At 42.9% G+C, this 246,504-nt stretch overlaps 2 protein-coding genes, 1 long non-coding RNA gene and 2 pseudogenes across 4 annotated transcripts; 3 read left to right on the top strand and 2 right to left on the bottom strand.

Moving 5' to 3' along the window:
- Positions 1-24,540: 24,540 nt before the first annotated feature.
- Positions 24,541-151,909, bottom strand: COX10 (cytochrome c oxidase assembly factor heme A:farnesyltransferase COX10). Its single transcript, XM_038536944.1, has 7 exons — positions 151,749-151,909; positions 146,533-146,654; positions 144,462-144,783; positions 120,996-121,120; positions 62,674-62,744; positions 39,250-39,482; positions 24,541-26,470 (listed from the first exon to the last, which is right to left on the bottom strand). The coding sequence occupies exons 1-7, from the start codon at positions 151,789-151,791 to the stop codon at positions 26,064-26,066; spliced, it is 1,323 nt and encodes a 440-aa protein (XP_038392872.1). The 5' UTR covers positions 151,792-151,909; the 3' UTR covers positions 24,541-26,063.
- LOC608370 lies at positions 131,287-131,705 on the top strand (annotated as a pseudogene).
- Positions 151,110-153,016, top strand: LOC119871857. Its single transcript, XM_038536945.1, has 2 exons — positions 151,110-152,321; positions 152,614-153,016. The coding sequence occupies exons 1-2, from the start codon at positions 151,706-151,708 to the stop codon at positions 152,616-152,618; spliced, it is 621 nt and encodes a 206-aa protein (XP_038392873.1). The 5' UTR covers positions 151,110-151,705; the 3' UTR covers positions 152,619-153,016.
- Positions 153,017-168,038: 15,022 nt separating this feature from the next.
- On the bottom strand, positions 168,039-180,207 carry LOC111095901. 2 transcript variants are annotated; one of them, XR_005359565.1, is made up of 4 exons: positions 177,983-180,207; positions 173,294-173,428; positions 168,472-168,814; positions 168,039-168,223 (listed from the first exon to the last, which is right to left on the bottom strand). It is a non-coding gene; the product is annotated as an uncharacterized LOC111095901 (long non-coding RNA). The 2 variants fall into 2 exon arrangements; XR_005359564.1 differs by having other exon boundaries at positions 168,110-168,814; positions 177,983-180,199.
- Positions 180,208-198,746: 18,539 nt separating this feature from the next.
- LOC102156230 lies at positions 198,747-199,147 on the top strand (annotated as a pseudogene).
- Positions 199,148-246,504: the final 47,357 nt, after the last annotated feature.

Genomic DNA, 246,504 nt, shown 5'->3' with positions numbered 1-246,504 from the left:
AGAGAGGCAGAGACACAGGCAGAGGGAGAAGCAGGCTCCATGCACCGGGAGCCCGACGTGGGATTCGATCCTGGGTCTCCAGGATCGCGCCCTGGGCCAAAGGCAGGCGCTAAACCGCTGAGCCACCCAGGGATCCCAAACAACACCTTCTTAACAAATAGGACAGAAGAAACAAGGGAAATTTATTTTATTTTATTTTATTTTATTTTATTTTATTTTATTTTATTTTATTTTATTTTATTTCAAAACTATATTCTTTTATTTATTTTTTATAAATTTATTTTTTATTGGTGTTCAATTTGCCAACATATAGAATAACACCAAGTGCTCATCCCATCAAGTGCCCCCCTCAGTGCCCGTCACCCAGTCACCCCCACCCCCCACCTCCTCTTCCACCACCCCTAGTTCGTTTCCCAGAGTTAGGAGTCTCTCATGTTCTGTCTCCCTTTCTGATACTTCACACTCGTTTTTTCTCCTTTCCCCTTTATTCCCTTTCACTATCCTTTATGTTCCCCAAATGAATGAGACCATATAATGTTTGTCTTTCTCTGATTGACTTATTTTACTCAACATAATCCAGTTCCATCCACGTCGAAGCAAATGGTGGGTATTTGTCATTTCTAATGGCTGAGTAATATTCCATTGTATCCATAAACCACATCTTCTTTATCCATTCATCTTTTGATGGACACCGAGGCTCCTTCCACAGTTTGGCTACTGTGGACATTGCTGCTATAAACATCAGGGTGCAGGTGTCCCGGCGTTTCATTGCATCTGTATTGTTGGAATAAATCCCCAGCAGTGCAATTGCTGGGTCATAGGGCAGATCTATTTTTAACTCTTTGAGGAACCTCCACACAGTTTTCCAGAGTGGCTGCACCAGTTCACATTCCCCCCAACAGTGCAAGAGGGTTCCCCTTTCTCCGCATCCTCTCCAACGTTTGTGGTTTCCTGTCTTGTTAATTTTCCTCATTCTCACTGGTGTGAGGTGGGATCTCATTGTGGTTTTGATTTGTATTTCCCTGATGGCAAGTGATGTGGAGCATTTTCTCATGTGCTTGTTGACCATGTCTATGTCTTCCACTGTGAGATCTTTGTTCATGTCTTTTGCCCATTTCATTATGGGATTGTTTGTTTCTTTGCTGTTGAGTTTAATAAGTTCTTTATAGATCTTGGATACTAGCCAACAAGGGAAATTTAAAATACCTTGAGACAAATGGAAATGAAAAAGAACATAGCAAAACTTATAGGATGCAGTGAAATTATTCCTTATTAATATCGATGCAAAAACCCTCAATAAAATAATCGCAAAATAAATTTAGCAGCATATTAAGAAGACTACACAACATGACAGAGTAGAATTTATTCCTGGAATGCAAGGATGATTCAACATATGAAAGTATATCAACGTAATACACCACATTAATATAATAAAGGGAAAAGACTCATGATCATCTCAATTGATGCAAAAAAAATTTCAACAAAATCAACATGCTGTCATGATTAAAAAAATACTCAATAAAGTAAGAATAGAAAGGAGATTCATCAACATAATAAAGGCCATTCATGTAAAGCCCACAGGTATTGGCATACTCACTGATGCATGACAAAAACCTTTTTTCTAAAATCAGGAACTAGGAAAAAAAAAAGTCCATTTCACCATTTCTATTTAACATAGTATTAGGGGACACCTGGGTGGCTCAGTGTTTGAGTGTCTGCCTTCGGCTCAGGGTGTGATCCTGGGATCCTGGGATTGAGTCCCACATCGGGCTCCCCGCAGGGAGCCTGCTTCTCCCTCTGCCTGTGTCTCTGCCTCTCTCTCTGTGTCTCTTATGAATAAATAAGTAAAATATTTTAAAAAAACAACAACATAATATTAGAAGGCCTAAGCCAGAGCAACTAGACCAAAACAAATAAAAGTCACCCAAATTAAAACAATTATCCCTGTTCACAGATGACAAAACCTTACATGTAAAAGAATCCTAAAGATTCCAGAAAAAGATTGTTCAAGTGGATAAACTGACCCAGCAGAGTTGCAGGATACATGATCAACACTCAAAAACTGGTTGCGTTTCTATATGCTAATGATGAACAACCCCCCCCAAAAAATTTAAAAAGCAGTTACATTTACAACATCAAACAGAATAAACTACTTCGGAACAAACTTCACCAAGGAAGTGAAAGACTTATAAACTGAAAGCTATAAAACATTGTTGAAAGTAATTTAAAAAGGACATAAACAAATAGAACAACATTTTGTGTTCATGACTTGGAAGATTTAATATTGTTAAGATGACAATTCTGCCAAAAGCGTTCTACAGATTCTATGTGATCCTTATCAAAGCTCTAATGGCATTTTTTTTTTGCATAAATAGAAAAATACACTTTCCAATTCATGTGGCATCTCAAAGGACCCCAAGCAGCTAAAACATTCTTGGAAAGGAAGAACAAAGTTGGAGGACTCACACTTTCAGATTTCAAAATTTCCGGCAAAGCAGTGATCAAAACAGTGTGAAGCTGACATAAAGACAGACATACAGACCACTGGAATATAATAGAGAGCCCAGAATAAGCCCTCCCATATATGGTTGGTTGATTTTCAACACAGGTTCCACACTACTCAATGGGAAAAGAAATTCATTTCAACAGATAGTTATGGGAAAACAGATAATCACATGCAGAGAGTGATGTTGGACCTGTACCTTTCATCATATGCAAAAATTAACTCAAAATAGTTCAGAGGCTAAACTTAAAAGTTGAAACTATCAAACTATGAGAAGGGAACACTGGAGGAAAATCTTCATGACAATGGCTTTGGCAATGAGTTCTTGGATGTGACACTGAAAGCACAGACAATAAAATAAAATAGGTAAATATTTAAATCAGCCTTTATCAAAATTAAAAACTTTTGTGCATAAAAGTATACTATCAGGAGAATGAGAAGACAAGTCACGGAATGGGATAAAATATTTGCAAGTCATATATCTGATATGAATTGATATCCAGAATATATAAAGAGCTTCTAAAACTCAAGAAAAAGTACAAACAACCTGCTTCAAAAATAGTCAAGGTCTTGAATGGACATTCCTCCAATGGAGATGTACCAATAGCCAATAAGCTTGTGAAAAGATGCTGAGCATCATTAGTCACTGAGGAACTGCCAATCAAAACCACAATGGGACACCCCTCTGCACACATTATGATGACTACTGTAAAACAAAACAAAACAAAAATAGAAAGTAACAAGAGTTGGGGAGATGGTGGAGAAATCGGGACCCTTGTGCATCGCTGGTGGGAGCATCACACCACTGCAGCTGCTTGAAATAACATTTTGGCAGTTCCTCACAACACCAAACACGGAACTGCCATATAATTCAGTAATTCCAATCCTAGAAACAGATCCCCCAAGATAGAAAACGGGGTCTTGGAAAGATATACACTCATGTTCATGGCAGCATTATTTACAATCGCCAAAAGGTCGGAGCAACCCAAGTGTCTATTAACAGATGACGATAAACAAAATGGGGTGTATTATCCGATGGAAGGTCACTCATCATAAAAGGGAATGAAGTTGTGACACCTGCCACAGCAGCATGGATGAACCTCAAAGACATTAGGTCAAGGGACGCCTGGGTGGCTCAGTGGTTGAGCGTCTGCCTTTGGTTCAGGGCGTGATCCCGGGGTCCTGGGATCGAGTCCCACATCGGGCTCCCCACATGGAGCCCGCTTCTCCCTCTGCCTGTGTCTCTGCCTCTCTCTGTGTGTCTCTCATGAATAAGTAAATAAAATCTTAAAAAAAAAAAAAATTAGGTCAAGTGTAATAAGCCGGGCACAGAAGGGCCGATAGTGCATGATTAGCTTCTCTGAGGAGGTAGAAATCAGGCAATGCATCCAGCCAGCACGTAGAATGCAGGTTACCAGGGACTGGGGGGAGGATGAAGGGAGAAGTTGTGTTTAATGGGCATTTCTATTTTGAAAACGTTCTGCTAATGTTTTGGAAACCCATAGTGGTGATGGTTACACAACATCATGAACACATTCCTAAGTGGACACTTAAAAATGGTAAACACGATCAATTTCACACCACTTGGACTCCAACGAAGTGTCTGCTATCGTGAAACAAGAAGTAGAGGGAAGATTTCTATGAGTCGATGATAACAGGGATGCAGAAAGAGGTGGAGAGGACAAGAAAGCCTCAGGTGGCAGTGCTGGTGGCACAAAGTGGCCAAGGGGTAGAAGGACGGTGGCTCCTATGGGCCATGGTGTGATGGTGCCACGATCAAAGACACCTGGCAATGCCAAGAGCACGTTTAGTGGAGGCTCCAGGGAGGTCAAGGGCCAAGTGTGTAGTGTTAATTGAGCCCCCTTAGGCTGCAAGGGGGTCAGGGCACCCTCACCGGCTCAGGGGATAGGAGTTTGGTGTAAGGACCCCAGGGGCAGGGGGAGCTCAGGACAGGAAGGGCCCCTCATGGCCTCCCTCCAGATCTAAGCGCAATGGCCCAATCAGGCCTCAGGAAAACTGTCCCCCTATCCCTGACCCCCTCCGAGAGTCCACCTGCAGCGCTGTGTCCACCCACCCACGTCCACATCCATCACCCAGCTCCGCACAGGGGTCTGGATGTTCCGGTTGTGCACTGTCCCCACCGGGCAGAGCTGCAGTCCCAGGCCCCCTGCGCACGGGTCCCCATTACAGGGCCTGGGGCCCATCAGCTGTGGTCTGTGCAAGAAGAAAGCAACTTCTCTGAACGGACGACTGGTGCCACTTCCAACCCCCAGCAGGGACTTGGGGCACAGCCAGCCAGGATCGTGGTTTGATCCTTCTGGAAAACCAAGCTGGACGCAGGGAGTGAGGTGCTAACAATGTATGTAAGAGGCTCAATCCCACAGAGGCACGGATGGGCGGTGACGCCAAGTGAGGGGACGCCCGGGGACAGGCCAGGTGTTACCTGGGGGCGTTTGCTTCTAGAAGAGACCAGGCAGCTTGGTGGGCAGGCTTGCTCACGGGCACATGAGCCTTCTCCAGAAGCGTGGGAGAGGGTCCGGGGGAGCCGAGTGGGGTTTATCCACCTGATTGCTCTTTTCTTTTCTTTTCTTTTCTTTTCTTTTCTTTTCTTTTCTTTTCTTTTCTTTTCTTTTCTTTTCTTTTCTTTTTTTCTTTTCTTTCTTTCTTTTCTTTCTTTCTTCTTTCTTTTCTTTCTTTCTTCTTTCTTTCTTTCTTTCTTTCTTTCTTTCTTTCTTTCTTTCTTTCTTTCTTTCCTTTTTCATTTCTTTCAAGACTTTATTTATTGATTCACGAGAGACACAGAGAGAGAGGCAGAGACATGGGCAGAGGGAGAAGCAGGATCCCTGTGAAGCCCGATGTGGGACTTGATCCCAGGACCCCGGGATCACAACCTGAGCCAAAGGCAGATGCTCTACCACTGAGCCACCCAGCTTCCCCTCCACCTGTTTTCCTCCTCTTATGTCTAGGGGTCAAGGCTCATCATATGGGAGCTACTGCCTCACACCTGCAGACCCCATCATCTGTCCCCCTGCAGACTCCAGGAAGCCCTCCTGTGGGGCCTGGTTTTCCAATTTGAAACTGGAGACATGCAATAGTCCGAATGGTGGTCTCACAAAAGATATGTCCACGCTGCCCTTTGATTTGGACTAGAACTTTATCTGGTAAAGGGGATCTTTAGAGATGTAAAGATGAGGTCAATTCGGGTTAGGAAGGGGCCCTAAGTCCAATGAGGAGCGTCCTCATAGAAGGAGGGGACAGGACACGGAGGGAGGGCAGTGGACACCCAGGCAGAGTTCGGAGCCAAACTGCTACAAACTGAGGATGGCCCGGATCCACCAGAAGCTGGAGGAGGCAGGGAGGCTTGTCCTCTGGAGGCTGAAGGGGACAGGAGGAGACCTGGCTCACCCCTTGATTTCAAAGCTCCGCCCTCTGGAAAGGTAAGAGAGTAAACTTGGTTGCTTGGAGGCACTGAGTTTGGGGTGATTTTCATGGTGGCAGGCTTAAGAAACTAGTACAAAAGGGACGCCTGGGTGGCTCAGTGGTTGAGCGTCTGCCTCTGGCTCAGGGCGTGATCCTGGGGTCCTGGGATGGAGTCCTGCATCAGGCTCCCTGCAGGGGGCCTCCTTCTCCCTCTGCCTGTGTCTCTGCCTCTCTCTCTGTGTGTCTCTCATGAATAAATAAATAAAATCTTAAAAAAAAAATAAACGAATACAAGAGAAAGAAGGACAGTTGAGGAAATTTGAGGTGAACAACATGCACGTCTCATAGACCTGTGTGCAGGGAAAGCTGGGCCAGGCCCATAAGGACGCGGCCCCCTCGTGGGTGGCAGATGGGAAGTGGGGCTGGAAGCCAAGCGATCAAAGGCAAACCTGGCTCATTAAAAATGGATGTTGTTGTCAATGAAGATTACTGGGAGGAGGGATGGGGGGGATAAATACAGGGTAGAGATGATCCCAGAGGTGGAGGTGAGTGCTGCTGAGAAGGGGGGGAGTGTTGGCGGTGATTATTTGGCAAGAATCAGACAGATGAATGGCTTGAATTTCAGGTGACAATAGCAGGAAGGGGCAGGTGTGCATCCGGGAGGACGATGGGACAGAGTGTGACTGTGGCACTGGACACCTCTGGGAATGTGGTGGCCAGGGGGTGGACAGCAAGGTTTAGGGTCACACAGAGTCTGCCCTCAACAGGATAGGGACCCCACTGAGGCCATGAGAAAGGGGAAGGGACTCCCTTTGGGGGCAGTGTGTCTTTGGGTTGCCAAGAACAGCAGCTCACTTTAACCACTGTAAATAGGACAGGATGCTTTTTTATTTGCTTTGTTTTTTCAGATTTTATTTATTTATTTATTTATTCATGAGAGAGGCAGAGAGAGAGGTAGAGACACAGGCAGAGGGAGAAGCAGGCTCCCTGCAGGGAGCCTGATGCGGGACTCGATCCCAGGACCCCGGGATCATGACCTGAGCTAAAGGCAGACGCTCAACCGCTGAGCCCCCTGGGTGCCCCAGGACAGGGTGTTGTGAAGGACAGGGGTGTCTGGGGTAAGAAACAGAAAGGGACAGATCACAGGGGGAACTGGAGCCAGACGCCCAGAACCAGGGAGCCTTTGGTTCCTCGAGAGCTGACGGGCTCTCTTGTGGGAGCCACTCAATGTGGCTCATAATGTCCTCATCACCCCCCTCGTCGCAGGCCAGCCCTGGGGGGCCTTTGCTGCCCGTCTCCTTTATCTCGTACCCAGGGTGACGCGGCTCACCACCCCGGGCACCACCCCTGACCGCAGGTGTACCCTGTTACTGCCTGGGTCCTCACTGCTCCTGGACAGTCTCTCCCAGGGATGTGAGCCTGGCCCCCGAGACCCCGTCCGACTAGGGTCGTCGGGGCATGGCCCCGCCACGGGCTCTGTGGGGCATGGAAGCCTGAGACATGCCCCCCGAAAGATACCAGGTGGTCATCCCCAGAAACTGGAGATTCAGCTACATCGCAACAGAGGTGATGAAGTTAAGGATCCTGCGATGCGGAGACGCTCCTGGGTGATCCAGGGGAGTCCTAAGGATACACGTCCTTATAGGAGAGGGGCGGTGAGAATTCGCTCACACACACACCCCATGATGGGACGAAGGAGGCGGAGATTGGAGGGGTATAGCCCTCAACCACCAACCAGGGGAAGCTGGTCGCCCCCGAAGCTGGGAAAAGCAAGCAAGTTGTGTCCCCTGGGCTCTCCGGAGGGGGCACTCCCCTATCACCATCCGATTTCAGCCCCGGGACACTGATGTCGGGCTTCCGACCTTCAGGACGCGGAGACCGCTTTTCTGGGAATCGGCTACGGCAGCCCCAGGGACCTAAGACCCATGGAGACGGAATGAGGGCTGAGGAGCGCCTGCACCAAGGAGGAGCCGGAATTCGGGGTGCCTGCAGGGGAAGGGGAAGGGGGGTCGCCCGGATTCCGTTCAACACGTGTGCTCTGTTCAGTGCCCGGTGAAATGCAGATGCTTCACCTAGAAAAACACGGGCAGATATGGGACACACTCAGTGTCACGATAAGGCAACAGGTGAGCAGATGTGTGTTCTTTTGAGGCAGCACCGTGAGTGGAGACAGAAGTAGTGTGCGTGTGTGTGTGTGTGTGTGTATGGGTGTGTGTAGGGGTAGATCTACATAGCACCGACGCAGAAACAGAAAAGCCCAGATGCCCCGGATGAGTGTCTAGAACAAACAAAGGAAACCTAGCCAGACCCTGACAAGCAAGCTTATGCACACGCCTACACCCTGCACTTCAGGCCTTAGGACTTTGTTTTCAGTCTTGTTCTACTGCGGAGCTGTGTCTACACGAGGCCAAAGCAAGTGGGCAATTCAGCAAAATCATTAGTCGGACTAGAAGTTTAGGGGGGCAGCACAGCACAGAGCAGAGGATGTGAATTATTTATTACACTCGTTCACCCTGACTTCTGAAATGCTTGGGAATGGTTCCGTACTAGACATGGGGAGCCAGGTGTGGGGCTTACGGGGGTGGTGACACATGTCCACGGTCACACAACTGAGTGGCAGACCAGAATTCAACTCTGGATCTGTCCAGCTCCTATAGACACAAGTATCCTAACATAGGTGGACTATACAAATACACACACTCCCCAAAACTCCTGAAGCGATCTGCCTGAGATAAAATATATGTTAGAGAAACCAAGATGGTTGAAAAGAGCCCAGCAAAAATCTATTAAGAAGCCACCTTCTTAGATGGCTCAGCAGTTGAGCATCTGCCTTCGGCTCAGGGTGTGATCCCGGGGTCCTGGGATCGAGTCCCATATCAGGCTCCCCACAGGGAGCCTCCTTCTCTCTCTCCCTCTCTCTGTATGTCTCTCCTGAATAAATAAATAAAATCTTTTTTTTTTTTTAAAGAAAGAAACCAATAAAAAACCAAGAAACCAATGTCTCTCAATATTACAGACAGCCTGATTTCTCCCACCATCTGATTTCTTTGGGGAATCCACAGACCCTCTGAAATTGTTTGCAAAATTGTTCAGGTGTATGTTCATTACTCAGGGGTCTTTTTTTTTTTTTTTTTTTTTTTACTTTTTTTTTGTACTCAGGGGTCTTATCTCTTAGGGGGAGTCTCAAAATATGTTAATCTTACTGCTCTAGACAGAGGAGATCATAGTGGGTTTTATGAGTAACTGTAAGTCTTTATAAGTATTATGCTGGCTGCCCATAATCCTCAAATAAAGACAATGTTTTGAGAGAAGAGAGTATACAATTTGCAACATAAAATATGTTTGTTTTTCAGCGTAGGCAGCTTCTGTCCAGGAAGTTCTGGTCACAGGTGAGATATAAAGATATAAAAATGCTCCCAAAAGCAAACCCAGAGGCTACCAAGTCATTCCCAATTACACAAAGATTTTTGCAAAATTCTTTGAAGCCCTGTGTCTACGTTCCCAACTCATTTCACTGGAACTTTCTAAGACTCTAAGGATCCTATCTCAGTGAAGTGGCAAAGGTTAATTAACACGGTGGCCTCATTGACCTCAGACAAGTGTAAATAAGCAAGGGAGAGAGAGAGAGCTTGAGTCAGAGTCAGGCAGAGATTTTCTCCGAGTGCATTTGTTCTGCCAAAACCTACATGCGTTAGTCTGGGCTCTCCAGAGAAACAGGTTTCTCCAGAGAAATAGGATTAATTGATTGATTGATTGATTGATTGATTGGATGATTATCAGGAATGGGCTCAAACAGTTATGGAGACTAAGAAGTCCCGAGACCTGCAGTCCCAGACGGGCAAGCTAATGACCTAAGAGAGTCAATGACATGGGTCCAGTCTGAGTCCAAAGGCCTGAGAAGTGGGAGGGCAGATGATGCAGGTTCTAGTCCAGGTCTGGGTCCAAAGGCAGGAGACCAACATTCCTGCTGGAAGGTAATCAGCCAGAGAGGACCAATTCTCACTCCACCTTTCTGTTCTACTCAAGTCTTTCACAGATTGAGTGAGCTCTACCCACACTGGAGAGGGCAATCTGCTTTACTCAGTCTACTGATTCAAATACTAATCTCATCTAGAAGGGCCCTCCTAGACCTGCCCAGAATTATGTTTAGCCAGATATCTGGACACCCTATGGCCCAGTCAAGTTGACACGTAAAATTAACCATCGCGCGATCTGTTTCTTTACCCATCACTTTACCTGTATTCTCCAGGTCCAGAGGAAGAGGGTCCCATTCCTCTAATGTGAACTACACTTCCTGTCCTCATCCTTGTCCCTCAGCCCCAAGGCATCCTTGACAGCTGCCTAAAGGAAGGGAAGGCAGGAAAGAGAAAAGTGCAACCTTCCAGGGAGTCTACAGCCCTCATGCAGACAAAGGCTGTGGATATTGGGAAGGTCAGGTAAAATCATAAATTGCAAAGTATAGTTTTGACAGATCAAAACTCATTCAATATGAAGTAAAGCTTCTCTGCAATTGAGAGGGAACAACACAAAATGGTACGAAAGAACTCGACTGGCTCATGTAGGTGGAAAAGTCCAAGGCAGACACCTAGCACCTGTCACTGCTAGGTGCAGGGGCTCATGTCATGCCAGGAACTAGCCTCTCCCCTGCTCTTTGTTCTCCTTTCATCTGCAGTAGCTACTTCCTGAGAGGCCCTCCCTCAGGTGACAAGATGGCAGCTAGCAAAACCAGGTTTATTTTCTTGTAAGTGCAAGTCCAACAGTTCAACTCAAAGTCTTAAGCTTGGGGCTCCTGGGTGGTAGGTTAAGCATGTGCCTTCAGCTCAGGTCATGATCTCAGTGTCCTGGGATCAAGCCCTGCATTGGGCTCCCTGATCAGCAGGAAGCCTCCTTCTCCCTCTCCCGTTTCCCATCCCCCTCATTCATACTCTCTGTCTCTCTCTTAAATAAATAAATAAAATCTTTAAAAACAACAACAACAACAAAGTCTTAGGCTTGACTTGCCTGGTCATGGGTTGGATGGCATGGCCAGTCCGGACCACATCTCTGTGGCCAAGAGGATGCTGTACTCCCACTGACCAAGCCTAGATAACTCACCACTTGTAGTACCTGGAAGAGGTACCATGGCCTCATCCAAACCCTGTGGGCTGAGAGCAAAAGGGGGTAGTCCCACATAGGGAAGTTAGGGAGCTGTCAACAGAATAAAGGTGTATGGATGGCTTGGTGGTGAAGATAATAAGATACTTTGCTATTTGAGAGTAATTCTAAGACACTGGTTCTCACTGGGGGGTGATTACATCCCCCAGGGGACATTTGGCAATGTATGGAAACACTTTTGGTATTTACAACTGGGTAGTGAGTGTTACTGGCACTGTTAGTGGCTGCAGGCCAAGGATGAGGCTAAAACCCTATGGTCCATATGGTACAGGACAGGTCCCCTACAACAATTATTTGGCCCCAAACACCAGTAGTGCTGAGGTTGAGAAACTCTATTCTAGGGCCTGGAATGCAGTCATGGCAGCCGAGACCCATCTCATCAGAAAAGAGAAAAAAGATTTCTGTCCATGTCTATTGAGAATGTGTGCATCATTGAGGTGTGTGAAAACTGGTTGGCACCTCCAAGATGGGAAAGGGGCCCAGATCCATGCCTGCTTCCTTAACTCTTAAGCTACACTTCCAGCCCCATCCATCTGTATATGGGGCATTGCAATCATCGAGGTGACCATGTTAGATCCAGAGTAATTAGGTGAAAAATCCTAGTGGACATCTTATAAATCAAGATTACAGGCAGTAGTTAAAACAGCAGATGGGGAGCCCCGGCCTGTGATCCTGGGGAATATCAGCCAAATGGCTCAGCATGTTCTATCAATTCTTTGAGGCAGTGTTTGGAGGAGACTGCCTACCCATCTGCATTTACTGTCTTCTCGCCCATATTGGCTGGTAAAGGGGGGCAGCAGGGTCAGAGCTCCTGGAGCTGTTTCTCGGGGCTTCCAACGGCTTCCCCATGGAAAGGCCATGTGTCACAAAGAGTTAGTGAAGGACGGTGTAATCCCCCTCACATTGGCAATTAGGATGCTTTCGGCTGCTGTTGAGTGAAATTGTTTCAAACAAAAGGCAACTCATTATCTCAAATAACAAGAAGGCGAGAGGTCCAACTTCTGCTTCACTGCAGGTTTCCTGGCTCTGCTCTTCTAGAACATTTACAGGCATCCCATCCAGGCACCACATGCTCAGAGGAGGAGGAGTGACCCCTTGCCTTATAAACTAGAGGAAACCTTTCCCAGAAGGCCACCTGGCCCACGCTCCTCCTATCTTACTGGCCAGGACCAAGTGACATGCCCATTCCTAAGCCAATTTCATTGCAAGTGAAGTGGGTTTGCAATGGTTGGGTCGAGAGCCTAATCACTTGGAGCACAATGGATGTGTCTACCTACTGACCACAGTACCCATTTAGTAGCAGGTACCTGCTGACCCTTGGCAAACCAAAGTTGCCCTCCCCAGCATGTGAGTAGCAAAGTCAGGGTTTCATCTAACAACCAGGTCTGTTGTTGAATCTTGCCTAAGATTATTTACACATTTGAGTCACAGTGAGAATGGAGCAATATTTAGTTATGAATTTATAACTAGCTTAGGGCAATTCACAAGGGTGGGGGTAAATAGGCATTTCCTTTAGTGGTGTCCTATTAGTGAGCTCCTCAAGGGTCGGCATAAGTAGAGTACATAAGAATATGAGAGTTGAAAAGAACTTTTGATTTTGTATCAGATGTACGTTTTCATCTGTCCAGCAAGTCTTTGGAAAGGAGCCCCAAACTCTTAGCTTCCATGACCCCTTGGGCTGACTTCCAAGGTATCAAAGCCAACATTTAACCAACCACTACACTATAATGTAACAAAGACTTCCAATGCCTCAACCGGAGATTGAAGGAGCCCTGTTCACTTTGACTCAGATGATTGATTCCACATTGTGGGGATTGCTATTCGTAATACTCCACTTCAGGTACCAATTACCTTCTTCAGGAGCAATGAGAATTTATTAGGGAAAAAAAGGATGGCAAGACACGCTAAGCTTTGACGTTTGTGGTACATTTTTTAAAAAATGTGGAAACGCAAATGAAAACCAGAAACCTTGAAGAAGCAGCGCTCACATTCAGGTGCCATTGGCTGTCCTTTATTCATTGATTCTGATTGCCCATTGCTAGGTAATCTCCTGCTAATTTGAGACTTTTCTCCCTGGATGTTAGACTCTTGGCAGACTGTCGAGAGTGCTGTAATGCTTATCTGCTTGACATGACATGTCCTTCAGGTAACTTTTCTTCTTTTAATTTTTTTTAAAGGATTTTATTTATTTATTCATGAGAGACACATACAGAGAGGCAGAGATACAGGCAGAGGGAGAAGGAGGATCCCTGCAGGGACCTGATGTGGGACTCGATCCCAGGACCCCAGGATCATGACCTGAGCCAAAGGTCGATGCTCAACCGCTGAGCCACCCAGGTGCCCCTTCTTTCAACTTCTTTTACTGACAAAGTCTCTGTTAGCTCCATCTCAGTGAAGAATCTTCCTATGAGCATCATGACACTTCCTCCAAACCTTTTAGCTTCTGCCCTTAGAAACAGTGGGTTACACAGGCTGGCCTCTTTGTGAGGCATTTGGAATAGGAGTCCTGTGTGACATTCGTGAGCTGGAGCATTTGACTGCCAGTGGGAGACCTTCTAGGGCTTTCTTTCCCTTTGCTACAGTAATCAGCAACATCGAAGAAGAGGGTTCCTCTCTCAGTCTGGGTGTCAGAGTTCAGGGACATGTGGCAGAGTTCCCAGCTCACCTGCAGGGCACATGGGGTTTAAACAAACAAAAAAAAAATTTAAAGCACACTTGAAAAATTTATATGCCAGTAGCTCTTAGGGTTACTCATTTCTGGGGTGTAAACTAGCCCATCCTAACTGAAACACTTTGCAGAGTCCTTTTTGTGCAATAGCAGGAGAAAAAAGGATCAGAGGAGGGCACAGAAAAGTTACATGGCCCCCATATTCACACTCTGTATAATCTTCTTCCCTTTATAAGGGCGGGTCTGGTTTGTGACCTGCTTCAGTACAAAAGATTATGGCAAAGGTGATGAGACGTGACTCCCGTGATAACATGATGTTCTGTTCTTGAGGGGATCGCCCTTGCTGGCTTTGAAGAAGTAAGCTGCCACAGCCTGAGTGGGTCTCATGGGAGTCACTGGGAAGGCCAGTGATGTGAGGAAGTGTGGGAGGCCACTAGCTGCCGAGAGCTGCCCCGCCTGTGGGACCGCAGTCCTACAACCACAGGAGGGGAATTCTACTGACATTCTGATGGAGCTTGGAAGGGGATCTTCAGTGGAGATCCCCAGTGGAGGCTCTGAGGGGATCAGACTGTGGCCTGGTGAGATCCTGAGCTGGGGGCCTGGACACCCATGACCAAACTGATGACCCACCGAAATTGGAGACGTGTTGTTTTAAGCTGAAAGTTTGTGGGGAGCCTGTCAGGCAGTGACAGAGCACTAATGTACTCAATGAAGACATTTTTCGAATCAAAATTCCCCACATACTCAGCATTACTCATTCGGTAGCAGGGTATTGGGATCGATGATGGGCCTGGTATCGTCCGAGATTGAAGGTGAACTAAACAAAGATGGTGCCTGAAGTCACGTACCATCTGGTGAGGAAAGGAATTGGTGAGGGAGACAGACAACCCAGGATGCAGTTAGAACGCCCTGAGCACTCTGGGGGACAGGAGGATTGGCGAGGGGCCAGGGGCCTGTTAACCCTGTGGCCACTGGAGAAGAAGAGCCACAACTGGAAGAACCATCTAGCGAAGACCCTCAGGCCCAAGTGAACCTGGCCCATGTGAAGATGGCAAGGGGGCCAGTGAGGCCGGAGTGCTGGCGGCAAGGGGAGCACCCCAGGATTGAGGTCAGAAGGGTCCTGGGGTGTTAATCGTATGGGGCCTGGTGGGCCATTCACTCTGGGGAACCAGTGCAGGCTGAACAGCAGAGATGAGTTAAAATGGTCTCTCCAGCAATGGTGATACAAAGAGACCACAGAAGGTCGGAAGGGAGCCATCGGAAAGCCTGCTGCAAGAGATGCTGTTGACCACGTAGATGGTGAGAGGTGGTTGGATTCTGGCTATGCTCTGAAGATACATTTGGCAGGATTTTTAGGAAAGTTGGACATGGAGGATGAGAGGAAGCCAGGAGGGTGTGAAGATTTTGGCTGGGCAAGGGGAATGCACCTCTGGGTGGGAAGATGTCGGGGTGGGAGCGAAGCTCAGGCATCTGGTGGGGGTGCGTTGGCTCTGCAGTGTCTCCTTGACATCTAAATGGGAATGTCTATGAGGTGGTTGGATAGACACATCTGGTAGGAGCCAGAGGAGTCAAAGCTGGAGAGCTCATAGCTCATAGCTGGTGTTTCCGGCTATGGGATTGACAGGGATCCCAAGGGGGTGAGTGGGGGTGGGAAGGAGAAGAGGGTCAGAGATTGACGAAGAAGAACCAGTGGCCCAGGGTGACAGCGAGCGTCCAGTGAAGCAGGGAGAAAACCTCAGGGTGGTAGGAGCCCAGAGGAACAGAAAGCAAGGACACAGCCAGGTCCAGGGCTGCCAGGAGGTCAAGTAAGGCAAGGATGGGAGAACTGCGCCCCGGGTTTAGCAACGTGGAGGTCACGGGTGACCTTGGCACGAGTGGCTGCAACAGAGCGGTGGGGGTGGGAGGATGGTTGGCTAAGAGGTCACCATGGATGGAGGGGGGGTAATTGGAAACAGCAAGGACAGACGACTCTCTCCAATGTTGCTGCAAAAGGGGAGCAGGGAAAAAGAGGGCAGCCAGCAGAGGAAGCGGAGTCAGGAGGGGGTTTGGTCGTGCTTTGTTTTCCACTTAACCGGGAGACCAGCGTGTTTGTGTGTGAGTGGAGGGGATCCCGCAGAGGATGAGGAGTCCGGGCTCAGGAAGGAGAGGGGAGGTTTCCTGGAGCAACGTCTTCGTCTCAGGAACAGACGAGAGGAAACCAGATTCACGCCCACAGGGAGGGTCTGGCTGTGGAGGGAACAGCTCCTCCGGGAAGCCCGCCCATCCGGGGAGCAGATGCTGGCAGGTGGGTGGTGAGTCGCGCGTCCACGGCAATTCTCTTGTGGTGCCTCCATTTCCCAGGGAGGCAGGGGGTGGGTGAGAGAGAGTGGGGCCCGGGAGGGGGGAGGTCAGAGCTGGGGGCCTGGACACCAGGGAGGAGAAGGTGTGGACGCAACGGCTCCAAGGCCGAGAGGGGATCCAGGCCCTGAAGCTCTCGACCGTGAGCTGCCTGGAGGCCGCCCTGGGCGGCGGGCATCGTCCCCCGGGCACTTTCAGCTGCTCGGATGCAGGGCGAGCACCGGAAAGCCCGCTCTCGCCAGGCCAGGGGGCTTGGCCAAGGGAGCCAGTGAAGCCCAAGGCGCAGGGGCGCTGGGATGCAGCCAAGGCGCGCGCTGGGGGTGAGCCGGGGGAGCAGGGACGCCCGCTCTCCATCTGAAGCCAGGAGGCCCAGCCACCCCAGCACCCACCTGCTCATGGGGTCCACGTCCCCCTCCCCGAGTCTCTCCGTGCTTGGCTAATTCGAAGCATCTCATTGAAGTGGAACAGACTGAGTGTGCCCAGGCAGCCTCGATCAGAGGCTCATGAACTGACCACCATGGGGGACACTCTAGCCAGTGGCATGAAAGCCATCGGATGGGGCTCCTGGGGCCTTTCAGGGGACACAGGTGTTTCCAAATTATCAGCATGACCGCCACGCTACAAGCTGCGCGGCAGCGAAGTGAATGCAAAGAGTAAGGGGAGGGACAGGGATGTGGGAGATGCATGGCGGGGGCGGCAGGGGGAGCAAGTGAGGCCCGTGTGTTGGCAAGACCCCCAGATCCCTGGGCTGGCTGGGACCCCCCCCCGACTCTGTATTTTCATCTTGCCGATGCTGAGGCTGAGAGGCCATCGCTGACAGTGGTGTCTGTCTGGAGGCGGCCTTCATCCCTGAGCAGGTGCAGGGACCACATGGCACCATCCTCACAAATGACAGTGTGCACAGAGGCTCCGGGGGCCGGGGGGCCCTGAGAACACGCACTGCTACCCCCCCCCCCCCCCCCCCCCCCCGACCGCTGCCCAGCCGCGGCGCCAATTCTTTCCTTCCCGATCGTCCCAGCCGCCGCGGGGTGTGATAGCGGGTCCGCTGGAATGCCGGGGGCGCTCACACGGATGTTAGGGCCTTTGACCTCGGCTACAGTGACATGGATTTATCAAAGGTGTGCCTCTTGCCACCTCCTTGAGAGGCTGATTTATAGGACGCCGCCTCTGCCTCCCTTCCCTTCTTGAAATATGAAGTGTTTGTGAACGGCCAAGGTAATATTTAATATCCTGCCACCGGGGCTTTCGCACTTGCTAACAAATGAACTACATCCCTGCCAAATGGCCCACATCTGTTTGGGCTCCTCTTTTTGACCAAACAGATTAGCATTAAAATACCTCGCGGGGGATGCCAAGTGTCCCTTTCTAGCTGAGGGAGCAGGGACAATTCTGAGCAAGGGGGCACTGCGTGAGGCAGATGTTTCCCTCGTTCCCTCCCCAGTGGCTGGGGTAGGGGTGGTGGGGAGCAGGCTGGTGACTGGGGGCCTCGCCCTCTGCTCCCTGCAAATTCCCAGGGTTGGGGCCTGGGGGTGGGGGTGGGGGTGACTGCAAAAAATGGACTGGCTGGCTCACTTCTGGCCCTTTGATCAGCAAGAGTGCCCCCTGAATTGATTCCCGAGGAAGCGGAAGTGTCTTCCGAGCAACATCTTATTTAGAGACGAGAGTGGCTAAAGGTGTAAGGTGCTGGCTCGGGTGATCTTTTCAGGCCCTGAGGAGGGGGCTGGCTTGGGACACCCCAGGGGTGTGGCTGATTTGGTGGGAAGAACAGGTAGGGAGGATACCCTGGGTTCTCACCTCGTCAATGGCCTTGTGATGAGCTGACCATAATCTGCACCTGCAAATCCATGTGGTCTTTCTTTGTGGTGACTCCCCGGCCACAGGTGTAACAGGGTCAGGACAACCACACCTCTGGCCAAACCTTCCGCCTGCCCCTGCAGTGATGGGAGGGCGGGTCTGGGGGTCCTCTTTTGGGGCTCCAGCTACAGGCCACTTTCTCAGTGCCCTGGCCCCAACGTCTCCCTGAGGACCCAACGAGAAGGTACTTCCCCTTCCTACCACATTTCCCAAACCTCCATCACCTCAATCACTGCCTCTGTACATGGGCTCGGATGGACATGAACCAGGCTGAGTGAGTGAAGAATGGTCACAAACCCTCAACCAGGCCCCAAATCAAACCCTAATGCAGGTCAAATCCTAAATCAGGCCAGCATCTCAACACCAAGACTTCTTTTCCGACAAGGTCTGGATAAGAAACTGACTCCCAGCCACCAATTTCTGCCCCCCGTCCCCCAGGAGTCACCACAGTTACTTTCTTTTTCATTTTCTTGCCTTCTCCTTCTCCTTCTCCTTCTTCTTCTTTTTCATTTGTTTCTAGAGATAACCTAGGCATGAGGGCAGGACTGCTCGCTTGTTGTGCTCACTGCTGCCTCCCTAGTGCCCGGAACAGCACTTGGCACAAGGCTAAGAAGTCCATAAATAAAAACTTATGAATAAAATAATGAATACTTGTTTAAGGGGTTCCCACATCTAAAGGGGAGAGAGCTTGCCAAGAGTTGTCCCAACTACAAGTACTGAGAGCATGGTACCTCCTGGATGGAGTCATGCCTGAAGCCGGCTTGCTTCTGGACGAATCATCATACTTCTCCTAATGGGGCCTGTTGCGGTTGGGTTTCTGGTCATGAGCAAGTGAGAGCCCAGACTGAGACCGCGCCTAGTTGGCGGTTAAACTGAGGAGGGCACACGCGGCCGAGCAATCGGCTGTGGCTTTTCCCTCGAGTCTGGTTCTGGGCAGATCTCCTCTATTTGCAAGATGAGCAAGTGCCGAAGGAGGAGCTCCAGTTCCAGAACCTTTGGGGCCGAGGCGTGGAGGGGGGCCAGGCCGCTCGGGCTGGCCAAGCAGCTTCTCCTCAAGTGCCAGGTGGCTGGGGAGAGGCACACCTATGTGTGCACGGGGGGCAGGGGGCAGCTGAGGCCGTCGGGGCCTTCCATGGGCCATCAGGCCAGCAGCCCGGGCCATCCGTCACCGGCACCACCCTGTCTCCCAAGCCGGACCCTGGGATGTCCCAGGATCTCCTTTCTGCCAACCACCCGACCCAGCCCGTGGGTCTCCCTCGTCCACCCAGATCCAGACCCTTTCTTTATCCTCGGATCTCCTAGATCTACCTTCCATGCCATGGCCTGAATTTTCCTTCTAAGGCACAAGCCTGGCCATGCTATTTCTGGATTTCCAGATTATTCGGCGGCTGCCCTCTGCCTTTAGGCTTAAGTCCCACCACCGGCTTGGCATCCATGCAGTCTGCACATCCCACGCCCTGGCCGTGCCCTGCAGCCTTACTCCAGCCGCGCAGAACTCCCTGTGCTCTTCCAGACACTCCACGAAACATCACGGGGGCCTTGTTCACCCTGGGCTGTGCTGGCAATGCCTTTGCCCCCCACGCCCCTCCCCTGCCGCTCAGCCGGAGGACTGGCGGCCCACACTGATGTCTTCCCTGAGCGCAGAAGCCCAACTGAGAGGACGCCTGGGTGCCAGTGTGGCCCACAAAGAAAAGGTGTGAGCAGGGCAGAGGGAGCTGCAGGCTCACTTTGGCTCTGATGTTCTTGCTAAAGGGTGAGGGCCACAGCCAGACAGCCAGGCAATGGGTAAGAGCCCAGGGCAGAGGATCCAAGAGTCAAAGTGTGAGACCCAAGAACCAGGATCCTGGAGCAGTGGGTGTGGAGAGGGTCCAGGAGGGGCTGAGCAAAGGCCCACAACCCCACCACCACCACCACCATCACCACCACCATAAACATCACCTCCACCTCCACCACTACCACCACCACCACCAGCACCACCAGCACTACCAGCACCAGCACCAGCATCACCACCAGCACCAACCCCCCCACCACCCCCATTGCCAGCACCACCAGCACCACTAGCAACAGCACCAGCATCACCAGCATCACCACCACCCCCATCCCACACCTACCCCCACCCCCATCACCACTACCACCAGCAAGGTGGTAGGGCCTGGAGATGGTGAAGACCATCCAAGGGCTCTGGGTTAGAATCTGGAGCTCCCTGGCAACTCCCACCTGCCACAGTGGTCCTCCCACCCTGTGAATCTCCAGGGCGAACTCTGGGGAGTCAGGGAGTGAATTCTGGGGGGTCAGGGATGCATCTGAGTTCACCTCTTTATCCTGCATCACACCTGGCACATAGAGCCCTGGGATATTTATTTGCTCAGCTGATAAGAGACCGAATGGCTGTTGAGTTAATCCACCCCGCCCACATCCCTGTTGCTTGGCAGTTTATTTTGGTTTGTGTTTGTGAATTTGTTGAAGCTGGGAAGGGGTGGGGTGGGTGGTCTTGTTTGTGTTTCTCTTGCTGATGCCCCTTGGCTTGTTTGTCCTAGTCACCTTGCTGACTTGAGCTGTGTGGTGTGGGGCGGGGTTACCTTCCCGGCACTTGCCAGTCCCCGGCTCTGCACTGGGCTTTGCTTCAGTGACAGGAGCTGCCCCCTGAGAGTAGTTTCGGGAGATGCTCCAGCCTGCAGAGCCCCCTGGCTGCTGGCCACTGAGGACAGATGGGCTTTTACCAAGACCCTGGTACCCGGTCTTCATCCACCCAAGCCGGCTGGCCTGCCTGCCTGAACTTCTCTGCACTTGGGGTCCCCACTGTCTCAGCTTGCACTTCCCAGACGGGTCCCCCAATTTATGAATTGGGTGGGGTTCCATTCATTTCGGCTGACCGGGGATGCGTGCTGGCTCTCATAGGCCAGATGTATTAGCTGAGCTCACGCTTGCTGGGAATGAGTCCAAACCACGGCTTAGTGGAAGAAGGTAGCAAGACACTAAATTCTCTGCTAATGTATTTGAAAAAGCCAAGAAAGAGAGAGAGAGAGAAAGAGAGTGAGTGGGAGAGTTTGGAGGGCGGGTCTGGGGAGAGAGAAATATTGGCCAAGAAGTCCACTCAACTAAGGATGCTCTGCTTCTAGTTCTTTTTTTTTTTTTTTTTTTTTCCTGCTTCTAGTTCTTGAGTCAAGATAGCACTGAAGATACAGGAAATGGTAAAAATTTCCCCCAATTCAGAAATCAAGAAGAAAGGACAGAAACTCATCTTGGCTCAACTCATGCTGGTTCTCTGCATCTACCTCAGATTCAGTCCACGGGGCGTGTGCCAACCTCCACTCTCAAATGCTGGTCCAGGCATCCAGCAGAGACCGGTGTTGCTCCTCCAGCCACCTCCACTTCCACCTCCAGCTGCTGCCCTGAAGCCACCTGCTCATTCCATCACCAATAGAGCGTCTCCTGTGTCACCCCTGGTGCTAGGGTCCGGTGGATACAGTGGTGACAGACAGCCTTGCCTTACTAGGGTCGTAGTGTAATCAGGTGCCGGGGAAGCAGGGAACCGTCTAAAAACAGGTAAACACAACCTGCAGGTTACACAAGGATAGGTCCTAAGGGGGACAGACAGAGCAGGAATGGTGGTGGCTGGGTGGTGGTCTGACATTAGGGCAGGTGAAGTCCGGAAACATGAAAACCCAAGCTGGTGGCAGCAGAGGAGGCGAGCAGTTGCCAGAGTCGGAGGATACCTTCCCGCTGGTGGCCTCAGTGATGCATGGCCTGTGAGTGGGGACCCAGGCTGGGCCAATCGGAATGCAAGTTTGGGGACGTCAGATGATGTTCTGTGATGCGTGTGATGGGGACCCCCAGCCACCTCAGGACAGAGCCTGAGTTAGGGAACGTGGGCTGGAGGCCCTTTGATCCAGAACGTCTCTTTACAGCTTATATTTCATTAGGAAATGGTGGCCTCAAGATTCTGGGAACCTGTCAGCTGTCCAGCATAAGGTCCCTTTTCTGAGTTTCCGAACAAGCCTGAATATGGCTCCCACGTCACTTCTCCAGGTGGATTCGCAGACAGCGACTTACCTACAGTTGGACGGGTGACAGGAAAGGACCAACAAGGCTGCCTGCCAAGTGTCCGAGCTGGTTGCTGGACCCTCTTTCTCTTCCACTTGCCTGAGAAGCCTGGTGGGTTGACAGCACAGATCTTACCAGATAGAGGGAGAAAACGTGCCACCAATGGAAGCAAGAGCTTTGTGGGCAACCACCAGCTGGCCGCTAATTCCAACTCCCACTCTGCAGTCAGGTCAAACGTGGTGCTCTCCTGGAACGTGAGCATGGCACCAGAAGGGTCAAGTGGACAATCTGCAAGGCGCCCCCTGTGGTCAGTGACAGGTGTCCCATCGGGACATCAGTAGGCCAGGGAGTCGGGGAGGGGCGGATGACAGAGACCCTGGCTCCAGCACAAGCAGGGGAGTGAGCCTCCTGTCACACTGGGGTCAAGCAAGCAGGAATAGCTTTGCTTTACAGAGAAGTGCTGGGTCCCCACTGTTTGCTGAGCACAGAGATGGGAGGGGAGGGTGATGGCAGGGTGGGGAGACATGAGCGTGAGCTAACAGAGGGAGACTGAGAGCAAAGCAGGGCCCCGGTACTTTGGCTTTTCTCTTTCAGAGAGGGCGAGTGGGGTACTCAAAGCGCACGCATCTAAAGGTGTTTCTATGGAGCCCATTTTGATGTTTGAAAAGAAAAGCTGATCCCAGGAGTGGGCAAAGCATTCCCTGTACGGCTTCAGGCTTCCAGACACGGGGCCTTTGGTGAAATGTGGTTTTATCCTTATAATGGATACAGTGGCTTTCCTACAATAAAAGGAGGCTGGTACATTTTCCCCAGAGTCAGAAGGAATACTGTGCTCACAATCATGCTTCTATAAAAGCTCATAATGAAGAGGCTGGATGCGTCTTTTTCCTTTCTTCCCTTGTTTGCTGTGTTTAGAATAACCAGCCTCCTGGTAGAACCCTGTTTCATATCTCAGGCCTCTCCTCCTGCATGTGTGCCCCTACCCCGTCAGGGCCCCGGGGCCTTGTCCTGCGCTTACAGTTGATTGGACCCGAGTGAAAACTGGTTGGTCCAGATAGCAGGTTCCAGGCTGTGCTCCCGACCACTAATTCCAGGAGCAGGTGGGAGGTGTTCCCCAAACAGAAGGGTTCTGCACTTAGTAGGTTTGTGAAGTAGTGGGGGGGAAGTGCAAGTTTTTTTATTTTAAAAATTTATTTATTCATGAGACACACAGAGAGAGGCAGAGAACACAGGCAGAGGGAGAAGCAGGCTCCCCACAGGGAGCCCAATGTGGGACTTATACTGGGTCCCTGGGATCACAACCTGAGCCCAAGGCAGATGCTCAACCATTGAGCCACCCAGGCACCCAGATTTTTTAAATTTTTACTTAAATTTGGGCCCCATGAGGCCATACTGTACGCATGTGCCTACTGATGCACCAAGGGAGCTGTAGTGTAGGCAAGACTTCCCAAAGACTCCCCGTTAGGGAACATGCTTCACTCACCTGGGTAATGCTGATGAGCACAGAGTCCTTAGGAAAGGCGGTCAAGGTTAGGGTTTGCTGCAGCAGGTGTGAAGAAACGAGGTGCCCCAGGAGTCCGGGTAGGTGAGCAGCATCCCAGGGCCTGGGGTGGGGGTGGCGGGTATTACGGGGGCCTGAAATCCACATTCCACAGTGAGAACTGCAGGATTGGGGTTTGGAGAGCTGGAGAGGTCATCTGAGAACAGGGTGTCCTCAGGGAGGTGTGAGGTGGCAGGAAGCCCTCAAGGCGGCTTCGCATTTAAGATCCCTGGAGAGAAAACCGGGTCTGAGTGTTGAGAAGCTGGGACTTCATTTGCTGTGAGGAGGCCATGCAAGCCGCTGGTATTTTCCGAGCGAAACGACAGGTCCAGGAGGCCCCGAGGATGATTTCGGCAGTGGTTTTGAAGGAAGAAGGGAGAGACTGGGTGATTCCAAACTGCACATAGGGTGAGGGTGGGTGGGTCGTGGCCCTTCTTCTTAATAATAATTATGCTTATGATTCTTTGGAGTGCACAAGTATTAAAAATCAAGTGTGAGGGCACCTGCGTGGCTCAGTCGGTTAAGTGTCCAACTCTTGATTTTGGCTCAGGTCATGATCTCAGGGTCTTGAGATCGAGCCCTGCTCGGCCGGGAGTCTGTTTGGGATTCTCTCTCTCCCCCTGCCCTTCTCCCCATGCCCTCTCTTCCACTAAAATAGATCGATCTTAAAAAAAAAAAAAAATCCAATGTGTTCACTTCTACCACTTAAAACAAAAATATTGCTTTTTTTTAAAGAAAGATTTTATTTATTTATTTAAGAGAGAGCATGCAAGAGCAGAGGGAGGGAAGCAGAGGGAGACTCCTTGCTGAGCAGGGAGCCCGATGCTGGCCTCGATCTTGGGACCCCAGGATCATGACCTGGACGAAGACAGACACTTCACTGACTGAGCCCCCAAGGCGCCCCTACTGATGGCTTCCTAACCGCCTGCTAGTCATAAAGGTGAGTAACGCATTGGCAATTCTGCTAGGACCTGTGCAAACTCCATGCACGGTGATTAAAGAAAGGACCCCCACACACGCTTCTGTTCTTACCGGTTTATTGTGGCAGGAAAAGAGAATGGAGGCATTTTACACATTCGAGGGCTGCAACAAGGTGTAGACGTCCTTTGCAGGCATTCCTGCCATGTTCCCCACAGTAAAGAACCCGGATGCAGCCAAGAGGTAATATTGCAGGTAAGTAGAAACAGGAGTTGGATGTTATCTGCGACCGCTTTACAAATATTCAATCGCAGCAACCGTCTGCATGTTGCGTCAACTCCCCGAAACGCATTCCTGCAGGGCAGTGGTGCCCCTGGACAAGGAGTACTGCAAACGTCCTGCTGAGCATCAAGACCTTCTGGTACGTGGGGTTCCACGGCAGACAAGTGACATACGTGGAGGACGGATGGAAGGTACTACAGGTTAACTAGCACAACTCCCGGGACGGGACGTATCCCCACCAGGAGTCCAAGCCAAGCTTCTGGCTCTTACATCTGGCCATTGGACGTATGGAGGCTAATTTCTGAATTCAAGGGAAGAAACGTGTTTTTCACTAAAGGGACAAGGATATGAGCTCTGTGGCTGGCGGGACCAGCTCACCTTTTCTCTGATTTCCCTTCTCGGTCGGCCTTGAGAAGCTGTGCAGCAAAGGGGCTGTCGATGGACTGGCAGCAGTGGTCAAAGTGGGGACAGTAACGGGTCAGAGCCAGATGGACTACAGGCATGAAGACTAGCGCCACCCTTCCAAAAGGAACTGCTCTAGATACCTCCTGCATTTTAAAGTGAACTATAAAGATGCCTTTGACTGCTTGGAGTTTTGGAAATGGTGATAACATAACAGGGGTGGTCCAGGGGCTGGAAGTCCCCCAGCCGACCGTCCGAGATTCCCTAGGCAACCGTTTGGCATTCTTCCTTTGAAAATTGGGCAGTAGCACATCCTTGGGAGTCTAGGATTGTTTGGGGGAATATGTGGTTGAGAATATATGTGAGAAAGCTGGAACCAGCCCCGGCTCATTCACAGGAAGGGCCGGCAGTGAGCATTTCCTCCGCCGTGGCCCTCCTGGGACCTGAGGACGCAGGACTACAGACAGAGAGCTCCAGCGCGCACATGTCTGGTCACCAGTGAGCACTCTGGCTGGCAGGTGGGGAGTGTGTGTGTGCGTGTGTGCATGTGTGTGCGTGTGTGTGTGTGTGTGGCCAGACAAGGAAGAGGTGCATTTGCACATCTACAGGAGGAAGAACAAAAACGGGAGTGTCGGCAGAAGGACAGAGGAAGAAATATAAAGACCTTTAAAGAGAAAAATATTCTCTTTGCATTAATCACCTGAGCCAACCTATTTCTTATTTGGGGAGCATTTTGGACGTTATCATTTAAAAAAAAATCATCGGGTGATCACTGAGCACCAAATCATCTCATGATCGTGTACTAAACCCAGCAATTTCCCTTTCCGAGCTCTGGAATCACCAAAATGTTCCTGTCTCACCGCAAACAGAAGAAAACAACAAACCCTGTGTGTCTCCTTGTACTTTTGTTTTTGTTTTTTTCCCCACACACCCAGGTGATTTCAGCTCTGGGGCTCTGCCCCGGCCCCGCGGGCACCTGGCGGCCGCTTGCAGGTGAGCATGAGCAGCAGGAGCAAGGGCAGGTGCCACAGGCTGCAGAAGAACAGCTTCCGGGAGCTCTTGCGGTCTGCGTCGGTGTAAAACCGAAAGCCGAGGTAGGTGATATACAAGTTGATGGGCAGGGAGATGACAGGGAAGGTCCACGTGGTGACATCCAGGACGGGGGCCGCGGTGGACAGTCCGATCAAGGCCAGGCAGTGGCGTAGGGCGACGCGCCTGCACAGCGCCGGGTGGGTGACCGACATCATGCAGTAGCCGCCTCGCGAGTAGTCTTCGCGGAGGCCCCAGCTCAGGGCGTTGAAATGCGGGAACTGCCACGAGTAGAGGATCCCTCCCAGCAGAAATGCTCCTGCACGCAGGGCGAGGACAGAAGGGGGAAGCAAACACAAGCTGTCATCAGGGACGCACGGAAGCCTCGGTTCCTGGCCCCGAGGTGCCCTCTCCGCTCGCACCGGCTCTCACATTCCCTTGCCAGCCTCCACTCGCCTGGCCTTGCAGGTCAGCCTGAAATCTGGGACAAGCCAGTGGGACAGTGAAGTGCACCCTCTCCCAAGACCCCCCTGCTTGCCCTAGGACACCGAGCATCTGTGGCTCTCATCCAGTCCACCCAGTACCCACTGCATGTCCCAGCATCGTGACCACCGAAGCCCCCCCACCAGCCGGCGGACCTCTGGGCCAGGCTTTAGCTCGATTTCCAATGGCGCCCGCAGAGGCACAGGGCCACTGCCCAAGTCTGCGTGGCCCCTGGACAAGGTCCCTGCCTGGAGGGGGGGCTGGTGGCTCCTGCTCGCAATGGCAGTCCTGAGCCTCATGGCCTTTGTCTGTGTCCTGACCAGCTCACAGGGCTTCCAGGGCAGGTGTCTGCACATTCCAGGGAGCCCACACCATGTGGCAAGCAGGACAGACTCAAACAGCATGTGGCAAATAAATGGGGTGGCATGAAGGACCGCAGTGCCCGAGCAGAACGAGCAGTGGTCTGTGGCGGCGCAGCTCTTCAACGCAATGCATCAGTACCTTGAGCACCACTTAGCCCCTTTGTCTGGAACAAAGTCTCCCCTCACCCACCAGGATGGGACCAAGGCCTGCGCTTTTGGGGCATGGATCCGTGACACAGCCGCTCACACCAGAACTTCACTGAATCCTCACTGGAGGCTGTCAGGTAGGTTGTATGCTCATTAAGTGAGCCAACGGACGGGAGGGGGTTAGATTCAACAAAAAGAGGTGAAGGAGGGGTTCAGAACAAGCCTGATGAGGAGCCCGGATCCCCCCACCCCCACACTAAGCCTGGCTCCTCCAAGTCAGGCAGCAGAGCCCAGTCCTGACTACAGGGCTGCTCATTCCCATGCAGGTGACTCATTGCTCCTTTTCTCATGCCAGAAGTGTTTACTGAGCACCTACTAAGTGGCACACACAGTGCCAGGTACTAGGGGACAGGATGGTAAGTGCAAATCCACATGTGTCCCCTGTGGCGTGCAGTTCACCCAACGGGGCATGAATCAAAAGCCACTCTAGTGAATCCACGTCACACTCAGCTGCTGTGTAGGAAGAGTCTGTGCCACGAGGACACAGAGCAAGACCTAGTTGAGGGGGGCAGGGGAGACCTCTCTGAGGAGGGCATGTCTGAGCTGAGCTCTGAAGGACGAGTGACCCGTCCCTCAGGGTTGGCAGGGGGAGAAGTCGACATGAAGGGGCATGTCGGAGGTGTGTGTGAGAAAGGGCATCGGTGTCACTTGATCAATCTGTGAAAGAACACACTCAGGGGCCCCCAGCAGGTATGGGAGGGCTGATTGGGGCTGAGATGCATGGGGATGGGAGCTGGGATCCAGGTGGTGACAATGAGGTGGGAAGAGAGGGCTTCCAGAGGCCAAGTGACAGGAAGGTCAGGACAGGAGGGGGAGGGAGGTAACCCCTGGGTTTGGGGGCCTCGTGAAGATGCCATGCCCTGAGATGAAAACTGGAGAGATGAGGATGACGGCACATGAGTGTGACCTTGAGTGTGTCCAGCCTGACATGCCTGTGGGACGTCCAGGTGGCAACCAGGCAGTCGTGAAGAGGCATCAGACCTAGGGAGCATATCTGGGAGCTACCCATACCTGCGTCCGGCACTGGGTAGACCCTGGTGTCCAATCATTATGTGTTTCTGGGTTTCCTGCTTGGATGCAAATTCCTGATGGGAATGTTCATTTTTTGCATCTCTGGAGCAGAAATATAGAAAGTGCTTGATGTTGCTACAGAAGATGGTCCCTAAAGGCATCAGTGGGAGCCCACGTGGACAAAGAAAGGCTTTACTAAAAGCCACGTGAGATTGCAGTTTTCCAGCACGGATTTGTGAACGGACAGAGCTATTTCTTAAGATTCCCTCCTTCCTCCCTCCTGGTGCCTCGCTCCTCCTGACACCTAAGTGCCTCCTGGGGGGGGTGGGGGGGTCCCCGGTCAGGGAACCAAGAGCTCACTAACCCACCAGGTCATCCACCCTGGCCAGCACCCTCCCACACAGACAGGTTGAAAATTTGTAACCACAGTCCTATTTCAGGTAATGAGGACCTTTTAAGCTTCTCCTCTGTGGGACTGTTCAGAGAAGGCAGCGGGGGGTGGGGAATCACTATTGCTAGAACAGAACCAGCAGGAGAGAAGGCAGTTTAAATAATTCAGAATCGTGCAGAAAACCAGGCTGGTGCTCTAAGGTCCTGTAGGGTCCCTGTGGTGCCCATGCTGGGCAGGATCAGAGGGAATGAGCCTCTCTTTTAAGCTCTTATCTGTATTTGTCTACAGCATGGGCTGTGGAGTGACAATGGGGGCAGGCTCGTGCATCCCCTCACAGACAGAATGGTGACTTCTGCTCATATTGTTGTGGGCAGAAACTTGCTCACTTCCGAATTCAGTGGGTCAGAGGCAGTTGTGGCATATCAAGTAGGACTTGTGTGGGCACAGACTGTAGAGGACAGGGCAGGGGGCTGCTTTGGGGTCCAGGAACAGTTTCTCAGGGGTTCTTTAAGTCAATCCATTCCTTTCCAGCCTTCCGAGATGACAAAATAACCAAGGCTGGATGGGAGAGTCCCTGTTTCGGTAGGGCTGCTGACAAATCCCTCAGGTCCATTTAACTCTATCTATAAATCACTTCGCGGGCTTCATTCACTTGGGGAATAGGTGGCAGGCGTCTGCCACATGCCAGGCACCATTCTAGAAGCAAGCCCCACTGCAGGTCTGGAGGGAGAGGTGATGGACAGAAGCACACGGTAGGACAGGGAGCTACAGCCCAGGGCTGGGGCATGCAGGCATCTGTAGGTGGATCAGGTGTTATGGGAGCCACGGGGGTGGCAGACACAGATCCCTTTACTCAGGTGGGGAACATCGGGGACACACACAGATGAGTGCATTCACGGTGGAGGCCTGAAGGGCTCTATTTGGGGTCATTTTAAGTTTGATTTGCCTGCAACACATCCCAAACGCCTTGTGGCTGTCGCACGCCAGGCACTGGGTGGAGGGGTTACACGTGCCTCTTGCTCCCAACCGCCTTCCCATAGGTGGCATTACTCTCGTCGTACAGACGAAAAGCTTCATCAGCGTGCCCACCCGGGGAGAGTCAGCCCACGTACCAGCACACTCTTTGAGAAGAATGCTGCCCCACATCGACTCAGACTGGTAACGGCGGACCATTTGGTGCCAGTTCAAATATTGATGTTGCTGGGTAGAGATGGGGCTTGCTGGAAGGAGAAACTGCACCTGCCCATTTATTAGGAGGCCCGGGACCTTGAAGAGTGTGTTTCCATTGGGCACAGAAAGTACTGGTCTCGACAGTGAGCACCTCTGGGGAACCGGAAAGGATAGAAGGGAAGGCTGGACCTCTTGTTTCGTGTGCTGATGGAAAAGGAGATCACAAAGGGACCAGTGAAGAGGAGGTGCTGCTAGATATTCGGGGCACTTTTGAGGTGTTGAGCATGAGCGACGGGGAGCAGCCCACCTGCCACGCGGGACAGGTCTCACACCCAAAGGGTCTAAACAGATTATGGGCCACAGTGATGACAGCTGTGGCATGAGGGTGGCAGAGGGACAAGGGACAAGGCTGAGACATGTCCTGGCAAGAGAGCAGACATCACTGAGGGCTCAGAACCTCGGGAGGGCATCGGATAAGCCAGGGCACGGTAGTCAGGTAGCCCGTCTGCTGTTGTGTTCAAAGAGCTGAGGCAACGCAAACTCAGCCAGGAGACCAGACTGGAAACGGTTAAAACGATCAGGCCCCAATGTGAGCTCTCGCTTGCCTCTCTCAAAAGCCCTCTTTTTCGTGTGCCAACTGGAGTATTCTGTTTTGCTCAATATGCATTTTCAGTTATGCTTCTGCTTAAAATAACATAATTAAAAAAATCATTTTCATAAGAGTAGCATGCTGCTTGCTATGCGAGAGGAAATTGGGTGTGGGTTTGGCTCATGTCACAAATGAAAGAGCTTTAGAAATCACAGCTTAGCCTTAATGGATTGTAATCAGAAAACCACCACCCCCACGCAGTTCTACTTGATGGGTCGCAACTGCCTCTGCTCCTACAAAAGATGTAAAACAAATTGCTCTCTTCATCAAGATAAGGTGAACTGAAAACAGGAAGACTTGGATTAGTCCGGGGGCTGTGGTGGAACCCACCTTCCTTGTGGGGTAAACACAGAGCACTCAGTTTACTGACTCAAAGGCCTCCGCTCAGCCTCACCCCCACCCCTCACCCCAGAGGAGTCTGCTGTGACTGGGCCTATCTTCTGCGACACCCAATCTATGCAGTGTGCCCACTATGTGATAAGCGCAGTCTGTTCTCGAGGCCCTCTGCTGGAGTCTGGCCGGGGAGGCAGACAATATTACCCCGAGTCCAGCCTCTGAAGGTCACCATAGGTGCTGTGCTCGCAGGGGACACATAGGAAGACCTAAGTCAGCCTTAGGTCAGGGAAGGCTTCCTGGAAGAAGTGACTTGTAAACCGGGATCTGAAGAGGGTGGTCTCTGAGTTCCAATTCATTCACAAGAACTGTGCCTTCTCTGCTTCTTTTAAACGTGGTTTCTCATTTCCCTACCCAACTCTGTAGAATCTGTGTATGTATGTGGTTTAATCATATCTGGAAGACATGTCTACTTCTTGGCTTTTAGGCGAATATTAGTTGGTCTATGAATATGCAAAATGCCAAAAATCTATGATATAGGTGGTGTATCTGGGGTTATAGTTCTCGGGAGGACAGCGACTTCCTGGGGTCACGAGGTCATAGTCCCAGCTCAAAGGCCACACCAGAGAATATCCAGGGGTCTGGGGCATTATTTCTTTTCCTCCAAATACAGGAAATGGAGACCAGCCCATCCACCATGCTTCATCTCATAGTACCTTGCTCTGATTAGGGGGGCACGCTAACGTTAGGTGGGGGAAATGCTAACCAATGTCTTCCTTGTGACCCATTGCAAATATGATGCATTTTAAAACCTGCTCGGAATATCTATCAATCATTTTTATACCACAGACACAGAAGAGGGGGACCTCAACCACTGCCACCTCTGCTCGGGTCAAGAAACACTTGTCCAAAGTGCACATTTTGTTGGGCAAACAAAGCCACGGCAGTTGCAGTCACATGGCTTCCCAAGAGGATGGAGACAAATATCTTCAGGTGGGAGTTCTGAGTCTCTTGTATGGGCTCTTCCAAAACAAAATTCCTTTTGGAAGGGAGTTCAATGGTTTCAGCTAGCTTCCTCTGCTGCCTGGTGGGCCCACATTCAACTCCTTCCCGGGACCCAAACCCATTCATTGTCATTCACTGCCCACCCGCGGCCTTGGAAAAGACAAAGAGACAGCTCCAGTGAACCTTGGTGCTGGGCTGGGGAGGTCTGCCCTCCCCAGGACAATAGGCTCCCCCTGAATGTGGTCCCTGGTGGCTGGTCTGTTCCTCAACTGGTTTTATTTGTGCTCTCAGGGGTACATGGTTATGTAAACTGGGGGCTGGCTCGGGGAGCCAAGCCAAACCCAAAGCTTCATGGTCACAGATTCCGAAGCTTTTCCTTTCAGGGCTCACACAAAGGAGCTTGTGAAACGGGTCGGCCTCCACTGTGTAATAGACTTCGATAGCGCGGGGCATAAAGGGAAGAGGGTGTGGGGCCAGTTGATCAACTGCACGCTGACAAAAGGAAGACTGCGGGCCCTCTGAAAACAGGGACCGGAGTGGGCAGGAACAGCTCGCCCTGGGAGAATCCTCTGGAAGTGACTCAGGGATGGCCCAGAGGCCCAGTGAGCAGGGGCACAGGCGCCCTCCCGCCCTCACCTGATTGCACACTGCCCATCGCCCCCCCTGCAGAGTCACTCCAGGCTTCCCTTTGAAGGGAGCCGCTCGGAGTAAAGGAAGCACAGAGCTCTGACTCAGTGCTCCCCTCTCCTTGTCATTTCCCTACAGGGTAGCTTTGGGCATCTGTGGGTTCTCTGAAAAAATTCAAACGTTCCCTACTCCCCTAGCTCTCATCTGAGGGTATTTCCATCTTTATTATCCGAATACCGATATGTTCCCTGAACACTACCAACTGGGTACCGGGTGCCAGGCACCGCACCTGCCAGAGGCTGCCCTCCAGAGGCTGATCACTTTCCTCAGGAAGGTGCTGGCTGGGCTCCCTCAAAGCCCTGGTCATCTGGTCAACCCAGCTCGCCCTGACAAGCCCAGACCACACTTCCTGCATCGCACCAGAGTCGGCCTCCAATTATACCGTCAGTCTTGGGTCTAGCAGTCTACTTCTAGTACGTTCTTTCTCAGGCTTTTGTGGGTTTTGTCTTCGAAGAGAACAGGGCTCTAATATTGTTTGGTTTGCTGATATTCCCATGAAAATGTTCCTTGTCCACCCTGTCTTTAAAAATACCATTTATCTTAATTAATGCAGCCCTCTGAGCCTTGTTAAGGGGAAAAAAGAAATCTCACACAAAATGAACACTCACTTTCAAGTTTCATTTCCAACTGAACCAGGGTTTTGAGGGGAATGTTTGAAAGTGCTTGGGTTCAACAGAGCCAGGTACTTAGTAAGACCTCAATAAATATTTGTTGAATGAGGATAGAGAACATTCCCTCTATTCTATTCTCTTTTCTCATCCCAGAATAAAGGAGGTAAATAGAGTGGAACAGTATTTAACATTTTGTAGTTTACCAGCTGAGGCTAAAACAACTCCTTCGCTTTTTTTGTTACTAAAACCATCTATCTGCCAAATGTCACTTCCCGATAAGGGCCCAATGCTGAGTCCTCATTTGTAACTGAATGTTGGCTCACATAATTAATGTTTACCACACAACAACATTTGAATTACAAACCCAAGGCAATTTACACATCAACTCTCCGGGACTGTCACCCTGGCCCGTGCCACAAACTCCCAGGCCCTGGGATGGAGTCAGATTTGGGAAGAAGACAAAACAGAATCAGAGCCTTTTTAAAGTAACGGGGGCGAGAGAGAGAGAGAGAGAGAGAGAGAGAGAGAGAGAGAGAGAGATGGCTTTGGCAAGGAGGAGGGGAAGGTACTTTACCCTGAAGCTTCCAAGATAAACTAGAATCGTCCCTGGAGGTAAACACTGCTGAAAAGCCTAATGCGTGCGGCTCCAGGCCCACCGGGAGCTGGGCTATCTGCTGCCAGCACTTATCAGCGGCGCCCCCGCCTGCCCCAAAGCGACCCCTGGGCTCCACCCCCCTTCCCCCCCCCTCCCCGCCCCCCCGCAGGTCACTTCTCTCCCTGCCGCCCCGCCCCGGCCACACTGGTGGCCAGAAAGCGGCTCCTCCGGTCTGGTCTTCCTGGGTTTTTTGCTGGTAAGCATTATTCATGTTTTCTGCGAATAGCGGTTAAGCTTAAAAAAAAAAAAAAAAATAGAAGGCAAAGTAATTAGGCAGGTGGAGAAAAGGCATCTCACAGGGAAATGGACACAGGTACAATTCCATTACGATGATTGCCTTTATTGATACGCCGGCCACAAAGCGGGGCTTTCAGAGCTAAAGCTCAGCGTGTGACAGTCACAGGCACCGCTGGGGGCAGAGCCCCTGACAGTCTGTGCCACAGGCGGGGGGGGGGAGGAGGAGCTGTTTCCAGCTAGAGGACTACGGCCCCAGAACGGCATGGCCACAGAACGGCATGCGTCTGGAACTCACACGGGGTTAGCTTTCCCAGTTCTCATACACTGATCTGTCATCTGTCTCATTTCCCTCCCACCCTGCTTCTGGTCTCCCTCTCAGGGTGCTGGGGTACCTATGGACGTTCGTGCTCTGCACCCACACAGCCGGGGCATCTGCAACAATGAGAATGGCTTTCTTTCACTGATAAAAAAAAAAAACCCACAACAAAGTAGTTTGGGGCAGGGGGGGATGGTGGGGGGGGTGGGATAGAACACAATCAGAACCCCATGGGATGGCCTTATGCTTATTTTAGGTTTTTGGTCTTTCCTGAAGGACGGAAGGCAACATAATCTCTCTCTTCAGTGCTCAGAGCCTCTGGAGGTCTTAATTGGCTCCGTAGCCACCGCAGAAACCACAAAAGATAGACGCTGAGAAGGGAGAAAAGTACTTTGGAACATTAACATTTCCTTACTCCACAGGCCGTCTGGGATGCTAATCGCTTTCTAGGGCTACTCATTTTATCTTTCTTCTCAACTAGACAGGTCCCGAGGCTGTAGGGTTTCCATCTCCCATCCGCCTGGAGCTCTTCCTCTCTGATCTTGTCGGCAACCTGCCGGGCCCAGGAAGGGGCCTTTATGGAGGTTCAAGGGATCAAGGTGACCAAGGTGCTGAGTACAGGAGGCCATGAGTGGGGCAATATTCAGGGGAGCCGGCCTGCCTTCACACGCACACCTTGCTCCCACTCCCGCCTGGAGTTTCACAGGTGTTCACAAGCTGCTCTTTCAGGGGAGGAGCAGATTGATGCTTTGCTAAATACTTGAAGGGTGAAAATGGGATAGGGAAGGCAGGAGGGTGGAGGCCAGGCTTAGGACAGGTAGAGGCCGACTGAAGAAGGGGTCGGAGGAGACAGAAAGCTTGGGAGGACCCAGGAGGGCTCAGCTAAGTACTCAGCTAAGTATTGCCTATGGTATGGTTCTGTAATCCTGAACTCCCAGCCTTGCTGCTATCCTGCTTAAACCTCCAGTGGGTCACTAGAGCCTTTCAATAAAGTCCCAATTCCTCAGGAAAGCAGCCCCTGTTCCATGCTGTATGTGCAGCTCTCATGCCTACAAATCCCTATGGATGTTCCTCCCTGTCCTTGGAAAGCACTCCCCTCCTCCAGTGAGCTGTCAAGGCTTAATTCAGAAGTTATTCTGCTCCAAAGTCTTCTTGGACCAATTTTTTTTTGGGTGGGGGAGGGGGTTAAGAGAGCCCATAGTCCTCTGAAGGCATCTTTCTTGCTAAAGCTCTCATAGCTCAGTTGATTATTTGATAGGCCCCAGCCTCTCTCCGAAGACGCTGAGACCTGCTTTCTGTGAGGACAAGCCTGGGTTTCAGGGATTTTCAAATCCCTAGTGCCCAGCACACAGTAGGTCCTCACTGACACCTGCACGAGGAAGCAGGCTGCTCAGCTGAGTGGGTGGCCTGCCTGCCTCTCCTACACCCTTCCCTCTTCCTGATCACTGCAATTCAGTGGAGTACTTGAAAGACTTCTCTCCATTCAGACGGTTCTCCAGAGTGATCACTCTCTGGAGGTTCAAAGAAAAATGATTTGGATACCACAGAAGGGGAACACTTGGGGCCACTTTTTTTTTTTTTCTCCAGGGCTCTTTCAAGCGAGCATGTACTCTGTGATAAGAACCCAGATAAGGGACACCACCTCTGTGGGTGATACAAATGACACCACTGAGTGCATCTTAAATAGTACCATCTGCCCACATCCTGTGCTTTAAGTATTTCCAAGATATTCTGAAGCTAGAGCTCTCTCTGGTTCTGTCTTTCCGGGCTGGTGGTTCTTAAAGGGGTCTGTGCATCACCTGGCAGTGTGTCAGAAATACAAGTTCTCAGACCTACTGAGTCGGAAACTGTGGTGCAGGGCTCAGGAACCTGGGTTTTGGGAGGCCTGCCTGGTGATTCTGAGATGCACTCAAATTTGAATCTGTTTTAGACTTTGGGGAGATCACCGGTGCAGTCTCAGGTGATGCCCTAGTATTCAAAGCACAAACTCGCAAGGAAGATGGAACATAGGTTTATAAGGACATCAGTTTGTCCTTCTAGGCAGAAATGACTCTTGAATTTTCCGCAAGCATGGAAATGCTCTTCATCTGTGCCATCAATATGGCAGCTCCTGGCCCCGTGTGGCTGTGAGCATCAGAAATATGGCCTCTGGGACCAAAGTACTCAATATTTATTTAGTTTACATTGGAACTGAAATAGTCACATGTGGCTGGTGGGTGTCCTCAAGGATGGAACAGTACATTCTAGAAGGTGACAAAACTACATATATAATCTTACTCAACCCAGCATCTAAAATCTCAGCGATATAAACGTTGAAACTACATTCTCTCAGATTCTACCTCATTTCTGTGTATCACTTCCTCTTTTATAGTCCCTGACACAGGGCTGAGGCTCAATAAATATTTGGCAACTGACCTGGGATTAACTTAGTTTTGTCAGCTGGAAGATGGAAGGTACCTATTTGCTGATCGATTTATTTATTCATTCAATTTTAATCAAAGATTTGCTGCTTATCTCAAGTTTGCTCAAGCAAATCAATGTTTTGATACTTTTTTTTTTTTTTGAAGCAGTTTAAAGCATTATGTAAAGTAACACTCTGTAAATCTGATGGGAGTTTAGCTCTAGGACTGGACCCGTGTGTGAATGAGAATTGGGGAGGCGGTAAACCATGCCCTAATTGTGCACCCTGCCATGTGTCTTTACAATCTGACGAAAAAGGATGTATTACAATTCACCTGCCAGAGAACTTCTCTCTGTGGTGACATCAATCTGTTTCAGACTGCTCTGTTTTATGCCAGGGTCAGTTCAGGTAGGTGACGGGGTCTCATTTTTCAAGATAAATATGCATTTTTACCCTGCAACCTAAAACAAAGTATAGTCTGGCCCTGGGCTACCCCTCACGAATGAATCTGTATACAAATGATTGAATTTGGATTACAGAAAGACTATACCCCAAATTATTATTATTTTTTTATTTTACATATGACTATTAGCAGTTTAGCCAAACTCTCTGAACGTGTAAGAACTCCTGCCTGAGTGTGTACTCCTAAGTGGGAAGATTTTTGCAAAGTTCTTTCTTTCTCTGGCCTCTGGGGATGCAATTCTAGCCAACACACGCCGAGGCTCAAAATCCTCTCGAAGGAACCTCCCGGGTATACAATGAAGGGCTCTAGCCCTCAGCAAGAAACTGGGTGACCAACAGAGGACAGAGGTGACCAAGTTCTGTACGGCTCTGAACTGGACTGCCCCCACCTATCTCCAGTGATACTGGTCTCTGGGGCTGTAATATTGGTCCCAACGGTGACTCTGGGAGTTCCTAGAAAGAAATGGTAGTTTGGGGGCCTTGCTCCTGGACTCTGGGTCTGAGGAACCTGCATAAGTTCTAGCACTCCCAGCAGGGTGTGGGGGGCTGTGTCCGTCAGATAGGCAGGTGACTTGGAGCACCACATCACTGCAGATAGGGGCCCTACCTCGGATGTCTGGGCAATCATTAGAAAGGTCTGGAGAGGTTCAGAATGTGATCCTTAACTATAAATTGCAAATGAGGGGGCACATTCAGACACCATCTAGTCTAGGGATGTCAATCCCGTGCTTCCCACCTTCTCTACCCTCGCCCAAGAGAGCCATCACTAAGGACCAGGCAGTCTTCCCCACCAAGCCTGAAGGGAGCTCACAGTCTGCAGACCAATAGCCAGGTAACAATTACAAATTGCTCAGAGTTTGCAAACCAGTAAGATCTCACGATCTTTCTTGATCTGCATGAACCCACCTACTGTATAAATGAGGAATACAATAATAACTCACTGAATCCTCATGACAGCTCCATGAGAAGGGACCTTGTGGGAGATGAGGAGACAGTAGCATAAAGAGGTCTAGCACATTCTAACCAGGTGGAGCTGGCCTCCAAAGCTGGGCACCCGGGCTCCAGAGCACTCGCTCTTTACCAATGTGCTGTCATTGCTCCCACATGGACAAGATTCTGGCTTGGGGTTTAATCACTGAGCCAATGAGCATGGGTCTAGATTATTTTATCTGTAGATTCATGAAACTCCAACATTTACAGGATATTAAAACCATTCTAAGAGACGATCATGCTAAAGGTGTAATCGCCTTTGTAAGCTTGCCAAGTCAGAGTGTAAGGGCTTTTATGAAAAGTTTCAGAAATGTGGCTCACGGCACTCTGGTTTATGGTCAACTGCCTTTTGATCTCTCATGTGAAAAATATGTACTTACATATATTGCAGGAAACCTCACCACTTCCTTCCTAAGTGTTGGTCAAAAACACTAATTACTTGGCTAATTAGACTGTGAAGCTTCCCTTACAGATGGTAAAAATGAGCTATTTTCACCCCACAAATTTCGCTGTACATCCCCACCAAAAAGTAGATGGGTTTCAATGGTTTTATTGTAGACACCATGAACAATTTAAGCAAATCATATAAAAATAAATTAGAAACTAATGAAAAGACTTTCCTCCTTCATAAGGGGTTGGGAGGGAAGAGCTAATGCTGGGGGCTGCCAACGAGGGAGCCTGAGCTTTGAGAGGAGAGCTGGATGCCTTGTCCTGGACGCCTTCTCCACAACACGAGACACCCCAAAGGAATCAGCAGCCCCAACTTGATTCATGGTTTTTAGGTACTTGCTTTTCATTCTACCTGTTCAGCCAGTTTTTCTTTGTTGTTCCCCTAGAATAGCCCCTGCCCCGGAAAGCACACGCTCTCCTGGAAGCCAGATGACATGGTTTACCTTCGGCTCTGCATTCACGGTATTTCAGGCTGCCGCACCAGCACATTTGCCAGAAGAATTAGTGCAGAATCAAATGGAACCTAACAGCATGTGCTATGGTTCCCGGAAGGAAATGCCTCTGACTAGCACATGCTGGTGCTTGCAGGCTGAGAGCAGCACAGCGTGCTTGGCTCTGGCACCCACCCGGCTGTGGGCCTGCGGACCGAAGCGGACACTTCACACGTGACATACTCACCAGCATCAAGGCTGCCGGTGGCCGCTGTCCAGCCCATGACAGGTGGGACGGCCCCTACAACGGCACCCACCCAAGTGTTGGCAATGCTGATCCTCTTCAACGGGGTGTAGCAACAGGTGTACAGGAAAATGTTGAAGACCCCCAGGGCTCCCGTGAGGGGGTTCACCCCCCAGGTCAGGAGGGCAACTCCTGGAACAGCACAGCAAGTGGCAAAAGACACAGCTAGCAACGGGCTGAAAAAAAAAATCAGCAAATACAGAGCAATCACTTTCAAGTCCAGGTAACCATGCTGCACACTGGGAGAGCTGGGGGAGTGAACCACCCGCCTATCATATGGTGAAGTGACCATGCTGGTTCGTCTTCTTCCCTGCAACATGGCATCTTCTTGCATCTGCCAGCTGGGAACGAAGGTACAGAGTCAAGAGGCTAGAGTGCCCTGGATTCGCACCCGGTCCAGCCCCCTACCTGGCTGTGGGATGCTGGGCATCCCTGTGCTCATCTGTACAGCAGAGATGCTTGACTGCGCTTTGCCACAGGCTGAAGGGAGGTAGATGGCAAACCTGCTTGGTACGAAGTCGATGGCAGACCTGTTTGGCACGGGGCTCTGTTCTACGGTTAGTGCGAGAGAGGTGAGAGCTAAAACAATACTGTCACATTTGGGCAGAAACTGGGGCCTTCATTCCAGGAAGCCCTTCTGCCCCTGTATTTACATTTTATTTAAAAACACCATCCAATTAGCAGTAATGGATAACGATAGTGTATCTAAGTATATCTATCTGTAATAAATTACAGGCTCAGGGTGGGGCCAGCGCGGTGCCAGCAGCGAAACACCAGGGGGCCACTCCGCAGTGACGGCACACTTCCAGCTGTGTTTCCAAGACACTGCTTGTTTCAGAGACATGGGATTTCAAGAGGAGTCACATGATGTTGTATATGCAGTGACAGCATTCAAACACAACTCTCTACTAGCAGTGATGATTCTAAGGCTGATTCTCATCAGAGCCCACTTTTTTTTTTTAAGATTTTATTTATTTATTCATGAGAGACACACAGAGAGAGGCAGAGACATAGGCAGAGGGAGAAGCAGGCTCTCTATGGGGAGCCCGATGCGGGACTTGATCCCAGGACCCCAGGATCATGACCTGAGTCAAAGGCAGATGCTCAACTACTGAGCCACCCGGGTACTCCTAGAGCCCACTTTTTAAGGTGGACTTTGTGTGGAACTCTGTGAAAGGCTTTTTGAGAGTGTAGATAAATCGGATCTATAAGTTCCTGATTATATGTATGTTTATTTATTTTAAAGTAGGTTCCATGATCAACACCGTAGAACCCGACGTGGGGCTCAATATCATGACCCCGAGATCAAGACCTGAACTGCGATCAAGTCAGATACTTAACCAACTGAGCCACCCAGGTGCCCCTATTTATTCTTTCTTAAGAAACCCAAGGAGGCACTTGAGTGGCTCAGTGGTTGAGTGTCTGGCTTCAGCTCAGGGCGTTTGAGTCCCCAGAGGAAGCCTGTGTCTCCCTCTGCCTATGTCTCTGCCTCTCTCTGTCTCATGAATAAATAAATTAAATCTTTGGAAAAAAAAAAAGCGAACAAAAGAAACCCGAGGAAGTCTCTGGAGCCTGCCTTCTCCCTATGGAGGCCCTAATTCCGCCTCTGAGGGAACTGCACGGGGCTCAGTGCTTCCATTCGATCAGATCAGATCCTGTGGCCACCACCCCTGAAGATGGAACCCAGCAGAGAGTGGGGGTTTGATGGAGAGGGTGCTTGTGACAAAGAACAGAGCTCCCCATTGATGGTTGAGTTTCCACCCCGTCTCCTGGCAATCTACCTCCTCTGGATCATAGAGTCCCCAGCTTCCATGGCAGTCACTCGGGCCCCCCTCCAACTTTCATCCTGCCTGTCCTTCTAGGGTCCCATCCTGACCATCCCCACCAGGGCCCCTGCTCCTGCCAGAGGGAGCCCATGACCACACTAACTGGCCCTGCTTTCCAGATGGAAACTCAGGAAGATGGCTCTGTGCTGTTATGTCTCATGTATGGCCAAATTAGCAGTGAAAATGTTACAACTGTTGTCCTTCTTGCAATAGGGTGGTTTATAGCCTATAAGAATGGAGTTTTGTTTTGTTTTTTTTCCTATGGGACTGTAAAAAGCGAGTTTTCTTTTGGGTGGGAGAAAAATGTGGCTCATAAACATTTTTATTTTTCCTGAATTGGACCTTGTGTAAAAAAAAGAAGAAGAAGAAGAAGAAAGAAGAAGAAGAAGAAAGAAGAAAGAAGAAAAGAAAAGAAAAGAAAAGAAAAGAAAAGAAAAGAAAAGAAGAAGAAGAAGAAGAAGAAGAAGAAGAAGAAGAAGAAGAAGAAGAAGAAGAAGAAAGAAGAAAGAAGAAGAAGGTTGTTTGCTCTTTCTCCTAGGTCTGTGGAAGCCAGTTGGATTCAAAGGTATTAGTGTTATGAAAAAAGCCCTTTTAGAAAAGCACACATGATTCTAATTTATTGAGATAGGCAATTTCACATGGAAGTTTAGTTTCTGACCCTTGTAGGCATCCCAGAAAACATGAGGCTTAATTTTGGCGTTTCAATCTGTGTGCTCAGGGGCATGGATGGAAAGTGGGGAGACTGACAAGCTACAGAAGCAAAAATGAGGCTATTTACCCAGGTAGCCCCAACCATCTCCAGCACCTACAGGCTGCAGGGACACACTTCCCTCCTGGTACAAGGAGACCCAAATCGGTGAATTTCACGGTTTTCTCACATTATGGGCAAAGGTTCTCCAACTGCAAACTCTGTGAAGTTTATTTTCCTGTGGTGCTTTCATTTTCCTAAAACATCTACTATAGAAGTAATATATGTTCTTTTCAGAAAATTTGGAACTACAGAAGATTACAAGTAAATTCTAAATTACTCAGTGAAACACACTGGTTTATATATTCTTCGCCTTTTTTCAATGATACATCTATTTAAAAAATAACAGAACATACTGAACTGTGGCTTTGTTACTTACTTTATATATATGCATATATATTTAAATATTTTATTTATTCATGAAAGACAAAAGAGAGTGGCAGAGACACAGGCAGAGGGAGAAGTAGGTTTGCTGCAGGAAGCCCGATGCGGGACTAGATCCCAAGACTCTGGGGTCATGACCTGAGGCAAAGGCAAACACTCAACCACTGAGCCACCCAGGCATCCCACTTACTTTATATTTTAATATATTCTTTTTTTTCTTAAATAAATTTATTTTTTATTGGTGTTCAATTTACCAACATACAGAATAACACCCAGTGCTCATCCCGTCAAGTGTCCCCCTCAGTGCCCGTCACCCATTCCCCCCCACCCCGCCCATATTTTAATATATTCTTAATAATTTCCCTGTGCCACTCAGAATTCTTCTGTATCATCATCAATAGCCATGTAGTGGCCTACTCTGTGGATATACCACAATTAATTCAGTCAACATACCCCTTCTGGACACTTCATATTTTTCCCTTTTTGAAATTAAAAAATAACGTGGGCACAGATATCTTATAGACAGACTATTGTTCATAGTTCTGATTAGGATAAATTCTGAGGATTAATTCCCAGACATGAGATAGCTAAGCCAGATGACAGGCACATTTTTAGGGATCTGACTGGTACTGCCAGTTTATACCCCAGAGGATTTAGGCTAGCTCATACCCCACCAGCAGTACATGAGAAAGCCTATTTCTGGAAACTGTACCAACACTGCGTATGGTGTTAAAAACAAAACAAAAGCTAACAAAGTAAAACATGTTTGTTCAGATAGGATATTCCCATTTCACAGATGAGAAACCAAGACTCAGATGACCTTGGATGACGAGGGGAAAACGGGTGCTGACCCCAGTGTACAACTGAAAATCCAGGGGCACCTGGGTGGCTCAGTCACTTAAACCTCTAACTCTTGATTTTGGCTCAGGTCTTGATCTCAGGGTTGTGAGATTGAGCCCTGAATTAGGCTCCAAGCTGAGGTGGAGATTACTTAAAATTCTCTCTCTCTCTCTGCTCCCCCTCCCCCAGAACTGCCACTCACACACTCTAAAAATAAAGAGAAAATCCACATGTAACTTTTGACTCTCTCCAAACTTTTTTTTTTTTAAGATTTTATTTATTTATTCATGAGAGACATACAGAGAGAAATACACAGAGACACAGGCAGAGGAAGAAGCAGGTTCCATGCAGGGAGCCCGACATGGGACTTGATCCCGGGCCTCCAGGATCACACCCCGGGCCGAAGGCGGCACTAAACCTCTGAGCCACCGGGCTCTGCCCAGACTCTCTCCAAACTTAACTACTGATAGTGAGAACTGCAAGAGATCCTTTTTACTGTGATATGCAATTTACTGGAGAGATGAACTGCTCATGCAGAGATGATTAGCATCACACATGGCAACTTAAGTGGATGCTCCCCAACACTTGAGCTCAGTACAAAGCAACATTAGAGGTGGTTACAAAATTATTACAGCAGTTAGTTTTATGCTGTTATGATTTGATATAGCATCTTTTACATTTGTTTACCTTTCTCTCCACTCAAATGGCACCATGTGCAGTCTGTAAATGCATGTGTAAGTTTTGATAAATTTTAAGATTTGATAATAGATTTGTGTATACATTAGCATATGACAAGGTAGACTAGTATTTACTTATGTGTATGTATTTGTATTTTTAAATTTTTTGAAACTTCTACGCTGTGCAGTTCATCTTTTTCAAATTATCACAAATCTCCAAAAAATTTTCTACTGGATGTATTGAAAAAAAATCTACATGTATGTGGACCTCCACAGTTTAAACCCATGTTGTCCATGGGTCAACTATACCAGTAGCTGGAAACCAGATTTGCACCAGGACTCATTTGTTGGTTCATTCATTTAATACCACTGGTATGTGGGGGGCACCCTGCTATAGTAAGACTTCCTCATTTCTCTGATTTCTCGGGTCCACTGAAGTCTTTAGGCTGGTGCCTTCAGCTGGGGTTTAGCCCCTTTGGTTTACCCCAGTGTAAAAATAGCCTAAACTTCCTATTGCATTTCCTGAGATGAACACTGTATTAAAAAAAAAAAAAAAAGCAAACAGACCTAGAATATAATGTGAGGAGCAAAACAGACATAGCCTGAAGAGAGACAGTTAAACAGGCGGGCACTCTGGGACTACTTATGGACAGTGTGTGGGTATTGGGGACAGGCAGGGAAGGATTCTAGCAAGAAGTGCTGGGGCGGGCGGGGGGGGGGGGGGAAGGCGCTAAAGGATGGAGGGGGGTGTTCCAGGCAGTGGGGGCAGCATGAGGGTGGGCGGGAGGTGTCAGAGAACCCCCCTCCCCCCCAAGGCCATGCTGACACATCTCTCTGACATTGCCTCTGGGCACATGCAGGGTTAAGAAAGTTTTGTTTTCTCAATAGAGGAACAAAATGATCAGAGGTGCTTTTCACAAGGACCCCTCTCTGCCTGCCCTGAGGACCAGCAAAGACAGGTAAGCGTTAGTTTGCTCAACTCCCAAAAGAAGTCACATTAGACATTTTTGAGGAAAAAAAGGTGAGCCGCACCATCCCTGCAAGCAGGCAAAGCACCAGCAAGATGATGGTTTTGGGATAAAGAAGAGTGTGTCCCAAGTGACCTCTGGGCTATTTCTTAAAGTTTGATTTACCATGGAATCTTTAACAATCATGGTGATAATGAAGCTGCTTAAATTTAGCAGGTTTAATAAAGAAATCTATTTTTTTTTTTTTAAGATTTATTTATTTGAGAGAGGGAGAAGCAGACTCTGTGCTGAGCGTGGAGCCTGATGCACCGCTTGAGTTCACAACCCTGAGATTATGACCTGGGCCGAAATCAAGAGTCAGATGCTTAACCCCTGAGCCAGGCGCCCCAGATTTAGCCATTTTAATAAAGAGATCCATTTCAGATGCAGAAAAAGATTAGTCCAGTGTGTTTATTTCTCATCTCCATTAAACACAACTATGACTTTCTGCCTTAGTACACATAAAAGTCGGGGCTACATTTCAAAGACTTGAAGGGTAATTTTGTCGAAGACTGACTTCTCCTTATTTTTTGTCAACTACTCAATATACTCTTTCTCCTATTCCTAGTGCCCAGCCCTTGATCAAAAAATGGACCTGCTCTCTCCCACTTCTGGATGGGTCTTGAAAGTATCCCAAACCTGGAGACACACATATACACATATACATACCCAGAATTACTTCCCTTTTTATCATTTATTATTTAAAATTTTCTTTAAATTTTTCTCTTGGGCAGCCCTGGTGGCTCAGTGGTTTAGCGCCACCTTCAGCCCAGGGCGTGATCCTGGAAACCTGGGATCGAGTCTCACATCAGGCTTCCTGAATGGAGCCTGCTTCCCTCTGCCTGTGTCTCTGCCTCTCCCCCCCACCCCTGTCTCTCATGAATAAATAAATAAAATCTTAAAAAAATAAATTTTTCTCTTAAACATTTTTTCCCCATTAGTCATTTTGCTCCTTTTATCATCTAAATTCCTTAGCAGATTGCCTCCATTTCAAGTGCTGCTCTGAGGTCTGATTTCTAGAAGCGGAACTAGAAGGCCAAGCAGGCTTCCTTGGGATTCCCTGGGCCAAGCTGGAACTCTCCCTGGTAAGCTATGGTCCCCAGACCCATAGCATCAACATCACCTAAGGATTTGTTAGGGATCCAGGTGATCAAGAGGCCTGCCGAGGCCTGAGACTCAGTGCTAAGCCATTACCAGTGTGGTGCTGGGCCCATCTGGCCTACATCTGGCCTAGTCAACGGAGGATAAGCCCACAGAAGACCTCCATCTCCACTCTACCTCTGATGCTGGCTGCAGCTGGCCTGGGTAGGTCACCCATTTCCCACTGTCTTTTGATATATGTCTCTTGATATATTCCAAGTGGAAAGAACAAGCGGAAGCTGTAGTCAATTCACTGAGAAACTGCATGTTTACACTTCCACCTCTCTGCTCCCACTGCCTTGATTTAATCTAGTCATGGTGCTAAGTGTTTTGGCCGTTACAAGGGTGAGATGAAACAAGTACATCCAATTCTTGATAATCTTGTGTTTTCTAGGTGACAAGTTTCCTGGGGTTTGCTGTACTATCTCTACTATTGTGGCTCCTGGAACATTTCATACCAAAAATGTGTTTTAAAAGATTTTATTTATTTGAGAGAGAAAGAGAAAGAGAAAGAAAGAGAGAAAGAGAGAGAGAGCACATGCGCACAAGCAAGGGGGAGGGGCAGAGAGAAGCAGACTCCCCAGCTAAATGGGGAGCCAGATGTGGGGCTTGATCCCAGGACTCCGGGATCATGACCTGAGCCGAAGTCAGATGCTTAATTGACTGAGCCAACAAGGCGACCCCCAAAATGTTTTAAATATGTGCTAATGCTCTTTTACCTAGTAGTATTATACTCTGATTTCCATATAGCAGCAATAACTAGTAAGCATGGTGGACAGGAATCAGGGGTTCTGAGTTCAAGTTCTGATTTGAACTAGCTATGTAAAAGTGGGCAAATTATCTAACCTCTCTGATCCTTAGTGTCCTCAACTATAAAATAGGGGGGTGTCTTAGGGCTCTTTTGACAGCAAGGTTGGAGCTCAAGACAAAGAGGCTTACACAAAAAGCCTCAGTAAGAAGACCACAAGGAAGGCAAGGCAGGCGCTCTGTCTCACTGACTGTAGGATCTTGAGCAAATCGTTTAACTTGGTCTTCGTTTCTTTATCTGTAGAATGGGAGGTACTTAAGAGTTAAGAATTAAACGCAGGAATGTAAATAAAGCGCTTAGCACAGTGCTCACTAAATGAGTGCACGGCGTTCACACGTTCATTTATTAGGATTTCTCTCGCGGCTTCTACAGTTAGCCACTACGCTAAGTGTGCGTATACAGCAATGAACAAAACAGACAGCAATGTTTAGTCTGAAAAGGAGATAGACATTAAACAAACACAAGTATGATGAATTCTCAAACTATAAAATCGGCTACAAGAACTGGCAAAATGAGCATCATCTAAATAGAAAGGAGGTAGAATTGGACGCAGGGATAATAAACTCGCAATAAGTTGTTTCCACTCGTTAGTTTTTTTCAAACGTATGAAGACATACAGTCATGCATGAGAATATGAATACAGATGTATATATACTCACGAATATCAAGTACAGGGTATAAAAGTACGATGGTGGCACAGCATTTTCTCATAATTAGCATGGCAAAACTATTTTTATTTTCAAGGATAACTTTAAGTTAGGAATTCAACGTTCTTGTATCAAATTACAATAAAATAATAAAATAAAATAAAAAATGAAATAAAGCAGCACCAGGAAAAGCTAAATGGATCACATGGAAAACGATTTTTCTTCAAATGTTGGTGCTCTTGTATATCTGCAGCACTGGCTGTAATGGTATTTATTTATTTATTTTTAAAAGACTTTATTTATTTATTCATGAGAGACAGATAGAGAAGCAGAGACACAGGCAGAGGGAGAAGCAGGCTCCATGCAGGGAGCCTGATGTAGAACTCGATCCCAGGACCATGCCCTAAGCCAAAGGTAGATGCTCAACCACACTGAGCCACCCAGGTGCCCCTGTAATGGCCTTTATTAAGGAGAGGAGATTTGTGAACTTGCACAGGTAAGATCAGAAAGGCAGATGAATTGGGTGTGATGGTATTGTACACATTTTCCAGTTTTTAGTAAAACGGAATAAAGGGATGAATAAGGAAAACATTGCTATGGGGGGGGGGGGGAAGTAGGATGGCGGTAGAAAAATGAATCTAGCCATTGAACTAAAAATGTTTTTTTTTAATATTCATTCACTCAGGCAAATAGGTTCAGGGGTCATGCTGAGGGGTGAATGATGATTTATTTCCAAACTCATATCCAAAACTGAATTACATTGAAATGGAGAGATCTTTCTATTGAGCATCAGGGGCATGGGTGGTCTTCTCGTTTTGCCTTTTCTGCCCAAGGCTACTCCAGAAAAGAAAGAATAGACTAGAGGGATGAGAATCTGTCCACACATTTCTATGAATTATTTATTCTTCCTTTAAAATACTATGTTTCTTTGTTTACTAAACACCAATTCTTAGTGGCTCAGTCGAAGTGGAATTTTCTGTAGAAATTGGGAACAAATGAGAGAAAAAAATTGTGCAAGTTTTAATTTGATGACTATTTATTGAACTTAAATGTAATTTAAATGACTGAAATAACTTACTGGAGAGATGTAGTCTCTCTGTTTAAGTAGTGTGTCGGAGAGGTCTATGAAATGTTACATTAAATCAAGAAGGCTTTATATTGTAAGCAGCTCTGTAGGTAACTGGTTTACACAAAAATTAATCTTATAATAGTTCTTGGTCATTCTTCCAGAATAAATGGTTTTTAAATTATAAAATAAAATCTCCTTCTGTAAAAAACAAAAGAAAACCCCAAGCCTTCATCAACCCAAGCCAATTTAGCTTTAATTTCCTGTATAAATCCCACATTTGAGCTCAGACCTGAGTTTTTTGGGGAAAAGTCTCTACAGATAACTGTTTTAAAAACGTCTCCCCAGAATCTTACTCAGAAGCCTTTTCTTTCTGAACAAGACTTTTAGCTTACAGATACAAGGACTGATGAGAATTCATAATTTAAGGAACAAGTGAAGAAAATGTGGACACGAAACATAGTTTAAAAGAAAATTAATTATAGCAGCTTTGGAAAAGCTATCAGTTACATATAAAACGATGGTAACCTGCCTAAAAATTAAATTTAAAAATGCATTTAAGGGAGCCTGGGTGGCTCAGTTGGCTGAGCATCTGACTCTTGATTTCAGCTCAGGTCATGACCTCAGGGTCCTGGGTCTGAGACTGTGCCAGGCTCTGTGCTCAGCGGGGAGTCTGCCTGAAGATTCTCTCTCCCTCTCCCTCTGCCTCTCTACTCTGGCATGTACTCTTTCTCTCTCAAATAAATAAATAAATCTTAAACACATTTAGGAGAAATTCAAGAATAAGCAAGTATATCTGGCATGACTGTATTTGGAATGTGGGGCTGTGGCATTCTATTAACAAAAGCTTTAGTTCCTCCAGGAAGAAAACAAAGCAGATCTGAGCTGAGTTCTGAAAATCAACAGAAAGAATCTTACTAATCTAGGAGGGAGATATGCAAGATAGGCGGGGGGGGGGGGGGGGGGGGGGGGGGGGGGCAGTGCTGATGAACCTTAGTGCTGACCTCTAAGATGCCGCCTTCTAATTCCAGGATCAAGCTAATGGGGACTCCTGAGTTACGCCACCTCAATTCAGTTTAAATTAAGGATAAACTATTTGTATAGAGACTGGAATTTTCAGAGAGAAGAGATTCCTGTAGTCTGATCCCATCCATGGAAACCCAGTTCCTAGTACAGGGGTCCCATCTCAGCCTATTTCTTGAACTCCTGAACTCCTCCACTACCCTCGGCTCCCGTAACACCTCGATATTTTTCCTTTTCCCTGGTTGAGCCAGATGGCTTAAGTTTCTTACCTTCTTCCTTTTTAATTTATCGGATTCTATATCAAAAAGCAGCTTTGTCTACCCCCATAAAGTTGGGGTCAATGAATTTGAATGAGTCTTCAGAAAGCTTTAATAAAACACAATTTATAAATAGTGAGGCTAGGGAATAACACTACCCATCCCTGCAGCTTTGTAGAGTACCTGGACAGACCTGCTACCCACTGGCCAAGGTGAGTACGCAGGTGACTCCACCTCCTGCAGGAATGGTGGCTCCTACTGGAGTCTAGGGGTCTAGCGGAGTGTCTGAGAACGCAGAGATGTCCAGAGGGACCAGGCTGGTGATTTAAAAGGAGTCAAGTGGGTCTCCCTGAAAAAACATGAGCGGTGATGCACAGTGGGAACTGGTACTCAGGTCTGGCTGGCAGGTACCATGTGTGAATGTACAAAAAAAACTCAGAAACCTGTTAAAATGTTGTTAAAACACTGTTAAAACGTTCTCTTTTTAAATGCTGGCATCAGTAGAAGAGCACAGCAGGCCAAAACAAAACAAAAAATGCCTCTTCAGGATTTGGCCTGTTGGCTGCTGTTTTGCCATCAGAGTGGTCCAGGTGAAAGATCTCCACTATGAAGCAGAGGTAGCTCTGGTGCCCTAGGGTCGACCCCTCCTGTACTTGCTTCAGTCTTGTGTGGCCATTTCTTTCCCAGCCTCTGAGATTCAGCCTGACATCAAAACAAGTCCTCCGAGAACATTTTCCCAGGGTGGCCTGCTCTCCTTCCTGCCCCTCACCCGCAGCCCCCGGGTGGTCTGCACACCCTTGGCTGTCACAGAGTCCTCAGCCCTTCCGCTGACGGGTCTGCTGCTGCCTCTCCCGCCCATCCCACCACATCCTACCTGGATTAGTGCCTCCACTCTGTACCATTCAGCTTTCTGTTCCTGTGTCCAAGGCTGGCGTGCCCCAAACGCTGGCTGAGACAAACCTTTACAAACCATGCACGAGGGGCTCCTGGGTGGTTCAGGGACTGAGCGTCTGCCTTTGGCTCAGGTCGTGATCCTGGGGTCCTGGGATCGAGTCCCGCATCGGGCTCCCCATAGGGAACCTGCTTCTCCCTCTGTCTGTGTCTCTGCCTCTCTCTCTCTCTCATGAATAAATAAAACTTTAAAAAAAAAATGCATGAGAACAAACGTCCCCTTCAGACCACCACCTGCAGACCACCAGTCAACAGGAATAGCATTTCATTGTGCCCCATCTTTTCACCTCATCCTACTTGAGAGAGAGAGAGAGAAAGTGATAGCACGTGAGACTCACTGACTCCAGGTGATTAATAAAACATGTCTGCCCCTATGACTTGCTGCTCAAGTGGCTACAAGTGATTGACTGGTTTACTAGGCTAGGATAGTTAACTCTTCATATTTATCTTTCTTAAAATATCTGAATATTTCTTTGGTTGTAAGATGGGATGTGGGAACGGAGGAATCCCCCATCCTCAGGACTGCTGATGACAAATGTTCACAACTCTTGCTGCTACAGATTAATTAATTGTAAATGCTTTCTTCTTCCTTATGACGTGAGAGTTTGCTTCTAGAAAACACCGGTGCTCCCCTCTTTTACCCACTGCCGTGGCTAAGCATGATGCTACATACAAAACCTGTTGGCTGACTCTTCATCCTGCGTGATTCATCAGGTTGAATGATTTTTCAGAACACAATTCTCTACCTTAGCACTGCTATTATTAAGTTGAGACCAAATTTGTTCTTCCTGCCACTTCAAATGACTAGTTAACACTAAAAAAAGAAATTTCTATACTTATAAAATGTTTATGTTCTTATTACATTTGCAGTATATACACACCCAGAGACTAATCATAACAACCCTTAGGAACTCTGTGGAGCATTAGCCTGGTCTGGGTACTTGTCTGCTGGACCAGCGGGACTGGGTGATGAATAATATTCACAGCTCCCCTGCAGCCTGCAAAATGTTTACATTTGCTTAAGTGCTTACTGGTAAAACCTTCAGTAAATTTGAAAAATGTCTCCTGTGAATCCCTATAATGCTTAAGCTAAACCCTATTCTTTAAGTTAATAAATGCCAACTAAACAATCCATTCATTTCACTTCGAAAACTCCATCTTCGTCATTTATTTAAACACCAGGTACTGGCTGACCCCGACCCCAAGTGTTTTAATTTGTCCTGTCTCAATAACCTTTCATCCACTCTTATGCTTCTCTCTCTCCTGCCTGTGGCCCACACCTATAGCTTACCAGTTGTGGATCACTCTTGTCTGATCCATTACGTTGGAAAAACGACTGTTGACATGCATTATTTCCCTGTCAGCATCACCAAGCTGGAAAATGGATAATCCAAGGAGAGGTAATCCAAACACACATGCGTTTCAAAATAACAGGGAAGGAGGCCTGGACCAGGCCCGTGTTCACAAAGCTTTCGCTATCCAGGCTGTCCTTACCCGAACCCCCTTTCCCTGACCTCCCAGAGCACTTCTTGTTTATCCAACTCTCTCATTTCACTCAGTGCATATTGATGGCAGCCTCGGCTGTCTGCAAAGAGTTTTATGCATCTGGCTAATTTTTTCACCCTGATTATAAACCTTGTGAGCTTTATAAAAACAGAATTGCCAGCGCTGGTAACATTATCGGTAATCAATAAATTCTTAACGAATTGAATTAGGAATTATTTAATTCTAAAATATACAGAAGAAACATCAGACCTTGACATTCTTCAAAATGATTCATTTTAGTTAGGACAGACTGGAAAAAATGTTATTACTTAAAAATATATATATGTTTAGGATACATTAGAAATTTAAGTCTGAAGGATCTCAAAATAGGTAAAGATGGTGGATTAAAAGTGTTTGGAACCCTCTGTTTTCTCTGAAAGCAAAAAGAACCTGAAACAGGGAACCCTGGCTTTGACAGAATGAGAACTAGGGCACGTTCCTACAGAAAAGCTGTCAAACACAGGACAGCAAGGTAGGATACGTACCTCTCTGTATGTGAGGCAAAATACAAGACTTAGTAAATGTTAAATCTAATATCTTCATGGAAAGAATTTGACATGAAGTGTGTCCACTGGGGGTGGGAGTGGGTCATAGCTAGAAAGTGACAAAGCAGAAGGAAGCCTTGAGATACACATCTGGCAAGCTCAAGTTCAGCAGAAGGAGCCCTGGGAAGAGGAGCCTTAGGTCCTTTGTGTGACCCTCTTCATCTCTATCCTTTCCCCTTCCCCTTGCCCCAGGGGACTGGACCAGGGATGAATTATCTGGCCCAAGCTTGGACAATCCCATTTCCATTCACAAGGCTTTGGAACCTGGCTACATGCGTCAGCTGGGACACCTGAGGGCTTAAGGCCAAGGCTGCCATTTTGATGATGAGTCCATGCAAGCGAAAGTAGGATCAGAAGAGTCAAGGCACAGAGAGAGGAAAATGAGGAGGTGGACAGTGAGGGGAAAAAGCTAGCCTGTAACCGCAGCCCCAGGAGGACACCCTTTCCAGAAGTCGGAGAATAAGAGAAAAATTAGATGCAGCAGCTGACTTACACAGGGACCAGTTGTCGGAATATGAAGTTGGAAGGAAGGGTCCCACTGGGGTGGTGGGGTTGGAACAGGTACGAGAGAGACCCTAGGGAGAGTGTGAGCCTAACACCTGCCCTCAGGCAAGCTGGGCTCTAGGTCTTCGAGCTTGAGGATCCCAGGCAGAAATGGGGTCCCAACAACTGCCAAAAACAGGTGTCAGCTTCCAGCAGCTATTTTCTGCAGTGGAAAAATATCTGGTCTGCCTAAGCAGAACGGAGGAGTATCTAGGAAGAACTACCATGAACATCCTCTTTTAAGCATCCCTCACACTGGCCATTTTATACAATTGGGACTGATGTTGCCAATAGCCAGGGAGCTCCAGTGGGGAGAAGGAGTTCCAAGGCACTGCATGCCCATGATATGGGAGGGAGTTATTAGTGAGGACATCAACAGGGCAAGGCAACAGGAGCCTCGGAGGTGTCAACGCTTCTTGATTTTTTTTTTTTTTAAGATTTTATTTATTTATTCATGAGAGATACAGAGAGTGAGAGAAGCAGAGACACAGGCAGAGGCACAGGCTCCATGCATGGAGCCTGATGTGGGACTCGATCCCAGGACTCCAGGATCACGCCCTGGGCCAAAGGCAGGCGTAAACCACTGAGCCACCCAGGGATCCCAAATGCTTCTTGATTCTGCCTGTGATGAGTTCCTTACCAGCCCGCATGCCCAGACTACCAGGATGGTGGATGGTACAGGCTGTGACACGGCTGTGCTGACATTCAGCCCCAGGGGATCAGAGGCAATGGACTCCAAGTTCATAAGGGATCAACTCTGTGGTGAGGCACCAATACCAGAGGGTAAAATCGTGCCACTCGGACCCTCTGGAGCCATTCTCTGCAGACGTCCCTGGGAGACATCTTCTGTATGTCAGGCAAACGGAGATGCCAGAGCTCTTTAGCCAAATGCACCAGGACTCTGAATTTAGCCACATGCATCTGGGATGCTTCCTAAGTGATGTGAGGTACAATGTGCTCCAATTCATCAAGTGGCCCCCAAGCCATTACAGACCGTGATGAATAATTCTGCCACGAAGGCCCCAGGGCTGAAGTAAAAAGCACAGAAAGCCACGGGGTCAAATGTTTCCACAGGAATTACATTTGGTAAACAGAAGCTGCAAAAGGATGTTTCTATTAACCACCTGCAATTATTGTAAGGCCACAGCAGTTCTCTAGAACAGACAATCAGAGTAAGTAGTTGGTCCTCATGGGTCTGCAAGAGTTAGGACAGATTTAAACAAGTCATCTTCATATTAAAAAAAAAAAAAAGTCATCTTTCTATCCACTAGGAAAAGCAGTATTTTCCCAACCCTTGATAAGGAAGACAGTCTTTCTTTTATTAACGGTGAGTGATACCTTAGATATACAGAACTGGAATTTTATGTAGGCAATAAAAGATAATTAAAAGGACTGTCCTCTGTATTCTCCTTGGGAAAATGAAACAAAGGATAATGTAATTTCACAGATTTTATTCTCATTAGATGGTATTTTAGTTGTAAGGACTTTTACCATTGATTCACAACAAAATTGTAGGAAGTTTCTGTTGCCTAAAATATAAGGGGCATGCGTATATTGTAACTAAGCTATCTCCAAAACTGTAATTTTTTTCCTACTCCTTGCTTATTAAATGCATCCAATGCCACTTTCTCCATCACTGCAAATAATGCAGATGAGGCCACAGTGGCTGCTCAGAAACAGAAAGGCAGGCAGCAATAAGGTTGGAAATCAGACATGTCACAGGACGGAGTGCATTTTCATGGTCTGGAAACCCAATGGAGCTGCAGTTTGTTTCCTTTATTTAGGTCAGCCCTACGGTGAAAATACATTATACTCAATATTATCCTATGAAATCCCCTGCAGTGATCCAGAAAGTGCAGGCAAGTTTACATACATCTGATTCCAGGAAATAATGTCCACTAAAGTTCAAGAATCACTGAATTCAATGAAAGGCAGTGACAAAAGGAAGGTCTGTATTTAGATGGCTGGGCAGTCAGACCAGACCATTCTGCCTTTATGGCTCCCAGTAGAGGAGAGAGATGGGGATTCCTGAAGAGGTCTGTTTCTCTGCAGGGTCGACTCCTTTCTGTCTACACATTGGGAACTGGCAACTGGAACAGTCACGTATTTTTGCTGTGGTGGCTGTGAGCACTTGACTGGACAGCAGGGCTGCTACTTCTCTGGGGGTTCGGTTCTCATATCTGCTTTGCTACTCTACCTCCTGATGAATTTTGTGGTACAGAGGCTGCAGGACTGAAGAAACATGGTGTTACATGCAGATAGGAAGACATTCCTTAAGGGACATACAGAAGTTGTGCAAGAGAAAAAACTCAAGAAGGCAGGTGGACAGGCAAGGGAGGAGTAGAAGCAGGGAGGCCGGGACTGGCAGGGTTTATCTGTGCGAGACTCATGATCCACAGGAGAGGAAAGGCTTTGAAAAGCAGGCACATTTCAAGTGAACTTGCAGGCAGTAGTGGCCAGCCAGCGTTCTGAATGAGAAACGGCAAACTTGACTTCTACTGTGACCATCCCGGTCCAGGCCATCATTCACTCCCCTGAACCTGTACTAGGCCTCTGCTCACTCTTGTGATGCTGTGGTACATTCTGAAGAGTTCTTTCAAAATCATAAATGCCATCACACCGATCCTGTACTTTGGACTCATTTCTGGCTTCCCATGGCACACAGGATTCAAGCTAGACTTCTCACTGTGTTGTCCCTCTGACCTCACCCCACACCACTCTGCTCATTCTGGCCACTGTGGACTCTACGCTGTTACTGTGTCAGGCACACCCTGACCACCTGGGCTGTGCACCTGCTGCTCCCTCTGCCGATGACGCTCCCCCACCCTGCATCCTTACCCTTTGGGCCTCAACGCATATGCCACTTCCTCAAGAGCAGCGTCCTTATACTTCTCTTTTTCTAGGGGTCTCCACCAATTGCTCTATATTATCTGTTTGTGCAACTGACAGCCACCTAGAGTGACCTTTTACAATTTATTTGTTCACTGGTTTATTTTCCGCCTCCCCCACAGGACAGTAATGAGGGCAGGACTCTGGTCATGTCAGGCATATTCCAGCATTCAGCCGGAGCCCAACACCCAGAGATGCTGAGCACACGGTTGCTGAGAAAGCACTAACCACCACAGGGATGACCTCACAGTCATTCACTGTCTGCTTTAGAAGAAGGGCTGCATTCTCATCTAACCCCATGGGGTAAGGGCATTATCCCCATTTTACAGAAGAGAACAGAACATTTTCCTATGACGCTCCTGCCTGGTAAAGCAGGTAGAGAAGCTGGATTCTGAACCCAGGTGGTGTGACTCCAAAATCTTATGATCTGCGATTTACATCAATATGGTCCCCAGGGAAAACCAAGTACCCTGAAAGTCCAGTCGTTTTGCACACAGTAAAATTCACACATTTCAGGCAAATGGTTAGTTCTGAGTTCTGAAAAAGATACATAGCTGTGTATCCATTGCCATGTTCAAGATATAGAGTATTTTTTTTTTAATTTTATTTATTTACTCATGAGAGACACAGAGAAAGAAGCAGAGACATAGGCAGAGGGAGAAGCAGGTTCCCTGCAGGGAGCCCGATGTGGGACTTGATCCCAGGACCCCGGGATCACGCCCTGAGCTGAAGGCAGACACTCAACCACTGAGCCACCCAGGTGTCCCGAGATATAGAATAGTTCTGTCCCTCATAAAGTTCTTTCATGCTCCTCTGTCCTCAATCCCCTTCTTTTCACCCCCCAATTCCTGGTCACCATTGATCTGATTTCTGTCCCTGAAGTTCTGGCTTTCCAAAATGCCATACACATGGAATCATACAGTGTGTAACCTTTGGCATCTTTCACTTGTAATGCTTCTGAGCTGTATCCATGTCATGGCACCTACACACACACCACCTGAGGGGCAGTTAGGATGCTTTCAGCAATCATGAATTAAACTGTTGCAAATATTCATGCACAGGTCTTTGTATGGACTTACGTTTCCAGACACACACAGTAGTGGGGTCATATGGCAAATCTCATTTAACTTCATAGGAATCTGCCAAACCATTCCACAAAAAGTAACTGTACCACTCTGTATTCACGCCAGCCACATAGAAGAATTCCAGTCACTCCACATCTTTGCCAGCACTTGGTATTATTGTCTTAAAAATGTTAACTGTTTTAATAGGTGCACAGTGGTGTCTCACTGTGGTTTTCATTTGCATTTCCCCTAATGACTAGTGATATTGAAAACCTTTCTATGTGTTTATTTGATATGTGTAGTTCTACTTTAGTGGAGTGTTTGTTTATATATTTTGCCCATTTTTTAATTGGGTTGTTTTCTTATTATTGAGTTTCAGGGATTCTGTATGTATTCTGGACACAAGTTCCTCATGAGCTTCTTGCTTTGCAAGTATTTTCTCCCACTCTGTGGCTGGTCTGGCCATTTTCAGAAGTGTTTCTGGGAGAGCAGAAATTTTTATTTTGGTGAAGTCCAATTTACCTATTATTCCATCTATGGTTTGTGCTTTTTGTGTTTTATGTAAGAATTCTTTGCCTAGCTTCCTGCAGCTGGATTCTGTGTCCTGGTCTTGTGTCTCATGACCCCACTATATTCATTTACTGGTTCTAGTAGCTTTTTTGTAGATTCATTTGAATTTTTCATGTAAACCTGTCACATTGTCTGTGAATGAAGGGTTCATTTCTTCCTTTCCAATATGCAGGCCTGTTATTTCTTTTTCGTGTCTTGTGCTGCTGAAGAGCCCGCCCCAACACAACACAGACTACGGTCCAATCCCTACAGAACAGCCCTCACAATTTGGTGTGGCAGGCACGTTTTCTCAGCCTCCTTCCCGCTTTGCTTCCTTACCACACTCCTTCAAATCCTTCCCTCTGAGTCTGGCCAAGTCATTTATTTTTATCCTTCAACACATATTTTGCACTCCCTTCCTTACACCTTTGCTCCTCATGTGCATCTTACCTGGCATGGCCTTTGCTTTATTTTCCGCCTATTCTATCCAGAGTCAGTGCATCAGTCAAGGTCTATAGAACACCCCCCACCTTCATGCTCACGCTTTCTCCTCACAAATTCCTCCTGCCTGTCTCAATGGCTTTCTCACCCACTTGATGCCATGTGCTAAGTATTCCTGTCTCAGAGTCCTTGCTTCTGTATTTCTCATGCTGGGGAAGTCATTTCTACTTCTCTAACATCTGTCCATCTGTCCACCCATCCATCTATACAGCCATCCGTCATTAAGCATCAGCTATCTGCCAGATGTGGTGGCCGGAATGTATGCCCCGTGATGTTCCAGACTTTTGTCTGCTCTGTTCCCTACTGTATCATGGCATTAGAAATAGTGCTGGGCACAAAGCAGGCACTCAGGAAATTGCTTCATGTAAATGAGCTTGGGTACTGGGGATACACAGATGGAAGACTCAACCTTTGCCCTGGAAGAACACACAACATAATAAAGCCAGAGGCACGAAGAAACAGTACATGGTACGCTACGTGGTGCCAGGACAGAGGCATGCCCAGAGGCGAGAGTTCCAAGACAAAACGTCTAACTCCCCTCACTGGAGTGTGGGAGGAGCTATCCCTTCTGGGGGAGGGAACGCTTGGCATAAAACACACTGGGGCCATGGAAGGGGAAGGTTAGCATACCTAGCGAGACAAGCACAGCACTCTGGTGAAAACACCAGCAGTTCCACTGAGTCATAAGAGACACAAAGGGGTGAATGAGAAAAGGTGAACATTATGAGGAGGTGAGGCTGGAAGGGCTGGGAGGGACCAGACCCTGAAAGGCCTTAAAGATGCAGCAAAGCACAGAAAACAAATGTTTTCTCTTAAATATATTTAGAAGACCCCAAAGGTTGTAAGCCAGAAGGAAAAAGTGGCTGGATATCAGCTGGGGTGTGGTTATAAGGACCAGGGCAAGCTGGGATGCTCTGACAGGAGTGCACTGGGAGGAGAGAGCAGACTCCAGGGCTCCCCTTGGGGGCTGGAAAGACAGTCTAGTCCATAGTTGGATGAAGGAGGAGGGACAGAGAGTCCAGGGTGACTGAGAGGTGCCTGACTTTGGAATGTCAATTAACCAAAAGACAGTGTGGGAGGGGAAGTGATGTACTGGGATACACACTTGCAGAGCTGAGATACCTAGAGAGGCACCCAGAAAAGACTTTCAAAGGGTCTCTGCACAGAAGAGTGGTCTGGCCTGGAGGTATAGACAGTGTAGAGTGCAGTGTCTGTAGAGAGAACGAGATCAGAAGGAGGCTACAGACCACCAGCAAAGGTGTGGCCAGAGGGAGAAGCAGAAAGAACATGGGAAAGATCAGGCTGGGTCAGCTCTTCCTCATCCTCTCATTCTCAGCTTCAAGACCTCACCCCTCAACTAAGTCACCCTGGACTCCCGAAGTTTTGGTCAGGTTCTCTCTGTGATCCTGCATCTCCTGGCAGGTGCCTCCTGCAGCATTTACCAAGGCACTTCTGGTGTCCAGCATAGTGCCCAGCTGGCAGATGCATTCAAAAATACATTTGTAGAGTGAACTGTATCTCTGTGGCAGCACTTCCTACCCTTAGGCACGTGGGCCACCACCTCCTCACTGTGACCCTAAGAGAATGGAGAGCCTGCCACCCACCTCTCGGTAACTAGCACACTCCTCTACGGGGACAACATTCTCCTACACATGCGTCCCGCAGGTGGCCATAGGAAGGAAGGATTTGGTAATGCCACCACTGAGCGGTCCTACCAATGCAGGCCTGGTAACGGAAACACATCCAACTTCCACGTTCTGACGTCTTTCCCTTTCCAAGTGTTTTGCTTCTTTCTCCCTAACCCTAGAAGCTAATCTAAATTTCGTTTTTATGTTACTGCCTGGTAAGTACTGAAATATTTATATTTTATTTTTATTTGAGAGTGAGAGAGAGAAAGATGAGCATGAACAGGGGAGGGGCGGAGGGAGAAGCAGATTCCTTGCTGAGTGGGGAGCCCACATTGGGCTGGATCCTGGGACTCTGGGATCATGACCTGAGCTGAAAGAAGACATATAACCAACTGAGCCACCCAGGTGCCCAGAAATATTTACATTTTTTTAAAGCAAACTTTGAAAACAGGTAAGATCGCTCCAAATAACTGTTTCTTTTTTTCTTTTTAAGAGATTTTATTTATTCATGAGAGACACACAGAGAGGCAGAGACACAGGCAGAGTGACAAGCAGGCTCTATGCAGGGAGCCCGATGCAGGACTTGATCCCAGGACCCTGGGATCATGCCCTGAGCCCAAGGCAGAAGCTCAACCACTGAGCATCCCTAATTTTACTTATGTCAGTAAAAATCTTCAAAATAAACTGCAATGACTAAAAATATTAATGCCACACACACGTGTCTATTTTACTGTAAATGCTCACAGTATTTCTTTAGAACAGAGAGGCCAAGCTAGGTACAAATGTGCAAACAGCTGTCATTAGCAAAGATGTCTGAGGGTTTCCTTCCCAGACTTACTATACTGCTGCCTGTCAATAATGTCGGGAACTTACTTCATGCGCCAAACTGCAAAATCTATGAAGTGGGATAGATTCAACTAGGCAGAGCAGCCCAAATCATATGGGGCAGTAAACACCAAATCGAGAATTTCAAAATAAACTGGTTGGGCTTTGCTCTTAAGTGCCCAATAGCTACTGTGAATGTCAGAACCACCAGGGCTGAGAAATTAATGCTAATGGGTGGTCTGTAAGACGTTCTACTATAGCCCCACAGCTACCCACTTATAAAATATCTGTGTAGTAGATGATCATTCAGTAGGTTATAATAAACACTAACTGGCAAGATACAAAGTCTTCAGTTTTAAAACCATGATTCTCAGTGCAATATTTCTTCTGCCCCAGACTTGTAACCGCTCTTTGTACCTGTTTAAATAAAATACATCCTAGCTCTTAACATAAGCTGGAATCTTTTTTCCAGCCCTATAATTTGCCCTTTTAGAGGCTACTTTAGGTAGCAATTAAGGTGTATTATCATAAATGAGATCCTGCCCGGGTCATCTTGCCAACAAAAGAGGAAGGTACCGGTTTAGCAAGACTAATAATTGTCCTGCAACCTCTCTCCCGTAAAGGACGGGCCAATGCCAACTACCAAGGCCCCTCTCTGGATGCCCTGGTAGATTTGGCTTCTCTGGGTGCAGAAAACAGCCACAATGGGCAAAGTGAGATGAGATACCAGGAGAATGGCAGGCCTTTATCTGATCATCCTTATTTGCCCAATGGCTACTTGCTGGGCTTGTCCCACATTTCCCTTGGTTCCAGAGAAGCCTAATTTCCCTGAAGAAAGGCATAAGGACTTCCCTGCGATCCGAGCAGTGGCATGAGCAGCTTCTAGCATTTGAGATAGGCTACAGAGCTTGCATTTGCTCTTCTAGAACAACTTTACTCAGATAAAAGTACTTTTGACATTTTTAAATAAAAACGCAGATGGCTTTATTTATATTTCAAAAAAGAAATCGAGTATCAGTAGATATGAGATTTCTGTTCTTGTATGTTTTCATTGCTTTCTGCAATATAATGGTATTTTAAATTCATTTAAGAACTGAATGGCTCCAAACAGCTAATATTAAAAATCATTTTTATATAGACTTCTGACAGTACCTGCATGTTTCCTTTATGGTTTCACTTAATAATCACAAATGTGTGATTATTTGATCCACAAGTGTTACCCCAATACATTTTAGGCTCCATGAGGGCATTGCCTGGATTCACTGATTTAGAATAGTCAGTAAAACCATTTGGTTTGTTTTATTCTTCTTGGCTTATGAATATCCACTGGATTTTAAAAAATACTTTAAAATGCCAGTTTCAAGGTCTCCAGGAAGTAAAATGCTTAATTATTAACCATTAGTGATATTAAAATATTTATACGCCTTTTAGTTCTACTTAATTGAATTTGGTAGAAAGTAGAGTAATGGGGGTAGTGCTTTACTCGGCAGATAACAGCATTATCAGTTTGTCTGAAAAAGTAAGGCTTCAGACAGATCTTTCTTTGGAGACCCTATATGGATTTGTCTGAAATCATCTGTGTTAATGGAATGTTGTTACCCACAGGCGCTACAAGTGAAACAAGTTCGTGTTTCAAAATGGAATTTCATAAAGAAATCCACTGCATGAGTTACTCCCACCACAGAACTGTAAATCTTAGATCCATTTTAAGTGCTCTGTCATACACTTTGGGTAGAGTTAAGAAGCCCTGAGCACCCACACCAACGTGTCCCTTTGTGGGGGTGGGGGTGGGGGTGGGGGTATTTTCACCTCACAACTCAAGGCAAAAGACTGGGGCATGATTCAGGATAAACGAGCACAGGAATGTTCTAGAAGGTGAAAGAGACTTATATTCATGATTTTACCTGATCTGTCCACGAACCAGAGGTCTGTTCTTTGTTCTATTCATGTTTGAATCAAATGGCACCTCAAAAAACTGCAAAAAGAAAAAAAAAAAGAGAAGACATTAAATATAACATGAAACAATTCTTCTGTTCTGCTTCAGTTCTATACTTTTTGTCCACAGTAAATGTCATTTTAATTTTGATAATATGAACTCACACTCTTGGCACTCAATGGAGGAAAATTCTCTGGGAGAGACATATTTAAAAATTATATGCAGAGGCACCTGGGCGGCTCAGTGGTTGAGCACCTGCCTTTGGCTCAGGGTATGATCCTGGGGTCCTGAGATGGAGTCCTGCAACAGGCTCCCTGCATGGAGCCTGCTTCTCTCTCTGCCTGTGTTTCTGCCTCTCTCTGTGTGTCTCTCATGGGTAAATAAAATCTTAAAAAAAAAAAAAAAGTTTCAAAAAAAGGTAAAAATTATATGCATTAGTTGTTTAGAATATGCACAGTTCCACTTTGATCCATCTGGAAAACCACTTGTTAAATATACAGTTTTTTCCTTCAGTCACTGTTATGGGTATAAAGCTTCACTGCTCCAGAGGATTTCAGAACCTTCCATTCATCCCCAAGCCTGTGAATTAACTAAGAATAAATGTACCCTGGGAAATGGGGGACTAAAGTGAAGAGCCAAAGCTGAAGTAATTAAGACCCCAAGGGAAACTGTGCACAACCAACATGGCACTACCGTGACTAGATTAACTACCCCTCTCTCTGCCTGGGGCAGTTCCCTTTTACACCTGTGGTCCCAGCATCATTAACAGCAACCCTTTTTATTCTCAAAGCATCCCCATTTGGATGACACACTGGTATGGTCACCCCGACGATGAGGTACTGGATCTGCTCTCAAGAAATTCACACTATCATGTAGGGCTCAGCAAGCTATGACTCAGGGGCCACAGCCAGCCTGCACCTGCTTCTCTATGGCTCACAAAATGATAATGTTTTTTTTAATGCCTGGAAAAATAAATCCAAAGAGGAAGAATATTCTGTGACATGCGAAAATTATAGGAGAGTCAGATTTCAGTGTCTGTAAATAGAGTTGTGTTGGAATTCACCCACACCCACTTGTCTATGCCTTGCTATGGCTGCTTCCACACCACAACGGCCAGGTCGAGGAGTTGCAATGGAAATGGCACGGGCCAGAAAACCTAGAATATTTACTCTCTGGCCCTTTACTAAAAAAGGTTTACCATCCTTTAATGTAACAGAAAGACTGGGATACAGATGATTATAGTAACAGGCCTAGTAGAGTGAAAGGGAGATGTGCTAAAATGGGCTCTGAGCCAGCCAGGGCAGGGCAAACATCCTTCAAGCACTCTTACACAGACTTAAAGACTCAGCAGGAGTCGGATGCTTTAAGGGGAGTGGAGGGAAGAAAAGAGCAGTCCAGACGCAAGGGGAAGCATACAGAAAGAAAGGCACAGGAGGCAGAAACTTCATGATATGCTCGAGTAGCTAGAAAGAGTTGAGAGTAGCACAGAGGTTAAAGGTCCAGGCTTTGTAGTGAGAGATGACGGTTATGTTTCAGCTTTACCAACTACTACTGGCTTCGTAACACTGTCTGAAAGCCTGTTTCCTCATCCGTTAAGTGAGGGTGATAATATGTAACTAGCAAGGTCAATGTGTGGATTAATAAGACATTGACCTACAGCATAATGACCGGCAGAGACAAAGTGCTTAATAATGACTAATTTAACCACTGTTGTCATCAGTGTCGCTGGATGGCTGGAGATGAAGCTCCAGAGGTAGGTGGAGGGCCAGATCATGGAGAGCTTCACACGCCTTGCTAACATGTAGGAGATGGATTTGGGGCAATTGCTATGACTGCCACTTGGATGGTGGTTTTGGCTATCACGGACTGGGTGCAGATGGTGTGGGCCTAGCAAGGGCTGCGGCAGTGGAGATGAAGAGGATCCAATACCCTGCTATACCCTCTAACCTACAAGCCTTACCCAAGGATCTACCCCATGGATTTACTCTCCTGGTTTTTTTTTTTTTCTTTTTTTAGGATTTATTTATATGAGAGACAGAGAGAGCAGAGGAGAGGGGTAGAGGCAGAGGAAGAAGCAGACTCCCTGCTGAGCAGGGAGCCCAACGCTGAGCTCCATCCCAGGACCCTGAGATCATGACCTGGGCCGAAGGCAGACGCTTTGCTCACTGAGCCACCCAGGTGCCCCTCACTCTCCCATCTTTATGCAGGACCACAAAGTGTGCAACCCTGACCGGATGGGTCCCAAGCTCTAATTTTGTAGTATCACTTGATTGCTAGTGTTTTTCTTTTGGATGTTTTAACGTAATCGCAAGTTCAATGTGTTCCAAACTGAACTCAATGCATTTCCATGAAAATCAAGTACTTCTCCAGAGGTTTTGTTTTGTTTTGTTTTGTTTTGTTTTTTGGTCAAATGTATCACTTTTTCTCTTTTAACTCATATCAAAATCTTTACAATCAGCTCGGATTTCTTCTATTCATTTCTTCTATATTCAGTTCATCACTAAGTTCTGATAATCTGGGCTTCATAATATCTCTCAAATCTACCCTTCCCATTTCACTGAACTATTATTACTTGTACAGAATCATAATAGAACTACTTGCTCAAAAATATTTAATGTTCTCCTCACTGTTCATTCCCCAGTGGACTTGGAAAGTCCAAATTTTTTATAAGTTACACTGGTTAAAGGCCAACGCTTATCTCACCCCATCACTACTTCCAACCTTATCACTTACTTTACCTCTATCCCTTCATCACCTGTCACTATCCTGCAAACACAGCCAAGTGCCCCTGGGAGTCAGAGACTCAAGCAGCTTTTAAGTCTAAGGCTGGAGGAAATAGTTGATACCTGGAGCCTTAGCTTCTTAGGTAGTAGATGAGAATAATCCCTTTACCCAATGAGGTTGCTAGGAGGATTTAGGAAGATGGTGTACAATGCCACACTGTAGCACATCACGTAAAGAGCTTCTGCTCATTTCTCACCTACATCTGTACCCATTCATCAGCCTGACATCCTCTGATTCTTTACCTAACAAACTCAACCTTCCATCAAGACCAAGTTCAAGTTCAACCACCCAAACCGAAGCCCTAACCTCTGACTTGATGTGATCTCTTCTTCCTTTCTACCCGCATGGCACTTGTCTCAACCACTGGGAAGTGTGGTTGAACCCTGTGTAAAACTGAAATAATGCACATGAAATACATACTTGTCAAGAATTACACAATTTCAAAAGCAGCAGATCAGGTAAATAAATCTGTGTATGATTTCATACCACATTGATATCAATGTAGCTGGTCAAGAACATACAGATTATCCATTTTTAGGTCCAATCTTTTTTATTTTTAACTTTACCACAGTATAACTGACATACAATACCTGCATATAAAGTATATATTGTGGTTAAGTTTTGACTTATAACTATACCCATGAAGATATCACTACAGCCTTGATACTATGCCTATCCATCATTCCCAAATTTTGTCATGCCTTGTTGTAATGCCTTCCACACCTAGAGTTCTTTCTCAGACAGCCACTGAACCACTTTGAGCCCCTATAGATTACTTGCATTTTCTAGATTTTTATGTAAACAGAATTTTATAATAGGCACTCTTTCTGTCCAGACTTTTTTTCACTAGGCATAATTATTTTGGGATCATCAAATTGCTTGGTGTATCAATAGTTCATTCCTTTTTATTACTGAGCAATATTCTATACACAGTAATACCCACAAGTATAGATCTATTCACTTGATGGATATTTGGGTTGTTTCCAGTTTGGGGCTACTACAAAAAAGTAGCTATAAACATTTGTGTTTAAGTCTTTGTGTGGGCATATTTTTTTCCTTATAAATAGAGGGCATCATATAGCAGGTATATGTTGAAATTGCATAAAAAGCTATTAAGCTGTTTCACAAAGGGGACTGCCACTTTATATTCCTACTAGCAGTGTCTAAGAGTTCTACTTCCAGGCCCTTCAAGAACTCAGTTTTGGGTCATCTTCTGTGGCAAGGAACTACAACCGTCCGAGGTGCTTGCCGAGGACAGAGGGAATATGGAATGGCTGGCAGAAAAAGGTAGTTATAAACACCAGCTGTGGTCCTGTGACTAGGGGCAGAAACAAGGAATGTAATAATTCTGAGTACTTTTCTCTTATTTTAATATAATCATATTCATATGTATAAACCAAAGTTTTTATTCCTCTCTCCCATTCTGCTACCATTCAATAGATGCTAATAGTATTTAATCTCGTGTCTCAGAATTTAGGTTATACAGCATCAAGAAGGATTGTGACCCAGCTTGAAGAGAAAGGAACATCACCAAAGACGCAGAAAGGGACTAGAGAATTCTGGATTGTAAGATGGATCATTTCATCATGTTTGGCATAAACACAATTTTGCTATCACCTTATTTGGAAGCTAAGTTTGGCAGAAGTGTGTCTAAGTGCTAAGCTGACTAGGAGTGAACTGTGAAGGCCACTGTGTTTGTGTTGTGTCAGTTTAGTTATGCAGGAACTACACTGCCCACATTCCCGTTCCTGCACAGCTGGAGGGCTCAGGATAGCCACAGAGCTTGCACGTTATCTGGAAGCTGGAAATGAAGTGGTAGCCATGCTCACACTTGGAAAACTGGTATACGCCCAGGCACTACTGCAGCTCACACCCCACTGTTGAAGATCTGTTGGCTGCCCTCGTGGCCTGGAGGCACAATGGGTCTGTAGCTTCTCCAGCTCCTGCCAGCTCTCTGGGCTGCAGCCAAGCCCTGAGCTGCTCCACTTCTCATTAATACTGAACCGAGTCTGTGCTCTTCTGCAGGTTACCTGCATCATCAAAGCTGCCGGCTTGGAAGCAGCAACAAACACGGGTTCTATTTTGTTCTGATGAGTCTCATCTCAACTTTGTAGATTTCAGGTGGCTCTTCCTCTCCTCTCTTCTCTGTTCTGCTTACTTCGGCCTGGCGCCAGGTACAGGCACAGCAGCTTTCCAGACTGCTTCACTCCCAGTACCGCATCGCTGTGAGTCCCTAGAACACATCCCTTAAATAACTCACAGTGCTTCTGATGTTCTGATCAAACCCCAATAGAGGCTGCTTCTCTGTCACTGTCAACGGTGCCACTATTTAAAAGTATTCGACTTCACACTATGCTCATCTTATCTGGAGTTCTGAATGACAGGCTTCCTGGGATATGTGAATTAATAATTTTTCATGTGAAAGAGAGCTATGCAAATAGGCACAGATAATTGATTAAATGAGCCATCAGTGAAATGAATGTATACATTTGTAGATTGTATTTCATTCGTTTTACAATGATTTACAAAGTGTTAAAAGAATTCTTTGCCCCTGAAAGTCTATATTCTTTATGGAACTAGTTCAAGTTACATGTAATTAAAATGTTCTGTTTAAATTCCCTCCCTACCCCGACATTCAAACACATCCTATAGGTACTTGAAATAATCTTTTCTTTGCAATCTATTAATTTAATTTCCCGGGATGAATGAGGATTCCAATTACAAATCATGTTATTCAAATGCTGGTAAGGTGTTACCTAATATAACACAGAAATTCCTATCAATAACTATTCTAGTAGATCTGAAGTCTTAGCTCAGGAACTGAATGAATTATTTCATCTGGATGAAGAAAGGATATTAGCTTGTCTGTGTTTCTGACATGCCAGCCACCCAAAGATGGGAACTGAGGTCTAGAACCAACTAGAACGTACAATCCAGCTTCAGGGTACCAGAACTTGGCAGGAGCATCTGACTTCCATGAACGCTTACATTTCCCAGACAAGCAACATCTGGGTAGAAAGAGCACGCTAACCGTGCTCACCAAGACTGATGGTTCATTTCAGTGAGTGCTTGACAAGCCTTCCTAGCCCCAGCGGACCAGAGTTCATCCTGCTACTTTATTCCGTTTTTCATGCATTTTCTACAATGCTTTTCAGTTGGGTTTACTGCTTTTAATCAGAGATCTCAAGCACATTTCCAAAACACATTGTAGAGTTAGATGAGAAATTTAAAGAGTTTAGAACCCATAGCTGACTTAATCTACTTGCATTTTTTTCCTGTGCTTGATAATAATTTTTTCATAATGTTCTTATCATTTCCGCTGCCTGCAACTACTTCTGGAGCATTTAAGTGAAACTTCTGCAATTGGTGTTAAAAATAAAATACAAATGCAGTATTACCAACTCTTAGGATATACTGCTCTGCCCCTTTTTTCACATACTCTGACTACTTACTTTGAATAACGGCACAAGTAATTTAGACTGCAGTGAACACCATCTGGACGGCTGCTCAGGCCACACTGGTTCTCTCGGGGCCCAGGCTTGTGCATGACCTGCCTGTGGAAGGCTCTGCTTACTGGCTCTCCAATGGCCATATAACCCAGTATCCATACCTGACACAGTGATTGGCTTACTGAATGGGTATCTGATTCAAACTGGGCCCTTGAGCATCTTTCCTGGGATTTTACAAATAAAAGACCAGGAAAAGAAATCCTCCCTTCTTTTCGGTTGTTGGTGTCCATGGACTGGGGTAGAGGGAAGTGGAGAAAAGACCCAACATGGGTTCCTGGGGTCCAGTTACCTCTGAGGCTCCATCCTCTGGCCCTTTGCAGTTTTGGTCAGCCCTGTATGGGGCTGTACCTCTGGCCTCCAGTGGCCTCATACATGAAGACTGTAAACTATTTTGAAGGCAGAGCAATGTGTTGAACATGAGGGAATATTTGCTCTTTCCTTCAGCAAACAATTTACTTTCTTCCAACTATGTTCATTTACAAAAAAAAGTTTCTTAGTCTCTTTCCTTATAAAAATCCAACCGAATTCTTTTCATTTTGAACTTTTTCCTTTTTACTCAGGTTCCCTACCTCACTGTCTTCCTTCCAGTCATATAATCCCTCCCCCACTGACAGCCCCATTTCTTACCCACCAGTGATCTGATCATCTGTTCTAGCAGTTGGCCCCTGTGGCTGCTAATGGTAGAAGGACAACTCAAAGTAGCTCAAAGAGAAGTGGAGCTTTCTCTCTCACAACAGGGTGGTACTTGCTTTTAGGAGTTACTAGATTCGGTGTCAAATGGGCCACCATGATTCCAGATCTTATGACACCTTGAATGTGCTTGGCATATTCCTGCTTGTAGGCCCTTCCCATGGAGCAGCCAAAATGGCACTGGCAGCCTCAGACTCCCAAGCTCCTGGCAATCCAGGAGTAAAGTTGCTTTCTTGACAGCTCTAAAAGTCCAGAACCATCCTCATGGCTAGGGGGTGAGGTGACTATCCAATGAGCAAGGGAGGGGTGCTGGTGGAGAGACACCACGCTGCGGTATCTCCCGCAAGCTACAAATGTTATCTTCTCTACAGGGAAGAAAAATGCTATTACCAGAAGAAAGTAGGAAGATGTTAGGCAGACAGAAGCAGTGAAATTATTTATGACTCACCATAAAACTGACAACACCCCAAATCACTTCATTTCACAAGTCATACTTATAAAGTAACTTGCCTACAGTAGAAAAGGTACTCCCAGTATAAGTATTTGAAAGGCATTAATCAATATGAACATAAAAATTTCTATTAATTTGTGTCTCCTAATCACTTCAGGAGTCAATTTAATAGTTCTATTTAATGTTGGAGGAAATGGATCATTGTTTTCTCCTCATTCCCACATGCTGAAGATACAGGACACTATCACACTAATGGATAAATATTTATTAGGAGATATTACACCATGCTTTAATATTAGTAATTATTATTACTCCAAAGAGCTGATGTTCAGATATAAAATGTACCTATCAATTAATCCTAACAGATAATGTGTCCTTATGATACTATGGCATTTCACGAGTGAAAATGACACAGATACCAAGGGTGGATAGATAACCTGCCCCACGTGATGAACTTTCCTATTCTTACTCTGATTAATTAAACGCTACACAAAAAGTAGATGTATTCTAGAGATGTCTGTAAGTCAGGCTCAGAAAATATTGACTTTGATAACAAGGTGCAACTTTTTCTTTCTCTACGTCGAATCATGAGAGCAACATTCTTCTCGAGACTCAATGGAGAAACAAACATGTGAACCTTGCCGGAGTTTGTTTTTCCATCCATCTTGTCAAAGCTGTCAACAAGTGTTTGTCATTCCAATAGGGCTCACAGCTTCCAAGGTCCAAGATAATGTCTCAATCAATCTCAGACCAAGTTAAAAGGGATGCTTAAAAAAAATAAATAAAGGGGAGAGGCCCCTTATCCACCAGGATTCCACATGTCATTACTTTCAGCTTACAAGTCGGCTAAGATACCTAGCCAGCCATTACTCTTTGGCTGTTACCAATGTTCTACTGCCATAACCGCAAATAAACAAGTGAAGCAAGACTCCTTGTACCCTCCCATTGATTTTTCCCCACGAGGCATCTGAAGCAACCAGTGCATATGTGCTCTGGCATTCTTCAGAAGTGGCTTTTCATCTCAGGTGGTGACTGGGGCAATGTGCCCCTCTAAACATGTGACTCGAGCCATCTATCTCTTATTAAGCTGTATTTGAAGGCTTCACTCTTCATGGAAAATAACAGAAAGGCCTAAAAGGTCACCCAGCACTTTTAAGAGACCCAGAGGACCACAACCTATAACAACCTATAAGGAACAAAACTCAGAAAGTCTCATCAATTTTGACCAGCTTCAAAAACAATACGATAGGTCACCCGTTCTCCTGTCCAAGAGATCTCGATTAGTAACACTGCTTTCTGAAAAAGTGGAAGGAAAATATTCCAAAATATTTACAAGATTTGTCTCTGGGTAGAAAGATACGGGGTGATTTATTATCTTTCGCCCTTCTGTATTTTACAATTGCCTATAAAAACCATGTGCTTTCTACCTCAGAAAAAAAGATAATAAAATATTTTACATAAATGACACAACTACAGTATCTGGACAGACCCTCTTTTAGCTAAATAATAAAGAATTTCTGAACTATATCATTTCAGAAATTAGCATAAAACCCATATTTATGGAGCCTTAGCCAATCAGAACTCCCCTCCCCCCTGCAGAAAGAATCACAGGAGAACAAAACATTGATCCTGAGTATTTCCCAAGTACCCCCATTTTCTTTTCTTTTTTTTAAAGCCTTAAAGGTTTTATTTCACTTTTCTTTTTCTTTTTTCCCTGGAAATCTTTGACACTTATTTTTATTTATTTATTCTTTGTATATGTATTTTTTATTGGAGTTCAATTTGCCAACATATAGCATAACACCCAATGCTCATCCCGTCAAGTGCCCCCCTCAGTGCCTGTCACCTAGTCACCCCAACCCCCCACCCACTTCCCCTTCTGCTACCCCTAGTTCGTTTCCCAGAGTTAGGAGTCTCTCATGTTTTGTCACCCTCACTGATATTTCCCACTGATTTTCTCTCCTTTCCTCTTTATTCCCTTTCACTATTTTTTATATTCCCCAAATGAATGAGACCATAGAATGTTTGTCCTTCTCCGATTGACTTATTTCACTCAGCATAATACCCGCCAGTTCCATCCACGTCGAAGCAAATGGCGGGTATTTGTCATTTCTGATGGCTGAGTAATATTCCATTGTATACATAGTCCACATCTTCTTTATCTATTCATCTTTCAATGGACACTGTGGCTCCTTCCACAGTTTGGCTATTGTGACATTGCTGCTACAAACATGGGGTACAGGTGTCCCGGCATTTCACTGCATCTGTATCTTTGCCCATTTTCCACAGTGGGCTCAGTGTCTTTCCTTGAATGCCACCCCCACTTCTCCCCTAGGTTTTATAGCAGCCTCTTTATTACTTCCTGGTACTGGTCCAGATCCCCCGTACCAATTTCTCACACAGCAGCCAAAGTGATCTTTCTGGACACAAGCTGGCCCACAGGGCTTCCCTGGGTGGCCCTCGGAGCCACCCGCCCACCTGCTGGGAACCACCTGCCAGGAGCGCAGTGGCCAGCTCCTCATCCATCCCTGTCTGGCCACCTCGGTCACTGCCCCAGGACTCGCTGCATCGCCCTGCAGTCAGCTTCTCTTGGCACGGGTGCTAGGGAGACGTGGGGTGTGCTGGAAAGCCCACCCTCCCCGCCACAAGTTCATTACCCCCAGTTTCACATGGCTCTTCCGCCTGGGCTGGCCTGTACAACCTCTCCTGCTAACTTGGCTGCGCCTCTTCATGAGGAGGTTTCAGGTCTGGCCACTCTCAGGCACCTCCCAGTTCCTCCCTTCCATGAGCTACATCTAACAGGACACTATCCTATCCTGCTCTCACCCCTGTGGACTCGGACATGGACACGTGGTCCCTCCACCCGGGCTGGTTGGTTCCCTCCCACCTCCCAGGAAAGCTATCTCATCAACTATCCCTTTTCTCTGCAGCATATTCAGCTTGTGGCTTTTGGCTAGATTACCCTTATCTATACCTAAACATGTTTAATTTCCCCCAGCCCAAGCCCTCCCCCCAAGCCCCACATATACCCCGATGTCACTATCTGACTTTAGCACAAGATTAGCATCTGGAAAAGAGAGACCATGGTCTCTCTTCCTAGTATTTGTGAAGTCTGGGGCCCACATCTGAGCCAGCATGATCAGTAGCAGGGGGTGTCCAGGGTGAGGCTAAGTGCCCTCCAAAACCTCCAAATAAGCTCAAAGGAATTTCTGCTCTAACAGCTGCCAAGGAGTATAATCCCATCTTTGCAAAAAACCATTTTTAAAATAGTTTATTCGGAAGTCCAGTTTTGAAGCACAAATAAATGTACTAAAGCCCACTAACGGCTGTTATATGAACAGACTTAGATTGCAAAATTAAAAAAAAAAAAAAAACCCACACTTTTTAAACTAGGGCTGGAGAGATGAGAAAACCTTTCCTCAACTAGTGCTATGCTTCATCATAATCTAATATGGACACAAGGCTATCATATTTATTAAATCCTTGTGGATCCCTCCACAACTGTAAAACAAAATAGGCATGCTTACGGACAACATTAACAGTGATAAAATAATATGGCAAGAGTCTGACCTCGGAAACAGCTTCTTAAAATGCCACAAAGAGTTTAAATATCCACTTTTAAAAAAAAAAAAAAAAAAAAAGACATGAACATTTTTAAAAGGCAAGAAATAAGTAAAATCTCCTTTTCTAGTACTCCGTGGCAGAAGAATGGTAGGAGACTCAGAAAAGGAAAGGTTATACCACGTGTTGAGCAATAAAACTGGCAAATCCACAGCAGTTCAAATGCGGCTCTCACGTACATCTGGTCACCACAACGGGCCAGGGCCAGGGGCTAGAGAAATCATTAAGCAATCTGAGAACTCCCAAACAAAGAAACTGTAAAATGCTGAACTATAAAGCAAAGGAAACACACTTAATCCCTCAGGAGTTGCAGTATGTATTTCAACTGGGTTATCCTTTTCCTCGTAAGGACACAGCAATACACCAGAACCTGGAGTGACACAATATCTCCACTGTACGCATGTAGGCACAAAGCCAGCCTGCTCCAGCACTCCTGGCACCTGTTGGTTTAATCATCACATTGCTCTGCACAGCAGAGAAAAAGGGAAGGAGGGAGCCAAAAGGAGGTGGCCAAGGATGGGGGGTAGGGTGGGAATGGGGGGAAAAACCCATGTCCCGTTCATTTTGCCCATTAGATAATATATACCTTTGAAAAAAATAGTTAACACATTCTTTCTGTAAATTTTCAGTAACATGTTGAGAGCTTAGCACGTTTCTTCTAAGATTACAGTTTATTTTTGAACTTTGGAGACTATACGACTGGGAAGGGAAATAATCTGGTTTGCTAGGAGACACCAACTTTCTGAGCAAATGTTATCTTAGCAAAGTGACTTGAAACCTCTGCTTAAATGACCCTCCTTGTTCCTTCTGTCTCTGAGATTCTGTGCTGGGGGGAATATTTAACACATATTTTGACGTTAGTAAAACTTCTCTGCTGCCCGTTTCCCCCACAATCCTAAAATAGTCTCTAACCAATTCACTAAAATGAGGTTCAAAACGACTTACTAAAAATCTTCATGTTTAAAGCAAGTATCATACAAAATGTGCTTCTTTATGAATTTTAGTTTATTTTTATTTATTTTTATTTATTTTTTGAATTTTAGTTTAAAAAACCAGTATGGTGAATTAAAACAATGACTATCAAAAGAATAATAAATAAATGATAAGAGAAATAATGACACTTGCATCAAAGGGTAAAAACAGCACATAAAATACATTGGGACATTTTCAAAGAGGGCTTAAGAAAGTGTTATATGGTAGTCACTAAGCAACATACTTCTGACAGATTTTACAATTGTTCCTGTTCCTATAGGTATTGCTTTCCCTTCAACCTGGTTTCCTAGAAATGCCTTAATTGTGAGTCTGATTACGTTCAGAACATATGTCTAAGTGTGGACCCGGACCATCCGTCCCTCTGCTGAAAGCCATGAAACGGCTGAAAATTCCTTTGATCGGGCAAGACATTTGTCACACACAGTGCACCGGACATTGGGTAATATCCCAGAACCCTCAAAAGTTGAAATATGTGGCTTCTTTCCTGAAAAGCCGAACAAAGACTTGTAATGCACTCTAAGTGTGGTCACTGTGTTCTAAGAGGGTAGTATATGCAGGCACCACCTTCCAGAATGATCTGAAAATAACAAAGAGGTCAATCCACACACAAAATATTTCTGGTCCTCCTCCAGTCTGGACTGAACTGTGGAAAATGTTTACTCTTCTAAGACATATGGCTACAAATTCCTACTTACTAGGAGTTACTAGAAAAGAAAAGGTACAGTAGGGTTCAGAGGCTTGTTCTGAGTTTTTCAAGGGCAACTTTCTTTACAAGTTTTAATTTAATGACTTAAAAATGGCATACAGAGAACTTAAATATTTCTAACTTTTCTGCCAAGTATCAGCTGATCCCCAGAAAGCATGCGACATTTCAAAACACCTGTGAATTACAGCAACTGATGTGTGACTATGAACTTATTATTAGTAAGATTATACAGCTAGATAAGTGGCATTTGGTAATCAAATCCCAATATTTAAAGAATAATAACAGATAGAATAATGGTGTATGGTGACAGTTATCCTGGTGAACACAGCTTAAGGTACAAAATTGCTGAATTGCTATGTTGTACACTTGAAACTAACATAACACTAATATATAAAATATAAACTTTTATAACAACTATACAAAAAATAAAAAATCTTAAAAATAAAGAATTACAACAGATTACACCCCTGTATGGTTCCTGTCTGCATCACAGCTTTCTGTGTCAGGCAATTCTTACAATATTAGGAATACACACACACACAATTTTCTGTTTGTACAACAACTTGCGTAAAAGTAGCAATCTAATTTTCTGACAAACGTGAATTAAAGGAAGAGTGTTAATGTCTTAAGGAAATACTTCCAAGGGGCACCTGGGTGGCTCAGCTGTTGAGTATCTATCTGCCTCACGCCTCAGGGCGTGATCTTGGGGTCCTGGGATCGAGTCCCATATTAGGCTCCCCACAGGGAGCCTGCTTCTCCCTCTACCTGTGTTTCTGCCTCTCTCTGTGTCTCTCATGAATAAATAAATAAAATCTTAAAAAAAAAAAAAAAGAAATACTTCCAAACAAAAAAGGTTTTAGTTTTACTGACTACCTATCTTTTGAGTTTCTTCTTAAAGACACTAGTGGGAGGGCAGGTTTCCTGAGAGATGCTCTTCCTAGAGACAGTGGAATCTGTGGATGGTCCCCATCCTAGCATTGAAGACGATAAAATAACACATGATGGAAAGCTGGCTCTGGACTAAATTTTAAACACTATCCCAAGTCATATTTTACAGGTAGAACATTTTAAAACTTAACTGAGTGCATTTCTAATGAGAGATGTCACTTTAGAAATGTCAAACGGCCCACAATTCTCAATTTAATGCAATCTTTATATCTTAAAAAATCTTCCAGATCACGTACTGCTTCTCTTAAGGGAGACAGAGAAATTCTAAATTATACGTGCCAGGATAAAACATTAAGTAACAACTGCCGCGATCATTCCCACAAAATCTATAGCAAATAAAAAGGTAAACAGACCCTTTATCATTAAATCTGTAATGATATGAAATACTGTTAGATAATAAATGCTTTATAAGAAAATAGTCTGCAATGCCAAATTACCTGACCATTATTTCATTTAGTTTAGCCTACCCAGATGCCTGCGACTTTTATTCTATAATAAGGATAGACTAAAATACCCCCACTTTCTTATAAAAGATAGGCTTTATAGGAATAACGCAAATTACTAAGATAAGTTACATGGGGGAGGGTGTGTTGGGATTCTGTCAACGATCTTTAATAGATAGATAAATTAGCACTATAACTTCTGATCAGGTTTGCATATCCTAGATAATAGCCGTGTGAGTTTTTGAAAGAATATATAAGGAACAGCAATAAAGCAGAAACCAGTTTAAATCAATTATGTTTTCAAAATGCTAAGTTAAGTATATTTGAGACATAATTTCCTTCACCATTTATCACAGTGTGATGACTTAAAAAATTCTATTAAAAGTTTTTTTTAAAGAAAATACCACTGCAAGTACCACTTGCAAGTACCACTGCAAGGTTTTGAAAGCTATAGAACCAAGAAACCAGTTCTAACACTGCATTTAAATGAAGAATAGGCTCACTGAGGATTATTGGCCACATATATTACATATTTAATAATCTAAATTCTGTATGGTCTCATAAGAGGTCAATGAGATTACTCAATATAAAATGCTTAACATTGAAAATAAAAACATAAGCAGGAATATGAAAACAAGAATATATTATTTCAATATCACTTATAAATGAAAAAGGAAAATGTTCTTTACAAAGGCAATAAGAACTCTACATTTAATGATTAATGATCCACTCTAAATTTAATTATAAATTAATGGCTTAATTTATGGTTTACTATTAATTCAGTGGTGGGTCTATGATTTTTTTTGTTCTGTTTTCAAAGTTTTTATTGTAATAAAGGAGAGAAATAATAAACACGAAGAATAAATTACACAGATATATGTGGCTATATTCTTTTAAAAAGATTTGCACATGGTTTGGAAATATTTTAAAGCATTAAATGTTACATTTCCCAAATCATAATAAATCTTTTTAGGTTTTCCAAAACACATTAGAAATGTAAAATGTTCACCACAAATGCTTTGGAAGGTGAGTTTGAAGGTGGAAGGTCCTTAAAGATCACAGGTCAAACAGACTTCTAGAATAAGCATCTTTTATAAAAGGTTTCTTCACTTTTAAGAACACTTTTTCAAAATTATTATTTCCCAGAGCTTGATTTGTGTGCCGCTGCAGCTTGCTAAGTCCACATTTCTCAGAATTTTAGTTTTATGTTTATTATTACTATAGCATGCTCTAGTTTGCTCAAGAATTTACAGACATTTAGAGTGGCAATGTTGGCCACGATCCAATAAGTACTACAAGCTGAAACCATTTTTGATACTAAATACTGGAGGCAACAAAGGGATCCTCCTTGGTTTAAATAAGGCTTCAAACATACACATCTGTAGCTTTTCCATTTTGAGTTGTGATGGCAATGAACAAAACATTTAAGTCTACAATCACTACACAACTTTATTATATTGCCAAGAAATCCCATTGGCTCATTTTGGCATAAAAAATGTAACTAGGCTACTTCATTTGAAACTTTCTTAAGTAACTTCCATTATAAAATTATAAAATCTTTTTTTATTAGCTTTCCACTTGAAAAAAACAGTACATGTTTATAGCTATGAATGTAGTAATACAGGAAACAGATTTTGTTATGGGGTAACCAGCAAGTTTATGATGAATAAATAATTGAGAGTTCCCAGCTAATATTGTGAGCATTTGTTAAAATCCTTGTCTCTCATGGTAACTGTACAAAGCTTTATCAAAGCAGGTGAAAATCTATGATTAGTTTCATAATTGAATGAAGATAATAGAGCAGCAAAATATAGAGCACCAATGGGACAGTGCTTCTTTTATGCTGATAAGGCTACAGCAATGCACTGATTTATTTTTTGAATTAGGAACCATGTACTACTATTAGTTATTATTTGTTGAGGGCTGACTGTTTCCAAGCCTGTGCCAGGTGTTCTGTGCATTAACCACTGTCTCAGGTAATCTTCATTGCAATTCTGATAGGTAGGTAGGAAGTACCACTATCAGCATTTGAAGGATGAGGGAAGCCAACCCCCCACTGCCCCCTAGTAATTAACCTAGGTTGTGAGGCTTGGATTCGAAACTAGTCTACTCCAGAGTCCCTGTGTTTAATCACTACCCTACAAACTACATAGCATTTTATGCTTGAGCAAGAGGCAAGAGCCAGCATGAGACTGTAAGGCAGTGCGAGATAAAGACCATGGCTCCAGCTCAAGAGCCTAGCTCTGAGATAGGGTACTTATGTATGAAATAATAAGAGGCAGTATGTTAAGATTCATGGAAATGCAGATAATATCTGCCAGTGATGAGTTCAGAAGAATGTCAGATTAAGATTCTGAACACTGGTATATCCAAACTTTGGCCCACCAGGCACCAGGGTAAAAAGGCACCTGAGAAATTTGGGGCAAAAATCTGTTTCTTATGTGGCTAGCACCCAAGAACTTGGGCTGACCTTCACATGTAACCCCTGCCACCAATACAGCAGTTAGCTTCAGGAGGGTAAGAGAACATGCTTCAAATTGACTTCATTCTTCTCAAAAAGAGCCACTGGTATGTTTACCGGCAGTGGAATCACTTATAAATCATTAGGCATAATCCCAATACCCAATAACACAGGCTTGGTGAATGTAAATTTTGCTTTATCCATATGATGGCACAGTCTACAAAAGTTTAAAAAATTTTTCAAAGCAAATAATATTTAGTGATCTGGGAAGTTCATGACTTGGTATAAAAAGAAAAAAAGTCAGATTTCATGGCATGTCCTATATAGTATGCCTATTAGTGAGTGTATACTGAAAAAAATTAGACAAGAACTATAAACCAACAATAGTATGAGTAATACCATTTCTATTCATATGTATCCTTTAAAGATCATATTTTTAAGAAATAGTTGATAGAATTGGAATCAGAGTATTGAGATTTAGTTTATTTTAATGTAGAAAGACTGCTAGGCTGTAGAAGTATGTTGAAATGTACTGACATGCGTCCACTATTCAAGAACATTTTGGAATTAAAAGAGCTCTGATAAAATTACAAAAAACAAGCCAATAAATAAAATGGAAAATAGGCAATTTGTTGAAGGACATGCCAATTAGTTTAAATTCATAAAATGCATTTAAAACTGAAAATTACGATGATTTCCCAATTTGGAAGAGATTTTTTTCCTCCTAGAATGTTTGGACTCAACTCCTCCATTACTTTTGACACTCAGTATAGTAGACTTTCCACTCCACTTTAATGCTATTTATTTTTCCTCCCTTCATTATCATTTTGCAGTGATGTATTTTAGAAAGTTCTTACGGTCTCACATAAACATCCTAACCATGCTGTTTTAATACTATCCTTCCAATTTTCTGTATTAAACATTTAATATGTCATAACTCACACAGGGAAAATTATTTTTAATCTCCTCATCTCCGTTCAGTGTTTTAAGAAGAGTTGTAATTAGGGATCCCTGGGTGGCGCAGCGGTTTGGCGCCTGCCTTTGGCCCAGGGCGCGATCCTGGAGACCCGGGATCGAGTCCCACGTCGGGCTCCTGGTGCATGGAGCCTGCTTCTCCCTCTGCCTGTGTCTCTGCCTCTCTCTCATTCTCTGTGTGACTATCATAAGTAAATAAAAAAAAAAAAAAAAAGAAGAGTTGCAATTATTAATTTACTTTAATTTAATTTAGGATACATTGATTTCCAAAAGGAGAACCGTGAGGTTAAAAGGTACAAGTATGGGCAGCCCCGGTGGCTCAGAGGTTTAGCGCTGCCTTCGGCCCAGGGTGTGATCCTGGAGACCCAGGATCAAGTCCCATGCCCACATCGGGCTCCCTGCATGGAGCCTGCTTCTCCCCCTGCCTGTGTGTTTGCACTCCCCCGCCCCCCCGTCTCTCATGCATAAATAAATAAAATCTTAAAAAAAAAAGAAAGGTACAAGTATTTTTGGATCTACCACACATGTGCATATTACATATATACTGTTAAAATCTAATATTTTTTCATCTAACACTCATAAACTTCTTGTGTCATTAAACAGTATCTGGAAATGTGATTTTTAAAGACATTGTATAGTATTCCACTATCTGGAAAAAACATACTTTAACTGATCCCATTTTGGTATGTTGAAATTATCTCTAGTATATTTATAATATAAAGTATTTGCATACATTTTGATAGCTTATTGTGAAAAAAATTCTAGAAATGTAAATGTTGGGTTGAAGGGAATTTACATTTTTAAGAAGTTTAAACTATGCTTCTCAAATTTCCCTCCAGAAAGATCACCCCAATTTACGGTCTGACCAGCAGTGAGGAGGCCTGCCTTCCAACATCCTCCCAAGCTGCAGGTAGAACATTTTAAGATAAAAGAACCACGGAAAAGTGTCTAAGCATGTAATGGCTCATTCGCTCCCTCACCCTCAGATAGCCTTCTTCATCAGCACATGCAAATATATGTATGAATAACTGTAGACCTCTCTCTCTGTCCACTTGAACTATACTTACTTCCTAACACTGTCAAACTGGAGCTCTTGTTCTGCTAACCTCATTAGGAAGATGATTAAAAAAAATAGAAATATGTAAGAGTCACTGTAAGCTCTGATGTGTACGTATCAAGAAGACAGGTAGGTATGATATCTAAACAACCAAGGTCTCAACTGTGCTGTATGGCAGGAAATTTCCTAAAACATCAGTATGCTACAGCCAAGCCAGTATCCAGGCTCTGTACTGTGCTAGAGTTCCACAGATGTTCCTAGGGGGGGGGAAAGTGTGGATGGGAGCACATGGGCTCTCTCTCATTTCTTACAATTGCATGCCAAGCTGTGACGATCTCAAGATGAAGAGTCCAATTTAAAAACCACCCAGTATGTTTAATTTACTCACATCTTAGTCAAAGAACTACTACTTCGGGAGGTATACTTTGTGATATTAAGTTGAACGGCACTGCTGCTTTCTTCCCTTATGAGTAAGCTAGTTGATTTCAAAATCCTCTCCCAGGGTGAACTACACAACACATATTCTTTGGGAACAGGTCTAATCTCCTTTTTATGTGCTCGCTACCCCTTTTCGGAGGTGAAAACATCTGTGTCCCACATATAAAACAAAATTAGGCATCTTACAGAGTTATTCCATGCTGAAATGCTATCTGATGAAGGCAGATGCTTTTCAATTTCCAGTACGAACAACCATTAAGGTAGTTCTAAGACCCGGTTAATTTTTTTCCAGAAAACAAACATTTTCTAACATAGGAGTTATTTACTCAAGCAAGTAGAGAAGGGAACTTTTATTTTTATCTCCTTCATATTCTTTAAGAGGACATTAACAAGCATGTAAGTATTCCCATCAATAATATTCCTAAAGGTCACCAGTGTCAGGGACAACTCAGTGAAACATAAAAAACTATACTCTTTAAAGATCTATATGTAATGGATTTTGGAGAATCATTGCTTTTTTCCTTCGGGCACTGGCATTTGTTGAATCTGAAGACATTATGGAGTCTACATCATGAAGCCTTTAATCACAAGTAACTGAGGGGTTATTATTAATAGTTATGGTGTCAAAAGGAATCCTTTAGCACCAAAGCAAAGAAGATATAAAAAGTCATCAGAAACATGGACCCAAAGGAACATTATGGACATCAGAGTTCCCCTCTGTAAAAATGCAAGCTGTTCAGCATTTCTACTACTGAACATATTTGACAAAAAGAAGAGATTTCTATATGATAACAGAGAGTCTCACGTATGCCCTATAAAGCACATCAATTCAGGCTAATACTTAACTAATTAAGATTACATTGGAACTAATGAAAAGTCTGAGTTAGAGACTTTTTTTTTAAAGGATGTTTCCTTAATTTCAATTACAAAAAAAATGTCATGAATTTAAACCTTACTATTTAGTCATTTTTTTCATCATTCCTACTAAAATCAGGATGAAACTGCTCTCCATTTAGGAGACTCTTTCTCTATAGTATCATCTAATAGTTTTAACATTATATTTTGTGTTGATAGTGATGGCCAGCACTTGAAATGGTTGATAATCAAATGTTTAAGTATCCTCAGGTATATTTTATCAAGTACATTATGTCACACATCATGTATAATTATAAATCATGGGGCATACAAAAATAGACACAATACCCATACTCAAAGACTACTCTTAACAGTAAGAAATTCTTCAAGAACTTTATCATCTTAATTTAATTTGAAAAAAAACAATATTGGATTTCTTTAGAAATATTCCATAATTTGAACCTCTCACAAATCTAGTTAGCACAAATCAATGTAATCTAAGTATAGCTATAATAATACAGATTAGCAGATAACGAGAGGCTCCCTCAAAGCTTCCTTTAGTGCATGAGCCACAACAATTCCCTTGTTTAGATGCAAATACATATTTTAAAATACTGTGATTATTTAAAAAAATACATTCAACTGTTACATTTTTTATTTTTTGTTTCCATAAGAAGTATAGAAAGTCCCAGCAGCCCAATCTAACTAAATGAATACAAAGCTTAATTACAACACAAAGTAGTTTCAAAATAGTGTTTCTAGTAAAAAAACTTATTGACTAAATGGTTCATTTTTAATAAATTTGATGGACGTCCCAGGAAATTTTATAAAATCTACAATAACCCAGGCATTTTCCTGTTCCTTTGTAAAGAACTTGACAAACACTACACATCATCTCTATAAATAAGCTACCAAAGTTACATCACAAATTTTTAACTTAAAACTTTCAACAAAACCCTCAAAATTGATTGAGTTATACTGTTTCATTCAGGAATTAAATAAACCCAAAATGAACTACCCTTAAAAAATATAATGGTTAAAGTTCTAATTAGACAATTTGTTCACCATGATTGGATTATTAAATTTCTCGGGTAACATTGCACACTTTTTCTCAAATACTAACTAAAATTTTTTTATGTTACGATTTGACATCGGCATAAACAAAGGAAAAACACAAAATAACCCGGACTGTTCTTTGGTAGAGAGATTTCCTAATGCAACAGACACATTCTTTTTCTCCTTCTCAAATAATTTAATGGTTTAGGAGGTTAAATTCCATATACATCCTACCGAAAATTTAATACTTTATATAAACAAATAGCCTGCAATAGGTCCATTTATTGTAAGACTTAAAAAAAATACATCAAATGGTATTTTTTAAGATTAGGGGAAAACTATGGATAGAAAATGTTGAAACACAAACCGCTATGCCCACATGCTGCTCTCTCCATTCACTAAAATGCTTACAAATTCAAAGCAATAGAAAGCAGAGAATCAAGGAAAGGAATATTTAGTAATACAAGGATCATACCTCCGTGTCGTATAAACTGATCCATCAGTCATTTCACTTCAGATGAAGCTTTCTTAGGTAACAGATTTGACCATCTACACTTATTCTCCTTCGAAATTTAAAATAACAAAATTACAGAACCTGTTTCACATACACATCTCGGGCACAAGCAATCACACAGCTGTGGAGATCTACGTCTCAAATATCAAAAATTCCTGATATAATAAAATGGTGTAAACTTAAACCACCCATTCCTAATCCAATTACTTTATCTCCTCACCTCATCTGCAATGATTTCATGATGTTTGGGTAAAGAATGATGTGGCATTTTGTTCGTGATTAAATTCTAATGTAGAACTTAGGAATATAACGGGAAATGAAACCCAAACAAAAGCAAATTTAAGTGCTTTGACATAGATATAAATAATAAAAATGCACATGCTAAAAAGGAAAAGTCTAGTTACTAGGAAATCATAAACAATCTGCTTATTCATTGTTTTATAATTTAATTTCCCTACTTCTTTTAGGCAGAAGAGCCTCTAAATGAAATGGACTCTGTCAAAGAGCTACTGGCTGTGGTTTCAGGCTCCTTTTTAATTACTTTCTGGCTGATGAATGTCAGTATTGCAACACACATATCAACATTCTTCAGGACACTGGGTTTGTCGGTTTCATAATACTCCTGTGCCTGTGCTATTCTCACCACAGTAACAATATGGGCTGTGGTATTATCATTTAAGAGAAAACTTTGCTTTATAGTATTTCCTAATATAGATTTCTAAATTATGACCAGTAGGATATTTGAAATGGGCTGCTTTGTCTGTCTTATTTGCTCCATCCAGTATGTTTCATGGTATAACATGAACATCTGGTCACACATTCACTTATTTAAAACTGTTTCATCGTGCAAAGCCGGGGCCAGAACAAATCCCCTCACGGGACTTACCTTCCTCAGAGAAAATAAATTGAGAATTGGAACCTCACCCTTCCTACTCCCTTGGCTTTTGCTAAGGGGTTCAGCCAGACACAGAGGTAGTTTTAATGCCTTTCTAGTGCCCAGGAGAGGAGAAAAGGCAAAGAGGCAGAAGATCCTAGCTGTGTACTACTGGAAGTCAGGGAACACGGGGGAAACACAAGCCAAGGTAGGGGCATCTTATGTTTCTGCTGTTTCATCGGCTCTAGAACAGGATAACCATACGGGCCTCTCAGAGCTGTTGCAGGAAATGTGTAGGTAAAGTATCGGTGTCTGGCAAATACTAAGTGCTCAATAAAGGACTGCTGTTCTTACTACTAGCCTGCAATCCCATTTCACAGTGTTTTAGTTTCGATCAACCTATTCTCGTGGAACGTTTTAAATCTTTCAGCCTCACAGGCTTATGAATAAATTACTCTTAAATAGTGTTCACAGCTTACATAATGTTTTCACGTATATTATTTCAATCAAAAGTGTTTTTTCATAGACACATTTTTATATAACCTTAGGTAAAATGAGATGGGTAGGTTTGTGCTTTTTTGTTTTTCTGTATCATATCCGTTTGGTTGCTTCTAGGTTTTCCCTTGGGCTGAGATTTAATTGCATAAAACGGAGGTCCTTTTTGCTAAAAAGACTGTTGGTGCAATCTTTTTAACCACAACATGTAAGTGATACAGAGCAGGAGCAATTAAAAATATTTAGCAACTAGTATAGCATGGGCATGGGGCCAATATCCCTTTCGATTGGGGATATTGGCCACTCCAAAGGGATATTGACCCTCTTGCCATCGTCACTGCTATGGAAGTCTGGAAGTCCTAGAAAGGGGGAAAGGGAGGCAGCCTAGGGGCAGGAGCTACTTATCAACCATATTTGAACAACTGTAACTGCTGAATATCAGGCTTGCATGTGGGATTTTGTCCCTATGTATAAACTGGACTATTCCACAGTATCAGAGGGATGGTAGCATGGGTTCTGAGAATTCATTCTTCTAATCTCATATTCAGTCTTCAACATCTGTACATTCCTTCTTGTACATTATACATTTTAAATACATCTAAAATGGTCTTCTGTGATACAAGTTCTAACTTCCATACATTGGCTGACAAATAATAAATCTAAGGTATTATAAAGCGGGGTTTTCTACCTCGCCGCATTTGAGTTTAGTTGTATTGCCTTTTTTGGTTTCAACAATAGTACTGGTAAAATTATTTAAATATTTTATTGAATTTTCTCTCGTATCTGCGAAATGAGTAGAAGATGAAAAACTGAAAAGCATAGGTACCAGTAATCAGAGAAACTGCAAAGAAGAACCTGTGCCTAGAACTTGTGATCTTCAGTTTTTAGTTATTGGATTAAGCTGGGGGATGGTGTATTCAATTGTAAAGGAAATATCCAAAACTGTGAAGCACCAGGAAGATTCCAGAAATACAGCACTGACTATTGTGTTTAATCAAAGAACTGTAATTAAGACTTTAATGATAACCTTGAGTTTGATGGGAGTATTCAAAACCCCATCTTATGGGATCCCTGGGTGGCGCAGCGGTTTGGCGCCTGCCTTTGGCCCAGGGCGCGATCCTGGAGACCCGGGATCGAATCCCACATCAGGCTCCCGGTGCATGGAGCCTGCTTCTCCCTCTGCCTGTGTCTCTGCCTCTCTCTCTCTCTCTGTGACTATCATAAATAAATTAAAAAAAAAAAAAAAACCCATCTTAAAGCAATCTGTTGGGGATCCCTGTGTGGCTCAGCGGTTTAGCACCTGCCTTTGGCCCAGGGCCTGATCCTGGAGTCCCGGGATCGAGTCCCATGTTGGGCTCCCTGCATGAAGCCTGCTTCTCCCTCTTCCTGTGTCTCTGCCTCTCTCTCTCTTTCATGAATAAATAAATAAAAATCTTGAAAAAAAAAGCAATCTGTTTATTCATCATCTAATATATAAAACAGTTTTCTTAGGCTTTAAACAAGTTTCATGCTCATCTTCTAATTACAAAATCAGAGACAATGGAAAGATAGAGAAAAAAATAAGAGAAAAACCAAAGTACTGCTACTCATATATAAAGAGCTAATGCAGGTTTATCTATATCTCCATATAGATTGTTTTGTAATATGCCCTTAGCGATATATAGTGAACATCTCTGGTGTTAAAATATATATACACAGACCTAACTCATCATCTCTAATGGCTATAAAGTCATTCCTTCAATGGACACACCTTTTAGTTTTCTGTAAGCTGTTTTGTGGTTATTCTTCAAAATTAAGCAACTATCAGACTTTCACTTCAATAAACTGCCATTATTTTTAAGATGCTTACCAATCAATGACCAGTTGGCCATTCATTTCAATAACTCGAATATATCTGAACACATCGCAAGGGAAATTCAATCATTTATTTATGTTATGAAGGACCTATTGTGTGCCCTGGGGATAAAGTGGGGAACTGAGTTCCTGGTCTTAGGAAGTTACCTTTTAAGGAGGCATAGCCGGGGACACCTGGGTGGCTCAGTGGTTGAGCATCTGCCTTCAGCTCAGGTTGTGATCCTGGGGTCCTGGGATCAAGTCCCATATCAGGCTCCCTGCAGGGAGCCTGCTTCTTCCTCTGCCTACTTCTCTGCCTCTGTCTGTGTCTCTCATGAATAAATAAATAAAAATAGCTTTAAAAATAAAATAAAAGGAGGTACAGCCCAACTCAGGGGTTTGTAGTATTGGAAGAGTCCCCCAGGCTCTGGGAAAGGTCCTAGAGGGCCTTATGTTCTAGGAGAAGATGAAGGAGAAGAGTGAAGGAGGAGGGAAAAAACACAGCAACGGAGAGAGAGAGAAAACAAAAAGATGAAGATGATGAGAAAGAGGGCCATGAAGATGGGACTTGGCAAAGACATTGGTGACCACAAAGACAATGGCTGAGAAGACAAAGATAGTGATGAAGAAGACGGCAAGACAAAAGTTTTAAAACTTACAGACGTCATTTAATTCTTAGGAACAAATTCTCCAGAGGAGATATTAGAGGCCTCAGTTTCTATACGAAAAAGCTGGAAGTCAGTAAGATTAAGTAATTGTGTAAGCAACTCACCTAGGAAGTAGGTGGGGCTAGAATGTGAGTCTGGGGCTGTTTCACTCCCAAATGTGTGATCTGAACCCGTGAATTATCATATAGATGCCTATCTATCACAAATAACTTAGAAGTTCCTGAGAATTTTTAATTGCCTATGAAGCTCCATCATGGAGCCAGTGACTGGGCTTCAAATCCCCCAATCATTGACAGACAGTTCTCAGATTTATCCTAAAGAGGTAAAATCACACAATAACAATAATAAATCTAGCACCTTGACTCGTAAACATATTTTACAAGTATGGGAGCTATGTTTTCCTAGAAGGAGTGGAATTCTTCTGAAGGAAGCAGAATACATTTATCCCTGGGGTACTTATTTTCCCAGTATAATCTAATTGGGAACTAAAAACTTTCCATTTACATCCAAAAGATTTTCCTTCCTTGACTTGTGTTGAAACCCCAGGCAGGCGGTGGCTCCCTTCAGCATATGCACCATACTCTCCTGGGAGGCAGGAGCTGTGAGAAGGTGCTAGGGCTCACAGGCATACACACCTGGGATTAAGGAGTATCACTAGCTAATTTATCTGGGATTCTACGTATGTGACTGTAGAACTTCCTAGACAAGCTGCAAAAGGAGAAAAGTCGGCTTGCAATCTTGATTTTTCAATGAACAGAAACAAAACTGTATGTGGTTTTTCCTGTCCTCTTGCTATCAGAGCTTAGCAAAAGGTGGCTTTTCTACAGGCGTGCTTTTCAAGGTAAAAATGTCTGTCTTCCTTGAGCAGCCAGCCTGCATCTTTGCACCATTTGGTAACGGGTCATGTGGTCAACAGTGCGTGATTATGGTGCAACAAAGAAAATCATTGCGAGGTGATTATGAGTTTTCTCAAGAGGCCTTAAGGAAACAGAGGAAAAGCAAACAAAAATACGGAAGATTGAATGAGCTCATTTACCCATATAAGACAAAATAAAAATAGCTCTACTAACATCAGCACTAAGAACAAGATCCCAGTCAATGCTACAAAGGATGTAAATGCCACAGGAAGTTTTAAGCTGATTCAGACAGTATGTGTGTAACCAGAAATCAAACAATGGAATTCAGGTAGTTTTGAGAAACTGAGAGCCTGAGTAAATAGTTCTTCATGGCAAGGGGCTCATCAGCTGAGGAAAGGTTCCATTATTTATACACGGACGTAAAAATACAAAGTACTACTTCATCAAAGGGAAGAAATTTCATTTCTGCAAACTAAAATTGAAGCATAATGTACCAAGCAATATCTTAAATCTGAAGAAAAAGATTTATTTTTACTAATGCAAAACAGGTGTTTAAAAAAAATAAATGTAGAAATACAGATTTTAGAAATGTACCTTGAGATAGGCTCTTCTGAAAGTTAAATGCTTTTGTTTAGATTCTGTGTGCCTGCTGTAACTCGGTCCAGCTGTACAATCAAATCCCCCCATAATGTACTTAACTTCCCTCTCAAAGCACCCTGTTCCCCTTCGCCAATACTTTTTATTTAAATTATCTAAATATTTCAGGTGAAAGCATTTTTACAAGAATCTATGCATGAAAAACAATTAGGGAATCCCTACAGTATGGACACCCTATTTGAAGAACTCTGGATAATGTGCTTCCTAAGTCACCCAATTTTGATGGTTTATTGCCACCAAAAGAATATTTGAGTGAGGGTATATTTCTAAAATATAAGATAGAAGAATGAGAAACAGGTATTATAATCAAGTCATAACTGAAAAAAAAATTACATGTCTGATAACTCAGCATTTTCTATTAATGACTACAGGGACAGCTTTTGTCAAAATAGGTGCGGTTTCCTTCCAATGTTCAAAGCTAACATTTTTATCTCATAAGTATATAACAAACTAAAAACATAAATTACAGCTGAAAATGCAAATGCTCAAAATTGTGGCATTAAAGTAGATAAAATGACATAATTCCATAATCCTTTTGTGTTTTAAATTCTTTTTAGAAGCATAGATAGCTTGTTTTCCTATCTTTGCTTTTTATTAAGAATTCCATTGAGTGAAATTTGCTTATTAAACCATTAGAGGTAAAAAAACAACACAAATAAAAACACACACACACACACACAAAACCCCCCCAAAACATTAGAGGTACCAAAAAGAGTAAAATTAAACACAAAATGTCTACACTGGGAAAAAAAAAGATAAATGAGATTTATATACAGCATCTGCAACAAATTTGAGGTACTGGCTAGGCCTTCAAGGTTCCATGCTATAATTTAAAAACCACACACATGCACACACACACATATACAGACAGAGTTAAAGATTCAAATTACTATTAAAAATGCAACTTTTGAAAAAATTAAAAACACTTCTGAAGGTGGTACTAACTTTGATGTGGCCATGTTACCAGAATGTTTTGGTACTTGAGGGCAAAATAATAACTTCTTAGTAGCGTGTAATTAGTAGAAGAACATCTAAGTGTGCAAGAAAAAAAATTATTTTTAAATACAGAACGAAAGAGTAACAATATTAACCTTTTAATTTAAACATAGGGCAAAATGCACAAATTCTCACGGCGGCACTTCACACACGTACATAAAATTTTTACTTAATAGAACTTGCTAGCTCAATATTCTTAGTTTTTGACCTACATGAATGGAACGAGTAGAATGCATTTCACTGCATTTAAAGTTTTGTAAGTGATCTTAAAACCTCCCATAGGTAGAGAAAATTTAAACTGACTTCATCTTATTTTCACTTATAAACTTTAAGACTTTACATCAGAGTATATCTTGCCGGTTCTTCTTTGCCAGCACTACATAAATATTTGAGAAAACTGAGGTATGAATAATAAATAGTAAGATATGCTTATTATGGTTGAGCTGTCGCCAACCCCATCAGAATGTCTCAATGCCCCAACTTTACTTGGTGGGAGCACCAGGAAAGTGGATACAGGAAAAATACTCTTCAAAAAATAATCTATTCAAAACATTAAATTAAAAAAAAAAACCAACATACCTCTACAATAGAGAAGTTGGTTTAATGAAGAAAGCAAATAGCTTAAATTGACACATTGCTTCATAATCTGAGTTAAAACTAACTCTCTTTAAGAGAGCCAAAGCTAATTCAAAAGTTTTACCACAGTTTTGGTCAAAATAAACTATTTTCTTTCAAGATTATATTTCAAAGATTTAAATATGAAGCCTGGGACTTTTGGTCCTTTGCACCAAATGTATGATTCCATTATTTAAGGAAATATAAATTACAGTTATTAACAACCTATTTTTCTCTAAAGTTAAAAACAAATCAGAGACCAAATCAATGTGATTTAGCATATTTCAATAATGCTCTCATTGATTAATACTTAAATATTTCCTCATAATTTTTAAACACTAATAAGACATTATACAGAACCAAAAATATATACATATAGGTTTTAATACTGCAGGAGCTTGAGAGAATTAAATAAAACACCAAATTACCAAAGGCATATGAACAAGTTCTACCCAACACATGCTCCCACCCGGCTGGCATCCCTCTCTGCCTTCTTCCCCAACATTCTCATATCAATGAGCTTCATGAGCATGATTTTCATCAAAATAGTAAGAAAAACAGAATTGTGACCACTGTCACCATTAAACACACAGTTCAAGTAGGTGGCTTTAAAAATGTACATATGTAAAAGTACAGGATACCACTATTAAAATTTCAAAACATCTATATAAAGTCTGAAGGCTGCAGAGAAAAGTTAGTTTTCAGTTGTTAATTAGCAGTAGCCAGGTTTCTTAAAGCTGAATTTCTTTTTAAAATGTGCATTCTACATCTTTAAGACGGAGAAGAGGATTACAGATATCAGAAACTTTTAAAAGTGTGTTTGAATGCAGTAAAATTCAAGAGTTTATACCGAACCTTTTATTTAATAGTTTGACTAAAGGAATTTAAATTAGTGAGACCCGAATGGCTTAAGTTTAAATGGATATTGATGGAGAAGTAAACATTTGGGTACATTTTAAAATAAAGATGAAATGGTAAAGTGCCTTCAAGCTAAACATATTTAAAATAATAAATAGCAGGTAATGAAAGACGGATCCTTATAAGGAAGGAGGGAAAAAAATCCCCAGCAATGAATCAACACAAGGACCCTTATTAATCGCGGTGTTTTGTTGGAAGCATTTTTCTAATTGACACTGAATTAGCATTTACTGTCCCAGGGAGAGTTCTCTGTGGCAAACACTTTAATGGAGGTTGTCTGATGGCTTTGGCGTGTATTAGAGGTGTAACAAAATAGATTTTGTGAGCATGGCTGGCCACGGCCGTGCAAGTGGCACCACGGAAGAGCCTTCTGCGCCCACAGAACAGGCTCTGCATGAAGCTCTTGCCCTTGACTAATATATTAGGTCCTCTAAAACAATACGTTAATTATGCATTCACCGTGAGTTCAGACACTGTGCTTAATATGATTAGTGCTGCTGTCTACCCCACTTAAGTTCTGACATGTATTTTAAAGACTGAAAGTGAGCTGGTGCCTTCTCCTGCCCGGAACATTAGCTGTGAAGCCTTCTCAGGGAACCTACAATAAAGATACGTACACACAGGCCACCACCGCTCATACTTGTAGGGGTCCTGGTTTCATTCTTTAAATCCACGGGCATCTCCCTTTTTTGTAATTTGTTCCCAAATGTATTTGCCTCTCCAAAGAGCTGCATTTCATCCTCTGGCTCTGCAGTCTGGCCTCTGAGTATGTTTTAAATTTTACCATGTGCTTTTCAGTATTCAAGTAAAATTTTATTTTTCAATGGCCCCAATTTTTTCCTCTCAGTAGCGGTGAAGCCCCTTGGTAGTGCACAGGGCAACTCCAGCAAGGAGCAAATTTAACACTGCAAACAGTACAAATGGCACCTAAACTTGCTTTCTGGACCTTTGCAGGACTCTGCAACATTTTTATTAATAAGATGACAATGGTGTGCAAGAAGGGCATGCTGTCACTTCCTATCAGCTGAAGGACCACAGCCTCCTATCTTCACTGCCTCCATGAAATGTTCCAACTGCAGGTGACAGGATAAAAACATTCCTGTCGTTATTTTACCGATGTGCGTTCATCGGTGACAACCTGTGTAAACACATTTAAAGACGAAGTTCACATTTCATTGTTCGCATTTCAGAGGGGGAAAAAAAACCACTCAACCAGCATCTCATAAATCAATTTGTCACCTGCTCTTACTGGCCATTCTCTATCTCAAACCAGAGTGAAAACAGATAATGCAAGAGGAAAAAGAGGGAGATTTAAATTAATTGCATACAAAAAGGAGGGTTTCTAAAATTGCAGGATATCTGTTTCAAGCTTAACTTAGAAAATGATGGTGACTCGCCATGGAAGAAATAATACCCAACACTTGACATGCACTCACGTAGCATGGGAATACCCAACCCTCACAATCCGTCCTTAGGGTGGGGACCAAAACTCCAAATTTGGACAGAACAAGAAACCAAAGCTCAGGGGGTAGGGGGAAGCAAGGAAGCCAAGGAGGGTTCTTTGCTCTGGACCACCGAGGCCAAGAACATGACGGGTCATTTTTTCCCTCTTTATGTAATTCCCATAAGTAATCACCTAACAACCCGGTGTTATGAAATGAATACACCATCTTAATTATCAAGAGGCCCATTAACAAATTACATGTGCGCCTGAACTGTGAGAACAAATACACACCAACAAAGAACAGCAGGCAACGGCACACCCGAAGTCTAATATTCTGCAAGGAACAAGAAAAATAACTAACTCTGAATTGCCCTCTGGAAATTTTACTTGGACCTCTTATTCTGTGTTAATGGAAATCAGGAAAAATCCAGAAACGGAGCTTCTTGTGGACTATTCCTAGGATATGGCTCTGCTTCACTGCAACTAGCTCCTTTTTCTCTATCCTGGGAGAAATGGCAGCGAAGTGTGACCAACGCTCAATACCAATCTCTCTTTAGTGGTTGTTCACAATTCACAAAGTCTGTGCCAAGTTACAGACGAAGCGATTCTTTCTCTAGCCAGGAAAGAGCTGTGTGCGCCTCACAGAGTGGTCACCACGCAATATTTGATGCAACAGCTAACCTATTTATAGCTGGACTGAGCAGAAAACAAGAGTCAGGTACCTGATTTATTCTTTAGAGACCCACTGTCACACGGACAGGCTGGAGAAATGTGAAACTAACCACCATGCAATCAACTGTAACTGTTGTAAACATTTTATCTGCTTTTAAGTAACAAAAGGCAAGCTTAGTTTCACAGCTGGGTATTACTAATAGGGAGCACTGAGAAAAGGGAAAAAAGTACTTGATACTGAATGCAAACATGTCTCTGTCTGAACATCATATGGTTTGACTTAAAATGGACTGATTAAAGATACTTAAACTACTTTTGAACATAAATTGCGCGCACCTGTTGTTCTCATATTGGCAGGCCTTCCACACCCCTGTGAGCATGAGAACACTCCTCCGTGGACAGAGCCCTGGCTCACTGTGGCCTCACACGGGAGGAGAGGGGATTTATTAATCAATTTCACAGTTTCTTTGGGAAACATTATTTACATTAAAATGTAATACCAAATAGACCACAGAAATAACATTTACATTCTCTATTTAATGCCTTCCATTATAAACTGCCTCCCTAATTTTATGATTTGTGTAATTTTTTTTTCTTTTTAATCAGACAAATTAGTTTCATGTGTTTCCATCATGCCGCAGGCTACTTTATCCACACTAGGGGGGGAAAATCTGGAATTCTGAAAAAAGTTTTAATTTTCACAGCTCACGCATCAACCGTATTGCCGACATGGAGTCCATTCTAGTCAAATGATCTCAAGAAAATTATTGAGTTCATGCTGCTGAGAAGAGATTTACGATCTAGAGATCCAGATTCATTACAGCAGACTGTGAACCTGCAGCTTAAAGGGAAATTCTGGGCTTCACTCCCCCAGATCGGACGTTTACGGGTGAGAGGACAGAAGATCCAGTAGGTTTAGTGATAGAAGAAACTGATTCTGAGACTGAGCTTTGGTATAAGACAAGGTATTTGAACTCTGAGCTGTGGTTTCCTACTGTGCTCACTTGGTGATTCCTGGGCCTCAAAGATCTGTCATGTGAAACAGCTCTGTAAACTGTAAAGTGCTCTAGAAATGGAAGGCATTATAGTACTAGTCCCACTCCTCGTCTTCTCTCCACATCCTCTAAGGTGTCTTTTGGTTCTACTGCTGAATGTCTGTGTCTTCAGCTCGCAAGCCCTTTATCAACCAGGCCTACTCCAAGTAGAGGCAACTCCCCAAAGGCCAGCACTAGAAACATCACCTTGGTTTCTCTGGGTATAGGCAAAATAAAACTGGTTTCTGACAGACACATAATCATGAAAGATATTAATTTAACTGAAACAACAGTATTTTCACCAATGGATTGGTCCAGTACCAACGGCCAGTACCGTGGCTTTTGTTATGACTAAGGAACACTGTGGTGTATCCTGCAGCAAGGAGCAGGCCAAGTCTCCAAGATCACAGCACCATTCGCCAATAAGCAGGACCTATATCAGTAGGTCAAGGGCATTCTGTTCCTCAAACTCAACAGACTCACTGCCACCAACCAAGACTTCAGTCAGCTGTGCATCTAGAAAAATCTCGACTACTGCGAGGAGCTAGAACGGAGGTGGAAGCACGGCAAACCTTAAAGCATCAAGCAGAAAAATCATAGGGAACAGGTGAGGTCCAAAAATCTGCTGATGGCCAAAGTGTCAGGTTTAATCCGATCGGTAGTGAAATGGAATAGAGAGGCCAGGCAAAAGTTGGTCGAAACAGACTTTTAATGGGACGCGCTCTTGGGCGAGGTCCCGCGGCCTGCAGGGGAAGGAGAGAGTGAGAGAGCCGGGGGGGGGGGGGGGGGGGGGGGGGGGGGGAGTCGCGGGGGAAGTCGAGGCCAGAAGTCTCGCCCAAGCAAACTGCAGGGGGGGTCTATAAAGAGTTTTCAGCAGAAAGATGGGGGCAGGGCGGCATTCCGATTAGGGCAAGGGTTACAGGTCTTTGTGTGCTAAGGTAGGGCGGCAAAGTGGTGTTGGGAAGATGGGGGTAGGGCGGCATTCCAGTTAGGGCAAGGGTTACAGGTCTTTGTGTGCTAAGCTAGGGTAGAGCCGCAAGGCAGCCTTATTGGGAGGTTGCTGGCCTGGGGTCCGCAGTTTTGAGGTCCCCAGTCTCGCCAGCCCAACAGAAAGGAAGGTAAGAATCGGAATACATGCATTGTGGGTGATCGGTTGGTCGAATGAGGTTAGATATCAGGTGGGTACGTCAGAGTCAAGCTGTAAAGAGCTCAAGAGTCAGATAAAATTGGAATGACTTCTAGCTCTGCCATTTGGACAAATAAGGCAAAGCACTTCACTTCTCTGGGCATCCATCTTCTCTGCTATCAGATGGTAAAAACAACGCCTATGAAGATAAAATCAGATGATGTATGTAAAGTGCCTTGTGACCTAAAGTGATGCTCACTATTATCATCATCATAGGATTATGGTTATTTGCAGAGTAGCCAAGCTAGAGGCAGAGGAAGCAGTGAGTCACCCAGGGCACTAACCTGGAGGGCTTACCTGCTGTGAGCAGAGTCAAGTGGGAAATTCAAAGCATAACCCCCTTGACTAGGAACTAGAAGATACAAGAAACAGAGTAGAGGGGATTCCTGGCCAGTGTGCAGATGCAGAATCATGGGGACTCCTTGCCTAAGGCATAAAGCATTGATACTGTTCCATCCATTCTTTAAATGGATGAAGGCAGGAATCAACCCAACAGAATCAATCTAATAACAGATGAGATAGAAGGTGGAGGCAGATTACTGGGCCCATGCCTGACTGGAGAGAATCATGTGTGGGCTGGGAAAGGGAGCAGCCCTCTATTTACAACTCTGATGATGGTGAGATCTCTACTCAGGTGAGGTCAGGTTTCACAAAGTTCAAGGATATCCACGAAGAGACAGACTGCTGACCGTCTCATCCCATCCTTCCTTCTTCAAGTTGGGCAAGTGTCAATTAAAAAAAAAAAAATGTCTATAGAGAGAAGAATCACCCAAAAGGAAGGCCAGCAACAGGTTAGATTTCTTCTCCACTGATATGGTCACTGTCATCCGATCAACAACCAGAAAAAGTTCCTGGTCCCATAACTACCTTATCAGAGTTTCAAATAAGAGTAAGGATTTATAAGAAATTATCATTAGCCAGTCAAATTTGTTTCATTTGTAATGCAACCCAATTTTAACATTTTGGAAATTTCTATGTAGCAAAAGTTAGGGGATTCACTCATGGAATGAGCAAGCACTAAAAATTTAAGGAGAAAGTTTGGCATTTCTATACAATTTTTTTTTTCAATTTCATGAAAAAGCACTGCTAATCACTATTCACAAAAATAACAGAAAAAATAATTTCTCTCACCAGTCTTATTTATAATTGTATGAATTTTTTCTTGATTTTCACTAAAAAAAAATTTAACCTAAGAAAGTATGATAAACTACAAAAAGTAGGCCTGCATGGATTTGGAAAGATCACAGATGGCAAAGGTGTACTTTGGTTTAACTGGGTGCTAGTTACTGCCAGAGCAGTACAGGAGTTTAGAGCCTGGCGTGTTCTGGAGGAAGAGGAAACATCACAGAACGATTTCTACCATCCAGGCCAACATGTGCATTTGCATAGTAATAAAGTCACAGCTCAAAGTAAATTAACTTCTCAGAAGTAAAGCTCCCCCCATTTTCCCCCCTCAAATTCATTTCCTCTTCCTTATTATCGCCATCATTTCTGAGTTCATGTTGCCTGCACTTGCTGGGGCTGTGGTAATCATACCCTAACTGGTCAACATGCCTCTGGGCTTTTCCTGTGTCAATGGCTCTTTATTTCCTACTGAATTAAATCTGAACTCCTAGCAGGCAATTCTGACACTCAACAATATGGCTCCAGTCTTATGGCCAATTACTTCCTTTCTGCAATGTTACATTCTAGGTCCCTCCACACCACACACATGCATGTTTGCATGTGTGCTTTCCAGCTCCCCTGTTACGGCTCGGGTTATTTCTTTTGACTGAAACCATTCTATCATCTTCAAACTAAATGCACCCTCTCCTCTGGAAGCATTCCCTAGCTCTTTACACCATCCTCTTATGATATCCTAGATCACTTTATTTCCCTTATTTTCTATGCTCAACTGCAGTTACCTGTGTATATAGCTCACATACCACTAGGCTTATAACAGTAGAAATAATGTTCTATTTACCTGTGACTGTCTCCATTTTACAGTTGAGAAACCAAAATACAGGTTAACTCATTTGCCCCATGTCACACGCCTATTAACAGTCATGGCTCATATCTGTGTTCTTTTAAACCATCATGCTATCAGGGCACTGCAAGTGTTGGAACTCATGATTATTTTCACTTTCATTTTGATTACTGGGTTGCTTAAAGCTTACGTGGTTAAGCTGGAGCCACTATAGCAATGGTGCAGAGTTTTAGATATGAATCCCCAACCATTAACCTTGCTTCTGGCTTAAGCTTTGCAATTTATTATTTTTTCCTCATCATGGTTCTTAGAAAGCACCTGGGAATAAATACATATTTTTTTTAAATGGATGTTTACTTCCTGTTCATAACAGAATTCAGGTCATAAAGCAGGAAATGAAAGGTGAGATGAACTATACAGCTGGCTGAGGCAGGCACCGTATGAAGAGAGTTGGAAAAGATGAACAAATCATTTTAAAACTATCATTACAGAATTCAAATTGGCACTAGAAATATTAAAGAACAAAATCTACCATGAAGGAAAACCAGTCATAAGCACAGTGAGTGTGACATCATATGCGGGTTCCAGAAAGACAAGAGGGACGAAACTGTCCAGAAAGGAAATTAATGGTACAGAAGACAGACAGTGGAAAAGGAAACACAATCAATGCCTGAACAGGAAGCTGGAGTGTTAGAGAGATCTCAATTCTCTGCATCCTAACTTCTGTACCGCGGAGGACCTCAGCTTTAAAGATACAAAGCCCTCAGCTGGAGAGACCCAGTCTGGATAAGTCTGGGGCTATGATTCCAGAGGGTGTGGTTTTCACTCATCATTTCCCTGTGAAGTGTCCCACACTCACTGCCCCTGTGTCATCTTCTATTATTTTTTTTCTGACGGTCACATATCTGCCTTTATTGTGAGCAGTAGTGGGACACTTCTAGCAGTAGTCAAAAAATTTCCAAAGGCAGGGATTCAGGGAAGCTGCCTGGTTGGAAGCCTCGGGAGCTCACACACAGATGTCAATGCAGAGCAGCAGGAAGAGGACTACAGAGCCCACAAAGAGCAACGCCACTGAGGGACTTCATGTGTACCTGGTGGAGGTAACCTAATCTATGAAGAACCAGGTGGTAAAGAACATGCCAGTGACCAACAGCACCACGGTGGATGGGGGAAGAGCCAGGTTCACTGGGCTGCTGTATCTGCTCGTGGCCTCGAGCTCCATTCAGTGAGGATGGGGTCATCCACCCGAAGATGGGTCATCCACTGCTCTGCCAAGGAGATAACATGCCTGCCACTTTATCATCCTCTACTTCTCTTTCCAGCCTGGCTTCCTGTGGCTACTGTCCTGCACAGCTCCTTGAACTACCATTCTCCTTTACACCATGTGAACGATGTCTTCTGGAATTCTCCCTCACTGTGGGGCTGTGGCTTCTACATGCAACTACCAAAACAGCTCTTCCTGAGGATCACCAATGATCTCCTCATCACCATCTCCAAGAGACTTTCTTAGTCTCCAGCCCATTAACCTCGGGACAGCATTCTACACCACTGGCCACTGCCCCCTTCTGACTTAGGCCCTTCTGCTTCTATGGTACCCTGGTTTCCTTTTCTCTTTCTTCCTCTTGTCCTCTGTGAAGTCATCCTCCTCCACGTGCCATTAAATAGCGTGGCTCCTCAGGGCTGGTCCTGGGCCAATTAACCTCGCTCGTGTCCACAGCCACAATTACCACCTCTCTGCAGATGACTCTCACATTCCTACCTGCAACACATTTTTCAGTCCTAACTTGCAGACCCCGTGTATCCAGCTATCTATTTGACGTTGCCTCCTGGCTACACTGAAGGCACCTCCAACTCAACATTTCCAAACTGAACTCACAGTCCTTTCAGCAAATCTTGGTCCTCTTTGAGTAGTGAATGGTATCACCATCCACTTGATTTTACAAGCTACACCCCAGGAGTCATCCTTGACAACTTTTCTCCCTTTTTTTCTCCACTGCTCATCGGTCCATAAGTACTGTTCATTATATCTCTTAAATATCTCTCAAATTTGGTCCCTCCAGCATCACCTTGGTGTAAGCCTTAATGCCTCTTGCCTAGAGTATGGCGAAGCCTCTTGGCTGTTCTCTCTGTGTCCGTTCTGGCTCAAATAACAAATCAGATCAGGTTATCTCTCTCTGCTAACACATGACAATGACTTCCCAATGCTCTTTTTTTTTTTTTTTAAGATTTTATTTATTTATTCATGAGAGACACAGAGAGAGAGGCAGAGACACAGGCAGAGGGAGAGGCAGGCTCCATGCAGGGAGCCCGATGCAGAACTCGATCCCGGGACTCCAGGATCACGCCCCGAGCCAAAGGCAGATGCTCAACTCCTGAGCCACCCAAGGATTTCCACCCCCTGTGCTCTTTAAAAAAAAAAAAAAGTCTTACCACAGCCCATAACACCATATACTCCACGGTCTGACCTCTATTCTCTTAGGAAGCCTCATTTCCCTCCATGTTCCCGTCCCCATTTCTATGCATTCACAGTGCTCTCCGTATTCTAAACCCCACTCCCTCCTGCCATGGGGCTTGTGTGCATGTTATTCACGCTGCCTAGAACGTTCTTCCTCCCTTGTTTGCCTAGTAAACTCAACTCATCTGAAGGATCTCAACTCCAGCATCATTTCTGTCACTTTTCCAAACTCTAATAGTACCAGCAGTACCTCTCACTGGCAGCACTCCCTAAAGTATTTTCCAATTTTCAAACAAAACTTATTATTTCATTTTTGTCTGCCCCACGGGGCACTATGTCTACTGAGGGGAAGGATCATGTCTGTTTCTCACTTACTGCTGTGAACCCCGTTGCCTAGTGACTGGTATATATAATAGACACTCAGCTGAAGACAAAATAGTTGAACATGAGTTGAATACATGAGCCAATTGCCTCCCTAAAGCAAAAATTACAGACTTCTAAAAAACACAGGAAGAGGGCACTGGGAGATAAAACACTTCAGAGCAGATGAACAGTCTACATGGTCAAGGTAGGTGGGAGAAATGGATGCACTATGTGGCAAACTGCAGGAGAGGAGAGGAGGATTGGAGCATCGAGCCCTGGAGCCTCAAGTAAATACTACACTGTCTGCAGGAGTGCAAATGCCACGCCCAAATAGGCTTCTCTGAGGTCAAGGCTGAATAGACGGGAAAATAACAAGAGTGGGACTGCCAAACGTCTCAAAAGAAAAACTGGGAGATGGTCCTGCGTGGGAAGCAGCAGAATGGAAGTTTGGAAAAAATCCTACTAGGAACAAACAAAAAGTAAATTCTGGAAAGCATTTGTTTTTTGGTCCTTTTTTTTAAAAAAAAAACAAACAAGATTTTATTTATTTATTCATGAGAGATAGAGAGAAAAAGAGAGAGAGAGGGAGAGAGAGAGAGAGAGGCAGAGACACAGGCAGAAAGAGAAGCAGGCACCATGCAGGAAGCCTGACGTGGTACTCAATCCCGGGTCCCCAGGATCAGGCCCTGGGCTGAAGGCGGTGCTAAACTGCTGAGCCACCCAGGCTGCCCTGCTTTTTGCTCTTGATACCATAAAAGAAGAACCAAAGGAAGGTATGCTGGCAAACTTGTATGGGAGAAAAAAAAGCTGCCCAAGCACAGACAGATATGAGAAGAAAATAGTTGACAAATGAAACTATTTTAAGTAAATGAAAAATTTTAGAGCTAAGAAAACTTAGGAATGCACATTCAAAGAAAGGTACAAGCTCTACATTTTAGCAATTGCATCATACTAAAATATGTAGCGTGAGCAAACAGGACAAAATTAGCGTATTTCTTTGATTCTTGTGTTTTTCTCCCTTACATTTTAACGTTTCTGAAACTGGAATTTATCTTCAGATTGATTAGTAGATCTAATGCTGTCTAGTGTTCTATTAGGACCTTCCTTTCCTCAAGTGGGAGTAAATCTTAAAATCTAAGAAGTGCATTTGGTTAAGAATACCAAATAGTGCAAAGAGGTCTACTTTCCTCAAATAAATTTATAGATACAATGTAGTTCTAATTAAAATCCCAATTTTTTTTAAGGACCTCAAGACAGTGATTCATCTGAAACAATAAAGTGATGAGCCTTACAAAAGTCTGGAAAAAGAAGTACACTGTGGGAAGCCTTGCTCTCAGATATTAAAGCGTAGAGCAGATATATTACTTAACAGGGTGTGGTTCTGAAACAGAAGAGATTTGTGCAACAGATATCAATTCAGAGTAAATAGGAAGGTAGCTCTTACTAGAGTGGCATTTCGAAATAACCTGAGGATAATAAGCTGACAATTTGAAACCAAAGCAGGTTAAGTCACCAACCCACAGCCTATTTTTAAAAAGAATCCACATATTAAGATATAAGGGCTTTCTAATCATTCTTCCCCAGGAAGAAGTTTATAAAGTGACAGATTTGAATACTTAAAAACGTAAGGCTTGAACAACACAGGGAGTAGGGGTGCTGACCACCAGCACAGCCAAAAATCCACCTTTAATTCACCTTTGGCTCCCCAGAAACTTAACTACTGACAGCCTGCTGCTGGCCAGAAGCCTTCCCTGTAACATCAACAGTTGATGAGCACATATTCTGTATGTGATATGTATTATACACTGTATTCTTACAACAAAGAAAGCCAGAGGAAAGAAACGTAACTAAGAAAATCAGAAGGCAGAAAAAATACATTTCCAATACCCCTGCAAGTTGACCTATGTAGCAGTTCAAACCCATGTTGTTCAAGGGTCAACTGTGTTCCAAAATAACATAAACATAATTAAAGTGCAATGTCAAGTACAGGCTCAGAAAAATATTTCCAACAAACGAGTAAATACCTACAAAGCTTTTACATATCACTTAAAAAGAAAGTATCTTCATGCTTAAACGGACAAAAGACAACAGAGCCATTGTGGCAATTAAATAACAAAATACAAATGACTAATAAATGCTTGTAATTCATGTATTATGAACATAAGACCTTTTTCTTCTTCTCAAGACTTAAAACATGTTGCTTGTGTGAAAAGACAGAACTAGGGGTTGGGTGGCTCAGTGTTCACAGGGGCCTGGAGGGTTTAGGCAGTGGAGGCATGTGATCCCATTTAGGTTTCAGAACGTCACCCTGGATGCTGTGCTGAGAGCAGAATAGAGAAGGCCAACGTGGATGGAGTAACACCAGGTAGGTGGTTATTACAATAATCCAGGTGAGGGACAAGAGTCTGATAACGGGAAGGTTGTGAGAATTGGCTGGAGAGTCCAAACATCCTCAGCCACTCCCCACAATCCCTGGAGCTACCTGTGTGTGCACACACACACACAATCTCCATCATTTCCTGGAGGAGTGAAGGTGGGGTTTGAGAGAACACTGGGATCCTGAAAGACTCCAAAGTCTCTGACCTGGGCAACCATCACATGGGATTGGTTAACAGCAGCTGAGATGGGCACTCAGAGGAGGTTCAAGGTAAAAGATAGAGAGTTTGGTTTCAGAAGCTGTACTTCAGTTATCTTGCAGAAATCTAAGTGGAGCTGTTGAGCAGGTAAGAGGATATATATGGAGAGTCTGGGTTTCTCTATCTCCCACCGAAGTTCTTTGTCTGGTAATAAAGTTTCTGACGGGGAAATATTATCACTGGGATATATTCTCACTACCTGTTGTAATAACAGAGGACACATAACTCATAGCAGCACCTCCAAATCACTCTGGAATACCAATTAATGAAGAATAGGTTTTTAAAAACTTCAAATGACAAAGGAGATGAAATTAATACACAATTTCACTTAGTATTGTGTAAAACAAACTGCTGTCGTAGGTAACTTTTACACTGTCATTCACTTTAGCTTGATTTTATCTGCTTGCTTAGCATTACCCAATTTTAATTTAACTTGATTTATTACAATCTCAATGCTAATCCTTTCAAAAATGACTAATAAATTTCCAGGAAATTTTGTACAAATAATAGGATTATCTTCCTCCTTATCTTATAAAATGTAATTTCATTTTTAAATGATAGCTTCTGTGAAGTTAGAATAATAAAGGAACAATGTTTATTTAGGCTCTTTTAACCAGGGAATGTAGGTTCTCATTTGCCATTCACCGAGTGCCAGGGAGTAAGATAAATGAAACATGCCGTTTTAGCCAAAGAGGAGCTCAGAGGCCAGTGGACCCTTCAGATCCATAAAAGCACAATGAGTTATTTAACAAATGTTGCAACAGAGAAATAGATGAGGAGCTCTGAGATCAGAGTAGAATGTGTCAAAATCCAGAAAAGGTTAAGCTCCGTGTAAGACACAAGTTTATGGAAAACAAGTGCTAAACAAATAATGGTTTAAATGACAGTGCAGAAGGTTAAATAGGACTCATATGAGGATGTTTTTGTGCTATGCCACTTACTGATCTAATAACCAAACTTAAGGGTATTCATCTTAGGTGTTTTCTAACAATTACACAGAACTACAGTTCTTTCACCAAATGACTAAACACAGTATTTCTCAAACACCTAAGAGTGGACCTCCGTTAAGCTAACTGAACAAGGAGGTCACGCCACTGAGGTGGTCCTGATACCTTAGCAAGCTAGGACAGGAGCAAACCAAAATCTGAGCTTATAACACCTCAAGGTTAAGAAAGTAAAACCCAAGGACAACCAGTCACAAGCAGCTAATTTCCCCAAATAAGGTAACCACTTAAGCTATAGCCAGTCAAATAATTTCCCAAATAATTTGCCTATTTTGCTTCCTGTCTTTTTCCTGCCTCCTGTCCCTGGGATGCTCCTTAAATTACATCCGGTTTGGCACTGTCCAATTCAAATCTACCGTTGCTCAAATATACTCTTACAGATTTTTAAGATGCCTCAGTTTATCTTTTCACACCTCATTTAGAGAAGAGCAGACTGTCAATGTCACTGGCTGGCAGCTTGAGATACTTTGTAGTAAAACATCAATGGCACATCCAGGAGTATTTCTTTGATCAGCGAATTATTAAAAATGAATGCTGAATTCGTTACTATTACACCACCCTATGCCGACATTTAGAAAGCAAATTAAAAATTCTACGGTCAATTATTATTTAGATTTCAACTTGATGGAAATGATAAAAGTAAGGAGGAAAAGAAACATAAGAATAAAAATAATAAGGGTGACATGTTTATATTGATTGGATTTTCTCTTCTTGCAAAAAAGAACTGTGAACTTAACTGGCTGTCTAATTCAAGTTGATTCTTCTGTTGTTGTTGAAGTTCATGTGAATTTTTTAAAACGATGCTTAGAAGATAATAAAAATAACTTAGGATAATATACTTAATGTGTGTAGGCATTTGCAGGGAAAGAAATAGGCTAATGATAGGATGATTAAGAAATGTGGACAACTATTCAAATACTTAAGTGGAGAAATGTGCTGATATGGAATGGCACGAAATGTAAATGAACTTTAGGATCTGGTCTCTTAATTTGACAGCTGTTTGACAACTGCAGAATGGAAAGCTGACCTCAGACAACTGCAAATAAATGAGAGACGATTAAGCCAAGGAATTTCACATGGAATGATACAATATACATTGTAGTAACTCCTCACAGGGGAATAGATAAATGCAGGCTGGGATTTTTATTGTCTTTGAAGGTACTGATACTCAATGGACTTAAATTTCACAAAGAGCTGTGTGTTACTCTATTACAATTAATGGCACTTTCTGAAATATAACTCGCCATTGGTGGAGAAATAATTGTAAACACATTTGAAATTTCCAGGTGTTTCTTGAAGCAATTTTTACTTGACCTTCTTCGACTTTACCTTGTAGATGCTTTAAAGCTAAAGCTAAAGCATCCCCCTTCCTCCCTTTACTTAATTTAAAAATAATGAGCTCCTCCATAGTACAACTCAAGAAGCCACACATGGACAAGAAACCTAGCAGCTTAATCCACAAAGTATAATTCAGCATCCACAGCTTGATTCTAAGTAAGCTACCAAGATATTCCATGCCTCACTTTTTTTGGCATGGTGAAAATAAGGAGAGAGAACCACATTTCTCTGTTTAGTCATTAAGAATTCTATTTTCAGGGGTGCCTGGGTGGCTCAGTTGGTTGGGCATCTGCCTTTTGCTCTGGATGTGGTCCTAGGGTCCTGGGATTTAGCCCCAAGTCGGGCTCTCTGCTCAGTGGGGAGTCTGCTTCTCCCTCTGCCCCTTATCTGGGTGGTGCTCTCTCTCTTCCCCTCTGCCTCTTTCTACTTCCCTGGTGCTCTGTCTCAAAATAAATTAATCTCTAAAAACAAGAATTCTATTTTCAGAAGAAAGGTCTTTTTTTTTTTATTTTGGTAAATAATGATATATAAATTATATATCCTATTTCAAGCCCAGAACTGGTGGTGGGGAGGGGCAGAAGGGGGGGTGTCCTCCAGGTAAATTCAGCCCACTGACAAGTTTTGTTTGGTATGCACAGGGTTTCAAAAAATTGAGCCAAAAAAAAAAAAAAATTGAGCCAACAACAACAAATTGAGCCAACATTTAATATTTAAAACTCAGGAAATTTCACATGAAAATCCAAGTGGATTGTAATGAAAGACGGGAGGTTCTAGCAACACGGAGCCTGCATTTATCTAGGCCAATCACAGCAGCAGCTCCCTTTGGTGAGGTCACTCTCCTAATTCATCAAGCCCACCACACAGCCCTACAACAGCAAGTAAAACATGTTAAGGAAGAGATCCAAGGGCATTTGTCTCTAAAAATGGAGAAAGTCACTGTAGGTAACTAGGATGAGTTCCTTGTGACCAGGGAATAGTTTTAAACAAACAAACAAACAAACAAAATCTCATTTCTAAGGCTTGCCTATAATCACTTTCCAGCAGGACTGCTTCCTATAAACAATTATAGTCCTAGAAACTAAGTGGCCTGAGGGGGGTGTGGGAGGGGAGAAACCTCCTGAGATCTGCTCCCCCTCATTCCCTCCCCACCCCAGGAAGCAACACAGAGGAAGAACAATGTGAGCGAGGTCAGGCACAGGTCTCCAGGTTTGTCTCTCACCCAGCATCAATCCACCATCGATCCACTAGACTCTTCCTCCCAGAGAGGTCAGGCGTGCCCTGTGCACCACACCACTTACCACAGTCGTGACTTTACCCATAGCTGTGTCATTCTTTGGTGCCTATTTTTCCCACCAAACAATGGGCAACAGTCAGGACTCAGGACTCATTTATTCACACGCTGAGCTCCTACTATGCGTTGGAAAATTCTCAAGGTCAGGGGAAGAACAATGGATAAAACCAAGTCTCTGTTCCCATGGTGCTGACATTCCTGGAAACAGACGCCAAACAGAAAGAATATGCCAGAGGAAGAGGCAATTCCTGGGCAGAGATGTGAATGAACAGGTAGAGCACTCCGGGGACTGCCAAGACTGTGGGGCAGGGAGTACTCAAAGGGCTGCGGCTGGCAAGGAAGCCAGAACAGCTGGTGTGGAGAGAGCAAGGTGCCGCAGGGTGAAGAGCAGTGGCGGAGGCCAGACTGCCCAGCAGTAAGGATGCAACATTCATTCCATTTGTCCAGTAGCTTTATTTTCCCATCACAGAAAACACCCAGAATTTTCACACCACTGCAGCTTCACAGGGCTGGTCCTCTCTGCTGGTCAAGTCTGCACCACTCCCGGCTCCTGCTCTCTCGCTCACTGTCATCTGGCTGCCAACCAGCACCTTTAGCTTGCTGTCTCTATCCCCTGCCAAAATCTGCTGGGCCCCACCAATGGCTCTGTTCAGTATATACTGGATATACTGAGAGAGCATGGCAAACCCAGAACCCACCCCCAAATCCAGCTGAATTATCATTTCCTCGTCAAGACTCACTCCTGCCTCCAGACTCCCCACCTCACTGGATGGCACTTTACCATGTCCAAGACTGACAAGGTACTTTACACTCCTGTCTTTTCCTCACTAGGACGTCTGATTAATTAACTGGGGATGGAGAGAGCAAGAGTGCAGAGGACCCGTCCCTTTCAACTCTGCATTGCTACTGATGGTGCCCCTCAGGCTCTCCTGATCGTACTCACTTTGTTATCTGATTCGGTCTGTCCTTAAGCTTTGGTTCCTAGAATGTCTAAACCAACTTTTAGAGAAACAGCATCTCTCCACCTCCCTTCCTCATTCAATAAATGTTTACTAATAAATAGTAATAATGGTTAACATTGATTGCATGCTTACCAAGTACCAGGCCCTTCTCTAATAACTAAATATCTCATTTCGTTTTCTCACCAACCTCATCTGTCAGGCCAGATTAAGTCAACCATCCAAAGTCACCGGGGTAATAAGGAACGGATACAGATCCTATCCCGGAGGCTGTCCTTGAACACTGGTCCTTACTGGCCTTCAGAGCAGCTCCCTTGCATCAGGCCCTGATTTGTGGATAAACAAACAGGGTCTCCCCCACCCCGTCAAGCTTACAATGAATCACCCAAATGTCCACTTAAAATCATGCAAAGCAGGGACACCTGGGTGGCTCAGTGGTTGAGCCTCTGCCTTAGGCTCAAAGTCTGATCCCAGGGTCCCGGGATTGAGTCCCACATCGGGCTTCCTGCATGAAGCTTACTTCTCCCTGTCTGTGTCTCTCATGAATAAATAAATAAAATCTTAAAAAAAAAAAAACATGCAAAGCACTACAAAGAAAAACTGCATGGTGTGGCACAGAAGAGCTGACAGGTAGTGGTGTGGGGTGGTGGTTTAGGAAGTCTGTGAGGACCCATATATGGGTGCATTGTCTGCTTTTCCTTTCCACGTAGTCTTGTCCCTGCCTGATACTTTCTTATTAATATATTTATCGCTCAACTCTTGCTGTTCTATGTAAAACCCAACGGGAGGAGCAACCTATCTGCAAGCCCAGCATAGCACCTGGCATGTACCAGGTACTCAGGACACACTTGTTGACTGGATGACATTTTGCTGGAGATCCAGGCAGACCTTGTGATGTAAGGTGTGGGCAGCAGAAGGAGGAGAGGCTGGGGAAGAAACAGGCCATGTAGAGTCTAAGTTAGGATTGCCTTCTCTATCCTTAATAGAAAGCCAGTAGTTGTGCCATGAGCTTATTAATAACTACCATTGGTTGCCCAATGCCTACAGGGTAAGTCCAGATGCTTAGCAGGACACACTCTGGCCCTGCTAACTTCTTTAGCCAAATCTCCAGTAGTATACATGCCACCGTGGGCCTTATGTTTCTGCTACACTGTAATGTGTGTAGGTGCCCAAATGGTCTCCTAGGCATAACATTTTACATCCTCTGTGTCTACTCTGCCCGGGATGTTCCCGGGCAGAGTAGACACATATCTCACACATATCTGCCTGATAAACACCCCATAATGTTCCTTCTGAGACTCCAGTCCCTTCTCTGTGAAGCCTTCCAGACCACCACAGGTAGAAATGACCACTCCCTACACCTTCTTTTGCACACCGAAGGTGCTGCCTATTTTTTTAATTGCTTTATCGTACTTACCTGTATGGCTGTCTTCCTCTACTAGCTGGCAGCTGCTTCAGGGCAGGGACAAATCTTTTTCTCACTAGCAAAAATTATCCACAAATGCGTGAAAATAACTTTCAAGAAAAGAGCACCATATAGCAGGAGCTCTTTTCTGCTATTTGAGTCACATCTCGCTTTCTGGTCCTAGGTGAATCAAAATTTCTTTCCAGCAGGCCGGTAAACGTCAAGGGGATTTCAACAGCTTCCCCTGCCCTGATAATTTTAACCTGAGCCACATAGAATAAACAAAATTCTGTGCAAGTGAGAACCCGTTGAGTCACATTTTCCTGTCTTTCAAAGGCATTAAGTCAAACTCTTAAAGCCTGAACGTTCACCAAGTACTTCTAAAAAGCGTCATTTTTGGTATAAGCTCACTTTCCTTATGCCAGAGATAGATGGCATGACTGAATGTCTACGTACTGCAAGACTTACCAATTGTTGCCCTTCTTGTGAGCAGACACGTTGGACTTTGAATCAGGGGACTGCCTAATAGTCCAAGGTCAACCGCACGCTTATTATTTAGAGCTATTTTGCCATTCACTTGGTCATTCACTTAAGAGTCAGTGAAAATCGTGAAGGGAATCCAGGCTCGGGACATACTATCCTTCACTAAAATCCCCATTTTCAAATACCTGAGTCTTTTCACAAGAACTAAGAATCTGGCCTTAAGGTATTTTTATGGCTAATCCTAGTCGTTTTAAATTAAGAAGGGCCGGATCTTTACCCACAGAGCTTCGGCAAGCTACTCGTGGAACGGACACGCAGCACTTGGTTCACCTCGCGACAGGCAGTGTGAATGGCTGCATGTTCGAGACCATCGACTGGACTTTGGCCAAAAGCAATACCAGGATAATATTACTCAGATACGTTACCAAATTTCTATTTCAGAATTAGTTTTCTTTCTTATAAGCTAGCAGTAAAGCTAGTCCTAAAACTAGCTTGGAGTAAAAGCTAAATCTGTACTTTATCTTAGTATTTTGAGCCTGCACCGTATGTTTTAAGGCATAAGGACACTCCAGATTACAAGTATACATAAATCTTATTAACTACCAAATTTTCTCCTTTGTTTCATCCTATCTCTACATTCCATCATTCAAATCCTTTAGAATTTCTTTGTTCCCTCCGTGATCATTGCTTCCGGGGGAAATCTGGCAGAGGATCTGAAGGAAATGCCAGAGTGAAATTTTCCTGAAGATTAATCACACAGGTAAGTAATTTCCCCTTCTTGCCAAACAATATTTTCTAAAACTTCTTAGAAAATCAATAGGACAGAACTGGGTGGTCATGAAAATGTGAATTTTTAGGACTTAATCACTTACACACAACTTGTGAAGGCCTAATCACTCTTCTGAAGCACTTTGGGGCTCCATTACTAGTTGGAAAGACCAACACAAAGAATTATCCAGAGCTGATCTGGGTTAGAGAACATGGGTAGGAAAATCTGTCCCACTGTCCATCCCAGACACCCCAATTCCTGTTCCTGCTCCTTTCAAGTACCTAGGAGCTCAGCAAGTAATTTAGAATCATCAACTGACTCAAATTTTACAGTGTAAATATCAAGGCATCAAATTTTTTTCATGTATTAAACCTTAAAAGCAGTTTGTCACGAAGGCAAAGGGAATAAATATGAGATAAGGTAATGTGCATTCTCCAGGGATGGGCCACACAGCATCCAATCTATGTCATCAGTCCTCAGTCAGCTGGGAGACCCCCCAACATGGAGAATGGGGAAGGGTATCTGCAGTTCACAGCAGAAAACAAATAGGGTACACATGGATTCAGAAGAACAGCTTATTAGGAAAAGCAAAATGTAACTGAAGACTTAGAAAGGAAAGAAGGAAGAAAAAAAGAAAAGAAAGAAAGAACAAAAAGAAAAGAGGGACACCTGGGTGGCTCAGTGGTTGAGCATCTGCCTTTGGGTCAGGTTGTGATTCCAGGGTCCTGGGATCAAGTCCTATATCGGGGCTCCCTGTGAGGAGTCTGCTTCTCCCTCTGCCTGTGTCTCTGCCTCTCTCTCTCTGTGTCTCTCATGAATAAATAAAATCATGAATAAATAAATAAAATAAAATAAAAAGATGAGAAAAAAGAAAGGAAAAGAAAAAAGATCATTTGGGAAGAGACTCAGCTTGATTTCACGGTGGAATGACATGGAGACACTGGGAAAGGGCGAAGTCTCTGGGTCCCCCAAACCGGATTTAATCACAACAGGCTACCCAGAGACACGAGCCAAGAATCATTAACTCCCAAAAATCCAAACTGGTATTATTTTCATTATATCTCAGTTAAACATCTGCTTGTTCAATTCAGGAACCATTTTAACCAGCATTTCTTAGATTTACCAGAACTGCCTACGCCATTCCGCATCACCTACAAAACGATAGAGACCAAATAATGTCTACTGAACCCAAGTAACTACACATTCAAATGTGGAGAGTTCAAAGAGAAGTAAATACAGACTCGAATAAATGTGTACATACATTCATAGACATGCACACATATTACAGTTTGCAAGTATCACCCAAGTCTCTTAGTACACTGAGGAGATTAAACATACCTTCCCTTCCCATTCTCTATTTTGAGAACCTAACTGGAGACAGTTGATGGATAATCAGATTCTGAAAGCACAGAGGATATGAGCTAAAAAACAGACCACACTTTCATATTAATAACAACAAAAACAGGGATGCCTGGTTGGCTCAGTGGTTGAGCATCTGCCTTTAGCTCAGATCATGATCCTGGAGTCCTGGGATTGAGTTCCACATTGGGCTCCCTGCAAGGAGCCTGCTTTTTCCTCTGCCTGTGTCTCTGCCTCTCATTCTGTGTCTCTCATGAATAAATAAATAAATAAAATCTTTAAAACAAAAACAAAAACAGCTAACAAACTGAGCACTTAGCTTTCCAAAGGCAAAGTGCTTTACATCTTCCACCCTCATTAGAGACAGCTATATTACCATGTCCACTATGGCAACTTCACCTTTGGTACTTAGTAGCATAGATGTTGGCAGTTAGCTTGTAGAAGACTCATATTAATGGAAATAAACCCTATTCTGACATGGTGACTGGACCAGGGCATTTCAGTTGGGAGGAGAAAGCAGTGCACCCGCAGTCCATGGTCCACAGGGTCTGCTCCCAACTTGACCATTTTCAGATGTGTGATCAATGGCAACACTAAGCTTCATTTTATTCCTCTACAATGCTGGAATAATGCCACCTCACAGACATGTCATAAGAAGCAACATAAATAAATGGATTAAGTAATGGTCAGTTAATGTGGCATGTAAATTACAAGATACTATCTACCAATATATGTTCAAATTGTCATCATCTCTGCATTTGCTGGCAAAACTTCACCGAGAGTTATTTTGGTTATGAATACCAATGCCAAACTCACTCTACTGAGATGGATCATTCCGTAGAGGGGAATCAAATGCAATTTAGGAACTATGTAGGGTTATATAAATTCAGGAAAAGAGACTTTGCATTTAAAATGCATTTTCTTCTGGACATTGTTCAGTAATGCTCCTCATTTGCCTTATATAAAAAACATATTTAGTTGGAGACTCTTTCCCACATGCTATTCAAAGACTCTGGGCAAATCTGATCTGGTGCAGTAGCTAATGTGAATCATCTGAATAAGCCACAAGTTATGGGCTTCAGAGGCCAGTGAATGAATGCAAGTTGCCCACTGGTTAAAACATCAAAGGCAAACAAATCACAACATTTGGAAGAAAAGTATATTTCTCATATTGATTTTTCTTACACATAGGATGGCCTATGAATCACATCACTGGTGTTTGCTAACATCAGTCTTATTCTCCTAGAATATGCCACCAAGTTTAATAACCACTTTTGTTCAACACGGAAGATGAAAGTCAGTTCCTATTGCTCAAGGCAGACTGCATAGTCAAAACAAAAGAGACATCACAGAAAGGGAGAATGGGGAAAGATGCATTAGATATTAATCTCATATTCAATGGGAAAACAGAAAAATCTTTATCTGTTTCTCCTTTCAGAATTTAAAAGGCTGTGAATTTTCTATGGCCCTACCCACCCTATAATTCAGGGCTTTTTATCCAAAGCTCTTCCTTTTTACCTTATTTCAGCCATGAAAAGTCTCTCAAGTACTGTCAGTATCAAACAAAAAAACACGTCTCTTCTTGACCTTGTTTCATTCACACCTCTTGATCTCTTTCATTTCCTTTCATAAAAACTCTTCAACATTTGCAGAGACACTAGATCCTAGAGATAACATACCCTTATCAGCTTTACTTTCTAATTATAACCTACCTCGCAGATCTGAAAGTCTACTTATGTTTTGTGCCTTTCTTCTAATTTTCTCCAAAATAAAGTCCCCAAGAACATCAGCGGTTCTTAGAGCTAAGTCTAGGTTATGAATTCATTCATCATTTATTTGATCTTTCAAAAGAGACATGGGGGCAGGGGCAGGAATCCTATGAACCAGGACTTAAGCAGATGAGATAATGTAAAATGGTGAGATTACTTGGTATAGAGCAAGTGTGAAGTTAATTGTTAGCTGCAATTATTGTTATGATTAACACTTCTTTCTACTTTGCCCTGCTTCCACCATAAATGTTCCTTTATTCCGAACATGACTTCCTTAGGAACCTCACCCTCCTGGCCTGCTGTATGCTTGTGAGGAAGAGGTGCTAGATGTACAGGATAAGTAAGTCGTAATCGTTGGTGTGGAAGGTGAGAGTTCTCCAGGAAAGAGGTACAGATGAAGAACTACATGGTGGTAGCACAAGTGCCCATTAACCATGGTTAGAGAGTGATACCTTGAAAGTACTGTCACATGGAGGAAAAAACACTGAGCTTTCCCAGAGAGAACAATGAGCAACAGGATGCAGACTGACTCCATATGAGGAAGACATCTCTAATCATGGGGCGGCCCACCTAGTGAAGCAGCTGGCTTGGAAATTAGTGACAACTGTGGTAAGTAATATCTGCCAGGGGCACCGTAAGAATGAGAGAGATCCATCACAGAAGAAATCGTCAACGTCCTTGAACGACTTACTAACAGAGTAACGGTGGAGGAGAAGATTCTTAAAGCTCCACAGTTTGGCCTGGCAGTGGATCCTACCTGAGACCATGGAAATGGTGAAGGAGAGACAAGCCCGGGGCCTGACCTGCACTGAGGAAACACCTCACTTGTTCAGTCCGCACATGCGTGAGCAGAAAATCCAGAACCTGAGGCCAGATCTTTTGGTACGAAGGTACTTCTACCACACCTCATTTCAACCGAAGGACTGAGGACCCAGGTGGGTTATGAATAGAGCTCATATAATTTCCTGTCCAAACTAGAATAGTTGAGAGGGGGGATAGGGGGCATTATTAATAATTACACCAGGGACACAAGCATAAACCAGGCCATATGGCCACTCCAGTGATCAGTGGGTAGTTACAGGCAGAAAAATGTGAGCCAGAGAAGACCTGAGGTAGAGATTGGAGCCAGGACCTTGGGTAAAGACCTAAGAGTGAAATCAAAAGTAGAAATCATTAAAGCAGTGGTTCTCAATCAGGGGTGATCTGGGTCCCCAGGGAATGTCTGACAATGTCTGAAGATGTTTTCAGTTGTCACAACTAAGGGGTGTGTTGCTAACACCAGGTGGAGGGTAAAGACCAGGGATGCCAGGAGACACCCCACAAAACACAGGATAGCCCCTCACAACAAAGTCATCCAACCCATGAGGTCCAGAGGGCGAAGGCTGAGAATCCCTATATTAAAAATTAAAAGACATGCAGGCACAAACATATGAAACATGAAAATGTTCAGACCCTACATGACAGAGTTAATAATCTGATCTGCACGCATCTGAATGTAGTGGCAAACACAAATGGCCAATAAACATTAGACCCCCATCCCAAAACAAAAAACAACACTGCCTTCTAAGTAATCAAAACAACCTGAATTAAAAGGACACACCTAATGTTACCTACAACCTAGCACAGATTTCCTAACATGAAATGTCGGTGAGGAGCACTTCACATAGAAGCATAAAGTGATTTAAAACAAGCAAACACATGAACAAAACACATTCCAGGAAGGAATTTCTCTGCACTTACAACACATATCTTTTTTTATTTTAACTTTTTATTTTATATTTTATTTTTTTAAAGATTTATTTATGGAGAGAGAGAAGGTAGATAGAAGGAGGGGTAGAGAGGATCTTAAGCAGACTCTGCACCAAGTGCAGAGCCCAACACAGTGATCGATCTCACAACCCTGAGATCATGACTTAAGCCAAAATCAAGAATCAGACGCTTAACTGACTCAGCCACCCAAGCACCACTTAACATTTTAAAAACTACATATCTTTTAAAGCACAATTTTAGTAATTTATCTAAAGAAATAGCTAAGTACATGTTCAAGTATTTAGCTACAAGAATTTCAGCTCAGCATTATTTACCTAGGCAAAAGAGTAGTAATCCCTAAAATGACAAATAAGGAGAGACTGATTAAACAAATCACAATATACCTCTATACAATCATGTTACTTCAAATATTGACATGGAAAAACATTCATGATTATTTCATTTAAAGGAGAAAAAGTATACAAGCCATATGTATCATACATAAATCATTTCTGTGAGAAATTTATATGTGGAGTTGGTGTGTAAAAAAAAAAGCCTATAATAATATAAATCAAATTTTAACAAGTGAGTCTGTTTGGGTGGTGGGATAGATATAAGCACTACAAAGCCAGAGCTTTCCAGCTGTCCTCTGGTGTAACTCTAACACATAGAGCAGCACCTGGCACAAGAGAAACACAAAATAAAGAATATTATTGCTATTTTTGCTTAGTTATATTTTCTCACTGATTTGCAATGGAAACATTATTTGCATGACACATCTTTTTTAAATGTTACTTTTATTTTTTATTTTATTTTTTTAAGATTTTATTTATTTATTCAGGAGACAGAGAGAGAGAGAGAGAGAGAAAGAGAGACAGAGACAGAGACGCAGAGACACAGGCAGAGGGAGAAGCAGGCTCCATGCAGGGAGCCCGATGTGGGACTCCATCCTGGGACTGCAGGATCACGTCCTGTGAAGGCAGATGCTCAACTGTTGAGCCACCCAGGTGTCCCTTAAATGTTATTTTTAAAAAGAATAATTCAAAGGTGAAACAGGATGTTTTATAAAGAAATGGCAGTAATGTCACCTACCTCATGGGGCAGTAGGGCTTAAATAACCATTTCTGTAAATATGCTTCGTAAACTCTAAAACACTGTACGAATGTCATCAGTTAGTTCTTTTCTTAAGACCCTATATTCCAAAGTTAAATCAGCCTCATATATGCTTTGGCTGGTGGCTCTCACCTCATTCATGTCACATCCACTCACCTGCCCTCTAAAAACAGTTAGAGATGTGTGCAATATGGCTTCAAAAGCACAAAGCTGCAATGACAGAGCTCGGGCTGAGAAAGTGGGTACACCCCTCAGAATGAACGGCAGGTCACCCACAAAATGGGTCTTGTAGAAATGTATTTATTGACACGTACTCCTAACCTCTATTAAGAAAAATCATCTCTATGTAACATAAAATAATCCCCAATACAGTTTATTATAACAGTATGTACTATGTCAAATACTCAATTATGCTAACAATTTTCTGACAGTTCTTATCTTTTTCAATTTTGTAATTCATTCTTCTTGAATTGACTCAGCTTTTCACTTTGAGTTGCTTGTTTTTCAAGATTTGATCTGTCAAAGCCATCTATTACATTTTATCTTTCAGTTGCTAAATTTTATGGATGGCTTTTCATCCTTTGGAGGTATACCTGCTTTCAGGTCTCACTATGGTTTCCAATGAAGCATGCATCTATTTTATAAAACATGGATGTAATTCCCTCTTACATTTTAATGTTAGTGGTTTCTTATATACACATACATCTCTTTATGTGCCAGTCATTACTTCATAAATCAGAAGCTGAAGCTCATTTTCTCTCCCTAAAACAAATGTAGGAGCTATTTCCCAAAGCTTTATTTTTCCTACATTCACAGAGAGATCACAGAAGTAGGGTACAAAGAGGCAGCACTCAGAACTAAATTAATAACAGCTAAAAGAAGTATTTAAAAAATATGAAATGTTATTCAAATCCTTTAGTATATGTGGGCAGAAAGAAATTTTTTTCTCCCACAGAACTCTGTTAGAAGCTGAAAACTTTTATACATACCAACCACATATATGCATTCTTTAAGCTGGATGCCAGCTCCCTAAAAAAAACGGGAAGCTCTTGCTTTTCACCAACTATTTCTTTATCTACCCGCTATTCAAAACTCAGGTAAAGGTTTGTTGCCCAGTGCTCTTCATTCTGCTTACGTTAATTAAAGGTGGTAATGAAAATGTGCTCACACTCCTTTATTTTAATTTTATGAGGCTGCTTAGTAATACTAATTGAACTACAATCCTTCCAACAAAATTTAGAAAATATTGTAATTTGGGAAGCTTATTGATATACCATGATAACAGTGGAATTCAACGACGGTGGGCATTACAATGTTTAAGTAGTGTGATGTTTCCAAAGGAGACTGGAGCCCAGGTTGAGGGGAAGGAGGTGATATGATGAATACAAGAAAATGAAGAAATTAAGGGGTCACGTTATACAACACTGAAGAAGCCTGGCAGGGGGTAGGAGTGACCATGGAGGAGGATGTGAAGTGTTCCACAGGAAGAACGGGACAAGTGAGTGCAGAACGGGGCTAGGAAGCCAACCTAAGAAGGAAACGCTGACAGAAGGGGCAAACAACACAATTTGTCAGTTCCAGAAATAATCCCATCATACAGTTGGCTCCTTCTCAGACCCTAACTCACCCCCATAGCAAACATACTTTCTACAGAGAGATGCAACAAAGTAGCCAAATACATTTAAACTTTTGAAATTTAGGGACCCCTGGGTGGCTCAGTGGTTGAGTGTCTGCTTTCAGCTCAGGGAGTGATCCCGGGGTCCTGGGATTGAGTCCCGCATTGGGGTCCCCGCAGGGAGCCTGCTTCTCCCTCTGCCTGTGTCTCTGCCTCTCTCCCTGTGTCTCTCATTAATAAATAAATAACATCTTTAAAAAAATAAAGTAAAATAAACTTTTACAATTTCTAACACCTTGGTTTATGTTCTAGTTTCTAGAAGTTTTGGCCCAAATGTAGATCATTCCACGCTTTTTCTTTCCCTCAAGATATTTTCTTGCTATGTGTGACAGGCTTTTTTTCCACGACAAAATCCTAAATCACCTTTTAGGGAGGAGGATGGGAGGGGTATGGCAGCTCAGACTCAAGGCAACTCTGTATTATTTTTTATAACATATTGGGATTTCTGAACCATTTGATGCTTATTAGTTGTCCTTTTTCTAAATATCTACACTTTCATTTTAAATTGTATTCAAATCTATAGAATTTAAGCAGGAGACAGCAGTTAGTTAATAAATATCTCGAGGATAAATGCAGCTCTTCAACTGAAAAAAGGAGCCTCAAAACCAGAATGAGTTCCTGGCTTAATCTCATGACCTAGATTTGTAACTAAATAAAAGTAATAATTTTAAAAATATTTTGAGAAATAGACCCAAAATAGCAACAAAAATCCATTTTGCTTATATTGCGCTCTATTCAAAATTTCATTAAAAACATGTTCATTATAAAACCAGGATTCTTCTCTTAGCCAAGCCAATGAGGGAGGGGAGCAGAAGGAAAGAACAATCTGGAAGAGCTGTACTGTGGTTTACAAGATGGGACAATACCAGGATTAGCTGGGCCTCCGTATGAGACTGCTTGGACATTAAAAAGAGTAACAAAAATAAATTGTATTTGAAATAGATTGATCCCTCCTCCAAACAGCTGATAACACATTGTAAAAGCATAATGGTTTGAGGCATCACTGAATTAAAATTCCCATATTTCACTGCAAAAACTTATATACCCGCTCAGCCATGCTGTTTTCCTACCAGTAACCTGAATTCCTATTTTAAAACCATGCCAACTCCCTCGGGTGTTCTGGTGATAAAAACGACTTTCCTTAAGTTTTAGCCAAGACTTTTTCACTCTGGTATCTGATGTGGTGGCACATACCACAATCACGAGGCGGAGGGAAAGAACTACTTTTTTGAGACCTATTTTGATGTTTAAAATAATGGGGGGGTTGGGGAACAATGCATTAAAAATAATATGCTAATTAATTTTTAAATATATTCTGTGATTCCATACACCAAGTTTCCTGAATACTGAATTACTGTTTTTTTTAAAGCTGGATAAAATAATAATAATAATAATAATAATAATAATAATAATAAAATTATAAAAGACTTAAAAATAAAAAAGCTGGATATACTTCTTTAAAATACATTGTTGGGGTGCCTGGGTGGCATAGTCAGTTGAGCCTCTGACTCTTGGGTTTTGGCTCAGGTCATGATCTCAGGGTCCTGGGATCAAGCCCTGCATTGGGCTCCACGCTCAGCACAGAGTCTGCCTGGGGTTCTCTCTCTCCCTCTGTCCCTCCTCCCCCTCTAAAATAAAGAAATAAATTTAAAAAAAAAACAAAAGAAAGAAGATCATAAAATGATAAGCTCAGGGGAATATGTCTGAAATGGATGACAGCAGAAAGTCTGATGGCTCTGAAACACATCTGACCCAAGGACTCCTGGTCAGCTGAAGTAGAGAGTTGACTGCTCTCTCATGTGAAAACCATTCACTTCAAAACATGAGAGACATCAGCTCTGTTACCCAAGAGACCTCTATAGGATATGTAGTGTCACAAATTACTGGAGCCTCTCCATCTGTATGTGTGGTATAGGAAGTCATCATCTTCTTCTTCTTCTTTTTTTTTTTTTTAAGATTTTATTTATTTATCCATGAGAGACACGGAGAGAGGCAGAGACATAGGCAGAGGGAGAAGCAGGCTCCATGCAGGGAGCCTGATGTGGGACTCGAGCCCAGGTCTCTAGGATCACACCCTGGGCTGAAGGCGGCGCTAAACTGCTGAGCCGCCCTGGTGCCCTGGGAAGTCTTTTTGAAAAATGTGACAATACCACCACATAAGAAAAAGTAATAATACCATGATCAAGCTGAAAAGTGACTCACTGACCTGATTGATGGAGTTGGCAGCACAGGATGCAAGGCCTGTTCCCAGGGAAGTAAGCAGGAAACAGGGCCAGTCAAAAGGTCCTGGGGCCAATGCAAATCCAGCTGAAGTGGTGCTGACAACCAGAGCTGCAACACAGAAACAGAGCAGACGTCTCATCACCAACGCGCACTCCGGATGATAAAAGCCAAAAAGCAAACCAATCCATTTCATCAGTGTCACAAACTACAGGCTAATCCTTCCATTAAAAAGTTTAAAATTTTTTTTCTGATTATAAAAATTATATGTGTTCATTATTGTAAAATGCTAATTTTCCTTTAACTCCATTATACTCAAGAGTAAAAAAATCAATGTTCTAGATCCAATCATTCACTTAATCATTCAACAAACATTTACTGAATACCTAACCTGTGATCAGTACTATGTTGGACACCACGTGGTGTACAGGATAAAGGTATGTAAGAGCTCATTCCTGCTCTCAGAGATTTTATTGGACAGGGAGATGATAGGCATACGTTAATAACTATAACACAGGGGAGCATATTGCAAGTATCCCAATTCTGTGACAAGCTCCAGACAACCTGAGCAGAGGCTCACCTGTAAAAGAAGATGATGGTCCTGGGGTCCAGACTATGGTAGAGGATGACCAGAAGGAGATGATAATCCTATTGACACCAATAGGAACAAAGGGATGTGGCAAGGTGCAGAAGCAAAGCCATGTAATTCAAGCATCCACTGATCTAAGGCTGCTCCTTCCCTTAGGCCCTGGTCCTTCTTTCCTAGGGGTTTACAGCAGCTGAAAGGCCCAGAAATTGTACTGACACAGGACTGCAGAAATTCACTGGAAAAAGGATCACCAATGGTGGGCTGACTGAAGATGTCAAGAAGATGGCATTTAAGCTGGATCTTCAGGATGAGGGGAGAAGAATGGTAGGGGGGCAACATCACAAGTGGCTGGACAGTCCCAAGAATAGGCACAGGGCAAGAAAGACCAATGTCAAGAGTCTAAAGTAGTCTGATGCCAGAGGCTTCCTTGTCCCTCTTCCAAATGACATTTTATAAACAGTTCGTATCACTCTACTTAGATGGTCCCTTGACACTACAACCTGTAACTCGATCCTCGTACCTCTCTCTACCCACTCATTGTTCTCCATCAGGAAGGCCTCCTGCTCTTTAAGTAGGCCAAGCTTCCTTGCCTTTGGGTTCCTGTACTTTTGTGTCCCTTTCCCTTGCCTCCTTCCATATCCTTCAGATCTTGTCTCAAATATGACTTTTTTTTTTTTTTTTTGAGACAGAGCAGGTAAGCAGGGGATGGGGAGGAGTAAGAGGAAGGACAGTGGGAAAGGGAGAATCCCAAGCAGGCTCCACACTCAGCACCAAACCCAACAGGGCTTGATCTAATAACCCTGAGATCATGACCCAGCCAAAATCAAGAGTCGGATGCTCAACCAACTGAGCTACACAGGTACCCCTCAAATAGGAGAGACCCCCCATATTCATGGAATATGAAACCAGAGCTTGGGAAAGACAGTGGGGAGGCAGGAGAGGCACAAAGCTCTGGAGTCACTTGCCCAGAGACCACGGCTGAGCCCAAGGGAAGGGATGAGATAATCAATGAAGAGCAGTGGAAAGAAGCGTATAAAAAATGTCAGAACTTCAGGATGCCTGGGTGGCTCAATTGGGTTAAGTGACCAACTCTTGATTTCAGCTCAGGTCCTGATCTCAGGATCATGAGATCAAGCCCCGTGTCGGGCTCTATGCTCAGCATGGAGTCCACTTGAGTTTCTTTCCTTCTGACCCTTTCCTTGTTTCTGCTCATACTCTCTCTCTGTAATAAATAAAATCTTTTAAAAAAAAATGTCAGAACTTCACAGATGGGAGAAAAGGAAACAGTGTCAGACACAAAGAACCTTAGGAGACAAGAGCCAGGAGGACAGGTGTGGTGGAAAGGCCATAGGAAGCAGGACCAGAGGTACCACCATGGACATGAACAAGAAATGGTAGGGAAATTGACAGCTCCCCCTAATGATCACCAATTGGTTGACATGTCCTTCAATCTAGTTTTATCAGTAACATATAGAAACTCTTGTTATTTTACCACATGGACAAGCCCCTAATGTCTAGACTGGATACAGGCTTCCTGACATTTCCATATTTCTTTGTTTGGGCTCAATGTTAATGTATAAAGGTGACATGAGCACGTATACCGAGATGGTCACCCAAAACTAGAACATGTGCTTTGGCAATGAGGTCTCGCCTTTAACAACATTGTCCCCAAATGTGGTATGCATCCAAATATCCTGGGAGAAGATGTGCCTCCAGAACAGAGGGCAGAGGCACAGTGTTAAGTACACAGCAGAGCAAGTCCAGGAATGAGCACCCGGGTGTGGATAAAAGGTTACAAAAAGATAACCAAAGATTAGGAGCTGGGGGCAAACGGGAGAAAAGAGGCTGGCCCAGGCCAGGCCATAAAGCATGCACTGCTCCCTGCCTCCCTTCCTCTGTTCTGGGGGCCTGGCCTGCCCTGGCCCACGTCTGGTACAAGTGGGAGTGTAGCAATCTCACATAAGTCCAGAACAGCGAATAGCCACGTGGAGACTTACGCCCAGAAAAAAGTGCCACCATGACTCCAGGCTTGCATACAGTCACTGCAGGTACCAAGAGGACGTTTTACCCACATACAAAAGGGAAAGAACAGCTCCTCACTTAATGACCCATTGAGCCATGTATACCTGCGTACACAAATTAAGCACCTGTTTCAGACCAAACAAAACTCCTTTTAGAATATTTAGAGAATAGCTCCCTTCTGCGAGGAGGCTTTCTCATTCTTTATAGATACACACCATTAATCACAAAGCCCTGTGGATGGGCTGGTGTCCTACAATGAGTCATCTTGCTTTGAACAACTCGGGATCTCTCCAGAGGTCAGGTGCCTCCTTCCATATCACCACCATGAGTGGTGACAAGCCAGGAATGGAAGCAAAGTCTGTTAACATCTGGGCTACTTCTCAACTGAACCACCCAGGAAGATGCACAGGTTGATGGTGTCACTGGGAGAACTGGAAGGAAAAGAGGGGGCAGCCCCGGTGGCTCAGCAGTTTAGCACCGCTTTCAGCCCAGGGCGTGATCCTGGAGTCCCAGGATCGAGTCCCTCATCGGGCTCCCTGCATGGAGCCTGCTTCTCCTTCTGCCTGTGTCTCTGCCTGTCTCTCTCTCTGTGTCTTTCATGAATAAATAAATAAAATCTTAAAAAGAAAAAAAGGAAAAGAGACAGTGGGTTTTCCCTTTTCTCTCACAAAACAAACTAAGGAAACTGCTTCCCCCATGGAGTCAATCAGTTAAAAGAATTCCTTTTTTTTTTTTTTTTTTTTTAACAATTTACTTATTTATTTGAGGGAGAGAGCAGCAGGGCAGGGGCGGAGGGAGAGACTCCCAAGCAGACTCCCGGCTGAGTGTGGAGCCCAACATCAGGCTTGATCTCACGACCTTGAGATCATGACCTGAGCCAAAATCAAGAGTCAGATGCTTAACCAACTAAGGCCCCAGGTGCCCCTGAAATAATTCTTGTCTCTATGTTAAAGCCTTGAATCTTAAACCCAAAGCAGACTACTTGTAAACAACTATGGTAGTAAAAAGAACCTAGAAAGCCCACAGTAACTTTCTCAATATACAATCACTAAAGTCTAGAGTCCTCAAAATAACTGTAGCTACCTCTAAATATCGACATCAACAGTTTGTAGCATGTTTTATAGACAAATAAGAAAGAACAATTTCCACCTTCACAAGACAGAACCATAATCACTGAACTGTCAAAATAAAAGTACAGTAAGAAGTTCACTTTGTGGGATCCCTGGGTGGCGCAGCGGTTTGGCGCCTGCCTTTGGCCCAGGGCGCGATCCTGGAGACCCGGGATCGAATCCCACGTCGGGCTCCCGGTGCATGGAGCTTGCTTCTCCCTCTGCCTGTGTCTCTGCCTCTCTCTCTCTCTCTGTGACTATCATAAATAAATAAAAATTAAAAAAAAATATTAAAAAAAAAAAAAAAGAAGTTCACTTTGTTTAAAACCAGAAAGGGTGTGTGGCTACATGAAAGTTAAAGCAAAATTGTTAATCCAGAGGAGAAAGCATCCTGTTTTTCTTTTTACTTGCCTGAGTTTGAGTGAGTGATGAACGATACAGGATGTACATCAAACTTTGACTAAAGGGTCAACTCATAAGTTGAGAAGAGACAGAAAGTGGTTTGCAAAAAATTGACAATGGGAAAGAAAGAAAGGACTATGTTTTAGTAAAACCTAAGGATGACTCAATTTACAAAATGGAAAGACTGCCTAATTTAAAACTGTACAAATTGTAAATGGTCACGTACACTAAAAATTGATAGGGACTATTAGCAGCATTATTTATTATATAGGAGGAAATCTGCATTTTATAAGAAGTTTCTTAAAAAACATCAAAATCCAACAAAGAATGTATTTACACTTACTTCATCAAGGCAATTAATTTAAAGAAAGAGAAAGGCAGAAAGGATTGATAAACTATACAAGAAAAATTGACCAAAGCAATATTCTCATTATAGCACGGCCACAACTGTAATTAAACTTTTCATTGATTTCCTGGGATTCATTATGTGGAATCATTTTGCAACACCAGGATCTCATTAAAAGTGAGTGTAATATATTCTTTCATTAATAACACTTGAAATTATATTTTATTTGGTAATCTCATGTTCTGTCCCTTCACATGTAAACATAAAATCAATGCTGCCAACGAAGCATGACCCATCTGATAGAGGCCCAGGGGCACGGGACGGCAAGCCCGGGGATGACGTTGGAAGGAAGTCAAGAAGGAGTAATATGCCCACCCCGATGGGGCCTGACCCACCACCATTCCCACCCCCGGGTCCATGTCCAGCCAAGCATCTCCACACAAAGAGAGTTGGCAACAGTGAGGGAAGGTGCTTATGATATAGGCAGTCCTGACTATTAGGCCCAAGCTCAGCTCATTAGCAGCTTCACCAATCTCTTTGGAACCATAAGGTCTGTCCTTAAGACCAGCCAAGGTTGCCTTCTTCCACAGCTCATCATTGACAGGAGCCAACAAATTATGTTTTCTTGTCTGCCAGCCTTCTCCAGAAAGAAGTTCTCACTAATGCTCTGTGTAACATATATTTATTCTGGAATAGTCGCAAGTACACCTGCCCCCCTGGGCCTGAAGAAAGCAAAAGTCCCTGATGTCAACCGCCGAGGAGGGTCACATGGCAAGGAACTGGGGAGAGCCCGGAAGAGGAGCGCGATACAAGCCAGCAGCTGGAGAGAAAGGGGGACCTGGCAAAGAAATCTGCCAACAACCAGCAGGTCTGGAGGAAGACTCCCAGTGAGAATCAGAGCCTCAACGAATATGCGGATTTCAAGCTTGGTGAGACCCTAAGCAGAGGGTCCAGCCAGTGACCTACAGAAGCTGGGAGATGGTAACAGTGTGCTGTTTTAAACTGCTAAGTTGTGGGGACCTGTTTTGGAGGAAAAAGAACCACTAGCGCCTGCCATGATGAGGGTGATACGCAGGAATGGGCGGTCTGTCAACCACACAGAGAACTGATGGCACTGGAGAAAGATCTCCTCCGAGGACCAAGGAAAGGCCAGGGCAGTGTGCTGGGTAGGAGGTGGTGAGGGCCTGGGGAGGGCGCTGACAGTATACAAGCAGAGGTGTGGAGACGCAGTTTGAACGCTTTGGCACAGGCCTTCTGTACTGAACACACGTGTGGTTACGGCAAGGAGCTACCTTGAAGAATAATACAACCTTCGATTAAGGTCAAAGGGAACTTAGGGCCAACTCCTTCTGCCTCTATGTTGTGACTCCCAGTTACTTCCTTGTGGCTCTAGGGGAGTGATGAGAGAGTAGTCCTTTCACAAATGTGGACTAAAAATGATAATGATAAAAAACAAAACTTATATTACATTTGTGAAGCAAGGCAAGCAATGGTAGGTAATAATGTCTGGTTTTATATATGGAGACAGTCCTGCACAACTAATTTCTGTACTGATCCAAGAATGCTGGGACAACCTTTCAGAAGGATGCGATCCCCAAATCTGGGGACAGGAAGTTATTACCCCCATCTGTACAGAAAAGCTCCAGCTGTTGGGACCATTCTCTCTCAAGAGAGTCAATCTAGCTTCCTTGAAATAGCTCCACATAACCTCTCTCTTCTCGAGCAACACCAAAGCACCCCTCTCTCAGCACGATCCTTTAATCACGCAAACGCAACTATCCCACCATCTTGGTTTCCCCCAGCTAAGTGACCCTGGGGACCAACAACTCTTGACTTCCACACACCTGTCCATGCCACGTGACACTTTACAGAGACACACAAGTGTCTCGCTGTAACAGAAGCACTTAGCACAATGCCCGGCAGATAAGGGCTTACTGGCGGCACTCTTGGTGATTCTTGAAATGTGGTTTCTAGAATTCTGGGTGAACTATGTCTCTGGCCACTAAACTTAGACTTAACATTTTAAAGAGGTGCCTTAAAGGAACTTCAAGGGACAACAAAACCCTGCCTACAAACTCCTTCTGCCTCTATGTTGTGACTCCCAGTTACTTCCTTGTGGCTCTAGGGGAGTGATGAGAGAGTAGTCCTTTCACAAATGTGGACTAAAAATGATAATGATAAAAAACAAAACTTACATTACATTTGTGAAGCAAGGCAAGCAATGGTAGATAATAATGTCTGGTTTTATATATGGAGACAGTCCTGCACAAATCAATGGTAGTGAACTCAAGCCAGGGTCTAATCAAGAGAATCATACAGTTTATGCACAATATTTGGCTCTCTGCTTTACGGGATATTCTTTGACAAATGCAAAAAAAAAAAACAAAGACAGAAAGAAAAACTTTTTTTTTAAAGGCTCAATACTTTGAGAACTACTGGTCTCTGAGCATAAGCATAATGAAGGCACTTTATTTCTCCAGATCATCAGTTAAAAATAACTACAAGGATTATATTAGAAAACTTGTCAACTACACCCTGATTTTAACTCTATCTTTTAAAATCCTTTATTTTTTTTTTAAGCATGAGCTCCTAAAGAATTAGGTGAAAAACAAAATTCCAATAAATCAATTTGGGTAATTATCAACTCTGGTAAAAATATCTAGTCAAAAGATTAAAACCCCTGGCTAAATGAGAGTTTGAGATTCTCTATAGATTTCAAATTATCCTTGTGATCTATTATATCTCATTATCCCTGAGAGCAGATACTGTGCAACGCTGGAATCCAAATCCTACAAATGTGAGATGTATTCTCTTTAAAGCTCTTGCACATACAAAGCTGACAGGGAACAGGCAGTTAATGAACCTGTATGTGGTTTTGCTTATGTGTGTGTCCAAGTGATGTTATCAGTTTTGTTAGCTGATCTCAAGGTTTAAAACAATAGAACTTAATTAAGAGGCAGGAATTAAGTCCTTTCTGATTTTAAAATGAGCATATAGTTTTTACTTAATAGCTGTATTTAAGATTTCCTCCTCTCTCTTCATTTCTTTTAACAGCTTAAGCTTCAAATGGTTCAATTTCCAATTTAAGTGAATTTTTTTAGGCTTCCTGGCTTGGCAGCGGCCTGGGAACCTCTTGACACAGTCCTCTTACCAACACACATATCAAAGAAGGTGGTAATTCTTCTGCTTACTGCTAAATTGAGATGAAAAGTCAGCTGATGAGAGACAAGGTATTTTTTTCCTCAGCCACATTAAAGGGTATCAATCAGGGGCAACTGATTATAAACCATACCACTTCTGGTTAAAAGATAAGACTTTTTATAGAGATTTTTAATAACACAGCTGCCAAATTAAGAACTTATGGGCCGGGCCTTCCTGTTTCCCTGTCTTTTTTTTTTCATATACTTAATGACCAAAGCCAGTCCAAAAAAATTCTAGGACCAAATTAAAACTCATACTTCAAATTGATTGAGCAATACTGTTACCAAAATGAAACATTTAAGTATGATCCCCAAGGCAATTCACCAGGAAGCATTTGGTTTGCATTTATAGTTAGCATTCAGAAAAGGGAAATGAAATATCTATCACGTCTGCTCAAGTAAATACATAAATAAAACCTGTTTATATCTAAGTTAATAATGCAACACTGAATGAGATCCTAAGATTGTTCTTTCGATTAGTTTTTCCTTGAACCATCTAAGCTTTTCTACTTTGTCATCCTATTTTTAGGGTTTTTTTCCCTTTTCAATAAATAAATATTTCTTCTTAATATACTTAATAAACAACACTTAACAACCTATGTAATTAACTAGAAAACTTTTCAATAAAACTGATGCACATTAAGCTTTTAAGAAGTGGAAATTTGTCTTTTGAAAAACGAATCTGGGGATGCCTGGGTGGCTCAGCAACTGAGTGTCTACCTTTGGCTTAGGTCGTAATCCTGGGGTCTTGGGATCGAGTCCCACATCGGGCTCCCCACAGGGAGCCCGCTTCTCCCTCTGCCTCTGTCTCTGCCTCTCTTTCTCTGTGTCTCTCATGAACAAGTAAATAAAATCTTTAAAAATAAAATAAAATAAAGAACTAAGATTAAGTGTTCATTTAAAGTATCATTTTGATTTTGAGAGTATTTCATGTTTATCTACATTTGAGTATTTTTTGCTATACATATAACAGGTCAATAAAATGTGACTGCTCACTTTTTCTTTGTATCTGGACCTAAAATGCATATATGTCTATAAATGCATCGTGTTCTTTTGCATGGAAAATTTTTGTTTGCTCCTAGTGATTATGCGATAATGTCAGCTATGTCATTATTCTGGGCGTTCAAGACAACTTTCCAGCATGAAGAATCGTTTAGAAATACTTTTAAGATAATCAACATATGGAAGAATTCTCTTAATGAGGCTGCTGTCCATTTACGTGAAACTGACAATCAATAATCATTTGCCAACTCTAATAGATGACTCATTGATAATCTTTACAGTCACTACTTATCTGAAAAGAAAAAAAAAAAAAAGGTCTTTTAGCTGAGGACTAGATAAAAGTGTGAAATCAAAAGTCCTCGAGAGCTCCTCTCAGCTTCCAAAGGGGTACAGCTTTCACAAGTTCCTTGGACTTTCTGGGTAACACAGTAGAGTGATCTTCCATCCCCATAGTTATGCTGAGTACCAAATAAGGTAACAGGTTAAATACTTCAGTATAGCATGACAACAGGTGAAAGCGACATTGTCAAAAGCAGGCACAGGACACTGCACAGCAGCCTGACGTCACGTGGTTCAGGTACAACAGTTACCAATCCCCAAGAAGTATTCAACTACAACAGAATAAAATAACCAACTGTCACTAAAAGGCTAAACTGTTCAAAATTCTGCAGATGATGGTGCAGAGTTCATCATACTTCTCCCCCTCCCCTTCCCCTGTTTCTTGAGCATCTGTTATGTGCAAGGCAGGAGCTATGCTGGGAGGGGGGATTATAACAGTGAACAATGCAGATGCACATGTGCCCCTGCCCTCTGGTGCTCACACACCGCAGAACATTCAGACAGGCCAACAGGCTTTACCACATGCTGTGTTGTTAGTGTTTCAAGGGTGAAGTCAAGGACTCTGTGAAGAATACAGACAGGCTCCTCTGTATTCTAGAAGGCTTCCCGATGGATGGCAGAGTTGAAAGCAGAAGGGTTAAGTAGGAGTTTGCCTGGTGAGGTTATAAGTGTTGGACGAGAAGGAAGAACAAGCAAAAAAGCCACAGGGTGAGAAAATGCTCTCGATAAACATTCATTCCCTACCTCCGGACAAAAAAATAAAAATTACATATTCACTCCCTATCTACGGAGATTAAAAAAAAAATCACGAAGTGTAAATATCGATAAAAATGTGCCCTTGTGGGGCGCCTAAGTGGCTCAGTGGGTTAGGCATCTGCCTTCGGCTCAGGTCATGATCTCAGGGTCCTGGAAATGTGCCCTTGTGGGGCGCCTACGTGGCTCAGTGGGTTAGGCATCTGCCTTCGGCTCAGGTCATGATCTCAGGGTCCTGGGATCGAGTCTCACATCAGGCTCCCTGCTCAGTGGGAGTCTGCTTCTCCCTCTCCCTCTGCCCTAAAAAGAAAGATCACTCTCTCTTTCTTTCTAAAATAAATAAATAAAAACTAAAAAAAAAAAAAAATTTAAAAATAAAATAAAATACAGATTACCAGGCCCCACCCCAGACCCAGACTGAAGTTTATGGAGAGGAGGCCCAGAAATCTGTTATAACAAGTACCCCAGCTGCAGGGAAGAGCTTTGCATTGTTGGAACTCTTTCCTTTCTCCCTCCTGGCCATTTTGGCGGTTGCTGTTGGTTGAGGCCGTCCCGCATCTAAGGCAGGAAGATGGTGGCCACAAAGAAGACGAAAAAGTCGCTGGAGTCGATCAACTCTAGGCTCCAACTGGTTATGAAAAGTGGAAAGTACGTGCTGGGGTACAAGCAGACCCTGAAAATGATCAGACACGGCAAAGCGAAACTGGTCATCCTGGCCAACAACTGCCCGGCTTTGAGGAAATCTGAAATAGAATACTACGCCATGTTGGCCCAAACTGGTGTCCATCACTACAGTGGCAATAATATTGAATTGGGCACAGCATGTGGGAAATACCACAGAGTATGCACACTGGCTATCATCGATCCAGGTGACTCTGATATCATTAGAAGCATGCCAGAACAGACTGGTGAAAAGTAAATCACGCAAAATTTTTCTTTAATAAAACTGGCCAGAGCTTGTTTTAAAGACAAAAAAAAAAAAACCCAAGTACTCCAAGTATCTCGATGGCAAATGAAGTTTTAGAAGCACTATAGATAGGGAGGTTCTCTAGGCTAAAGGTGGACTTGGGGGTGAAGAAAACAGAGCCAGGTGTCAAAGCCCTCAGTGACTGTGGGAGCACAACCAAAAGTTAAGAGAAGCAAACCACATGGCACCACGTGACTCATTTCCTCGTGAAGGCTCCAGTTTCACCATCAACCTCCACTCTTCCAAGGTAGATGTATATGTGCACTCACTGGCTCTCCCCTGTTGCACCTATCCTGACAACTTCCCAGAGCAAACAAGTCTCCAAACGTGCATGCGATTATCAAGATGATACGGAAAAACTGCTGACACATTGGTGAACATCCACAACCACTACTGGGAAAGTAAACGTCATGTTGGCCAACCAGCCTTCATTTAAATACTCTACAAAGGAAGTGTACATGTGTAGTGGGGTCCCAGGATGGCCTACAAGGCGGTGTTTTGTTTTCTTCGGGAAACTGGGCAGTGGAGAGGCAGGCAGCCCCACGTCCTCTTCCTGGAAGGGGATGCACTGTGTAATGAGACAGCCCAGTGGGTGCTAGGGGGACTCAGGCCACTCGGCTACTGACAGTTGACTGGGCTGGATTTTAGATGCTTCACTTCCAAAATGACAGAAGTAAGAATTGTGCCAGATTTTACAACCTCCCTTGTAGCTGCAGGTGGCCAATCTGAACAGTACTAGGCTAGGGAGACCTAAGGGGAAGTCCCAATCAAGAGCTTTTCTTCCCAAATAAAAAGGCAAAGTCTTGTAAGTCTTGTCTGCCTTTCCACACTGTCCCCCTTCTTCATTGTTTTGGCCTGGGGGACAGCTTGATGACAGAGGGGTGGCACTCATGCTTGGTCTTGAGAACAAAAGCCACAAGCAAATAACGGCAGCAAAAAGGGAGGAGCCAGGTATTCTGACAACCTCCTTTAGCACTATCTCTATCTAGACTCCTAATTTTTGCCTTTAAACAAGAGAAAAATAAACCCTTTATTTAAGTCACTGTTCTTCAAGTTTTCAGCTGAGCCCATTCTCTACCTTGTTTATTTTTTTCCTCTCTCTTCTTTAAATTTTTCAATATTTTTAAACAGATTTTATTTATTTGAGAGAGAAAGCACAAGAGATGGGCGAGAGGGAGAAGATAACTCTCCACTGAGCAGGGAGCCCACCTCTGGGCTCAATCCCTGAACCCTGAGATCATGACCTGAGCATTAATCAAGAACTAGATGCTCAACCCACTGATGCACCCAGTTGCTCCAAATTTGTCATTTTTTTTTTAGAATGATTATTATCCTCATGAAATTTATCTTTATGTTCCTCTGGCACCTTATACTTACAATCAATTTAGTTAACACTGACCTGACTTAAACAATTAAATCATCAGAAAACAAAATAGCCTAAATACATATAGTTTTCATCTAGCTTAGAACATTGGCTAAGGCCCACCCATACCAGAAATCAACTGAAATTAAGGAATAAAACTAAAAACCAGAGAAAAGGCTTCATCAGCAATAAATCAGGCAGAGAGGATATATTAAAACCCTTAAGAAATATTTGCTAAATATAGGACAAAGGAAACTCAATTGAAGACGGTTGCTGAAGTTGCTGAGAGAGATGACTTATTACTTTCAGTATTTGGCAAAAAATTAGAGCACCTAAATACCAACTAATAAGGAAATAGAAAAATATGGGAAGTGAAGGCTATGTGACAGTAACCATTATTTCTTCCTAACATGCAGAAGTAGGAAGCAAGGGGCAGAGGCCAGTGTGGACCATGGGCAGGCTGCGCCCACTCTGTAAAGTCCTTTCCCCATCCCAGCAGGAGTATTTACAGAGGCAGCCACATCACAGCTGGAGGCAAAGTGGTCACACCAAAAAGAAAGCAGGGCCTTGCTTTGACATATGTCTCACTGAAACAGAAACAGTGCAGAAACAGGCTAGCACGTCTAATCCAGCGTAGCACGATACCCACTAACACTATGCCCTGGTGTGGGGGGTATTCTTCAGCTCAGCAGGCAACAGTGCCCAGAGAAAAGGCTGGGCACAGCTGAGAGAAGAGGCAGATGACACTAAAACACAGACTTGATGTGATTTCAAAAACCTTTGGAAATATCTTTCGGAGAAAAACTTCCCTTGTGGGTAGCCAGCTCCCTCTGCATCTCCTTAGGCCACAGGACCTTTACACCAATATTGTAAATCAATAACCTCCATCCTCCCACTTAAAATGCAAGAAAAGTCCAACAATGCCAGGTGAAAGTGTTAGGTGATGAAGAAAAAACCCAACCATAATTTCATTCAATCAATCCAGCAGGAACACCTACTATAGGCCAGACATTGCTCTAGGGAAGGAGGGTGGAACAGTGCAAAAGGACAAAAATGCCTATTGTCCTGGCCTTGACATTCTTTGGGGTGTGTGACTACTGTCTGGAATAGCCGTCTTCACTCAGGAACAGATTAAGATGAAGAGGTAAAATGGGCCAAATGGAAGCTTTGAAAAAAGGATTCTTCAATAAAAGAAAATAGTATGGAAGAAAAAGAAGTTCAATATATGTCTAAAGAAGATGTACCGCAAACAAGCAGACTATGAGCTCCCCATAGAATTCTGACCCAGGAGTGGGGCCTGTGCCAGGAGCCCTTACCCCACTCCACCCCAGATACTTGGAAGGGCAATCTGTTGTGGCCTAACAGCAACCCCATGAATAGCAGGGGGATGAGTAGACGAAGCAGAAAAAACCCAACCCCACGAAACAGAGTAAGTGGGCTAAGGAAAGGACACAGAAACAGAAATTGCCATGGCAAAATGTTAGAGAAGTCGGGAGCGGTGATAAAAAGCAGACAGCATCAAATCAAATCAGTGTTGTACATAACACACCTCATGGGATCCTTCTGAATACAGCAGAAACTCCAGTGAGGAAAGCGAGTAGGGGTAAGAGAATAAAGCAGAAATTACACCAGAGGATGAAATAACTGCTATAAATATGAAAACGAAGACAAGCTGATCATCACTTGATTGCCTTCCTGAAAAACTTAAGAATCAACTGAAAATACTTTTTCCACTATTTCAAAATCAGTAAGAATATATAGTCCATTTGAGGAACACCATAAAACTTGAGAGACGTAAAAGATTTGGATCAACGAAGATGATGTAATACCGTAAAGATCCCAATCATCCCCAAATTAATCTGTAAACATGTGGAAATTCCAAAATACTAACAGAATTTTTGAGGGGCTAAGGGGGAAATGAGGTTTGTTCAGGGATGGAATTTCACAAATTCTTAAATGTGTGAGTATGACATTCAACCTCAGTTAATGACTTATTAAATACTGGGTATCTCCACCTTATACCATTGGCTGAAATATACTTCCTGTAAGGAAAACATTTAAATGAAAAACATAAAATCATAAAACGAAAAACACAGATTGTAAACACTCCGGTGCCATCTTTTCACACATCAAATAGGTAGAGTTATTTTTAAAAGGGTATTATTATCTAGCATTCCCTGGAGAAGGTACAGAATGTTGGTTAATCTGCTAACAGCACAAACTGGTGGAACTTTTCTCAAGAGAAATTTGTCAGAAAACTAAAAACTTCCAGAGTCTGCATAGTCTTTGACCCAGCAAGGCCCCTGCGGGTACTCACCTGAGGGAAATTATCACAGATGTGGCACTGAAGACGTTCAGTACAGCACACCATTTATAATAATAAAAAAATGAAAACAATCTGAAGGGAAAAGATGGTAAATAAATTATGACACAGCTATGCAACAGCATGCTACCTACCCATTAAAAGCAAAAGCATCTGGGACATCTTGGTGGCTCAGTAGCTGAGCATCCGCCTTCAGCTCAGGTCATGATCCCAGGGTCCTGGGATCGAGTCCTACATGGAGTTCCCCGCAGGGAGCCTGCTTCTCCCTCTGCCTGTGTCTCTGCCTCTCTGTGTATCTTTGTTTTTATTTATTAATGAATTAATAAAAATAAAGATACTATTTTAACATTTAATAAGCTAATCATTATTAAGGCACTTATTTCAAAATATAAATGAAAAGTCAGGAAATTTTTATTCTACTCAATCAATATAAAGATTCCTTATACTGTATCTGAGGGCCGAAGACTGCTGTAAGTTGACTTTTAAAAACTATATATGCAATCTCTATTCTCTATTCTTGTGGGTTTTTCTTTTAATACAAAGTATTCTAGGCTATAGAGGGGAAAAAATCTATACACTGATAGACTGTTATCAGTCCTGTCAACAGCATAATCTACTGGTTCTAACAATCTATTTTCATGTTCTGGTCTCAGAAAGTATGTTGTAGCTTTTCAGCACAAATGTTACTCAGGAAAAAAAAAAAAAAAAAAGCCACCCTGCTTTTTATTGACCTATATTAAGTATAAACTCAGTTGAGTCACCAAAGCCTCTTAGGATCCTTACCCAAATAAAATTTCTCCAACCCAGTGTGGTCCTTGCAACAAACTCCAAAAACATATTGTAAATAGCTCAGTTGGCAAGAAAAACTCAAGGGAGACATATTATTACTTCTTTAAAAATTTAGCCCTACTTCCTTTCACAGGAAAAAAAAAAAAAAAAAACCTTAAATGGTATAGCACCAGCAAACATTTGGCTCAGCTCCTGGCATGCATGTCAAGACATCCGTCCACTGCTACCCTGCTAGTCTACAAATGAAATAGGAGTATGATCACTGTATGTCCCTTCACTTATTCTATAGTTAATTATCCTTGGTATATTACAGCCATAAACAAAGGAGCAAAGAAAGACTAGTTCTATAAAAGTGATCGCTGACTCTCAGATATTTCTGCCTTGGCTATCATTAGCTATAAATGAATTGCCCAAGATGTTAAGAGCCCGAAAGAAATCAATTGATAGATACCAGAGATTTTCTTAAAGAAAAAAAATCCCGCTGACTCTAAGACATGTGTGAATTCAAGTAATAAACTAAATAGGAAGGTAAAAGGTCAAATAAGGGGGTAGGGGGGTCACCCAAAGGGTGCTGCCTCTTTAAATGGAATAAGCAGAAGGAAATGGCTTTAATTCAATTAGCTCATCCAGAAACCTGGGGGCATGGAATATATGAAATGATACTAGAGGAAATTTACTGCCCTGGGACTCCTCCATCTGCGGTTGCAGGGGAGGCTGCTGCTCCCCTTTACACCTCTGCGCATCTTGCTTTTGCATACATCTCTTGTGTGGTCCAGACCCTGCCCAGCTGGCTTTTCCTGCTGCCAGCGGTAGTGAGGGCTGCTCTGGCTCTCACTAGGTGAGTGCTCCCCACATCCAGCCAGACCACTGGGTCTGGGACCGGCACTCTTCCTGCACAACACCTACTTCACTTGCTTGAGGGGTGGTCCAGGACCACCTGCATCAGATCATCTGGCATGCTTGTCAAAAATGCAGATCTCAGGGTCCTATCCCAGGCCGCCAGGATCTGAATCCCTGAGGACGGCAGCCAGGAAGTGTCATTGTAACATGTGTGCCGTGCATGCTCATTAGCACATTGACATGTGGGAGCCGATGAGTCAATGCACACTCTATACAACACATTACAAACTATTACATGAGCGGTTCAATCATTGCTTTGGATTTCAGTCACCATGTTTTAATTGTCAAGCCCCGCAGCTGGAATGCTTGTTCAGATATACAACACCGTGAGGTACATAAAAGGAAAAGCATGACAACAATGGCCAATATGAAGGAAGGAAGGAAGACGTGGCCTCCCACCAAAAAAAAATGGACCCTAAACCAATGATCATACTTTCCTGTCTGTTCCCAAAGAAGTAAGCACTCTGAAAATAAACTTTAAGGAATTATTTTAAATTAATCATTTCAAGTACTTCATTTAAGAATTTTAAGAGAAAACACTGACACTTCTTTCCTGATTTAGCAATACTGACTTCCTTTTAGCCAAATAAAAGAACTCCTTCTGGCCAGCCATCTCGTAGACCTCTGACGTTTAAGTGTTGATCACCTCCTTGGGGCGCTGGGCTGACTCAGCTGAGAGAACATAGGACTTGTGATCAAACCCTCTGTTGGGAGTGGAGACTACTTAAAAAAAAAAAAAGTGTTGATACTTCCTTCATGAAGGGTGTCTTCTCCTTTGGCTTCTGTAACTCAGCCCTTTCCTGCTGCCCTTCCTCTGATCATTTAGTTCCTTGCAAGCTCTGTTACACGCTCTACCCAATCCTGAAAAGGGGATGCACCCCAAATGTCTTGGGCCTTCTGCTCTGGGTACTCTACACGCCGACCACTGACAACTTTGTTCACTACCATGGCTTCATGGCCAGCTCCACACTGAAAACCCTCAACCTTACAGCCCAACGTTCTAAGTTCCTGTCCATGGCCAACTGCCCACTGAACCTCTCCACCCAGCAACTCCAAATTCACAAGTCCAAAACTGAACTCATCATCTTCCCCCCATGCTTGTTTCTTCCTTCAGATGTTCACTCCGACCTCACACTACCATTTACCCATACAGAATGCTGGAAGTTCTTCCAGAGTAGGGACGGCACTCTCAAACTCAAATGCTTGTGGCAGCACCTAGGTAACAATTGTATTGTTTAAGAGATAAGCGTATATTCTTAACATATCACTTCTATGTAGTTTGCAAATTTTATCCCATTTAATAGAACAACCCTCTGAAGTAGGTATCATTAGCTCTAGTTTACAGGTGGGCAAACTAAGGCACACAGCATTTTTTGTGGTTGTTTTTCTTTTTTTATGGAACTTGCTCAAGGCCACTCAACTATTAAAAGCCAGGATTTGAATGCAGGGAGGTCACTACACTATGCAGTCTCTGAAAGAACTGGTCAGGTGTAGGATACCAAGGAGCACAGAGAACTGGAGAATGCCTGCTTTGTGGCAGCCAAACTCTTTGTGGGTCTGTGTTCTAATTTTTGTTTAGGCCTCCCCAGCACTCCCTGTCCTCTGCATAAGGTTCTGTTCATCTGTTCATTCTATTTCCTCAGTTTCTCTCTCCCCTCTCCTCCTGCCCCACCGCAGCCCTAGGCATGTCTCAATTGACTGCCACTGATCTGTTGGTCATCATGCTTGCCTCTCACTGGCCCATGCTCTAAAGCAGGGGACACCAAGTTTTTCTCTTTAAATGGCCAGACAGGAAATGTTTCAGGTTCTCTAGGCTGTAAGTTTTCTAGCACAATTAATCAGCTCTATCGATGCAACATGACCTTAGCATAGAACAAATGGGTATGGCTGTGTTCCAATAAAACTTTATTTACAGGGATCCCTGGGTGGCGCAGCGGTTTGGCGCCTGCCTTTGGCCCAGGGCGCGATCCTGGAGACCCGGGATCGAATCCCACATCGGGCTCCCGGTGCATGGAGCCTGCTTCTCCCTCTGCCTGTGTCTCTGCCTCTCTCTCTCTCTCTGTGTGTGACTATCATAAATAAATAAAAATTAAAAAAAAAAAACTTTATTTATAAAACAGACAACCCTTGTTCAAGGATATCACTACTACCATCTCTTAATCAATCCTACTTCTTCCACAGAACTCAATTCGACATGGTCCCCAAACTTTAGAGAATATGATAAAAATAGAAAAGTATCAGTGGGAAAAAAAATGAGTGCATGCTTTTACAACCACAGGGCAGAAAAAAAATCTTTCTAAGCATAAAAAAAAACCCCACAAAACTAATAATTATTTTTAAGCTTTTTTTTTTTTATTCATCCATTTGAGAGAGATATATATAGAGAGAGAGCACAAGCAAGGGGAGAGACAGAGTAGAGGGAGCAGCAGACTCCCCACTGAGCAGGGGACCGACAGGGGCTCGATCCTAGGACCCGGAGACCATGACCTGAGCGGAAGGCAGATGCTTAACCAGCTGAGTCACCCAGACGTGCCCAATACTAATAAATTTGAATACAGAAAAGTTAAATATCTCAGTGGGGCAAAACTAAAACAAAATCATAGGACATGGGATGCCTGGGTGGCTCAGCAGTTACACATCTGCCTTCGGCTCAGGGCATGGTCCCAGAGTCCTGGAATCAAGTTCTACATCCAGCTCCCTGCAGGGAGCTTGCTTCTCCCTCTGCCTATATCTCTGCATCTCTCATGAATGAATAAAATCTTAAAAAAAAAAAAATCACAGAACATCACAAAAAGATATCAGTAAGAAATGACTGAGGATATAAGAAACAAAGAGTAAAATAAAATACAAATGATCAAAATAGTGAAAAAGATGCTAAATCCCACTATGACTTAAAATATGAAACACAACAAACTTAAGGATCTTTTTCAATTACCACAGAGGCAAAACCAGTAAAGACTGCTTATGCCCAAGCACAGAATACAGAAGGAATGGGATGCCCACATGGTACTTCAGGGAGCGTCATTTATACTATCTTTTCCAAGGAACTGGCTGATCCATCAAAATTAAAATGTTAAAAGCTAGCACCTATATTTCTTTCTTTCTTTTTCTTTTTTTTTAGATTTTATTTATTTATTCATGAGAGACACAGGGAGGCAGGGACACAGGCAGAGGGAGAAGTAGGCTCCCTGCAGGGAGTCCAATATGGGACTGAGCCGAAGGTAGATGCTCAACCACTGAGTCACCCAGGGGCCCCAGCACTTATATTTCTAAACACTTCTACAGACAGATTCACACAACTATACAAAGACACATGAACTGAAACTTAACTACAGATCTGCTTTCAATAGCAAAAAACTGGAAACACCCTACATGTTTACTGGTAGAGGGTTGGTTAAGCAAACAATGGCAGTTCTACACAATGAAAGCTTATGCAGTGGCAAATACTTTCAGTGAAAGCTATACCATTAAGAGAAAGTGGCAAGTTGCAGAACAGTGTGTGTAGGTAATGATCTTAGTTCCATTAAAATGTAGAAGCATATCCATAGCTTTAGATCTGCCTATTTATATACATATAGCAGGCTACATGTCAAACAGCGGTTTTCTCTAGAAGGGCCAGAAAGGGTACTTTTTCAGTTTTAGATACATGCTTCTGTATTATTTGAATTTTTGTTGCAATAAGTTTATAATAACCGGGTAGTGATTAAGCCTCTTAAGAAAATAAATGAGACAGAACACAAAGTGTGTGTTCCTCCAAAGAACGTTCCAGAACTTCCACCTGTGTGAGCATAAAAGCCACACTCCCTAGCCTGAAATGCATGCTAACACAATGGCCCTGCCTAACTTTTTGAACTCTCAGTGGGTGTCTCTTCTGTGTCACACCCAGGTCCTGCTGAATTACTCATAATTTCTGCAGTTTTCAGACTATGTCAGGATGCACCAGCTTCTTTGCCCTTGCAAAGCCTTCTCCCTCTGCTTACAATCCTTGCCTTCTGTACCTAGTAAACGCCCATTCACCTCACCCCCTTCACAGGCAGAAACAACACTCCCTTCTCTGGGTCCCCACTCAGCCTTGCCACACAGCTGCTACAACACCCATAGCATCGATTGCCCTAAGCATGGACAGAGTAGGAATGATAGTATTAATAATAGCTAATTAAGTGCCTATAAGGTACATGGCTGTTTCACACACATTATCTCATGTAATCTTCACGATGAGGTTATAAAGTACCACTATCTCTATCTTAGCAATAAAGGAACAATGGCACACTGAGGTTAATTACCCAAGATCACAAAGATTACTAAAAGTTCTGGTTTGAAACACAGAGGTGTCTGATCACAGTTGTTTTATTTGTATACATGTGTATGCCTACAAAATGTCCCCCACCAGACTATCCGCTTCTTCTTGAGGACAGAAATCCTGTAACGCTGTATCTTCAGCATTTAGCAAAAAGGTACATAGTAGACACCCAACAAATAATGAAGGGAGGCCAGCTCTTAGTATCCTCTAGTTCCACCCACTACACAATGCAGGAATCCCTTCAGCTTCTCTCAAAAAGGATCCGCTTCCAGTTGGATGGTTCCAATGACAAGGACCACTGCCTTACAAGGCAGCCCATTTCCCATCCGATGGTTCTCCTGAGAGCTCTCCTTCATACTGCTGGCACATGCAATCTTCTTGTTCTGCCCTCTTAACTATAAATCAGCAACACTGCTCCTTTAAATCACAGAAGCTGCAGATACTTGAACATGGCCACTCTCCTTCCCTCGCCTTCTTTCTCCCTCTTCCCTTCTCTTCCCCAAGTGACAGGGTTTCCATATCCCCTCTTCTTTACATTTGTCCTACTCTGGATGACTCCAATTTGTCAATTCCCCTCTTAAAAGCAAATCCTTCCAGGCACCTGGGTGGATCTACCTTTGGCTCAGGTAGTGATCCCAGGGTCTTGGGATTGAGTCTCACATCAGGCTTCCCGCAGGGAGCCTGCTTCTCCCTCTGCCTATGTCTCTGCCTTTCTCTGTGTGTCTCTCATGAATAAATAAATAAAATCTTAAAAAAAAAAATTTAAAAAAGCAAATCCTTCCAAGTGAGAAGCACTGGACTCAACTACAAGTCCTCAACAGTGGATGCCATCCATGATTTTTGCCCTCAAACATCTTAGGGGAATATACATTAAATAGACAAGCAAAGGTTTACCTGTAATTATTAGGAAACTAACACCTTCAAGGTGTTCCCTGCCTCAGGCAAGCTGTTGGGTACACTGAATGCATTATGTGCTTTAACTCTTCAAGGTTTATTATTGTTCCTATTCCACACTTGAGGAAGTTGTTTCAACAAGGCTAAGAAACCGCCCCGAGGCTCACTTGACTAGTAAATGTCCTAGCCAGGATGAGAATTCAAGGCTGCTTGACCTCAGTGCCATATTCCAAGTTTTGAGAAGGGAGACTTGGGCCAAGAGCAGGCAAGACAAGACTTAGTGGAGAAGTCCTGAAAGGCTCTAACTGGATAGAAAAGAGGCAGATGGGTCTCCCATGGAGGCAGGAAAAATGGGTATGGTAGGGGTAAAGATCTGTTTATGAGGAAGAGTTTAATCATTCCAGATCACAATTTTCCTCTAAAGTCAGGCAAAGCTAAGACAGGAGGCAATATGGAAGGATTGCAGACTCTTGAGTAGGTAAAGAATATGTGAAAGCAGTGTTTTAGGAAAGTTGGCTTGGCAGGAAAAGAGAGAGACAACAGCTGAGAGCTACTGCCGTGACCATAGTAGGCCTCCTATGTTTTGGACCTCAGCTAGGATGGCACCTTCAGAAATGGGTATAAGAAATCTTAAGGGCATTACAAAAGACACCAATGCTAACAGCTGGGTGTTAGACTAGAGATGAAGGGAGCCAGGAGAGTGAAGAATGAAGAATGACTCTAAGGTTTCCCATTTGGGGAAAGTAAAAAATGCTGGTATTACTGCCAGAAATGGGATGGAGAGAGAAGCAGCAACCTGAAGAGCGAGAAAGAGGGGATGCTGACGTGGACACTTGTTCAATGATGGTGCACACAATGCAAGGCTGCTGACAGAGGCCACTTCTGCCTTCAGACTGAGAGACTCATGTTTGGGATGATATCCTTATGATCATATCCAGTCATTCTTACCATATCAGCAACATGATATACCACTTGTATAAATGACAAAAGATAACTTTTCATTGAAATGTGGGAACTCCTTGCTCAGCTACCATAAAGCACAGAGGCCTGTTTTTTCAAGGATGCCCCCTGGAATCAGCCTCACTGCTCTGGAATCTCACTCATAGGAAAGTCTAACTATGATTCTTCAAGTCTTCTGTCAAATTCCTTATGCCTGTCTTCCATTCTGCCCCCCAAAAGATTTTCTTTAAGTGACTTTGGTCACCGAGGAAAGACGTTACCTGGTTGACCTCCCTGTACCTTGGATTTCAGGCTCAACTGTCTTGGAAAACACACACCAGTCTTTCCCTGGTCTCCTCTGCTCTCCCAAGCCTCTCTGTCTCATCTGCTCATTTCTCCATTTTGACTCAGTAACATTGCTTTCCACTTCTTTCCTCAAAGAGTATCTGGTTTAACTTTATTATTCCCCTGCTGTATTTCTTCTCCTTATTCTCATCTAAGAAGAAAAGGAGAGATGGGGTCTTCAAGCTGCAGGATGTTGCAGAACATACCTTCTACACACAGCCCAGAATAAGCTACTTCTAAGTTTAGCTAGGGGATGGGATGATGACCATAAAGCTTTGCCTGATCATAGGTGGCTGTGACAACCAAATGACATAATACGGGTTGATACCCAATGCACACAATAAAATTTGGTACAGTTGGCTAGACTGAGGCCATGAAATCTGGTTCCAGACCTTTTCTCCAGAGATGTACTCTAAATCCCCGCATGCCTGGGACAATCTCAGAGGCCCTACACAGCAGTGCGCTCAGAGACCCAGAGGCCACTGTGGGTTCACCGCGTATCAAGCACAAGCATGCAGGGCTTTTTGTTTTCAGAATTCAAACAGAGCTCACTAACCCACTGCATTTTAAAGGATAGTAGGCGTATGAACACAAAAGACAAGAAAATAAGCAGGATAGGCATTCTACTTTAATTGCAAATAGAAAAGACTAGTTTTAGTACAATATGTTTAGTGCAAAACTATTAACAGTTCTGTATAAACAGAATTTGGAAAACTTGATTTTGAGTCCTACTTAAATCGAAGAGAGAAAAATATACTAATAAAGGATCGGTGGTTTCCAGATATTCCTTTTGGTGCAGTAATAAAAGTAGCATTTCGTTTAACTGAAAGTTTCAAGTAAGAATCTAACTGTATCAGAAAAACAAAGTACCTGTGAGTTTGATTTTGGACAGCCGTGCCAAAATTCCTGGCAAATCATCCAGATGCAACTTCATCTCTTTCCAGTGCTTTTCATCCTTTGTCTCTTTCCCCGCATCTAGTGAGCCTTCAATAATGGAAGCTGATTCCAGTTCTAGCAATTCTTTCTCATTTGGCTTTCTGGATAAAGGTAGGCTGGGAGGTGGAAGAGGTCTCATTTCACAGATTTCTGCTTTGGCCTGACCCAAAGACGTTTTCTCAAGGAAAGGCAATGCCACAGGTTCTGGCTTCCGTTTCACTTGCTGGTTGAGGCTTCTGTTCAGTTGTGTGACATACTAAGTAAGGAAAGTATATGTCATTATAAACCCAAGACCCAAAATGCTCTTACACTGTTGTTAAGTAACACCTCCTATCAGCCTGTTACCAATTCTTGAAAGATTATTCCTATACCTTGGTCAATACATGCTGAATTAACTAGTATCTGAGTGTTCGTTAAATAGAGAGGTATAGGGAATATAACTGATGCTTCGATAATAGTTATTAGTTCTATGGTTTAGAAAATCCTAGAAATTTAAGTTCCTTGAAAGAAAAATAAATTCATTTCTTATTCATTCCCTCCAGCATGTTTCCCAACATGGTAGCAAATACATTCCAAATACAGTGAAGGAGTTTTTGATCAGCAAGGGCCCAGGTCAACCTATTGACTTTCCATGTTTCTAGACAAATGGTGCAGAGAGGGGCTCGATGGTAGTGTATAATTCAGGGCTCGGTGATGTTAAAGCACTGTGTATGTGGAAAGCTTGTGAGCTTTACAGTCTCACAGCCTCTATTGCTTACTAGCAAAAGTAGTAAGTACTACTAACAAAGTGAGGCACTATGTAGTTTTACATAATATAGATCTTTATATTTATAACGTATATATCTTATTTAAGCTTCTTAAAGTATATATCTATTTAAGAAGGTGGATCATTATTGGTATCTCTTTCTTTAACTTATACAAGAGAAAACCAAGGCTCAGAAATATAGCCAACAGTCAACAACCAGTTAGTTTTAATTGACAAGAGTTAACAATCCAGTTGGTTTTAAGTGGCCCTGGTACTCACAGCCACCTACTCTGATAACCAGTTAAGTGACTTTTCTATTATATCAGACTTGAACTTATATACACTAGTCCTGAAAAGAATTACGAACTCATGAATGAACCCAGAATTCTGTGTACATAAAAAAGGCATTATGTGCCTTTCTCTTCTAAATACCTATTATCCTTGATCCCCAACTTAAGAAATCTGAACATTTCTGGAAATGTATAGCCCTTATCAAAATAATGAACTTTGTTAAGATTTTAAGTTAATTTTAAGTTAAAGTGGGCATTCTCAGTTAAAAAAGAAAAGTGTCAAATCAGATGAGATTATGAATTTGTTAATCATTCACACTTACATTGTAATTATGAGTTTTTAGCTATCGTTACTCCATTCTATACTTTTCTACTTGAGAAAATGACAATTGCCCTCACTGGTAACTAAGAGTAAGCTACCATGTTACCCGTAGTATCACAGAGCCAAGCTAGAGGACCAGGACATATGAGCAGTGCCCACTATAAAATGCCTAGCAGATTGTAAAATCTCAATTTGCTTGAGTCTACTCAGAACTGCGTGCGGTTAAAAGACTTTTAGATGCACTGCCAATGTAGGAAAACAGGAAGGTCACGCTGTTAAGGAAATTATTTCTATATTACTTATATATTCACAGAACTTTAAAGAATTTAGAGATGTATGATAACAGTTCAGCTTTTCCTAATTTTCTCCTAGGTGAAATATGCCAGAAGTTTTCAATCTTTCTCCAAACTTAATCAGTAAGTTCAAGATCATACTTTTAACCTCAAACACCGGGATTACTCTGGTTTCAGTTAAGAATAATCAAAACAAGGAATTAAAGTTTTTGGATAAACTCAAGAGGACACTAAATAAGTGTCTTTTTTCAAGCAGTACTTCTAACTCTTCTTACAATAGGAATTTCTCAAATTCCCTCATACAAAGAAAGTAAAGGCAGTTAGCAGCAGAGTGAAGATGGTCTTCTGAACCTACCATGCGCTTGAGGAAGGTAAAGTGCTGAAATGTAATCCACCGCCTGTTGATGCTCCTGAAAAGATGCATGAACGTGTGAGGGGCCTCCTGCACAGCTCTTCTCTCTAGATACCAGGCACATCCTGTAATAGAGAAAAGGGGAAGACAAAGCTCACATAAGTTGTGCTTCTCACCAAATACTAAGCACACCTACCCAGAAGCAAAGCTGGCTACCACCGTAAGCAACGCACACCTAATGGGTCAAAACTCTGATCGGATCCATGAATCACTGCAAAGTATCAGCTCTATTCACGAAGTGTAATTCTTCAGCAGGGATAAGGAAATTTTTCATTTCGGGACCATTATGCTTTTATTACATTAAAGCTGAAATGACCACACTGCAGATCTTTTTGAGAAAATATAAAAGTCAGGTCACTTTTAGAATAGTAGAAAATGAGAAACACGGGTTTTCTCAGTAAGTAACAGTAAACTGGAAAATACATTTCAGATGAATACTTTGGCCAAGTCAGGTAAGACAACTAACCAAAAGGGAGGGGAAATAGTCCTCAATAGCCTGGCTCTATTAATCTAGGCAGGAAGAAGCAAAATCGCTTTGTTTGAATCTGGCTTTTAATCAAACCAAACCTTCTCTCAAATAACAAATCCAATACTTCTGTGTAAGGCCACGTGAGCGGTGGTCCCACAGATTCCATGACACGAAATATTTCTCATTCTCCACCACTCATCACTTTTCAGTTTCTTATGGCATCTCCTCATGCTTTAGGACAATCATGTCCCACTGCATACTGTCCCTGAACAAATGCAAACATAGGGCCATTTCTAAGCTTCAACTCATTTCCAGGGTCATCGTGCCTACTTCCAATTGCTCTTTCGGTATCTCCACACAGATGGTGGGTAGTAACAGGTGGGTTTCCTTTTTTTTTTTTTTAATTTTATTTTTTTTTTTTATTTATTTATGATAGTCACAGTGAGAGAGAGAGGCAGAGACATAGGCAGAAGGAGAAGCAGGCTCCATGCACCGGGAGCCCGACGTGGGATTCGATCCCGGGTCTCCAGGATCGCGCCCTGGGCCAAAGGCAGGCGCCAAACTGCTGCGCCACCCAGGGATCCCACAGGTGGGTTTTCTTTTGGAAGCCCAGGATAGTCATTACTCATCCAGATATGTATGTATAATTCATCATTCTCCACTAAGCACACTGTACATTTCACAATTTGTTCATCTTTGTTGACATTTCCCTGATTGCAGTGTCTTGCCTCTACTCCCTGCCTGTCAAATTTTCAAAGTCTCTTTTCAACTACTTGGTCACTTTATACTCTTTTTTTTATGACATTTCTTACTGCAAATTGTTTATTTACACCATCACATTTTGTGGTTCCTTAATGGCAGGGATTCTCCTTTGGTCACCTCTGCTATCACAGCTGGCACAGTGCTTTCTACACAATAATGAGATAATGTTTGATGACTGGATTTTCTACATAACTTACTTGCAAGTATCAATGCCTCTCAGAATACATGGCAATTATCTTAGACTGGGGATGTCACTGCCTCACTGAAGTCATCCTCCAACTGCGGTTCATTATGAAACACTTATTTTCTTCAAGTGAATATGTGCTGCCTGCATATTTGTACACAGGGAATAGCAGTGCTGAAAACAATCTTCTGAAATTTCCTTTCAAATGACTCCTCTGATACTCAAGGGTTTGTTTTTGTTTTGTTTGATGGTAAGTCTCCTTTTTTTGACTTGACATTGTTCTCTGGGAATATAGGATTTTAATATTAAAAGATGATGTCAAGAAAACAGCAAAGTTTTATTGTTCAGGCCTTACTTTCAAACCCAGTTTTGAGTTCATTTGGTCCACTGAGAAATACAAGCTGCTGGGAGGCAAAGAACCACCTTGGAAAACATCTCTAAAGGTTAAGTGGGTCAAAGTGAGATTTTACAGAATAGCAGTAAGGAAGAAAAAAAAAAAACAGCTGGCAACTGCACTTTTAAATGATGAAAACACTTAAGTTAGTCAAAACATGTTACATTTCTATGAATTAGTGCCTAGAAATGAAAGACATTTCAGTACTATGTAAACAAACCCAGGTTTGAAGATACACAGAGCTTACAACAGTTACACTAAAAATCTGGAAACATGACTATATCCACCATTCAACATCATACTGAGTCACACTTTTACACTTGACCTTAGCCAAAAGGCCAAGAAGAGATGGTAGAACTTTAAAATGTGGTGAACGGGGGCACCTGGGTGGCTCAGATGGTTAAGTATCTGCCTTGGTCTCATGTCATGATCTCCAGGTCCTGAGATTGAGCCCCACATCGGGCTCCCTGCTCAGTGGAGAGTATGTTTGTCCTTCTGCCTCTCCCCTCCACTTGTGCTCTCTAACGAATAAGTAAAAACTTAAAAAAAAAAAAAAAAAGAATTAAATGTGGTCCACAGACATCTAACTGTAGGTCCTGAATTCCTCTTAACGGCAATAAAATACTTTGAATTTTTAGAAGTAAAAGCAGACACAACCACTAGATACCTAATATAGTCACACTTTACCTTTCTGCCCACCCTTCCCAACATGCTGCTTCCATATCAGGATCTTGTAATGATCTTTTCAGTGGATCATAGCAGGTTGTACAGACCACTTCTTAGCAGATTTTTTGGCAATTGTGTTCATCGTTTCAGGAAGCATGGTTTCATGCCAGCATTGAAAAGACTGATCCGGAGGGCAGCCCAGGTGGCTCAGCAGTTTAGCGCCGCCTTCAGCCCAGGGCCTGATCCCAGAGACCCAGGATCAAGTCCCACGTCAGGCTCCCTGCATGGAGCCTGCTTCTCCCTCTGCCTATGTTTCTGCCTCTCTCTCTCTCTCTCTCTCTCTCGCTCTCATGAATAAATAAAAACAAAATCTTTAAAAAAAAAAAGAAAGAAAGAAAGAAAGAAAGAAAGAAAAGAAAAGAAAAGAAAAGAAAAGAAAAGAAAAGAAAAGAAAAGAAAAAAAGAAAAGTAAAGACTGATCCGGGGACGCCTGGGTGGCTCAGGGGCTGAGCGTCTGCCTTTGGCTCAGGGCATGATCCTGGGGTCCTGGGATCGAGTCATGCATCAGGCTCCCCACAGGGAGCCTGCTTCTCCCTCTGACTATGTCTTTGCCTCTCTCTGTGTTTCTCATGAATAAATAAATAAAATCTTAAAAAAAAAAAAAAAGACTGCTCTGGCAACAAACCATATGAACCATATGCAGCCCACTTACTAGAACTGGGAACGCTGAACAGTGAAGTAAGATTGTTCCCATAGGAAGCTGCAAGTAAGTACAGGATTGAAAGGCAGAAAAGCAGCCAATTTAAGGAACGCACAAGGGAAAAACCTTACACAGAAGTAACAATTCAAGTACCAAGAAAGGATGGTAAGGATGATGTATTCTCACTCTGAGAATAAGTGCTTAGGGCCAGGATCAAAGAATACTCCAGGTCAGGGATGACAGAAAAAAGAATCACAGACCTTTTAAAAAACTTTTCAGGGGCGTCTGGGTGGCTCAGGGTGTTAAGTGTCTGCCTTCAGGTCAGGTCATGATCCCAGAGTACTGGGATGGAGCCCAGTGTTGGGCTGCCTGCTCAGGGAGGGAGTCTGTGTCTCCCTCTCCCTCTTATTCTCCCTTCTGCCCCTTCCCTTGTTCCTTCACACACACACACACTCTCTCTCTCTCTTGCTTACTCTTTCTCTTAAATAAATAAAATCCTAAAAAAAAAGTCATTATGAAAAATTTCAGTCATAGACGATAACACACAAATACAATGAGCTCCCATTACTTATTCCCCAGCTTCAACAATTATTAAAACCATGGCCAATCTCATTTCATTTATACTCCCTCCCATCCCCCACCCCCCTTCGTTCTGAACCAGAAGGGACCTTTGAGATCATCTGGTTCAACTGCCTCATTTTATAGATGAGAAAACTCAATTCCGGAAAGCACAAGTGATGTGCCCTGAGATTACACAGCCAAGAGAGACCCATAAAATAATAATACGATAAAAGAAAAGGAAGAAGGGAGTTTAAGGGAGTCGCTGTGATCAACCTTGCTCCGTGCTGCAGAGAGCGTGACAGGTGAGGCCTAAAAAACGGGATTCGACCCAAAAACGAGTCCCTGGCTTCTCCTACCCAACTCCAATACAGACCAGGAGCAACACATTTCCCCACACAGCCGTTTGTTATCATCCAAATTACTGGAGGCGAAACAATTCCCAACCTCCTTTTTAAAACATTTAATATCTCCCTGGTGAATGGACAAATACCATTCATGGGCAAACAATTATGGAGAGCCAACGATACAGACCAGGTACCGTTTAGGGGGTGGGGGAGGGGGGGTGCAGAGAAGAGCCAGAGAGGAACCCGTCTGTAACCTTCACAGGGTTTACAATCTAGTTGGGAGAAACACATAACAAGCCTGTCTATAAACAAACAATTACAGACTGTGCTAACCATGGTCAAAGAAATAAGAGTGATGCGAGAACAGAGGGGCAGGTGTGGTCGGGGTGGGCGTGTCTCAACAGGTGCCACTAGAGCGGAGACCCAGCCTGGGCCACGCACGCACGTCTCTATCACCTTAAACACGTCGTTGTTACAAGTGGGAAGGAGGGTCCTACAAGTGGGAGGATGGGATCGAGACCCACGCTGATGGTAGAAAGCCAAAGGTCTGCGAGGGACCGAGGCCCGCCGCCTCTAGCTGTCACCATCTGCATCCTTTTATCGTCATCACGACAGTGTTATCGCCGCGGTCTGCACAGCGCTTTGTGTGGGGTCCAGGGTCCTGAATGAGGGCAGAGCGCTCGCCGGTCCCCACACGGGGAGCTTACGAGTAACTTACACCTGTAAGTAGGAACTGAGGCTCTGGGAGGGCCAGAGACTCGTGGGGTCCCAAGGCTCTGCTCCATCCTCTCCTCCAGCCTCCCCTCGGGAAACCGAAAGTAAGTAGCAGCCGCAACCGCCCCCGCCGGAGGGGGTGGGAGGTGGAGGCTGTGCGGACCCCCGGGCCACAGTGCAGGACCAGACCCCGGCTCCACGGCCGCTTCACACTTCAGGCTGCTCCAGAGGTCACTTCCTCGCCTCCGGTGCCCAGCCGACCTCGCCAAGGGCTCCCAAGGTTGCGGCCAGCCGGAACCACGGCGTTGCACGTGGCAACAAGATGAGAATTTTCTCAAAGCCGTGCCCAAGGACGGGTGCCGTACCTGTCAGGAGGCGTGAGGAAAGAGTGTGCGGGGACGCGGCCATAACGCGCGAGTCCGGCCGCTCCCAGGGATCCCCGTGTCCTCTCTCCTCACCGGCTGCTGGGCGCCGCCATCTCCGTCCCCCGCCCCCGTGGGAGCCGGGCCGTTTCCGGTGCGTCACTTCCGGCGGGCGAGACGCGGAAGGAAAGGAGAGTGGCGGCGAGTGTTGGGCTCCGGGCGGGAGGCGCGGTGCAGAGCTGGAGGTCGGAGGCCTGAGGTTCCTTCGAGAAGACGCGAGGAGTACAGTGTGGCCGAGTCTTCCCGGAAACGAGGCCGCGGGCTCCGGCGACCGGCGCCTCTGCGTCCCGAGGCTTCCCGGCGTCCTGTGGCGGGATCGCGGTGACCTCGTGCGAGGGGTCACGGCTGGAGCGCGGCCTCCGCGCGCTTCAGTTTCAGTCAAGTTTGGGATGCTGGTCCATGGGACAGTGCCTCCAGCCTCCAGTCCGATCCGCGGCGGCTCTCCTGTCTTGGCTCCTCAGCGGGAGAACTCGGGGTCCCTGGGCCGCAGCAAGGGAGCATCTCGAGAGGTAGCAGGTGCGTGTGGTGGTTGATGTGGGGCTCTGGTGCAGGGGCCGCCTTCGAGAGCTCTCTTCACCTCTGACCTTCCGACCTGCTTGAGCCCTCCGAACCTCGTTATCTAGCTGTACAACGGGAGCAGTAACATCTATTTTACAAAAGGGTCCGCAGAATTAAATAAGGACTCTCAGGGGTAGCCAGGTACCCACTGTGCATAGGCTCTCATAAATGTTCCTTAGTGTTGCAATGACTAGAGCGGATCTCAGAAACCCTTCCTTCCTCTTTTTTTTTTTTTTTGGTCTTGTTTTAGGGTAGGAGTTTGTAAAAGGACAGTGAAGAAAAAAGATTCAGCTTTTGGAAAGGAGGTAACTGGGTTCTACAAGGACGATTTGGGTCTTCATCGTAGAAGGTGATGGCCGTTTGGGTTCACTTCAGCTAACATTTGGTAGACACAGAATACGGAGAAGAGTAAGGTTCTCCAGATCTGTGGGAGCTTTAGGCCATGCCAGTCGGGGGTGGGAGACGTTCAGTTAATGGAGTCAGCCTGATGGGGTAATGTAAAAGGTACTGCAGAAATCAGATGAGGAGGTACCTGGGGGGCTCAGGGGTTGAGCGTCTGCCTTCCGCTCAGGTCATGACCGGGGGTCCTGGGATCGAGTCCCACATCAGGCTCCTGGCAGGGAGCCTGCTTCTCTCTCTGCCTGTGTCTCTGCCTCTCTCTGTCTCTCGTGAATAAATAAATAAAATCTTAAAAAAAAAAAAAAAAAAAAAAAAAAGCACTGCAGGTGATTTTGGTCTACAGAATTGAGAATTATTGGATTTCAGCTTTTTTTTTTTTTTTACTTGACAGAACACAGCTATGTCTAAAAGATTGATTCACATGAATGTTGTATTTCATAGACTCAGAAAATATGAATTCCCAAAGGGTCTTGGTTTATGAGACAGGGTGTTAAATAAATGTGTTCCTCTTTGGCTAACAGATTTTTCCTTCATTTTTAAATCCTTTCCAAAAATGGGGGCAGGGTATGATCAAGTAGACAAATTAATGCATAGGTTTTTGTTTATTGAGAGAAACCAGAGTGAACGTTTTATGTGAAACCTGCCAAAAAGACGAATACGTCCTGGTGTGTGATTGGTCAGGAAGTGCATTTGTTTATCTAAATGTCTGTCATTAAGTTACCCCAGGTCAATAGTTTCAAAGCATACTCTCCTGAAAAGGAAGCCCTGGAGGTACTTCAGGAAATAACAGGGTTCCATGGAATACACAATGATTTGGCTGTCAAATAGGGAAGCTGTGATTAGCTTGAGCTAGTCCCAGCCCATCACTGTGGACCTTGACATATTTGCTGTCCCAAATCACATCAAATGTTAAACCTGGGGAAAAAGTAGGGAGTGGATTTTTGGTAAGCAGCTGAAAGTCTGCCACAGGGGTGCCTGGGTGGCTCAGTTGGTTTGGTTTCTGACTCTGATTTCAGCCTAGGTCATGATCTTAGGATCATGAGATCAACCCCCCACATCAGACTCTGCACTGAGTGTGGAGCCTGCTTCAGATTCTCTCCTCCCCCTGCCCCTCACCAGTCTGATGTTCTCTCTCTCTCTCTCTCTCTCTCTCTCTTTTTTCTAAGAGAGTCTGCCACAGTTTTGTAGAACCTACAGTTTTCCAAACATTTTGAACACAACCCAGTTTGTGAGATGCCGTGATAACCTGGAAAATGCTAGCCATACACACAAACACACAGTTTGGAGGATTGGAACATGTTTGTATTGACAATTTTTACTTAGTCTAAGGTGAGTCAGACTTCCTGATTTAAAACTACCATGTTTCATTAGACTGACTTTTACTGAACAAAAAGGCCATAGACAAGCCCTGCCCTATACAGTGTAGATGAATGGGACTCACAGAGGTAGGCCCCAGACATTCATATAGCTGGACATTTTCGTCTCATAGATTTGGCAAATGAGGTCCAGAGATGTTAATTTACTCTAAGTGCTAGAACTTCATCTCCAAACATCCAGGCCAGCATTCTGTCTCATTATTATTATCTCTCTTGTCCCTTACTTTACCTGTAGTAACTTCATTAATGAAATAATGTAAGCTGTGGATGTTACCAGGCGTGCTGCTAAGAGTCCAGCTTTTGGAAGGATAGCCAAAGAGATTAAAATATGGGGTTTCGACTTCACATCTCTTTGAATTCAGTCTTTTGAGATTTCTGGTCTTTGGATTTTCTTCTTTCGATATCTGCCGGCACTACTCATCACTGTTGCTGGTTCTGGTCCCATGATTTTTGGGACTGGGTGGTGACAAGAGAGGCCTCTGTATGTTCCTTGCCTGAGGCTTTGAAAGGGGCCCAGAAAAAGGGTGGATGGTCAGACTCCTTCGAATCAGATGGGCTCTCACCAGGTCTAGCTCTGCTCAGCCGAAAATTAGGGCTTCCACATGAGTGTGTGTGTGTCCAACCCCTTATTGTAATAACAAACAATGGCTTTTAGCTGTCCTTATTCTCCTTTGGAGGCTTACCAAAGGTCAGCTACTGCTATAGTAGGTAACTTGGTGTGAGGAAGTATGGAGGATTTCAGGTCCCTTTGCGAATTTCAGATATTAGTGCCAACATCAACCTTTGGCCATCTGTGTCTTCACGACAGTGCCACTGAGTCAGGTCTGGTCAGGGGAGAGAAGTCACAGCAATTATTTGAACAGGGAATTTAACATGAAGATTAACACATACAGGGCACCTGGGTGGCTCAGCGGTTGAGCATCTACCTTTGGCCCAGGTCATGGTCCCGGGGTCCCAGGTTCGAGTCTCACATGGGCTCCCTTACAGGGAGCCTGCTTCTCCCTCTGCCTGTGTCTCTGCCTCCCTCTGTGTGTCTCTCATGAATAAATAAATAAATAAAATCTTTTAAAAAAATAAAATGAAAATAAAGATTAACACATAGAAAATTGTTAACTGGGTAATTAAAAGGGTAAAGAGAGATTTCCAAGGCATCATACAGGTAGCACCTGCAGGAAGCATCTACCACTGATCTGGTGGGGGGAATGAAAGGAAGAAGTCAGGATTATTACAATTTAGAAACCTAGAGGAGCAGGGGCGCTGCACTACCTGCCTCTGGTCTCTGAGGGGGATCTGACCATGCTGGTTCTTAAGTGTTGGGAAAGTCTCATACCAGGCTCAGCAGCTGCTGCCACCAGAATGGAGAGGCCTCGGAATGAGGCTCCCAGGAGCCCCCAGGCAGCCCCGCAGCAGATAGGAGGAGGAGGCCCCTTCTCCCCATCCCAGCCTCGCAACACTGCAGTCTCTTACTGGCAGAGCCAAACCGTGAGCCTGCAGGAGTGTGGGTTTGCCAGCTTCCAGCTCCAACACCACTAAGCACAGTATACAGGGTAGGTTCGGAGCCAGCACAGATAAACTGCCCGCTGCAAATTCTTCTTTGAAAGGATGTTCCACTCTAGGTGTACAGATTAGAGTTTACCAATCAGCCTTCTATGAGGTTGAGCAACTTAAATCAGTTCTTAGGGTCTGCTAATAGTTCCTCCAGGGTAACTGATAACATCAGGATAGGATCCGAGTCCAAGGTCACTCCAATCAGATCCGACACCTCAGCTGTACGTAACCTGCCGGCTGCACTTTTCCCTCTCAACATTCCCAGGGCTTGCTTCCATCCGTGAGTTTTGGGGACACCAGAAGGGAAAAGTACACTTCCAGAATGCAGAAGGGAGAAAAGACTCTATTCACTGCCATGGTCTTCTGCCTTCTTTCATAACACTCTAATTTTAAAATTACTCTTTCACTCTAATTTTGTGAAGGGAAGCAGGATGCCCAACCCCAGCAGGTAGATCATGATGATCTTAGTGTAATCTCATTCACATTTCCCAGAGTTTAGCTCCGGAGGCGGCCACATTACCCAGTCGGGCTAGAGAGATAGGAGAGACCTTCTGGCAACGTTTCTGGGAATAATTTTGTTTGCTGCAAAAAGCCAGACATGCCGGAGAAGCATGGCTGAGAATATAATTCCTGGCGCCAAGGCAGCCACATTGCAACTCTGAAGTGACAAGCCTGAGGACAAGAAAACCCACAGTGGGAGGCAGAGGGAAGAAACAGCCATTTCTGGGTGATTTTGTTGAGCCCCTGCCCCAAGCCTAGAATATCCATTGCAGACTTATTGCTACAAGCATATTGTTATGCTCAAGTTACTGTGTAGTTGCCTGCTCTTTGCATCCTGGATGATCAATTCGACGAGTAGGACAGAGGAGCTGAGCAACCTGGAATCACACGCAGCTTGCTGAGGACAGAGGACGTAGAGAAACAACTGGAATCATGTCAGATACCCAAAAAGCATGTCACGGTCAACAAAAATAAAACAAATTTGGAATGCCTGGGTCACTCAGTGGTTGATATCTGCCTTTGGCTTGGAGCGTGATCCTTCAGGGAGCCTGCTTCTCCCTCTGCCTGTGTCTCTGCCTCTCCCTCTGTGTTTCTCATGAATAAATAAATAAAATCTGTAAAAAAATAAAACAAATTTGAATATGGTGGCTGTTTCTAATTCGACATAAATCCCCACCAGTTTAAGTAACAAAAATAAAAGAAGCAATTCTGTGCAGTTCGTTTCCTGCCCTTTTGCTTGCTATTTTCTCTTTGCTCAACTCCTTTGATGATGTCAAAATATCCTGCTTCCCCACATCAGGAAAGCATTCCTTTCCTGGTTCCCTCCTCGGCATCCTGGGGCCTAGTGGAAGAATATAATGAAATGTTCCAAGAGTAGCAGGAAACCAATCCTTTGGGGCATTATTTGTTGAGAAAAGCATAACCCAGAAAGAGCATCCTTAAACACATTTTCTGTTAGCTACCAGCAACTCTTAAAAATGGTTCTTAATGTATTTTGGTAAGTGACCTGTCAATGTAAGGAAAATTGAAAACTCTCAAGATACAATGAGACTTGCTTAAGGCAAATTTGTTTTTGATTTTTTTCTTTTATTTTTTTAATAAAGTAATTTTTTATTGGTGTTCAATTTACCAACATACAGAATAACACCCAGTGCTCATCCCGTCAAGTGTCCCCCTCAGTGCCCGTCACCCACTCACCCCCACCCCCCCCCTTCCACCACCCCTAGTTCGTTTCCCAGAATTAGGAGTCTTTATGTTCTGTCTCCCTTTCTGATATTTCTTCTCCCTTCCCTTATATTCCCTTTCACTATTATTTATATTCCCCAAATGAATGAGAACATACACTGTCCTTCTCCGATTGACTTACTTCACTCAGTGTAATACCCTCCAGTTCCATCCACATTGAAGCAAATGGTGGGTATTTGTCATTTCTAATGGCTGAGGAATATTCCATTAGGGCAAATTAATAAGAAGAAGAATCCTAGGGCAGCCCTGGTGGCACAGTGGTTTAGCGCTGCCTTCCGTCCAGGGCGTGATCCTGGAGACCCCGGATTGAGTCCCACATCAGGCTCCCCCACATGGAGCCTGCTTCTCCCTCTGCCTGTGTCTCTGCCTCTCTCTCTCTGTGTCTCTTATGAATAAATAAATAAAATCTTAAAAAAAAATCCTAGAGAAGTTATTCTTACAAAAATTCATTTATATGCTACCAGGAAAGCATGAACATCACAGCTTTTATAAAATTAGAGTTATTAATTCTCACCTATGGGCTTCTCTTCTCTCTGCATTTGTCCATTTAAGGCAGTCAAGAGCAGAAAATGAAGACATTGTCACTTTTTTGAAATAAAGATGATTGCATGTTTGCAAAAACGTCCTTTATTTAGCACTTCCCGTGTATCAAATGCATCTCATTCACTTCAGCAAGAACCCTGATAGGTGTTATTCCCATCTTCAGAGGATAAGAGCTTGATACCATCCAAGGTTAGCTTTCTCAAGTACGCACAGCTAGAAAGTAAGTGCCACAACTTGACTTTAAACCTTTTCTGGAAAAAAAAAAAAAAAAAAAAAAAAAAAACCTTTTCTGATTCCATGTGTTCTTAATCCTAATACTGGACCGTCTCCCATATTTTATATATTACGGAGCTCTCATTATCTGGTGTTTTTTCATACCAGTCTAGAGTTTCACATTTCATCAAACTAGTGAAGTTCGGCCTCTAAAAACTACTTGATTTTACATTTTCTGACTTGAGTTCAATTTCCTTTGACCTTGGATTCCATATTTATAGAACAGGAATACTAATACCAGGTCTACCACTTAAATTACATTGCACTTTCAGTACTTAATGAGAGTTCACGTCTGGACACCTTCAAATAATATTCATTCTGGAGGTCTACCTAAGACCGACTGAATCAAAAATCTTTGGGGGTGGGCCTGGGAATCCATACTCAATGACTTCATTATTTTATAAAAATCATATAAGCTTTTATGAAAAGTGTCAAGAGGACAGAAAAAGAATTTCCCTGAGAGAACTACCCAAGGAAGGGGGTGGGGAGTGAGGAGGGAGAGGATGATATGACCTATTAGATTTTCCCTGTGTGCCAGAACTTCTATGTCTTGTCTCATTGTATCACATTTCACCTTCTCAGTGGTCTTATAACAAATTATCATCTACATTTTATAAAGTAATTGAAGTTCATAGTCTTTGAGAAATCTGTATTCATTTCATGGAGCTTCCAGAACAAAGTACCACAAACTGGATGGCTTCAAACAACAGTTGCAAATTGCTTTCCGGGCGTGGAGGCTAGAAGTTTGAAATCAAGATGTCAGCAAACCCATGTTCCTTGGATTTCATTCCTTGGATAGCAGCAGCACAACTCTAATCTCTCCCCTGTCCTCATGTGGCCCTCTTCCTTCTGTGTCTATGTTGTCTTCACTCAGTGTTTGGTGTGTGCATGTATGTCTGTGTATCCCAATTTCCCTTTTCTTATAAGGACAGGAGTCATTGGATTACAGCCCAGTCTAGTGACCTCATGTTCATTTGATTACATCGGCAAAGCTTCCTACTTCCAACTAAGGTCACGTTCACGGATGCTAGGGGATAGACAGGACTTTATATCTTTTGGGGGGACACAATTTGACCCAAAACACTACCCAAGATACAGTGACCGGTGATGTGTGGAGCTAAATTCAAACTTAGGTGGTGCTAGAATCTCGCCTTGGCCATCAGCCAGCACACATGCCATCTCAGCGAATGCACTGGGTAAATTATACTGCAATGCCTTGAGAAGGTTGGCGGGGGGATCTTGCAACTATTCAGTAAAAATTTATTTACAAGAAGACAAAACTTTGGGTTGGTCTCAGACATTTCCTCTGCAACAGTTAGGTGCCAAATGACTCCACGGGGTTTTGAGGTGGAGAAAGTTATGAGCTAAGAACTTGATACTCAGCGATTTGTCTTTCAGTGGGACAGGCAAGTGTTCTCAGAAATTCAAGGGCTCAGAAAATATTCCACTTGCTGAAAAACTATTTGAAGATACATTCCAGTGGTTCACAGGGTTTGGGATTATATAGACCACAAAACATTTCAAAAATAATTTAGAAACCAACACAGCATTGCCAACTTTTAACCTTGTGAAGGCATTTAAAACAAATCAAACTACCATCTAGTGTACATAGACTTGCTCCATAAAAGATAGATCATTTTAATGCCAAAAATATTAAAAGGGTATAATCTGATAGCTATTTAAGTTGAATAGTTTTGCTTTATGAAAAAAAAAATACTCCTATGTTATATATTTGACCCCAGAGTTAGTGAAGAACTTTTTTTCCACAGATAAGATCTCATTCATGAATGGGTGTTTGAAAAGCAAAACTCACAGGAACCCAAAGAAGGACATAGACTGAGTTCTGGCTAGCATTCATGATTTATGCAACTGCGGGAAAAATATTATTTGAAACTGACCATAATCATTTCCATTTTCTAAGGAAAGTTTCAGTGGGAGAATAAATCTTGGTAGTGCTACTCCCTTCCACATGCAGAGGATGGTGGAGGCTAGAGAAGGAGATAACTCGCTCCCTCACCCAACATCTGGGTTTCCACTTAGTTTTTCCAAGTTCTCGTGAAAATATTCATGAAAGGACCACTAGTCTAAAATGATGACTTGCAATCACGCATTTAATTAATTCTCCCCCCATCCCCAGATTTTCTATGAAAAGAACATGTGTGCATGTGAAATCAGAGGCAGTGCTCGCTTGGCTAGAATTTCTAAGAACTCTTGCAAATTAGATCTATAGGTGAGTCCAGGTTGAGAAAAGAGCCCATCAGTCCATGATTCATGACACATAAGGGAATCACGTTCAGAGAACGAGGAGGGGTGGCAAAGCAAAATTCAACCAATACCTCCCTTCCCGAACAGAGCTAGAGGGGCCGGAAGCCAGGACAAACAACCTGGGAGTGAGTGTATCAAGTACAGACACAGAGGCTGCTTGAAGCATTCAATCGCATTTCTACTTGGAATGAGTTCCTCGCCTCAGTCAAGCAGGGCAGCAGCAAAGCTGGCTTAAAACAGAGGAAGTGGGTCTGTGTTGGGAAGTCCTGCCCTGGAGCATTGCCCTGCAGCCCTTGCTGAGTGTAAGCTAAAACTACAATCAGGGATAGAAGCTTTGCACAGGGCAGAGAAGTTCCTACTTTGTATCTATCCCCTTCCTCTCCTACCAGCCCAATGGATCCCCTATCCAGTAGAGATTAACAATACTTACTGAGGAACAAATTTGCAACTTTTACTAAGAACTATACTGTGATAACAAATAAATCCACAAACCTGTATGGCTTGACACAGACCAAAGTTTTCGGTCTTGCTCATTAAAGCTTGACACAGGCTGGGTGACTTCCAGATTGCCATCCTCCAAGCAGTAACTCAAAGATCCAGGCTACTTCCACCTTGTGACTCCACCACTCTCAAGATGTGGCCTCTACAGTCACCACTTTAGAGGAAGAGTGTGAAAGACTCACATGTACTCTTAATTTCCTCTCATAGTAAGTGGTAAATGTCTCTTATATTCCCAAGCTCATGGCCCAGAACTAATCAGTTGGTACCACCCAATATAACTGCAATGCATGAAAAGACATACCATCTTTTTGTAATAGGAGAAAGAATATGGTCACGCTGTTAATGCTCTCTGATATAATCTATGGCTATAACATAATTCCAGACACAGTGCTTAATACAATGATTCCAGAGTGTTTCAGGAAGAGTGAATGAGCAAGAATAGCTAATGAAAGTCAGGAAAAAACAAACAAACAAACAAACAAACAAACAAAACGGAATAACCTAGGGCTCTCCATTAAGGTATTAAAACATACTGGAAAATGCCAATAGCTAAAATAATTTGGTGGTACTTGCCCAAAAATAGACACTGAGATCATTGGTAAGTCCAAGAACAGATATATCAGTATTTAGCATATTTAAATAAGGGCGATACATTAAATCAGTATGGAAAAGACTGCATATATATATGTGTAGTGACATATATATAACGGTGTAGTGACCACTGAATTATCCCTTGGGATAAAAAATGTAATGTCTATTTCTTACACTATTCTCCAAAATTTATTTTGGGTGGATTAAAATTTTTAAATGAGTTCATAGAAGAAAATATTAGCTTGGAAAAGGTAGTCAAAGTATAACTTAAATCATAGAATCCATAAAGATAAAGATACATGCATGTTTTAACTTAAAAATTTTAAACTTTTCTGTGTTCCTAAGAACAAATCATGTTAAAAGGCAATAAAAAATGAGGAAAGAAATTGCATTGCATAGGACAGATAAGGAAATATCACTATTAAAATGTGAACAGCCTTAGAGATAAATACTAAATGCACACAAATACATGAACAGAGAGGGAAATAATATATTTTTTCTATAGACATGATAAAACTTCAATGTCATTAATGTAAGAGAAGTATGAGTCCCCCCCCCAAAAAAAAAGAAAAAAGTGATATAGTGCTCTACCTATTGAATTGGCAAATATTTAAAAAAAAGAATAATCATCACTCAGTGCTATTAGAGTATAGGATGATGAGGAACGTAAACTTGTATACTCTCTCTGGAAGGCAATTTGTATTAGAAGCCTCAAAAAGTTCTAATCTGTGCATTCTGCTTCTAAGGATTTATCCCAATGAAATAATGATGGACTTGTAGAAATAATTGTCTATTAAAATATTTATCCAAGCTCATTTCAGGGGCAGAAATGTGAGAGCAGCCTGAGTGTTCAATTCTTGGTAAATATCCAGTAATATGTCTTGACTGAATAAATTGTTTTATGTCCATATGTGCAGACATTGTAAATATTGCTGTAAAGGTTGTTTATGGGCTTTAAAAAGTTCATAGGCTCTTTTTGAATGAACAATGCAAGTTACCTACAGTATGTTCCTATTTTAATTCTGAAGAGTTTATATATGCATTAAAAATTCTAGAAGCATATGTTCAAAATTAGCAGTGGTTACTCCTGGTTGGCAGAATTAAGGCAATCTTAAATATTCCTTTTGATTGTCTGCATTTTAAAACACAATATACAATAAGCATGTCTTAATTTTAAAAATGGACAAGGTAGAGGGGAAAATAATTGTGGGACCCCTGGAGTACCCCCTGCCAAGATCTGGAATGAGGATCAACAGAAGAGAATGACAGTTTTGCCCTTACAGCTCCCTAAAAACACATATTTCAGAGTTGGCTGCATACTTTGTGGTAGCTTTGTATTCCCAAGGCTGAGATTTGCAAACAAGCTTAGCAAAGTACAGCGTGTGCCCCTCCAGGTGGTTTTTGGAGCTCATCAGGTATGGGTAACACTAGCTCATTTATCTTTGGATGAGTTTGTGTGGAGTGCTGAGGTGTTGACAGAACCTGAGCTGAGAACAATGTTTATTTATATCTGCACACAATAATTCATGTCTCTCTAAATGTAGGACTCTCTCCTAATTTGCTCACAGTTTGCAAACATTTACAGTTCTCTCCACTGGTGATCCTTCGTTTGGTTTGGCTGGGCTTGAGCAAGTGGTGAGGAACATGACAGTGAATGTTGCTGAATGCTGTGATTCATTCACGGAAAGGGAACATTTGCTTATTCTGATATATGCTGGAAACGCTGAGATCTCTAGACTTGTGTTTTGCACCTTGACAACTGATTAATATCTGCATTGTTTGTTCTAGAAGATGTTTTTAACTGTGTGTGTGTGTGTGTGGCACCAGTTGGGGTCCTACATAATGTCCCAGTTAGATGCTGAGCCATTTGTGGCTATTGAATGCCTTCACGGAATGAAAATTCCTATAAGCCTCGGTTAATTATGGAAAATTTCAAATATATAAAAAGCAAAGAAATTCATATGGGTAGGGGTAATTGCTTCAGTAACCATCAACTCATGGCCAATCTTATTTTCTTTATAATCCCAACCACCCTCCCATACCAACTGTTAGACGCTGCTGATGCCGGCAGAGGTGGAGTTCAAATCAGAAGTCTTAGATCTAATAAGTAATTGTGAATTGTAGGGTGAGAAAGTACACAATAGAAGATCCGGGAGCCAGATAGACCTGATCTGAATTGGGCTTGACCACTACAACTTGCTGGTTGATTGATCTTAGGCCACTGAACGTTTCTGTCCCTTATGTGTAAAATGGAATTATAGTGTATAATTTATAGAACAACTAAATTAAACCCACGGTACCCATAAAGTACCAAGCACCATTCTTTGTATCCAGCAGGTACTTAATTGTTATTTTATTACTCTTTCTATTGCTCCATCTAGAGTAGAACATCTGAGGTATAGAAAGTCCTCCACAATATTAAAATTCTCAAATAGGTTGATGAACGGTCATTATCCACTTGCTGAGGTCATTAGTCAGGAATGGGTACCTCTTGAGAGTAAAATCTGCAACTCGCCATTATATTTAGCATGGGCTGCTGCCTTCTCAATGTAAATGGTGAATACAGACATACCAACATAGTCCAAAATTTCACCAACATTGGCCTGAACAAATGAAAGGAAATCCCCCCATTAGCTAGCCATTTATTTGGGTTATTTCTATAGACTCAAAGAAGGCAATCATTGTGTTCCCATCAGCTGAGTCAACAAGCTTTTCAGCCTCAGTTGTCAACCTTCCAGCAAAGAAATGCCAAACAGAGCAGGTACATTGTGGTGGGAAGCTAGCATGTTAGGGAAGGTAGGAAGCCTGAGAAGCTACTTCTCCAAATGAATTGAGGTGGGGTGAGGTTGGGGTGCAGGGATGGTAGGGCTTTGATTAGATAGGGGAGATATAAGAGCATGATTCCCCTGGATGATGTGTACTTGGCCACAAGGAATACCGTGAATAAATGTTAACACATGTTCCAATCCAGTTCAGAGTCTGTGTGGACACACTGAAAACTTCTAGCTCAAAATCAAGAGTAAGATATTTTGGAAAAGGCCCATTAACTTCTTAATCATTCTTCCCAATTAATTTCTGATCTGAGGCAAGCCACTCTGCCCTAATAAGTATTCATCTTATCATCTTGGCCTTGAGAAATGCAGTTTGTCACTCATGTTGAAGGGTTATATGTATTAGTAACTGTGTTTGTGGCAGCCACAGAAGTGTGCTACTTGCGTCTCCTTCAGGGAAGAACCTTGTGTTCACTTGTAAGGCGTGCAGTTAGCTGACAGCCTCCAATGTCAGCACCTCCAGGATCCAGCCCAACTTTTGAGCTGACACCATATTCTTTCTAGACATGTCCCAACCAGTGACTGAGCATGATGTGAATACCAGCCATTTCTGCTGGACGTGGGGCTCTTCCAGGATTAACCTAAACCTGTATCACAACTGTATCAAATCTGTATCACAACCTGAGGCTTTCCCTGGGCATCCTGTTTCCCTCCCCTTTCTTCATGAGAGTCAGATCTCCATGAGGATCTCTAAGCTTTCTCTATCCAATTCTGCTTCCTGCCTCTTTTATTGTTCACAGGCATCCCACCTGTTCCACTAGCCTATTTGCAATCCTAATTCATGTCCAGAGGATCCACCTGACACACATAGTATTGTCCTTGCCTTCCAAAGGTACAAGGAACTATCTCGTTTATAACAAGACAGTAACAAACTCCAAAGATAAATGCTTAAATTGCAAAAGTTAATGCCATGTGAAAAAATGGCCATATTTTAAGAAACACTTCACATTATGATACTATTCTTTCATCCGGGATCTAATATTTCAGAATTTTCCTTAAAAGCCCCATATTTTCCTTGGTCCTATCTTTTGTGAACAATTAGAGAATGACATATCTCTTCCTGGCCTTCTCTCTGAATGAAGAATATGATTCTTTCATTCTACCTTTCTCGATCAGTGCCTTGACCTTTTAACTTTACCTTCTCCAAGTATGCATTTCTTGAAGGTTTTTGGAAGTTTTCTTTAAAGTGATGTCTTACATAAAATTGAGACAAGAAGTCTCTGTGATGAAGTTATCTGAGTCCACATGTCATATTCATTATCTAGTTCAGCTATGAGTCAACATTTATTTTATTTATTTATTTTTTAACATTTATTTATAGTGGCCCAACATCCATTAGGAATTACATTTTGGGGATGCTTGGGTGGCTCAGTGGTTGAGCGTCTGCCTTGGACTCAGGGCATGATCTAGGCAGGATTAAGTCCCACATTAAGCTCCCCACAGGGAGCCTGCTTCTCCCTCTGCCTGTGTCTCTCATGAATAAATAAATAAAATCTTTAAAAAAAAAGGAATTACATTTTGTTGCTAATAGTGCCCCAAATAAAGTAGTCTTAAAAATAGAAAATTTTCAGAAACCCAGATGTGATGGCTTTGTAAAGTCACCTTCAAATTATCCAAAACTACATATCCCAGAATTCCCTTTCCTATATGTCCCTGGTTAAAGTGGGTCACAGAGAGGCTCTTTGGGAGATTTGGGGAAGACAAGCCCCATGGCAGCCATTTTGTAGCTCAGTAAGTGTTATCAGATAAGATAAGTGTTATCACTTATCTGCTGGCTCACCTCATTGGCAGGGGGCAGCACCTGGGCCCACAGTTGTTTCACCTTTTCTTGAAAAGTGAGCCATCCTTTTTAGGAGGAGCCATCCTTCTTGGATACCTGGGTCAGGTATATGTATTTAGCTCCATGATAAGAGTCCCCGGTTTCTAAGGGATGTTTACACCTCTCAGGTCAGAATCAGTAAGACCTATTGTGGTTTCAATAGGTCCCAAGGACTCCAGATTGTCCTTCTCTTTCACCTCATATCATCTTTCCTTCTCAACTGCATGCAGCCTCCAGGATCAGGTGCAAAGACAACACCCTTACTTATAAAATACTGGTTAACCAGCTCCTACAATTAGTCAAGGTCCAGTCTCTGTCACAGAACACACACACACACACGTACACACAAACCTACCCTAGTGATTCTGCTTCTCTGATAGAACCTTACCTGATACACAGAAGTAGACAACCCAACTTCAGGATGGAAGTCCCATCCAGTCATGAGGGATTCAGCCCCTTTGTCTTCTAGCTCAACCACCCTTACAACAAGAGCTTCAATTCTCAAGATCCCAAGGTATAGACCTCATACTGCAGTCATCATTTCCTGTCCCCAGCAAAAAGAAGGGGAAGAAGAGAAAGCCAAAAAAAAAAAAAGAAAAACAGGAGGGGTTTCCCACATGTTTCTGTCAACAACTACCACTTACATCCTTCCTTTTTTCCCCCAATTTCAAGAGAGATTGAGAAGTGGAGTTGTTTAATTTGGCCACTACTGAAGATTTCATTACTAAGAAAATGAGAAATGAATGTTGGAAAGGTGAGTGTCCATCCGCCAGAGATGGGATAGATATGTAGCCCCAAATTTGGGAACATGGAGTCCTAAAGTCTAAACTACATCTGTAGGCACCTTCAAGGAGCAGCTAACTAAATAGAGTAGAATGGGAAGCATAACATGGTCTCCATATAAGTGTGCAACTGAAATTAAATGTCCAGTGGTTGAGTGTCTACCTTCTGCTCAGGTCATGATCCCTGGGTCCTGGGATTGAGTCCCACATTGAGCTCCCCGCAGGGAGCCTGCTTCTCCCTCTGCCTGTGTCTCTGCTTCTCTCTCTCTCTGTATCTCTCATGAATAAATACATAAAATCTTCAAAAAAAAATAGAACATTTATAATTTGAAGTAGGTTACAAATGGGTGCTGGTGACTTGTTTAAATTGTGTACTTTTGATTTTGGGATATATGTCTGAATGTGGGGGCACATGAGAAGTGCATTTCTGTAAAAGTGAAAAGTAATATGCATTTTCCCTTGTTTTGGACTTGTAAACCAGAAATGTTTTGTTGTCATTGTTGTATACTGAAGAGTTTTAAATACAGAAAACATTTTTAAAAAATCTAAATTAGAAAAAAAATACATATCTTAATGGGGAAATAAACTTAATAACAGTTCGTAAGACTTTTCCATTACTGTCCCCTTCAAATAATAACTAGGGCAAATTTGGTATAAATGCTGGAGAGCTGAAGAAAGTTTAGAAGAGGAGCCAAATAGGAAAGTTACTGTATTAATTTTTTTCATTCATCTCTTCCAACTATTGCTTCATAGAGAAGAATGCCAGAGACCTTTATTTACCATGCCTGTATTTATTTACCAGGCTGCTGCTTTTAAAATGGGTCAAAATGTCCTATTTTGTTTTAAACATCTTTTTTTTTACACAATTCTACCTTTTCATTTGGGCTCAAAACTAGTTTGTTTCTTAAAAATGAGAAGACAAACACGGCGAGCGTGGGCAACTTAAGATGTTTTATACCTGGACAAAAGAATCAGTATGTAATACAAGTTATTAACTTATCCGCAAATTATGAGATATTTGTGCTATTAGAAAACTTTGTCTAGAAAGTAAGAATTCAGGGTACCTCCACAATTGAGTAACCAGATTTTAAGATTTTATTTATTCATCTGAAAAATTTTTATTTGCTTGATTAAGAATTCCTTCAATGTTGTTTTGGAGAATCACACTGTTTGAAAAAAACACTCTCTGCCAAAAAGAAAAAAAAAATGTTTTTCTAAAGAACTACATCATTTGCCAAGTTACAAAATATGTACTTAGTGCTGATTAAAAGCATGATGTTATGTACCATTAGAAATCTCTGTCTCAAAATAAACAGGGGTGCCTGACTGAGCAGAAGAAAGTGTAGCAGGTGTGACTCTCAGCCCACAAATACATGGAGCAAGAAGTGTATCCTCTTTTATTCACTTTATTTCCTTTTCCCTGGAACCACTTACCTTCTAGCCTGAGCTTCCAATCTACCATGATGGAGGAAATTTAAACTCTGCCAAATGTGGGTCCGTTGCCTTTTGCACTGTCCCCCCATCCCCTGAAATACTGATAAGTTTATATAATAAGAGGATGGGCATTTGTCAGGAGGGGGAGTGACAGGTCAGAGAAAAAACAGGTATTGATCATCTGAGTTCTGGTTACGATTTTTGCTTTTTCCAGCTAGCCTCTTCTGTTCATGGTCTCTCCTTCCTCCATTTCCCTGTCTGCAAAGTTCACAGTGGAGTGTTTCTCCATTCTTCTGGAAGGCCTTTCTGGATTCAGTGGTTTCTCTGCTGCTCCTGTTCCCCGCTGTGATACAGGAAACAGCAAAAAGTAAGGTCACCTCTGCCTAGATGCGTCTCATAACCATTTATTTTATTTTTTTTTAATTTTGTGTTTTTATTCATGAGAGACACATACAGAGAGGCAGAGACATAGGCAGAGGGAGAAGCAGGCTCACGACCTGAGCCAAAGGCAGATGCTCAACCACTGAGCCACTCAGGTGTCCCCTCTACCCATTTCTTCTCTGGAATTTTCCTCTTTGCCCAGGAATCTGTGTGGGGAATGCCAATCTAGCTCCTCTCTTTATCTTCTGACCCTCTGGGTCTCATTTAAGTGTGGGAAACAGAGCATCTTGCTCAGGATCTACCATCCTCCCTAGGTGTCTGTCAGCATATGTTACCTTCATGCAAATCAGGAAAAGGCACCCATCTGGATGGTCCAAATAAGAAACCATGTACTCTGTGGGTGGATGTTGCCATGCAGACTTGCTGCTTGGTGAAGCAGAGATATCTTTGTGCAAAGAAAAAGACCTCCTTTGGGACACCTGGGTGGCTCAGTGGTTGAGCATCTGCCTTTGGCTCAGGGCGTGATCCTGGGGCTTGGGATCGAGTCCCACTTTGGGCCCCCTGCTTCTCCCTCTGCCTGTGTCTCTGCCTCTCTCTGTGTCTCTCATAAATAAAAAAATAAAAATCTTAAAAAAAAAAATAAAGAAAAAGGTCTCTTTCTTCTGGTGGAGGGGTGTGTGTGTGGGGGGGAGTGGAAGTAGAATGAACATGGTCTCACGCATGATCTCATTGGTTCTCGGATCACAGGGAATAAAAATTTCCAAAATCAATGCTTTTGGAATACGGGTATTTGAAGCTCAGTAGCTAGAAAGAGATTCCTGTTTCTTTCCTTTTGTTCTAATACATCACTTCTCTGAGGCAAACAGCCCGGTGTCACCTGACTGTTGCTTTACTAGGTAAGGCAAGGCAGTATCTGCTGATCTTGGTCCTTCCAGGCAGTTGGAAATTTAACCTGGCAAAGAGAAAGGATTCATTTCCCTTCTCCCTTCATCCAGGACAGAAACCCTTGGAAGGGAATGAAAACAATTCTCAAAGAACCCATCTCAACTTTCAGCGCAAGGCAAACACAGATTGTCCCCACGTCAGGTGGAGAGAGCAGAAAAGTCAGCTCACATATGGCCAACAGTTCAAAATTAAGGAATCAGTTTAATTAGCCACATGGAAGTTTCCTCGTGGACATGAGTACCTGTAAGGAATGAGATGTATGTGGAATCCTAAGCCTTTCTAACAGCTCTAAATAGTTCATAAAATTGTAATGCATTTTGTTTACTTTTCATATGTTTTACTGTCAACATAATTAATAATCGTGCTCTTGTCCAGGACTACAATGCATGAGTCCAGCAACAGAGGAGTAAGTACCTATGATCATATTCAGATTTTGAGGGAAAATAGGCAGCTTCTGCCAGAAGTTTATCCCTATGACAGATCTGGAAGTGTGTATAATTCTCATAATTCCGTTTTGGTATGGGATTAGGCTCAAAGAAGTATGTGCACATCCTGAGATAATTTTTTTAAAGATTAAAAAAATAAAACTTCCCAAACACATGTTACTTGTAAACCATCACCACCTGCTTGTTATGTTTCCTGTCTATGACAACACTCGCAAACATTCTCGAATTTTCGCGAACAGACAGGTTTTCACGTGATCAATGGATACACACTTGTTCTTCAGCTATAGGATCCTGTAAAGATGATGCTCAGCTCAAAATTCTAGAAAGATATTCAGATGTTTATATCAGTGTTTCTCATTCTTCAAATGCACACGAGCCTTCTGAGGAATGTATTGCATCGATTGGGATTTAGTAGGTCTGGGGGAGGGTCTTAGTGTCTGCATTTCTGACTGTCTAGGTGATGCCAAGGCTCCTGGACCATGGACCACACTTTCAGTAGCAGAGTTTTATTTTTTATTTATTATGTTTATTTATTTCTTAAAAAGAATTTATTTATTCATGAGAGACATACAGAAAGAGGCAGAGACATAGGCAGAGAAACAGGCGGGGAGCCCGATGCAGGACTTGATCCCAGGACCCTGGGATCACGCCCTGAGCCAGACAGAGACTCAACCACTGAGCCACCCTGGCATCCCTGTAGTATGGTTTTATATGGCTAGAAGATTGAAGGTATTGCTCCACTTGGAATCCCAAGGGATCTCAGGTTGGCCTCCTTCTCCATCTTACCCATCCTAGTTCCAGTGGATGGGGTATCTCATGGTGCCAGGAGATGGCTGTGTGTCTTACTTAGTAGGTCTGGGATGCTAACATGTCGGTGCTGCTCGGAGGATGTGAATTGGCCCATGTATCAGGCCTGTTATATGTCTGGAGGACTTAGTGTATTCAGGATATTTACTTTTTGGAATAGTCAGTTTGGATCATTGTTGAGTTTAAAATATATCTGGCCTGGGCCACATCTCCAGTGAGGTGAATGTATCAGGGGTGGTCATTGTGTTCAGACTCTCAGTCTATTGACCGTTTAATACATCTGGACCATTGTTGTCAATCTACCTGGACTGGTGTTTGTACTCTCCCTGCACCATGTCATAAGCCTGACAAGGCCATGCAGGTAGCTCTCAAAGTCAGGAGTGCAGCCCAAGGGTGCATTTTGCAGGCAGGCTGGATTGCTGTAGACCCAGAATGACCTTCCTGGCTTGGCCATTCTGCAAAAGGAGTCATCCTCAGCCTCTTAAAAGGAGAAGCCTGACTCTGCTCCTGCTCATTATTTGTGTGTGTTCCCACCCTAGATATTTCACACACACGGAGAGATGCTTCCAGGGAGCCTCAAGAAAGTGCCACCTTTACTAGATACCAGCCTGGGCCAAAGGGCTTCCCCACTTTCTCTCCCTAAGACAACCAACAAATATAGCAACAACCTTCTCCTACTTCCTCTCTGTAGGCTTTTTCATAGTCAGGACAGTTAAGCAAAGCACAGAGCTCTCCTCTGCCACCAGCCCTCCCCCCCCCATGTCTGGGCATCAATTTCCCCATCAGTAAGATAGGGACGATAGTTCTGACTTATGGGATTTGGGGGGAAGGGTTAAATAATGTCATACGTAGGATGACTTGTGTGCACAGGGTAAAATCATAAAGGGCAACAATTAATGTCTTTTAGCCATAAAAACTCTGAAGAAGCACATAGTGAAAACTGATCCTTAAGGAAACATAGCTAAGTTTTGCATGGAGAGTGACCATATAACTTATTGTCCAAACTGGAACACTTTTGAACACTCTTCCATGTTTATTTATTTAGATTTTATTTATTTATTCATGAGAGACAGAGAGAGAGGCAGAGACACAGGCAGAGGGAGAAGCAGGCTCCCCGCGGGGAGCCCAATGTGGGACTTGATCCCAGGATCCTGGGATCATGCCCTGAGCCAAAGGCAGATGCATAACCTGAGCCACCCAAGTGCCCCATCTTCCATATTTAGCTACTAGTGACTATGGCAGTAGAATAGGTGTAAACAGACCCTCAACAGAATTCATGCGCCCCCAATTTACATATAAATATTTAAGTTAAAAAAATATCCATAGTTTATATTCTCAAAGAAACCTGGAGAGGTCATTGGTCACTTACCAAAAGCAATCTGAGATCAGAAAAGACTCATAAAAAATGAATTAGAAATCATCACTAAAAGTCAGTAGAAACAGAATGGGAGACTGGAGAGTACAAAAAATTAAGTCAGCAATGTGGAGAAAAAGTTCAATTTCTCTTAATACTCAGAAAAAAATGAAGAGTATAAAAAAAAGAAATGATGCTGTCACAACTAGACGTCCATCTGCAAATGAAATAAATCTAGACACCGACTTCACACTTTTTGCAAAAATTAACTCAAAATGGATCATAGATCTACATAGAAAATACACAACTGTAAAAACTCCTAGAAGACACGCGGGAGAAAATCTAGGCCACCTGGGGTTTAGTGATGACTTCTCTAGATATAACACCTTTTAAGAGGTGCTGCTTTACAGCAAAGACACTGTGAAGAGCACATGAAGACAAGCCCCAGACTGGGAGGAAATCTTTGCAAACACATATCAGCTAAAGGATTGGTGTTCAAGATTCAAAAAGCTCTCTTAAAACTGAAAAATAAGAAGACAATCCACGAAGGGGCAGCTGGGTGGCTTAGTTGACCAACTCTTGATTTTGGCTCAGGTCATGATCTCAGGGTCATGAGATCAAGCCCCATAGTCGGCTCATGCTCAGTGCAGAGTTGGCTTGAGATTCTCTCTTCCTCTACCTCTGCCCCTCCCCCTGCTTGTGCTCTCTCTAAAATAAATAAGCCCCCCCTTTTTTTTTAAAGAAAACAACCCATTAAAAATGAGCCAGAGAAGTGAACAGATACCTCAGTGAAGAAGATATACAGGTAGCAAATAAACATATAAGAAGATGTTCCACATCATATGCGACTGGGGGCATGTAAGTAAAATAATGAGATACAACTACCCACCTTTCAGAAGGGCCAAAAGTCAATATACTGACAGCATCAAGTTCTGGAGACAACGTGGAGCAATGGGAGCTCTTATTCATTGCTGGTGGGAATGCAAAATGATGCAGCCATTTTGGAAGACAGCTTGGCACTTTCCTATGGAAGTAAATACATTCTTACCAGATGATCCAGCAATCATGCTGGATGGAGCATGGTGGAGCTATTTATACAAATGAGCTGAAAACTTATGTTCACATAAAAACCTGCATGCGGGTGTTATGAGAAGCTTTATTCATAACTGCCAAGTCTTGGAAGCAACCAAGATGTCCTTCAGTAGGTGAACGGAAAAACAAACTATGGTCCATCGGGCAAAGAATATTATTAAGCAATAAAAAAAAAAGGAGCTATCAAGCCATTAAAAGACATAGAGGAAGCTTAAATGCATATTGTTAAGGGAAAGAAACCAATCTGAAGAGCCAACATACTTTATGATTGCATTTAAATGACATTGTGGGAAAAATAAAACTATGGAGACAGTTAAAAAATCAGGAGTTGCCAGGGGTTAGGAGGGTAAGAGGGAGGGAGAATAAGTAGGGTGTGGGAGATTTTTAGAGAACTGAAACCATTATTCTGCAAGTCACTGTATTGGTAAATGCATGCTATTAAGTGTTTATCAAAAGCCTATGGAACGTAGGGGCACCTGGGTGGCCCAGTCAGTTGAGCATTGGCCTTCGGCTCAGGTCATGATCTCAGGGTCCTGGGGTTGAGCCCCACATCAGGCTCCTGGCTCAGTGGGGAGTCTGCTTTTCCCTCGCCTTCTGCCCTTCCCCCACTCATGTTCTCTCTCTCTCTCTCTCTCTCTCTCTCAAATAAATAAATAAAATATTTTTTAAAAGCCCATAGAATATGGTACAATAGGAGTGAACCCTCATGGAAACTACAGACTTTAGTTAGTAATAATGTATTGATTTGGGCTCACAGATTGCAAGAAATGACCATCCTAACTCGAGATCACTTTTCTCTCAGGTTTTTTTCTGAAAACCTAAAACTGCTTTTAAAAATGTCTATTAATTTAAACAATATATAAAGAGTTATAGAAGAGAGGCACTCTGAAGAGAAAATCAAGAAATTTCATATATACAAAAAGTACATCCAGTAAGAAAGAACAAAGCAGGCAAAGAGAAGCAATAATGAAGGAAATTATACATGTATTTTTTAAATGAAAGAAAGATTTAGATATTTTAATGAAAGGGCAAATTTAATGTCAGGCAAATTTAGTGAAGAAAGACCTAGATTATCTGAATTAAAATTTTTTAATTTCAAGGAATTTAAATCTAATGGGAAAAAATTAGGGATCATTTTTTCCCCTGCAAAAATAAATACCAGAAGAAAATGAAGATTAAAATGTAATTCTGCAGGGACAAAAAAGTGACCCAAGCATTTTAAATTAATCTAGCATGGTTTTTAAAAAAGATTTCTTATATTTATTTATTTATTTGTTTGTTTATTTATTTATTTATTTGAGAGAGAGAGCACGAGCAGGGGGATGAGCAGAGGGAGAGAGAGAATCTCAAGCAGACTCTGCACTGAGCAGAGACCCTGATGTGGGACTTGGTCCCACGACCCTGAGATCAAGACCTGAGCTGAAACCAAGAGTTAGACATGTAACTGACTGAGCACCCAGGCACTCCAAGGCAGTATGATTTTATATGCTAATGCAACAGAGACATGCTCAGATATATTTGGGGACTCAGAAAATACACCTCAATGTTATGCCTGTCCTGAAAAAAAATGACCTGAAAATGTCCTGCTCACTGGAAATAGATTACAGCAAAGAATTCAAGAGTAAGAGAATATTGCATAAAAAATGGTGATGTATAATGAAAGCATAAAAAGTTGACATTTAAGTAATCATAGTTACTGTGATCAAGAAGTAGTATAAACAAAAAGAACAAATCTTGAAAGAGACTACACACTATCTCATGAAATATTTACAAATACTGATCTTATTAGAAGCTACAAACTTTTCAATGGGTTCCAAATCATAGGAATTATACAGGCCCCCAATGCAAGAAAACTTAAAGACTTTAGCAGAAGCATAAACACACAAAAATAAAACTTCTTGCCAATTTCAATTTTTCTTGGGGCACCTGGGTGGCTCAGTGGTTGAGCATCTGTCTGCCTTTGGCTCAGGTCATGATTCCAGGGTCCTGGGATCGAGTCCCACATGGGGCTCCCTGTAGGGAGCCTGCTTCTCTGCCTGTGTCTCTGCCTGTGTCTCTGCCTCTCTTTGTGTGTCTCTCATGAATAAATAAATAAAATCTTTAAAAAAAAGACATGCTCTTAGGAAGATTTCTGGGTAGTGAGGGATACAAGCAGTGCTGTTAAGACTGAATCCAGGGCTATGAGAACACAGAGGAAGAACCACCAACACCCTGGGGGGATTACAGCCGAGGGTACAAGAGGAACATCACAGCAGATATCCAAACACAAGAGTTTAAGCAGGTGAGGGGGACAGGATATGAGGACAGTGGGAAGAGGGACGAGAGCCTGGAGGCATATCTAGAGATTCAGAAGGAGCCCTCAATGACTGGGGTATAGTGGGAGGGGTGATAGAGGAGGTAGGGGAGAAGTGAGTCTTGAAAAGAAGGAAGGATCCAATTCTTGAAGGGCTTTCCATGTCTGTTTGGATTTTATCTGTACAGCAGTGAAGAGCCGTTGAAGGGTTCTAAATAGCAGAGCAATGTAATCAGATTTGTTTTGGGAAGACAACTCTCAATGCAGAATGAAAAAGTAACATGCAATACACTGAAAATTTTATTTTTTAAAATATTGTATTTATTTATTCATGAGAGACACACACAGAGAGAGGGAGAGACATAGACAGAGGGAGAAGCAGATTCCTTGTGGGGAGCCCAATGCAGGACTTGATCCCAGGACTCCGGGATCAAGACCTGAGCCAAAGGCAGACAGACGCTCAACCACTGAGTCACCCAGGTGTCCCAGTACAGTGAGAATTTTAACAGAAAAACCAGTCAGGGGACTGTTGAAGCAATCCAGAGAAGAGATTCCAGGTAAGATCCAGATTAAGAGAAATCAGTGGCATCCCCTGGAGTGTTGGTGTGGTGATGGGTATCAGGTAGAATGACGGGACTTGGAACAGATGGTTTAGGAGGGATTCAAGATGGTGCCCATGCTTGTGACTTGGACCTCTGTGCAGATTTTGGTTCCATTCACTGAGGGGGAGGGAACATAGGAAGCACTAAAGTTTTGTTAGTGGGTGGGAGAGAAGACAGTGAACTCAGTTCTGAACAGTCTTGTTGAGATCGGAGATTATTTCCACTGGGCAGGTGGGTGCCCAGATCTCAAGTGGACCAAAATAAAGCCACAGCAAGGAATCAAATCCCTTCTAGAAGGGGAGTGTTCAGCATAACATAGCCCAGAACAGACACTAGCAAGAAGAATGTGTTTAGGAGGGCAGGAGAAGAATTCCCTATAGCTGAAGAATGTGTTAAATGACACCACAAGGATGTAATCAGTAAAACCCAGAAAATGAAAAATTCTGCAGATTTTTAGATTATATGGCAATTAAGAGAGACATAAAAACCAAATGCAAAGTGTAAATCTTGTTTAAACAAATTGCAAAAAAGCCCCCAAAACTTATGAATAATTGGAGAAATTTAAACACTTCCTGGCTATTTGATGAGGCATTGGTGTTAATTTTTTCAGTATGAGAAGGCTACTGTGGTTATGGTTTTTTAAAAATTGTTTTTGTTCTATTTTTTATTGTGGTAAAATGCACATAACAATTTACCCACTGAACCATTTTTAAGTGTACAGTTCAGTGGCAATAGATACATTTATGATGTTGTGCAACCCTTACCATCACTGATGTCCACAGTTCTTTTGATCTTGCAAAACTGAAACTCTTTACCCATTAAAAATTAACCCCCCACCCCTCTCTTATTCCCAGCCCCTGGCAGCTCCCATTCTCCTTTCTGTCTCTATAATTTTGACTAAGCATGTCATATAAGTGCAATCATAGAGTATTTGTCTTTTGGTGGTTGGTTTATTTCACTTAGCATAATGTGGTTACGTTTTTCACAAAAATAAGATCTTTTAGAGATGCCTACAGAAATATTTACAGATATAATGATGTGATGTCTGACTGAGATTTACTGCAAAATAATCTTGTGGGAGTAGATGGTGGGGGAGTGATTATGGTTTAAATGAGATCAGAATGGTCATATATTGATAATTGTTGAAGCTAGATGGTGAGTACATAGGGATTCACTCCATTCTACTTTTGTGTATGTTTGAGATTTTTCATAACCACGGTTAAAAAGGAATGTTCTCTCCTACCCCCACCCCACCATGGCCAAACTCAAATAGAACTTTTTTTTCCTAAATGAAATCTCACGTGGAAACTCAGCCTACAAAGTATGAATGGGAAGATAACTCTTCTTCTATACTTAAGGCTTTGAACCCAGAGCTCATAGCTCTGAATTCCTTGTAACCTCCTCTCCCTGCCTCTTGGTTTCCCCAAATTCTAGTTCTTTCCCAGAACACTGCTGGTAAATAGATTGACATGTAAGGAAATAGGTAAGGAGTAATAGTATTGCCAATAATATGCTTCAACTTTCTCCTCATGCCCATTGATCTCTCTCAAGGGACAAGGAGCATATGGACAATACTGGACATCATATTTACCTTGAAGTAGTCATGGGAGTTCCATGGATTTCTTTCAATATCAGTTTTAGATATTTCTTTAGATACCATGTTTAATAGGGAAGACCGTTCTGCAATCGTCACCACTTCAACTGGAGAAAAACACATTGCATTTCTGTCACAAAGAAAATAATTTCTTGAACATGTTTTACTTTTAAATGTAGCCTGACATAGTAAATTTTAGTGTCCAGGAAAGAGAAAGATGTACTGTACAGAAATAAGAAATCAACCCAGTATGGTGCAATTAATGAAACTAGATGTATTATTTGGAATTCCTCAGTCTTTCCATTCATGTCTTTTTCTCTACTCTGGGATTCAATCCAGGATGCCACACTGCATTTAGCTCTCATATGTCCTCAGTCTCCACCAATTTGTGACAGCTTCTCCATCCTTCCCTTTCATGCTCTTGACACTGAAACGCACTCATTCAAAAATCAACTTGGTAATAGCTTCCTCCCTCCAGGATCGCAGGATTCCACAAAAAGTGGGGGGCACAGACAGCTCTTGAAGACAGTAATTCAACTGATGAAGAGGAAGTTTTAGAAGCTGAAACATCCCCTGTACCTTGTAGCTTCTTAATCATCCACCGCCTTTCCCTTCTTCTGTCCAGTCCAAACTCTCCCAGTTGGGATTCAGCAGAAATGACAATCTTCTATTAATGAAGACCTTTTGTTTACAGGCCATGTTTGTACTTGCTGGTTTTGACAGAGAAAAATGGAACCCTCATCCTTAGAGAAAGGCTTCCAAGTGGTTTTATGCAGAAGGCCACTGCTTGGCCATTCTATATTTAGTAGCACACCGACTCTACTAAAACCAACCATGGAACTGGTGCTTGAGATCCCTCTTTTAAAGCCAGGGTTGCTAAACCATTCATACTTTTATAAAAAAAAAATGATACTGCAAAACACAAAACAAACCTGACTTAGCTAGTGGGAGCTGCTGCTTTATTGATGTATTTTCTTTATGGTTGAAAATGGGATTTTAATAAATTTATGCTCTGGTAGACACATTTGGAGCTGAAGTATTTTATATCTGGGTTGCTGCTTTCCTGCCAAGGCTTAGCACTCTTCATCTCCCTCAGGGTCCCCATGAAGACAAAATGCACACTTATCACTACTACTTAGACTCCTACTTGCCTTGGGCACTCTCTCCATAAATACCAAAATGTATTACATCAAGTGTGAACAGGTCAACTTGCTCTCCACCATCTCTGTGGTAGCTTTCTTTTCTTTAGAAAATTTAAAGATAAACTATCAAATCAGAAATTACCATGTTCCCACACAAATACAGCAAAGACTCATTAGTCTAGACTCCACTAATTCCAAGTCTATGACAATCATTCATAAAAGGTAAAATGCTTTAAGTAAAAAATTGGGAATGATGTCTTTCTGTATGAATTTTCAGCTTGCTCAGGTGTAAAGTAAATCTATTCAGATGTCGGTTGCTATTTCAAAAGAAGAATTGATCTTATGAAATTAAAGGTTTTTCTAATATACTTTAGGATCCAGAGGTTTTTATGTGGAAAGGGATTCTGATATTTGAAGTATTACAGAGTGATAGTACAATTTATTACTTGGCAGATAATAGGTACCATCTTTGAACATAATGGGACCACTTCTTTAAAACTGATCTATAATTTAGAATTTTTACCATCAGGGACACCTGGGTGGCTCAGCAGTTTAGCGCCTGCCTTCAGCCCAGGGCATGATCCTGGAGTCCCGGGATCAAGTCCCACATTGGGCTCCCTGCATAGAGCCTGCTTCTCCCTCTGTCTGTGTCTCTGCCTCTCTTTCTGTGTCTCTCATTAATAAATAAATAAAATCTTTAAAAAAAATTTTTACCATCAACAGAACTTTTTCCCCAACTGTAGTATAAGCTCCTTGAATTTAAGGATCATGCATTTCCATATTTTTTGTGTCCCTAGTCTACTTGCTCAATTGCTGCCTCATCATGGGGCTCATAAAAGTGACTTACACAAAGAAAATGCTTAATGAAAGGTTTTCCTTAAGTATTATAACACTTGATTTTTCTGAACATGTGGATTCAAACCAATTTTAAGCAGTTAGATGTGGCACTTGTTAGTTTCATATTTATCCAGATTTTTAAAATCTCTCTTTAAATTGTTTGCTTTAAAGAAACAAAAGCAAAAATGAACTATTGGGACTTCATCAAGATAAGAAGCTTTTGCACAGCAAAGGATACAGTCAACAAAACTCAAAGACAACCTACAGAATGGGAGAAGATATTTGCAAATGACATATCAGATAAAGGGCTAGTTTCCAAGATCTATAAAGAACTTATTAAACTCAACACCAAAGAAACAAACAATCCAATCATGAAATGGGCAAAAGACATGAACAGAAATCTCACAGAGGAAGACATAGACTTGGCCAACATGCATATGAGAAAATGCTCTGCATCACTTGCCATCAGGGAAATACAAATCAAAACTACAATGAGATACCACCTCACACCAGTGAGAATGGGGAAAATTAACAAGGCAGGAAACAACAAATGTTGGAGAGGATGCGGAGAAAAGGGAACCCTCTTACACTGTTGGTGGGAATGTGAACTGGTGCAGCCACTCTGGAAAACTGTGTGGAGGTTCCTCAAACAGTTAAAAATATACCTGCCCTACGACCCAGCAATTGCACTGTTGGGGATTTACCCCAAAGATACAGATGCAGTGAAACGCCGGGACACCTGCACCCCGATGTTTCTAGCAGCAATGTCCACAATAGCCAAACTGTGGAAGGAGCCTCGGTGTCCAACGAAAGATGAATGGATAAAGAAGATGTAGTTTATGTATACAATGGAATATTACTCAGCTATTAGAAATGACAAATACCCACCATTTGCTTCAACGTGGATGGAACTGGAGGGTATTATGCTGAGTGAGGTAAGTCAGTCGGAGAAGGACAAACATTATATGTTCTCATTCATTTGGGGAATATAAATAATAGCGAAAGGGAATAGAAGGGAAGGGAGAAGAAATGTGTGGGAAATATCAGAAAGGGAGACAGAACGTAAAGACTGCTAACTCTGGGAAACGAACTAGGGGTGGTAGAAGGGGAGGAGGGCGGGGGGTGGGAGTGAATGGGTGACGGGCACTGGGTGTTATTCTGTATGTTAGTAAATTGAACACCAATAAAAAATAAATTAAAAAAATAAAAATAAAAATAAAAAAAAAATTAATTGTTTGCTTTATATTTTCAAGAGTATGTCTTCAGGATGATTTGACTGCAAATGCAAAGAAACAAACTAAAATGGCCTAAACAAAAAAGAAAATGTATTATCTCATATTAAAAGTTTAGGAGAGACCGGCTAATAGGTTGATTAATTTAGAAAGTCAACAATAACATCCAGGACCTATTCTCACTATGATAGCTAGAACTGGATATCCCTCATGGTTGCAAGATGGCTGCAACAGTTAGAGCAAAGATATCCCCACAGCAGTGCCCCCAGATTAGATAGGGAACCTCTTTTTTTCTGCCCCTGTCCAGAGACTCCCTAGAATACCTCCCTTCATGTCACATTCCCATTCCTATACTGGTCATGCACAATGGCAATTAATTACTTGGGTGGGTGTAGACCAATGAAGATTCATCCATAGGCTATAAAGAGGCCCAATCGCTGGAAAACATTTGGCTGCTCAAAGCATAAAAGTCATTTTATGACTTATAAGAAAACACTGTGGTCATCTGGATGACATATATTTGATCTTTGTCCGTAGTTCCTGCCTCACAGCATCCCAAACCCTTGGAATTTCCTAAATGCTAAGCAATAAAGTTGTATTTTGTATGTTAATGAGATCACTCTAGGCTTCTACCTAAGGATGGTTGCTGATTGCCAGGAGAATCAACCCTATGATTAGAAGGCTAGAACTTTCAACCTCATCTCCAGAATGGAGGAGGGACGAGGTTGAATCAGTCAGTGGCCAATGACTCAGTCAATCATAACTATGTAACGAAGCCCAAAAGGGAGGGGCGTCGGGGTGGCTCAGTAGATTGAGGACCTGACTCTTGATTTCAGCTCAGGTCATGATCTCAGGGGTCCTGGGATAGAGCCCTGTATCAGGCTCTGTACTCAGCGTAGAGTCCCCTTGTTCTTCTCCCTCTGTTCCTTCCTTGCTGTCTCTCTCTCTCAAATAAGTAAATAAATAAAATCTTAAAAAACAAAAAAACAAACCCAAGAGGAAAACTCATTTGTTTGGGACCTCTTCTTCTGTACATCCCCATAAGGCTGTTGGTTCATATCCTTTAATGAACTTGAAAATGTAAGAAAATATTTCCCTGGAGTTCTGTGAGCTGCTTCAGCAAATTAATCACATTAAAGGTTATTGGAACTTCCCATCTGTAGTTGGTCAGCCAGACAGACACACAGGTAACCGCCTGAGACTTGTGATTGGCATCTGAGGTGGGGGATGGGGACTTGTAGGACTGAACCTATACCTTTGTAATCTGATGTTATCTCTGGGAACATAGTGTCAGAATTGAGTTGAATTCTCAGACACTTGATCCATAGCTAAGACTTGGTTGGTGTTATGTGTCGGGGAACCACCCCTCACCCCCACATTAAGACTGGGACCAGGAACAGGAGAAGAATAAGCAAATCTAGTGCTGTTGGTAAGAAAAAAGTTGGTAATATCCATTGCGTACAGAGAATAGTGTCTGCTATAAGCCAAATATCTTACTAGAGAAAACTGGGTAGATGCTGTGTAGGTCTGTATTTTCTCTATTGTTCGCTTTTGCCTCTTTCATTAGTAAGATTTGCTCATGTTCCTCCTTGATAATGTAACTTAGATTTCGTTCAGATACAAGGGGTAATAGACCAAAGAAGATGGTTCCAGTCCTAGGTGATGAGTTAGTGACAAGTCTTAAAACATTCATGGTAACCCCAGTTCCATTTGCCAATGAACAGTTTAGGAAAGTCTGGTGACCCAGTTCTAGTCACAGAGATGGAAAGGAAATTCTATTGAGCGGGTTTCCAGGAAAAATTTTTTTTACCTGATAACATGGCAGATGAGCAGGAGGTGTGCTCCCCTGACTTGCTTCCCTGCCATTGAGCTTGGTTGCTTGAAGATGTGATGTATCTCACAACCTTGAGTGGAACATTCCTGACAGACAAGACAGCAGAACAGAGAGGCAGAAAGGGTCCTAGTGTTGTGGGTATTGAGCGATTGAATCAGCCCTGGGACTACTTTCCTCCAGAGTTCTTAATGAGATAACAATAAACCCCCATGATTTAAGATTTAGATCCCTATTGCTCCTTGCTACTAAAAGCACTCTGACAGATGAATAATCTTCCTAGTACTATAGCTGCATAAAAGCTTTCTTTCTTTAAAAAAAAAATTATTTTTGTTAAGTAGGCTCCCCACCCAGCGTGGAGTCCAACGTGGGACTTGAACTCACCATCCTGAGATCAAGACCTGAGCTGAGATCAAATTCAGACACTTCACCAACTGAGCCACCCAGGCACCCCAAATTGCCTTTCTTTTTAAGAAATAATAGCTGGTCTCCCTGGGGGCAAAAAGACAAACAGCAAACATATATCTATACATAATTGAAGCTCAAATGTTCATTTAAAAAATGATTAAATGTTCTACAAGTTTGCTATAACAGTTCTCTCAGTAAACATTTTTTTGGATACTCATATCAACTAACATTATTTCTTTGGCATTTCCAGGAACTCTGTGTTTATGTCCCCCTGAAAAACTGCATTTCTGCACATTTTTCTGCAATGTTGAGATCTCCGATGTTCTTGTAAAGAATTACTTGTGACTTCCCTAGCTTTTCTTTCTTTAACTGTGAACTTTGTAACTTGCTGTTATTATCAGCTGTCAAACATTTGTCCTAAAATATATTCCTGCAATCATTTCTTCTCACGGTATTCAATATACAAGGCAGCTTAAACTTTTCTCCATACTATTCCACAAACCATTCATCTTTTTACTTAAAACGAAAAAACTTAATATATGAAGGATTTGAAATACATAGCAAAACCCGGAAAGTTATATGGCAAATAATCATGTACTCAGTACTCTTGGCCTCATAATCATATTAAATGCAGGTTTAATATATGTTAGTGTAGCCATATTTCCTTACAGATAAAAGCTATAGATTTACCTCCATCACTTCTCCCCCTCCCCATCAGTGGTAACCATTGTCTTGATGATGATGGTAATGACAATGACGATGATGATGATGATGATGATAATGATGGTAATAAAAGCAGCAAATGTACTGGATGCTAGCCATTATTCTAAGCACTTTGCATACATTAGCTCTTTTAATGCCCACTGTAGACATATGACATAGATACTATTATCATCCTCCACTTTATAGATGAAGGGGAAGAAGAAAGATTGGTTAAATAACTTGTCCAAGGCCATATAGCTGGTAACCTTGATTCCAACCCCGGCAATTTAGATTTTCCATATACCACCCCTATACTGATATTGCTGTGCATCATTATGTACTTTCTCTAAATACATATGCAGCCATAAAAAACATACCTTGGATTTTTTTATATTTAGAAAAATATATGTTTTGATAACACTTGTGTTTTTTCCCTCAGTTTTTTGTTGTTACAGACCATGTTGCAATGAACAGTCTTGCACACATGTCTTTGCATGTTCTATGCAAACATCTAGAAGCCAAATTTCTGGTTGGAAGTACATCCTCAACATTTTTTAAAACAGTTATTCCAGAATTCTTCTTCAAAATAGTTTTACCTTACAGCCATGCCAGCCCTGTATAAGGCTTCTCATTTCCTAGTAGCCCCACCCATTCTTGGAATTGGATGTATTGATTGACTATTGGCTATTGATTTTTGCCAACCTGATAGATGGGGATGATATTTCATTCTAATTTACACTTTCTTTAATTACTAGATAGGTTAAAAGGTCTTTTCATATGTTTATTTGTGTTTTTTTTTTTTAAGATTTTATTTATTCATGAGAGACACAGAGAGAGAGAGTGGCAGAGACACAGGCAGAAGGAGAAGCAGGCTCCTCCCAGGGAGCTTTATGTGGGACTCAATCCTGGGACTCCAGGATCATGCCCTGAGCCAAAGGCAGACGCTCAACCGCTGAGCCACCCAGGTGTCCCATATTTGTGCTTTTTTTTTTTTTAATAAAAAGATTTTATTTCTTTATTCATGAGACCCAGAGAGAGAGAGGCAGGAGACATAGGCAGAGGGAGAAGCAGGATTCCTGTGGGGAGCCTGATCCCCAGGCTCAGTGGGGATCCTGGGATCACACCCTGAGCCAAAGGCTGATGCTCAAACACTAAGCCACCCAGGTGCCCCTGTGCTTTTATTTCTTGGATTGTCTTGCTTGATTTTTAAGGAATTCTATTATATTCTAAATAGTTATATGGGTGGCAAACACCTTCCCACAGTAGCTATTCGCCTCCTTTTTGTCTCTGTCCTGGTACACAGAAGTCCTTATTTTAATATAGTTATATTTACAGTATTTTATTTCTCAATATGGCTTATGCTTTTGTTACCATTAATCATATGACAGTATTCAGATATCATCAAGATAATCTCCTACATTTTAGAAACATATATGTGCTGCTGAAGTGAGAACACTATATTTTCTTTTTAAATTTTGATTTTCACATTTTTGTGCATGATATGGAGTGGATATCCAATTTTATCCTTTTGCATACGAATAGTTGGATTTCTCTTTTTCCATATGGTGATGTCTGAGCATCATTTATTGAATGCTTTCATTCTTTGCCCAGTGATTTACAATGCCATCTCTGTCATATTCCAAATTTCCATAGCTAAGTGGTTCTATTTCTAAGCTCTCTATTCCCTGTGGCAATATTGCACTGTTTAAATTACTATAGCTTTATGATGAATACCAATATTCAAAAGGATAACCTCCTTTTTCTTTTCCTCCTCCTTCTAAAGTCTCCTCCTCCCTTTTTCTTTGCAATTTTTTTCGCTTATTCTTGTCGAGTCTTTGAAAAACCTTACTGAGATTTTTATTGAAAAAATATTGAATTTATAGGTAAATTTGGGGAAAATTGTAATCTTTAAAATACTGAACCCTCCCATCCATGAATATAGTAAATCCTTTTTTCCTTCCCCCCTTAAATAAGGTTTTGTGGCTTTCTCCATAAAAATCTTACACACCATTTGTTAGATTTATTTCTGGGCACCTTAAAAGCTTTTATTGCCATGGTTAATAATGTCCTTTAAAAATAGCTATTGATTTTTGAGATATTGATTTCTAGCAACTCATTAAACTTACTTATTAGTACAAATATTTATTTGTGGATTCTCTTGGATATTCTATATAAACACATCCTATGTACTCATTACACCACCCCCTTCTTCCCAATCTCCAGCCTTTTATATCTGTTGTGCTTTTCAAAACTGAGGCATAATTACAAAACAATGAAATATAAAGATCTTAATTATTCAGTTCGATTAGCTTTGACAACTATATACACTTGTCTAATCAACACCCCAATCGGGATATAGAACAGAGTCAGCCCTCTGAATCCAAAAAGCTTCCTCCCTGCACTCAGTTCCTAACTGCAATTGATTTGTAAGCAACCAACATTCAGGTTTTTTTGGCTCTCTGTGTTTCCTATTCTTGAACTTTCTATAAATGGAATCATATGGTATGCTTTATTTTGAGATTGGTTGCTTTTGCACAGCATAATGTTATTTTAAGATTTATCCATGTCGTTGCCAGCACCAGCAATCCATTCTTTTATGACTGAACAGTATTCCATTGTGTGGCTAGTCCATAACTTGTTTACCCATTTTCCTGTTGACAGATATTTGGGTTGCTTTGAATTTTTGCCTTTTATGAATAAAGTTGCTGTAAAATTTCAGTCTTTAACTTTTTTGTTTTCTTCTTTTGTCAGCTAGTACCTACAGTTTAACATCGAAAGTAGAAGAAGGGAGTATTCTTGTGTTTTTAACATTAGTGATTTGGGTATTTGCAATAGGTTTTTGAAAGATGTCCTTTTAAGTTAAGAGTTTCCATCTATTCCTCGTTTGCTGAAGAGGATTGATTGATTGATTGATTGCTATATGGGAAGTATATTCAGATTAATCAGGAACGATTTTTTATTGTATTAAATACTTTTTCTGCATCTATTGAGATGATTTTTCTCCATTAACCTGTTAATGTAATGGTTATATTAATTGTTCATCTAAGGAATTTTTTACATTCTTGAATAAATCTTAATTAGCAAATGAGTTATGAAATTGCACTGCCAGATTTTTTAAATAATATGCTATTTCATACTCTTGTCTTTTTATTCATGTATGCAAGTCGCCTTCGGTTTTTCTATCTAGTTTTGTTTCAACGTTTAATGGCCTCATAAAATGAGTTGGATAGCTTTCTTCCTTCTATTTTCCTGAAGCAGTTTTGCGATAAAAAATTAACCATTTCTTGAAGGCAGAAGTTACCTGTAAAAACCAACCAGGCTTGGTGATTGTGTTTGTTTGCGTGTTAAGGGAGAGCCAGAGCAGGGGGCAAGGGCACTGATTCTGTTTCTTTGATAGCAACCTGTGTGCTCACATTTTATACTTCTTGTTGAGTCAGTTTTGTTCTTATTATTTTTCCAGAAAATAGCCCTTTTAATCTAAGTTCTCAAGCTCATTGGCATCATTTATATTTATCCTTTATTTTTCTACTCTATCTCTTATGTTCTTTCTATTCAGAGCATTGTTTATTTTTATTTTAATTTCTCTTCTTTTGATCATGTTAGCCAGATGTTTGCCTACTTAATTTGTCTTCCAAAAGAGCCATTTTTCCCCCTTTTGTTAATCTTCTTGACTGTGTCTTTGTTTGTAATGTTATTAACTTCTGCTCTTATCTTTATTATTTCCTTCCTTCTAATCCTTTTGGGTTTACTCTCCTGTTCTTTTTCTAACCCTTGATTTAGATACTAAATAAAATCACTTTCAACCTTTCTTCTTTGTTTAATATATGCAATTGAAGATATATTTCAATTGTTTACAGTGGTGTGCCAGAACCAACTGTAGCCAGCTCATACTGGTTTGTGAGAGTTGATTGTGTGTATTTCTTTCCAGTTTTACCCTTCATGTTAATAGCTTGAAAAAGACCTGGTGGGATATTTATACTACATATGTTGGCAAATGCTGCACGTCCCTCCTCCACTCCCATCCCCCAACAAACATATACACACTTACCCTAACCCAGAGAACCTGTTAGAAAATATTTATCAGGACACTTCTTGCTGTTTTTCCAGATTTGGCATTTAGTGTTTGTATTTTATGATTTGGTTAGATTGCATTATCGCTTCTTTACTCATTGGTTACTTAGAAATATTTTTAAAAATTTCCAAGCATATTAAATAATTTGTTGTTGTTGATTTTTAATATTATTGTACTGTATCAGTAGGATATCAATTCTTTGTTATTCATTGGGACTTGGTTGGTAGCATACTATATAGTCAATTTATTTAAAATATTCCATGTATACTTGAAAATGTGTTCTTTAATTCTCAGGACTCTACATATGTCCCTTTGATCAGCTTAATTGTGTTGTCTAGGTTGTTTCTACCACTACCAATTTTTTGTCTGTTTAATCTGTCAATTCTCAGAAAGGAATATTTAAAATCTTCCCCTATATTGACTCATAATTTTTTTCATCAATTCTTGCTTTATATGTTTTGAGGCTAAATTGTTAGGTACATATATGATTAGTACAACTTTCTGATAAATTTTTCCTTTTTTCTAATATGTAGTGTTCTCTTTATTCTCAACAGTGCCTTTTGCCTTAATTATACTTTATCTGATACTTGTGTCAAATAGTGGCTTTTTTAGTTAATATTTGCCTGGTATGTATCCTTTATCATTCACTTCTTCATTATATTTTAGATATATCTATGATAAGCAGCATATAACTAAGTTTTTTCTTGATACGAATTTATCTATATTTTAACTAATAATCTTTACATTCATTGTGGTTGATCAGGTTTTTCTTTAGATTCACTTTCTTTAGCTTCTGTCTTCTCCTTTGCTTGGTGATTAGGTTTACAATATCATTATAATAATGATTCTTATTTATTTGAAATATTTCATACATGTAGAGAGTAGAGATCAGTACAAATATAACAAATTCTTTGTACCCTGTACCCACCTCTATCAAATTTTAATACGATACCATATTTGTTTCAAAACATTTTTTTTTAGTGTGAATGTTTGCTTTATTCACTTATTTTTATCTTCTCTTTGGAAATTATAAATTCTATTCCTATTTATCATATTATAAGTCATTAGCTTGTTAACATGAATCCATGATTTAACTAACATAAGAGAGGGACCACAGAGTGCTTAAATTCCAATTGCCGTCTCCCATCCAATTTGCATATTATGGTTTGCTAGTATTTTATTTTTAAGTGATACTCTAAATTATTCATTATTTCTATTTTTAAAAAAATTTAAAAAGAATTTTTATTTATTTATTCATGAGAGACACACAGAGAGAGGCAGAGACATAGGCAGAAGGAGAAACAGGCTCCCTACAGGGAGCCCCACGCAGGACCCAATCCCAGGACCCCGGGACATTGCCCTGAGCCAAAGGCAGGTGCTTAACTGCTGAGCCACCCAGGCATTCCTATTTTTTATATTTTGAGTCAATGTTTATTTAGCTTTATCTATAGGTTTACCAAGTATGTACTTTGCCCCATCGTGAGCATATTATTTTTGCTTTCTTCTATTGGTGGCAAACACTAATAACCTCTTTTCACTTTACTTCACCCTCACTCTTCAGTGACTGATAGTAGAATTCTAAGTTGCTGATATTTTTCCTCAGTACTTTGAAGCTATTTTGACATGGCTTCCAGCTTTTAATGTTATTGTTAAAATTTCATTGTCATTCAGGTTGTTGTTCTGTTATTGATAATTTGTTCCCCCTACCCCTGGATATTTTGGTTTCCTTAGATTTCATATAATTTCACTGTAATGAATCTAAGTGTAATTTTTTTTATTTATTATGTTTAGACTTACTTGCTTCTTTAATCTGAAGATTCATTTTAAAAAATCAAATCTAGATAACTCTAAGCTATTATCAATATGAACACTGTTTCTTTATTCTTTCTGGAATTCCTATTAGATATACATTGGAGTTTTCAATTTGTATTCCACGTCTTTTAACTTCTTTTTAAAATTTCTTTTCTTCTCGCATCTTTCAATCTGTGTTCTGGGCAATATACTGAGATTTGGCCTCTAGTTCATTAATTCTTTTTCTACTTTGTCATTTCTGTATCATTTTATACCTTTATTCATTCATAACATATTGTACTCTCCTTTGGATTAGTTTTCAATTATTTTGTATTTTGGGGGCTTTATTTTTTATTTTTCTTATTTTTGTTGACCTTCATTCACAATGAATAATTTCCTTGTGCACTTTGTAATTTGGGATTATAAGAGGGACTTTATTTTTCTTTGGGAATCTGGGCAGCCTGAGTTGTCAAAGAATCCCTCCAGTGTAATTTTGTTTGCTTCTCCTGAACACCCCAGAGCCAGTACCAACCCAAAAGCAATTTTACATTACTTTTTGGCTCAAGGATTTCCCACACCATGAATGCAGTGTAGAACAAACTCTAAACACACAGGCCTGGTATGTTGAGTTTCCATGGAAGAATTATTTATTGATTTAGCCTTCTAATTTTCCAGCTAGAGTCATGGCTGAGACAACTTCCATATTGTCTCTCTGGACTAGTGGGCAAAGTTTATTAGTCCCAGTGTTCACTGAGTTAGCAATCCATCAAGGGTTGAATTCCTAAATAATCAGATTAGATATCTCCCCCCAATGACAAGAGCATCAGCTCATGCACATACTCTGTGTCCCTCAGCTCTCTCCTAGCGTCTGACATGTAGGATTTCTTTTTGTGAGCACAGCCATAGGTTTTTTTTTTTTATTATTATGATAAAATATACATAGCATACAATTCACCATTTAAATCATTTTAAGTGCACAGTTCAGAGGCATTAAGTTGCACGCACACTGTTGTGTAAGCATTACTACTCTTCCTTTTCAGAATTTTTTTTAATCTTCCCAAACTGAAACTCCATATCCATTAAGCACTAACTCTCCCATCATTCCCTATACCCGGACCTGGAACCACCATTTTACTTTCTGTCTCTATGAATTTGATGACTCTAGGAACCTCACAGAAGGAGAATTGTATGGAATCTGTCCTTTTATGAATGGCTTATTTCACTGAGCATGATGTCTTCAGGGTTCATCCATGTCATGGTGCCAGAATTTCCTTACTTTTTAAAAATATTTTTTCAAAGAAAAAAATAATTATTTAATTATTTATTTTTTAGAGAGGGAGACAGTGGGTGTGCATTAGCAGGGGGTAGGGGAAAAGGGAGAGAAAGAGAGAGAGAGAGAATTTAAGCAGACTCCATGCCCAGTATGGAGCCTGATGTGTGGCTCCATCTCACCACTCTAAAATCATGACTAAAGCCAAAATCAAGAATTGGCTGTTTAACTGACTGAGCCACCCAGGCACCCTAGGACATCCTTACTTTGTAAGGTTGACCATTTCCTTAGATGCATATACCATATTTTGTTTACTTATTCACCCACCAATGGCCATGTAGGCTGTTGCCATTGGTAACTTTTGGTTACCACTGTAAATAATGCTGCTATAAACATAGGTGTACAAATATCTGTTCAAGTCCCTATTTTTAATTCTTTTGGGTATAGCCATCCAGAAGTGACTTGCTGGACCATTTGGTAATTCTAGGTTTAAGAAGCTGCGATACCATTTTCCACAACAGCAAGCATAGATTCATTCCTTTTTCTTAGCCAAGGTCTTTCTGTCACTATTTCAGAATAACTAAGCTAACACAGGTCTGCTAAGAATGGGTATGGCACATGGACCTGAGTAAAGCAGGGGTATGCCTCTTCATAAGTTTGGATGTACAAAGTTCTCTCTGAGGGAGCCACTCTTATAAATGGGTTTCCTTTTACCTAAAGATTTTTGGGTTCTTATCATGTAAGAATATATTTTATCACAAAAGTCTGGGTTGTTTTTTCTACTTAAATTATGTGTCTTTTACAAGTTTATTTCATAACAATGACTTTACTGAGCCTCCCTTATTAAAATACAAGCAGTGTTAAATATAGGATGGATTTAATGATTGAGGTAAAACAAAATTCCAGTTCTTTTTCTGGAGGTTTTTAACTTCATTTCTCTGGGCATGTTATATTATATTTATTATATTATATTATATTATATTATATTATATTATATTATATATTAATATATTATGTTATATATGTTAAATATATTCTATTAATTCTATAATTTCTTCTTTTCTCTAGATTTTTTTTCTTGAAGTTAATGCCATCTTTACAGCTTTTTCTATTCTGGAGAAAAGAGTGAAACTATTATGGAAAAAGTCACTTTCAGTGAAAGAAAAAGTTACAAGAACATTACTCTTTCATTAAATAATCGTTATCAAAGGAAGTAAAATTGTATCCCTTTGGATGGGTGCTGTGTTTTAATAAAAATTACATTTATTTATAATTTTAAGCAGTGAACAATTGCTGAGTTCCTCACACTGAAACAGGTGATAGATAAACCAGATATGGTGCCTCTTTCACAAATAGTTCATTACCGGGAAGGCAGTTGTGAAAACAAATAACTCCAGACATCTATTTCTGACAGTATGGCAGATTTGGGGCTGTGGCCAACCGCTCCTCGGAACACAACACAATGCTACTTAGAATGCAATCAAATTTTTCAAATCGTCTACTAATAAACTGCTATAAAAATAAGGATTCCTTAGAATCCAAATTAAGTGAAAGTGGAGATGAGCACAGGGATGAGCAGAATACTCAAGAATATATTCTGAATCTTGGTGACCTTGAACTTTTGTTCTAATAGCTTCAAGGAGCAGAAGACAGAGTGTTGTGCCTGCCCAAGATGCAGGTTTTGTATCTGTTAAGGCTCGCTGACATCCAGCACCCCACCTGCTTCTCATTGGTTTAACTTGAGTAACCAAAAATATTTTCCCCAATTCTAGTTCCAAGTGCTTTCTGGAGTGGCAGGCAGCAAGCTCATCTACTTCTCATATGGGGAGAGATCTAAAGCTCCTCTTCCCAGATATTCCACACCCCAATTTCTACTCTTAATTTTGCTGCATTTCTGTATTCCATCCAAGCAACAAGACCTGTGTTTTCTCTAATCAAAGATTCTGTAGATTATCTTAGATTTCTTTCTCTTTCCCTAGGACTTTGTCCTGGGAGGAGGACCAGGGCCCTTTTCTCTGAAGTTCACCCATGTTTATTCCCTCTGGAAGAACTGGATGTCTCTACTCTGTTCTACAGGATGACAGTCTTCAAATATGAAAATAATAAGAAAAAGAAGCATCTTTGAGTGCCTGTTATTCACTAGGTACTTTGTGTACATAATCTCCTAACCCATTTGCTAGAGGGCAACACTAAAGCTTGGAGAGGTTGAGTGCTTTACTACTGGTTTCATCAATAATGGAGCTGGGATCAGAGTTGAGATCTGTCTGGATTCAGGATCTGTGTTTTAAATCTGCCCTCATTTCTTAATCTTACTTTTAACCTCATTAAAAAAAATTTATTTATTTTAGGAAGAGAGAGGGGAGTGTGTGTGTGTGCATGCGTGTGGGGTGAGGGACAGAGGGAGAGGGAGAGAATCCCACCAGACTCCCCAATGAGCATGGAGCCTGATGTGGGAATCAATCTCATGACCCTGAGATCACAAACTGAGTTGAAACCAACTGACTGAGTCACCCAGGTGCCCTATCTTTTAACCTCTTAATCCTCAATCTTACCTTCTTCAAGAGAGTCATCCGGGGTTGTGTCTCTTATTTGGGCTTTCACCATGCCCTTTGGGTATTTTAATCTTAGCGTTTGCCACAATGTATTGAAATTATTGAAGTACCTCCTAATGAGATCTCTCCAGAGCCTGGCACAGTGCTTGGTCTACAGTAGGAATGATTTGTTGGACTGATACAATATTTCTTCTACTGTTACACAATATTTCTTCTACTGTTACTTACCTGTTTTCTTACCACCATGTGTGCCTTCTGTTGGTCCCGCTGCTGGAGAAGCTGGGATGTTCTGAGCTAATGAGAGATGATGCCCTCATGAATTGGATTAGTGCCCTCATTAAAGAGGCTCCAGAGAGCTCCCTTGCTCCTCTGCACCATGTGAGCACACAGGGAGAAAATGGCTATGAACCAGGACAAGGGCACTCACCAGTAAGTAGGCTACCATAGGGGTGCCTTGATCTTGGGCCTCCTAGCCTCAGAATTGTGAGAAATACATTTCTACTGTTTATAAACTGCCCAGTTCGTGGAATTTTGTTACAGCAGCCTGGACAAAGGCAGCATATAAGAAAGAACCCCAACCTTTATATGGCCGAATGCTATTAATTTTAAGAAGCTGAATTTCTTTTTCAAATCATATGAAGGGAAGCCTGGAACATTATTGAATCCAGGTAAGTAGAAAACCAAAATATTTCCTATCAAAATCTCAACTCTTATTTCAATTTGAATTTTTTTTAATGAAATCGGTTTAGGCACATGTTTATTAAAAAGTTGCATCGTACTTTTTTTTTTAAGATTTTATTTATTTATTCATGAGAATGCACAGAGAGGAGAGAAAGAGAGGCAGAGACGCAGGCAGAGGGAGAAGCAGGCTCCATGCAGGGAGCCCGACGTGGGACTCGACGTGGGACTCCATCCAGGATCTCCAGGATCACACCCTGGGCACACCCTGGGCTGCAGGCGGCGCTAAACCTCTGAGCCACCAGGGCTGCCCTTGCATCGTACTTTTCTTTTTTTTTTTTTAATTTTTATTTATTTATGATAGTCACAGAGAGAGAGAGAGAGAGAGAGAGAGAGAGAGGCAGAGACACAGGCAGAGGGAGAAGCAGGCTCCATGCACTGGGAGCCCGACGTGGGATTCGATCCTGGGGTCTCCAGGATCGCACCCTGGGCCAAAGGCAGGCGCCAAACCGCTGCGCCACCCAGGGATCCCCTTGCATCATACTTTTAATGAAAGCTGCCACATTCCATCTGTAAGTCCTAGTACTTGCTTTCAGTCCTTTTATTATTTATTTGGGTATATATCTCTGAATACTATTTTGATCCTTTTACCTTTGACTCTTGAGACATTATCTGTTGGCTTTCTTCTACAGAAAGAGAGAATTTCACTTTCTTACACCAGCTGCATATACCCAGTCCCTCCCATGTTCTGTAGTATGATTACATCATACTTGTTCTTATAAGTGGTCAGTGTTTGCATTATTAAGGATTTCCAAATATTATTCACAGCTGAGCCAAGTTGTACATTAAGCAATTTTAGTTTTCCCTAGAGTTTATAATTATCTTGCTAATTATACCAATTTTCAAATTAAACTATAAAACCTCATTTGATTGGGCAGATACAATGAGTGATTCTTACTTGATATCTTGGTCTTGGAAGTCCACTTTATTTTCAATGCGTAAATCTTATTTTTGTTTTGTTTTAATGAAATTAGAAGCATGCCTTAGACACTTTTGTTTTTACAAAGCAATACGTCATAACTAGCTCTGATGACTAAAGCATCCTATTTAGTGAATGCATAGTATTGTACCATCTGAACACATCATAATCCATTAGGCTAATTGCCCATTGTAACACATGTATACAGTTTTTAACTTTTCACTTTTATAAGCAATCCTGAGATTCACATTCATTCCTGAAGCCCCATTTTGCCTAATTATTTCCTAAGATAAATTCTGAGTGTAGAATTGCTGAGTTAAATGATATATAGATTTTGAATAATTTGATGTATATTTCCTCTTGAAATAGTGCTGGATTTGAGCAAGATTGCTCATTCTGGGCTTGACCATCTTAAACATTTTGTCAATTTTAAATATTGTGTATTTTAATGCTACTCATTTTCTTTACCATTTCTTCAACAGCCACTGAGGCTGTTGTGTGGTTTCATATGCTAAGGTGATATTCTGGTTTTTATATTTTGTGAGTTGTCTGTTTATATTCCTCATTCATTTTACCATCAGGCAGTCTTATGGAGTAAGCTCCTTTGTGTAACCTCACCATCATGGTTTGGAGTTTTCACCTTGTCAGACTTACTCTTTGTCTTTGAGCTCTTCCAGGACTTCCTTCGTGCTATACTTGTGATGCATGACCCAATCTGCCCACATGTACATCTCTCTAATGTTTGCTGAGCACCTCCTGCAGGCTTCAAGGAACTGTAAACACAGTAGGATAGACCATTGGCATGGCTCTCATGGGACTTACCTTTTAGAAGGGGAAGGCAGATAATAAATAAGCAAAAAACAATTTAAAATATTAGTAAGTGTTAGAGAGAGGGGTAAAACCAGGTACTATACTAGGCCTCCTTCATAAAACCCTCATTGTCCAAACTAATGATTTGTCACTTGTGTAATCAGTACTCTCACATTGTTAGTTAATCTTAGGTTTATACATTTTCTTCTTTCTCAGGTAAGTCTAGGAGTCTGTGAAGGTTTAATAGAGTCTGTCTCTATCATGTGCCAACATTATCCAGGGCATGCTAGATGCTAAACTGTTGTATTTACAGTTAATATATAAAATTAGAATCTTGCCTGCTCACCACAGGACTGTAATTCAGTCTTCAGAATCCTGTGAAAGAGCCATGGCATATGTGGTTCTTGGTTCAAAGGGGCTAAAAATAAAGAAAGCCTCTTATTGCAGAATGTGAAATTAAATAGATAGCTAAGGCAGTTGCTTTCTTCTTGATGAAAATTTTACAAGGGAGTCAGTCAACAGAGGAGAAAAATCTAGGTTCAAAGTATAATTTAGGTTAACTTGTATTTGAAATAAGAAAAAAGCCTTAGAGTACAATCAGGAAAAAGGGGAGAAAGGTCAGCTGGTACATATGAGGATGCAGATCTGCTGAACTTGAACTATCTCAAAGAGCCTGATTTTTAAATAGCAACTGTGACAAAAACAAAGTTAGGTACACTGTGAACCTGAAGACAGGTATATTTAAAAAAAAAAAAAAGAAAAAAACCCCTCCCAATAAATACGGGCCTTCAAGTCTCCACATATTTTCTATTTTGGATTGACAAATGTGATTGTATACTAATCAGCAACATGAGAAATCTCAGGAACAAAAGTTACACCATCTGAGGTGTTACTATTTTCAGAAGCAAAGGCTTCTCTTCTGTAATTGGCTACTTTTGGAATAGATTAAAACCCCAAGAGAAACACGCATTAATGCCAGTCTCCAGTCAGATAACATGCTAGGAGCTTTTATTTTACATTAACTTCGTTAACCTGAATCCCCAGACAAAAATAGAGTAAGTGGTTATTCACTCATAAAGTACCGGTTATGTGAGAATAAATCTTGCCAAACTTACATTGTCTGTTTTGGAAGAGAAATCCAGGAGATGGCAAATAATTTTACGACGGAACCTGGTATCTACCTGAGAAGTGGAGACGGGTAGCTTGAATTTAAGATCCTGGTACCCTCAGAGCTGGGGCGGGGCGGGGCAGGGTAGGCAGCACTTGCTATTTGTTGAGTGAGGGACCACTCCTACCTGACTTGCATGCTCAGGGAACTTAAGGTTCTCCAAGTCAGCTGACAGCATGGGGTCTCTAGGGAACCTTTGAGCTTGACCTTAACCTAGTCCTGTTCAACATTTTGAATCTCTAAGTGGGATACAGTTTCTCCTGTTCAAGGATAATATGTTTGGGTAGCCAAGACACTGGAAAGCAACACAAGAAAAAGAAAAAAAAAAAGAAAAAAAAAAAAAAAACACATCTACAATCAACATTTATTGAGCCCCTAGGTGAGACCTTAGATACTAACTGTACAAAGATGCAATCTCTGCCCCTCAAACAGTTGTCTATTGAGAGGCTGATATGTGAGTAAATATTCACAAGTGAATGTGGTAAATGCTATAAAAAGGTTCCCCAAAGCATAGCCCAACACTGGGGAAGAAGTCTACCTTGGAGGGATCCCTGGGTGGTGCAGTGGTTTAGCGCCTGCCTTTGGCCCAGGGCGCGATCCTGGAGACCCAGGATCGAATCCCATGTCAGGCTCTTCTCCATCCCCCAACCCCTTCGGTCACAATTCCAGAGTAAGAGCATGTACTGCATGTATTAATCTTTTATGCTGTTCTAAAACAGGCAAGGTAGGTCTCTTTTTCATTCTTCAACCACAGAAATAACTAGCTTTTCACCTATAGACAAGTGCTAGTCTTTTGTGTTTATGATGCAAATCACAAGCCCCAAAAAATTAACTGCTGCAATCTGATGGTATATCACATTACTGGGTAAATAACTTTTGAAAGACTTTATACCCATATATATATATATATATATACACACACACACACACACACAAATATACCTGTGCATCAAATGACAGCTCTTTTTTCTATACATTTCTATGTAATTTCCAGGGTAATTAATTAAAATTGCCCCAGAAATATATTAGAATATACAAATATGTGTGTATACAGTATACAAACACATGCACACACATAGTTTTAAAAAACACTGGCAGTGACCACTGCATTTGAAAATGCATGTATGAACTACCCCAGGAAATGTAAGCTGCACTATAAATAAAGCACAGGTTCCAGTGATAATGGATATCTAAAAAAAATGAATAAAAATAAATTAAAAAAAAAAAGTCTTTGCTGAGGGTCACATTGAGTTGCGAGGTGCTGCAGGGGTGTCTTTAGAGTCAGCACCATGGCAGAAGACATCAAGTCCAAAATCAAGAACTACCAGATGCCCCTTTTGACAGCTGCTTCCCCAACCAGAACCAGACTAGGAACTGCTGGCAGAACTACCTGGACTTTCACCGCTGTGAGAAAGCAATGACTGCTAAAGGGGGTGATGTTTCCATGTGCGAATGGTACCGGCGAGTGTACAAGTCCCTCTGCCCCATATCCTGGGTGTCGGCCTGGGATGACTGCTGGGCAGAAGGCACATTTCCTGGGAAGATCTGAACTGGCTCCACCCACCTCTCCTCTGTCCTCCATCCTTCTCCCAGGGTGGTGAAGGGGGACCTGGGTACATGGTAATCCCCACCCTGGGATCCTGAATCATGGCTTAACTAATAATAAATACTCGTTGGAAAAGTGGAAAAAAAAAAAACTACTACCACATGTGTGCATTTCTGTGTGTGTGTGTGTGTGTGTGTATGTGTGTAGAATTTATTTAGTATCCCCTATATGCCCTAGCCTATGCAGAGGAAAAGTGGAAAGGAAATTGGCTGATGAAAGAAATCTGTTTCTCATCTTCAAAGATTGTACAGTCTATTGGGGAAGAATAAAAACCAAATACCTAGAACTCATAAAATTGCCAAAACCCCCTAGAAACTTAAGAAATTCATGCGATAATGTAATCAATACTATACTAGAACTCAAAAGTGCTAAGCATAAAGGATAAAGAAACAGATGGTTTATTATAAAGGCAATGGTAGAAGACTAATTGCAGACAGAGATTGTGAGTGTGTATGTGTGTGCTGTTGTATGTTGGACACACAGGAACTGGAATTCTAACCAATTTCCTCCCACTCACCTTTTTTTTTTATGATTCAGTCCATCTGTTATTTGTGTCTCATTGAATGATTTCTTGGTTCTCACAACTCCAGGTGTAATAACCCAGAAACCCAGAGATAAAGGTCCAGAGAAAAGTAAGCACCAAACTCACAATTTTTTTTTCAGTACACCAAAGTGCAGAAATGTTAAGTGCTCCCAGCCAGGGAATGAAGATCACTGAGCTCCAAAAACATTTAAGAAATTTTTGGATCATTGGACTCATAAACTGCTAATGATTGATAAATCCCAGGCTAGGCCAATGAAGGGATTCCGTAAGTGAAAAGAGAGAAAGATTGCATGGAAGAAGGAGAATAAGGATGCTTTTGGAACAAACAATTATGATAACAAGACTCTTCTGAGTTGGCAGCCCAGCTCCAGAACTCATAACCAACCCTGAGCAACTAACTATTCAACCTCACCATGCCCCTCTTTTCTCGTCTGTAAAATGGGGGTTCACTTGACCACAAATAATTATTAGGCACCTAATAATGTCCCAGGTTCTGTGTTGGGTGTTGGAACATTGCTCTGGGTGCTGTAGAGCAGTTACCTTCCTCACAGGGCTGTTACGAAGTTAGTCTGCGCATGTGAAGAGCTGAGAACGTGATTATCCTCATCAGATGGAGAAATAAATTTTATTTATTTCTTTTGAGAAATAAATTTTAGATGGAAAATGAGACAGACAGATAAGCACACTGCTGACAGAGTTCAGGAAATGATAAAACAGGAAAGACCATCATAGAATTTTCAATTCAAGGCAGATTGAAATGAGACTACCTGATACATAAATGTTACTCAAAAGTGCATGTCCACAACTTTCTTGGTCTTTCTGTCTTCAAGAGCACCTCACTTTGGTGTGTCTACATATCTATGTTGCTGCTATTTTAATTTCTCAAACATCACAGAGAGTTACCCCACCCTCAAACACTAATGACTCCCCATGTCTTCAACCCAAACTATACATTTCCAATTTGGACATTCAAGATACTTCATAAAATCATTTCTTTATTTTCTTTTACTTTTTTTCTTTCTTTTTCTTTTTTCTTTTCTCTCTCTCTCTCTTTTTTTTTTTTTTTTTTTGAGAGATAAAGAGTGTGTGAGAGTGAGCAGGGGAGAGGCAGAGGGAGAAAGAGAATCTCCAGCAGACTTCAGACTTAGTGTGGAATCCGACGTGGGGCTCAATTTCATGATCGTGACATGAGCTGATATCAAGAGATGGATGCTTAACCAACTGTACCACCCAGGCGCCCCCATTAAATCATTTCTAATTACCTTTCCAGCCTCATTTCTCACTGTCCCATTATATTTTGGGTCACAGACCACAGGTAATGCTTTAGAATGGCTCTAAGGTCTTTCAAGTGGTATTTGATTTTACCATAATCTATTATCCTATCATTTTCCTGCTTTATGCAATTTTGATAGCACAGCTCTTCAAGCTTATGAACATTCCCTTCCCCTTTTCCAAGTGATCAAACAACCTGTTCTGATCAGACTTGCCTTAGTTAATTTATTTGCCTTTAGAGGTAGCAGAATACCTTGTACACATTAGGGGCTGGATAAATATTAATTCACCCTCCCTTGCATTTTAGCTGCCCTCATGTTGCTTGCTCTTCTTGGAATGATATCCTTGTTTTCTCTGTGTTCCAAAATGAGAACTATCCTTCCTGATTGAAAAGTCAACATCTTTAAAGCCTCCTGTCCATCTTATCATGGACGAGATGGATTCCTTTGCCTTCAAAGTGTGACTTTATGCAGACACCTTATATACCAGACTTCTCAAATGATACCATATTTGATATTTTTTTTTGGTGGGGGTGTCTTATGGCTGAACATGCACTCAGGACAATGACTGTGTCCTTTTAATTTCTGTACCTTTACCATATTCACCTAACACCTTCTGCATGGTAAATACTTAAGAGATTAAAAAGAAATTTGTTGAATAAATGGAGGCACTGGTGACATTTTGAGCCATTGGAGGTTTGTTTAAAGTCTGAGTGGTTGAGGAGAGGCTGTGTATGGTTCCTTCCAGACTTTTCTCTAGGTCTTCCCTGCCGTTCCTCCCCACCCCCGCCCCTCAGCTGGACACAGAGTAAGTCTGTGTTTAGAGTAATGTGTTTTAAAGGCCACATTTATTAGCAAATAGCTGTGTTTATAAACCTAGTTTGACAAAAAAGGGAGCCTTTGAAATTAATACTGTATGCTGAAACTAGAACCAAGTTCACTCCACAGTATGTACTGGTTAAGGAAATGTGCAGTCAAGGTGGCTTTCACAATCTTATACTCCTCACCCACTCTTTTTATGTTTTGCAACTCAATTTTTTTTTAAAGCTTGACTGGATTTTCAGGCTGGAATTTATCTGTTTTGTGTCAACTTGGGGTTGTCATGATATTCTGCTTTGAGAAGTTTACCAGAATGTGATGGAGACTCAGAACCTAGTTCGAACTCAACTTGTTCAGCTCAGCCACACTAGAGGACACTGGTTTACCTTCTCATCAAGAGTCTGGAAGACTGGTACTGGTGCTGTGGGGTTCCCTGCTAGCACCCTCCCATCTTTGCCTCAGAGCATCTTGTTGGAATGGTTCCCCTGAGATGTTGTTGGCCTGGATTTCTTTTCTTTTCTTTCTTTTTTTTTTTTTTTTTTGGATGGATTTCTAATATAAAAAAAAAATGCTAGGTCAGAAGCTGGGGAGAGGCACTTTCTGATATGCATGGTGCAGGCTCTTCTGGCCCCCACATTCCAGCCTCACAAAGAGAAGACTCTTGGCAGATGATGGCCCTAGGAGCAAAAATTCATCTAAGGAGGAGATTAACCCAAACCAGAGACTTCTTGCAAGAGGGGGCATTGCACCTCTAGAATGTGCAATGTTTAGTTGCTAAGACAGGGATTCAGAGAGTGGAAGGTGTAGAATAATTATGTAATGATTCAGCCTGGAGAGGCCAAGATGCCTACTCCAAAACTGGAATGAAATATGGAGGAGTTGTGCATTACAGATGATTGAACTCAGTTCTGTGAGGAGAGGATGGGATTTCAGACCATTTTCTAGAGTGGGAGAGGGCATACAGTTGTGCCAAGTGAGGGGCTCCCCTAAAGGGAGATTCGTGATGAACTTAGGCTACATGGAGTCTGAAACTATTCTATCCTCCTTTGATGAGAGAAATAGATAGTAAATAATGATGATAAATGAGGATTCTTTCCAAGTACTCACTAGGGGATGCTCTACTCCATTCCCACTCCCACAAAAGTGTCTCAAAATCCTTTAAGAATTCCACTTTGGAAGGACTTCTATGATAGTTTATGTTTTCTGTTTCATCACTCCACAATTGCACCTCATTTTTAACCCAAAAATAGTTTCCTGCTTGATCAACATTTTATTCATAAGGCTTGGATCTGGAAGATTTTTGGTTGTTTCCAGAAATGAAAGTCATCCTCAAAACGGAAAGATTGACGTTATTGCAGGTCCTTAAGATATGTGACTTCAACCCTGAAGAACTCAAGAGGAGTTCCAGATATATTTTGGTATTGAAAAAATTTGTCTCATTATTTTGCTGCCCAATCTCATACATTTTCATGTCTTTTTCTTGAATACTGTTTTGGAGATGAAATCCAGACCTGTACAAACTACACCCAGTATGGCCATTGATAATTACATTTTTGACTGTACAATATTCCTTTGAAAATGAAAGAAAGATGAAAGAGGAATGCCTGGGTGGCTCAGTGGTTGAGTGCCTGCCTTCGTCCCAGGGCATGATCCTGGAGTCCCGGGATTGAGTTCTACATCGGGCTCCCTACACGGAGCCTGCTTCTTTCTCTGCCTATGTCTCTGCCTCTCTCTCTCTGTCTCCCATGAATAAATAAATACAATCTTAAAAAAAGAAAGAAAGATGAGAGGAAAGATGGATGTAAGAGAAAAATAGAAATACATATAATTAAATCATAAAAGAGTGATAGATACCACCTTCTGCTACTTTGTGTGGGCTCTGCAAGCATTGTGCACATTCTATGTGCTAGTAGGTTACATAGAGCTTCGTTTTCTTTACGTCACTAGGTAATATTTATTGTAGAAAATTAGGGGGAAAAGGTGAAAGAGGATTTAAAATCATTTTGAATTCCATTAACCATAGGTAACTCATTTTGATTTTTCATGTTTGTAGCTTTTTCTGAGTAGATTGTTCATTTTGTGGCAGATTTAAGTAATTACCCTTTTTTGTTTGTTTTTGCTTGTTTATTTAAATAATTTTTTTTGCATATTTTTTTATTGGAGTTCGATTTGCCAACACATAGTATAACACCCAGTGCTCATCCCGTGAAGTGCTCCCCTCAGTGCCCGTCACCCAATCACCCCAACTCCCCCCCACCTCCCTTTCCACTACCCCTTGTTCGTTTCCCAGAGTTAGGAGTCTCTCGTGTTCTGTCACCCTCTCTCATATTTCCCACTCATTTATTTAAATATTTTATTTATTGATTTGAGAAAGAGATAGAGAGCATGAGTGGGGGAGAGGGGTAGGGGGAGGGACAAGCAGACTCCCCATTGAGTACGAAGCCAGACCAGAAGCTAATCCCAGGACCCTGAGATCATGACCTAAGCTGAAGGCAGAAGGCAGACGCTCAACTGACTAAACCACTCAGGTTCCCTTGGTTTTCACTTTAAAAAAAAAAAAAAAAAAAAAGATACATTTAGAAATTTCCATTTAAAATGCAAATAGAGGGGCGGCCCCGGTGAGGCAGCGGTTCAGTGCCGCCTTCCGCCCAGGGCGTGATCCTGGAGACTGGGTATTGAGTCCCATGTCGGGCTCCTTGCATGGAGCCTGCTTCTCCCTTTGCCTGTGTCTCTGCCTCTCTCTGTGTGTGTGTCTCTCATGAATGAATAAATAAATAAAATATTTAAAAAAAATAAAATGCGAATAGAGTGAATTGGGTTAACCGCTCATCAACTCCTGCCTCTTTTCACACTATCCAGATTTTTGCAAAATTCATTCTTTCTGTGGTTTCTTTCTTTCTCTTTCTTCCTTCTTTTCTTTCTTTCTTTCTTTCTTTCTTTCTTTCTTTCTTTCTTTCTTTCTTTCTTTCTTTCTTTCTTTCTTCTTTCTTTCTTCAGATTTTATTTATTTATTCATGAGAGACACACAGAGAAGCAGAGACATAGGTAGAGGGAGAAGCAGGCTCCCTGCAGGGAGCCCCATGCGGGACTCAATCCCAGGATTCTGGGATCACGCCCTGAGCCGAAAGCAGACGTTCAACCACTGAGCCACCCAGGCGTCCCACTTTTTGTGGGTTTTCATCATATTTTTATTATTTAAGGCAAAAATAATTTTTCTTTTCTTCTCTGTCATTATCAGGATAAGCATCATGGGTTTTTATTTACTTGAATGCAATCTTTTTTTTTGATGCTCAAATCATCCTAAATATGGCCAGTGGGAGCTTCTTCAAGAAGTTCCCATGACCTTTTCACATGACCCCATCAGCCAGAACCCTTTGCTTTCTGACACAGTGAGCTTTTGTAGGCTCACCTTGTAGGCTCCCTATTCTGACCAGTTCTCTAAAGAATGCTGGTTTCTGCTGGTGAATAATAGGTTTTATAAATCAAGACCTGGGCACTGCATATACTTTGCTTGTCCGGTACTAGCCATCCAAGTTCTCTGGGAACAGAACTGGAGGAAATACACACAGATACTTTGTGTGGGGTAGTTTGGGAAGAACACACTCTGTGTTTCTCCATTACTCACATACCCACAGTGCTTTTGGAAAACCCACCACCAGGCAATTCTCTGCAGCACTAGCTGGTTATCCTGTAATTCGCTTCAAATTGGACACCATCTACTTGGGATCAGCATTAGATCACATACAAAGTTGAGGGCTCAGGCCCACAGGACTGCCCCCCACATCAGACACCAACCACAAGTCTCAGGTCACCACCTATACTTCTGACTAACCAGCTGTAAATAGGACTTCTCACAACCCCCTCCTTAATTTGCTAGGATGGTTCAGGGAAATACATTTACTTCTCTGTTTTTTAAAATTAAGGATATAATTAAGGGTATGAATGAGTAGCTGGATGAACGGATATATAGGGCAAGATCCAGAAGTATCCCAAGTGAAGGAGTTGTTATCCTTGTGGAGTTGGGGAGTGATGCCCTTCTCTCATGTAGATGTGTTCACTGCCCTGGCAGGTCCAGACGCAGGACTTTCAGGATTTCTATGGAGGTTCCATCCTGCAGCCATCATGGGTCATGAACTCAATCTCCACCCCTTCTTCCCTTGTCAGGGGACTGGGAGATGGGGCTGAATGTTCCAAGCTTCTCATCCTGGCCTGCTCTTTCTGGCACCCAGCCCCATCCCGAAGCCATCCCAGAGCCCTACCAAGAGTCCCCTCATTGGAACAAAAGACACACCTATCACTCAAAATTACAAGCATTTTAGGAGCTCTGTGCCAGGAACCAGGGGCGGAGACCAATTTACATATATTGTGTCACTTCACAGGGCTCATCTTGGCTTTCCAAATTCAAATTTAGCATTTCTATTTTTCTTAAATTCTTTGATTTTATGTTCAGATATCTTCTATATCCTTCCTGTGTGTGTGTGTGTGTGTGTGTGTGTGTGTGTGTGTGTTGGATATGCTTGATAATTTACAAAATGATCGCTGTATAGGCAGACAGTTCTGGCTAGGAAGCAAGACGATGTTTTTATCCAGTAAGCCCACACTGGTGTGGGAAAAGGTTTAGGGCGGATGTGGGAGGTCCAGATTATCTCACCACACATAATCTGGCTCACAGAACTCAGGGAAACATTTTGCTCGGGTTTATTGGTTTATTATAAAGGATGCAAATAAACAAGCAAGTGGAAGAGACACACAGGGGAAGGAGGAGGAGAAGCGCAGAGCTCCTGTGTGCTGCCTGAGCATACCACCTTCCCTGCAGCCCCACGTGTCCAGCAACCCAGAAGTGCCCTAAATTTTGCAATTCAGGGATTTTTACAGAGGTTTTATGAAGCAGCCATGATTGATTAAATCATTGGCTGTTGGTGGACTGGGGGGCGCGGCTGAGACTTTGAACCCTGTCATCACGTAGTTGGTTCCTCTGGCATCCCCATCCCACAGCTGTAGGGGCTCCCCAGGTTATGGTCATCAGCATAAACGCAGGTAAGATTGAAAGGTGCTCCCTGTGAATATAACAGAGGCCCCGCTCGCCCCCATCACTCAGGATTTTAAAGAACCTTGTGCCAGGAACCGGGGACAAAGAGCAAGTACAATTTCTTATCATATCACAATATCACAATTTAACCAGAAGACAGCAGTCTGCTCGTATCCACTCCTGCATTCAATTTGCTGTGACACGCGTGTGATGTAGCCTCTGGAGAACCTCACTGGGTGCTTGCTTAGCAGACAGATTGGAATTGGAAAAAGGTGAATGATGCCTTACTATCATTATGAAAATAAGGTTCATCTCCCAGATACCCTGAAAGGGTCTCAGGGTTCCCCCAGGGTGGGGGGTGACCAGACCACACTCAGAGCAGTAGGAAAAGCACTGGAAATTATAGGTTAAGGTTTTACGATCTTTTGGCCTGATCTTTACGGTATTGCACTTAGAAACTGATTCTCCAATGCACCGTTAAATATAAGCTAATTTTGCAGAAGTTTGCAAAAGTTAAAAATTGTCCTAATTTATCTTTGGGGCTCTAAATTCTTGTATATAATGGCCATTCAACATCCGCACTTGGATGCCTGATAGGCATCAACTTGTCCAGAACTGGTCTTCTGCTCCTCTACCCATAAATCTCCCCTCCTGTGGCATTTCCTATTTAGTTCATCATGATAGCTGCTCAGGCACAAAACCCTGGGTTTATTTTTGACTCCTTCTTGGAATTGCTTTGGCCCGAGCCACCAGCATCTCTCACCTCGATTCCTCCTACTTGATCTCACTGCTCTTACCCTCCTCACCCTAAGCCCCTTAGTTCATTCTTAGCATAACAGCCAGTGATACTTTTGACATCTAAGACCATGCAATTTTCTGCTTAAAATGATATGACGCCGACTCCTTTCACTCAGAGTCCAAGCTGACAGCTTAAAATACCTCAGAAGTCTTACCGGTTCCCCCAGTGTTCCTCTTTATGCCACCAGTCACTCCCAGCTCTCCCTGATGGGGCTCTGGCCTCAATGACTTCTCTCTGTTCCTCGAACATACCACACATGCTTGTGCCTCAGGACCTTTGTGCTGGCAGTTCCTTCCATCTGGAATATTTTTCTCCCCCATCTATTCTAACTCCCTCATCTTCCAGCCTTTGCTCAGATGTAACCTCACCTTGTTCTACCCTGATTATTTTATCTAAAATTGCAAGTCCTGATTTCTACGTTGGAATGTCCATTTCCCCTTTACCATGCTCTGCTTTTCCTTTCTCCACCCCCCCTACACTGCAGCATTTATTCCTTTCTGTTTATGTAGTTATTGTCTGTTGTTTATTGTCTGTCTTGCTCGATTAGAATGCTGACCCCATAGGTCAGGGATTCTTGTCAGTTTTCTTTCACTGGTGTATCTAAGAATCCAGAATGGTGTCTGGCCTTCAGTAGACACCTAATAAATACTTGTTAAATAAATCACTACATGGATAGAAGAAAGAAAGAAAGAAGAAAGAAGATTGCTTAATTATAATATAAGCTTCAGGCATGGCTGGATCCAGAGCTTCAAATAATGCTATTGGGATCCAGTCTCTTAACTTTCCTTCTCTGTTTTACTCCCAAGCAGCCTCTCCCTTTATTGGGGTAAAGCTATCACAGCCATCTCTAAGGTTTTATGTCACCAGCTGTACCACCCTAGGAGAAAGAGAGCTGCATTTATTGGGTGTTCTTGCTCCCAGGCTCAGTGGGCACAGCAAGGGAATGTGTATATTCATCTGTATTTATTTTGATGTCCATCTCTATAAATTGAAAACGACGTGTTTATTCTGACCTCTCCAATTTCAATCCAACAGCACGGGGTTTATTCTAGCTTTCTCTCTTTGCCCATATGTGTATCTCCTTTCTCTGGCAGTGAGAAGCCAGGCCCCCGTTTCCTTAATTTATTTACTCATTTGATCAATGCTTTTATATACGTGACCATTTCCTCCTTCCCCTGAGCCTCCCTTTGGATGCCCTCCTCCCCCTGCTTGAGTGCTGACACCCCTTTGTGGTGGTTCTCTCCTTGCCTTGTTGGGGCTCTGACTCCCCATGCCAACCGCCCTATGAGTGGGGCTCTCCTCATCCTGCTGGAGCTGATCCCCCAAGCTTGACTACCCTCCTATAGAGACACCCTTCTCCCGGCTTTGGCCCTGAGTCCCCAAACATGCATACATGTCCTCCTTATCCTGATGGATCCCTAACACCCATCATCAGGCTCAGACACCCCAGGCCAGGCCGTCTCTTTGCAAGGACACCCTTGTCCCCCTGCTTGGACTCTGACACCCTGGGGTCACTGTGTTTCCCTTTCCTTCCTGCAGAGATGTTGATGCTTATTCTGTCCCATTCAACAGCTTGAAGGTTGAGTTGTTCAAGAAGGGAAGAGAGGGGAAGAAGAAGGAGAAGTGCCTTTATCTTTCTGCCAGTCACCCCAAGAGACTCAGGACTCCTGGGCTGTCCCCATTTTTGGGAATTGAATGCCCACGTGGCTCCATGATCAGTGAGACCACTCATTGCCAGCCCTCACATGGCCAAGGGGCAGGGACTCCTCTCTACTTTCCCTGATGTGTTTCCCTCCTGGCACCTCTCACCAGCTGACTTGGTGGATGCACTTACATTGCCTACACTCAGAGCTGTGCCTGGCACATGGAGGCCCCAAAGAGTGTTTGTTAATGACCAAACCCTACAAGACGGCCATCCATGTGGACAGAGAGGCTCAGAGCCCACTTCCGAGGGAGGGTGTCGCGGGGTCCTCATGGAGCCTGCAGAGGCCTGTGTGCCCTTCACAGAGACACCCTGGCAGGTGGCACCTCTCTGGCCCATGCAGCGCCGGTAGTTTACGGGAGCGGACAGACAAGGAAGTGTAGTTAGCATTCATTCATTGCTTATGTTGTACAGGCTGTCAAAACTAATGAAATTTTATGACAGACGGGCAACGACCAGCTTCCTGGTGTTATTTATCTTTCTCGCTTCTGGCTTGGAGCACTGGGTGATTTTTCATTTACATTTAAAAATGCCAAGATGACTAAGCGCGATTCGCCTCCTCAGAAAACTAGCAAATTGTATCAATGCACAAATGTAATTAATAATCATCAGGCATGAGAAATGAGGAGCAGTTAAGCAGGATAGTCTATCTTTCCAGTCTCCTTCCTCTCCCTGCTACCATTTCAGCCACTTCCCAAGCCCCAGGGACATACATCATCATGGGGCACCCCCCCCCCATTGTTCCAATCTGATAGCCAATATTTGCGATGACACACAAAAGGTTCTTGTGATTGGTGACATGAGGCACCATGGCGCAATGGATTTATTTGCAGCAGCCTTAGAGAGATGATGCAAATAGATGTAACACCTCACTGGGGGAAAGATGAAAACAAAATCTAATAGAAGAGGGGCTCGAGGTCTCTGGAGACAGGTTAATTCTAGAGTGACAAGGCTCAAGATTGTGAGACCGAGTTCCTATAGCCAATAGTAACCTGCAGGCCCAATGAATCATAACAACCCAAACCTGGGATCCATTTGTGCTTTGAACAATTCTTCTGTATATATCACCTCGTCGTCTTATGTTCTCATCCCTGTCATGTGTTATCTGTACTTCCCTGGCTCTCGGCCCCACCTGTGACTGCCAGGATCTTTAGCCTCTACAAGTCTCAGCTCTCTGCAGATGACCCCTGGGTGTCTTTAGAGGTACTTTATATGTGTTCCCTAATAAGTGGTTAGTTCTTATGTACTATGCATGATGATGAAGAAGATGATGATGATGATGATGTGGCTTTTCTGCTGGCCCCATTGGGGTTCCAATGAGTTGCATTTTTTGAGGCACTAAAGCCACAGACCCATATCCTCTAGAGCCCTTTGATGCCAAAGGCATTTCTTGTTCCGTGGGAGTCAGGGGGCTGCTTCCTCTCCACTTCCAGCATTTTAGCAGAGACTTCTAAATTGTGCTAATTTGTGTTCCAGTGGCTTCTAGATTTTTTGTTTTTATTTTTTTAGTAAACAGGTCTTGGGAAAAGGAGACAAAGCTGAAAGGCAAACATTATGTTCTACTCGAAAACCAAGTCCCTGCCACCATGACTAAGGCTTTGTGAGAGGGCCAAGCTTTCCTGCACACCTTTTCTCTCTCAGGATGGGCTATTTCCCAGAGGGCTCCCTCTGGCTTTGTGCACGTTGGCACCAGTAAGGCCAGACATGTCCAGACATGCTGGTCTCACAGCCCTTGAGCCAGGCTCCAAATGGCATTCCTGATCCAAAGGTGTACTTGTGGAAAGTCTGCTCTGTCCTCGGTGCTGTGGGGTTTCAGAAAGGCCGATCAGAAACAGTGCTTGGCCTCAAGGACTTCATTATACTAACGGCCATGTAATCAAGAATCAAATGGCAAAGGGAAATAAAAATAAGCACCCCAGGGAGGTAGACATGATGAAGTGCTGAGAATAGGGTCACGAGGAGCCCTACCTTCACCAAGTTGCAACAAAAATGGCTTCACAGAAGTTGAACCTGACCTGAGCCTTTGAGAGCTAGGAACACATGAAGGAGGTGAAAACAGAAGGTGTTCCAGAAAGAGGGGGCAGCAGGAGCAGAAGCTGGATGTTTCTGACAATACACAGGGAATGGCAATGGTGCAGATTGGCCAGGTGCATACTTGAAGTGGGGAGTTTGGGGAAGATTAAGGTGAATAGCAGGGGTTGGACTGCATACAGGAGATCCTTGACCAACAGGCTGAGTCATCTGTGTCTTATTTTACAAGCAGCAAAATATACCAAGCTGAGATAATTTACCAACTGGAGCCATGAGAAGCCACGAGAAGGTGAGTGTTTCTGGATCAGATAGACTCACCTGGATCAGTGTCAGGTGAATAGGAGAAAACTAGGGCAGGTAGATTACTGGGGAGACCTCTGCAGGAGCACCAGATGTGGGTACTGAGAATGGAGCAGTTGGACAAGTTGAAAAGAAGGAGATGATGGGTTTGAGAGCCGGGGTGGGGGATACAGAGAGTGAGGGAAGAGAGGAATCTAAGAAAAGTTGAGCTTGAGCAGTTGGAATGAAAGAGCAACATGACATCCAAGAGGCAGGGTGATTTTTTGTTTTTTTTTGGGGAGATGGGATCATGATGGATTCACTTCTTCAAAACAACTTTGTAAGGTGCGTACGAGACAATCATTTCCATTTTAGATACAAGAAGATCATGGCAGAGAGCAGTAAGCAGTAGGTCCACGCTCACTTGCTACCAGGCACAGCTGACTCTTATACACAGACTTTTGGATTTTAAACCTTTGCTTTTTTTCCTTATATACCTGCCCAAGTAGCTGTATAGAGACTACATGTATAGAGAGTATGGTAGAAAAAGGAATGAAGAAAAAAAAAAAAAAAAGACGAGTAGTAAGGAATTATGCTATTAGTGACAAAAATAAGCATGTTGTAATGGTTCTTGGGCGAACCATTGTCAGGCAAATGAACTCTCTTAATCCAATCGGGTAAGAAATTTCCTGGGCCTGCGGATCCATAATCCCATTTAAGTCCCCTAAAAGAGAGTCTAATAAGAAATCAACTCGAATGAAAAACAAACTCGAGGTAGTAATTGTGCAGAGATACTGGGCATTCTGCCCCCAGGATCACAGGCTGTCCTATAATAAAAGCCATGAAATCCATAATAGAAATTGCTTCCCCCCAAAGCTTCTGGAAGGTCCATGTGTTCATAACTGGGGTCTTAAATGACAGACCCATTGCTCTCGGTTATCTTCGGTGATAACCAGCTGCTTATGAAAACATCCGTTTTCTGAGAATTTGGATCCTGTCCTGGTCTGTTTTACATTTGGGAATGAGGTGGTGGCATGTTGTTTTTCTCCTAGGCTGGTGAGGAGGAGAGGTGGGAAAGGATAGCCTTGCCAATGTCCTATTTGTCTTTCTGTTTGTTGTTGCAACTGGCCTCGTTAGATTGGGCGAGAGCTGCCAACATTTATAACTTTGGCTTTTCTAATTAAAGTTCTACTGGAAAGCCTAACTCCTCTCTTGTGACTCCCTCGGCAGGAATGCACTCTCATAACAGAGGCATCTGCCCCCTTGACTAACCTTTCTTGAAACCAGATAAACAAAGTAATACTAATAAAAATATCCATCTGTGCTTAAAGATAAATAGAGCATTAATATACCAAGCTGAGATCTGGATTCTTTGGGAGCCAGCTTTAATGATATTAGACATCTGTTCCAGCTTGCTCCCTACTCATTTTCCATGTGCACATTTGTGTAAAAGAACAATGGGCAGAGGGCTTGTCTGGGGGACACAGGGGTTTGCCACCTGACCACTGCCTTTTTTTTTTGAGATGACTGCCCCGATGGAGTTCTTTAACATTTTGGCCCATTGGTTGGGTTTCTTCCTGGATTTTAAGCACCATGGTCTTTCTTCATTTTTATTTTCGGATGCCCTGAAAGCCAACTTAATCATTAATCACAGTAAGCAGAATTGTCGCATAGACCAGATGTACAGACGTCAGCATGGTCATGGCAGCCATGGTCTTTCTGAAGTCAGGATGTGAGAGTATCCAGGAAGCATCTGAGGCCATCCGTTTACAAGCAGAGAGCACCGGGTCAGGCCTGCGAAGAGGGGAGGATGATTGTTTCTTTCTAAGAACTGTGTGTGAAAGGTAGAAACCAGCCTCTCAGTGTTCCTTTATAACGTTGTTAACACTTGAGAAACCTTGCAGGCAAGGTGCTGTTGTGGGAATACATTCTCCATTTAAGGGTGCACTCGTTGACCTTGGTTTTCCTAGATTTGGTACTGACTCCAAAGGGGTGTGGGAATCAATGGGGTGAGGGCCTGGAAGGAAATGTACAAAGGGCATTTAAAATGGTTACAATAATGGGGTGGGGTGTTACTGGAGTTTAGTGCCTCGAGATGAAGGGCATCCAGGTATAGCAATGTAAGCGAGGAGTGGTCTTGTCCTGCAAAAGCTGGCCAATCCCAAGTGTGGATGACATGGTATTGAGAAGCATCGACACTTTTAAATAGTGACAATGTTTGTTTTCAAACAAAAAATCTGACACAGAACCTCCAACATATAAAACATAATAGAGATATTATTCCTGAAGGAGAGGAAGTCCCTGAAACACTTCTAGGGAGCACAACTTAAGAACCACTATTCTTGGGGCACCTGGGGGGCTCAGTTGGTTAAGCATCGGAATTTTGGTTTCTGCTCAGATCATGATCTCAGGGTCGTGAGATCAAGGTCCGCATTGGTCTCCACATTCAGCTTGGAGTCTGCTTGAGATTCTTTTCCTCCCTGTCCCTCCTCCTGCTGCTCTCTCTCTCTCTCTCTCAATAAATAAATAAATAAATAAAATCTTAAAAAAAAAAAAAAGAACCACTATTCTGGATGCTACTCGATGGCAATATAGTTCTAAGAATCTGTCTGGTTGTGCAGCATGCTAAAAATTGAATGATTAAAAAAAATTCGGGGGCACTGGGTGGTTCAGTGGTTGAGCGTCTGCCTTTGGCTCAGGTCGAGATCCCAGAGTCCTGGGATTGAGTTCTGCATCGGGATCCTTGCAAGGAGCCTGCTTCTCCCTTTGCCTGTGTCTCTGCCTTTCTCTCTGTGTCTCTCATGAATAAATAAATAACATTTTTTAAAAAATAAATAAAAGCCCCATTTTTAAACTATGATTTTGTTCCCTTCAACATTTTATATGAAAGTTTCTAAGCATAGAGAGAAATGGAAAGAATTGTGAACACCCATGTACCCACCACATAGATTCTATACTTGCCAATGTTTTGTACTTTTGATCTCTTCCTGGGTCTTTCTCTATGCATGGATTCATCTTATTTTTAAATTCCTTTCAAAGTGACCTGCAGACATCAGTGCGGTTCATACCTAATACCTCAGTACACATATCAGACATTCACTAGAGTTCAGGATTTGTTTAAATTTTTTTTTTTAATTTTTTTTTTATTTATTTATGATAGTCACAGAGAGAGAGAGAGAGAGGCAGAGACACAGGCAGAGGGAGAAGCAGGCTCCATGCACCGGGAGCCTGACGTGGGATTCGATCCCGGGTCTCCAGGATCGCGCCCTGGGCCAAAGGCAGGCGCCAAACCACTGCGCCACCCAGGGATCCCTCAGGATTTGTTTATAGTCCTTTTTAAGGGGTCAAATTTACATTCAGAGAAGTGGATAGACCTAGTATACAATTTGGCAAGATTTAAAAAAAAATTATATAGCTCAAAACCTTATCAGGAAATAAAGCCTCTGAAAGGTATGACCTCTGGAAGTTTCCTCATGGCCCTTTCCAGCTAGCATAGACCCCTCCATCCCTTGGTTCCTGATGATTGCTATTCTGATTTTTTTTTTTTCACTGTAGATGAGCTTTAACCCACTCCCAGGGCTTCATAGGAGTTGGATCACAGTGTAAGTACTCTAGGTGAGTGACTTTTTTTCAGAAAGAGCATAATGCTTCTGAGGCTCATCCGTATTGTTGTTTTTATCAGTAGTTCTTTCCTTTTAGTCCAGAGGGTGGTGTTTTGGGCTACAGACTGAAGAACACATGGACTTCAGTGATTCATGATCTGATGCTTCAGCACCAGGCCACTCTTGTTATTTCTACTAGTATTAGCTTTGTCTAAATAGCGGCAAATAATCTGTCAGTGGAGTTCGTTCAGTCAAACAAGCTGACAGCTTGCTGGAGAGAATCATTATGATTGGTGTCTGACTGGACCGGGCAGTGGGAATCAGGAGCTTGTGGTCCATCAGGAACACCACTCTCTTCTACAGCCTGCAAGCCTCAACTCTGGGCTGGATTCTTTTGCTCTCCTCTATTTTTTTTTAAATTATGGTAAAAACATATATAACATAAAATTGACCATTTTAACCATTTTTATGTGTGCAGTTTAGTGATATTAAGTATGCTTCTCTGTGGTGTAACCATCACTTCCCATCCATCCACCTCCAGAATGTTTTAATCACCCCAAACTGAAATTTTGTCCCCATTAAACATTAACTCCCCATTCCACATCCCCCGAGCCCCTGAAAAACACCATTCTACTTTCTGGCTCTATTAATCCAACTACTCTGCACGCCTCCTATCATGGACTCATACAGTATTTGTACTTTTGTGACTGGCTTATTTTGCTCAGCAGAATGTCTTCAAGGTTCGTCCATGTAGCACATGTTGGAACTATCTTCCTTTTCATGGCTGAATAATATTCTATTGTACACACATATCCATCTATCTGTTGATGGATGTCTGGGTGGTTTCCACCTTTGGCTGCTGTGAATAATGCAGCCGTGAGCAGAGGTGTACCTGTTCCAGGCCCTGCTTCCAATTCTTCTTTGTTGTCCTTTGATGCCACTTACCACCATCATAGTCCACACTGAACACCTGCTCAGATGCCTCCTCCTTTCTCCCAGAGTCTTGCCCTGTGTCACGCAGCCACCCATCCTCTCTCATTTGGATCACCACCCCAGCTTCCTCCCTACAGCTCTCTCCACAGCTTCTCTTGGCTGATCCCCTACCCAACATTTTCTTCACCTCACACTGTAGCCAGAATTTCAGAGGCAATTCTGATCATATCATCTCCCTGTTTGAACTCTCAGGTTGATCCTGATGGTGTTTGAAACCCTCTCTCTGCTCCTGGATGTTCCAACCCCTTATCCTTTAAGACTTGATATAGATACCACTTCTTCCAAGAACCCTTCCCTGTGCGTGCCTACGACAAGCGTAGGTGTGCCCATCACATCACCCCCATAGCAGCCCGAGGGAGGTCGTTCTGTCACCCAAGGGAATCATGTTTGGAACATACACCATACGTTGCAATATCTTGAGTGTAAACACAGATCACATCCACACGGGGTCCAACAGCCAGGTTGAACCTGGTCAATCATTTTGGAAAATATGACCTCTAAAACTTTGGAAAAGCTTATGCTCTAGTTCCAGAGACGTGCTGATAAACCAGCTTTCCTGAAAAAGTTTAAAAAAATAATAAGCCCTGATTTGTGGTATTTGCTGATTTCTAAAGGTGTCAATTCTTCCCCCCCTGGCCAATTTCAAGTCGCCATCATGAGGTTACTGGACACGGAGTTGGGAAGAGGTGTGTGGCCAGCATGATTGGCTCCTAGATATCATCCCCAATGGTTCCTTTTCCCAACCCTTAAATTCTGCCAGAAAAACAAATCAGTTGTTTCTATAAGATTCTTTCAATTCCATACACTGGTTGTTTGCTTCCAGATAATTTTCTACAAATTCCCTCAGAGTTTTTTTTCTGTTGAAAGAATCACCCCCTATATAGGCAGACATGCAAAGGAACATGTTAAATTATATGGGCAGCACATTCAGCACAAGATAATAACAAAGCCAGCATTTATTAAGTGCTTACTATGTACCAAGTACTGGCTACTGTCCTCTACATGTGTTTTTCTTGTTAATCCTCATCACCCTGTGAGGTAGGTATATCATTATATTCCTGTTGTATAGAGGTGGAGACTGAGTCCCAGAGAGATTACAATATCTTTTGGGTCACTCAGAGCCAAGAATTAAACTTGATTGCATTTGGTCTGTGAATCCATGCCATGGCAGATCGCCTCAAGGGAGAGGGAAGGAAAGCTAGCTGTTCAGAAAATAATCCATCAAAATACTGTCACTGTAATTTCTTAGCTTCCACATTTCTTGAACTCCAGGGTCCTCTGGGTACTCAAGGTGAGGCTGGTTCTCCCCACCACAGGCTTGGCCTGTGCAGCTTTGGCCTTCCTGCCCTGTGTTCCCCTCTCATTTGTTACCTGATGCCTAACACAGTGCCTGGCAAATACACATTGAGTGAACAAATGAACCCATATATTTTTGCCTGTCGGGCGATTTGATTTTGAGTCAGCAGAGATTTTGCTCAGGAGAGAAAAGGTGGGGCATTTGAATGAATTTTACCATTAACAACAACACAGTGTCTTTGGGAGAAGATGCAGCCCTGGCACTGGGTCCCAGGCCTGGCTTTTGTATTTATTTTACATGTGAGTGACTGTGGGTGTGTTACTTTGCTTCTTGCAATTCCAGTTTCCTCATCTAGGAAAAGGCATTGGATCTATTTGTTTTTTAGCTATTGTGAGAGCCACCATGTGTCAGATACAGTCCCAGCTGTTGGGGAAAGGGTAGTGGACCAAGCATAATGATGCTTATACTACAGACAAAATCAAATACTGATCTGAGTAATAATGTGTCAAGCCCGGATAAGGTCCAGGAGGAAAAAGAAAGCAAGGTAAGGGCGTGAGGAGTGAACGGAGGTGCTTTGTGAGCAGGGTGGTCAGGCGTGGCATTTGGAGGGGTGACATTAGATGTTCAAAGACAGAGGGCAATGTGGCATGGGGCTATTCCATCCTTCCTTCCTTTATTAAGATTTATTTATTTATTTAAGAGAGAGAGAGAGAGAGAGAATGCATGCAAGTAGGGGGAGGGGCAGAGGAAGAGGGAGAGAGAATCTCAAGCAGACTCCCCGCTGAGTGCAGAGCTCAACATGGGGCTTGATCCCAGGACTCTGAGATTATGACCTGAGCCAAAGTCAAGAGTCTGATGCTCAACGGACTGAGCCACCCAGGTACTCCCTATTCTATTTTTAAGTTGTGTTAAAATACACATAACATAAAACTTCCCATTTTAACCCTTTTTAAGAGTATAGTGCTATAGCATTAAGTACTTTTACATCATTGTGCATCAGTACCATCCATATCTAGAACTTCTTTCATTTTCCAAACTGAAACTCTGTCCATTTTAAACACTAACTCCCAATTCCCCCATACTCCCCAAAAGAGTAACCACCCTTCTATTTCTGTCTCCATGAATTTGAGTAATCTAGTAACCTCATAGAAATGGAATTGTGACCAACTTACTTCACTCAGCATAGTGTCCTTGGTGACATGTGTCAGAATTTCCAAGGCTGGATAATATTCCATTGTATGTATATACTACATTTTCCTTATCCATTCCTTTATTGGCAGACATTTAAACCATTTCCACATCTTGGCTACTATGAATAATGCTGCAATGAACACGGGAGTGTAAATATCTGTTTGAGTCTCTGTTTTCAATTCTTTGGGGTGTATGTCTACCCAGATGTAGGATATTAGATCCTACAGAAGTTTCATTTTTCATTTTTGAGGAACCACCATACTGTTTTCCACAGTGGTGGCACCATTTTGTCTTCCTACCAACAGTGCACAAAGGTTCCAATTTCTCCACATCATGGCCAGTGTTTGTTATTTTCAATTTACCTCGGTCATAGCCATCTTAATGGGTGTGATGTGGAATCTCTTTTTGGTTTGGATTTGCATTTCTTTAGTGATTAGTGACAGTGACGTTGAGCATCTCTCCATGAGGATTTTAGGATTTTACATGAAGTACATTCTAACAGAGAACTAACTGTAGAACTGACATGATCAAGGCCCAGATGGAAGACCATGGCTGATTTGGGGAGCCATGGTAAGGAGTTGGAGTTTGCCTCTGGGTGGGATGGGAGCCTCTGGAGGCTTTGGAGCAGGGGCATAGCATGATCTGACTTACATTTTAAATGGATTTCATTCTGGCTTTCTGACCACACATTTTTCCCCCCTTTTTTCCAATGGGGCATCGTCTGGGACTAATTATCTACTGAACACACTTAGTGGCAATATTTATCATCATCATAAAAACACACTATGGGTAAAGAGATTTACGCTTTACAGAATGCCTCCTCATACATCATCCTGTTCAATCCTTGGGGCAGTTTGTGTAGGCTCCTGTCTCCTTAGTGACTGGACATTTTAAGAGAGGAGCCTGGGTGTGCCCTTTAAGATCAGGAAAGAGGTTTTTGAACCTGACTCTGGCAATAATGTGCCAGTGGCAGATTTTTCTGGAAATTAGCCCATCTGTTCATAGCTAAGCTATGGTTGCCTGCTCAGAATCACCAGGAGCAATCTCAGCTTTTTCTTTAAACACCAGTCATCGGCAATTCTTTGACACCATGACTTTCTTAGTGGGCCAGTCATTGTCACTGCTCCTTTTTTCATCAAGGACTCCTGCAGATTCTATTCCACCCCAATGAGCTTTAGGGACTCTTTCAATGGGTTTTAGTGGTTCTTCCTCTGGAAAAATTCAAATTCATTCACTTGTTCATTCATTCATTCACCCACTGTGTAATTAATAATTGATTAATAATTACTATAGTAACTAACTAATATTTACTATAGTAACTATAATAAACAATGGAGACACATGATGAACGAAGACAGATGGTCTCTGGTGCCCTGGGTCTGAGGAAGTTCAACAGATGGACCAGGCATAAGGGATAAGGTCAAGGAGTGGGCATGAGTGCCACACAACCCTGCAGACACACTCCACAACCTGTGGAGATAGACCCACACAAGGACACACGTGGTGTGATCCTGGCGTTTAGAGCAGAGGACTGCTCAAGAAGACCTGGCTTCTTTCAAAGTCCTGCTGGCAGCTGCCTAACGAGCAAGCTCATTCCTCAGTGGAATGAGACCCAAGACTCAGTTAACCACAGAGAACATCCTTCAGGACAAAAGATGGCCACTCGGGACAAGAGTGCTCTTCCTCTGGTAAAAGTGAACAACCAAAGGTTTAGGCCTGAGTCCAGAATTCCAATGGTTACATTGCCCAAAGAATGCAAAGACCTAGTCAGTTTTATCACACCATCTACCCGTCCTTTCTGGTCAGGTCTTACCTGCAGGACTGGGTGACCAGGGCTGGTGGATGCTGGGTGCCTCAGTGATTGGACAATGACCTCTGAGGCACAAAGAACTTCCCTTATTTCCCCCTCCCCATGGGCTTGATGTGTTTTAGTGGGTATGTCAGATGGGTGGGGAAGCTTTGTAGGATACCTTAGGCTTCAGTGGGAAATCCCATTAAAAGATAAAAGAGCAGCTCCTCCTCCTCCTTATTCTTCTTTTTTCTTCTTCTCCTTCTCCTTCTTCCAGATTTTATTTATTTGTTTGAGAGAATGAGAACAAGTACATGAGTGGAGGGGAAGGGCAGAGGGAGAGGGAGAAGCGGGCTTCTTGCTAGGTGGGAAGCCCAATGTGGGACTCAATCCAGTACCCCAAGATTATGACCTGAGCTGAGGTCAGATGCTTAACCAACTGAGCCACTCAGGTGTCCAGAGTTTGTTCATTTCTCAGCAAACAATTTTTGAGCACCTACTTCGTGTCAGATATTCAGATGATGGGGACAAATAAAGAATTCTCTCCTCCTATGAACTGACATTCTCTCTGTCAAGAAGACAGCCAATAACAAAGGGTAAGGATAAACAGAAAAAAGAATTCAGAGATCAAGAGCTATGAAGAAAATAAGAAAAGGTAGTAGGGACAGAATAGGGAATGCAGACTCACCAAGCTGGATGTCTGAACCAGGCTCTGAGACAGGATGGGAGTGCAAGCAATTTCCAGGGGAGGTCATTCCAGAAAAGACCAGCAAAGGAGTGGGGAAATGAGATAGAGTAGGGAATTAGTAAAGGGTGTGATGCCAAGCAAGTGACTGTGTGGGCACCTGAGGAGCAAGTGTAGACCTCAGAATTATCCCAGCTGTGGGGCAAGGGTGCTGGGAATGGATTGAGGGCTGCTCCTGGGGCCATTGATTCACTGGCATGTCCAGCATGACTGGCCTCTGGGCAGAGTGGGCTCTGGTGGTCAGAAGCTTCATTGGAGTCACAGATGCTGGTGTCTGGAGTCCAGCCATGTGCATGGCCAGTGCTGACCAGGACAACACTGGGATGACATTGCTGGCTTCCATTCCCCAGACTAACAACAAGCAGGAGGTAGCCACGGAGAGACCTGGGAAAAGAACATTACGGCAAAGGGAAGAGCATGTGCAAAGGTGAAGGGTGCTGACCTTCCAGCTCTGCTGAGGGTGAAGTGGGGGAGGCAGGCAGGGCTCTGGTTTCCTGGCAAGGAGGTGGACTTCATAATAAGTGCAATGGCAAGCCAATGGAGGATTCTTGCAGAGATCTGCTTTGCTTTTCACCCCATCTTCTTCATGAGATCATGTTTTAATAATGCTGGAAGGGATTGGCCACTAAGAATAAGGGTAAAACAGCATCTTGGAGGCAGCCCAGAGCATAGAAAGCAGAATCTAGGACAATGAGGACAAACACTGCCCAGCTCAGAGCTGTGGGAAGGGCCTCTCTTTTGTAGTGAATTCTGCTTTAGAGTGAAAACAACCTAGGCAGGGACCCCGGCCTATTTTGAGAATGGCCAAGCCTTGAAGAAGAAGAACAATTAGATAGTAAAAGGATTGGAAAATGGGGAGTTTCCAGTGGCCATTTCTTTGTGTTGCTCGTGATGCATTTTGACAAAGTGTGAAGCAGGGAAAAAGCCACAAGATTGCAGGACTGCCTGGCTCGGCTCGGCAGAGCGGCTAACAGCGCTCGCTCACACACAACGGGGTCTGCTCCTCCAGTTATGAATTTGGAACCGAAGCATGCAAAAAGAGATTACAGTTTAGCATTCACTGCATGCATTCAGTGAAAAATGAGACTGTCATGCAGGCTGGGACTCAATCTGCAAGGGAATGTGTGGACGCCGAAGCCCTGGCGGCTGAGCATGGGCCATGGGCAGAAATGCCCAGGCTGTAGGCTTAGGCCTTGAATAGCTTTGGGCAAGAATTTCTTCTTTTTGGTTATTAATTCCATCCTTCCTGGTTATCTCTGACCTCATGAGAGATTTCTCGTTTTGGCTTTTCTTGTCGTTTTTCTGTTTCTTGGTGGGGAGGGTCTGTGCCTTGAGGCCGGTCGGGAGGGAGTTGCGGAGGGTAGGGTGGGAGTCGTTGTGCTGTGAGGGCGTGAGTTCTGTGCGTGAGTTTCATCCTTAAGTGTACGTCCTTCCTTCCTTCCTTCCTTCCTTCCTTCCTTCCTTCCTTCCTTCCTTCTTTCTTTCTTTCTTTCTTTCTTTCTTTCTTTCTTTCTTTCTTTCTTTCTTTCTTTCTTTCTCTTCCTTCCCCCTGCTTAGTCTCCATTGGAAATGTGTCACCCAGTTTCCAGAATTAGGTGGCAGAAATGATGAAGGCCCGATCAGTTCTGGAGTGAGGGAAGGGGAAGGCATTCAATGCATTCAAACCAAGACAGTACCTTAGAATTAGGTAATTTTGGGGGGAGACATTAAGAATCATTCAAACAAAGCTCCTCCTTCTAGAATGAGAAAGCAGAGGCCCAGAGAAGCTAAGTGACTTCCTCAGGTTCCCACAGCCTCCTGGTTGGCAGAGCCAAGGTCAGAGCCTAAGTGTGCTGACTTTCGTGCCAAGATTCTTTCTGTGGCACCCACAGACTTATTTTCCTCCTTTATTTGTGAAGAAGTTTGAATTATTGGCAGAGCTTATTCAGAGCCACAGACTGTCAGAGGCTTTGGTCTGCTACTAAGCTTTGCTCCTTCCCAGATGCCAGGGCCATGGAAGGAACATCCATGACTCATTGTCCCAACTCTTTTCTTTGTGCAGCATGATTGTCATGGTTCAGTCTTGGCACTGGGATTGCAGGGGAGGGGGCTGTAGCCTCAGGAGAGGGGTTCCTGAGGAGATGACTGATGGGCTAGTAAGTAAAGTATTAGCAGACGCAGTAAGTGGAGTGGTTAAGGCTAATCTTCCAGAACCAGACTTCCCGGGTGTTCACCTCAGCCCTGCCTCTCACTAGATGTGTGAACTTGGACAATTTATTTAACCTTCACCCTGTAAAACAGTAGTTATCTACTGCTGAGTAACAATATTGCTGTGCACATCACAGCTTAAACAACACATATTTATTATCTCACAGTTTCTGGGGGTCAGGATCTTGGCACCACTCAGCAGAGTCCTCTCCAAGATTGAAGGCAAAGTGTCTGCTGGGGTTGAGGTCTCATCTGACACTCAACTGGGGAAGGATCCACTTCTGAACTTGCTGCAGGTGTCAGCAAAATGTATTTCCTTGTGGTTGTGGGACCGATGTCTTCATTTTCTTGTTAGCTATTGACCAAAGGCCACCCTCAGTTCTTTGCCATGTGGACCCCTGTGGCCTCTTACTTTCTCAAAACCAAACATGAAGACAGAGAGGCTCCGGTAAGCTAGGCAGTCCTATGTAACATGATCATGTCACCTTTGCTGTGTTCTGTTGATTAGGAGCAAGTCACAGGTCCTGCTTGCCGCTCAAAGGTGGGGGTGCATGATTACAGAAAAGTGTGGACACCAGGATTTGGGGATCATGAGGCCACCTTTAGAGTCTGTCTGGCTCAGTGTCTCAAAGGGTTATTGTGAGGAGTAAGTGAGTTCATATACACCAGGCTCCTGGAAGAGGACCCTTATTCGGGAAGCACTGTGACTGTTGGTTGTGGGGAAGGCCATGTTATCTTCACTGTCAGGAGGACATGCCTCTTCACTTGTACTTGCTGTTGAGAAGTCTTTGAACAGTCCTTAGGGGACCTGGGAGGACACGATCTCATTTAAGCAAGCACCTACAACAGTTAGCAAATAAAATAGCTCCAAAAACCTTTCTTTTTTTTTTAATTTTTTAAAAATTTTTTTATTTATTTATGATAGTCACAGAGAGAGAGAGAGAGAGAGAGGCAGAGACACAGGCAGAGGGAGAAGCAGGCTCCTTGCACCGGGAGCCCGACGTGGGATTCGATCCCGGGTCTCCAGGATCACGCCCTGGGTGAAAGGCAGGCGCCAAACCGCTGCGCGACTCAGGGATCCCCTCCAAAAACCTTTCTAATTTAATTTTATTTTCTTAATCGGAGGATCCATGGTGAGTGGGAAATATACAAAGTTTGAAGTTTAAAAAGCGATGAATTTATAGGCAACTCTCTCTGGGCTATGCACATGTTGGCTGGCATCTCTACCTTCTTAAACTAGACTTTTCAATTTATTCTTACTTCTTTTTGTAATTTGTGAGATTTTTAAATATTTAATTATTAAAATAATTTAAAATTATAAAATAATTTTTAAATATCAGAAAACTATGTAAGGTAATATAATTGGCACTGTTTTTACTTTTTTGTTGAGGTGTAATTGATGTATAGCATTAGATTAGTTTCAGGTGTACAACATAATGACTTGATATTTATATATATTGCTAATTGATAATCACAGTCAGTCTAGTTAATGCCCCTCATGATACATAGTTACATTTTTTTTTCTTGTGATGAGAACTTTTAAGATCTATTTTCTTAGCAACTTTCAAATTTATAATATGGTATTAGCTATAATCACCACATTGTACATGACAACCCTGGGCCTTACTTATGTTATAGTTGAAAGTTTATACTTTTTGACCTTCTATACCCATTTCATGCCTTCACCCCCAGTCCCACCTCATCTGTTCTTTGTATCTATGAATTTTGTTTTGTTTTTAGATTCCACATGTAAGTGAGATCATATGGTATTTGTCTTTCTCAGTCTGACCTGTCACATAGCGTAATGCCTCAAGATCCATGCATGCTATCCCAGTCCAAATTATTTTTTATTGTAGTATCCCATAGGTTAAAAATATCTTACCATGTGGGAAGCTTGGGTGGTTCAGTGATTGAGCATCTCCCTTTGGCTCAGGTCGTGATCCTGGGATCCTGGGATCAAGTCCCGCATCGGGCTCCCCAAAGGGAGCCTGCTTCTCCCTCTGCCTGTGTCTCTGCCTCTCTCTCTCTCTGTGTCTCTCATGAATACATAACTAAAATCTTTTTTAAAAAGCCTTACCATAAATGTCCAATATATGTGTCTTTATTTATATTGTAAGACACGTACAGAATAGAAATTGTAAAAGGTTGGGATAAGTGAGAAATAATCAGTAAAGTGTCTTTCTAATCCTGAAGGGTTCTAAGCATCATTAGCTCATACTTCAACCTTGGATGAGATTAGTCATCAACAATAGTGGATGTACATTCATATTTCAAACTTTTGTGAGATCTAATTAGCCCTATTCTTTTTGTTTTTTGTTTTCTTCCCCCCATAATGTGGCTGATAAGGAGATAAAATAGCAAGGGAAGAACGGACTGCATGTCTGTTGCTGTGGAGAGACTACGTTATCACTGCATCTTCAATTCTAGTATCTTTGCAAGAATCCTTTTCAAGCAGCTGCTCTCTGTTGTAAGAGTTGGTTTAGGTTAAATAAATCATGTAGTCAGTAAATTAATTTTACTGGTCTCACATCAACTGTGATCTGTTACAGTCTGCTTGAAGTATCAGTGAGGGAGACGCCTCTTCAGTCTGCCTCCTACCTCTTCCTGTGGTGCACCCTTGTGTCCCACAAGATATGTGCCATCTCACATGGAGACCACGTAAAGGTGATTGAGAGAATCTTTATATTAGAAGTTAGGAAAACTTAATTTCTTTTTTTTTTCTTTTTACAACTCTAATGTATTGTTTTTATACATCAGTGCATCCTCTTCTATCCCCCTAGGGAGCTGTGCACACAATTTGCAGACTCCTTTTATATATCACACCACCCAAGTTTGTTTTCTTGCAGATGGATTTTTGGCTTTATATATGTGTGTCTGGAAACTTCTTTCCCTGTCAGGTCGGTTGAATTTGTGGCATGCTCACATCATGCCTGCAGTAAAATTGCCCCCATGGTGCTGTCAGGTTGCTCTGAGCTCCTACCCTGGAAGTGTTTTGGCAAAGTCTGCAATGTTGGTGAATGTGCCTGGGCCAGGGACTATGAGGGACCATCTCGCACAACCTTTCTGAGAGAAAAAAGTGCTGACAGCACCAGCAGCCTGCAAAAGCTCTTTATCATCCTTGTAAACAGGGTCAAACTGGCCTGCTTTATCTCTCTGTGCACAATGCAGATTTAATAGGAAGTGCCCTCAGAATGGTTGCTGCTAGGTTGAGTCTCCAAAGGAATTAGGGATAACAGTTTAATAACTGTAGAAAGAGCTTAGGTGCTTTGCTGTGTCGGGTGTATCTGAGTTAGCTGCTGAAAAACGAACTTGGGACATTAAACCCTTTTATCACTCAGATAGTGCAATGTGGAGGAAAATCCATTCCTTGGCAGGGGATGAGTTTACCAGCTTCTGAAGGGGGTGTGTGTTTGAATATGATAGGGAAGGGAGTGTTTGTCAGAGTGCAAGGTGGATCAAAAGACAAATGAATTATTTGAGTTAAATAAGAACTTTAGATTATCCGGCTTTGAACTGCTTCACCATCAGCAGAACATGCTACATTGGAAGCCAGCCTGTCTTCCCAAGGTCTTCAGATGGCACAGAGGTCTCTATCTGCTAATGCTGCATTTTAAAGGAGCAAGCAGTGTTAGGGCAGATGGCTAAGTCTGGGAATGCAAGATAAATGTCTGTTTAGCTGGGCAATGGAGTCACTCTTGCTACCCCATTCACCCAAAAGCCTGCAGAAAATAAGAGATTTGGACCTAGCTGGCTCCCCTCATATTAGTCAGGTAAGCTGGAAGTCATCCATGCAGACTGAGGATGGATAAATTAGGTTAGCATAGCCCAGTGGTTTCCAAATTTGGATCCATGGAATCCCACCAGAGTTTACCTTCTATGGAAGACTAAAAGATGGTTACAAAGTCTATCCATTCCTGTGTTCATACTCTTGCAATGTACCATTACAAATCCTTTCACAAGGAGTTGGAGACTGTTTCTCTACTCTTGGAATCTGGGTTGGATGTGTGACTTGCCTTGGCCATTGGGACACTATCAATTGTGAGAAAAGCAAAGGCTTGATAAGCACTTGGGCATTAGGGCTTGCCCTCCTGAGGCTCTTGGAAACCATGAGAAGCCCAGGTCTGTCTATGGTATGATGAGTAGCTGTCATCCCAACCAGCCAAACCCTGTAAGGAGAGCTGCCTAGCTGATAGGTGGCAGACTGCAGCTGCAGGGATGACCCCAGCTGAGATCTGGCTAGCTGAGCCCAACCCAACTTGCTGACTCCCCAAAACATCAGCTAAATGAACGGTCATTGTCTGAAGTCATTAGTTTTGGGTGGTGTGTGGCAAAAACTACAGGCGGAACAAGGGGGACAGGGGCAATATTCAGAGCCCTCGAATTTGATTTCACATGGAGCAGCTCTGATTTGTTTACTCTTTCCTTTAAGCTCTTGTTTGAATAATGTTAATGGGGCAGTGGGAGGGGGAGAGGGAAAGACTTTGCGTTATTCTAGAGTAAACTAGAATATTCCTACTAGTGGTAAATGAGCCTTGAGCCATCTGATCTGGAGCTTCTGCTTCTGGTTTTGTAGTTGAGAAGCTGGGAAAAGTATCTAGGGAAGGCTGATCTGTCCCTCCACCCCCTGAAACCATTCCTTTGTCATTCAAAGTGCCACACATCCAGCCATCTCCTCATAGGGTCAGTTTTTACAAAGCACAGACATTTTATTTTTTTTCTCACTTTAAGTAAAACTTTCGGGGGGGGTGGGGGGAGTAAAACTTTCGCCTTTCCGTTGCTGCCATTCATTATTCCCATAGTCATTTTGGGCTGCTGCTAACGCCCTGTAAGATTTGCTCTTGAGAAGGAAGGTGGGAGTTCGGTTTCTTTTTGGGAGCTGTAAACCAAAAGAAAGGTACAACCTTAGGGGTCTCTAGACAAGGGAGACAGAAATCCAATCTTCACTCAATTTCTTGTTGCACATGGCACTATCTTTCCATCAGCCTTTTGAATTATTATACGATTAGGTATAATGGACATGAATAGCTTTTTCCCAAACTCCATTATTCCTCCTTCTAATAGTGCCCTGCTTTTCCTTTACGTTACTATCCTTCCTTCCATTGCACACAGTCTTAGTGGGATCGTGATTCCAGATGCCTACTCATCCTTGGTCAAGGTGGGCACGTTGTCCAAGCCACACCAATTTGATGCTCTCATCTAAGGTTTGAAAATTGCATGAGTGACATGAGACTGAGCGTGGTTGCAGCGGATTCATATTACTAGAGGCACTCTGATGAGCCTTTCAGTCCACTTCTACTTTTATACAGCCTGCATCCCATCCTGAAATCTCTGACCTCCTGGAAGTCACCCTGCCATGGTAACACCACCCACCTGTGTACCTGATAAAACCTCCAAATGGTGTCTACTTCTGCCTTTACATCAATGAAAGGAATAGGTTCTTGTTTTCCTACCTCTAGCACTTCCATACTCCTTTATATGGCTACCACTTGTCTTCATTAAAGGCAGGCGAAATAACCTCACTCCCCATATGGCCACCCAACACACTGAATAAAGCCTCAGCATTTTGTCATGGGCTTGAGGTCACTCACTAGGAAGTCGGGAGGCATGGGGCTGTCGGTATTGGTTTGGCACCTCAGTGAAGTTAGGGACAGCAACCCTGCCATTCCTTTTGCCTCCCCCTCTCAGAGTCCCAAGGTAGCTACCCTAATACCAGGTATTGCATCCAGAATCCACAGTCTAGGCAGGAAGAAGAGGAAAGAAGAGGTGTTGCCAGCCACATTTGTCCCCACTACTAGGGAAGAGTAAGAGCCTTTCCAGAAGTCCTCACCAAGCTTCTTCAAAGAACAATTAACCACAGAGCTTCTCTCACCTCTAGAATGAAGGTGGGCAAGGAGGAAGGGAGCTGAGACCAGGAGTAGCATTAAAGAAATGAGAGTATCTGCTTCCCACAGCATCTCACAGGGATTGTTATTGCTCTGTCATTTCATTAACATAGTAATTTACTGTCATAATAAAACATCAACTGGGTGTAGAAAGTGGGTGCCAAGAACATCCGGATACGTTAACTGTAATACAGACGTTACGAATATTAGACACAAGGATGGTGTAGACTGGAAGCATCAGAGAAGATTGCTCTAAAGTTGGGGCTTGAGCTGAGCCAGGGAAGCCTTTAAAAGTATACAACGTAATCCCCAGCTCTCAGAGGATTTACAGTCTGCGGTGAGGTAAGTGTAACACCTATTAGACAAGAGTTAGCAAGGCAACTCATAAATAAGCCCTAAAACCAGAAGGCATGGATGAAGTGTTACAGAAATTAATAGAGGACAGAATTAAGGATTAAGTCTTTTCTCTCTCTCTCTCTCTCTCTCTCTCTCTTTTTCATTTCTACTGTTAGTATTGAAAATACAGTGTCTGCCATTTCAGGCGATGGGAGCTGGGTTGAAATTTTGGGGAATGGTGCCTTTAACGTCACCTGGTTACACAGCATTGACCATGATGCTCCTTATTTCCTTATCCCACCTCTTCTGATCTGGCAGGCATTTCCATAACTTCCATGCCACTACGGGATACGTGTATGTGACCCATTTTGCATCTCTGTTACTGAGACAGGTTCCGGAAAACTCTATGAGACTGTATAAAGCCCGTCTACCCTGACTCACCATGCAGCCTTATCTCCCCTAGGAACATTCTTGGAAAAGGAATCACACAGTGCCTCTGCCCTTTCATCTCCCTGCCTTTTAAAAGATTTTGCTTCTCTCTGGAATCTCCGGGGGCACACTCCCCCCACCCCCATTCTGGAATTCAACAGTATGGTCACACATTTCAACAATCCTTACATCCATACAGAAACACGGCATGTTTTATGAAAAAATAAAGTTTTAACGTGACAGATTTTAAATATACAGAAAACTAGTGAGAATAGCCATGAACACTCGTGAACCTATGTCACACACTATCTGTTACTCACATCTTTCCTCTCTTGAGCGAAGGTTATGCCTTTACCTTCATGGATAAAGTATCTTGAAGCAAAAGTTAACTTCTTTTCCTCTCTTAGTGAAATTTTAGTGAAATTTGGCCTTTGTGTCTAGGCGCAGAAATCAATTTAACTGAAATGATTTTCAAGAAAGTTAATTTTAGACAAGACTACTAATTCGTTTCCTGACACTAGCTCACTGATGAAAGCGGAGCTTCCTGCTTTTCCTGTCTGTCTACACAGGGGCCCAGTATAGATGTCACTATTTTTTCCCTCAGTGTCCCTCTCTGTGAAGTGGTTGTAATGAGTCTTGGCTCCGAGGCCAACCAGGTAGCATTCCCCTGCATCAGGACTCCTCAGAGACCATTATATGTAATCACAGAATGTCACTGGCATGACATGAATGATTATGCAAACCTCTATGCCCAATTTCCAAGTGGCTCCACAATTTGACAAAATGATGTGGCCATTTGTGAAATGCAAGCAAATGGGAGGAAATGGAGGGTATAGGATTTCTGCAGAAGTGACACACTCATCCAAGAGCAAGAGCTCTTCCATTCGACGAAATCATACAAAGCAGAAATTCTTACCCTGAATGAACCAGCCTTATAAAATATGAGTTTACGCCCAGCTGTCACTGGGAAATATTTTGGATTCATTTTCACCGACTGTGGCATAGCCAACCTGGGCTCCTTTGGGGTTGGGTGAAATTGGGCCTGTCCCCCACTCTCACAGGAAGCGGTTCAAGGAGGGGATAGGCTGCTTCTGAGCTCTGCAGCCGCTGGGTGCACATACGCACGTTGTCATTGCACACACACTGCACACTGTGTGGTTGGCATCCCCAGGGCTTGTTCACAGTGCAGAGAGTGTGATTTTATTCCCACACCCCCCAGCCCTAAGAGTAAATCTAAAGGAAGACTGTAGAAGGAAGATAGCCCATTTCAGATACAGCTAGCCTTTACTGGGTCATGTGTTCTAAGTCACTTCATACACACACTCAAGAATGTGCATTCTCTATCATGTGCAGGGCAAAGTCAGGAGAGTGGCATTCCCTAATGACAACCAGGCACTCACTTAGGGAGAGATGGACTCTGGTCCAGCAAAATCTGGCCTGGTTGCTGGGAGTCTGGTTTTGAAGTGTTTCTGTGTCTCTGATAACATTATTGAGCATCTCTAGGCCTCACTGGTCTGATTTTAAATAAGACACTAGAGTAAGCGATACTGCTGGCATCTTTCTGAGATTTAAAACATTAATGCTGTATGTTTCTAGACTAATATGTCCTTTCTTGATGAGACTCATGAGCATTTCCTAGACAGGGCCCCTACTGCTGTATGTAGTGGCGTGGATTTAAATAAATGACAAAAGTAAAGACAAGAAGAAAGAGCCACATGGGAAGGAATTCTTTTGATGTTGACTCCCCCTTCCCTTCCTTTGTGTTCCAAGTTCGATATACCAGTTGAAAGAGTCATTGTTTTCAACTCCCACCATTCGCTCTTTAGTGGACTTTCAGAGAGGAGAGGTTCTGGAAGGTCAAGTGTCTTGCTCAGAGTCACAGCTACTGAGTGGCAGAGCTTCCGGCACATGGCTGATCGCTGAGAAGATTTCAGTGGAGGATGATTCAGAGGTTCACTGGTTCTAGACACTAAGCAAATCCTTCATCAATGACTGGCAAAATGCTCTGGCTTGATAAAACTCATCTGTCACTGGGTAGACACAGTCTACTCACCACTTACCTGCTCCAGGCTTTCAAATCCAGACCCTCTGTTTCCAGTTTTATCTTTCACAGCATTAAGATTAAAGAGGGCTATGTGAAGGATGGAACTGTCCCCGGCCTTTTGCATGTATCAGGGTCCCAGGTGCAACCATGCCCACCCATGTGGGAGACTGACTGTAGATCAATTTCTGGGTCCTTTAGATGTTCCTGTAAAGCTCTAACTATAGGGAACAAAATGTGGTTTCTCTTTGCTTGTGACCAGGGGGCTGGTCGTTGTGCTCAATGGCATGTGGTTTTAATTAATCTTCAACACTTGAATTTAAGCCACCTGAACAAGGAGGACTCCTAGACCAGGGTTGGGTTAATCTGGAGATGCTGGTCAACTCATGGATACTTACCATGAGCTGAGAGTTTTCAAGTCGAGGCTCTTTTGTGTTCCATAAATGCCACTCGTCTGAGTGGGAGGAGTAGGGAAAGCAAGTGACTCGATAACATCTTTAGAAACCAAGTAACAAGCCATTAGGAGGACTAACAATAAATAAATGCATTTTCCATTCAGTGTCTCTGTGGCAATCCAGACGAGCATATGACTAGGAAAATGTAATGAAAGCAATTGTAACTCTTTCGGTGGAGAGGTAATTACAGTCTAGGGCTGCCTGACTGATGAAAATTACACTGCTTATAATAAATTGCCACACAGCTAAGTCTTTTCTGAAGTCCTTAGTATGATTTGTGTTTGTGCGCTTACTTAAAACATCAGGGAACAATTTATAAACATGAGCCTCTTTGGACACTGCCAGGATCGGCATTTACGATTAGAGAGCCTGTTTAAGGTTTCCTGATTTATAGAGGATAGATCATATTTTCCCGACACTCTCATGGTCAATTACAAACCTGCATGGTGCATTTGGTAACTTAAAAGCAAATTTAATCTTTTTTTTTAAATTTTTTTTTTTATTTGTGAGCTTGCCAAGTCAAGAAAACATTTTCTCTTAGACTGGGGAGAAACAGGTTTCAAAGACAACTTCCTATCAGTGGTATTGATGGAGGTAGAGAGGGAGCAGTACTATGTTCATCTTCTTCTAATAGAAACATTAGGGACTTCCTTATGGAAATAAAGGGCACCAGGCTGAGTACCCGAGTCCCCAAGCTCTTGTCGAAGGAAAGTTCAAGAAAGCCAACTGTCTTTGGCATCAATATCTCTCAGACCATGAGAACCATTATGCTATATCGGAAAGAACATGAGACTGGAAATCACAGGTCACAGATTCTAAGCCCTGTTGTGTAATTAACTAGCTTTGTGATCTTGGGCAAATCACTAAGTGTTTCTGGGTTTTAGTTTTCTCATCTTTCAAATAATGGTTGTACTAATTGGGGTCTGAGTCCCTTTGGACAAAAGATCAAGGATTCTGTCTCAGGGGTTCTCATCTGTAGTTGTACATCAGAAACCCCTCTCATAGATAGTCAAGTCCAGACCCCACTCCTGATTAATTGAATCATGAGATCTAGAGGTGGATATTTATATGTTAAAAAAAATAAAAAACACTACACAGTGATTCTAAAGTGCAGCTGTGGTAGAGAGCTCTGCTTCATCTGTTCGAGATTTCTGAAAGCCTAATGACTAGAAGTAGAAGAGGCTATGCCACAAGAATACATTGCCTGGTCCTTTCTCAGAAGTTCTAAGAATTAAATCAACATCTGCCTTCCTAACTGAAACAATGCCCAGGACCCACTGCTTCCTATCCTTGCACTTCTTTCCCCTTGGAACACTTCCAGAAATAAGCAGATGGAGTGGGTGGGTATGAGGGGAGTCCTAAGATAGGTTTTGGGTGGCTATGCAATTTAAACTGGTTTCCACTGGAACCTAAGGAAGAGTAGTTTCAGCATTTCACATATCAGAGGCTCAAGACTGAGAGTGAAAACCAGTCCGTGCAGGTGCTGAGCTGGGCTGAGCCACCAAGCATTCAGCAGCAATAATTCTCCTGCCAACTACCAGCTCCCTGTGAGTCCCAAGGGAAGTTACGCAGTGGTGGGTAGGAGCCCACTTACGCTGGCTCATAGGAGTCAAAAGTGGTCATCTTTACAGTCTTGGATTCAGTGGCATCACATTGGTAGCTTGAATTCAGCCATGGTGGGTGTATTCACACAACAGAAATTGGCAAATGACGCACTTTGGCACCCCTCCCCGCCTAAATCAGTTGTTAAACATTTATCACCACACCGCTAAATTGAACTATTTAGATAATCCTCTTCTGCCCTGGCAGGTGAGACCTTTTCCTGATCTATTGGGAAGAAAAAAGCCCAGAGTAAATATTTATACATTAGCTTTTACCTCTTGCTTATAGGTTATTACACACAGGGAAAGCAATAGCATTGTGTTCTGTGAGTATTGAGCTGTCTGAAGTGGCCTGAGAGGATGGGATTATCCTTAAAAGAAATGGAAAGCCTGAATTCCGTTTTAATGGGGAGATCTGATAGCCATGGCTGAAGCCTAGAGTAGTGGCCGTCCACACGTGGTCCTTGGACCAGCAGTAGTAGCATCACTTGGGAACTTGCTAGAAATACAAATTCTCAGGTCCCACCTCAGACCTACTGAAACAGAAACTCTGGGGTGGGGCTCAGCAATCCGTTTTAACAAGCCTGCCAAGTGATTCTGATGCAAACTGAATTTTTGAGAACTACCGTTCTAGACAGATGCACAAGAGGCCATAAAATGATGCAAAGATTCTACAATGGCAAAATTGAACAGTTGTGACTCAGATCAGCTGGCCTGAAGCACCTCAAATATTTACTCTCTGGCCTCCAGCCTCCCTGCTCTAGGCCATTACATGCATGTATGGGCATGCATACACACACACACACACACACACACACACACACACATTACTGAGTGCTTCCCATCAAAATTTATAGAATGTTAGTCATTATTACCTCCTGAAGGAGTTGACATTACCTGCTGTCACCTGCTCCTCACCTCCCACTCTTGCCTCAAAGCTCTGACACTTTTCACTTTCCCAAAGCTACTATTTCCTAGGTGTTAAAAACCTTATTATTAGGATCCCTGGGTGGCGCAGCGGTTTGGCGCCTGCCTTTGGCCCAGGGCGCGATCCTGGAGACCCGGGATCGAATCCCACATCAGGCTCCCGGTGCATGGAGCCTGCTTCTCCCTCTGCCTATGTCTCTGCCTCTCTCTCTCTCTCTCTGTGACTATCATAAATAAATAAAAATTAAAAAAAAAAACCTTATTATTGCTCGATTCAAGGGACACTTTTGAAAATCCTTAATTCCGTCTCCTTTTCTTTTTTTTTGTATTATTTGCTACAATTGATCATTACCTCCATTCTGAAACTTTTTCTTTTATTGGCCTTTCTGACACTTTCCTGAATTTGGTGTCCCCAAATTCAGGGACTCTTCCTTCACTTGCCCAGGAAGGGAAATCACAAGAAGAGCATGAAGCCTTGGAAGAGAGTCCTTGGAGAAGGACGGTCAATGGTTTCACAAGCTGTTCTGGCCAAATACTATACCAATTGAAAACCCTCATTTCTCTGGGGTTTGGTCCTATGCCTTTGTTAACATTACACATTTGTGCTGATGAATTCACTCATGTGGAATCCCTCACTGACCATCTTGTTCAGAATTGTAGACCCAGAGATCTTACTGCTCATGGGTATCTTCAGTTAACCATCCCACAAGCACCTCAAACTCAACATGTCTTCCCCGGAAGACACCATCTCCACTCAGGGGATCACTTTCTCTCCCTTCCTCCCTCCCTCCCTCCCTCCTTCCCTCCCTCCTTCCCTCCCTTTCTTTCTTTTTTTCCTTTTTCTTTTTTAAGATTTTAGTTATTTACTTGACAGAGAGAGAGAGCCAGAGAGCACAAGTAGGGGAAATGACAAAGGGAGAAGGAGATTCCTCACTGAGCAGAGAGCCAACATGGGGCTCGATCCCAGGACCCTGGGATCATGACCTGAGCTGAAGGCAGATGCTTAACTGACTGAGCCACCCAGGTGACCTTGATCACTTCTCTTTTACCCCAGTTCCCACTGGGGTGCATGGCACTAGTGTCTTTCCACTTGCTCAAGTTAAAAAATGAAACTGCTTTTGCAGGTTCTCAGCCCACAACTACAACAACCCATTAATGTGTTTTGCTAAACAAAAGTCAGTTTTTTCATTTTGCTCTCAGCTTTTAAATAAGTCACAAAACACAAGTCTTCAAGACTTAGGAAAGGGGAAAAAAAAGATAATATTGGTGGGAACAGTGGCACAATGCAGAAGCTACATTTCTCTGCCCACACCATGTATGTAAATTTTTTAAATTTAAAATTTTATTTATTTATTTTTAAAGATTTTATTTATTTATTCATGAGAGACAAAGAGAGGAGAGAGAGAAACAGAGACAGAGAGACACAGGCAGGGGGAGAAGCAGGTTCCATGCAGGGAGCCTGATGTGGGACTCGATCCCAGGTCTCCAGGATCACACCCCAGGCTGCAGGCAGCGCTAAACTGCTGCGCCACCGGGGCTGCCCAAATTTTAAATATAATGCACCTGCAAGCCAAATTTATCTCTCAGGCCCCAGCTTGTGACCCCATGCAAGAGGTAAATTACAAAAAGCTGAGCTCATAATATTCATGCAATTTCGTTAACCATCTGTTAAACTTAGTCTTATGAGTATTTTCCAATTGTCATTAATATTCTATAGAATGATTTGTAATGGCTACATAGTCGGGAAGTGTAATACTTTATTAAATAATTGTCCTTTGCATGAACATTTAGATTCTTAGATATTTTCTCTACACATTCAGCATGTCTAAAATGAAAGTCACCTCCTTTATAAATATTTCCACAAGACCAAATCTTTAGAATTAGAGGGATCATAGGTTACATGTATTCATGAATCTGACACCTCTGCTAAATTAGGCTTTAGAAGAGCTGTTCCAATTTGTATCCTCTACAGGCTGATTTGAGAGTGCTTGTCTTACGAAACATTGCCTGTTCTCATTCAAGAAATACCCTTTAACTTGATAGACAAAAAGGCATGTCCTTGTTTCCATTTGTATTTCTTTGACTACTGGTGAAGCTGAATATCTGTCTTATGCCAGGTTTCCTGGAAACAAGACCTCTGGTAGGTTGGCGGCACAGTGTCTGTTGGGGAGCAATCCTGAGGACACCACCTGAAAGAGTGAGCAGAACAGAACTGGGCAGAAAAGAGACTGAAGTATAGCTGGGTTGCCTTTGGAGTTGACTTGAAGCAAGAGATCTATCCTTCGTAGCTCCTTGTCTGACAAGTCACTCGGAATGTGATCTCCCAGGGAAAGGACACCATCTTGGGAGAGACAAACTACCTTTGTGGGAGAGGAAGGAAGTCTAGGGAGGGACTCAGCCAGAGCCCCAGGCAATTAACATTCCCAGGGGGCTGGGCTGTGTTGGCAGGACAGACCACATCACCCTCCACCAACAACCCTTTTTGATATTGACAGGTACAGGGTCTGGCATAGACTGAGCATAAAGATTTGTTGCGTAAACCACTGAATTTCTCTTTCTTCTTTTGTACATGCCTTGTGCCCATTTTTTTCTGTTGCCATATTTATCCCCGCCCCCCCCATTTCTTTGCAAAGTGCTACTTGCTTTTATAATATTAACTTTTCATCATATAGTAAAATATTTTCTCCCATTTGCCACTTGCCTTTAGATTTCATTAGTTTCATTTATGTGATATATACAGCTTTCACATTTTTATATGGTTCAGTTTATCCATCCTTTTTTCCCCCCTTTTTTGCCTGCCTGTTTTGTAAATCTTTACAATCCCCAGATCAGAGAATGCTCACTTCTCTGAATTTCCCCCCCTCCCCGGGTTCTTTTTAGGTTTTATTTCTTACATTTAACTCTTCAACCCATCTGGAAATTATTTTGGTTTAAAGCATGAGGTAGAGATCTAACTTAATTTTTTTTCCTAGGAAGATCCCTTTATATCACTCCAAGGGATGTGGATTTTATTTGGAAGCTGATGGGGAGTCCCTGAACAAAGCCGGGTGGGGGCAGCAATGCGATCAGGTTCGCTGTAGTGGAGGGCTTGCAGCCCTGTGGCACCTGGATGCGTGCAGATGGTTTTGGGTAGTGGGCCTTCCTGCCTCTCCCATCACACTGTGTATGGCTTTCTCCACCTTCCTGGAAGGCTGGCTTTGCCTTTCAATGATTAAAGCGGGATCCACCGACACTTCAGGAACGCATCAGAGAAACCCATCATGAATTTGCTACAATTCAGCACTTGCCAGAAGCTGGCTGGAGACATTTGATGTGTGTAAAAGAGCATTGAGGGCTCATGTTAAACATCCATTCATCTACATTCTTTAAGCTCAAGCCTGGTATTGAGTTAGCTCTTCAGAAAGCCATGTGTCTGGTGCATATTATCTTAGTTCCCTTCAGAAACACTTCCACTCCGTTAAGATTTAATGTTATTTCCCTAGCTTTTATCTAAGGGACATGCAAGAAACATCCATTTTGAGAACTTTGCTGTATCTTTCATAAAAACACATGGGAGCTGGGGCTTGGTTTTTCTTTGTTGGATGAAAATATTTTACATGTGTCTTAAGATTAAAATTTATCTCAAATTCTTGGAATTTGTATCTGACAAACGTGCAAATTAATGTCCAGAGAACTTCTCAGGGAACTTCAGAGAGGTGTTCTGAATGTTAGGTGAGCCCTGTCTTTGTCAATTTGGGGTGCTCTAACAGAATATCACAGGCATGGTGTCTTAAACAACAAACATTTACTTCTCAGCATTCTGGAGGCTGAGAAGTCCAAGATCGAGGTGCTGGCAGATTCCGTGTCTGGTGAAAGCCCACTTCCTGGTTGATAGATGGCCATCTTTTTGTATCCTCACATGGCCAAGAGAAAAATTCTCTCTCTCCTGTTATCTTCTAATAAAGGGCATTCATGAGAGCTTTACCCTCATGACCTAATCACCCCTAAAGGCCCACCTCCAAACACTATCAAATTGGGGGGGTGGTGTTTCAACGTATGCATTTTGGGGAGAAACACACATTCCATTCGTAACAAGCTCTTTGTGCTCACTCCTGTAGAGAATCCCAGAATTGGCTTCTAACCTAAATGACCTGGGTCTGATCGGAAGGCAAAGAGGTCCTGTCTTGGTGGAGGCCAAAGGGTCTGCCGGCCCTACCTTACTTGACCTTCCTAACCTTTAGGGAATCCTGACTCCATCTTGACTGGTAACATCCCTTTGATCCTATATGCCTGTACTCCTCTAGGCATTTTGCAAAGTGATGTAATTCCTTGTCTAGTTAATAAAGCCCCTTTTATCACTTAAGCTTTGAGAGGGCAGGCCTATCTCATTCACTCTTCTCTCCTCAGTGTTTCGCACCAGGTCTCACCCATACTGTAGTAGGTGTTCTGTGAACATTTGTCAAATGAGTGAGTGAAGCATGAGGTTGAAGACTGAATGTAGAGGAGTCCAGACATGGCATTCCAATTAAAAAGAAAAATGACCAAAGACATTTTCAGAATTCCTTGGGATCAAATATTTTTCATAGCGATTTCATTCCTGTATTCCTTCATTCATTTTCTCATTCTTCCTAAATTCACTCATGAAGTAAAAAAAAATTTTTTTTGAGTATCCACTCTGTGCCAGCTACTACACAGGAAGCTTATTTGAAATCTCAAACATGGGGTTAGCAAACTAAATCCCATGGGCCACATCTGGCCCACTGCTTGCTTCCACATGGCTCCTGAGCTAAGAATAGTTTTACTTGTTTAAATGGTTTAAAAAAAAATTAAAAAAAGAATAACATTTGTGACTCATGAGATTTAGAGGAAATTCAAATTTTAGTTGTCCACTAGTACATTTTTGTTAGAACACAGCCAGGCTCATTCATTTGCATATGCTGTCTAGGGCTGCTTTCACAGGATGTGGTGGTTAATTTTATGTGTCAATTTGCCTGGGGTAAGGGATGCCCAGAGATCTGGAAAAACATTATTTCGAGGTATGTCTTTGAGAGTGTTTCTGGGGGAGATGGATGTTTGATTCAGTAGACTGAGTAAACAATCACCTTTACCAATGTGGATGGACATCACCCAATCTGTTGGAAGCCTGAATGCATCAAAAAGGAGATGGAAAGGTGAATTTTCTGTCTCTAGCTGGAATGTCCATGTTCTCCTGCCTTCAGACTTTGGAGCTTTTGGTTCTCAGGCCTTTGGACTCAGATTGAATTATACCTTCCATTTGTAGATGGTAGACTGGGGGACTACTTAGCCTCCAAAATCATATGGGCCGATTCCCATAACAAATCTCCTCTAGATATCTCTATATCTCTAGATAAATAGATAGATGACAGATTGATAAATAGATGATAGATTAGATAGATGATTGGTAGATAAATAGATGATAGATAGCTAGCTAGATAGATTCTACTCTTCTGTTTTTCTGGAGAATATTGACCAATATACAGGACCATGGCAGAGCTGAATGGTTGTGACAAAAACTATGTGACCCATAAGCCTAAAGATGTATTCTCTGGCTCTCTGTAGGAAATGTTTACTGGCCCCTGCTCTAACACAGAAAGTACACACTCAGAACACAAGGCACACCCTCTGATGAGGGTACAATGGCAGAGAAGGAACAGCTAGGTCCAGGAGCATCTCCAGGCAAAGGTGGTGTGTGGATACCATGAGTCAGATAGGCAGTGGGGCATGAGTAGGGCAGCTAGGCAGCTGGTGCAATCTGTGAGTACAAGATCAAGTTCGAGAAGGTGGGTGAAGCATGAATGGCTATGGAGACCTGGAAGGTCTAGGTAAACATGTTTTCCACTGCAAGAAGCAGAGGATCAGCCTAAGCAAGGTAGCTAAGGAAGCACCATGTTACTCCTACAGCAGAAGCTGTTTCTCTGGGCATGCATGCATGGGTGAGGCCCATGGGGCATGCTTGCAGGTTGGGTGGGCATTCCAGGGTGCAGCCTGTGCTTCAGTAAAGCTGGGCCAAAGTCAGGGACAGGGGTATGGGCTGAGTCGCCTGGCAAGTTCATTCACTGCCAAGGTAGAGGGAGGGACTTCTCAGAAAGATACGCGAAAGCTGGAATTCGCAACCCAAGGGGGTGTATTGAAGCTACTAACAAGTGTCTCCACAGACTTCCGTCAGGATTGCTAAAGTACTTATTTTCTGGGCATCTGAATGCACGAATGCAAACATGGAATGTATGTTGCAGGAAGGGAAAAAATGACCAGGTGGCACCCATTTCAACTCTTGATTTCATACAACGTCGCTTTGTACGACGACAACCTGCAATTTGTTAGGGGAAGTCTTGCTGTAAAGTGAGCTGACAATCCTTTGCGATGGGGGAGAGAATAAAATCTCATCAATGCTTTGGGGTAGGATATTGATTTTCGTTCCATTTCTCCCTGGCAGATCGAGAACACTGAGGCATGTTAATGGAGTAGAAGCCAGAATGTTAAATACAGGTGGTTCTGCACCATTAACCTCGAGGAACTGTCAAGATGCTTCATTTTCACATTGGTGTCGTCCAACTACTCCTTGAAATAAGAGGGATCAGAAACTGACAGCCTCAATTTCGTAAGGCAGGAATTTTAAGGCCATTGTGTGTTTTTATTCGTTAATGGATTTATTCTGCTTAAATATTCAGGAAGAAAAAAGCACGGCTCCTTATAGAATATGGGTTCTGCCTGAGACTTCTTTAACATAGAACATTAAGCAAATTGATGCAAACTCTTTTAATATTTAGGAAGTTATGTAAAAGCAGGGAATGGGAGAGGAAGACATTTTTCTTCGAATGGGAAAGAAAAAAACAGAGAAGCCACAAAGAGTTTTTCTGAGTCTGCCTTTCATCTCCTTACTGTTGTAATCAGGGAAAGAAAAGAAAGAAGCCAGGGCATGTTTATTCCATACCACCTCGCTTCCCTCCCTCTGCCACCAGGGAAGAGGATAACACAAGACCTCGAATGCTCCAGAAGGCGCATCATTGCAGTTAGGAGTCCGTAAGACACAGCCTGAATCTTAGAAGCAGAACTTGGTTTGTGTAACTTGGTCTGATCTTGGCTCTGATCCACCACTTACTGTCTACAAATAAATTAGTCCATTCTGGTCTCTGGTCTAGCGATCTGTAGCTTGGTCCATTCAAAGCCCTTTATCTGAATTTCCTTCCCTCCTCCCCGCTGTTGCTGATCATAAAAGCAACAACCTCAGCCAGGTGTTGAGTCTGGGAGGAGAGATGTCCTATTTGAAGGCCTCTTGTAACTCTCCCTCTGTCATCAGTAGCTGCTGCCCTCCTGGGCTCTTTTTCTCCACTTGGCACAGGAGGGAACTTTGGTGGCTCTGGGGAGGTGGCAGTGGCACACTTAATTGCAGTATAAAGGCTTGGCATCAATGCTTCTGCACAGATGCAGCCTCACATCTGGCAAGGAGACCAGTACATGACTTTGATGGGTTTCCCTTCATTTGACCAGGCGACCTCCCGGGGCTGGTCAGGGCAACTGTTCAGTTCCTTTCTGCCTCTTGAAAAATTTTGAGTTCCCCCTCATACCGTTCCCAGTCTATAGACAACTCAGGTCCATTTTGAATCTCTCATATTTAACTAGACCATCCACCTCCTTTTTAATTTTCTCTGCCCAAGGCTGCCACTTTCAAATAACAGCTGAGAGTCAGTAGGTCAGCCTTCCTTCCTTCCTTCCTTCCTTCCTTCCTTCCTTCCTTCCTTCCCACGCCCTGGAACTTTGTAGGGATCCTTCTTCTCTTCCCTCTTACTCCCAACTTTGCCGACCTTCCATCTTGCTTATTGCTATTTTTTTTTCCTTGCTTTTTCCATCCTCTCCAACTGAAGTTTGTTTTTTAAATTTGGTATGATTAGTTCTCATCTATTCTCTCATGATTTTTGTCTCATGTTCAAGAATAGGTTTTGGGCATTTTAAAAAAAGATTTTATTTATTTATTCATGAGAGACACAGAGAGAAAGAGAGGCAGAGACACAGGCAGAGAGAGAAGCAGGCTCCATGCAGGGAGCCTGACATGGGACTTGATCCTGGGTCTCTGGGATCATGCCCTGGGCTGAAGGCGGTGCTAAACCACTGATCCACCTGGGCTGCCCCATTTTTTTTTTTTTTAACCTAGAAATTTACTTCTGACATCTTTGCTGTTAGCAGAGTTTATTTGCTGTGTGGGGTGGAGCCAGGCCAACAGAGAAGTGGAAGGAGCAGAATGGGGTTCATTCAACGAATACCTCACACATCTAGGGATTCTCCTGGGATCTTCTAACAAATTATTTTTGCACAATAGAATAAACTGATGGGATTACAGGATATCTAGTTTCTGTCTTGACATCTACTTAATGAGATAGGACACGTAATATTTTTGAAGGGCCCTCCAAATGCAGTCCTTTGGTTGAGCACTGTGGCCAGTCAGTTGCTCTGCAGGGTACACCTAGTGACCAATTTCTGTCTTTCCTATCACTATCTCTTTCAACTTGTTTCGTTTGCATATCTTTCTCTGCCTCTGGATGAAATCCCAGAAAGTTCTCTGAGCTTTCTTGGTTACTTTTCTTTGGGTAATAATGTTAATACAACCCAGACCAGCCTAACATCAAAACTCTGGGCTTTTCTTCAATTGAAAAGATCATCCCTCCCTCTGCTTGTGCCCATCTGGGCTTGGAAGTCTACAGCGGAAGAGGAGACAAATCCACTTTCCTCCCCACTTCCCCTCACTAGCTGGGGTGGTGCTGTTTTACCAGGGGCTGGTATGCTTCAGCTGTGTCATAATGAGGATTTTGGCTTCTTTCTTGTGCTGTGTAGTTTTAGGGAGCTTCTTTAGAATCCCTGCCTGCTGCTGAGGTCTACTACCCACCTGCAGTTCCATTGATTAGGTGATACCTTATTTACTTAACTACTAGGACTCCCTCATCTCCTGGTTTCTGTTGGATCACCTCTATTGGGGTCACCTTGCTCCTCTGGGTATCTTGGTCAGGGTCCATTTGAAAATGACTTATAGCCAACTCCTTTCCAGAAGGAGCTCATGGGACCCCAAGCAACATGGGTGCATCCTTAGCAAACTCAGACGGCAAACCATGCCTAATGTAGTTGTCTGCTCTCCTGCCCTCACTGGGATCCTCTCTATTTCTTCTTCAGGTGTGAGGCAGCTACCAGACCCAGTGGCCCCAAATTCTATGGTAAAAAAGTCAACAAGTCTCAGTTTTTTTCCTGAAGTTCTCATCATGGCTTAAGAGGACAGAGGAGCAATTTATCTTTTTCTCCTTTGGATAAGAGAACAGAAACATTGCCCTCTTGAAAGAAAGCTTTACACCTTCATCTTCCTCCTTACTCTTCTGAGCCTCCCATTAATAGCCTTGGGTGGGTGATTGGATGATGCAGGCATATGAATTTTGGGCTACTTCTTTTACAAGTCTTGCATAGGCAGTCTAAAAGCTCACTATAAAAAGGAAAGAGGGTGGTCCTTGGCATCTATTCTTATTTTCCTTGGACATCTTTGCTGAAATTTATGAAATAGCAGGAAAAATCTTTCTCTCCCTTGTTAGACCGTCCTAAGAAGGAGTTGCTTATGTATAAGCCTCTTGTCCTACAAAAGAGAGCCCCTGATTCCAAGCATCACTTGATACCAAGTGAGGACCAGCCCTATGACATACCCTCCCGTTGGCTCTTCTTCTACCCCTGGCTCACTCCCTTTTTTCCTCACTCCTGTCTCCTGGTATTGTACTGCCTACTTGAATAGAGGGCATAAGCCTTTGCCTTGGGCTCTGCTTTCTGGGGAAGCCAGGCAAATATAACCAGCAAGTGAAGAACTGCTAGATGGTGGGGAGAACACAAGGTGGAAAAGGAAATATGGTTCTTCTCAAATTTGTAGAGCCTTTGGAAATACATGTGAGGTTAACCACAGCTCAGGGGAGACACAGTGGTTGGAAAGATTCTCCCTAGACCAGTCTTAGGACATTTATTGTGTTTCCTTCCATTATTTCCTTTGCTGGGTTACTAATCCATTTCTTGCTCATGATCTGGGTTATAACAAGGACTTGAGGAAACAAGGCCTCTTCTTGGGAAGATCAAAAGTCTTCATTGGGAAATACGTAATCACAGAGATGGCATCTCTTCCTTAAATCTTTCTACTTTAGTTTGCAACCCACAATGAGCTAATAAGTCCATTAGAGAGAACAACCATTGAAGATCAATTGTTCTCTGCTTTTTGCTCTTTGTCTTTCTAGGCTAATGGGGGTCACTATGAGTGTACTTTTTTTTTTTTTTTCAAATCCCTGGTTCTTTTATCCGTTCTATATGCCACATAACTTCTTAACTTTTCCTAAGCAGGAGTCTAAAAGGACATAAAAAAAAAGTCTGCCATGTTCAAGGTTGATTAACTTTACATTAAAATGGGTATATGGAGGGGGGGGGACACCTGGGTGGCTCAGCAGTTGAGCATCTGCCTTTGGCTCAGGGCATGATCCTGGGGTCCTGGGATTGAGTCCCTCATTGGGCTCCCCATGTAGAGCCTGCTTCTTCTTCTGCCTGTGCCTCTGCCTCTCTTTCTGTGTCTCTCATGAATAAATAAATACAATCTTTAAAAAAAAAAAAAACGGGTATATGAGCACCCACGCATTCTCAAACACACAGACACACATCTATCCACATTCTTGGATAAATACTCTCCTATTAAAAGTAACTGAAACTCTCGGGAAATCAACTGATGTTACAGAGGAAAAAAATGATATTGGCCTTGGCCCTGAGATAAGAATCAGCCATAGATTTGAATCATGCTGGGAGTAACGCATTTCCCGCTGGGAGTAGTAAAATCATGGCAGCTCTGGCATCTTGCCCAGAGGCACTGACTCCTGATGCCTTGTGTTGGGATTCTGTTCAGAGATTCTTGATGTCCATTCTTAACAGCAGACACGATGTTTTGATTAAGTCCAAACAAGAAGACTGAATGATTATCTAAGGAATTTGGTCCTATCTGTAATACTACTGGGTGATATTTTGACCTCCACAAAGGCTCTATCATCCCTTGATTTGTTTCAAGTCAGCATCTCATTAGCCGTGAGTGCAGATCCAAGTTGTGTTAGATCATCAAGACAGAGAATATTTCCATCATCCATCTTTTACTTAAAAAGCATAATTTCATAGGGAAGAGTTAGCAAGTCTATGGTTCACAGATTCTGTGAATCTCTCAAGGTGTAGCAGGAGAAGCAGCAGACATGGATAAAAAAATAATAATAGAAGCATCCGAGAGCATATGGGAATGTTCAGGAAAAAGAGGGGACAGTTCTCAGTTTATTCCTACTAGCAAAATAGCTTTAGCCACATGACCTTCAGTTTTTGCGGGCCTGAGCTTATTTGAAAAGTGAAAAGACTGAGATTGACTAGGGATTAGATACTCAAATGCCTACAAAGTAAGCAAGTCACTTACATGGATGAGGTACCCAGATGGGGTATATACAAATACACTGTGAGAG

Source organism: Canis lupus, chromosome 5 (assembly GCF_011100685.1).
Source record: "Canis lupus familiaris isolate Mischka breed German Shepherd chromosome 5, alternate assembly UU_Cfam_GSD_1.0, whole genome shotgun sequence".
NCBI classification, from domain to species: Eukaryota; Metazoa; Chordata; class Mammalia; order Carnivora; family Canidae; genus Canis; species Canis lupus.
The sequence above is the reverse complement of the archived record's forward strand: the minus strand, read 5'-3'. Positions and strand labels throughout refer to the sequence as shown.

Excerpts from the sequence above, each read along its gene's own strand:
- LOC119871857 (XM_038536945.1), top strand. The coding sequence starts at position 151,706 with ATGAGAATTTTCTCAAAGCCGTGCCCAAGGACGGGTGCCGTACCTGTC.
- COX10 (XM_038536944.1), bottom strand. The coding sequence starts at position 151,791 with ATGGCCGCGTCCCCGCACACTCTTTCCTCACGCCTCCTGACAG. Across the intron at positions 62,745-120,995 it reads CTGCCAACTCCATCAATCAG|TTTTTTGAGGTGCCATTTGA; the intron begins GTCAGTGAGTCA and ends TTCTTTTTGCAG. Across the intron at positions 26,471-39,249 it reads CACCGGCAGCCTTGATGCTG|GAGCATTTCTGCTGGGAGGG; the intron begins GTGAGTATGTCA and ends CCCTGCGTGCAG.